This window comes from Myotis myotis, unplaced genomic scaffold (assembly GCF_014108235.1).
Source record: "Myotis myotis isolate mMyoMyo1 unplaced genomic scaffold, mMyoMyo1.p scaffold_m19_p_6, whole genome shotgun sequence".
Lineage (NCBI taxonomy): Eukaryota > Metazoa > Chordata > Mammalia > Chiroptera > Vespertilionidae > Myotis > Myotis myotis.
This window is the reverse complement of record NW_023416368.1, coordinates 33,725,508-33,975,317: the sequence shown is the minus strand read 5'-3', so window position 1 is coordinate 33,975,317 and position 249,810 is coordinate 33,725,508. Positions and strand designations below refer to the sequence as shown.

At 45.0% G+C, this 249,810-nt stretch overlaps 4 protein-coding genes, 3 long non-coding RNA genes and 1 other non-coding gene across 17 annotated transcripts; 3 read left to right on the top strand and 5 right to left on the bottom strand.

The window, feature by feature from the left end:
* Positions 1-37,401: 37,401 nt before the first annotated feature.
* CDKL3 (cyclin dependent kinase like 3) lies at positions 37,402-76,684 on the bottom strand. The gene is made up of 12 exons (XM_036314339.1): positions 75,662-76,684; positions 71,542-71,736; positions 67,338-67,516; positions 58,548-58,660; positions 56,371-56,510; positions 52,418-52,506; positions 47,411-47,564; positions 46,989-47,317; positions 45,731-45,824; positions 40,528-40,690; positions 39,619-39,716; positions 37,402-37,455 (listed from the first exon to the last, which is right to left on the bottom strand). The coding sequence occupies exons 1-12, from the start codon at positions 76,073-76,075 to the stop codon at positions 37,402-37,404; spliced, it is 2,022 nt and encodes a 673-aa protein (XP_036170232.1). The 5' UTR covers positions 76,076-76,684.
* On the bottom strand, positions 52,122-52,228 carry LOC118659373. Its single transcript, XR_004968509.1, has one exon. It is a non-coding gene; the product is annotated as a U6 spliceosomal RNA (small nuclear RNA).
* Positions 76,685-81,150: 4,466 nt separating the features above from the next.
* Positions 81,151-95,836, top strand: UBE2B (ubiquitin conjugating enzyme E2 B). Of its 2 annotated transcripts, none has more exons than XM_036314879.1 (6): positions 81,151-81,317; positions 83,624-83,704; positions 85,576-85,601; positions 89,579-89,668; positions 93,815-93,903; positions 95,290-95,836. In XM_036314879.1, exons 1-6 carry the CDS (start codon positions 81,274-81,276, stop codon positions 95,416-95,418), a joined length of 459 nt encoding a protein of 152 aa, XP_036170772.1. In that variant the 5' UTR covers positions 81,151-81,273; the 3' UTR covers positions 95,419-95,836. The 2 variants fall into 2 exon arrangements, with proteins under 2 accessions (XP_036170772.1, XP_036170773.1); XM_036314880.1 differs by lacking the exon at positions 81,151-81,317 and adding an exon at positions 82,766-82,787.
* Positions 95,837-103,976: 8,140 nt separating this feature from the next.
* CDKN2AIPNL (CDKN2A interacting protein N-terminal like) lies at positions 103,977-108,933 on the bottom strand. Of its 2 annotated transcripts, none has more exons than XM_036314877.1 (3): positions 108,645-108,933; positions 107,306-107,388; positions 103,977-104,323 (listed from the first exon to the last, which is right to left on the bottom strand). In XM_036314877.1, exons 1-3 carry the CDS (start codon positions 108,881-108,883, stop codon positions 104,172-104,174), a joined length of 474 nt encoding a protein of 157 aa, XP_036170770.1. In that variant the 5' UTR covers positions 108,884-108,933; the 3' UTR covers positions 103,977-104,171. The 2 variants fall into 2 exon arrangements, with proteins under 2 accessions (XP_036170770.1, XP_036170771.1); XM_036314878.1 differs by having other exon boundaries at positions 104,267-104,323; positions 107,289-107,388; positions 108,645-108,929.
* LOC118658982 lies at positions 108,911-184,038 on the top strand. Its single transcript, XR_004968415.1, has 5 exons — positions 108,911-109,887; positions 117,455-117,501; positions 179,782-179,944; positions 181,843-182,506; positions 183,449-184,038. It is a non-coding gene; the product is annotated as an uncharacterized LOC118658982 (long non-coding RNA).
* A 7,282-nt stretch (positions 184,039-191,320) lies between these two features.
* Positions 191,321-192,589, bottom strand: LOC118657758. The gene is made up of 2 exons (XR_004968115.1): positions 192,359-192,589; positions 191,321-191,491 (listed from the first exon to the last, which is right to left on the bottom strand). It is a non-coding gene; the product is annotated as an uncharacterized LOC118657758 (long non-coding RNA).
* Positions 191,704-242,530, top strand: JADE2 (jade family PHD finger 2). 7 transcript variants are annotated; one of them, XM_036312269.1, is made up of 13 exons: positions 193,084-193,472; positions 197,118-197,300; positions 202,190-202,247; positions 204,147-204,235; positions 215,680-215,837; positions 220,406-220,566; positions 221,214-221,425; positions 222,602-222,769; positions 224,146-224,262; positions 225,334-225,798; positions 234,044-234,161; positions 236,778-236,906; positions 238,011-242,530. In XM_036312269.1, exons 3-13 carry the CDS (start codon positions 202,190-202,192, stop codon positions 238,826-238,828), a joined length of 2,493 nt encoding a protein of 830 aa, XP_036168162.1. In that variant the 5' UTR covers positions 193,084-193,472; positions 197,118-197,300; the 3' UTR covers positions 238,829-242,530. The 7 variants fall into 7 exon arrangements, with proteins under 7 accessions (XP_036168164.1, XP_036168162.1, XP_036168161.1 ...); XM_036312271.1 differs by lacking the exons at positions 193,084-193,472; positions 197,118-197,300 and adding an exon at positions 191,704-191,887; XM_036312268.1 differs by lacking the exon at positions 197,118-197,300.
* Positions 193,744-195,187, bottom strand: LOC118657757. 2 transcript variants are annotated; one of them, XR_004968114.1, is made up of 3 exons: positions 195,127-195,187; positions 194,404-194,484; positions 193,744-194,165 (listed from the first exon to the last, which is right to left on the bottom strand). It is a non-coding gene; the product is annotated as an uncharacterized LOC118657757 (long non-coding RNA). The 2 variants fall into 2 exon arrangements; XR_004968113.1 differs by lacking the exon at positions 195,127-195,187 and having other exon boundaries at positions 194,404-194,604.
* Positions 242,531-249,810: the final 7,280 nt, after the last annotated feature.

The window sequence follows — 249,810 nt, the reverse complement described above, 5'->3', positions numbered from 1 at the left end:
CTCGTAGGCGGAGGAGGGTGTACCTCCCCGGGGAGTGCTGCGCAGTGCACCCGACTCCCCTGGCGCACACCTTTCCCTGCTCCTAGGCCGCTGGTCGGGTTCGATGGCTGGGCCGACGCTTGGGTTTTTCTCTGGCCCCGACCTCGCCCGGCTTCCTCACACCCCTCGCAGCCTCGCCGATTTGGCCTTCTGCCACAGGTGTGCTCTTTCCTCTGACTCCAGTTCCTCCCGGGAATGAGAGACATCACACACACACCCCTGCCCGCCTTGGGCCACTTTCTAAAGGGAAGGGTGGAAGAGATGGACGCACCCGTCCTGAACCGGCGGTGGTAGAAACGGCTACCATCCGCGCTTAAAGAAAGCTTGGCTGTCTTAGGATCAAACCTCAGTCTGGCTGTGAATCTCTCTGGGGTTTGTGATATGTTTTCACATCCCAATGTCCCTGCATTCACAAAAATATTTTGGCTCCAACTATATGCTAGATCCCATGCCTGGGGGAGAGACGGGGGTCTTCCCAATAGACGAGGTACTCTGACTCGCTGGGGCTTGTGTTCATTCTCCCAGCAGTGCTCTTTAAATGATCTGGGGATAGACAGGCAGAAGGGAGATTCTGATGTCCACAGGATCCGAGAGAAGCTTTGCATTTAACCTTAAAGCACCAGGCAAAAGTTGAACCTGGTCCCCTGTCTTCTAGACTCCCTACCCTAGAGGGGAATGCTCGCTGCAGCTCTGAGGGCAGCATCCTGACCAACAAGCTGAAGAAGGCCCTGGAGGCCCAGATCAGCCAATGAGGGACTTGAAAATTCTTCATTCAAGACAACCTGCTTGACCAGGCCAACTGGGTTGGCCTTACCCGGCTGGAAATTGCAATTCTACTTTCCCTTCTTACCTCCCAGTAGTGTGGCCCAGGAGAAAGTTACTTAGATCTACTTACCCAAAAGATTATATGTAGCCAAAACCGGTTTGGCTCAGTGGATAGAGCGTCGGCCTGCGGACTGAAGGGTCCCGGGTTCGATTCTGGTCAAGGGCATGTATCTTGGTTGCGGGCACATCCCCAGTGGGGAGTGTGCAGGAGGCAGCTGATCAATGTTTCTATCTATCTATCTCTCGTCTTTCCTCTCTGTAAAAATTCAATAAAATATATATTTTTTTAAAAAAAGATTATATGTAATTAACTAGTCTGGGGAAAAGTTATTTTAGCTCAAGTCTGACTATGTTTTGCAATTAGCATCCCCAAATAATACAGGAGTAAGAGTTGAGACCATTTAGAATGAATAAAGAAAAAAACTCATCGCTTGGTGCCCACCATTATAAAGACATGTCCAGTGTGCTGTCTTAGTCTTCAGGTTTCCTGGTACCTGTCTCATAGGGCAAGAAGCAGACGGGCACTCAGAAAAGAGAAGGGACTTGCCCAAAATAGTGATCAGGATTTAAAATTTCATACTCCCAAGTGCCAAGTCTTAATCTTTCTCACACAACTGACCGCCAAAGACTGAAATATGACAGGTTCTATATAATTTCCCTTTGCTGGAGTTCTTATCTAGAAAGGTAGGATGATATTAGTTTGGTCTATTAAAAAGTATTGAGCACTCTGTATGTACTAAGATTATAATGAGTGGGTTTTTCGAAGGTGCTGTGAGCTCCTTGTTGCTAGCTAGCAATTAATGTAGGTATTATTTGTTTTCTCTTGATGCAGATTACTTGGCTCACCACCCCAAAATGGAGGGAAGATATAATTATATATACTTAAAACAGCTTGCCAAGTAATTAGATGCCAGGACTTAACTTCTTAAGCAATGAATTCGAGGAAGCTCTTATTAGCATTCAAACAGTGGAGTAAAGCATATAGAACTAAACAATATAGAACTAAATCAGAATGTCTTTAGAAGAAATCTAAGATGTTTTCTTACTCTGTAGAACTCAAAGTAGCTCATGGATCTTAAAATTCAGCGTGATTAATCTGGTCTTGACTAATTGGCCTGACTTTCTCAATTCTAGAACTGAGGAATACTTTGAACAAATTAAAAAACAAACAACATATTTTTTAAAAAAATTCTTGGCCAAAAAACAGAGTGAATAAAGAAAATATGCTTTCAAAAAGAATCTTTGCTCAGAAGACAAATTCATTATGCAGCGAGTCTGAGTGTGCCTATGATATTTAAACATGGCTATAAATAAAAATCATCTGATGATGGGGGTGGGGTAAGAGGAAGATAACCTTGACCAAATAGCTTCATAATAGGCACTCTTTAGCGATGGTATAAAAATTGACATTAAACATAGAGAAGGAATGAGATGTATTTTGTCAGCCATTCTCTTGGCCTTATGTGAGGTTTATTTTGTTGTTCCTTCCAGTTGCCTGACTTCTAAAGTTACTGAGACAGAAAGTAGAGCTTTGTAGGTTAAGAAGTGGCTCTGGAATCTTCTTTGAATTCTGGTTCTGTAACTGCCAAGGTATGTGAAGTTTGGCAAGTTACCTAACTTTTCTGAGTCTCAATTTTCTCCTTCATAAAGGGAGGATAATTGTAATAGCCAAATAACACTGTTCTTCCGAGAATTAAGTGAAATTATAAATTTAAGACACCGAACAGTATATAATAAATAACCAATAAGTATTAGATATTATTTCTAAGTGGTCTCTGATTCCGTTTCCCCCTCTTTATATTTTTCTTTATTGACTTCAACGAGGAAAAGAGAAAAGAGATAGAAACATCAATGATGATAGAGAACTATTTATTTATTTAAATATATTTTTATTGATTTTAGAGAGGAAGGGAGAGGAAGAGAGAGATAACATCAATGATGAGAGAGAATCATTGATCAGCTGCCTCCTGTACGCCCCCATTGGGGATTGAGCCTGAAACCTGGGCATATGCCCTGACTGGAATCTAACCATGACCTCCTGGTTCATAGATCAATGCTCAACCACAGAGCAACACTGGCTGGGCGGTCTCTGATTCTAAATATCCCTAATGCCAATTGGAGTCCCTCGATGCCTGCCATGAAATACATAGTGGTCTTTGGACACAAAATAATGATACCATATAGACACAGAGCCATTGGATGAAGTGGTGATGAGGGAGAAAATTCAACCAAAGAGAGGTAGAGATTGAACAAAAAGAATACCCCTCTTTTCCCTTGCTATCAAGCAAACATTCAGAAGGCTTGTTGTGCAGAGAGAGAGAGAGAGTCACAGGATTAAATCCAAGAATTAACACAGCTGGTCAGTTTTATGCTCCTGTTGGCTCATAATCTTATATGTGAAAAGGGTGCCATATCTGATAACATGTTCTTTGCACCAAGACCTTCTATCCCCAGAAGTCCCAAAGTAAAGTCCTAAGCAATCAACATCTTAGTGGCTTTGCCTATGAGAAACCTGCTATGATCTGACCAATCAGAACTGCCCAACAATCAAAAAATTTTTGGACTCAGGATATGTAATGATGTTTGCAACTCATTGGTATCTATCCCTGTTTCTCTCCTTTGTGGTTTTCAGAAAAATTAAACTTTACTGCCCCTTCACCTGGAATTAGAATTTTATAAATGTGGCCAAAATATTGTGGCCAGGAACTTTGCCATAGAAATAATATAGCCCTTTCCCCCAGCTACTACAGTTTGGCTAAAGAAAAATTAAAAGAAGAGAAATTACCATGTCCCATGGTAATGTCCCTGATGTCCAGACATTATTCTCAGTTATAGAGGAAATATTTTTTTTTCTGCTACATAAAAAAAGTCTCTGGAATGGAAGGCAAAGTTCATCACTCCAGAAGACTGGGTAAACATTAAGAATACTGCCACCAACTTTGTACCTATTAAAAATCTTATCATAGGAGTATGTTTATTGACATAGAACATTATTCACATTATATTATTAAGTGAAAACGTCCCTTATAAAACAGTATGTGGCTATAACCCTAATTTTATTAAATATGTATTATAAATACATGTTTATAGGAGACTTTAGAAAGATACACAGTGAGGTGTTAACATCAGTTGCTTCTGATGAGTGGGATTGTTTTCTATTTTCTTTTTAGTTAAGAAAACAGTTTGGTTCAACTGTAATGAAAACATATTGCTTTTATACTTGTGCAAAGAAAATCTTCAAAATATCTGAGTAAACTTGATAAGTTACCTCTTTGGGGAATTATAGCCCCAAAGAACATGTAGCAACAGTTCTGTTAAATTTTCACTATGCCCTAGAATATTACTCAAGGGCCCGCACTTGTGAAAAATGCCTCACCTCTCCTGTGGCTTTCTCACATGGTTCCTCAGAAAGCATTTCAATATGACCTTTTTTCCTGCCTTCTCTCTCACTAAAAGCTCTTCCCCTCAGCTCAATCAACCCCTTACTCTTCCAGACCAATGTTATATTCATCCATTTCATTCCTTCTTTCTCCTCTTTGCTCAGCGTGTTCCTGCTCTCCAGATAGTCTCTTGTAGCTATATTAACCCTGCTTGTCATTCGAGACCAGTTAAAGCTCCACACCCTTTGAAGAGTCTTCTTTCCTGCCTCCAGGTCTCTCTGGATTGGGAATGCCTAGAAGACCAGCAGGAAACCCCAAGAATTTGGTGGAACAGAACAGAGACCTGGCACTTGTCTGAGCTGAAGGGTGTGAATGGAGGACTTACTGGTGAGGTGTTCCCTAAAAACTCCCAGAAACACTGTGGAGGAGGGGGCCATTTTGCAGGGAGCCAGAGGGGAAAATCTGTTTACATTTTGTTCTTTATTTTCCAGATTACCCAGTAAACCAGTACTATCACTCCACTCCAGGTAAGATTTAGAAATCAGATCCCCGAAGCAGGTGCATTTGCAAGCATAGAGGCATCTGAGCAATGCTTTGGAATTTATTTGCGAAGATAGAAAGATGGGCCATACTGCTCTCCAGTCTGATGGAAAGAAACATTTTGGTGTACCCCCTCACGGAAGTGTTAAGCTGATAGAGGGAACACTTGGCAGGGAGGCATCCTTGACTACCAGGTACTTACTAGTATGTGATCATCTGTACATTCTGAGCATGGTGGACGGTAAGGGAGTTAGGTCCACAAAGAAGGAACTGAGAAGAGATAGCTGATGGATAATTGGTTCTTAGAGGAAGGATGCTAATCAGTTGTCTCCATCTTTGGAGGAACAAACAAGAGGAAATGAACCTCTGTCAAGTAGTAACAATTATAAGGCCAGCACTTATTAAGCACTAAGCACTTACTATTTGTCAAGTACTTTTTCTAAGTGCTTTACATGTATTCTATCATTTATTCCTCACAATTTATGAGGCAGGTACTATTATCCTCATTTTAACAGGTGATGAAACAGGCATAAAGGGATTAAGTAACTTGTATAAGTAAAATAACATGTAAGGAGAGTTATTGGGGTTCAAACTTAGACAGTCTGACTTCAGTGACCAAACTCTTTAACTACTAGACAGCATTTAGCATCAGATCACAAGTGATTTTCATGAAAGGAAGACTCTGACCATTGGACCATCTGACACTTTCATTGCCCAGCAATCCCCAAGGATAGAGCAATAACCAGGATCCTTAAAGTTTGCAGCTTAGTGAGTGGCCTGCGGTCCAGCCCACCCCATCAATCCTATTCCCTAAATATATCTATCCCATACCCTCCTCCACTGTCTTCTGCTTGTACCATCCCCTTCTGCTCTCTTTTCTTTCTTTCTTTTTTAAACCCTCACCCGAGGATATTTCCCCATTGACTTTCAGAGGGTGTGGAAGAGAGAGGGAAAGACAGAGAGAAACATCCATATGAGAGAGACACATCGATTATTTGCTTCCTACACGAGCCCTGACCAGGGCCTCAGCTGGGGAGGAGCCTGCAACTGAGGCTCATGCCCTTGACTGGAATTGAACCCTTGTTAGTTAATTTTGTCATTCCTTTCAGGTCCGCAGGCTGTCACTCTATCCACTGAGCCAAACCGGCTAGGGTTGCTCTCTTTTCTTGATGTACCCTCTTTCTTTTTCTCCTACTTCTCCATTTGTTCAACCTACTGGGATAGCCCATAGATACAGTTTCGCTCCTCTTTGGGCATCAGAATAAAACAGGCTGCTGGTCCCTGGGCTCACCCCAACTTCTGCCACCAACAAGCTGTCTGATTTTGAGCACATTCTTTCCCATCAGTTTCCTCATCAGACAATGTAAAGATTGAACTATATTGGTGAGTTCTCAAGTTATGATTCATGGGTGAATTCAGGGGGATCCATCAACTCCCAAAGGATAATGTATAGGAATTTTTAAAATTAATATTCTTACTGAGATAATTTTAAATTCCCATGCAGTATAAGAAATAATCTGAGAGATGCCAGTTTCCCAATGGTGATAACTTGTAATACTGTAGTGCAATATTACAACTGAAATATTTGATAGTGACAATCCACCTATCTCATTCAGATTTGCCCAGTTTTACATACACTCACTTTTTGTGGTGTGTGTGTGTGTGTGTGTGTGTGTACTGCTATAAAATTGGGAATTTTCTCTTGCATGTGCTTTTTTTCTGGGGAAAGGCTCTTAGCTTTCATCAGATTCTCTCCAGTATCAGAGATGCAAAAGGGGGTTGAATTCCCAGCTCTAGGAATTCTATGCGACTACACCCAAATGTCTAGCTTTCATTCCAACAGCCACATTTAATTAGCGCTTACCACATGACAGATGTAGGAATACATGTGGGGAAGAGGTGATGGAAAGAGGTTCAGAGAAAGCAGGATAAACCCAAAGGTGCATAAAACACAGTCAACTGAGCTTATGCCCCAGCGAGGGACAAATAATCCAACAGGTAAACAAGTCATTTGTTAAACTTGTACAGGAGAATGGCCTTGTTGCTTGGGGCAACTTGGGAAATATTTTCACAAAACCTGATGCTTGAGCTACATCTAGAAAGATAATCCAGGATTCTTCAGCTACGAAGAGAAGAAATGTTAAAATCACTCCGTCTTTTTTTTTTTTTTTAATATATTTTATTGATTTTTTACAGAGAGGAAGGGAGAGAGATAGAGAGTTAGAAACATCGATGAGAGAAACATCGACCAGCCGCCTCCTGCACATCCCCCACTGGGGATGTGCCCGCAACCCAGGCACACGCCCCCGACCGGAACCGAACCCGGGACCCCCCAGTCCGCAAGCCGACGCTCCATCCACTGAGCCAAACCGGTTTCGGGAAAATCACTCCATCTTAAATCATATCTATTCTAGATGTTTTGAAGAAAACATAGGAAACCATGCCCACATTTGTTTATTTTACGATATTAAGGTGTCAAATTCTTTAACTCCCGTGTGTTGTTATTGAGGCCAAGGGATTTTTTCCCTCTGAGTATATTTTCCACTGTCTTGTCCAATTTGGATACTAGATCCTGCCTGCTCAGCTTGAGAAAGGCATTTTATCTCTGGCGCCTTGATCACATCAGAGCTTATATTTAAAGCATGAGTGATGAGAAGAGACCGAAGCTAAGTTCCTGGCTCTGTCCCATCCCTAGATGCACCCTGGAGCACCCTCTTTCTCCCAACATCAATGCTACAGTGGTTGGTGGGAGTCAGAGTTGGCCAGAGCCATAAGTAAAACATCTTTGCTCTCCAATCAGTTCTCCAGTTGCTGGGCTCTCCTTTCCCACTGGCTCATCAGAAAACCACAGGGTCTCCCCCATGTCTGCCCTCCCCATGTTAGATGGTTGGCTGCCTTATATGGGCTCTGGTTCAGATACCACTTGGGGGTCTCTCTCTGTGGATTGCAGGTTCCACGTCAGGTTATGCAGTTCCCAGTACTATTTTCAGGGAGATTGTTCTCAGTGGAATCCTCACTGCATCAGGTAGACCAAAACCCTACTCTTGGGCCCACCCTGTGAAGAACCCCCTACAAGCCCCATTCAAGGCACCACTTCTCCTGACTTCTGTGTCTTCATGCTAGTTAATGCCCTAAACCTCAGTATCTTCATCTAAAGATGGGGATTATAATAGTACCATCCGCACAGGGCTATTTTAAGCTTTAAATAGACCCATGTAAAGTTCTTAGCACATAACAAGTACTCGGTCTACATTAGCTATTATTAACATCATTTTTATAATAAAATAATTTTTTATTGTGAAAGATTTAAGGATCACTATAGAAAATTTATGAACTACTGACAAGTTTAAGGAAGAAATAATCATAACATCCAGGGATGAGTGTTACGTATTATTTTGATGTGTAGTCTTCCCAGCTTGTGTGTGTGTGTGTGTGTATGAAATTAAAAACTGGGTTCATGTTAAGAATGTCTGTTCTGAAACCTGGTTATTTCAACTGATATATCTTAAGCACTTTACCATATACTTAAATACTCTTAGAACATAGTATTTTTAAAAGACTACCTAGTTTCCCAGGTGAGATCTTCTGGACCACATCCTCTGATACACCGTGGATCCATGTGGTCTGGCTGCTCTCCCTATGATTGGATCAGTCTACCTTCAGTAAAGTCTGAGAATGGCAATTTCCCCAAGCCCTTTCCAACCCTAGGGATCATTGAAAATGCTTGGCCACTTGATAAGAAAATATAGCTCACTGCTGTTTAACTTTGTGGCAAGGTATTGACTCCTCTAAAAGCTGAGAGAGAAGGCATTGGCCTCAGAGAACTGTACCCAGTCTGATAACTTCAGTGACATTTCCCCAGTGGCTCAGTTGCTTTCCCATGTCCTAAAAGAGGTGACACAGTTGGAAGGAGGCGTGAGGGGGGCCAGGATGGGAAACAAGCCCAACTCATCACAGTGGAAGCTTGTCTCCTGATCCCAGCCCCTGCCAGTGTCAGATCACTCCCTGATGAAGCAGGCATTATCTCTCCTCCACCTCCCACCCGAGAAGAGCCAGTATAATGCTGCCCTTTGTTAATTGAATTGATAAATTTAAACCTCTTTCTCTGCTCTGCAGTAAAAGAACTTTCTATTTTGGGCTTAGTGACATAGCCAAAACTAAGCAGAGAGCAGCAGGCTGCAGCATGAGTTAATAGTTTTTCTTCAAGGGAGAGAATCCACAGGCAAACAGAAGGGCTTTCCAAAATACATCGTCTGCATAGCAACATGCAGCCTATTTGCTGTCTTTCTGCTGACAGATATATTTCAGGTTCAACACTGAACACTATCTAACCTTCAGAGTAAGCTGATGGATTGATTCTGAACAATCAGGTTTCTAAATTCAAATCAATTCTCCAGGAATTTGTGGATGCCTCCCTCTGTACCTAGAGCTGGACTAGGGATTGTCAGGGAAGAAAGTTCTGTCCTCAAGGGAAATCTTAGCCACCAAAAATTATTTTGATTTGATGAGTACCTAAAACATTTGCCTAAGATATGCCTCCCCCTGCTCCTGTGTCTCTGCCTGAAATTCCCACATTGACCTAAGGGTCCTGGATTTCAAGAAGCCTCCGCACTGTGTTCCAATGACCCATCTGCTGCCAGCCTTGTTTGGATGCAAAAAGTGGATGCAGGATATATAGGGAACCAGGCCAAACAGTCCCTGTTCTGCATTATCATAGCTGTTATAGTTTTTTTTAAAATATATTTTATCAGCTTCACGGGGATCCCGAGGGCCATGGTGGCAGTGGCGGTGGCGGAGGAGGCCGACGCCTCCTTGGGACTGCCTGGGCCGCGGTCTCCACTAAAAAAAAATGTGTGTGTGTGTATTATTGAGTTTATAGAGAGAGAAACATCCATCAGCTGCCTCCTGCACGCCCTCTACTGAGGATCGAGCCTGCAACCAAGGTACATGCCCTTGACCAGAACCGAACCCAGGGCCCTTCAGTCCGAGGGCCCACGCTCTAACTACTGAGCCAAACCATTTAGAGCATACCTGTTATAGTATTGCTTAAACCCCCAGCGAAGTAAATGCTTTCATTTCTTTAGGTTTATGCCCATCAAGATAAGAACCAGGATAGCATCAGACATCCCTGAGTTTGATAAGAGCAGGCATGTTAGAAGACATCTCACACAAGTCCAGATATCAGTAAATGAGATTCTTTAAAAAAAACAAAACATTGTAATCCTGCTGATCAAGTCCTGAGCCAACCTGCCTTTGCCTCCTGTTAGCATCCTGTGACAGACGTAAGCAGTGGCAGTCCTCACTCAAGGTCAGCTGAAGTGGCTTAGATTGAGTCATCCAGGACAGCTCCTTTAAAACGGGTCAGATTTAAAGTCCATCAGAAATTCCCAGTGACCATTCAGGTATATTTAAACCTTCTTAAATGTGTGTGGAGGTAAATCAAATATCTAAGTTATAAAGAAAGCTGTTATTTTCATGCTGATGTTCCCTCAGCTTTCAAATGAGGATAATGACAATGCAAACTTCTAAAAGGGGACAGAAGGCTTAATTTATGACTTTTCAGGAAAGAATCAATGGAATTTTCAGATTTCTGAGAGAAATCGAACTATTACTGTATTTGTGAAATGTGCTTGTGAATTTAGAACTACATTTCAGTACTTATAATAAGCCTGGATAACAGTCAACCATGCCAGGATGTGAGCCACATGAATACTATTGTCACTATTATTCTTGTGCACAATCCTATATAATAAAACCCTAATATGCAAATCAACCGAATGGAACGACCATTCCCTATGATGCGCACTGACCACTAGGGGGCAGACACTCAATGCAGGAGCTGCCCCCTGGTGGTCAGAGTGCCGCTCAGCCAGAAGCCTGGCTCATGGCTAAGGAGCAGAGAGCCTAGTGTGTAAGGAGCAGCAAGCAGGTGGGCGGTAAGGAGGGAGGGGTCCCGGACTGCAAGGGGACACAGGCCGGGCTAAGGGACCCCCCCCCCCCAGTGCACAAATTTTGTGCACTGGGCCTCTAGTTGTAAATAAGCAAGGAGGTGGACTTTGAAACAACACTGGGAAACAAAAGTAAAAATCAGCGGGATGCATTAATAAACATCAGGGCTGGGAAAATAGTGACCACAACGTGGGCCTGTGACATAAAAACCATAATGGAAGCTTGGCATTAGAAAGAGGAGCAAAAGTTAAAACCTGGAGATGGCTGCCACATGACAGAAAGATTCAGAGGTTCACAAATGGCCTGGCTGCTTCACCCAGGACAAAGTACCCACCATCCAGTGGGGCCTGGCTTTTCCTTCTCAGATGCTCCAGCATAGCCTCATCCCCTTCCATCCCTCATATCAGAAATACACCGCCCCTGCAGTGCCTGTTCCCACAGTGTCTCTTGGTTAGATCTCCATTCCCATGTCCTAAAAGTCACTAGCTCATATCATTGGCTTGTTGATGCTCTCTTTAAAGAGATCTGGGGTGACTTCTATCTCATGTGAATCCAGAGTCAGCATTGCTCCCTGCTGTCAGCCAGGCCCCTATTCTTTTGTCATTAAGAATGATGGAGACCACCCTAACCGGTTTGGCTCAGTGGATAGAGCGTTGGCCTGTGGACCGAAGGGTCCTGGTTTTGATTCCCCGCAAGGGCATCAGGCTCCTCCCCAGCCTGGGCTCTGGTCGGGGCTCGTGCAGGAGGCAACCAATCAATGTGTTTCTTTCATATCAACATTTCTCTCTGTCTTTCCCCCTCTCTCTAAAAATCAATGGAAAAATATCCTCAGGTGAGGATTTAAAAAAAAAAAAAGAATAATGATGGAGACCAAGAGTAAATTTTAAGTGTTCTCACCAAAAAAATAAATAATTATGCCCTGGCCGGTTTGGCTCAGTGGATAGAGCGTCGGCCTGTGGACTGGAGGGTCCTGGCTTCGATTCGGGTCAGGGGCATGTACCTTGGTTGTGGGCACATCCCCAGTGGGGGGTGTGCAGGAGGCAGCTGATCAGTGTTTCTCTCTCATCGATGTTTCTAACTCTCTATCTCTCTCCCTTCCTCTCTGCAAAAAATCAATAAAATATATTAAAAAAATAAATCATTATGTGACGTGATGCAGCTGGTAATCATTTTGCAATATATAAGCGTATCAAATCAACATATTGCACACCTTAAACTTATACAATATTGTATGTCAACTGTATCTCAACACAGCTGGGGGGTAAGAACGATGGAGACTAAAATTAGCTCCAGTAGCTCACTACAAGGTCTCAGACTGGGTTTGGGTTCTCAGGATACCCTTCCTTCCTCTCTCCTACTTGATTTCAAGTCTAAGGTATGCTTTGTTTGTTTGTTTGTTTATTGGATTTTCAAGTCTCTTCTGAGAGACTCAAAGTTCATAAAAAAATTTCAGGGAGCAGTTACTTAATAATGATCAAGAAGTTATTTTGTCACCAGATGACTAAGCAAGAAGAAATGGACCCAAATTAAGGCAAGGGAGATTTCAGTTGACACCTGATGAAATATTTGACGAAAGATGGAACACAGGCTGGACTAGGCCACGGGCAAGAAAACGGGAACTTCATATCGTTCCAGAGCCCTTCAAGGAACAGACTGAGCAGAAGACTATGCATAGTCTAGACTTGAGGCAAGCCTGCCGGCAAACAGGGGAAGGCCAAGGTTCCTTTCAGATCTGGTAACAAACACTTCAGAAACGTGGCCAGGTGCTCTAGCAAGCTGAATTTTTATTATTAACAACTGAACAAGAACCTATTCCTAGAAGAAAAAGGAGGGCTCAGAGCCTGTCTAGGATTCCAAGAGCTCAAGTTACCTGCGAGGTCTACCCCCTGAGCCCTATGAGCCTGGTTCATTTTCTTAACCACATTTAGGGGACCAAAGATGGGGAATCTTAAATGTTAAAGTCCAGTTAGTGGAAGAAATTTTCCAGTAGTCAAATAAATCTTGCCTGTTGTGTCAAAGTCATATTTGTCAGTTATCCATGCAGAACAACTTCTGAAAATTTTCTCCTAAAGAAAACTTCCTGAAGGTATTGAACAATGCCAGAAGAAGACAGGGGTCGCTGCAGTTCCTTATGAACTCAGCAGAGCCCAGAGCCAGCCCTTTCCAGCTGAGAAAGTTTCCCTTTGTTGCCTCAGCCAAGAACTACGGAATCCTGGGTCCACATACCAGGCTCCTTAAACAATGATGAATCTACTTCACTTCCTCCTTTATTTCCTAACCAAGAGTGGCATTCCAGTTTCGGTATGGAGGCGAGAAAGGGCTGACGACGTCATCACTTCCCCATAGAGTCATTTTAGCAGGTTGCTTAAGAGGTAAGCCACCCGCCCTTAACTTCCTTTTGAAAGCCCAAACTAGAGATTATAGTTCTTAAATGAGGCACTCAACTTATTTTGCAACAGATGAAATTTTTCAAAACAAACCTCCAAGGTACATCTGTATAGGACTTGGGTGGAGGTGAGAGTTGGCCAGCACTGCTGAGACCTGGCTTTCAGTATGAGCCCTGCTGCATTCAGGGCCTTTGGATAACCTTTAAAATGATGCTTTGACATTTCTCAGCAATAACATTTTCTAGAACTCTATACAAAAAGAGGAAAAGAGGTAGCAGTTGTTATAGAAGATTCTGGCCTCAATTTCACCTGCTCAGGAGAATTAGAGCAGTGTTGCAGCCACACCAATAAGATCCGTACCCTCCTGGGCTAGGCCCACGGTCTCCACCACTTAGGAATGAAGTTTGGAACAACCACTGGGTCTCTGGGGAACATGGTTGCCATTCATCCCTATTTCCCGCCTTTTCTCCTCTTCTCTACCTTGAGACTAGATTATTTATATTTTACGGGAAGAAAAAGTATGATGCATTCATTCCGCATAGCTTCAGAGAGAATCACTGTTGTGATTGAATTGAACTCCGCTGTTTCTGACACAAAAACCAACATTTAGATCAGTGATGGCGAACCTATGACACACGTGTCAGAGGTGACACGCGCACTCATGTTTTTGGTTGATTTTTCTTTGTTAAATGACATTTAAATATATAAAATAAATATCAAAAATATAAGTCTTTGTTTTACTATGGTTGCAAATATCAAAAAATTTCTATATGTGACACGGCACCAGAGTTAAGTTAGGGTTTTTCAAAATGCTGACACGCTGAGCTCAAAAGGTTCGCCATCACTGATTTAGATAATCACCATCCCTTTGCAAGCCTTTTAAAAAATATTGGATTACACTGTGTGATCTCTTATATTTAATATTTTATTTTATCATTCCTGAGAAATCATAGTACTCTGGGCCATGGAGTGAGGGGCTGGTTACATGGAACGTCCTCCCATGATGAGATTACTAACTTAATGGAAGAGGCAAGCTGGAGGAGAAAAAGCTCTTGGAATACAGATAAAAGGCACAGGCAAATGAATTACTGCTCTACAGAGTTAGTGTAGGCTTGAAGACATGTGAGGGACTGAATAGTGTACTATGCATTAAGAAAATACCAAAGGTGAAGCGATTTAGAAGTACAAATTACCAGTTATAAAAATAGTCACAGGAATGTAAAGTACAGCATAGGGAATCTATAATAATAAAAGGTAATATGCTAATTAGACCGGATGTCCTTCCGGGTGAAGCTGGGGCTGCAAGGGAAGCCTGGGTCCTGGGTGCTGGAGGGAGCCGGTGCCAGCAGCTGGGGGAAGGAAGGCCTACTCTTGCACGAATTTCGTGCATCGGGCCTCTAGTATAGTTGATAATATTGTAATAATTATATATACAGTCAGGTAGGTACTAGATTTATTGAGGGGGTCACTTCGTAAGTTGTATAAATGTGTAATCACTATGTTATACACCTGAAATTAATATAATATTGCATGTTAACTATAATTGAAGGAAAAATTTAAAATAATAGAAATTACTGGGTATGCATATTTTTCTAACAATAATTCATCAGTATTTCTCCTTTTTTGCTATAATACTCAACTCAAAATCTAAATACTGCTAATTCTGCCCTCTACCTAGAGTGATTATTTTTTAAAAGGTGTATAATTTTCCTCTTTCATCATTAATGTTTCTCTCTCTCTCTCGCTCGCTCTCTTCCCTCCTTGCTGAAATCAATAAAAACATATTTTTAAAAAAGGGTCAGTGTTACCACTATCAGCACTGTGCTTCTGTTCTCATTGATCCTAGTGTCCTGGTCTCCAAAAAACTTGGAAATTTTTGTTTTTAAAAACCACAGAATGCCCAGAGAAACCAAGATGGCGGCATAGGCAAACACCTGAAATTGCTGCCTCACACAACCACTTCAAAAATACAACTAAAAGACAAAACAGACATCATCCAGAACCACAGGAAGGCTGGCTGAGTGGAAATTCTACAACTAGAAGGAAAGAGAAAAGCACACTGAGACTCAGAGGAGGTGCGGAAGTGAAGTGCAGAGGTATGGAGGCTCAAGCGCGAGGAAAGGGGCTGGCAACAGAGGAGACTGGTGTCTTTTGCAATCGGGAGGGAGGCACAAGCTCCCGACGGTCCTGACTCGAGTTCAGAGCAAGTCTCTGGGGACCCAGACTCATACGGGGAGAAACTGGACTGTCTGGAATTGGGCAGAACTCGAGGGCGGCTTTCTCTCAGAGGTGTTTGCAGCGATTACCAGGACACTGAGACACGGGGCCTCTTAGGGCAGGACTGAGGATCAGCCATAGCTGTTTGCTCCGCCCTGTTGATTCCCTGAGACCCCACCCCACCTTAGCTGCCAGCAGAGGCTTTTGCATATGAATGGGCTGGCCCTTTGAGATCTAAAATTACCTAACAAACTGCAGCTGGGTCAGAAAGACCCAGACATCCAAAAGAAGGCCCAAGGCCCCACAGCAGCTTGCATTGCTTCACAGCTGGGCCTCATCGGGGCACCTCCAAAACCCAAACAAGGAAGAGGAACCTGCAGATCTCTCCGTAGCTCCTACTGGGTAGCCTCAGGAAGAGGCTAAAATAGCACCTCCTTAGAGGTCCAAGAGCCTGTGTACCCAGTGGTCAGATTGGGACCATCCAGATTACAACTCCTCAGATCCATAAGGGACACACTCAGGGGGCAGACTCAGTGAGCACCAAAGCCCCACTGAAGCAAGTCTTGCCCCAGAAGGGTGTCTTCAGCACAGAAGTTCTCCCACTGTAGACACAGCTAATTCTCACAGACAATTGGCCTGGAGGTCAATTCCTCCCAGTGATACCTACAACAATAAGGCTTAACTACAACAAGACTGTGCACACAGCCCACAAAGGGGTGCACCAAGAGTGTCCACCTCAGGTAATTGGGGAGGCTGAGCCACTGGGCCCTATAGGACACCTAGCACAGAAAGCCACTCTATCAACACAGGGAAGCATAAAAAATGCGGAGACAAAGAAACAGATCACAAATGACAGAAATAGAGGAAAGCAAACTACTGGATATAGAGTTCAAAACCACACTTATAAGGTTTTTCAAGAATTTTCTAGAAACCGCCAATAAATTTAGTGAGACCCTCGAGGATATGAAAAAAGACCAACTAGAAATTAAGCATACACTGACTGAAGTAAAGAATAATATACAGAGATCCAACAGCAGACAAGAGGATCGCAAGAATCAAGTCAAAGATTTGAAATACGAAGAAGTAAAAAACACTGAACAGGAAAAGAAAAAAGAAAAAAGAATCCAAAAATATGAAGATAGTGTAAGGAGCCTCTGGGACAGCTTCAAGCATACCAACATCAGAATTATAGGGGTGCCAGAAGAAGAGAGAGAGCAAGATATCGAAAACCTATTTGAAGAAATAATGACAGAAAACTTTCCCCACCTGGTGAAAGAAATAGACTTACAGGTCCAGGAAGCACAGAGAACCCCAAACAAAAGGAATCCAAAGAGGACCACACCAAGACACATCATAATTAAAATGCCAAGAGCAAAAGACAAAGAGAGAATCTTAAAAGCAGCAAGAGAAAGAAACCCAGTTACCTACAAGGGAATACCCATACGACTGTCAGCTGATTTCTCAACAGAAACTTTGCAGGCCAGGAGGGAGTGGCAAGAAATATTCAAAGTGATGAATACCAACAACCTACAACCAAGATTACTTTATCCAGCAAAACTATCATTCAGAACTGAAGGTCAGATAAAGAGCTTCACAGATAAGGAAAAGCTAAAGGAGTTCATCACCACCAAACCAGGATTATATGAAATGCTGAAAGGTATCCTTTAAGAAGAGGAAGAAGAAGAAAAAGGTAAAGATACATATTATGAACAACAAATATGCATCTATCAACAAGTGAATCTAAGAATCAAGTGAATAAATAATCTGGTGATCATAATAGAATCAGGGACACAGAAAGGGAATGGACTGACTATTCTTGGGGGGGAAAGGGGTGTGGGAGATGCAGGAAGAGACTGGACAAAAATCGTGCACCTATGGATGAGGACAGTGGGTGGGGAGTGAGGGCGGAGGGTGGGGCGGGAACTGGGAGGAGGGGAGTTATGGGGGGAAAAAAGAGGAACAAATGTAATAATCTGAACAATAAAGATTTAATTAAAAAAAAAACAAAACAAAAAAATAAAAATCAAGTGAATAAAAAATCTGATGATCAGAGTAAACTGATGAATATAATAGAATCAGGGGCATAGAAAGGGAGTGGACTGACAATTCTCGGGGGGAAAAGGGATGTGGAAAGAGACTGGACAAAAATCGTACACCTATGGATGAGGACGGGGGGGCGGGGGTGGGTGGTAAGGGCAGAGGGTGGGGTGGGAACTGGGTGGAGAGGAGCTATGGGGGGAAAAAAGAGGAACAATGGTAATCTGAACAATAAAGATTTATTTTAAAAAAATGTATAATTTTGCCCAGCTGGCATGGCTCAGTGGTTGAGCATTGACCTATGAACCAGGAGGTCACGGTTTGATTCACATGCCCAGCTTGCAGGCTTGATCTCCAGTGTGGGGCATGCAGAAGGAAGCTGATCAATGATTCTCTCTCATCACTGATGTTTCTCTTCTCTCTCCCTCTCCCTTCCTCTCTGAAATCAATAAATATTAAAATATTAAAAATAAAAATGTATAATTTCAAACATATATAAAAGTAGGCCTTCTGTACAAGCTAATAATTATTTACTAATTTATATAGTGAAGAGTATAATGATCACCCATGCACACATTATCCAGCTTCAACAATCATCAACTCTTGGCCCTTATTTTATCTGCACTCCCAATGACTTCTCCCATTCTGTGCTATATCAAAGCAAATAGTAGGCATCATATAATTTCATCTATAGATATTCAATATGTATCTCTAAAAGATAAAAGTCTTTTTTAACACAATCACTCCCATACTTGAAGTTAATCATTTCATAATATCCAGGTGATCATGTTTTAGGAAGCAAATAAAAAATGTTAACCAGTGGGGAGATGTGAAATACTGCCATTCCCAGAGGCACTGTAGTTGAATATGGCATGTCTCTAGCTTTGCAGATAAAACCTCAGAAAGTGGGTGATGAGATCTCATAGTCAATCTAATTATTTTAGAGTTTTGGTTTTTTTTTCAGAGAGAAGAAAGGAGAGGGAGAGAGATAGAAACATCAATGATGAGAGAGAATCATCGATTGGCTGCCTCCTGCACGAGCCCTGACAGAGAATCAAACCATGACCTCCTGGTTCATGGGTCGATGCTCAACCACTGAATCACACTGGTCAGGCCAACCTAATTTTTATTATTTATTTATTCTGCACTTCAGGATGAGAAATTATGAGATGAAATCCCCATTAAAAAAATGTAGAGAGCCTGCCTCCTTATGAGTGATTCCCTTTGGACAGTGGAGACCATGTAATTAGCCAATGTCATGATGTCATCTCACATGTTGCCTCAGATCTACACACATAGCTCAGGAATGTGAGTGAGCAGCGTGGGCAAGGGAATTACTTGTAGACCCAGAGCGATGTGCAGAAGCAACAGTGTATGAAAGTTTTCCAGTGCCTAATTCTCTTGGTTTCTGTTCCTTTGGAAATATTTTAGGAATTTATTGGACATGTAATAACATTTAGTGGCATTCATAAGGGTTAGAAGACATGTAAAAAGGGTTTTAGTTCTAAGAAATATACATATATAATATATATAATATACATAATATACAATATATAACATATAACATCATATGTCATAATTAATATACTATAATACACTATAATATAATCTACATATATAAACAGGGTATATGCTAATTAGCTGAGCGTCACAACCGCTCAGGAGGAGCTGCGCAGCAGATGGGCGGGAGGGGACTGCGTGCTGCCCCCACCCCAGTGGCCTCGGGGAGGCTGAGGCCGGGGGCGGGCCAGAGTGGAGACACAACACACAGAGAGGCTGGGGCTGGGGGCTGGCCAGAGTGGAGACACAACACACAGAGAGGCTGGGGCTGGGGGCAGGTCAGAGCAGAGACACAACGCACAGGAGCACCTGCCCCCACCAAGCGGACACAACACTGTGGCCGGTGCTGAGCCTCTAGTATAATATAATATAAGCAGTATTATATATATATATATATATAGTATAATGTAAATTATACTATATATATATTCTCTGTATTCCTTTGTAATGGATTGACAAATATTCCTCTAAGAATATTACACAAACATAGGTTGGTTTATGTATTTCCCAAAGACTTATTTGCAAACAATTCTCTAAACCTAATCCTATTTGTAAAGCTTTCAAACAGAGCACATTTTGTAAAGCTAATTTATGTGCTTTGTGTCTCAATTTTTGAGCATGGTGTTTTTTCCTTTCTTTCTTAAAATTAAACAATCCCAACTAGGCTTGCAGGAGGAAATCACATGTTCTTTGGTCTGTGCATGCCTTTTCACTCCTGTCCCCCACTACTGCAATAGCCATCTATGGTTTTTATGCCTCTTCTCTTGCCCCTTCCTACTGAGTTGTCTTCCTAAAGCATATGTTTAGTCCTGCCACTCCACTAATAGGCATTTAATGCTTCCATCACCTTCCAAACTCCATCCCCTGCCCTCCCCTCCCCCCCGATTCCTTAGTATAGCATCCCAGGTTCTCTGAGATCTGCCCTGTCTTACAGGAACCACCTTATTTCCCCCTGCTCTCCACTCTCCACATTCTCCAGCCATCAACTAGTAAATGTTTTTTATTTTACTTTTTATTTTTTAAATATTTTTTTATTGATTTCAGAGAGGACAGGAGAGGGAGAGATAAGAAACATCAAAGATGAGAGTGACACATCGATTGGTTGTCTCTCACACCCGCCTAGACTGGGGCCAGGGATTGAACCTGCAACCGAAATACATGCCCTTGACTGAACTCGAACCTGGGAACCTTCAGTCCTCAGGCTGACACTCTCCACTGAGCCAAAACATGACCCACGTTTTTCCAAACACTGAACCACTGTCTTCACTTCCTAGAATAAAAGTATAGCAAACCCTTCATGTCAGACTGGATTGAATCCTGGCTCTGTCACCTACTAGCTGGGTGACTTTGATAAAAATCACTTAATCTGCCTGAGCCGGGAGTTTGAAGATTTGGTTGTATTAAGCATGTCAAATGCTTAGCACAGTGCCTGGCACATAATAAACATCCAGTATATGATAGCTCTTATTTCAATCTATTAAGATCCTTCTATCTATCAAGAGACACTACCCCTTGAAGCCTTTTTAGTTCCCCCAGCTGAAAGTCTTATCTCCTTCCTCTAGGATCCCACAGATTGTTCATACCTCTTTCTCAGCACTAATCACTTTCTGTCTTGTATTACTATTATTATTTAGATATGCATCTCTGTTCCACTTTACTAAATCCCTGCCATGTACTAAATGCCATGGGGAATAAAATATGAAGGAAACTTGGTTCTTTGCCATACAAATGCTCACACTCTAGTTAGCAAACAGAAACAAACATTAACAACTCAAAAATAATTCAGTGATGTTTGTTGAATAAGGCTGTGGATCATTATCATTATTATGATATTGTTTCCCTGAGGGTTTCTTTTATAGAAGAATCTCCAACTCTGGGCTAGATTTTAGCCCAGGGACTATTTCCCCTACTACTAAACAGAAATTTCCTCCTGAGAGCAAATACAGTGAAATACAATTGAACCCAGCTGAGTTTAGGGGACTCAAGAGAAAGGCAATATCAGTGATGTTGTCAGATTCAAGTGATACGATCAAACTATGACTTCCCCTATTCTCAAAGCTTTTGCCAAAATAAATACACAGTGTTGGACCTAAAATATGGCACAAGGCTAAAGCACTTCTAGTCTCCTTTTCCTGATGATGCCGTTGTGATGTGCATTCTTGATGTATGTATCATCCAAGGGCAGACCGGAGGGTGAAGGCTGCATGTCCATGCTGCCTCCTCTCACTCTACCTACGGATAGTCAAGAGACCATGAGGTCAGTGACTACCACTGGTTTTCAGCTTCAGAAAGCTGGCAGTCCTGACTACTGAAGTCCTACATCTTTATTGTACTAAATGAAACTATAAGTCAGTGCCAGGTTGTCAGGGTCAACAAGACTTCAAGTGAGACTGCTCAGGAAGCTGCCTCACCCAAATACCTGAAGATAAAAACTACAACACCTACACCAAGAAACAATGCAACTGGACAGCATATTTTGACCGTGTGAACTGGGTACATGTCATCAAGACAGTTCCTAATGAAATAATTGCTCTGGGCTGCCAAAAACAGGACTGGCTTGTTCTTCCGGGCAGAGCCAATCACCCCCTTTCTCTTGCAGCCTTCTACTCCAGGCTGGCTGAAGACTATGGCCCTGTGGCAGGCCTAGGCTGATTTCTTCACTCTACCTCTAGAGCTCTAGCTCTGTGGGTAACTGTGGAAGAGAAAGCTTTACTCAACTATGGGCTGTTTTGTGTTTATGAAACATTAAAAATTTAAATGTATGGTCAAACAATGGGCTTAAATGTTTTAAAGACAGTTCATTCCCAGGAAGCTAAAAATACTATAAAATCCCTAATGACATCACACATTTTAATCACAGTATCAAACAGTATTTCCAGCATTTGTAGAGACTTCCTTTTTTTTCTTTTCTTCACAACTGAGTATGCCACCTGGCATGTGACTTAAGAGTCCAGATGAGGCTAAAGGTTCACTGCTCTTAGTGCCCCTAAGGCTCTCATTTTGTTTTAACGATATCACATTCATGAAAGTCAAGCTTCTAATCACTAGCACCAGCAGCTTCATTTTTCCACTTCAAATAAATTCTTGGTCCTGGCCTGATAGCTCAGTTGGTTAGAGAGTCGTCCCAATATGCCAACGTTGCAGGTTTGATGCCTGGTCAGTCAGGGCACATATAAGAATCAACCAATGAATGCATAAATAAAAGGAACAATAAATTGAAGTTTCTCTCTCCCGCCCTCCCTCCCTCTCTCACCCCCTTCTCTCTCTGTCTCTAAAATCCAATTCTAAAAATATCTTACCCTTTCTTAAAAAGTAATTATTTTTTATATATGTTTTCATTGATTTTAGAGAGGGAGAGAGAAAAACATTAATGATGAGAGAGACTCATTGACTGGCTGCCTCCTAATGCCCCCTACTGGGGATCAAGCTTGCAACCTGGGCATGTGCCCTGCCAGGGAATGGAACCATGACCTCCTGATTCATAGGTTGACACTCAACCACACTGAGCAACACTGGCTGGGCAATAATTCTTATATTTTAAGAAAGAGAAAAATATTCAAATTGTCATATAGGGTGTCCCAAAATTCATGCAAGATTTGCAACTGAATTGAATTGCAAATCTTGCGTGAATTTTGGGACACCCTATATACTGGCCAACAATGAGAGCAATACTTCAAGACTCTGCCATGAATGCAGTAGAGGACGTCAGACTGCAGTAGCCCAAATGATAAATGAGAGCCTGAATATAAGACAGGTGGACTAAGGAGAAGTTGTAAGTTCAGTGAGTACAAAATTAAAATGAGTGGAATCCGAGGGCTGCTTGTTCTATTAAAACTACCTTTGTATAGCACCTCTGGGTTACAACCTACATCCATGTACATTATCTGATTTGGTCATCACCTTACTTTCTCATCTCATACCACACCCTTCTTCAGTTTCAGGGAAGAACAAGGAGGGTAAGATGACAGAAATCAGTATTTGCTTAGCATGACTTATTAGTAAACACAGAAGTATTATCTATATCTTACTTGATGTAATTCATATTGAGTAACTACATAACAATCTAATGGGGTGTTAAGAGGAAAGATTTATTATAGGACTTCTTTACACAGGTATATAAGAGGGACAAAACCCAACATTATCACAGAATTAAATGATTATCTACGATGTACACACCAGGCATCTTTGGACATGACTGCTGGTTTCCATAAGCCGCCTCAAGAAGTCTAGATTCTCAGCCCATCAATGGAGCGAGCAACTGCCCTTTTCAGAATGAGATCCCCACACAGGTTAAGCAGAACTTCATTCAATGCCTCGCCATCAACAATTCTTAAAAAATTAAAACAGAAGTTTGATTCAAGCAGAATGTAAAAATATGAGAAATATGGATAGTTGACCACTGATTAGATAATTGGTGGTATTAAGAAACTGTTAATAACTGTAATAAAGGCACATAGTTATCTATATAATAAAAGCATAATATCCAGATGTCCTTCCTTCCAGACAAAGCTGCAGCAGGTGGGGGCTGTGGCAGAGGCAGCAGAGGCTTCCCCACCTCCCTCCCACAGCAGTGGCGGGCAGGGGCCCTTGCATGAATTTCGTGCATCAGGCCTCTAGTGTATTTATAAGAAGAGGAAGGACTTGGGGAGGGTTACACAACGTCATGGACACACCAGTATTATTAAATTATTCTCTATACATTTTTGTATTTCTGAACTACTTCACAATAAAAATACACATTAAAATTAAAAAATGAAACAGCCCAACGATGTGGCTCAGTGGTTGAGCTGACCTATGAATCAGGAGGTCATGATTCGATTCCAGGTCAGGGCACATGCCTGGGTTTCAGGCTTGATCCCCAGTGCAGGAGGCAGCCAATCAATGGTTCTCTCTCATCATTGATGTTTCTCTCTCTCTCCATTCCTCTCTGAAATAAAATATATATATATATATATATATATATATATATATATATATATATATACAAACAAGTATGCAGTACCTATGTAGTCAGGGGCCCTGACCTCTTAAAAAAGAAAAAAAAAAGAAAAGAAAAGAAAAGAAGAGAAAAGAAAAGAAAAGAAAAGAAAAGCTGTTTGGCTTAGTAGGTAGAGCATTGGCCTGAGGAGCGAAGGGTCCTGGGTTCAATTCCAGGCAAGGGCACGTACCTCGATTGCAGGCTCTGGGCCCTGTTTGGGGCACATGCGGGAGGCAACCAATCAATGTGTTTCTCTCACATCAATATTTCTGTCTTTCTCTCTTCCTCTCTCTCTAAAAATCAATGGAAAAATATTCTTGGTGAGGATTAAAAAATAAATAAAATATAAAATAAAAGGCTCTCTTTAAAAAAGGGAAGAATTCTGGAAGAGTCCTACTCTTCTTGGATTGACTTCCAAGAACAATACCCATCTCTACCCAACCCTCAGCTTGTAAGAATTGCTTCTATGTTAAAATATTTTTATGAAAAAATATTTCTAGCAGGTTTAAGTAATTATAATAAAATAACCCTAAACCCAAGGGACTCAAGAAACCTAACATTACTAGCACCACTGAAGCTCCAGGCACACTCTCTTCAATCACATCCCCAGCAGACAGAGCTGCTATTCTGAATTTTGTGTTTATTATTCCTGGCCTTTCTTAATAATCTAATCACATAATTGTGTATTTTAAGGTATAATTTTGTTGTTTTGTTTTTTGGTTAACCCTCATCTGAGGATATTTTTCCATTGATTTTTAGAGTGGAAAGGGAGGGGAAGAGACAGAGAGAGAAACATCGACATGAAAAAGATACATTGATTGGTTGCCTCCCACATGTGCTCCAACCAGGGCTGGGGATCAAGCCTGCAACCGAGGTGTCCTTGTCTAGAATTGAACCCAGGACCCTTTTGTTGTTGGGCTGACATTCTATCCACCTAGCCAGACCGAATAGGAAGGTATAGTTTTTTTTATAAAGATGAAAGCAGATGTTAATGAATTTTATTAATTGATTTGAGAGAGAAAGATTGACTTGTTCCACTTATTTATGCATTCATTGATTCTTATATATGCCCTGACTAGGGATCAAACCCTGAACCTTGGCATGTCAGGATGATGCTCTAACCAACTGAGCTACTCAGCCAGGGCTAGTTTTGCGTGTGTTTAACTTATATGTGTGGAATCATACTGTGACTTGTGTGGGGTTTTTTTGGTGAAGTATGTGAGATTTATCTATGTTGATGCATATAGTTGCTGTTCATTCATTTTTACTCTGTATTAAATATATTACTATTTATTTATCCAGTCTGTTGTTGATGGACTTTTGGACTGTTTCCAGTTTTTGTTATAACAGATAACTCTGCTGGAAACATCCTTATACTTTTCTCCTGAGGTCCATGTACAATACTTCTCTCAGGTAAACACCAAGGAGAGGAACAGTTGGGCATAGGGTGTTGCCCATCTGATAAATAATGTCAGATTTCCCAAAATGGTCGTCCCACTGTACACTCCCACCAGCAATATATGAGAGATCCCATTGCTCCATATCCTCACCAGCACTTGGTATGGATGATTAGTTTTTGCCAATTGGGTGAGAATGAGAACTGGAATATAAGGTTTTAATTTCTCTTTCCCTGCTTAAAAATAAGCTGAGGCTTTTGTTATTTTATTGGCAATTCATCTTTCTGTGTTTGTGAAATATCTGATTCTGCACTTTGTTCATTTTGAGAAGATATGTTGTCTTTTTTATTAATTTTTAAAAGGAATTTACTGTATATTCTAAATATAATACTGTAAGTTTCCAGTTGTGTCTTTCCTTTTTGCTTTTTTAAAAGGTGCTCTGTGAAGAGTAGTTCTAATTTTCAATGTAAGTGAATTTGTTCATTATTGCTGTTTTCTTTTGCTTTATGTGTTGGTATAAGGCAAGAATCTAATTCCTATTTCTTAAGTATGGATTGCCAATTGTCCTAGTCCTATTTCTTTAATAGTGTAGCCTCTCCACTGATCATCAATGCCACTTGTATCATATATTGTTTCTGTACATGTATAGGTTTATTTTTAGACCTTTTATCGGTTCCAGTGATGAATTTTCTACCCTTACACATTACAAAATTTCGAGTCTTGAGGTCTGGTTAGGCAACCTTTTCTACTTTTTTCTTCTTTTTAAATCTTTTTAAATAAACAGCCTTTGCTGTTCCATATGAATTTTAGAATGAAGTTGTCAAGGTCCATTAGCGGGGGGGGGGGGGGGGGGGGGAGCACAAACAACCCCTGTTGGGATTTTATTGAAATTTGTTGTGAAAAGCTAACATCTTTATATTTAATACCTGTTGAAAGGAGGCAGTTGTAGAAATTCTTGCTGAGTTTCAAAGGCATTCCTTAATGTATGTGGGGTTTTTTGCAGATTCACTTTTTCAGATTCAGAAAATTCCCTCCCATTCCTAATTTAAAAGAGGTTTCTTTCCACCCAGCCAGCTTGGCTCAGTGGTTGAACGTCGACCTATGAACCAGGAGGTCATGGTTTGATTCCTGGTCAGGACACATGCCCTGGTTGTAGACTTGATCCCCACTGTGGGGCGTGCAGGAGGCAGCAGGTCAATGATATCAATGATTCTCTGTCATCATTGATCTTTCTATCTCTCTCTCCTTCTCTGAAATCAATAAAAATATATTTTTAAAAGAGGTTTCTTTCCACCTTTTATCAAAATAGATATTGAATTATATCAAATATTTTTTTTGCAGAAACTAAAAATAAAACTAATCCACCCCCCTTTAATCTGTTAGAGTGGTATACTTCAAGAATAGGTTTTCTAAATCAACCTTGTATTCTGGGATAAACCCAACTTAATTGTTACATATTATCACTTTTACATAGTCTAGATTTTGCTTGCTAATATTTTGTTTAGAAGTTTTATAGTTGTTTATGAGCTTGGGCTGTTATTTTCCTTGTTTTACTGACCTTGCCTGGCTTTGGTTTCAAGACTATTCCATGCATTCATTCATTGAACAAAGTTTTTAATCCCCCTTATGCACAAGGCACTATTTGTAGGCACTTGGACATGTCATGAACAAAGGAGAAAGCTATCCCTATCCTGATGGAGATTATATTTCTAGCTAGCCTCATAAAATGAATTGAAGTATGTTCCCCTTTTTCTATCCTCTGGAGGAGCTGTCTGACTTGGGAATTCTCTCTTCCTTAAATGTTTGAAAGAACATATTTGTTAAACTCTCTAGGCCTGGTATTTTAACAATTGATTCTCTTTTTTTATTGGTTACAGGGTCATTTAGGTTTTCTATCTATTTTTTGAGTCAGTTTTAACCAACATTTTGTAGGAATTTTTCCATTTCATTTAAATTTTAAAATTTATCGGCTTACAGTTTCTGGCAATGTTCTCTTACTATTTTCTTTTTTAATTTCTACTACCTCTGTCCTTGTGGCCCCCTTCTCATTTGTTAACTTCCTTGTCCCTTCCTTGTTGTTCTTGATCAGTTTCATAGGCTTGTCCATTTTGCTAGTCTTATAAAAAAGTCAGCTTGCAGATTTGTTCTCTATTGTACTACGTCTCAATTTCTCATTTCATTAATTTCTGTTCTTACACTTGTTATTTCCTTCCATTTTGGTTTTATTCTGTTCTTAAAAATTCTTCAGTTGGTTTCTAGTTCATTAATTTTCAGCCATTATCTTCTGATAGAAACATTTAATGTTACATATTTCCTTCTATTACAAGTCTTTTTAAAACTTTTATAAAAATTACAACACATAAACAACAAAATCACAAGAGTTCAATGAATTGTCATAAAATGAACAGAACACATGTAATTCCCATGATGCAGGTCAAGAAACAGAATATTACTGGACATCCGAAGCCCCCCTCATGCCCCTCCCAATCACCATCTCCTGTTTTTCCCAAAGGTAAAAACATTATCCCCATGGATTAGTTTTACATGTTTTTGAACTTTTTGAAAACAAAGTAATGTAGTATGTATTTTGTGTTTGACTTCATTTGTTCAATATTATATTTGTGGTATACATCTAAGTTGTTGCATATAGGTAATTTGCATATGGGTGTAATTTGTTCATTTTTACTGCTATATAATATTTCTTTATATGAAAATACCAGAATTCGTTTTCCATTCTACCATTGATGAACATTTGTGTGGTTTCCAGTTGTAGCTTTTACAAATAATGCTGATATGAGCATTGGATTCTCTTATTTTAAAATAATTTTTCAAACTTATAGAAAAGTTATAAGAACAGTACAAAAGAACATGTTTTTCCTGAATCATTTGAGACTATGTTGTTGGTATGATGTCCCCAAATAACTTAGAATTTATATGTAATTCCTACAAACAATGGTATTTTCTTTTCTTTCTTTCTTTCTTTCTTTCTTTCTTTCTTTCTTTCTTTCTTTCTTTCTTTCTTTCTTCTTTCTTTCTCTCTCTCTCTCTCTATCTCTCCTTTATAAATTTTACTTTATTGATTTGAGAGAGAGAGAGAGAAACATTAATGTGAGAGAGAAACATGGATTGTTTGCCTCCTGCATGTGGCCTAACAGGGGATAGTACTGCAACCTGGTTATGTGCTCTGATCAGGAATTGAACCTACTACTTTTTGTTGTACAGGATGATGCTCGAACCAACTGAGCCACACTGGCCAGGGCAACAATAGTATTTTCTTACTTAATCCCAATACAATAATCAAAAGCAGGAAATTCACATTAATATATTACTACTATCTAATCCACAGAACTCATTCAAGTTTTCCCAACTGTCCCAGTGTGTTTTTCATAGCAAAATACTCCAGTCCAGGATCACATATTTTATTTAGCTTTCCTATTTTTCTTTCAATATGGAATAGTTCTTCAGTCTTTTCTTAATTTTTATGGCCCAGTTATTTTGTATAGTGCCCCAACATTTTAGTTTTTCTAGTATTTCATTATGTTTAGATTCAGGTCACATATTTTTGGCAGGAATATCAGAGAAATAATGTTCTTTTCATTGTATCCTGTCAGGTGCTAAATGACATCAATTTGTCCCATTAATGAGAATGTTCACTTTGACCAATTTATTAAGGTATTTTCTAACAGGTTTCATCTCTATAAAATTACTATTTTTTCCTTTAGAATAAGTATATTGTGGGAAGATACTTTGACACGCTGCAAATATCCTATTCAGTTTTAGCATCTATCAATGATTCTTGCCTGCATTAATTATTCGTGTGATGTCTGAGAGTGGGTTTCATTTTAGCTATTTTTAGGATTTAAGCTATTTTTGTTCCCATTTTCCAGCTGGGAAAACTGAGCCTTAGAGCACCACACTTATCTTAGTGTGAAGTGGTAAAGGCATGATTGGACTCTATTACTCATCTGTACTTGATGGCTTTTAATAAAAATAAAATGTTCATTCAATAAATATTTTTAAAAAGAAAGAAGCCCCAGGTGTTTACAAGTACAGTTCAATAAATAGTCTGATACTTACCAGATATTGTTTGGTAGATAGAAATGAAAGAAACCAACTTTTCAAACTCGAATCTATCGAACAATAATCCAAGGAAGACTATTGATTATTCCATAGACTAATTATTCCATAATAAATCTTGCTTTTAAAGTTTTTCATGAGGCATCAGATTCCTTCAACATTGTAATAAACAGTTTGATGTAATAATTATTAGCCACAAAGAAATTACTCAGGGACGCCCAAAAGATGGCTGAAATGTATATAAATAATCTATAGCTTGGTTTATATGTCCTAAGACTTTAGAATCATTCATCTGAGGAAACCCAATTCCTAATATTTTAAAAAATATATTTTTATTGATTTCAGAGAGGAGGGGAGAGGGAGAGAGAAATAGAAACATCAATGATGAGACAGAATCATCTATTGGCTGCCTCCTGCACATCCCACACTGGGGATCGAGCCCGCAACCTGGGCATGTGCCCTGACCGGGAATTGAATTGTGACCGCCTGGTTCATAGGTAGATGCTCAACCCCTGAGCCACGCAGGCGGGGCCCTGGCATGCATTTTTATTGCATCTCTCATCGAGAGGAGCAAGAAGCATTGATTTAGAGCAAAAAGCATTGCTCTAACAATTTTTCTAACTTATTTGATATTCCATGGAATTCTGTTCCTAACATGCATCCTTCTGTCAGTATTCCATCTTCATAGCTAGTTCAGTCTATCAGGGGACGAAGAGTGCTATCCTTTGTTACACCAGGGCAGAGACTGTCTCCAGGTCTTGAAAATGCTGGGCCCTTAGCTCCCTCTGGAGGAGGTTAGGACTATTTGACTTCAAAGAAAACCAGATTCACCTTTACTCTTTGGCAAGAGAGGCACATAAACTATGTAATAGCCACTGGATACCTGCAGTCTATATACCGCTATGCATTAAACGAAACCTAATTTGTAACAGCAAGAACCTTAAAACAAAGTCAGCTTGAAAGTCAATCTCAGGCAAACTTCATTTCACAGGTTCATTTATTCTTTCAATACTGTTATGTATCCATTTAACTAAGCAAAGAAATCATTTCACTTATTCTAAGCCGAGAGCTAATTGAGAGACCTGCATAACACTGAGAGTACTTAACACAATTTCCCACTCTATAGCAAGTATTAAGTATACTAATTTAGGACTTTCCTGGTCCCCTGACACACAGTGGCTAAAAAACAGGAACGTGGTGACTTTAGGTGGAGAATGTGAAAATCTGACCCATATACTGTAACTCACTTTGCAGAACATTATTTCTATTCACTCTTTCACTTGCCTTATCTGAATTTCCTTGTCTTCTTTCTCTTTTTTACTTTCTGAGAAACAATTTTTCTAACTTATCTGATATTCCATGGAATTCTGTTCCTAACATGCATCCTTCTGTTATCTTTCTATAATTAAGTTTCAATTCCTTTATTAAAATACTAACAAATTGTAAACTCAGCTGATCTCCTTCACCTTTAAACTCCATGCCAGATCACTTCTACTTAGTCCTTGAACAATGAATAATAGCCTGCTATAGAGAGCATATTCTACCAATAAAATCATCCCATATTTTTCAAGTGATTACTATATAAGGTGCTTAACAAATTCATTCATTCATAAGCAAAACAAAAGTTATTGAGTGCCAATACATGTGGGTTGCGACCCCTGAAAATACACCCTGCATATCAGATATTTACATTACGATTCATAACAGTAGGAAAATTACAGTTATGAAGTAGCAATGGTTGGGGGTCACCACAACATGAGGAACTGTATTAAAGGGTCGTGGCATTAGGAAGGTTGAGAACCACTGTGCTAGGCACTGTTCTAGGCATGGGGAATATAGCAGCAAACAAAATCCTAAATCCCCACCTTCAGGTGGTTCCTATTTTAGTGGAGGGAAACCATTAATAAAGAAAATAAGTAAAATACATACCTTGCTAGATAGGGAAGTGCTATATGAAAAATTAAAAGGGGGAAAAACCAAGACGGCGGCATAGGTAAACACCGGAAATTGCTGCTTCGCACAACTACTTCAAAAATACAACTAAAAGACAAAACAGACATCATCCAGAACCACAGGAGGGCTGGCTGAGTGAAAATTCTACAACTAGAAAGAAAGAGAAAAGCACACTGAGACTCAGAGGAGGTGTGGAAGTAAAGTACAGAGGTATGGAGGCACACGTGGAAAGGGCTGAGGACACGGTTGTCTTTTTCAATCGGGAGGGAGTCTCAAGCTCCCGACTGCTCTGAACTCCAGTTCTGGGTGAGTGTCTGGGGACCCAGACTCATACGGGGAGAAACTGGACTGTCTGGCATTGGTCGGAACTCAAGGGTGGCTTTCTCTCAGAGGTGCTTGCAGTGATTACCGGGACACTGAGATGCGGGGTCTCTTAGGGTAGGACTGAGGAGCAGCCCTGGCCCTTTGCAACCTGAAAATTACCTAACAAACTGCAGCTGGGTCAGAGAGACCCAGAACTTCCAAAAGAAGGTCCAAGGCCCCATAGCAGCTTTCATTGCTTCACAGCTGGGCCTCATCTGGGCACCTCCAAACCCCAAAAAAGGAAGGGGAATCTGCAGATCTCTTCATAGCTCCTGCTGGGTAGCCTCAGGCAGAGGCTAAATTAGCACCTCCTTAGATCCAAGAGCCAGTGTACCCAGTGGTCAGAGTGGGACCATCCAGATTACAACTTCTCAGATCCATAAGGGACACACTCAGGGGGCAGACTCAGTGAGCACCAAAGCCCCACTGAAGCAAGTCTTGCCCCAGAAGGGTGTCTTCAGCACAGAAGTTCTCCCACTGTAGACACAGCTGATTCTCACTGCCAATTAGCCTGGAGATCAATTCCTCCCAGTGATACCTACAACAATCAAGGCTTAACTACAATAAGGCTGTGCACACAGCCCACAAAGGGGTGCACCAAGAGTGTCCATCCCAGGTAATTGGGGAGGCTGAGCCACCGGGCCCTATAGGACACCTAGCACACAAAGCCACTCTATCAACACAGGGAAGCATAAAAAATGTGGAGACAAAGAAACAGGTCACAAATGACAGAAATGGAGGAAAGCAAACTACAGGATATAGAGTTCAAAACCACACTTATAAGGTTTTTCAAGAATTTTCTAGAAACTGCCGATAAACTTAGTGAGACCCTCAAGAAATCTAGTGAGACCTTCAAGGATATGAAAAAGGACCAACTAGAAAATAAGCATACACTAACCGAAATAAAGAATATTATACAGAGTTCCAACAACAGACTAGAGGATCGCAAGAATCAAGTAAAAGATTTGAAATACAAAGAAGCAAAAGACACCCAACCAGAAAAACAAAACGAAAAAAGAATACAAAAATATGAAGATAGTGTAAGGAGCTTCTGGGACAACTTCAAGCATACCAACATCCCAATTATAGGGGTGCCAGAAGAAGAGAGAGAGCAAGATATTGAAAACCTATTTGAAGAAATAATGACAGAAAACTTCCTCTACCTGGTGAAAGAAATAGACTTACAAGTCCAGGAAGCGCAGAGAACCCCAAACAAAAGGAATCCAAAGAGGACCACACCAAGACACATCATAATTAAAATGCCAAGAGCAAAAGACAAAGAGAGAATCTTAAAAGCAGCAAGAGAAAGAAAATCAGTTACCTACAAGGGAGTACCCATACGACTGTCAGCTGATTTCTCAACAGAAACTATGCAGGCCAGAAGGGAGTAGCTATCATTCAGAATTGAAGGTCAGATAAAGAGCTTCACAGATAAGGAAAAGCTAAAGGAGTTCATCACCACCAAACCAATATTATATGAAATGCTTAAAGGTATCCTTTAAGAAGAGGAAGAAGAAGAAAAAGGTAAAGATACAAATTATGAACAACAAATACACATCTATCAACAAGTGAATCTAAAAATCAAGTGAATAAATAATCTGATGAACAGAATAAACTGGTGAATATAATAGAATCAGGGGCATAGAAATGGAATGGACTGACTATTCTCGGGGTGGAGGGGAGGGTGTGAGGGGTGCGGGAAGAGACTGGACAAAAATCATACACGTATGGATGAGGACAGTGGGGGGGTGGTAAGAGCAGAGGGAGGGGTGGGAACTGGGTGAAGGGGAGCTATGGGGGGAAAGAGAGGAACAACTGTAATAATCTGAACAATAAAGATTTAATAATTATAAAAAAACAAAAAAAGAAAAATTAAAAGGGGATTATGAATGGGGAAAGCTGTAACGTTAAGGAAATGTGGTAGAGAAGTCTTCATATATAAGTAAAAACCAGTAAAGAGGTTGTCATGAACAATGGGAAGGAGGTGAAGGAGAGAAGCAATCACGCAGTCACCTGAGAAAAATTTCTAAGCAGAGGAAATAGCAAAAATTAAGGTTCTAAGGCAGGAACATAGCTAGGAACAGCAAAGAGGTCAGTGGGCCTGGAACAGAATGAGCAATAGGAAGAGAGCAGCAAATCAGGTTAAAGAGGGGCCAGAGGCATACTGTGTAGGGCCACGTAGGTTACTATAATGTCTGTGGCTTCTACTCTGAGTGAAATGAGAAGCATTGGGGGGTTTTGAATACAGCAGTGACATAGTCTGATTTAAACTGTATTAAGGACACCCGGCCCTGGCCAGTGTGCACAGTTTGATTCCTGGTCAGGGCACAATGTTGGGTTGTGGGTTCAATCCCCGGTGGGGGTGTGTGGGGGAGGCAGTTAATGTTTCCTTCTCACATCAATGTTTCTCTCTCCTCTTCTCACTCTAAAAATCAATAAGAATATATTCAAACAAAACACCCAGGCAATGAGTTGGTAAGAGACTGAAGGTTAAACAAGGGTATAATCAAGGAGATTAGTTAAGATACTACTACAAAATATAAACAAGAAATGTTGTGAATAGCAGGAGGGTAAAAAGTAGTCAAATCTTGGAAATACTTTGAGGGTAGAGTTGAAAGGATATGGAGCATCAGAGAAAGAGAGAAGTCATGAATTACAAGGTTTTTCTCCTGAGCAATTGGAAGAATGGAGTTCCCTTAACTAAGATAGGAAAAACACAAGTGGAAGAGATCAGGACCTTAATCTTGGACATGTTAGGTTTGAGATATTTATATATTTTAGTGGAGCTGGCGAATGGGCAATTGGAAATCTGAGTCTGGAGTGTAGGGGTCAAGTCTAGAGACAGAGAAGTGAAAGTCATCTATATATATATATAAAAGCCTAAGCAACCGGAATGCCAGAACGACCAGAATGACCAGTCGCTATGATGTACACTGACCACTAGGGGGAAGACGCTCAATGCAGGAATTACCCGCACTGACCTGGTGGTCAGTGCGCTCCCACAGCCAACCTCCCATTGCTGGCCAACCTCCCACAGTCCCCCCCCCCCCCCCCCCCGTCCGGCAGGCTCTGGTCGGCAGCTGGCAGCTGGCAGCCGGGAGGAAGGCCCTGGCCAGCCCTAATCACCGGCTAGGCCTAGGGACCCCACCCATGCACGAATTTCATGCACCAGGCCTCTAGTCAGTTTATGAATGGTATTTAAGCCCAGCTTGTGTGGCTCAGTGGTTGAGCATTGACCCATGAACCAAGAGCTCATTGGTTTGATTCCTGGTCAAGGCACATGCCTGGGTTTTGGGCTCAATCCCCAGTAAGGGGTATGCAGGAAGCAGCCAATTGATGATGTTTCTCTCTCATCAATGTTTCTACCTTCCTCTCCTCTCCTTTCCTCTCTCTCTAAAAATAAATAAAAATGAAAAATTATAAAAGATATTTAAGACAATGTATCTGGATAAGCTCACCAAGGGAGTGTAGACAGAACACAGAATAGGTCTAAGAACTGAGCCCAAATACTTGATGTTTCTCTCTCTGTCTCTCCACCTCCCTCCCACTCTCTAAAAATCAATGGAAAAATAATCTCAGTTGCCCTAGCCGGTTTGACTCACTGGATAGAGCGTCGGCCTGGGGACTGAAGAGTCCCAGGTTTGATTCCGGTCAAGGGCATGTACTTTGGTTGCAGGCACAACCCCAGTAAGGGGTGTGTAGGAGGCAGCTGATCGATGCTTCTCTCTCATCAATGTTTCTAACTCTCTATCCCTCTCCCTTCCTCTCTGTAAAAAATCAATAAAATATATTTTAAAAAAATAATCTCAGTTGAGGATTAACAAAAAATAAAAAATAATTAAAAATAAAGTAGAACAACAAATTAATGTTTCTCTCTCTAAAATAAGTAAAAATGTAATTAATAAATAAAAGAGATTATAATACAATTTATGCTTTCCTTTGTTTTTCATGTCTACTTTTAATAAATAAAAAATCAGGTAGTGTTTTGGTAAAACACCAGATAATCCCATTTTATTGGTTTTTTGATTGTTTTTTAAGAATAGGACAATTGAGAATTTTGGCACTATTCTTCTTTTGGGTTGTATATAATTGGGTTTTATTAGATAAAAAAGGTTTATAGCACACAAAAGCACTATCTGATGGAACTAGAAAACTGAAAGAGTGCTGGTAGTTGTTTATAAGGATAAAAGAATTTAACACTTGAATATCATATAATTTACAGATATTTTAAAAATATTATAAATACTTTCACAGCTGACTAACAGAACATATGTTTAATCATTTAATGTTATTGAACAGCTTTTAGAACAATGGGTCAGACATTTCATGAAGAACTCACTTCAGAAAGCCTGAGCATCCTAGGGAATAATTGACATTTAAAGTTATGTGACTAGCAGAGGGCAGAGATCAGTCTAAGTACAGTGTGTCCTATGACAGGATGTGTTACCTTCTCAGTAATCATGGCAAGTAAAGAGGCAGAAAGACAGATGACTTTAATTTCAAATCAGAGCATCACATCAACAGAATTCTTAGAAGAAAGATGAAAACAGCGAATGGTTTGCTAACAAAATGAAGTGGAATGATGCTAATGCAGATGAATGGCCTACTTACAGCTCGTTACATTTCTACTGTATATAAAATAAAAAGGGAAGACTTGCCAATTTGTATTTTAAGATTTAAAAGACGCTACCCCCAAAAAATCTGCTCCTCTTCAAATTCTTCTCCGAACAATGGCCATCTCCACCCTAAAATTAGAAACCAAGCCAGTAAGAACCAGAGATAAGAATGTAAATATATATTGCCAAAACTTTACCTATTAATGTTACATTTTATGTAACAACATATTCTATTAAACTACTAAATGATAAACATGCTGGTCAAACCAGAAGATTTGCTTCAATGCTTTGCTCAATTTCCATCCTTATTAAACACAACCTTCATGATGTGTTTAAATGCTGTTCCAGAATGTTCAGCGTAGAAGCAAACCCATGTTTCATTCTTATCAAATATATTTGTTTGCTCAGAAATATTTGGTGCTCCCAGACATTGGGATCTTATTTTATTTTACATTAAAAATTTTTTCCTTCTGTAATTACAAAGTTTTGAGCCTAAGTTAAGAATGACCACTAATCAAACATGACTGAGATAATGAATGTATCATTAAAATTATATGACTTGCCCGCTGGTGTTGCTCAGTGGATTGAGCATCATCCCATGCACCAAGAGGCCACTGGTTCGATTCCCAGTCAGGGCACATGATCTGGTTTCAGGTTTGGGTTTGATCCCCAATAGGGAGGTGCAAGAGGCAGCCAATCTATGTTTCTCTCTCATCAATGTTTCTATTTCTCTCTCCCTTTCCCTTCCTCTCTCTCTAAAATAAATAAAAACGTTAAAAAATAAAAATAAATAAATTAATTAAAATTATATGATTTAATATAAGCTGTAGTTGTATTAGGATGTACCAGTCAGGCAGTTTTTATATATATATAATTTAATGTTCAAATTAAGAAAACATAAATAATTTAAAGATTAATACATTTAAAAACAAATTTAGGTGAATATATATTTATCTACACAAAATTTATTATATATTTGTAGAATTATCTAGTAGCATTTTTTGCATGTAATATTAAAAAAAGGATTTTTTAAAAACCATACAGTGATTCTGGGATTCCCTGAATTTTCAGCTGCTGCCTTTTCTATTCTGCATCTGGCAGGTTCTTCTTCCTTTCAGTTTGTGCATTTCCTGCATTCTAAAAAGTAAATAGAAACAAGGACCTTAATTGAGGAAATGGTGAGTCTTTGGCTAAGGAAATATAGCCACAGATAAGTACTTGTACTTTGCACCTGGAGGCTGTTTCATAGGGTTCAGGGAGACTATCTAGCAAAGTATCCTCATTATCATCATGAAACAGAACTGAAGGTAACTTTTGTATGGGCTCTTATCTCTGTTCCTAATACACTCTTTAGCAGTAATTTCGGGTTTCTCTTTAGATCACAGAGTCTATTCAATGCATGCATGTACTATTTCAGCATACATTTAAGATGCCTAAAACAGTTTAATGTACAACTGGGAAGTGCCTGGATCTGATTAGGTAATTCAAAAACAAGTCAATGACAGAGCAAAGAATAAAACAAATAAGTTGCTAGTACCTCTTATATTTTTAAAAACATGTGATATTCTTTTTTGCTCTAAACTGTTATAACAAACTACCAACTCAAAATTTAGGAAATATTCTTAATTCTGACATTAATTTATTAAAAGTGTCTAGAATAGCCTTAGATGCAATTTCAGTCACTTGTCAAAACTGCATTTGAATGGGCAATACAAATAAAATACAATCACCATTGATAACTTCTGGTTATTTCTCTTTTTTAATTTTTTCTAATAACTACAACCGTTTCAAGGTCATTCTTAAAAATGCCAGCTTTCTAGAAGTTCTACACCATATGAGCAAGAAGGAATTTTCCCTTTCTATTTACTTTTGTATTTTAAAATTACAGAACTATCTTAAGAGTTCTTTTCTTTTTGCATTGGCATGTTAATTGTAGTTCCAGAGGGGCTCTCTGAGGACAGAGGGATAAATACATAATAGCACATTACTAACATGCCCAAACTCAGGAGCCCTAACTCACCAATCATTCAAAATATGTGCAAATGGTGTGCTGTTCAACATCAAGTCACCAAAGTTTAAAGCAACCTTAATACTTTTTATAATTAACTAAAAGATGACCACTAGTGGCTTTCATGTTCTAGCTAGAAAATTTCTCCTTTCTGCAAAATAAACTGGAGAGCTCTTAACATGTTCTAGGCCAAGAATAAAGTATAAATGTCGCAAAAAGTATATCTAACAATGTCGATAACTGTTTTACTTGAATGTTGTAGAGATTGAACAGACTTAGTTAAAATACCTTCTTAAGTAGTTTCAGATAAGAATTTCTTCATTTTTCTAATTTACTCAAATTTCCTTGATAGGGATGTGCTAATTTTATCATGAATAAAAATGTAATCAAGCTCTGGGCTGTGTGGCTCAGTTGGTTGGGTGTTGTCCTGTGCACGGAAAGGTTGCTGGTTCCATTCCCAGTCAGAGCACGAGTCCGGGTTGGGGGCTTGATCCCCAGCAGGGGGCATGCAGGAGGCAACCCTCTCATAACAATGTTTCTTTCTTTTCCTCTCCCTTCTTTCTAAAAATCAGTGAACTATTATTTTTTAAATGTAATCAGTTTTTTTTAAAAAAAATAAGAAACTGGGATAACAAAGTTGCTGACCTCCCGAAAATAGAAGGCTAACTATGTGATTTAATTCAGTGGGTGCTCTGCACAATCCCCTTCTTTCAAAAGAATACGCTTAGAGAGTATTCATTTGGATGTTTAGGGCTTCAGATTTCCAAGTAAAATTCAAGACTCTCTCTGGTGGGTCGGGGCTGGGACATTTCAACAAGATTATCTGATAGCTAGCTAAGAGCAAATATTTGTGAAAATAGGACAGCAGGTAGACAGAAGGTATTCGAGAACAAATTGGAGGGGAAAAAACAAACCAGGAAGAGGCTCAAGACAAATCTTTTCTTGTGGCCAGTACACCATAAGTTTATACCATTATTCATTTCCTCTGGCATAGGCTACTTGTCCAATGCTTGGTAATACACATAACACATACTCCTTTCCCTGAATACAATATTCTAATCACTTCAACATTCAAATAAAGGCTGGTGTTCATTACCCTCCCCCGCAAAAAAGTTATAAAACCTTTAGTAAGTAGTTATTCTGGAAATATATATATCGGTTTCTCAACTTCAAAGATTACAGAATTTTTAATTTTTACATAACTTTCCAATGATAATAACTAAATTTACACACCAAGTCAAGGATTCTAAACAGCATTCTTTAGTTAAATCTATAAACAAAAAATGTTTTACCTCTTGTTTTTCTTGATTTTGGTCCACATTAAGTAACGTTGGTATTTTAGATGAATCTGTTTTCTTTGATTCCTTCTTTGGCACTTTTATCTGTTTAACTTTTGCAAAAATATATACAACAATGACAACTTATTATTCTTCATGAAAATTTTACTTTCCTTTTTAAGAGTTTCAAATGGAAATTCTGATGCCCACTTAAGTCAGTTTCTCACTTTATTGAAAAGGGACTGAACAAATTATGAGTTGTAATGGTAAAATGCACCAGTCATAAATTATTTGTTTTATAACTTTACAAGTAATATATCATTAAAAGAATACATGTATTTTTAAAATTCTGAGTATAACTGTCAAATGGATCGGATAATTCCTCTTGAACTGTATAAGTACTATATTCTTGCTATTATATTAAGTTTTCACAAGGTGTCACTGTTCTTCAAAGAACATAACATTTACTCTGCCAAAAAATGAGTTTCATTTTAAGAAATCAATACCTGTTAAAAATCTTAATCTACTAATTCCGTGGATTCCTGAAGCTCATATATAATTCCTGCCATTATATGGGCAAATAATCATGGGTAAACATAGGAAATTGATTTGTTCCAGATCATATACTGAACCAAAACCACCTTCTTTAAATACTGTTCTTAACATTTCAACAATACTAAGCTAATAAAATATTTAACTTCTAAAGTTTTCTTAACCTTTCTTTAAAATTTTCTCATTTAAGTCTCGCCCCTTATTTGATGATGGGGGGTAGGGGGGAGGGCATCCTCATCTGCTGAAAATATTTTTCACAGTAATTTACTATTTTCTACCTAAATCATGCTATAACGTGCAAGTTATGTTAGAAAAAAGGTTTTGTGAAAGATAACATTGGGAGATTTGTAATGCTGTGCAACAATTATGTACCTTCCGTTCTTTTCATCTCACTTGATTGTATTATGAAAGGCAGTTTTGGGAAATGGAATTCTCTCCTGTCAGGTCTGGAGAAATTCAGCTTCCTTTTATTTCCACTTGCCATATGGTCACTTTGACTGGTCCGCTCACTGAATACACCTTTCTCCATTTGGTTCTAAACAAACAAATAACCAAGAGTTAATCTGAAGAAAAATGTGTAACTATTCAATGACAAGCCTAGAATTGTTAGCCATTCAGATGGTATAAAGGCAGTGGTTGGCAAACTGTGGCTCGCGAGCCACATGCGGCTCTTTGGCCCCTTGAGTGTGGCTCTTCCACAAAATACCGACTTCTGCGCATGGGCCACGAAGTTTCAATCGCACTGTATGTGTGCGCCCGCACGTGGTATTTTGTGGAAGAGCCACACTCAAGGGGCCAAAGAACCACATGTGGCTCGTGAGCCGCAGTTTGCCGACCGCTGGTATAAGGTATGCATAGCAATGCCTTCTAAGAAAGAATAACAATAAATATATAAACAGATTAAAGTTCAATAAAAGTTTCATAAAGCAACATTATTTTTAGCATATTGAATATTCTGGGAATAATAGTCTTGATCATGAGAACCACAATCTTAACTTTTAATTTTTAATCCTATTCATTATACTCTGACTTTGGACAAATTGCTTCAATTCATTTTATTAAAAATTTACTTCTCTAGCCCTCACCAGTGTGGCTCAGTTGGTTCAGCATCATCCCATGCACCAAAAGATAGCAGGTTCAATTCCCAGTAAGGGCACATGCCCATGTGGTGGGTTCAATCCCCAGTAAGGGTGCATATAGGAGGCAACCGATCAATGTTTCTCTTTTTCTCCCTCTTCCTTCTTCTCTCTCTAAAATAAATAAAAACATATTGTTATTTTTAAAAATTATTTTTCAATTTAAAAATAATGTGCTCTGGACACTGGGAAAACCCAAAAGGAAAATAAATTACTTGTGAACTCGGCATTCTGGAAAACCTTTTATGTTTTCTGATGTTGCTCATTTGACAACAGATGATAAAAACTTTCCTAGGTTAACTGAACTGTCTGGCTTCAAGGTGAGGGCTGAAGGAGCAGCTTTCTCCCAGACTCAAGTGCTGGCAGAGGCCATTGTTCCTCTGCCCATTCCCCCCAGAGCTGGTGGCCGACTCCATATCTGAGTCTCCATCAATCTAGCTAACTAACATGTTTCCCCAGCCCGATGATTCCCTGAAATCCCACTCCACCCAGTTTGTAGGCATACAAGTCCAGTGGTTTTTCCATATAAACAGCCTCTCTTGCCTCATGCTTCAGACTTTCCTAAAATCTCACAAACAAGTAGCATCTGCCTCTGTGTACCCCATATCTTTGCTAAGTGGCCCCACACCTGGCACTAGTAGCAGCCAGCCTTGGACCACAGCTTGGCTTCTCCTGGGCACCTCTAAGCTCAGCATAAATAACAGCCATTGGCAGATTGCTTTATAGCTCATGCTGGGTGGCCCCAGGCAGGGCACAGGTGGTGGCTGACCCAGTGGAGAGCTTCAGATCACACCAGATTACAACCCAACCACCTCCATTAGTGACACCCTCAAGAGGTAGGTTCAGTGGGCATCAAACCCCACTGAGGCAAGTCCTTTTCCCTTAGTTTCAGCTGGTCCTAGAAGCTGATTGGCTTGGGGAGTCAATTTCTCCCAGTGATGTGCCAACAGCAATCAAGGCTCAACTACAACAGGACATTGCACACAGCCCACACAGGGGCACAAAGCTTGGGTGACTGGGGAGGCTTCACCAATGGGCCCTACAGTACACCTAACAAACAAGGACACTCTACCAAGTCCAGGAGACATGGCAGCTCTACCTAATACATAGAATCAAACACAGGGAAGCAGCCAAAATAAGGAGACAAAGAAACAGGTCCCAAATGAAAGAACAGGAGAAATCTCCAGAAAAAGAACTAAATAAAATGAAGGCAAGCAAACTACCAGATACTGAGTTCAAAACAATGGTTATAAGGATACTCAAGAAACTTAGTGAGAATTTCAACAGCATAAAAGATAATATGAAAACCATAAAAAAGAGTGATCAGAAATTAAGGATACACTAACTGAAATGAATAAATGACAGGAAATCAACAGTAGAGTAGATGAAGCAGAGAATCAAATCAATTACTTAGAATATAAGGGAGCAGAAAGCAACCAAATAGAATAGCAAAAAGAAAAAAGAATCCAATGAAATTAGGATAGTGTAAAAAGCCTTTGGGACAACTTCAAGCACACCAACATTTGCATCGTGATGATGGAAAACTTCCCTAACCTGGCAAAGAAAACAGACATACAAGTCCAGGAAGCACAGAGAGTCCCATACAAGATGAACCCAAAGAGGCCCACACCAAGATACATCATAACTAAAATGCCAAAGGTTAAAGACAAAGAAAGAATCTTAAAAGCAGCAAGAGAAAAGCAGTTAGTAACCTACAAGGGAGCTCCCATAGGATTGTCAACTAAGTTCTCAGAAGAAACTTTGCAGGCCAGAAGTGATTGGCACAAAATATTCAAAGTGATGAAAAGCAATGACCTAAAATCAGGATTACTCTTCCTAGCAAAGCTATCATTTATAATCAAAGGACAGATAAAGAGCTTCCCAGACAAGAAAAATTAAAGGAGTTCATCACCACCAATTCAGTATTATATGAAATATTCAAGGGTCTTCGTGAAAATGAAAATAAAACAAAAAAAGCTGGGGTAAAATACTTATACCAGACAAAATAGACTTTAAAAAAAAGCCAAAACAAGAGACAAAGACCCAGCAACTCCACCTCTGGGTATTTATCCAAAGCAACCCAAAACACTAAATCGAAGATATATACATTCATGTTGTTTTTTTATTACACTTTAAAATATATACATACATATATACATATATATGTATGTATATATTTTAAATATATTTTTTATTGATTTTATAGAGGAAGGAAGAGGGAGAGAGAGAGAGAGAGAGAGAGAGAGAGAAACATCAATGACAAGAAAGAATGATTGATTGACTGCCTCCTGCACACCTCACACTTGGGATCCAGCCCACAACTTGGGCATGTGCCCTGACCCTGAATTGAATCATGACCTCCTGGTTTATAGGTCAAAACTCAACCACTGAGCCACACATGCCAGGCAGCATTCATATGTTTATTGCAGCATTATTTATAATAGCCAAGATATGGAAGCAATCTAAGTGTCCATCAATAGATGAGTGGATAAAAAAGAAATGGTGCATGCTGTGCTGGTGTTTTCAGTGGTTAGAGTACAAGCCTGTGCACCGAGGGGTCATGGGTTGGATTCCTGGTCAAGGTCACACACCTGGGTTTCAGACTCGACCCCAGCCCTGGTCGGGATGCATGCAGGAGGCAACCAATCAATGTGTATCTCTCACACCCTTCTCTCTCTCTCTTCCTATTTCTATATTTCTCTCTTTCTCTCCCCTCCTCTCCCTCCCAGTTATACTCTCTCTAAAAGGCAATGGAGAGAATGTCTTCGGGTGATGATTAACAGATAACAAACAAACAAACAGAAGTGGTGCATATATACAATGGAATATGATTTGGCCATAAAAAAATGAAATCTTGGTATCTGTGGCAATATGGATGAACCTAGAATGTTTTGTGCTAGGTGAAATAAGTCAGTCAGAAAGACAATGCCAGATGATTTCACTTAAATGTGGAATCTAGAAAACAAAATAGACAAACAAACAGAACAGAGGCAGACTCATAGATGCAGGGAGCACTTTGACGGTTGTCAGATGGGAGAGGGGGTTGGAGCAATGGGTGAAAGAGATGAAGGGATTCAGAAATGCAAATTGGTGGTTGCAGAATGGTCATGGGGATGTAGAGTGCAGCATAGGGAATATAGTCAACAATATTGTACTATGTATGGTGTCAGATGGATACTGGATGTATTGGGGTGATCACTTTGTATTAGATAAATGTCTAATCACAAGGTTATACACCTGAAGCTAATATAATATTGTAGGTCAACTGAAGTTTAAAAATAAAAGGCCATGGCTGGGTAGCTCTTTGGTTAGAGCGTCATCCCAATATACCAAGATTGCAGGTTTGGTCCCTGGTCAGGGAATATACAAGAATCAACCAATGAATGCACAAATAAGTGGAACAACAAATTAATGTTCTTTGCTCTCTCTCTCCCCCTTCCTCTCTTTCTCACAATCAATAAATAAAAATATTACAAAACATAAGACTACCCTTTAAAAAATTTTTAATAAAAAGGAAAAGAAAAACTTTCCTAGGTTAATGAACAATCTTCCACAATGTAATATATAGTATCCCATTGTGTAGATATACTCTAATGTATTTAACCAGTTTGCTCTTGGATGAATTTGTTTTCAATTTCTTATTGTAAATAACACTATGGTTCAATTTTTTAATAAGTACTTTTCTATGTTAAAAAAATGAGGGAATGAACTACACTGATTATTTTTTTCTAGTGAAAACTAAAATGTATCTTTTTGGCAATTGCTTTATTCTATAAAGTAAGGTATTAACATTTTTGAGGTGCAAAAACAAAAAAACAAAGCTGTACAGACAATAGTACAATGAAGGCCAGTGAAGAGGGGGAGTGGGGTACAGAGGGTCATTGGGGGGAAGGGAGACATCTGTAACAGTTTCAACAATAAAAATAAATTTTTAAAAAAGTCTTGTGACTTTTTAAAAAAATATATTTTATTGATTTTTTACAGAGAGGAAGGGAGAGGGATAGAGAGTTAGAAACATCGATGAGAGAGAAACATCGATCAGCTGCCTCCTGCACACTCCCTACTAGGGATGTGCCCACAACCAAGGTACATGCCCTTGACCAGAATTGAACCTGGGACCCTTCAGTCCGCAGGCTGATGCTCTATCCACTGAGCCAAACTGGTTAGAGCAAGTCTTGTGACTTTTAAAGGTGAAACATTTAACACACCCTCCCCCCCAAGTAACACACTGAATACACAAATCAAGTTAAAAGATTAACTAAAATTGTGAAGGCACTAAGGAAATGATGGCCTATTTTCATCTCAGGAGGGGAAAAAGGAAACTAAAAGTACATTTTAATAAATATTGGTGCCCCAGAGATGGAGAAAAGGGCAAGGGGACAAGTTAGAGGGATAATGTTGAAAGAGGCCATAATTTAATGACTAGCTTCTTGCCTTACTTGAGTGGGACCTGTATCCTCTTGCCTGTTATTAGTCATAACGTGTCCAATAGATTGTGAAGAAGTATGTCTCTTTTTTGCTCTTTCAGATAACCTATTATTTAAAAACAAGTAAATAGTTATTAGAACTCCCCAGAAGTGCTTCTGTTTTGAGTAAGTTATACCATGGAAGTCTAGTTAGAACACTGAGTGCCAAAATGCAATTGTCAGTCTTTAAGTGCTCACTGCTCTAAGTAGAGAGGTGAAAACAGAGAGGAGAACAACTCAGTTATGGCTAACATCAGTGGTAACAACCATGTTTTAGGGTTATTCCAATTGGCCCACTTGGTCCCTTCTATCTGATCTGAACCTGGGTCTTTGAATTTCTGGGTTTCTGAATTTCTGAACTTGCTGTCCAAAGCTGGTTTACAACCATGGTTATTGCAGCAATAGTTTTTGGGTCATCTCAAGAACAACTGAGCTCTTGCTGTCTATAACCTGCTGAACCTTTCGACTGACACAGACATGTCCACATAGGTCCACTTGCCTACCTCTGCAGAGCACTAAGTTTCCCAGCATATAGCCCAAATCAGTCTGGCAGGATCAGCTTGGGATATTGAACCTAGTCTCCTTCCTCATCTAGATATATTGTAGTTTCCCTAAATTTAGAACTGGTGATTTACTAGACAGACCCTGCCATCCATCACACTGCCCTTGATGAACAGACTGATGCACCATTCTCTCAATCTGTATTAGTAGCTAAAACTAGCCCAATATGTTGGTTTACTCCCAAAATATTTGACCTTGAAAGACTATTTGACTATAAAAGGTTATTCTCAACCATCCTCTCTCCATTTAGAGAACTCTCTTTGATACAGAAATAAAGCTTACTTTGTTATACCAAGGCAGGTCAATACCAGGACTTAGGTCATAGCACCTTTTTTTCCTCTCCAAATGAGAAGAAATGTTTCTAAGGTTTTGTGTTTTTTGTGTGTGTGTGTTTAGTTTTTGTTTATTTGTTTGTTTGTTGGAAAATTGAGGCTTTTCCAAAAAGCATTAGTGAAAAATTAAACTTCTGGATAGCCAAGAAAAGTTAATTTCTTCTACAGTATTTATAAGAAGGACTCAGTAATGGGCCATTGTATGATTATAATTTCAATGTGTCTTCAAATTCAGTTTACATACAGATACTATGAATCTGATTCTTTGAATACTATTATATAGGAACATTATATTACTTAGGTCCATTTCCTTCTGTCTCTTTTCTGTTAGAACTCACCTTGAATTGGAGTGGGAGAGATTTGAATTGAGATTGGAAGCCATCAAGTTACTGCTAGTTAGGTTGATGGGTGGCATCATCATATTACCTCCAGCATGTGGATTGTCTTTCATGCCAGTAGAGTTAGTGCTGGGATTGGCAGGGTTTGGTGGTTCATTGATTACAGATTTTACATTTTGAGACACAGTATGAGCATTTTCAGTTGCATCTGACTGACCATGTCCACTTTCATACTCTGTCTTTTTTGGTTCTAAGGTATCTACTTTTCCTCCTTTGACTTTAATAACTCTGTTTTTTATTTCCTTGGGCTTTTTCTCTTTTTCCATTTCCTGGAATAGATACATCCACAATCTGAGTCTGTAATTTTTATCATTAGTGTGCTAACTATAATGTTACTGGCTAAAAAGAAAAACAGTTTTTACCTTTCCCAAAACTGAAGTTCGTAGAAGTGTATCAGTATGCATTGTTTTTCTTTCATCTTTCATAAGTTCATTTTCTTTAGAATTCTCCTTTGACTTTATGAATGAATTGACTTTTGCTTCTTGTAGTAATTTAGCTCTTAGTTCTGGTATGAATCTGATAAAACAAGCAATATTAACCAATAATCTTTTTATTTATGTAGATAATTTTATCTTTAATAGACCATTTAATCAATTAATTTACATTTTAACCACAGAATAAATAAGTAATCAAGAATGCATGCCCAGCCCTAGCCAGTTTGACTCAGTGGATAGAGCATTGGCCTGCGGACTGAAGGGTCCCAGGTTCTATTCCAGTTAAGGGCATATGCCTAGGTTGCGGGCTCAATCCCCAGTGGGGGGCATGCAGGAGGCAGCCAATCAGTGATTCTCTCTTATCATTAATGTTTCTATCTCTCCCTCTTCCTTCCTCTCTGAAATCAATAAAAATATTTTTTTTAAAAAAGAGCAAGCATTCTTGTTAAAAAAAAAAAAAAAAAAAAAAGAATGCATGCCCAAAATGGCCCAATATTTATTTACCCAATACAAATTGCTTCCTGGTAAAGACCAATCTTTCAATTTTGCCATGGGAGTCCTATATAATAAAAGGGTAATATGCAAATTGACCCTAACAGCAGAATGACTGGTCACTATGACACACACTGACCACCAGGGGGCAGATGCCCAATGCAGGAGCTGCCCCCTGATAGTCAGTGCGCTCCCACAGGGGAAGCTCTGCTCAGCCACAAGCCAGGCTGATGGCTGCCAGCACAGTGGTGGTGGCAGGAGCCTCTCCCGCCTCCTCAGCAACGCTAAGGATGTCCGACTGCAGCTTAGGCCTGCTCCCCACTGGCAAGTGGACATCCCCTGAGGGCTCCCGGGTTGCCAGAGGGATGCCTGACTGCCAGTTTAGGCCCGATCCTTTGGGAAGCGGGTCTAAGCCAGCAGGTGGACATCCCCCGAGGGGTCCCAGACTGCAAGAGGGCACAGGCCGGGCTGAGGGGACACCCCTCCCTGAGTGCACAAATTTTGTGCACCGGGCCTCTAGTTTACTATATAAAACTTTTACAGCAAGAACCAAGATGGCAGCATAGATAACTGCCTGTACTCACCACCTCCTACAATCACATCAAAATTACAACTAAAATACGGAACAAATATTATTCAGAATCACCTGAAAGCTGGCTGAATAGAAGTCCTACAACTAGAGAAGTAAAGAAGAAAGAACACTGAGACTAGTAAGAGGGGCAGAGGCGGGGAACAGGCTGGTCAGACACCCACATGTGCCATTTTTTGAATCATGAGGCTGTCCATGTGGAACAAGGGATCCCAGCCCCACACCAGACCCCAGCTCAGGGTTCCAGAGCTGGGAAGAAAAGTGTCCGAAACTATGGGCCGTAACAACCAGCAGGGATTGTGGCTGAGGGAATCAGAGGTTACTGGGATCCCAGGTGTTCCCCTTAAAGAGCCTGCACACAAACTTACCTGGTCCTGCTTCTTCTGAGCTCCAGCACCAGGGGGACCCAGACACATACGGGGAGGACCTGGATTATCTAGCATCGGGGCAGGAAATCAGGGGCAGCTTTCTTCCAGATGGGTTTGCTACAGGGGTCATCATTCCTGTGCTGGGACCTCCCCTGTTTCAGGGCTGACTGGCAGCCATGTCTGAGTCTCCATTAGCCTGGAGCACACTGTTTGCTCCACCTTGGGGATTCCCTGAGACCTTGCCCCATCCATTTTGCAGCCCCAACCAAGCTGTCTACAGCAGCTTTTCCATATGAATGGCCTGTCCTGGCTCAGGCTTCAGACTTTGCTAAAATCTCTCAAAAAAGCTGAAGCTGGTGACAGCTTGCCCCAAACCTATCAATAAAAGGCCTAAGACCCAGCACTAGCACCAGCCTGCCTCGCTTCACAGCTGGGCCTCATCTGGGCCTCCAAGCCCAATACAAATAGCAAATAGCAGCCATCTGAAGATCCCTTTGTAGCTCCTGCCAGGTGGCCCCAGGCAGTGGCTGACTGCATCTTCCTGGAGGCCCTAGAGCTAGTGCAGCTTCAGGCCATAGCAGATTACAAATCTACACATCCACAAGCAACACACTCAAGAGGCAGACTCGGTGAGTACCAAAGCCCCACTGAAGCAAATCCTGCTCCTAGGGGTATTTCCTACACAACAATTCTCCCACCTTAGTTACAGCTCATCCTCACAGCCAGTTGACCTGGAGGTCAACTTCTCCCAGTGATGCCAACAGCAATCAAGACTCAACTACAAGACTATGCACATAGCCCACATAGGGGCACACCTAGAGTGTCCAGCTCAGGTGACTGGGAGGCTAAGCCACTGGGCCCAACAGGACACCTACTACACAAGGCCACTCTACCAATTCTAGAAGACACAGAAGCTCTACTTAATACATAAAAATAAACAAAACAAGCAGCCAAAATGTGGAGACAAAGAAACATATCACATAGGGAGGAAAAGAAATGGAAGCAAGCAAATTACTGAAGACTGGGGTGTGTGTAGGAGGCAGCCAATGGATGATTCTCTTATCATTGATGTTTCTATCTCTCCCTCTCCCTTCCTCTCTGAAATTAATAAAAATATATTTTTTAAAATGCCAAGGGTTAAAGACAAAGAGAGAATCTTAAAAGCAGTTAGTTACCTACAAGGGAGTGCCCATGAGATTGTCAGCTGATTTCTGAACAGAAATTTTGCAGGCCAGAGGGAATGGCAATAAATAGTCAAAGTGATGAATAGTAAGGAGCTACAACCAAGATTACTCTACCCAGCAAAGCTCTCATTTAGAATCGAGGGTCAGATAAAGAGCTTTACAAACAAGAAAAAACTGAAGGAGTTCATCACCACCAAACCTGAAATGTTGAAGGGGATTCTTTAAGAGGAAGAGAAAGAAGAAGGGGGGGGGGGGAGGAGGAGGAGGAGGAGGAGGAGGAGAAGGGGGAGGAGGGGGAGGAGGAGAAGAAGGGAAGATGAAGAAGGCTCAAAAATATGAACAATAAAATGGCAACAAATACATATCTATCAACAATTTAAGTCTAAAAATCAAAATAAATGAACAAGAAATCTAATGAAAAAAAATAAACTGGTGCATAAAATAGAATCAGAGGCATGGAAGCATGGAAGAGACTGATGAACCTCAGAGGGAAGGGGGAGGGGGAGCAAGAAGAGATTAACCAAAGGACTTACCTATGGACACAGACAGTAAGGGTGGGGTGGGAACAGGGTAGAGGGGAGCAATTGGGGGGGGAAGCGGAGGACATCTGTAATACTCTCAACAATAAAGATTTTAAAAAACCTTTACAAAATAGACTTAGAGAAATTAGATTTCTTTTGTGATGCAAACTTTACAAATATTGCTTTTAATTTTGATAAGTATACTATTCTTTTTAAGGCAGACTCATGTCCCTTTGTCCTTTTTGTGGTTCTTTAAAGTAATAGTATTTAAAAGATAAATTGATAAGTTTCTGAAATCTTACTATAGAAAAATATTTTCTTTTTTCTTTTTTTTTTTTAAATATATTTTATTGATTTTTTACAGAGAAGAAGGGAGAGAGATATAAAGTCAGAAACATCGATGAGAGAGATCGATCAGCTGCCTCCTGCATGCCCCCCAGTGGGGACGTGCCTGCAACCAAGGTACATGCCCTTGACTGGAATCGAACCCGGGACCCTTGAGTCCGCAGGCCGACGCTCTATCCACTGAGCCAAACCGGTTCGGCTAGAAAAATATTTTCATACCCTAGCTGGTCTGGCTCAGTGGCCTACAGACTGAAGGGTCCCAAGTTCGATTCCAGTCAAGGGCACATGCCTGGGTTGTGGGCTCAATCCCCAGTTGGGGGCATGCAGGAAGCAGCTGATCAATGATTTTTTTTCTCATTACTGATGTTTCTATCTATCTCTCCCTCTCCATTCCTCTCTGAAGTCAAAATGTAACAGTATAAAATGTAACAGAATATCAATATTGAAGGGAGATGGTTTTAGTTTGGCCTTCTTATTTTTATTTTATATTTTTGTCTTCCTGACACTGGAACCCTGGGTTGGGGGGCTGGGACCCCTCACTACTCAGTGGGGACTTCCACAGCTGAGATATCCCTCCTGATTTTTATTTGCCACATGTGGATGTGGGACCAGCCCGTCCCGCGTCTCCGTCCCTTCTACCAGTCTCAATGTGGCTTCGTCTTTAAAACCCTATTTGTAGAACTTTCATTCAGCTATATTTCAGGCAGTTCTGAATGATGTTTGCTCTCTAATTTAGTTGTATTTTTGACCTGGTTGTGGAAGGATTTGGGTACCACATTTACCTACGCTGCCATTTTGACAGGAAGTCCTATTGGTTGCTTCTTGTATATGCCCTGACTGGGAATTGAACCCACAATGTTGGCATATTGGGACAGTGCTCTAACCAACTGAGCTACCCAGTCAGGGCATTAATCTTAATTTTAATGTATATATCAGAGATGGTATCAGAACAAGAAAAAACAGACTATTCTGAGTCAGAGCTCCAAATGGGGAAAAAATTAGAAATTACTGATTACTTATTTAATGTTATTTCTGGCCAATGATGACCATTGCAAATGTTTGTAAAGAACTTAGCACACATCCTAGGATATAGTAATTGTGTAATGAATGTTAATTTAAATTATTATCTTTTAATTTTTTCAAAATATGGAACGCTTCACGAATTTGCGTGTCATCTTTGCGCAGGGGCCATGCTAACCTTCTCTGTATCATTTCAATTTTAGTATATGTGCTGCCGAAGCGAGCACTGCAATTATTTTTATTATTATGACACCTGTAAGTCTACTATATAACTAATCAACATAGGAACTCAGTAAGTTTTCATTAAATTGAATTTTTCTGTTGTGTAACATTAACCTATGTAGCAATTACTTTCATGCTAGTAAAATTTCCTAATACAAAACACTTAGAAGTCTACATTCACTCAAAACGCTTACTTTTCAATAAATCCATCTCTAGTAAAATACTCATGATGCAAAAGATCAGCAGATGATATTCTCTCAGCAGGATCGATTTGTAAACAAGCCTAGAAAATAAAAACAAGATTCTATGGTTAAATAAGCTCTTAACAGGGCTCTATGAAACAAAAGTTCAATTTATTTGACAAGAATAAAAGTAATTAATTACCCAGAGCTAATAGCATTCTTGAAAAGATGGAATTAGACCTCAGGAATGTCTGACAATGAGTTCTGACCATTTATTTTCCTAAGAAATTTGTACTTGTAAAGCATTATTACAGGTTAAATGCCCTATGATTCTAGTCAAAACAGAAGCCAGTTTATTTTGGCTGGCATTTGCAGAAATTTAATTAGGTCCTATTGACTCTCTTATCAACCTGGAAAGTACTCTACATTTTAAAATGTGGTAAGAGAGTAGATTTCATGTTATGTGTGTTTTACTACAATAAAAGAAATTGACTCGAAGTGAAATTGAGACCATTATTTACTTTATAATGTGGGAATACCTAGATCCTTAAAACTGCAACTAGCTAAACATATGTGTTTATTTTTAAAACATAATAGTAATTCATCAATAAAACTTACTAAGAAAAATGCTGAAAGGTTTGTGTAAGACATAGCCTATTAGAGGCAGACAAATTAGTCCTTCTATGAATAATATAATTCAGAAAATTTAAAAACATGCCCTGGTTTGGAAAATGTAACATATGATACTTTGGGAAACAAACAGGCAGTTCCTTTAAAAACTACTGGCATGGTTCAGTAGTTGAGCATCAACCTATGAACCAGGAGGTCACAGTTCAATTCCCGGTCGGGACACACGCCCAGGTTGTGGGCTCTATCCCCAGTGTAGGGTGTGTAGGAGGGAGCCGATCAATGATTCTCTCTCATCATTGATGTTTCTCTCTCTCTCTCTCTCTCCCTCTCCCTCTCCCTCTCCCTCTCCCTCTCCCTCTCCTTCTCCCTTCCTCTCTGAAATCAATAAAAATATATATACTTTTAAAATTTTAAACATACAGTCCTGGCCTGTGTTTCTCAGTGGTTAGAGTGCCAGCCCATACACGGAAGGGTTGTGGGTTCAATTCCTAGTCAAGGGCACGTACCCACGTACCCACGTACCCACATACCTGGATTGCAGGCTTGATCCCTGGCCCTGATTGAGGCATCTGCGGAAGGCAACCAATTGACCCTTCCTTCCTTCCTTCCTTCCTTCCTTCCTTCCTTCCTTCCTTCCTTCCTTCCTTCCTTCCTTCCTTCCTTCTTTCCTTCCTCCCTCCCTCCCTCTCTCTCTCTCCCCCCTATATCCCCACCCTCACCCTGCTCCCTCCTTCCTTTCCACTCATCCTCAGGTGAGGATTAACAATAAAAAAAGAGACATTGCCCTAGCTCAGTGGTCGGCAAACTGCGGCTTGGGAGCCACATGTGGCTCTTTGGCCCCTTGAGTGTGGGTCTTCCACAAAATACCACGTGCAGGCACGCACGTACAGTGTGATTGAAACTTCGTGGTCCATGCGCAGAAGTCGGTTTTTGGCCTGGGCGAGTCTATTTTGAAGAAGTACTGTTGATATTTGGCTCTGTTGACTAATGAGTTTGCCAACCACTGCAGCTGGTTTGGCTTAGTGGATAGAGCATCGGCCTGAGGACTGAAGGGTCCAGGGTTCGATTCCAGTCAAGGGCACATGCCTGGGTTGCGGGCTTGGTCCCCAGTGGGGGGGCCTGCAGGAGGCAGCCAATCAACAATTCCCTCTCATCATTGATGTTTCTATCTCTCTCTTCATCTCCCTTCCTCTCTGAAATCAATAAAAATATATTAAAAATATATTTTAAAAAAGAGACATTATTTCTAGTCTATTAAATCAGCAAATATTTTTTTAAAGTATAACATCTAATGCTAGATTAAGAGTGGGAATTTATATCCAATGCTACATGAGAGAACTTGAGTATAAATCAGTAAAATCTTTCTGGAGAAAAAAAATAGCAAAATACATAAAAAAATTTTAAAAAGTATAAACCCTTCGCCCACTACTCACATTTTAGAAATTTATGCTAAACAAAAATAAAGCAAATTCAGAAAGACAGATATAAAAGATGTTTATTGTAGCATCTTTACCAATAGCGAAGGGGAAAAAACCTGAAAACAAATGTCCAAAATTGCAAGATCAACTAAATAAACTATGGTATTGTCATACAATGAAACACTATGCAATTACAGAAAATTGTGATGTAGTTCCAATTTGCTAACATGGTAATATGTTTATCATATTATAATGCTAAATGAAGATTAACAGGTTACATAATAGTGTGTAAAGTATGATACGTTTTAAAAAGCTTAAATTTCTCTTTTTTACATAAACCAGTAACTTAGTCATTTATTATCAAGTATTATATACTGAACATAATTGTATATGCTATACTTTAATACAACTGGCATCTCAGTAAGTTTGCTTACACCAGTATCACCACAACCACATGAGTAATGAGTTGTGCTATGCTCTGGCCTTATAATGACTACAACATCACTAGGCAACAGGAATTTTTCAGCTCCATTACAATCCTAACGGATCACCATGTATGCGGTCTGTGGTTGACCAAAATGTTATGTGGCACATGACTGTATATATGGCCCAATGTACTGCAACTCCCATGGCTAGAAACTGTTAGAGCTGAGGTTTACAGATATCGGGTCTGTAGCTAGAGGCAGCACTTAAAAAGCATAAATTTCTAAGCATATATTTGTTGGGCAGTCTGCAAGTATCTAAACCAAAATGTTAACTGTAATATTTTCCTGGATTATGGGAGTTAGAAAAATCCTAGCTTCTCTTTTTTATCATGTGTTTTCTACTTTTTCTAAAATCATTATATATTGTGTGTATAATTAAAACTATGAAATAAAAAAAGAAATTAAACTGAAAATGTAGTAAACAAATCTGATCTTTAATAAATTCTAGTTCTCTCCAGGTACCAATAAAATATATTTTTTCCTTCAAGAATAGTCTTTAGATATTACATAAGTTTAAGTTTATCTAAATAACAGCAACATCAACATTTGTTGACAGCTTATTCAAGGCCCTGTGCTCAGAACATTGCCACCATTACCTCATTTAATCCTCTAGCCCCAGAAAATAAATAGTTAATGTTGTTTTACAGCCCAGTAAACTGAGGCACAGAGATTAAGTGACTTGTCCAAAGTTACAGGGCTAATTAGTGATAGAGCTGGGTTTTAAATGTAGTTTATGTGATTCCAGAGTCCCTTTTTATAAACACTGCACTGTACTTGCTTTGAAATTTAGATAACCACTTTTTTTTAAGGGCTATACATTAGGAATAAGATACCTTAGTTGATGCTGGGAAAGAAAATTGGCTGGATAAAAAAAAATTAGTAGGAACAGTTATTTTTTACATTAAACTCTCTTACCTTTTGAACTTTGCAGTGAGTGTATAGGTATATTTATTACCTAGTTTAAAACAAAATTTAAATTTTAAAATAATTTAAAAGTGCTATAAAAATTTTCCCCTCCAATTCAAGTTGTATTTTGGCATTGGTGTGTCTCCAAACAATATTACAACTGCAGCTGCCAAAGCCATGTAGATACCTTAGGATACCACTGTTCACAGAATAGATCCCTAACTTGGGTATTAAAAGATGGTTATAAATAGGGTAAGTCCTTAGAATATTTCTAGTTTATCCCTAATTATCATTAAAATTGGGATGAACTAAAAATAATAAGCAGGATTATCCTAGATGGCTTTCAGTTCTAATAGTCTAGGAATTTTACTTTCTCTGAGCTAAACACAAAGACAGGAATATAGAACTTTAACAGATACCATTACTTTTACGAATCCTTTTAGAATTTCATTGAAGTAATATCCTAAAACTGTATTATAATGTATGCAAATTTCCCAGAAACAAGTCCTTAAATCTCATAACATACATGAACTATATCTGCTAACAATCCATTTAGCTTTGGGTATTTTTTTCTTGCATTCTTGGGGTGTTGAACTTGAGGAAGGACCACTCCTGCAAAAATAGGACTCTTGGAAAAGAAATTCTGCAAGTGAGGTGTCAAATTGCCTAAAAAGAGAAAAATATATAAGAAAACACAGAAATTAGTCTAAATCAAAATAATCAAATTGCTATATGGTCTTTATTATGTTACTAAAAAGAGATAATAACAATTCCGTTATTTTAATTAATTATTTAATTATTTTTCTTTTTGTTTTGTTTTGTTTGTTAATCCTCACCAGAGGATATTTTTTCCATCGATTTTTAGAGAGAGTAAGGAAGGGAAAGGGAGAGAGAGAGGGAGAGAGAGAGACAGACAGACAGGCATCGATGTGAGAGAGACACATTGATTGGTTGCTCCTGCACACGCTTCGACTGGGGATTGAACCTGCAACCCAGGCATGGTCCCTTGACTGCACATTGAACCCGAGACCCTTTGGTGTGCAGGCTGACACTCCAACCACTGAGCTACAGTGGTTTTTAAGTTGAACAAGGAACTATCTGAATATAGCATAAAAATTAAAGTTTCCCCAGTAATCTGTTGATAGCACATAGACAGTACAGAATATCAAACAACCAGGTTTTCTTTTCACAAAATAAAATATATAATATATAATGCCATCAGGAAAAGCAAATCTAAACTTTTACATATTTCCATATGAGTATCTAAATGGCTTAACTAGCAACTGTTAATCAAAAAAGCCTTACTCAGAAAAGCTAGCATATTAAGATTATTTAGATATTGCAAAGAAAAAACAGGCTATAGAGTAGTAGTAGAACTATAAACAGGAGTGGAGAGAGCTAATTTCTAGTTAGTACCAGTTTTGCTATACAACTAGTTCTGTGCCTTTGGGCAAATCTCCTCCCTCTCTGTGCCTTGGTTTCTTCATCTGTAAAAGACAAAATGGATCCCATCATCTCTAAGGCTCCTTCTAACATTAATCTCATTAATCTCGGAACATTAAAAACGACACAAAAAAGGGTGATGCTTGAAGGCTCTGAACTATATCTTTAATCAATATTTATCCAGATTTCATGGTTTTTATAGTTGTTTACAGTACCTTTCTCATGATCCTGTAATTACATGTTTATGTATAGCTTCCCCACCACAAAAAGGGCTCCTCCAGCTCCTCATTCATAAATATATATACATAAAAACTTATTGAAACTCCATGAGCAAGGATATCTATCAAAATGATTGGTTAGTCAAACAGATAACCAAATAATTCAGCTTTCATCAAATATTTTTTTGAATAAGTTATTTAGCTATTTGGTTATCTACTATAGTTTAAAAAAAATGTTTTCTCAGCAAATAATTGACTTTCTATCTCCAAGTGCTTTTTAAAACCATCTAAATTAAATCTATTATTTAAAAGTCTTTGAGATATGCAAATATTTATTTCTTTATTTTAAATTTCAGAGAGAAATAGAAACATCAATGATCAGCTACCTCTTGGACGCCCCACACTGGGGATTGAATCCACAACCTGGGCATGTGCCCTCACCAGGAATCATAACCTCGGGTTCATTGGATCAACGCTCAATCACTAAACTACACGGGCGTGGCAAGGTATGCAAATAAGAAGCCAAATATTTTAAGCAATTTTCAAACAAATTGAAGAAGATTCCTATTGTACTATTTTTCTTATTATCAACCATCAACATATGGCTTACCTATTTGCATCCTGGCAAAAAATATTATTTGTAATAACAGAGGAGAATTTTCTACTTTTTTTTTTTATCAGCTCAAGGCATGCATCTGCTACATCTATCAAAAGAATATGCTCCTCTGTTCTTATAATGAGAAAACTAAATTTGAAAATCAAGCCCTAACCGTTTGGCTCAGTGGATAGAGCGTCGGCCTGGGGACTGAAGGGTCCCAGGTTTGATTCCAGTCAAGGGCATGTACCTTGGTTGCAGGCACATCCTCAGTAGGGAGTGTGCAGGAGGCAGCTGATCTATGTTTCTAACTCTCTATTCCTCTCCCTTCCTCTCTGTAAAAAAATCAATAAAATATATTTAAAAAAAAAAAGAAAATCAAGCAAATTTGATCTGGACATACTTATTTTAGGCATTTAACAGTACATTTCAATAATACCTACCTACCTACTTTTAAAACAATTTTATGAAGTAAATCCAAATCAGAGCTGCTAGGAAGAAAGGGATTTCCAGTGGCCATCTCAATGATCATACAGCCCAAAGCCCAGATATCCACAGGTCTGAAATAGATAAGAATCAATCACTTTTTCATAGAGAAATATGTAAGATATCTTTTCTAAAAACAAACTTATAAAATAAAGTTAGGGACAAAGAAAAAAGAGTCGATAAGTGGTATCATTTTTAAAATTCACTGTAATAGCACATGGCAACTTTAGGTTATATATTAAATATTATCACATTTTACTAATATCACTAAATAGATTATATTTAAACTGCATGAGAAGTTATGTAGCAGTCCAGATAAAAAGTAATTCTAAAATTGTTTCAGATACTTATACAAGAACATTATGAATTCGTGCATGGGTGGGGTCTGGCTGGCCCACCCCAATGGGGGCCCATTGGGCTGGGCTGGCGAGGGGGAGGGGCCACAGGTGGTTGGCTGGCCAGCCCTGACCCCGATTGGAGTGTTGGGTGCCGATTGGGGACGCCGGCAGGGTTGGCTGCCAGAGTGCACCATAGCCACCAGTCATTCTGGTTGTTCTGTTCGTGCTGCCATTCCGGTCGCTGGGCTTTTATATACTAGTATAGAGATGGTTTATGAATTAGAATTGGATAAGAAAATCATCTTGTATTTAAAAACTAAAAATCTCAATGTCACATTCAGAAAGAGATATAAATAAACACTACAATGATCTCTATTTTTTTACTGATACAACTGATTAAAAATTGTAAGATTTGATAACTGTTGGTGAGGCTATGGAAAATAAACACTCCCATGTACTATTCTGGGAGTATAAACTTACACAATTTCTTGGAGGGAAAATTGGAAAAAGCTACCAAAATAAAAATGTACATACAGTTGACCAAATAACTTTATTCCTAGAAATTTATTTTTTAAAAAAATTTACTCGCAAGCCAGATAGCAAGGCAAATACCTTTATTTCTGCAGCTGTCTGGCTCCCGAGTATCCTTTGTGTTCTGCCAGGACCCCTGGTTTGGGTCTTGCCTTATTTCTAACAGGGTTAACAAATGTAAGGACGTTTTTTAAAAGCTGCAATAACTTACCCACATTTTATATCCTACCACTGATGAGTCAAAAAAAACACACACAACAAAACTTCAAATAGAACATATGAGGGGTGGATAAGGCACCAGACACTGTCTATTTTACTTCCCTCCACTGCCAGATGCAAGACTCAATAGCATAAGAAGGAGATGAAACTTAACTCAGTTCCTCAGGAAATCCACTTCCTAGTACTGCATGGCAAGCTATAAAGAAAAAAGAACAAAGCTAGGGAATGGACAAGTTGAGATTATTTAAAATGACGAGTTTAAAAATGTGATTGAGTTCAATCTCTTTACAGGGCAAACAACTGTTTTCCCTGGTGGAGTGCTTTCTATGGAATCATCTCTCAGTCCTCTGGCCTGCATTTCTGCCATGACTCTATTGGCCCAAAATGTAAGTCCCATCTGCAGTTGACTGCATAGAACTTACTTTTTTGTTCTTTATATATAAAGAAGATTTGTTATTTCGCATGCATTGAAAAAAATAGAAGTTTTCAATGAAAATTTTACTAAATGGATTTGCAAATTCTGCTTTAGCAATCTACCTTTAAATATACATTCTGTGGGTTAGCGCTTATTAGGAATAAAGTGATGGCTAAAAAAAATTTACTTGCACATGAAAACAAAGATAAATTATAAAAATTTCACAGCAACACTGTTTGTGGTAGAAAATATTGGAAAAAATCTAAATGTTCATCCATACAGAAATGGATATATAAAATTTTGTACAACCACACAATGAAATATTATTCAGCTGTTAAAAAGGATGATATAGGTCTATCTATGTGTGCTAATATAAAGTGATCTCTAAGATAAACTTTCAAGTGAAAAAAAAGTTCATTAAAGAAATCAAAGAAGTTGTAAATAAATGGAGAGATATTTCATGTTTATATACACTGAGTGGCCAGATAATTATGACCACCTGACGTTTGTAGGCAAATTAGCCGTACACTGCATCGTATGGATATGGAAGCCGAAGGCCTGTTTGAACACTTTTGCTGTCTGCAGTTACCAAGATAAAATGTCTCCAATTCGCACAGGAACACAAGGATTGGACAGTCAAGCATTGGAAAAAAGTCATGTGGTCCGAAGAATCACGTTTCCAGTTGCATCATGCAGGTGGCAGAGTGAGAATTTGGCGGAAACAGCATGAAAGCATGCACCCCACATGCATGAGTACAACCCTTCAAGCTGGTGGGGGCAGTGTTATGGTTTGGGGCATGTTTTCCTGGCATGATTTGGGCCCTTGAATTCGTGTGGAACAACATCTGAATAGCACAACATACGTAAGTATCATTGCTGATCAAGTTCATCCTATCATGTTGATGGCGTATCCCAATGGTGATGGTTTCTTTCAACAAGAATGTGGCTCGTATTGTGCAGGAGTGGTTTCAAGAACATGAGGGAGACTTTACCTTGCTTAGGTGGCCCCCACAATCACCAGATCTCAATCCAATTGAGCATTTGTGGGATGAAGTTAAAAGAGCCATCAGGCAGCTGGTTCCACAACTATCAAATCTCACAGAACTGAACAGTGCTATTCATCAGGCATGGTATTAGATTCCTTGCATCACCTTTCAACATCTCATGGAGTCAATGCCAAGAAGAATCGCCGCAGTATTGAAGGCAAAAGGCAGCCCAACGGAGTACTGATGGGGTGGTCATAATAATCTGGCCACTCAGTATTTATATCCCACATTCAAAGGCTGTTAAATCGCGTTGTTTACCCATATCTTCAGAACAAAATCACTTCTACTGTCATGGTAAACAACCTGCTTCCCTATTTATAATGGTCTGGCCTTCTAGCAACTTCAGCGCGAAATTATAGCTAATTTGCCTACAAATGTCAGGTGGTCATAATAATCTGGCCACCCAGTGTATATGCGATTTGATAAGTATGCTATTTTGTTGTATCGACTACAAGCTTCAAAACTTTATATGTCAAATTTTCTGAAGGTGTTAACATCATAGATATTTTAAAAGTGATGATTTCGATGTGAAAGACAAAGAACGTCCAGGTCAACCGAAAAAGTTTGAAGACAAACAATTATAAGCATTATTGGATGAAGATGCATGTCAAACTCAAAAACAACTTGCAGAAAGATTAAACGTTGCTCCGCAAACAATTTCCGATGGTTTACAAGCAATGGGAACAATTTTAAAGGAAGGAAAACGGGTGCCACATCAACTGAACGAAAGACAAATGGAAAACCAAAAAGTCATTAGTAAAATGTTGCTTCAACGGCATGAAAGAAAGTCTTTTTTGCATTGAATTGTGACTGGTGATGAAAAGTGGATTTATTTTGAGAATCCCAAATGCACAAAATCATGGGTTGATACAGGTCAACCATCAACATCGACTATAAAGCCAAATCGCTTCGGAAAGAAGACAATGCTCTGTGTTTGGTGGGATCAGGAGGGTGTGGTGTATTATGAGCTTCTAAAACCAGGTGAAACCATTAATACTGATGGCTACCGACCACAAATAATCAATTTGAACCACGCTTTGATCTTGAAATGACCAGAATGGGCCAGAAGACATGGCAAAGTAATTTTGCTTCATGAAAACGCACCACCACACACTTCAAAACACATTAAAAGATCATATGAGCCACCTTCTGACGATCCTTCCCCGGAGATGGGAGAATCCGTGTGCTTCCAGCTTAAGTCTGGGCTCATCTCTGCAGGGTTTGCTGCTGTTTAGCCCCAAATGCTCTGACAGTCACAAGGTGTTTTTATTTCTCCCTCTCCCTTCCTCTCTGAAATCAATAAAATATTTTTTTAAAAGTAATAGTAAAACTACAGTTAAAATTAATAGAGAAATTTTAAAACAGGGAAAATAAATGAAACCAAAGTCTATTTTTTGTAAAGATCAATGAAATTGACATTTAGAATGACTAGTAAAAAAAGAGAGAATACACAGATTATCAGAATCAGAAAAGAAAGTGGTAACACTACTATCAACCTTACAAAAATAAAAAAGATTATAAAGGAATACAATGAACAACTGTCCACCAACAAATCAGATAGTTAGATTAAATGGACAGTTCCTGGAAAAACACAAACTACTAAAACTGGCTTAAAAAGAAATAGACAATATAAATAAATCTCTAAGAAATGAAAAAACCGAATTAGTAACCAAGACACTACACATAAAAGCAAGCCCAGGCTCAAACGCTGAATTCTACCAATATTTAAAGAAGAATTAATTTCAATTCTTCACAAACTATTTCAAAAACAAGAGGATGGAACACTTCTCAACTCAATATTAGAGACCACTGTTATCCTGACACCAAAACTAGACAAAAATATCACTAGCAAACTACAGACTGGTATTGCTTATGACTCAAAAATTCTAACAAAAGACTAGCAAACTGAATACAACAACATATAAAAACAATTACAGTAGGTCCTCGGGTTACACTGGAGATCCGTTCCTACGGTGATTTTCGCTGTAAGTCAGAACCCACCTACATAAGCGCCTACGTCACTCACATGGAGCACATACACAGCAGTAACAAAGTGAAACAGTAAAAAAAATTTAAAAGAAAGATAATAATTCTTGACTTTTACTTGTGGTAAATAAATAATAAAAAACATAAAGCACATATGTACATATGTACATACGTCAAAATGACAGAACTTTTTCTTTTTAATAAATAAATGGGAGATGGCAATGTAACCATGAAACAATGAACATCAAGGCCAACATAACCCAAGGACTGCCTGTATATGCCATAATCCAGTGGGATTTATCCCAGAAACAAATGTTGGTTCAACATGCAAAAAACAAAATACACACAATCATCTCAATAGGTACAGAACAAGCATTTGACTGACACCTTTTCATGGTAAAAATTCTCAACAAACTAAGAAGGGCATCTCTGAAAAACCCAGAATAACATCATACTTAATGGTAAAAGATTGGATGTTTTCCCCTAAGATTAGGAACAAGACAAGTCTATCTGCTCTCACTTCTATTTAACATTGTACTGGAGGCTCTGGCCAGGGAAATTAACCTGAAAAAGAAATAGAAGGCATCCAGACAGAAAAAGATGTAAAATTATCTCTATTCACAGACGACATGGTCTTATATATAGAAAGTCCTAAGAAATCCACAAAACAATTATTAGAACCATATGACCCACAATTCCAACCCCTAGGTATACACCCAAAAGTAATGAAGATACATGTCCATACTAATGGCCACAGCAATGTTATTCATAATAGCCAGAAAGCGGTAACTATAAAAATGGTCATCATCTAATGAAGGAGCAAATAAAATGTGGTATATCCATAAGATGCATATTATCCTATATAATAAAGATGGAATATGCAAATTGGCCATCGCTTGGCAACAAAGATGGCTGTGCCCACAGCCAATAAGGAGGAGATATGCCAATTGACGCAATGAAGATGGCAGCGGCTAGGCCGGGATGCTTGCGTCGTTGCCATGGTGACGACACAGGCATTGCGTTCCGCTCCGCCCCGGCCGCTCTAGGCCTCTGAGCAGTGCACGAAGGCAGAAAGGTGGCTCTGGCCAGAGCGAAGGCGGTGCTGGCAGCCAGGGGAAGGAAGGCTATTCTTGCATGAATCTTTGCGCATCGGGCCTCTAGTTCAGCCATAAAAAGAAATTAAGTCTGATACATGCTATGACACGCATGAACCTTGAAAACATTATGCTAAGTGAAAAAAAGTCTTAAAGGACCAGATATTGCATAAATTCCATTTATATTAAACATCTAGATCAAGCAAGTTCATAGAGAATGAAAGTAGATTGGTGGTTGCCAGGGCCTGGAAGGGTTGGGAGGAAATGGGGAGTGACTGCTAATGGGTACAAGGTTTCTTTTTGAGGTGACGAAAATGTTCTAAAATTGATTGTGGTGATAGTTGCACAAGTTGTAAATATACTAAAATCACTGAATTGTACACTTTAAATGGGTAAATTTTATGGTATGCAAATCATATCTCAAAAAAACTGACATAAAGGAAAGGCTAGATTACCCTGGCTGGGTAGCTCAGTTGGTTAGAGCCGTGGTTGGCAAACTGCAGCTTGCAAGCCACATGCGGCTCTTTGGCCCCTTGAGTGTGGCTCTTCCACAAAATACCACAAAATACCTCGTGCAGGCGTACACATACAGTGCAATTGAAACTTCATGGCCCATGTGCAGAAGTCGGTATTTTGTGGAAGAACCACACTCAAGGGGCCAAAGAGCCGCATGTGGCTTGAGAGCTGCAGTTTGCTGAGCTGCAGTTTGCCGACCACTGGTCAGAGCATCATCCTGATAGGCCAATGTTGCAGGTTCAACCCCCAATGAAGGCACATACAAGAAGCAACCAATGAATGCATAAATAAGTAGAACAAATCGATGTTTCTCTTACTCTCTCTCTCTTTAAAAAAAAAAAAAAAAAAAAAAAAAAAGATGCCCTGGATGGGTGGCTAAGTTGATTGGAGCATTGTCCTATACACCAAAAGGTTTCGGGTTCAATTCCCAGTCAGGGCACATATGTAGGTTCCAGGTTCCATCCCTGTTCATAGCACTTATGGGAGGCAAACAATCGATGTTTCTCTCTCACATGGATGTTTATCTCCCTCTCTCTCTCTCTCCCTTCTTCTATCTCTAAATTATTAAAACATATCCTCGGTTGAGGATTTAAAAAAGACTAGATTATCCCTAACCAGTTTGGCTCAGTGGATAGAGCGTCGGCCTGTGGACTGAAAGGTCCCCGGTTCGATTCTGCCCAAGGGCATGTACCTTGGTTGCAGGCACATCCCCAATAGGAGGTGTGCAAGAGGCAGCTGATCAATGTTTCTCTCTCATCGATGTTTTTTTTAACTCTCTATCCCTCTCTCTTCCTCTCTGTAAAAAATCAATAAAATATATTTTTTTAAAAATAATAAAAAAGTATAAAGTACAAAGAAATGTAAAGTAACTGATTATAATAAAAGTCAATATCATGGTTATTTGGGGGGGAAGGGAAAGTGTTATAATTGCAATAGGGCCCATGGAGGGTCTTCTGAGTTGGCCAACAAAATTTTATTTTATTTTCTGGTATCTGTATTTTGTTTTACAATAAAAAGATTTTTAAAAACACTCATGAACAAATTTATTATAAATGCAATGTGAATGAAGCCTCATAGAATCCAAACTTGCCATGTACAAGGGAGCAATGCTGGCTCTGTGAAGTACAGAGATTATACTTATCTGCAAGAAACTTACCTTTCAGCAAGAAATATTTTAAAGAACAATAGCTAGAGTAGAACTAGGTCATATTAAATATTAACTGGCACAAAACTTACAGACAATGTACATGAAGGTTTAGATAGGGATATGATTTGGGGGCAAGGAATAAGGACTGGGGGATGTATCAGAAAAAGAATTTAAGCTACATCGTGAAGAGAGGATAAAACTGGGACTAGATTTGATGGAAGCTACATTCACTGAGAATTTACTATATTTTAATGTTTTTTTTATTCATTAAATCATTTAAACCTCAGAACAATTCCACGAAGCTGATCCTATTACTATTTGCATTATACAGATAAAGTAATTGAGGCAGAGAGATCGTTTGAGTAAGACATCAATGATACATACAGTAGAAAAGGTACTTGGCAGTGACTTCAGGTAAATGAGCTTACTTTCTGTGCTTCAGTGTCCTCTGATCTAAAATGAGGAGGACAAAGTAGCACCTTCACCATAGAATTATGAAAATTAAATTATTTAATGCATGTAAAGCATTTAGAACAGTTTCTAGCAAAAAGTAAGTACTCATTAATATTAGATATTATTGCCCCGGCTAGTGTGGCTCAGTTGGTTGTAGCATCATAACGTACACCAAAAGGTGGCAAGTTTGATTCCCAGTCAGGGCACGTACCCAGGTTGTGAGTTCGATACTCATTTGGGGCATGTACAGGAGGCAACCCATCAATGTTTTTCTCTCTCTCCTCTCCTTTCCCCTCTCTCTTTCTCAAATCCATGAAGACATATCCTCAGGTGAGGATTTAAATATATATATTAGATATTACTATAAAAACAGAATAGAATAGTGGTTTCTAGGAAAAGCATGCAAGAATATCCCCCTCCATTGGTTGTATTAGTTGTACAACTTGGTCCCTTTATGTTCTTCGAGGTACGTTATTTGTATATTAGATTGCTGTTTCATATACTGCTTCTACTGTTTCACAATAAATTGAGACCATGCTACCTTTTGAGGCATCCAGAACAATATAATCTTAAAAAGTATTATTTGCCAATCTTTGCAAAGAGAGTGCCATATTCCAGAAAATAGGACACATGTCAGTTCCTATAGTAACACTGGCAGTGTGAGGTAAATTATTTTAAAACCTTTGTATAATGTGGAGGCTAAACATAAGCAGATAAGACAACTCTGCCAAGGATACAGTCTGAGGGATGGATGTCTGCATAGGTCTCCTGGGATTTGGGCCACTTAGCCCCAGAGAGCAAGCATGGTAACATCAATAGCCAGCATGCAGGTGCCTATCGGACCTCTATGTAGAGGTATCCCTTTCTTAAACCCAATTCAGGTGCAAAAGGCTGAGGGTGTCAGTAAGATGGGTGACAAAGTCACCACAGGTAAAAAAAAGAAAAGAAAAAAAAAAAAGAGAGAGATGAATGGGAAAGGCCAGGCAAGATCCTAAAATGTACATACTTTCCGTAAGAGGTATCTTTTAATACTAATTCTGGAGCTCTATACCAGCGTGTGGCCACATAGTCTGTATAAATATCCCCAGGAGCTGCTAGCATTCGTGCAAATCCGAAATCACAGAGCTTAATAATTCCTGTCTGGGATACTAAAATATTCTCAGGTTTTATATCTCGATGAATGATCTAAAAAACAAACAGAAGATGCAATACATTAAAATGAGGTTTCATTACCTAGAGAAGCTCTCAAAAATTATACAGAGAAAATCTAGCTAATTAAGACAGTAAAGCTATTTTCTTACCCCATGCAAAGGATTAACCACACAGTGCAAAAGCTGAAGTTATATATTTTCAATTCTTGCCCCATACATTATCTCAAAATAACAGGGAGCCGAAAAAAACAAGTATAATACTAAAAAAGGTTCATCACATTCCTAAATGGAAAAGTCATCAAAAGAACTTGAAAAAAGTTTAACTTTCCTTTAACCCCATGTCACATCCCAGGTACTTCCCTTTCTCTCATTTTCTTCACAGTAAATCTCTTGCTGACATCATCTCTACACATTCTTCACTTTATGATCATTCATTCACCACTCAAAGTAATGGAATCTGTCTTCTGCTGAAATGTTCCATTAAACTGCCTGAGCCAACATCAACAACGTAATTGTTGCTAGTCCAACAGAGACCCCTCAATGCATATCTTACTTGATATCTTAGTGTAAAAATGTTGCCAACCATTCCTTCATTCCTGATTACAGGGACCTAAAATTCTCCCAGGCTCCTTCTATCTCTATGGCAATTCTCTCTCTATCTGTTCCTTAAATGCAGGTTCTGATCTTAGGTTTTCTCTTCTCATACATCATGCTTCCTGGGAAATCTTGTGTACTTATTTTTGCGGGGGGGGGGGGGGGCGGACCATTTTCTTTACTTGGTTATGGAGACACCATACCCTCTTGGGCTTCTTCCCAACTACTGGCTATTCCATCTCAACCTCACCTACTTTTATAACTTTAGTAACTATCCATATACAGATGATTTCCAAATTTCTTTGTCTAATTTCTATTTCTAGATATCGCTCCTGGTTTCCACAAGGAGTGGAATTCTATAAGAAGTCCCACTCAGCAAGTCCAAAACTAAATGCATCATCTCCCCCAAAGCTATTTGTTCTTAATAGTACTTGTGCTCCTGGGAAGGGAACCAACACTGACCCATGTCTCAAGCCAGAAACCAAGGTATTTTTCTTCCTTGGCTCCCATATACACTTAACCTACCTACTCCTCTCTCTAGTTCAAGTCCCCTCAGCTCTCTCACCAAAAATTACTACACTACTAACTACTCTCCCTGGATTCATTCTGATCCCCTCCAATCCTCTGTCCACAATGAAGTCACAGTACTGCTTTAAAATCACGTGTGATTATGTCACTTCTCTGTTTAACATCTTTCAAGGATTCCCCACTCCACGTGACAGATTAGTAACTCCTTAAAATGGTTTATAAAGCCTTGTAGGATTTGAACCCTACCCACCTTCTCAGCCTTCTACAACCTCTTTCTTTAAAAAAAAAAATAAAAAAAAAAAATATATATATATATATATATATTATTGATTTAAGAGAGGAAGGGAGAGGGAGATAGAAATATCAATGATGAAAGAGAATCATTGATTGGCTGCCTCCTGCACGCCCCGCTACTGGAGATAGAGCCCGCAACCCAGGAATGTGTCCTTGATCAAAATCGAACCTGGGACCCTTCAGTCTGTAGGCCGATGCTCTATCCACTGAGCCAAACTGGCTAGGACTATAACCTCTTTCCCTAGAATATTAGTTTCCCAATTTTCCAGGATTTGTCTAATCTATGCATTTGTGATGTTTGTAGTAGATGTTCCTTCCATTTGTTCTCACATCATTCTGCACTTACCCATTATAGTATTTGTCAGGCTATATTATTAATTGTCTATTTACTTGTTTGTAACTCCCACCAGACTTGTAAGCTCCATGAGGGCAAGATATATGTCTTGTTTAAGCTATATTACCAGTGCCCAGTACAGTGCCTAAAACAAGTAAGGCATTTTAAAACTTTATCAACTGAATGAAGTATGTTCTTATCACTGGAAAAGTATCATAGCACAAGTGAAAATATCTCAGTGACAGAAATCTGGGATCTATCTTTGTTTATATAACTTAATTGCTATGTTATATATTGCTATTTTTGGGGTTGGCTCTTGTTCTGCCTCCGTCTCCCTCCACAAATGGCCCAAAGAATTAACCTAGGGTAATAAGGTAGAGCCATCTTAAAGGTACCATCTATACAACTACATTCATCTATTTCCACTTCCACAACTCCTCAGGATGAATTTCAAGGCTCTGGCAAAGCTCCCGCCTGGTCACCTGTGCAATCTTACCTCCCTTTGCCTGGTCTCTGTAAGTGCACCTATTGTCACTCTCTGAAGTCCCCGGCCCAGGTGTACCTCTATTATAGTGGCACCCCATCTGAATACATTCCCTTTTCAAGTGAAATCTTAGTTACAGTTCAAAACTGTACTTACATTAGTTTTAGCTCTTCTTCAAAGTCGTCTACTCTCAGTCTAGCCCATATTGGTTTTTTTCTTTTTCAAAAAACATTTTTAAAGTCTACAAGGTACTATAGGACTACAGATAATATGACTATTCCTGACTCTGATACAGTGCTAAACACTTTATACCTACTACCTAATTTGATCTTTACAAAAAAATCTGTGAGATACTATAGTATCATTTCACAGATAAAGAAAATGAAGCTCAGTGAAGTTAGATAACATTTCTGGGCCCACAGAGTAACGGGGCTGCCACCTTTCATTGTGCAAGTTGTGAATTGCACAAGTTTTGTGTTTATCCACAGATAAGCTGGTGGGTAAAAATCCAAGACAGACTGATAACAAAGACTGGTGCTTTTAACTTTTGCATTATACTGCCTTCCCATGGATCTAGCTGGAAAGGAAATCACAATCTGAATTCCAGTTGCTATCCCAACCATATTTTTCAAAGCAGTAAAATGTGATACACTATTAGCAAGACAGAAAATTAGAAATTAGGATATCTGAAAAAGTATGGAATATATATATGCTATGCCTATATCACTTACTAATAAAACTATTTTTGAAGCTTTGACTGTTATTTCCTGAATACAAATCTAACTTTCCAGAAAGCAGAGCTCACAGTGGGAACAAAATATCTCCTAATAACCTGAGCTAAGGCAATGCTAAGGGCAGCACTAAGAATCGGAAGAGTTGATCTTCTTTCCTTTCTTGATTTTTTTCAGGAGTTAAACAAGGCTCTATATCTCTTAGCTACTTTATTTCTCCTTTCTTTCCCTAAAGGCATCCACATGAACTTGCCATTCCCCTGGTCAAGTTTCCACTTTCTACTTTCAAACCTCCCTTCATTTGAGCTAGCCTAGCTTTCAACATTTTAAATGTACTTTCTCTAATCAAAGATGCCCCAATTGACTTTTGATTCCTCTTTACCAAATTATTAATACCATACTTGGTCTGCCCTATAATTAGAAATATTGTAAGCTCACTATGTTTTCTTGGTTCTGCAACTAAGTTAGAAAGTAGTGACCTCATTTTCAGGATGTCAATATTGTACAGAAAGATAATTTTAACAACTTCATAAAAGACAGAACAATATTTATTTTATTTTGGGGGTCTGTCAATGGCTTTTTATTTTTATTTATTTTTTAAAAAAATCTTTAGCCCTAACCGGTTTGGCTCAGTGGATAGAGTGTCGGTCTGCGGACTGAAGGGTCTCAGGTTCGATTCCGGTCAAGGGCATGTACCTTGGTTGCGGGCACATCCCCAGTAGAGAATGTGCAGGAGGCAGCTGATTAATGTTTTTCTCTCATCAATTTTTCTAACTCTCTATCCCTCTCCCCTCCTCTCTGTAAAAAATCAATAAAATATATTTTTAAAAATCTTTAAAGTATTACATAGGTCCTCCTTTCCCCCCATTAACCTCTTCCAGCCAGCTCCTGTCCTCCCTCCTCCCCTAGGCCCTCACCACCCAGTGTCCTTGTCCACGAGTATGCATATGTGCATACAAGTTCATTGGTTAATCTCTTCCCTCTCACACTCCCCTGCCCTCCCTCTGAGGTTCAACAGTCAAAACAAAACAATATTTAAAGGGCACTTATCATTCATATACATTCTATAGTTTGACTTATTCTGCAGCACTTACATTATTATTGTGAAGATATTCAATTGCTCGAATGATTTGGAAGAGGTATTTTCTAAGACGTTTACTCTCTAGTCCATGACAATAATGTTGTAATTCATCTAATACTGTGTGGTCAATAAATTCAAATACCAAATGAATTTTCTTTTTCTGTCTAAAAACTTCAATCAGATTGACCAGGTTTTCATGATGGAATTGCTATTGACAAAGAAACAGATTTTTAATAAATTATTTCATGCACAATGATTTATACATATAACAACTATATTTTAAAATGAAGCAGAAATATTCTCAGCTTCTTTTCCTCCATGCATTTCAACAGAAATTTCTCAACTGATTTGCTTACATTCCTGTTTTAAGAAAATGTTAATCTATTTCATAATTAATATTTATAGAACAAAGGGAAATGTATTGTTTTACTTCAAGTTAGCATTTGCTTGTTTTATTAAAGTAATTTAATGTACTATAATGCAACTTGGTATGCTGCTAAGAGATATCTTCCTATCTTTTAACTTGATTTGTGGTTAAATTTAACATCTGAAATTTAAAAGGTCCTTATATTTTCAAATGAGCACCGAGTTCAGTGCTACTGAGTGATCTGAATGTATATAAATTATTCTTTGAGTTTAATCCTAAACTCTTGAGAGTAAAATCTGTTCCGGGGGGGGGGGGCATTATAAATTCATCACACTGTAACAAAAGAGTATCAGAATATCTAGAAACTTTCAGATATGTGAAATACCTATTTATAGCCAGAAGGACGTTACATAAATATACAATTATTTGTGTGTACATTTTTGTTCTAGTCTATTGAGCATTATGCTATTCTATTTGAATAAAATAATAGTCTATTATTCTATTAAGCAACAAGACATCTTTTTAGACTGATACAATAATTTTAAAATATCAAAAATGGTATGTATCAGCTTAGAAAAGAAATGACATTTTAATATTTTATGCTGCTTATTCTATTTTGTAACACATTGATTTAATTACAATAAACTCTGAGTATTTAACTTTTTCAAATTACCAAAAATACTTATTCATTTGGCTAAAAACTAAGGGGTATATTTTCAATATTAGATTCATTAGAAAACTATACTTTATGAAAATTATTTGCCTTTATTCTGAGGAGATATTAGCAATTTTTCTACTTATCTGTATTAATATCTAAACCAGTCCTTAAAACATGACTAATAGAAAAACATGTCAAAATATAATGCCAGATGTCTTTCCTACTTTTGCTCCCAATTACCCTGGTGGGCAAGATGCCAGCAGCAACAGCATGCAGGAAGTAACAAAACAAAAAATGACTGCTTTTGGACTTTAATCTTTCAACTAAGGAAAATTATGGGTTTCCTATCCAGTCTTTATTTTAAAGGCAAAAGCAGTGAAGGGTTAATGGGAGTTAATAATCATTAGGGAAGATCCCCAGGGGTACACTCTCACATAAATCATGAAACCCCTAGAAATGCTCCATTACCCCTTTTCAAGTTGTTTGTTTTCCTTCATTACTAGACAAGTTTTATACAGATATTTGCACTAATTACTGTCATTTATTTAGTAAAATTCTAGAAGATAAAAATTTAGTTCAAATTAAGTCATTATGACTATCTTTTTAAATTAAGTATTGTTATCTAATCCAAGAAATCTCTCTTGTAGAATTAAACTAAAAATTCTATAAGAAATAAACCAATACGAATTAAGGTGTCTCAAAATAGTTTGCATAATAGTTGTAATAGCTGTAACATTCAAATTCATCCCTTTAAAAAAATAATCAGCTTAAATGCAATAGAGTTGAAGAAAGAACGAAAGATATTACCTAGGAAAAGGTCTTCTAATCAGATTACTCGCTTACAGTGTATAATAGTTGCCTTACAGTATTATTATGTTTTGGGTCATCAGAATAAGGACTGGTGTCTTACACAAAATTATAACATCTTTACTGACTTTAATTTTCCTTTTCATTGTCAAGAAATAGAGCAGTTCCAACAATACACAGACACCTAATATATTTCTTCAATTTTGAATTGATCCATCATACCTAATATACACTTACAAAGAAATAGAATATTACTTTGTTTTCTTCATTAAATAAAACATCTAGACTACATTGTCAAAGTCATAACCTTAAAGCATCTAGATAAATTCCAATTTATAAAGTACATGTATACTTAAATCACTAGTTTTGTACTCAGTCACCAAGGGGTCTTAATGCCCCTTTCTTTACACCCGGGAGCACTTTCCCCTAGGCTGACCTGTCATACCTACACAAAACCCTATCTTCTGCCCTGATCTCTCCTGATACTGTTCCCCATCTCTAAGAGCCCTCTGGCCATCTTTACTTAAATGTACTCCTGTCACCTCAAATTCAACATTTCTTTGTTTTTTCACCTGAGGATATTTTTCCCATTGATTTTTGGGAGTGGGAGGGGGAGAGACAGAGAAAGAGAAACATCGATATGAGAGAAACACATAGATTGTTTGCCTCCCGAAAGTGCCCCGAATGGATCAAATCTGCAACTGAGGAATGTGCCCTTGACTGGAATCGAACCCGGGACCCTTCAGTCTGCAGGCTGCTGCTCTCTCCACTGAGCCAATCAAGGACAAATTCAACATTCCTAAAACTGAACTAGTTCCCAAACTATGCCTCTTGGGGTATTTCAAACTTCCATGATAGTACTCACTGAACCTCAAAGAAGTCTTTGTGTCTTCTTTTGCAATATATCATGTTTTAACTTTATTTTCCATTCAAATTGTCACAATCCAGTAGGGTTTCTCGTGACATTTAACAGTATTCCTGAATTAAATTCCCTAACAGGACTCCCTATTGTTACTCTTGGAGTCCTCCAATCTTTTCTAAAAAATAGTGCCACATTTGTATTTATAGTTTCTTTATTCTGAATTCAAAACCTTCGTCCTCTTACAAATTCAAATTTTAACTCCTTAGCCCAAAAGACAAGATTTAAAAACCGCTCTGGTTGGTTTGGCTCAGTGGACAGAGCATTGGCCTGCAGACTAAAGGGTTCCAGGTTCGATTCTGGGCATGGGCACATGCCCAGGGTTTCGGGCTCAATCCCCAGTAGGGGGCAAGCAGGCAATCAATGATTCTCTCTCATCATTGATGTTTCTCTCTCCCTCTCCCTTCCTCTCTAAAATCAATAAAAATACATGTGTTTAAAAAAAAAAGACTTAAAAACCTACGTCCAATTTACCTTTCTAATTCTACCTGTATTTCGGTACAGGAAATTCTACAGGCAAATACCTTTGCTCTTTGTCCTTTCCACTTTGCTCCTCTTTTTTTTTTTTTTTTTTTTTTTTTTATCTTCACCCGAGGATTTTTTTCCCATTGATTTTTAGAGAGAGTGGAAGGGCGAGGGAGAGAGAAACACCAATGTAAGAGAGACACATCAATTGGTTGCCTCCCACATGCCCCTAACCAGGACCAGGAGGCTACAACCGAGGTACATGCCCTGACCAGAATCGAACCTGGGACCCTTCAGTCTTCAGGCTCAACCCGCTGAGCCAAACCGGCTAGAGTTCCACTGTGCTCTTTATCTTTGTCCTGCTTTAGCCACCCTGAGCTTATGCTGTTCCACTAACCTATTATACAACAGTCTCTCCTTCTTACATAAATCCTACACATCATTTAAAGCCAGAGTCATGTCCCAATTCTTCCAAGAAACCTTCACTACCCAACAGGACTTTGTGTTAATCACTTGGCACTTCTTATGAGCCACTTTTTATTCAGTATTGTATGTCCTCCTGTCTCTCTGATTAAATAATAAAAGGCCTGAAGAGCAGGTAGTGTCTTTTACCTCATTATAGTCTCAGCATCTGGCACAATGTCTTGCACAAAGTACACATTTTTATATTTCAGAATAATTATTTCACAATAATCAGTGAAATTCTAGAAGATAAAAATTTAGTTCAAATTATAACTTTTGTTATATTATCCGTAAGCACATATATCTTGTATCACTATAAAATTACAAAATGTAAGACACTTGTTTTTCTATTACCTGTCTTAATACATGTGTTAACTGAAAAACTCCTTATATAATTTGTTTCCATAACTATTTCTCTCTCAACTTAAAGAGCAATTAAGGCAAAAGAAGCAAACCTTTAGAAACTTTATTTCTCTCGTTGCAATTTTGTTGACAGATTTTTCTGGTGTCTCATAAAATATCTTAATGGCCACTATCTGCCCGGTATCCTTATGTTTACACTTCATGACTGTTCCATAACTTCCTTCTCCCACTTTTCCAAGAGTTTCATACATCTCCATTCTTAAGCCCTGCTTCTTCACAGAAATAAAGAAAATGTTAAACATTTTTATTTTATTTATTGAAGCTGGATAATGCAGTTCCACAATAAACCCATACTTTAAAATACAGAAACATAGAAAAAAAATAGGATTCTTTTCCACAGGCACCGTTTGTCTTTGGAAACTGCCAGCCCGACAGTAAGGTGTACTTGTGGGGCTCCAGCCTTCCGGAGAACTTCGGGAGCCTCCCGCTGCCTCGGTTATCCCCATTAACACTAAGTATTAGGATTCCTTCACTACACGTCACAATCCACGGGGCGGAGGGTTATCCTCACACTTCCGGTCCTGCCCGTCAAATAAGAGGTCCGCAATACTGCAGTGCCCCGCAGGTCAGTCCCCGGGACCCAAGAAAACCTCGGTCCAGCCCACTCCTCAAAGCAGATATCTTAGGGTCCTGGGTCAGTGTTGCACCCTACGCCCGGCGGACGACCTCGTCCGTGCAGCCGCCTCCGCCTCAACCCATCCTGTGGTCCCGAAGGTCCGGCCCCTCGTAGTCCCAGTTCTACTTTGGCCGCTGGTCCCGCTAGCTCCCCGCCACCCGCTACCATGGCAACGGTGCCGCCGGCCTCGCGCTCGGAACCTAGTGCGCAAGACCGGAACACAGGCCGGACTGGCCTGACCCGGAAGGAAAATGAGAAGTAGCGGAAAAGACTAGTTTCCGGTGTGCTCTAAACGGAAGATCGTTTAGAGGTGGAGGTGGGGATCAGTGGTTGCCAACGATCAGGTTGGGTTCTCCTCGCAAAGCTGATTTAGAGTGGAGATGGGGGAGGGGGTGCATCAGCAATTCAGACGGCAGCGTGAGTGACTGCAAGTTCTCTAGGAGAGAGGAACCGCGGCGGAGGCTTGTCCCGCCGGCCTCGCGTATGTCCCCAGCCTAGAGAACACCTGCGCTTCCGCTGGGTCCTAAAAGGACGGCAGGTGTCATTAAATAGTAGAGACTTCTTGTAAAAGGAGACTTCCGAGCAAGTCTGTTGTGATTGTAGTTTTCTAAGTTAGCTAGTTATGTAAATACTCCATAGACGAGTTTGAGTTCAGCTGTCCACATTTCACCCTTAAAATGGAGAGAAGACGCTTCTTACATCAAGAACATTTCTGCAATACGCTTAAAAAATTTTTTTTCAAGCTCATAGTAATCCTTTTTAAGAAAACTGTGTGTCAAAACTGGAAAACTTCCTTTTGGGGGGAAGCAAATATTTCAACGGGTTCTACCACACATGGATTAACACACAAGGGTATAGGGGGGAAAGCTGTTATCTAATTGCTTAATACTAGAATGAGATCCTGCTGGCCTTCCAGCCTCCAGTGAATAACAAGGATATCACTGGAGCAAGTGCCCTCTTTCTTAAGGATTTCATTTATTTTTGTCTGTAAAAGTAAATTTAAATGTTAAAGGGCCAAATCTGTTTCCCTAAATGAGGAAATACCATTATCCAGTAAATTCTAGTCCAGTTGGTCCCACCCACCATGCATATTAAAATTATATCTGGTGAGCTTTTAAAAAGGTTCCACCCCAGAAATCCTAATTTAAATGAGAAAGGGTAAAGGAATTGGTATTTTTAACGTTTCTGAAATGTTTCAATGCTGCTCAAATTTATATTGAGAGAGGAGTGGGAGGGGAGGGAGCGGTGGTCATGGTTGTCTTTTTCTTTTAATATATTTTTTATTGATTTCAGAGAGGAAGAGGGAGAGAGAGAAACATCAGTGATGAGAGAGAATCATTGATCAGCTGCCTCCTGCACATCCCCCACTGGGGATCGAGACTGCAACCCGGCATGTGCCCTGACTGGGAATTGAACAGTGACCTCCTGGTTCATAGGTCAACATCCAACCACTGAGCATGCTGGTCAGGCAATGGTCATGGTTTTGAAACTGGACAACTAATGGATCTGGGCTGGGACTGATGGATCCGGGCTGCCTATCACTACTTGATCCAATTAAGCAGAGACTGAGTTGAATCATATGAGTGTTTATTCTAATAATGCCACAGTATGGGAGAGCAGCAGGTCATCCATGAAAATCTGCTCTGCTTTTGTTGGTTAGAAGGACAAAAATTACATGGGGAAGTGGGCAAAAGGAGTTACAGGCATGGGGAAGTAGGCAAAAGGAATAAGAATGGGTATAATGGTTACTAGTTACAGGCAATGCGGGGGTTTGGAAGGGTGGACTCTATTGTTTCAACTCGGTTGTTAATTCTTTGATGAATGGACCACATTCCCAGGTTAACTCCCATGTCCCAGGGTGTACAACTCGCAGCCATTTAGAATGTGTTTTCTCCAATCAGAATAGAACAATCATGGTTAACAGCATGATTAATATTTCTGCCCCTGATAGTTTTTGTTTATCACTACCAAAATATTGAGAATTTTTTCCATTTAAAAAGTTATTCAGTGTGGCTCTGGTTAGAGCGTCGGCCCAGAAGTGTCTTGGGTTTGACTCCCAATCAAGGGCATATACCTGGGTTGCAGGTTCGATCCTGGGACCTGGTGCAAGGGAGGTAACCAATCTATGTCTCACATCGATGTGTTTCTATCTTCTCCTCTCCTCTCTTCCACTCTCTCTAAAAATCAATGGAAAAAATATCGTCGGGTGAGGACTAACCAAAAAAAAAAGTTATTGAACCCTGTTATAAAATATTTCGTATCTATGAATAAGAATGTCATAGTGGGCTCAGACTTCATAAGTATATTAAATATTTGTTGTGGACTAAATAATGGCAAGGGACAAAGCATGAATCAGAGTCCTTGCCCTCAGTGATCTCACAATCTAGAGCTACAGAATCACTACAGTATAAAATTATAACTTTTAAAGGGAAGGGGGGCAGAAGAGATTAAACAAAGAACTTAAATGCATATATGCATAACCATGGACACAGACAACAGTGCAGTGAATGCTTGGGGAGACTGGCAGGAGTGGGATGGAGGGGATCAATGGGGGGGAAAATGAGGACATCTGTAATACTTTCAACAATAAAGATAAGTTAAAAAAGAAACTATCTACTGTGAACCATAGGCCCCAAATGCTATTACTTGTGCTAAAAGCCCATGATACCAAACCTAGATTTAATACCTCATCTAATTGCAGTTTCAACCTCCGCCAGAAGCAGCCTTGACTAGAAAATTCCAGATAACCACTCAAGATTTTGTTTTCTGGCAATTGTTGACAGTTTGGCTCAAATAAATTCACAAAAATTCTTCACACGTTTGAATGTTTCTTATGTTGACAAATGGCTAGATAAATGACAACAGACTTCTTTTTTTGTGAAGTTTCTCTTTAGTATTTCATTGCATGTAACCCTACCAGTGTGTCTTCATCCTTGGTAATGGGAGGATTAGGATTGCTATGGCAGGAAGGCAAAAAAGTAAAAATAAGGATATTCAGCTTTTGATTTAGAGAATCACATTTGTGAATGCACAGCAGGACCTATCAAAAGTTAGGTCTGGCTAACTTGATCACAAAGGCAGTTACTGAAAGCAAGTGACAGTCAGGGTTTGAAAAAAGGGAGTGTTGACATAAGAAACATCCAAACCTGTATAGAATTTTTATGAATTTACTTGAGCCAAACCGACAATTGCCAGGAAACAAAATCTCTTATCAGATTGAGAAAGTGCTCCCGAAAAAAAATGGCAGTTTTACCATTTATTTTATATATCAGAATCAAAGGAGAAGATGTAAGGGGGTTATATGAAATCCATTGATTAGGGAGATGGTGGAACTCAGATCGAGGAAATCTCTGAAATTGGATAAAAAGTATACCAGAGACTCAAATACTTCTTTTACATTGGTGGGTTCAGGATAATGAACACTTATCATGGTATGTGGAGAAAAGATAACAACAGGGGTTCAGTGGTCTCAAGTTCTGGTGCAAGATTATGCCCCAGGGGTCTGGAAAAAAGGGGATTACTCTGACATAACAAAGGTATGTTATCATAGATGCAAAAAGACAATAGGACATGACTACCTTCCATGACTCCCTTTTAGTTAGGAAGTTTTCATTTCAGACCATCCTATATGGCTACTTTAGGTCTCTGAGCTTGTAAAGCTTGCCATGCAGGCCTCCCCTAAATTTGTCGGTTTTAGTATGTGGCTCCTTTTTTGTCCAGGAGATACTAGGTAAGTGGGGAAAGTTAACCCTCTCTGGTTCCACTGAACTATGGGCAGTTTGGGGCAAGGCTAAGGCCCTCATCCTACCCTCTCATTCTGGTTTGGGCTGAAGAATTACCCTAATATATATATGAAAAAGTTCAGGGTCTTCTACAAGAGTCAGTAACTTCGAGCCGCTCTCCCACCCCTCCCCCGCCCTCCCTGAAGCTGTGGGGAGCATTTCTGGGGCATCTGCATCAAAAAAGCTAGTGTGGAAGACCTGAAATGAGTTATCCAGGCTAGATATAAAATCCCTATCCATGTCGCCATGATCTGTTCCCCAGATCTGAATCTATACCATTTTTTTACCTTTGCCCATAATTTCCAACCCTGGAAACCCCACTGCAATGCACACACAGGCAATTTGGTGCCCCTAAGGAAGATTTTACTTTGTATTCAGGGGATTTTACTTTGTATGGGTCTCAGCATTCAATACCGCAATAAAAAAATAAAATAAAATAAATGGTGGTCCCATCACTTTATGTACTAGATTTGATAAGCTTTTGAACCAACCAAGGGCGATTACAATTCCAAATTATTTTTAGCTCTGTGTTAAAGAGACTTAGGCAAAACATGCTTCGCTTCCCAGAACCTCTTCCTCTCCCATTGCCCTCCCTGTTCATGGGACCAAATGTTTGGAAAACTAATACAGGTGTATGCCCATCCGGTCAGTTTAACTACCTGCTTCAAATACCTGGCCGAGACTCAGGTGCAGCGTAGCTCTCGCTTTACCAGTTCTAATCACGTCATAGGGGCACGTGGTTCTGGATACTTCGCCACCTCCCCCTCAGGGGTGGATTGTTGACATCGCCGCCGGTAGATCACGTGACCTTACGTCATCCCACCTCCTTCGCCTGAAATCTCCAACCCGCTTGCGTCCCCCTCTCCCCACTCGGTCGGACCTAACCTAATGAAAGGGGACGCATCTGGGTGGTGTTTCGGCTTTGTTGTCTCCTAACCCACAATATCTAGTCTGAACACAGAGAATACTCATTTTCCAATTAGTTCAGGGAGCACCAATGGCAGGATCTTGTTGAAAAGCTACCCCAGGAGCTCTCACCCGTGCCCTCCCCCTTTCCTCCCCCCCTCGCGCCGTGGTACTGGCGGAGGGCGGAGGGATCTGGAGGCGGCGGAGGGAGACGTCATTGCGGGGTTGTTTGTGCAGCCTCCGTGGCGGTGACCCGCAGTGATTCGGCCGCCGCGCCGGGGGGTGGGGGGGCCGCGCGGGACTCTTTTCTTTCAGACGGAGTGCGGGGCAGCTGTGGAGCATGTCGACCCCCGCCCGGAGGAGGCTCATGCGGGATTTCAAGCGGTAAGGCCCTTCCCCTCCGCCTGGACGACGGCTCCTCCCCGAAGCTGCGGGCCTCCCGGACGCGGATCCGGGACACCTTCCTCTTGGGTCCTCAGATGGCCGGCTGTGGGCCCCCGGGAGCGACGGGAGGCCAGTTCCGACCCCCGTTCGCACTCGTTCATCCTTGGTTTCTCACTCCGCTTTCCCTCCCTCCCCAAAAGTAAAAAAAAAAAAAAAGGCTGTGTGCACCTAGGATTCCCCGCTGCCCGCTTGGGCCAGCTGCCTGACTTGTCGCCCTGCCGTTGAAACCTTACCCCCGCGCCTGCACCCTGCGGTACCCCTTCTCGAGACCCCCAAAGGGAGCCCTTGCAGAAGCTTTTTCCTCGCTGACTCCACCAGTGAACTTGGCTCGACGGGCCTGCGGTCTCCTCGGAGGGGCAGGGTGGAGGCGAAAAGCATCCCCCCCCCCTTTCTGCAGGGAGGGTGGGTCAGCCTCCGGAGGTCGGAGGTGGTTAACCCATCCCCCGAAACCCGACTCCCCCCCTCCCCCGCCCGCCGGCCGGCCAGGACCTTGAGAACTGGCTCAGGCCTGGGACCGAGCTGGCAGCGCCGGCTGCCAGGACCTTCTGGAACTCCGCTCCGGGCCTGGTGCATAAAGCCCTATCTATAGTCTCCAAAGCCTGGAGGAATGCCTGCCCCGATGCCGGCGCTAACCTGATCTTCCCAGGGCCTCCTTTTGTAAAACAGGGTTTTGTTAGGAGGGGTGGGGGGTGGTGAGGAGGAAGGGACTTTTTTTTTTCCAGTTGTTTACCTTTTACTTATGGTACGGTGGGGGGAAAGTAATAGAAAACTTGGCATTGCGATCCTCTGTTTTTCTGAGACCTGCCCTGATTGAGACGAAATCTGTAGTATAGAAACTTAAATCAGCGGCTCAGGAAGTGACCTCTCAACTTGGCCATGATAAAATCGTAGGTGAGGCCTTGGAAGCCATTGTTTTGGGCTTTGACCAGTTTATCATCATTGAATATATTTGTCACTTCTCCCAGCCGGTTACCTTTGGTGGGCGTCCAGCATCATCATTCCTGTAAGGCTTCTGTTCGTGGCCCAGGCTGACTAAAAATAACTGTTTTTATGTGGACTGATTTGAAAGTATCATACTACATGACAATCACTGCACATATAGAGAGAGAGAGAGAGAGAAAATACAGCGTTTATTTTTTACTGAGTCTTTGAAAGGAGATGCCCTATTTCATGTAAAAGTCATCTAAAGCTTGAAATCAGTAGATTTCAAATTAGCTGAAATTCAGATGAGTGAAATTCAAATAATGAAACTTCCAGTTCGTGTCTATTGTTACCCTGATTTGCTGTGATTCTCTGCTTTATTCTGTATTGGACACAGGGTGCCTTTGGTAATTTCCCAAGGGTCCTCAGGTTACAAGAATTTGACTGATGTTGGAAGATAGTTTTGTATTGAGTCTCCTGCTCTCAGAGGTAGGTTTAGTGTTCGTGCAGCGCCTTTAAAATAAGGACTGACGGAAAACCAAGCAATTTTGATTACTCTGAAAGCCATTGCTAATTGAAGCAAATGGGATAAAGTAGCTCTCCTGCCTGAAACTACTTTCCTAATCAAATTGAATTAAGTGTTTTCAGTCCTTTAGTGGTCACACTGAGGATTTTTTTGTTTTGAGGAGGAGGAGGTTGGTGGCCATGTTGCACAAATAGCCATCCTTAGCACTCACAGTCTGCATTACAGCAGCAAAATAGATGCTTCTGTTAAAATGTTTTTTGCACTTGAGGTTTTTTATTTTTGGTTGAGGGCAGCCTATACATATATTAGTTGTTGAAAGATATCTTAATCTTGATGGTAATTGAAGAGGGATACTCCCAAGCCCTTTAGCATTCTAGATGATTTGTAGTGGTATCTAATAAGTATGTACCTGGGCAAGTTTTTTTTATTGTCAAATGGTTTATTCCAGCTCAGCGTAAGAACAAGGAAATAGGTTTTGTTTGTGTCTCAGAGCAGATAGTATAGAGCAGGGGTGGGCAAACTTTTTAACTCGAGGGCCACAATGGGTTCTTAAACTGGACCGGAGGGCCGGAACAAAAGCATGGATGGAGTGTTTGTGTGAACTAATATAAATTCAAAGTAAACATTACATAAAAGGGTACGGTCTTTTTTTTTTTTTAGTTTTATTCATTTCAAATGGGCCGGATCCAGCCGCGGGCCGTAGTTTGCCCACAGCTGGTATAGAGTCTATAGGTGTTCTATTTGGCCTTTTTAGTGGCCCAAATGTTCAACTTTTAAAATTACTACTACGGATTTCTAGATTGCAAGAGGACCCACCTGTGGGTGTCAGTGGCGCACCATCTGAAAACAACATCATGCAGTGGAATGCAGTTATATTTGGGTGAGTTGAAAGATAAAACAACTGCTAGGTGTGGTGAGTTTTTAAAAATGAGCAACTAGGAAAAGAGACTGAGGTGGAATGGGGACCTTACAGAAACTGCAAAGTAAATTAGAAAAACCATTGCCATAAAAGTTTTATCGGTTACATAAAATTTATTTGCATTTGCAATTAATACATAAGATTTTATAGCCCTAGCTGGTTTAGCTCAGTGGATAGAGCATCGGCTGGTGGATTCAAGGTCCCGGGTTCGATTCCAGTCTGGACACATGCCCAGGTTGCGGGCTGGATCCCCAGTAGGGGGCGTGCAGGAGGCAGCCAATCAATAATTCTGTCGTCATTGATCTATTTCTCCCTCTCCCTTCCTCTCTGAAATCAATAAAAATATATTTTTTAAAAATACATAAGATTTTATAACAACTTTGGGTTTTACTTTATAAAATACCATTTGAAACTAAAGGAGAGGAGATAAATGATTTTATACAAAATGTGCCAAGCAAGTGTTTTTGCTTGTATTTATTAGAACTATAAAAAGGCTAGGAACAAAAACATTGAGAACTTAGACTATGACAAGATTTTAAATAAAAAACGTTTCATAGCCCAGTATGAAATACAGGCATACCTCAGAGATACTGTGGGTTTGCTTCCAGACTACCACAATAAAGCAATTTTTTTTTTGGCTGGTGGAGGGCCTTACTTTCAGTTCATAAAAAAAGGCAACATCTGTGAAGTGCAATAAAATGAGTATGCCTGTAGCTGAATGAAGTCTCTGAGAAGCTGTCTTACATTCTACATATATATTGCATATATGCTTTTTAATTTAAAATTTCCTTATGCCTTTTCTTTGGTTTTCTCAGAATTGATCTTTTTTTATTTCACCCTTTTTTAAAAACTAGGGCTTTGTGCTAGATCTTTAATTTTAAAGGGGAATATTTTCATAAACAGTTCTGAGTTGCCTCTGAATTAGTTACAAGTAAGAGTCTGCCTTAAAAACTAGTGGGGAAAAAGAGGGTAGTTCTCCTTCTAAAGTTATTATTTTAAGTTCAGGCTGTGAACATGCTTCTTTGAGACCTGAATATGCCTTGCAAGTAATAAACTTCATGCTGCTGCTTAGGAAAAATGAAATTGGGGTATGGAGGCCAGGAAAAGATTGAGCAAAAGAAACTGGCTTTCTTGATTTAGTTATGTCTATCCAGTTTGAACTAGAAATTGCTCTGTTGAAAAATAGAACATACCTGCCCTAGCAGAGGGGCTCAGAGCATCATCCAATGCGTATCAGGTTGTGGGTTTGATTCCCAGTCAGAGCACATACCTAGGTTTCAGGTTCCATCCCCAGTCAAGGCTCTTAAAGGCCCGGCCAATCGAAGTTCCTCTCTCACATCTATGTGTCTCTCTCCCTTCCTCACTAAAATTAATGAACATCATACCCTTGGGTGAGGATTTTTTTAAAAAGCAGAACATGCTGTTTTGGTAACATACTTAAACTAAAGGGTATTGATTTCCATCTTACTGATGTAAATTAAAATAGGACCTTTTCTCTTAAAAATGCACATATTTACTAAATAACTTGTTGGTATTTGGGAGCTGAATTCTTTTTGTGCTAAAATTATGATACATTTTTTGTGTGTATGTGTGTGTGTGTAAAGCTACCCTAAAAGGAAAACTTAGAAAATAAAAGTTAACCTTTTATGCCTAAATCTGTAAAAATTTAGGCCTAAGATGATACTAAATTAACACTATCTTAAAAACTCCACAAATTGTCAGGATGAGCCCCTCTTTCTGTTTGAGTTTATCCTTTCCACTCTTGAAAATCAGGAAAAAGCAGAACAAAAGAATGAAAAACGTGTTTTAATCAGAAATTTTCTTGTTTTCAGACCAGAAGGGACACCCTTTGAAGATGGTAAGTCATTTTCCTTATGTTTTCTACAGTGTTAAGAGGCTTTTTAAAAAGTAGGAAATTATGCCCTAATTGGTTTGGCTTGGCCTGCAGACTGAAGTGTCCCAGGTGCGATTCCGATCAGAAGCACATACCTCCCCCCCCCCTCCCCCCCGCCTGGGCCCTGGTGGGGGCTCTTGCAGGAGGCAACCAATGGATGTGTTTCTCTCACATCGATGTTTCTCTCTTTCCCTCTCTCTTCCACTTTCCCTAAAAATAAGTGGAAAAATATCCTTGGGTGAGGATTAATAACAACAACAAAAGTAGAAAATTATAACACCAATGTATCTACTTCAAACTGTTTTTTATTGTTAATAGGTCAAATTAAAATTAAATACTGCTACTGAGTTTACAAGACTTTCTCCTCCCATCAGCTTGATCACCTTTGTTACCACTCTATTACCTTAATATTTGGCTGTAGAACCTTAAGCCTAGATCATAGGACCTGTGTTGATAATAGTTTAAATTTGGATGATCTTTGTAGCATGCTAACAATGTTCCTGTGGTAAACACTAGGAGAGGGTAATCGTGCTTTTTTTTTTTTTCCTTTTTTTAACTTTGTCATCTGTATTGATAGGATGTTGAGCTGAAATTGTTCTTAAATACACAAAGCTGCCAGTAATTTCATATACAACTGGCATTCAACACCTGTAAACAGCATTCTTGCATACTTTTTAAAAATATGTTATTTTTTAAAAAAAGCAAATTTCCAGTTCTAAAAAAGAATTGTTAAACAGGTTTGTTTTAATTATCAAAATGGCTTCATCATTAATGTAGCAAAGATATTTGTACAAAGATATTGATTGCAGCACCATTTTTAAGGAGATAACCTGAATGCCCAATAGAGGAAATGGTTAGCAAATTATGGTTTAGCTAGACTCTGGAGTATTATATACCTGTTAAAGAATAAGGTAGACCAAATGATGTTACAGAATAATGTATGTTGCAATAGTACATATATGCAAGTGTGTCTGTCATGTTAAAGGATTATGTACCACACTGTTACCAGTGGTTACCTCTAGGTCAGGGTTAGGAATTAAATAGAGGTACTTAAGGACTTAAGCTTTTTACTCTACACCAAGTTATTCTCAAGAGTGGTCCAAAAACCCCTTAAGGTCCCTAAGACCCTTTCAGGGGTTCAATGTGATCAAAACTGTGTTCATACCAATACTGAGACATTTACCTTTTTTCACTGTATTGACATTTGTACTGGTGGTACAAAAGCATTATTGACTAAAACCAGGACCTAAGCAGTTTGGTGTCTTGGCATAAATCAAGACAGTGGCACCAAACTGTACTAAGTGGTACTTTTTATATTTTAAAAAATGCCAGTTTCACTTAATCTCTTGGTGAAAAAGTGGAAATTATTAATATTATTAAATTCTGATCCTTGAGTATACATCTTTTTAATGTTCTGTGTGATGAAGTGAGAAGTATGTATACAGCACTTTTCTTGTATACCAAATATGATGATTGTCTGGAGGAAAAATACTTCTGCAGTTGTTTGAGTTGCAACTTGAACTACTGCTTTTTTCATGGAACATTCTTACTTGAAAGAATGACTGACAGACAAACTGATTATTTAGGTTTGAGTATTTGGCAGGTGTATTCTCAAAAGTGATCTAAGTGAGCTGTGAGGCCAACAAGAGCAGCTGGACAGTGAACCAATGTTTTCCAAATGTGGATGACGTAAAGCTTTATTTACATGGCTTCAGATTCTAATTGCAACTAACCTTTAAAAACTTACCATTTCTTTGGTGTAATATAAAAAACACCTAGTTATCTGAAAAGGCTATGAAAGTACTCCCTTCCTTTTCATTTATATAATTGTGTGATGCCTGATCTTCATGTTCCTCAACCAAAACAGCATATTGCAACAGATTGAATACAGAAGCAGCTAAGAGAATCCAGCTGTCTTCTGTTAAGATAGTCATTAAAGAGATTTGCAAAAAATATAAAACAATACTTCACTTTTCTCACTAACTTGGTGAGAAGATATTTGTTGTTGTTTTTTCTCATTAAATGTTACTTAGGTAAATGTGTAATAAGTTTATAGTTCTTGATATATATTTTAAGATTTTTCTGAGTTATAATTTCTAATACAACACATATTGGTAGTTACAGCCACTGGTGTGCTGGGGGCAGCTTGTACTGATTTGTAAAAACAGATTGTTAAAAGTTTTGGGAATTTTTGCAAGCTGATTATTAGAGAGCCAATATTTTAAAATGAAATTATTTTTTATTTTTGGTGGAGATACCATAAAATAGTATGCTATTGCATGCATCTCTTTCCAGCTTCACATTCAGTGACTTCACATTGAAGCTTGGTGGAATGAGAATGTAAAAAGGGTCCTGAGCCCTAGTCGGTTTGGCTCCGTGGATAGAGCCTGCTGGTTTTGTCAAGAGCGTGTGCCTCGTTGCAAGGCTGGATGCCTGGCCCTGATCAGGGCCAGTGTGGGAGGCAGCCAATCGATGTATGTCTCTTTCACATCGATGTTTTCATTTACATAATTGTGATTGTTTCTTCCATTCTTTCTAAATTTCATTGGAAAAATAACTTCAAGTGAAGATTAATAAAAAAGGGGGGTCCGGAGACCCCACAATAGGGGGAGAACTTAAAAATAGCTGTTTCATATTTGTGTTTACTTGAAATTTTTACATAGTACATTTTTGTAATTAAAGAGAATTAAAATGTAAACTTTAAAAATACATAGGTATAAGGCTGTCTTCACTATACATTTCATAGTACCTCTATTAATATATCAAAATACGAAATAGATACCACCTATTATTTTGCTTATATCTTTAACCTCCCTAATTCCAAATTTCCAAACAAAAAATTGTGAAGAGGTAGAGTTTGAATATCAAATATGAGTAGTGAAGAAGATAAAGAATAAAATATTTTACTAAATACATGCCTCTTATGTTAGTAAACTGAAGCCAGGAGCTTAGAATTACGTTAAGGTTTTGTTGTTTAGATTATTTTTTAAATTTTTATTTTTTAGTAGATTATTTTTAAATATTTTTTTTAGTTATAGTTGGCATTTTTTTTAAAAAGTGGCATTGGTGGCATAAGGGAAAGAACTGTGTAGAGACACATGGAATGGTTTAAACTTTCATTGACTTTGTTAGGAATAAGTTTTTCCAAGGGGTTGTAGTTAGAGGGAGGACCTCTCTAAGCTACTCACCTTTAAGGTGAATTTCCTCAAAATAAAAGGACTTTGGATAGTGAATAAACACAAAAGAAGTCTAAAAAAACAAACCCCAAACCACTAGTAGTGTTATTTCTGTGAAATGGATTTGAAATTGGAGTTGAGAGTTCTTAACTTTTCTGTTTACTGTGAACAGATTTTCTTTGTTAAAATGCATAATTTTAAAAAAATGCCTATGCTTCTATTGACCAAAAAATACTGATATAGACTGACCAAAATGTACTATGTTGGTCTATAACCAACAATAGTAGGCAGTTACACTTATGCTTACCAGTACTGATTCTTGGCATATTTAAGTGAAGGGAGCCTTATGGGACAGAACAGACCTTTTACATTAGCTCCCAAGTCTCCAATCTGAGTCCTTTGTATGTGGTAGTCACCAACTCTCAAAAATCCTCTGGGCACCCTCCCCTCTTCTAAGTTAAAATAAATTGTCCAAATGTGCATTTTAAATTTAGTAGCTAGAACCAAATTGCCTTTTAAAAATGTAACAGTTATCATTCCCACCAATAGTATGTGAAAGTGTTAGTTTCCTATGCTTGCCAATGCAATGTGTGTTGTCATTCTGACATAAATTGAAGTATATTAGTATGTTTCATATGCTAAACCAAAATTCACATGAATTTTTATGTGGTGCAAAAACCAGTATGGGTTGAAAATTCATTGATGAAGAGATTTAAAAGTTATGCTTGTCTGAACTATAATTATTTTGGTTTGTTTTCTATCTAGGTACTTTCAAGCTAGTAATAGAATTTTCTGAAGAATATCCAAATAAACCACCAACTGTTAGGTTTTTATCCAAAATGTTTCATCCAAATGGTAAGTAGCAACTTTGTTTGACTTTGCAAATGATAAAGGGGAGGGGGGAAAAGCTTGTTTCCTTCCTTCTAGGTCTTACCCCATAGTTCTCACTCCAAGGGCCCATTTCCAGATGTTGTTTCCGGATCAGTATTAGTCACAAATCTTACCAAGGTTCCAAATTTGAGATAAATTTGTTTTAATAACTTCTGATTTTAAAGTAATATTTATTTGTAGAACTGTGAAAGATGTGGAAAAGAATTTGTCACTTAAAATTTAGCTTTTAAAAACACAAATAAATGCTTGTACAAAATTGGTATGTTCTGAATAAAGTTAAGTACCTAATTTTTTATATACTATGAACATTTTCCCTTATTAAATATTTCTACACCATTCTTAGTGGCTACAAAATGTTCTGAGTTTGCCATAACTTATCTAATCAGTGTCCAGTTGTTGGTTTTCAGCACTTTTGATATTCTTGAAAATAAATCTTCTCAAATACTCCTGAATATTTCTTTAGAATAAGTTTTTAGAAGTGGTATTACTGGATCAAAGGTTTGTGTATTTTTAAGGCTTTTTAAAATAGTTTTACTCTTTTTTTCTCATTCCTATTTTCACTTTCAGAAGTTTATTTTATTATTTTTCATAAATGATTGCTGAGGGACCCTTTTGTAGTTAAATTTGTTTTTCCCTGACTTTGTGCTCTTTACTTTTAATATATTATTCCTGGATTATAAATTACTGTCTGAAAGACTTATTTTCCAAAATATTTAAGCTCTCTTTTTGTAACCTTTTGCTCATTTCAATGTGATCTTCCTCATCAGTTAACTTCTTTTCAGAAGGCACATATTCAGAAGTCTTTCTGATTGCATGAAGTCTAGCACTGCAAACTGCATGAGTGGGCTATAGGCAGGTAGAGCTCCCTACTCAGAGGAGTCTTTTTGCGTACGTGGAACCAGTGTGACTTCCCAATAATAGATTTAATTTCTTTTGCTTTTTCCTTCCAGCTGCCATTTTTTTTTTTCTTTTAAAGCCAAGACAGGTTTAATTGAATGTTTTGTTTCTGTTTTGGGGAAATTCCCAAGTTGCTTACTACTCTGCTGTTGCTTTATCATGGCTTAGACTTTATATTGAATCAATCCAAATTATAGTAAGGGGGCTCTGTAAATCAAGGTGGAATAGACTGTAGAATGCACAGGGAGTATATGTGTATAGGTGTAGGATTAATAGATTTATGGAGAAACTATATTGTTATTTTTGATCATTTAATATTAATAGCATCGTCTCCCTTTTTTCTGCTATCAGTACTTTTTTATTGTTAACTTCCTGGTTTACTTTATTAACATCTTTATTGAAATATAATTCATACTAGGGGCCCAGTGCACGAATTCATACACCTTGAAAGGAACTGTGGACTGCGAGGCTGAGGTGGGCATAGGACGGGTCTTGGCCCATCCTCTGCGCCCCTGCCTTGCCCCTCCCACTGCGGCCCCTGGTTCCCTGTCTGCTGGCAGCCCCGCTCCTGCCACCACTGCTCCCATGCACTGATGGTGCCGGCCCCACTCGCACCCCCTGACAGTGCAGAGCAATTCAGGCTGGCACCAGCAGTGGGTGCAAGCAGGGCCAGAGTTGTCAGCAAGTGCGAGGGGCAGCTGCTCCCTAAATCGCCCCTCAGGAGCAGGGGGAGGTTGAGAAACCCTCAGGGGCAATCAGGGCCAGCGCTGGGCACCGGCAGCGGTTCTGGCGCCAGCAGTGGGTGTGAGCAGGGCTGGTGCCAGCAGCAGGTGCGAGCACCAGATGGGACCACAGAGCACGGGAGCAAAGAATTTTCAGTAACCACCAGAGGCTTGCCCCGATGACAGCGACCAGCACCCCACCTTGGTCTGGCACCCCCCGCTCACCTGCTCCTCCATCCCGCTGCAGCCAATGCCCACCATGTTCCACTTGCGCCCCCTGGTGGTCAGTGCACATCATAACGACTGTTCAGTTTGGTTGTTCTGCCGTTCAGTCTATTTGCATATTAGGGTTTTATATAGAGAGATGCCATGCTCTTTACCCATTTAAAATATACAGTTCAGTGTTTGTTTTAATAATTTTTATTGAATTCAGAGAGGAAGGGAGAGGGACAGAGAGTTAGAAACATCAATGATGAGAGAATCATTGATTGGCTGCCTCCTGCATGCCCCCTACTGGGGATCGAGCCTGCAACCCAGGCATGTGCCCTTGACCAGGAATCGAACTATGACCTCCTGGTTCATAGGCCAGTGCTCAACCACTGAGCCATGCGGCTGGGCCAATTTTAGAACCCTTTTTTTATGACCCTCCCCCAAAAATCCCATACCTGTTAGCAGTCCATGGACTTATTTTTTGTTTCTATAGATTTGCCTATTCTGGAGACTTTACATAAACGGAATCATGTAATATAAATGGTTCTTTGTGACTAACTTCAGCTAGCAAGCTAGTTTTCAGGGTTCATCTATGTTGTAACACATAACTACTTCATTTTCTTTTATGGTGAGTGATGTTCCATTGTATGGATATAGTGCACTTTATTTATTCATCAGTTCCTAGGTTTCTTGTTTACTTTTTTTTTTTTAATATATTTTATTGATTTTTTTACAGAGAGGAAGGGAGAGAGATAGAGAGCCAGAAACATCGATGAGAGAGAAACATTGATCAGCTGCCTCCTGCACACCCCCAACTGGGGATGTGCCCGCAACCAAGGTACATGCTCTTGACCGGAATCGAACCTGGGACCCTTGCTCTATCCACTGAGCCAAACCAGTTAGGGCTTGTTTACTTTTTGATTACTTCTCAAAAATAGTTACTAGTTCAAAACTTAAAAATCATTTTATACTTTCATGGGATTTACAGAGGTGTGATATTTGCCCTGGGTTTCCTAAATGTGATGTTCCTTTGGATTTATAGTAAGTAAATTGACTTGTTTTTAAGCTGAGTTTTACGATCTGGTCTAAAGCTAACAGTTGGAAGTACCTAGCACATGGATAGTAATGGGTAAGAAGGATATGTGGTATGACAGCATTTAAGTATACTTTGCCTCGTCTTCTCCCCCTGCTCCCAAAAGCTGCATTGCTGTTTTTATGTAGAGTGATCTGGCTTGCTCTAAAGACTTCTAAAACTTGTTAATTACTTTTATTTTTTAATTATAAAAGGAATGTATACTCAATGCAAAAACATCACAAAATACAAGAAAAGATAAAACAAGATCTTTCATAATTCTACTATCACAGTTATCTGCTAGTTACATTTTGACACTTAATCTTACAAATGTTTTTGCAACTGCATACACCTCAAATGAAGATAGTTATAATTTTTTACTATAAATGGAATTATATTATCCTATATAAATTGGAAAATTACAGTATTAAGGTAATATATTATGGATGTCTTTCTACATTAGTTAACATAGGGTAGATGTGTATCATTTCTGTTGACTAGTGTGGCAGTGGTTATATGAATGTAGCATTTAGCAGGTCCCCTCTTTATGGGCCACAAGGTGGTTTCCAATTTTTCACACTTATAAAGAGTGTTATAGTGAACATTTGTAAATAAAATTTTGTATGTTCATGATTATTTCTTTTAGAGTAATTTCTGGGAGTGAAATTGCTGTGTTAAAAAATAAACTTTAGCCCTAGCTGGTGTGGCTCGGTGGCTAGAGCGTCGGCCTGTGGACTGAAGGGTGGGTCCCAGGTTCAGTTACCGGTCTGGGCACATGCTTGGGTTGTGGGCTCAATCCCCAGTGTGGGTGGGATGTGCCAGAGGCAGCTGATCAATGATTCTTTCTCATCATTGATATTTCTGTCTCTTTCCCTTCCTCTTTGAAATCAATAAAATATATATTTTTAAATAAATAAACTCCCCCCCCCAAAAAAAAACAACTTTATTTAAGAATATTTAGAAATAGGGAATTTAAACAGATTTACTATATGGAATGGTGAAAAAGTTTTAACTCCCACCCAGCCTCCTCATGAGAAGGTACAAAATAAGAGACCTTATTTAGGACTGGTTTTCCTGTGAGGATGGGGTTTAGTTATTGCCTAATTTTCAAAACTTCTGTGTGGGCCAAGCGTTCTATTTGTGGTAAAGCTTTCTCTTAATAGATATGACAAAGTTAGTATGTAACCAGTTTTAGTGTTGTCTTTGCAGTGTATGCTGATGGTAGCATATGTTTAGATATCCTTCAGAATCGATGGAGTCCAACATATGATGTATCTTCTATTTTAACCTCAATTCAGGTAAGTGTGTATTAAGATGCATCATAGTTTTTCAAGACTCTGTGGTATCCAATCAGCTCTTTTAAGCATAATCTAAAGACGGAGTGAGCAAATTAACTTTCCCAGCTCTGAGATAACCAGTGGCAGAGCTCAGACAAAAAACCCATGATTTTCAGATGTCTGGTCTCCTTTTTCATTAGTGACCACCTGAGATCAAATCCACAATTATTTTCCTGTTTATGTGTAAGTTAATGTTCTCACAGGCCAAGTATTTGTGCCCATGAAGTATAGCCAGAAGTTGTGGAGAAGAATGAAAAATCTCAGGGAAAGATAAAAGATGATTGCTTAAAAAAAAAAAACCATAGGGACCTCAAGAAACTGCCAAGTGCAGAGAATTGAGAATACTGCCCCATCCAAGAAATTGTCTATACTAATAAAAGGATAATATGCTAATTAGACTGAAAGTCTTCCAGACATCCTTCCAGACGTCCTTCCGGACAAAGCTATGGTGGTGGGGGCCGAGGCAGAGGCGGTTGGAGCGATCAGGCCGGTAGGGGAGAGTGGTTAGGGACAGGCCGGCAGGGGAGAGCAGTTAGGGGCGATCAGGCTGGCAGGCAGAGTGGTTAGGGGTGATCAGCAGGCAGGCAGGTGAGTGGTTAGGAGCCAGCGGTCCTGGATTGCAAGAGGGATGTCTGACTGTAGTCAGACATCCCCCAAGGGGTCCCTCCATCCCCCACACACAAATTTTGTGCACCGGGCCTCTAGCATATATGTAAAAGAAAGTAGCATAACTATTTGCCAAAGCACTCTGGCAGAATATTTCACAGTGGAGAGAGGTATGTTTTAGTTATGTGGATTTGAGAGGAGCAGAAGTAATGTTTTGGTTTGTGACCTTTTTAAAGCTTTGCTTTAATTGGGGTCATCTTATAAACATTGTTTTTAACCTTCCTATTTCATCCCTTTGCTGCTAGATATGTTTTATTGATTAAAGGAAACAAGATTATTTAACTTATAGTGAGACATTTGCCAAATAACTACAATAATAGAGCTTAATGTTGGAAAAGGTTTGTTACTAAGCTATTTATAGGTGGTGTATATTAACCAAATCTGCAAATCAAACTGCTCGCTTCCTACTTTAATGTTAGTAGGCTAAGGAAGATATTCTTTTCCAATTTATTCCAAAGGTCTTAAAGCAATTGAGAGTGATCTGTTTTAGAAGCTTTTTTCTAGCAGTAGGAATCTTCTCAATGTATTTATCAAGCCATTTCTGAAATTATTTAGACCTAAAAATATGTAAGACATACTAATTTCTGCCATTTTATATAACTTCTGTGCTCCTTATCTGACCCCTGTTAATGCAAAGAACAACTCTGCAACTCTATTTTTTTTCTCTCTCTTTCCTTTTAGTCTCTGCTGGATGAACCAAATCCAAACAGTCCAGCTAATAGCCAGGCAGCACAACTCTATCAGGAAAACAAACGAGAATATGAGAAAAGAGTTTCAGCCATTGTTGAACAAAGCTGGAATGATTCATAATAGACAACTGGTCTGTTAATCTTTTTCATCATTGTTGTGTATAATTTACCTCTCAGTAGAAAGGCTAACAAATTTTAAGTGCCACCAGTTTTAAGGATTCTGCAGAAGAAAAGTCCTTCAGTTTAGAACCTATAAAAGCTTGTGTATCTTGATTAATGTACTTTTTATTGCATGGTGTGAACTAAGTTATTGCTTACATAAATTTGTAATATATCCTGTTTGTATTTTTTTCCAAGTGTATAATGTTGGTGTGGAGTTTTCATGACAGAATATACACATTTTGTAAATCTGTACTTTTTTCAAATATTGAATGCCTTATTTTTGAATTCTTTAGATTTTTAAATTGGAGAAAAGCACTTAAAGTTTTTTATATATGAATATTACATGTAAAGCTGTTAAAATACATAACTTCAAGAGACTTTGTCACTTATTTCCTTATCTATGTAGGAGGGGTTAATAAGTCTCTAGTTCTCAATCAATTGATAGTTTCATTTCCAATTTCAAAAGAACAGATTTATATTTTATCAAGAAATTCTTCAAATTTGATTCTAAACACTTAAAATCTCAAACTTCATTTTTGAATGCACCTGTATTGCTTTCAATTGAGCAGTTATAAATTGGTTTGTTCTGTCCAACTCTGTACTTAGGCCACTTTTACTGTTTCTTCATGCTCTACTTACTGTTAAACTGTGCCTCTTGTGAGTTCACAATTTTGCACCTCTACCATGAGGAATTAGCACCTTTACCTTTAATGAGCAGAGAGGTGATGCAACTTATTTGCTGCTTGATAGCACTTTAAAAGACTTTTGATAATGAAGAGAGTAAAAGCATAAGCATTTACCAAACATCCATACCCCACTATTAGCAATGAATAAGAATTTCAGTGGACGAGCAAGGCAGACATTTTTTAATCTCCTAAGTTGTATAAAAGTTGTATTGCATCTAGTTTACATTTAAACCATGGTATTGTAGAAAGCTAATACAAAGCTATCCTATGCCTTCAAGTAGGATAGAAAATGGAAAATATACAAGTAAATTCTGTTGAACCACCTGTGTAGTCTTTCTAGTAGTTAAAACAGCTATTTCAGTAATCCCAAGAGTTTTCTTGTCATATTCCTACTAGTTTAGTAAGCTCAGAGCTGCTTCTCTATTAGAAGACTGTAAGATGGCAATATCTATAGCTTTTAGTAAGCAAAGTTTAACACTAGAAGGATAAGTGCTGATCGTTTCTTTTAAAGTTATTAGTTGGCAAATTTGTGGGTAAGTGTATGGCCTTAAGTACTTTGATACAAGTGAGAGTTCACTCACTGGAATTAATGGCCAAAAGTGGGGGAAAGGTACTTTATTTAAAGATGCTTTTTGGTCATTTTAAATGTGTGATGCTTTTATATTCAGCTCTAAAATTATACTTTCTATAGACATAGTCGAGTGAGTGAAGTGACTCTGATAGTTAATGCACAGTAGCAGTGAGTCTTCCCTCTTACTTCATTACATGTTATTTGGATACTGCTTTGAAATCTATTTTTATCCTTAACCTGTTTTCCTTTCCCTATTTTAAACTCAAACATTTCAAGTATCGATGGGAAATTATTGAAGAAAATTCGTGCACAGGTAGGGTATCTAGGCCTGGCTAGCAGGCCTGCCATCTGGGGCCTTTGTTTTGTGCCGCCCCCTAGTGGTCAGCACACATCATAGCAAGTGATTGAACTCCCGAGGGGACACTTTGCATATTAGCCTTTTTAATATATAGATTATATCTTACTTGGCAAGGAGTCAACGCATCCAACTCACCTAGTCTGCATTTCATTGGAGAAAATTCTTGGGAACGGTCTCTGAATTACTCCTTATAGTTTTTTCCTTCAGCTTAGGAATAGCTTAGGCTAATGAGGACAGTGCAGCAGCTAACACACAAAACTGTGCAGGGCTAAAGACGGTGGTGATTTTATAGCATCCTGGGCATTTCACATCCATGATGTGGGAATTGGGCTCCGTACCAGGCGTTTTTCTTGTTTTGTTTTCCTTCTGGAGAGGGATGTTGTCATGGGGAAGTTGTCATCGCTAGAAAGGCACTTACAAGGTTGTATAAAAAATATGTGCTTGTAAACTCTATACAATTTTTTTTTAAAAACACAAATTTTATAAAAAGTTGTTTAGGTATGAAGGTGGATTCATGTTAAAATTTACATTTGTGACAAAATTCCTCTTTAACAATACATAACACTGTACAAGGCACTATTCTAAGAATTCTGACATACATTTTATCTCAGACTTAGTAATCCTGAGGTGTAGGTATCAAAGACTAGCAAACTAGGTACAAAGTGATTAACTGTGACTAGCTCTAGATCAACCAACTAGCTAGTGATAGAGCTGGGATTTGAACTTAAATATTCTATCCCAATTTATGAAAATACTTTTGTTGATTTAGAGTTATGTACAGACTGGTATCTGTCCAATGAAAAGGTTTTCCTGACCACCATTTTCCAACACTTTTTCTAGTATAAAGTCTTGATCAAGGGACATTTTCAGGTCTCTGCTATAAAGGACTATGATTTATCAATAGACCAAAAATTTTTCTCTTCCTAAAAATATCCTTGAGTCTGCACATCCCACCCCCAAAAACATAAGTTCCATTACTATGATTAACTTCTAGAACTGATCTAAAAATTATTAATATAGGTGGAGGTAATAGGGGGAAAAGCTATTTAAAGTACCTTATTTAGTAACATCTTTTGTGCTCAATGAATAAGGCACCTAAGTTTATTCATTTAGTACTCTTTTTAAGAAAGAACTCAGGCTTACAGCACAATTTAGTTACATCTAAGGTATTTTGATCTCTTAATTCTTACATGTTTCAAGAGCAGAGACCAAGTTTTTAGGTCTTGGTGGTGTTTATTACAATTCCTTTATATTGCATTCAGCAATGCAAAGTCCCAAAGAAATCTGTTGGAATTATGTATGTTAATAGAAAAGTCAATGGTTGGAAAGCTATTAAAGGTAAATGAAATTGTGCATAGGACCTGGGTCCTTGTGCCCTCTTTAGTTCCCATGTAGTTAGGGAAAACAGCTGCTGTCAGATAAGGGGAAAGATTACTTACCAGTTATTCCAGTATATATCATAGAACAAAGATATGTTGAAAGAATTGACAGTTTTCCTCTATCCTTTCAAAAAATACAGAAATACGTGCCATTCTGTCAGTAATTTCTCTACACTATCACTACGGTTTTTTTTTTTTCTTTTTTTAACCTTTTATTATAGAAAATATCTAACAGGAACAAAAGAAGATAGAAAATAATTGACTTTCCATAGGTTCATCATCCAGGTTCACATTTTTTTTCTTTTCGTTTTCTTTTTTTCTACCTGACTTCTCTTTTTCTTTCCATCACCATGTATCCCCTCTATGGCCTCTTCCTTCTTCACCCAACCCCTCACACCTCCAAAATCACCATACTGTTGTCCATGTCTGTGGGTTCTCTCTAGTTTTTTTTCTTTTTTTACTTCATCTCTACACCACACCCCAACACCACCAACAGACAAGGAGCAAATGATTTCACTCATATGTGGCATTTAATGAACAAACTGAACTACCAAGCAAAATAGAAACTTCTAGAAATCAATCTATTCCTTTCTTAAAATTCTCTCAGAGATCCTTCAATCTCAACATTTCAAACCAGATTCCCTAATTAACATTTCTAGCCTTGACCCCTTTATTGAGGTCATCTGTATTTTTCCTTTTCCCTTCTTGCTCCTCATAAACAATATCCTCAACCATACACTCATAAACCATGAGTGATATGGATCACTTCATTTCCTCTTAGTTCTTACATATGTTGGTAATTTTCTCCAGCTAGTTAAGAAGGTGTATGACCCTTACTTTGCATTCTTTCTCTGACATACTGCTTGCCTCCATTTTATTTAGTTTCTTTTTTGGCGATTCCTCATTTTCTTTCCTTTGGGGGTTTCCCTAAATGGGGTTTGTCCTCCCATTTTTGCTGTCTCTTTCTGGCCTTGGGGTCCAGGGGTTGAAGGCCCTAGCAGTGCAATGATCTGGGACTCACTAGACTGGAGGCTGGGTCTACCTTCAGTTTCACACCTTTATTGTCTGCTCTGAGCTGTACTCCTTTCTCCCCTGACTCTGGTCCTTCAGTTGTCCACTTCAGATTCTCACGGTGGGCGGGGGCATGTGCACAGTTCATCTGGTATGCAACTCCCTGTGAGGGCCCAGAGCCCTCTGGCATGCAATTCACTGTGTGACTCCAGCACCCAAGGCAGGATGATGCCCTAGAAACCCCTGGCAGCACACATGCAGCATGGTCTTGTGACCTGTGGCTGGGCACACCAGGTTGAACCACCAGCTCTGACCTGGGCTGGGGGTAGAACACAGGCCAGGTGACAGCTCCACAGTTTGAATGGAAAAGGCATGCCCTTATGCAGCCCTGAGGATGGAGCCTGGTCTGATGGGGTGATTGTGGGTGCTCATTTTTTTCTTGCATGTAAATGTAAGTTGAGACATTTCATATATTCCCAGCTTGGCCTCAAAGGTAAACGGCAGGAATGAAGTAGTGAGAGTTCACTAAGTGCCAGGTGCTTTCACTGACATTAGTTTTTCCACCGAATCCTCCAATAAAGATTAAAGGATCATCCCCACTTTGCCGATCCCTATCCTGAGGTGAAATAACTTTGGGAAGCATCTCCTAATTCACATCTACTAGGTTCAGTTAAATATTCTTTAAAAAAAAAAAAAAAAACATGTCAAAGGAAAAGGAAAATGCAGCCCTGTAGAATGAGATTTTGGTGCTAGCATTCACATCAAAACATGGTCTTTAGGCCCACACAGTTCAAGGTTGACCTTAACTACTACCTTCACTAAACCAGGGGAGTACCAAGACTTGCCTTAGGCCCTAACAGCATCTTCCTCTCAAGCAATAGGTTGGAGGGCCATAGTCAAGGATATTTTGGGTTCATTAGCCTACTTTTCCTAGGCAGAGAGAGAAAGATGGGACTTGGGTCACAACTACCAGGGTGATATTTTAAGGAGGCACCCTTTTCTGACAGCACTGTTGGAAAGAAGCTCTGGTTCACATGATCTAGAATAGATAAGAATTCATCAAATGGGAGCTTAATAGTCTCAATTTTTACGATTTGATTTCTAAGGGCATCTGTTCAGATGGTTACCCCAACTCTCAGCTGGTCCTCTTACCCAAAGGCAAGGCTTCAAGCCAACCTCCATGTCACAGGAACATATGCAAAGGACTCTGCCCCTACAGCTGGCATTGTGAGAAAGCCCAAACCAAAAAAGGGCAGCCAATACTGCCACTCCTAGCCCTGGGAGTCATGACTTTGAAGGGACAAACTTTTTTTGCTTTTCACTAAAAAATAAACAGGCATTACTATTTGCTCTCTATTTTAATGAAAAGTGAGCCATGTGAAATTCTGTTTCTCCACCAAAGAATTTGTGTATTTGTGTGTGTGTCCATAACAAGCAGAGAATTTTATTTTTTCTTAATATATTTTTATTGACTTCAGAGAGGAAAAGAGAGAGAAACATCAATGATGAGAGTGAATCATTGATTGGCTGCCTCCTGCACAACTCCCACTGGGGATCGAGCCTGCAACCCAGGCATGTGCCCTGACTGGGAATCAAACCCAGGACCCTTCAGTTCACAGGTAGACACTCTGTTCACTATGCCAAACCAACTAGGGCACAGAGAACTTATTTAGTGTGTACTCTATTTGTTGAATGAAACAATATACATTATGACCAAAATTCTGTTTTAAGTTCTAAAACTTGTGCCTCTTAAGATTTGTGTTTAGCCCTAGCTGGTTTGGCTCAGTGGATAGAGTGTCAGCCTGTGGACTGAAGGATCCCAGGTTCAACTCCAGTCAAGGGCACATGCCCCGGTTGCGAGCTCAGTGCCCAGTGGGGAGCGTGCAGGAGGCAGCGGATCAATAATTCTCATTATTGATGTTTCTATCTATCTCTCCCTCTCCCTTTCGAAACTCAATAAAAGTATATTTTTTAAAAAAGATTTGTGTTTACTTTTATTCTACAGAACCAAAAGGTGTCCCTAAACTCATCAAGAATGATTAGATAACAGAACTCTGACCTAGAAGTTAGCAATCTCCTTCCAGACATAAGAGTACCCAGCAGAGAATTTAGAGCTGGACAGAGGGTAAACACTTAAGTTATCTGACATACGGGGTAATATAAACCTCATTTCAGATGCAACACTATTTTCATGGCCATTTACTACTACAGATAGCAAAGCTTCAGGAGTGGTGATAGTGTCATTCCTCCCAATGCCTGTGGAATAGGTAAGCACAGATCCAAGTGGATCCTGGAAAAGTTCAGAGGGAATCTTTCCCCTGCAAAGGAAGAGGATTGATCAGGTGGGCCACAGACTCTTAAGAATGTTTCAAAAAGCAGTTTTCTGGATAACATGAAAGGGTATCACTTAACTGAGCACCCTAAACTGTTCTTGTGCTTTTCACAAGTATTGAGATTTATGTCTTTAACAGAAAAGATCCTCTTTTAGTCATTATTTGAAGGTAATACTACACTATGTCTCTTCCTAAGATATCACTTGATCCTCACCCCATCTTGGGGAAGACTATATATATGAAGAGGCCAATATCTTGTAGCTTATATCTGGTGCGAGCTCCTGTTTGAAAGCTAAGAGTGGACCATTTTACCTACACGACAGGAGTGCTGCCCTGCAAAAAATTGGATTTCAATGCCAGAAAAATATAAAATTATAAAATATTATTTAATTTTATAGGTAAGATAGTCATATCAGTCAAAGATGAGAAGAAAAAGGAGCTGCTTAAACTGAGGAAATAATGAAAAAATGCATCAGAAAATGGTATTAGAAAATTTGATTTTGGTTAGCGAAGTCTTCAAAAATAAACTGATGGGGATGGGGGTGGAGAAGTTTATCCATCAGTATACAATTTAAGCTTGCTGTATGCAATAGATATATTCCTGATGGGATATTATTAATTTAATGGGACATTATATCTTCTAGAGAAAAAAGGATGCATCATGAGAAACCCATGGAAAAATGCATTTTAAAAGTGAATAATCAGCCCCGGCCGGTGTGGCTCAGTTGGCTGAGTGTCATCCTGTGCACAGTGAAGTCATGAGGTTTGATTACCAGTCAGGGCACAAGCCCAGGTAGTGGACTCGAGCCCCAGTAGGGGATGTGCAGGAGGCAGCCAATTTTTATTTCTCCCCTCTCCAAAATGAACAAAAACATTTTTAAAAAGCAATAACCACACTCTGACTTTCCACTTTATAATTTGGCCTTTTAAGCCTCACAAATTCCTACAAATAATTAGAATGAAAGAGACTAGGCTACGTTTGAAAAAATGAAGAGGTTAAGGCTCATGAAGCATGTGCTTGGCCCTCCATCTGAATCCCTGCCACAGCTCTGGTAGTAGTTATTTCTATGATCTCCATTGTTAGATAAGGCTGGAGGGAAGAAGTGGCTTGTCCAGAGTTATAGGTCAGAGATCTTGTTTCTCCCAACTTGGTCCACTCCAGTGGTCACTAGAGATGAGCTAAAAGTTGCACAAAGATGAAGCCCATCCAAGGTGTGCAGCCTGGCCTTAAGCCATGGCAAGAGTCATCCCATTTCTCTGCCACCAGACACCATGCTCCCACAGTCAGCTCTCCTCGTTAGCACTTCTGGTTGTTCAGGTACCTGGGTTTTTCAGTAAGTTAAACTAAAGCAGGATCCACTGTCTTATTTACTACTATCCTCAGGACCAAGCACCCTGATGCGAGAATCCTACTGTGACTGGCTATTATACTGCTGTCTCCTAAATGATGTCCCTCTCTCAGTACTTATGCTTGGAATAAATACTTAATGGTGGATACTAAGTAGGAAAGAGGAACAGGAGAGGGATAAAGAATAGATACATTAACTAAAAGGGGGAAATTAATACCAAAATTTCAGAGCAGAGCAGAACTGCAATAAAGAATTTCTTTGTGCTTGGCAATTCCTCAAGTCTAGTAGAAGACAAGAGCGTAAGGCTCCCTCCGGGGGGCGGGGAAATGAGGCCTTTACTCAGCAGCTGGGAGACCTTCTAGAGCAGGGGTCCTCAAACTACGGCCCGCGGGCCACATGCAAATACAAATATTGTATTTGTTCCCGTTTTGTTTTTTTACTTCAAAATAACGTATGTGCAGTGTGCATAGGAATTTGTTCATAGTTTTTTTTTAAACTATAGTCCGGTCCTCCAACGGTCTGAGGGACAGTGAACTGGCCCCCTGTTTAAAAAGTTTGAGGACCCCTGTTCTAGAGAATCTACAGATGAACTGGCTGCCTAGATCAAACTAAGGAATCTTTTGTCAGTTTTAAAATAAGATCAGATGCTCTTTTGCAGGTTGCCTCTTCCCATGAGCTGATGGGTACTTGCAGCCTATGGTTTGATTCTCTCATCTCTTTAAAAATGAGTGTGTGTGACTGTGGAGTATATGGATGGTGTAAACTTCAGATAGCAATAGGAAATAAAGGGTCTGGTTTGTGAGGGGGAAAAAAGGACCATAAGACCAGAATCACACTTAAAGGTACATTGTTGAGAAATCCAAAGTATAAAATCCATTACCTGCCATTATTACATCAACATAAAAAAAATATGCATTTTAACCAAAAGTTTGATATTCAGAAACAAAATTAAAAGGCATGATTTATAAATACATAAATATCCATGCATACTTTTACAATGATAGCTACTGGAAGAATGAGACCTTTTAAAATGCCACTTTCATTTCAACTGCCTCTTCCCTACATGTTGGTAATACCAGGAGTTGTAAGAGAGCTTCTGTGGTCAAAGTCACATTCTTCCTTTCTAGCCTGTAGCTGATAATGAAAATGTGATGGATCTTCTGTCTTAGCTTTGATGCTGGGGGGAAAAAGGAAAAGATTATGTAGTCATGTAGCCCAGTGAATCAGATTCATAAAATACAGCAGCGATGCAATATTTATGTACTACCCAGATAGTAAGGAGACTCAAATTATTAATATTTTACTACACACAAAAAATTCAGAACTCTGACCATACCATCCATTTGGAAGCCAGAACCTAATTTTTTTTTTTTTGTCATTTGTGATCTGTAAAAGTTCACAATTTAATGTGATAATGGAAATGCTTAAAATATAACTTTTTTTCCTAGCATGCTTTGCAATGAAAGGTTCTAAAAGCAGAATCACACAGTTATTGTTCTAAATTAAAATCAGCTAAATCCAGGTAGTAATTCACAACATTCCACATTAAGTGAGGATATTTAGGAGATGTGAAGGTTATGTACTTCTGGATTTCACACTATTAGAAACTGTCTTGAAATAGTGGCGAAATGAAGCAGACATATTATTTCTGGGTACTCTCTAGCACCTTTGGTAAATTTAAACATGGCTTAAGACAACTTTTAAGGAAGGTGTGAAGAAATCATTTTGGCTGTCACCTTGTATTTGAATGGATTTCCTTAACATTTAGCAGTGTGAATGAATCAATCTGAGAGTCTTTTTAGTAATCAGAGTTTTCAAGGTATGACCTATATCCTAGCTAAGCCTATTGCGTCAGTCTTTTTGAGTAATTTAAAAGCAGCAAAATTCCTCACCAAAAACAAAAAGTGTAAGAAGTCTTTCTCCTTTTAGGAGAATGCAGTACCACCTAAAGAAACCATCTTCAAAGGGAAGGAGGTTATTCTCTAAATTGTCTCTCAGATTTCTGATAAGACCAAGACTACAACAGCACAACAGTTGCCACTGGCTTTGGTTGCTGCAAGTCTGGTGTTTGACACAAAGTGTTGATACGTGATCCACTCATCCTGGGCACCAGGCAACAGAATGGCCTATGGGGTCAGACAGAGCTTTTCTGGCTTCTTTTAGCAGATAAAGGGGAAAAGGTAGCTCCACTGAGCATTTATCTTGGGGATGCAAGACAAAACTGATTTAACTAATCTGCTTTTTTTTTTTTTTTTTAATACAAATACTCACCACCTTAGAATCCTATCTCCTTCCACCAAGTGGCTACTCCATTACCCTACAGCTTGCCAAGACTGTACAGAATGCACACAAAAAGAACCTCTTGAAACGCAGATACACTCATTTTTCTAACTTCTTCACTTTCCATTCTGCCATTTTCCCTCATGGATAAAAATGTTTTCAGGGGAAATGGACAATAATTACAATGAAAAATTCTTTCTTTTAGTCAATAATGACAGCTTCCTAGTCAATCACTCCTCTTTCTCCTTAAGACAATACATTGGAAATATTAATTCTGACAGTCATAATAATGACACCCTTTCTGAGTAAGCTGCTGCTCATTTGTTAATTATTGCTTGTTAATGGATAAAGCTGGTCAACCACAAAAGCTGCCAGTAGGTGCCTGGGGATGATTGTTAGATAAATGTTGTTCACTCCATATATTTGTGTTCGAACCTCCCTCTTTCAAAAGAAAAACCATACACTGCAACTGTTGGACAAGTACCATCAGTAGCCCAGACACTCTAACCACTGAGCCAACCGGCCAGGACCATAAGTGTTTTTAAAGTCTTACTTTAAAGAGCTCATGTCCCTAAGTCATCTTCACTAAGTCCTAAGATATCAACAATGCCAGGCGATACATTTCCACCTGCTAGCTAGCCATAAGACTCAACTAAACTCTAATTTTAGAGGTAGGGGTCAATTGTGGGCAGAACTACATGTTTTCAGGTGCATGGCTCAACATCAAGGTTTTCTTTTGTTCTGGGCTGGCAATGTTGCTTAAGGTTTGCCAGTATCTACTACATGCAAACACCTCAGGGAAGAGACCAAAGTCTCTGAAGGCTCTTTCCAGTGGGCTCTCAAGGTGGCCTTCAATGGAGAGGGGACAGCCTTCAGCACAAAGTCTGTCATGCACACATGCCCGGGTTGTAGGCTCAATCCCCAGTAGGAAGTGTGCAGGAGGAGGCAGCCAATTGATGATTCTCATCACTGATGTTTCTCTCTCTCCCCCTACCTTCTCTTTGAAATCAATAAAAATTTTAAAAAAAATTTAGAAAAAGAAAAATAAGTATTGAAGGAAATTGAAACACATGTAATCCAAAAGTGCTACAGAACTATAGGCTCCCTGCAGGCTTCTTCCAGGTAGCCAGATGCTAAGGATTAGTTTGACTGCAAAGCTGGTTTCTAGGATGCCAGGTTCGTGCCTGAGAACTATTATCTGGAGCAGTGGTTCTCAACCTTCCTAATGCCGCGACCCTTTAATACAGTTCCTCAGGATGTGGTGACCCCCAACCATAAAATTATTTTCGTTGCTACTTCATAACTGTAATTTTGCTACTGTTATGAATCGCAATGTAAATATCTGATATGCTATATGTGTTTTCCGATGGTCGCGACCCACAGGTTGAGAACCGCTGGAGGCTCACAGTGTGCGATGACAGCATAAAAAAATGGACATCCCAGGACAGGGCTCCCTACATTTTTGATGCTCAAGACCCCTTTACAATATATAACAGTTTAGAGAGACCTTCCCCCCAACACACACATACACTTCACTCTGGCCTATGGGTAATGTTAGGGATGTGCGTGTCAATTACAAAGCCTCCTTAGGTTTTGCAACCCAATTATCATGAAGTGGTCTGATCTCTAATAGCCTGGCATGACAAAATACAGCTACATACAAGAGAGGAAAGTATACTACAAAAGAAAATTGATGTGAAAGATCTCAGGGAGGGCAGAATACCTTTTAGGAGCAAAAGAGCAAGGAGAGGATCTGCCACAAGCAGGAAGTAAAGGTTCACCCTATTCAGAAAACAGTATATATTCTAATGCATCACTATCAACTCTATACCATTTCAAATGCACTTGGAAAGCCTGTTTACCTTTTTCATTAACTCACTTCTGGTAGTAAATTGTGGCAGGTCTTCCACTTCAATCCCATCAGCCATTTCCATCACCTTGTCTAAAAGGTCTTTGTTGTAACTGCACAATAAAAAGTAGTAAGGTTAAAAACCTTGGGAAAAAATTGCTTGTCAGTATGGGGCTAACAAGAAACTGCAGGTAAAGGGACTGTAAACTCAATTCTCAGAGGACTGATTTGATACTACAGGGGAAATCAATACATGTTCAGCAGCAGGTTAGTTAACAGTTCTTCCTGTTGGGAATACAGAAGTGGCTCTAGGAATGCCAAGAGAGCAGGTATTTCAAAACAAATTTACAAAACAAGCAAAACATTCACAAAAATAGAGGCACTGTACATCTGGCAGTACATATTCATGCATATGGTATGACAGCCAAAAACTTTGTAGTTTTTGAACACATGGAATGTTGGTCTAATGAAAATAAAATTATTTGTTCATTTATCCAACTTTCTGACATTTGCCGAATCTTGGATCCTGTTAACCAGGATTTCCCAGGGGCGCCTAGAAGGCAGAGAAAAGAGATGGATGTGACTGGCAAGATTTGCTTCCCCAAATCTTGTTCTAATAACCCCCAACATCTGAAAGCATAATCAAGTGAATTAGGGGTAGGTGACAAGAGTCAGACAACCAGGAGTAAGCTGAGTCATTTTATCGTTAACATAATTTCAGGAAACGCTAAAATAAAAGGAGATGGGAGCCTCAAGATCTGTCACCTTCTTCATGGCTGGGGAGGGGGGAGATGCAAGACATCTGTTACTTCCCTGAGAGGAAAGGCAATGAGGCAAAAGCTGGCTCTGGCTCAGGGTCCAGCAGGCTGGGGAGTGGGGAGATGAAGGCGAGGGCCACAGATTACATCCTGCCAGAAGCTGCAAGGCCCTACGTATGTCACTTCCCCTCTCTCAGCTTCTTCATATGTAAATTGGGGACCTCAGTTTTCGTGTCTGCATTTGCCATGTGGGTGAACGGAGCTAATGGACTTGAAATGCACTCTGCAGAGGTGACGGCTGGAGCTAACACTAGCAATACAAATAACAACGGCAATTTCAGAGGCCAGCATGTACTGAGCTCTTGCTAGATGGCAGCCTGTGTGCTAGGTGCTTTTCACCCTTCAATACTGTAATCTTCACAACGCATTTTCCAAACGAAGACACCGAGGCTCAGAGAGGCCACACACATCTTCCCAAGGGGCAGGCCAAGGGTGGGAATCGGACGCAGGCCTGGCCAGTGCGGCTGGAGGCCGGGGGCGGGGTCCGCCTGGGCCAGAGCGGCGGGTCGGAAGGCGGGGGGCAGGGTCATCCAGCCGGCAGGGGACCGCACCTGCAACCCAGGAAGAGGTGGTTGGCCCAGACCATGGAGAGGGACAGCAGCTGGTCCAGGCGGCCGCCGCCGTCCGGCGGGTCGCGGTAGTCGGGCAGGTGGCGCAGGATGAACTCCATGCGGGCCTTCCATTGCTTCTCGCTCTCCGAGTAGGAGCGGAACTGCTCGGCGAAGTCGGTCGCCTGCCGCACCCCAGAAACCAGCTCCTCCACCGCCGCGGCGGCATCCCCACCCACCATGGCGCCCTCCGCCGCCGAGGGCCAGGCCCGCCCCCCGCCTTCCCGCGCCGCCTTCCCGACACGCACCGCGCCGCTCCCCGGCGGCTAGAGGGGCCCGGGCGGCGCGCGACTGCGCCGGAGGACCGGCCTGGAGCGCCCTCGCCGGGCGCGGCGGCCTCACCGGCCGGGCCGCTCCGATCTCCGCAGCCCTGGGCTCCGGGGCGCAGGGGCGGTTCTCGGCGGACCCCTGGGGGAACCCGTAGGGAAACCGAGGCCCCCAAGCGCAGAGACCAGGCGCCCCTTTCTCTCCCTCGGCAGCTGGAGGCACAGCTGTGCTGTGTCCTTGCCCTGAGGGCTCCCCGGGCGCCCTGCTCGCGGACGAATTTCCTCAGTTCGGGGGACTTTTACGAGCAGCTGCTCCGGTTCGGTCTGTGATTCCCAGAGGTCGCCACGCCGCACCCAGGTTGTGGGGGACCCGCCTTCCTTGAGCGAGTCATTCATCCAGTTACGGACCCGCCAGGCCCTCTGCAATGAGAGCAAACCCAGAGGCCTGCTTTCATGAACTTGATCATCTGCGGAGGGAGCCATTGGTGAAACACCTAACCGTTCAAGTGAAAATGTCCAGCGTTGACAGATTTTAATAAGGAAGAGGTCCAGAGTGCTAGGCGCCTAAACAAGCAAGGAACCTGCTCCAGACCTGGGGGGCCAAGGATATGATGCTGATGCTGGGAGCTGAGCAGGCGTTAACCACACACAGGGGAGAAGGCCATGGCAAGAGAGAGCCTGGCCTGGCGAGAGAACAGCAAGAGCTGTGTGCCAAGGCCCGAGAGTGGAGGACAGTGGAGGACAGTGGAGGAGGTGAGGCCACGGACATCCGCAAGGACCGCAGGCCGCGGGAGAGACTGTGGGCCAGATCCTAAGAGGAATGGGGAGCCACTGAAGGATTTTAACCCAAACAGGGACACCTGTGTTTCCAAAAGATGTTGGAAGGAGCCAGAATGTATGTGTCCAGAGGAGATGAGCAGGTGAGCTGGCATGACTCTGCTGTCTGCTCCAGGACCACATAGCAGACCTCCTGAGAGACAGAAGAGCTTCGCTGCTCCTGGTGAATTTCCCACCCCTGAAAGCATTCCAGCACAGTAACAGGGAAAGCACTTGAGCCAGCATCAGCCTTGAGAGATTATTGACCTAATAGGCTTCCCCATCATCCCCTATAAGATGTGGCATAGGGTACAGAGCCGGCCCTAGAATCCAGGATTAAGGGCTCCAGTGAAGGTCCTGTGTTGTGCGTGGGGCCCAGGGGAAGAGCCAACCATATGCTGTCTGCTGCTTCTGATGAGAAATCAGCTGCATTCCCCCTCTCCCCCCCAAGGCAGAAACCACATACAGAATGGAAATACCAGGCAGTCTTATGAGTATACTGTTCCTGCAGACCCGACACCAGCTGCAGGGACATCTCATTTACGGTTAACAATATGGAGGCATGCTGCTCTCACCCTGTGAACAAGGAGAGGGTGGACAGGGCTGTGAAGCCAAAGACAGACTCAGCTTCTCCACAGCAATCAGGAATAGATGCCCGGAGCTGGGCCTGTCTAACTGAATGCAGATCACATCTCCTGAGGGGCTTGTTAAAACAGCGCATTCCCAGGCCCATCACCAGGTACTCAGTCAAGGCCCTGGGTAATTAATTCCAACTGTGAGTGACCAAACTTAACACTAATAAGGGCTTGCTGAACAAAATTCTTTGTCACCTGATTGTAAGGTGGAAAGGCTGACCCACAAATAGGAACCTGGGCTCTGTGACCAGCAGCTGCAGCTACACAGCTGTGTCAGCCACAGGTGTGAAAAAGCTAAGGGGTCATCCAGCAACTAGCTTATTTAGCATCATCTTTGATAATGATGGGATATATGCATACATATGTACCTATATACAAACATACTCAGACATGTATGTAGGTTATAAGAACCCAAAAGTGCACAAATGGGTATCCTTTTGAAAAATATATATATATTATTGATTTCAGAGAGTAAGGGAGAGGGAGAGAGAGATAGAAACACCAATGATGAGAATCAGATTGGCTGCCTCCTGCATGCCCCCTACAGGGCACATGCCCTTGACCGGAATCCAACTGAGGTCCCTTCAATCCTCAGGCTACAGCTCTACTCACTGAGCCAAACTGGCTAGGACGGTATTCTTTGTTTTTAATAATATGAAATTGTTGACCTTATGCTTTCAAAATGTAAAGCAGAAAAAATTTTTTAAATGTAAAGTAGTTTAAAAATGCTAGTATTACTTATATAGAGCCCTGAGGCAAGTCCAGTTACTAACCAGTTTTTGTCTCTAACTTGTTTCTATGATTCAGATTTTCTTAGAGGACTTACTTCCATGGACAAAAATCAGTTTTTCTACCTTATCTTTTTTTAAACATTTTTATTGAGGTCCAGTTCATAAACCATAAAATCCACTCATTTATAGTTTTTTTTAATTCAATTAGTGTATTCACAGATTTATTCAGCCATCAACACAAATTAAATAAAGAACATTTTCATCACCCCCCAAAAGAAGTGCCATATTCATTAGCAATTGCTCTCTTTCATAACAACTAATCTACTTATCTCTGGATTTCCTATTGTGCACATTTAACATAAGTGGAATCATACACTATGTGGTCTTTTATAATAAACTCTTTCACTTATATAATGTTTTCAAGGTTTACCCATGTTGTGACATGTCAATACTTCATTCCTTTTTTTAAAAAAATTGATTAGAGATAGAGAGGAGAGGTGAGAGAGAAAGAGAGAGAGAGAGAGAGAGAGAGAGAGAGAGAGAGAGAGACCCATTTGTTATTCTACTTATTATGCATTCATTGGTTGATTTTTGTATATGTCCTGACTAGGAATCAAACCATGACCTCCTGGTTCATAGGTTGACACTCATCCATTGAGCCACCACGGCTGGGCTCTCTTGCCCTTTTATAAATTTATTTATTTTTAAATATAATTTTTTATTGATTTCAGAGAGTAAGGGAGAGAGATAGAAACATCAATGATTAGAGAGAATCATTGACTGGCTGCCTCCTTCACGCCCCCTTCTGAGAGGGCTCAAGTCTGCAACCAGGCATGTGCCCTTGGTCAGAATCAAACCTGGGACCCTTTAGTCCGAAGGCTGACACTCTATCCACTCAGCCAAACCGGCTAGGGCTCTCTTGCCCCCCACCCCTCCCTTTTTAAAAAATTGTTTTTATTGATTTTAGAGAGAGAGGAAGGGAGAGAGAGAAAGAGAGAGAAATATTGATAAGAGATACATCGATTAGCTGCCTTCTGCACGCTCCCCACCAGGGATCAAGCCTGCAGCCTGGGCGTGTACCCTGACACTGAATCAAACGAGCAACCTCTTGGTTCAGGGGGCAATGCTTAACCAACTAAGCCACACTGGCCAGGGCAGATCCCTTGCCCATTTTTTAAAAAAATAGACTTTATTTTTAGAGCAATTTTATGCAGCAAAATTGAGTGCAAAATATTGAGAGTTTCCATATGTTCTCCCCTACACACACATAGCCACCCCCACTAGCAACTTCTCCCACCAGAGTGGTATATTTTGTTACACTGAAACATCATTATCATCCAAAGTCCATAGTTTACATTAGGTTTCACTCTTGGTGTTGTACATTCTATGAGTTTTGACAAATGTATAAGGACATGTATTCACCATTAGAGTAACATACAGAATAGTCTTCCTGCCCTGACAATCCTAAGTGTCATTTGAAGAGCAAAAGTTTTTATTTTGATGAAATTCAGTTTTTGTTTTCTTTTATGAGTTATGCTTTTTGGTCCTATCTAAGAAATCTTTGTCTAACCCAATGACATAAAGATTTCCTGTCTTCTTCTGGAACTTTTATAGTTTTAGGTTTTTCATTTAGGTCTATGATTCATTTCAAGAAAATTTTTGTATATGATGCAAGGTAGGGGTTGTCAAGAGCAATAAAGGATATAAAATTTTACCCTACTTGCAAGTTAACAAGTTGCCCTGCCACAATTTCAACGGATGCTGACAAAAGACATAGGACTCCTGAGACAGAAACAAAGAACTTTGTTACAGCACAGTAAGCTGTGTGAGCTTCATGTTTGCATTGCTTCCCCATGTCCCCCAAGTCTCACAGGGGCTATGCCAAAAGACCCAGGTGGATGAAATACAAACAGGTACACAGAGAGGGTTTGTATCACAGCTCAGCAACTCCAAGCTTAGGGAACATCAATTCTATATAATAAAGAGCTAATATGCAAATGGGCATCACGCCCTCATGCCCTCACACCCTCTCACCCTTGCACCAGGGCCGGGGGACCTGAGACTGGACCAGGGGACCTGAGGCTGTGTTCCACTGAACTGCCCCCCACCCCCGCCCTGTGGGGCTTGACAGGGGTGGGGCCAGCCAGGTCTGGGTCTCGCGTGATTTCAAGATGCACGTGGGTAGGCGGGGACTTGACTCTGGGTCCTGTGGCATGCCCCAGACTCTGACAAGAGGAAGATTTTCATATACATTTTACTAATTTTCTTTCATCTCTGTGCTTCTATTATAGAGAAAGGGCAAATAGCAATATTAAAATATCTCCTCTAATTAACCCCCTTTTAATGTGCACGAATTTTGTACACCAGGCCACTAGTCTTTTATAAAGGACTGCAGGCAAACTTGTGCAACCTTTGCCCAAGAAAAATACATTATTTTTTTTATCTGAACAGTAAAAACAAAAAATTGCCCTTTGCTCTGAAGGTAGACACTATCTCCAGTCTGTTTCATGGAAAACATCCTTGAAAAGAAAGTCTGGAACAAAAGGAGTTAATGTCTAACTCTTAAGATGTGAAGATGCATGAGAGACCCATGGAGAATTGTCTCCCAACATAGGTTGAGATTCTTTTTTACCTTTTTTAAAAAATATTTATTGATTTCAGAGAGGAAGGGAGAGGGTGAGAGAGATAGAAACATAAATGATGAGAGAATCATTGATCGGCTGCCTCCTGCATGCCCCACATTTGGGATCAAGCCCACAACCCAGCATGTGCCCTGACCGGGAATCAAATCGTGACCTGAGCCACACCTGGTGGGCTTTTTAAAAAACATATATATATTTTATTGATTTTTTACAGAGAGGAAGGGAGAGGGATAGAGAGTTAGAAACATCAACGAGAGAGAAACATTGATCAGCTGCCTCCTGCACACTCCCCACTGGGTATGTGTCCGCAACCAAGGTACATGCCCTTGACCGGAATCGAACCTGGGACCCTTGAGTCCACAGGCAAACACTCTATCCACTGAGCCAAACCAGTTAGGGCCCAGGTGGGCTTTTTTTACCTTTTTCTTTCCCTTCCCTTCCCTTCCCTTCCCTTCCCTTCCCTTCCCTTCCCTTCCCTTCCCTTCCCTTCCCTTCCCTTCCCTTCCCTTCCCTTCCCTTCCCTTCCCTTCTTTCCCTTCTTTTCTTCCTTCCTTTCCTTCCTTCTCCTCCTCCCCCCTCTTCTCCCCCTCCTCCCACTCCTCTCCCCTCCTCCCACTACTCCCCCTTCCTATTCCTCCTCCTCTTCCTTTTTTTGCATATGGTTGTCTAATTGATCTAGTGCAATTTGTCAAAAATACTATCCTTTTTCCATTTAATTACCTTGGTACTTTGTCAAAAATCAATTGACCATATATGTGTGAATCTATTTCTGGACTCTATTCTGTTCCATTGATCTATTTGTCTGTCCTCTTACCAACACTATACTGCCTTGAATACTGTAACTCAGGAGTTAGTAAACTGTTTCTGTAAACTATGGGTTACCTATAATTCCTGTTGCATACTTTTCTTTGTTTCTTTTTCCAAACATTTAAAAACCTAAAAAAAGCATTTTTAGTTTCTAAGACTTACAAAAACAATCTCCAGGTTAGATTTGGTCCATGGACCATAGTTTGCCAACCCTGCCGTAGTGTTATAGTAAGTCTTAAGATCAGATCGTTTGAGTCATCCTACTGTGTTCTTCCTTTCTCCTTCCCTTCCTCACTCCCTCCCTCTCCCCCTCCCTCCCTTCCTTTCTTTCTTTCATTTTTAATTTTTAAAAATTGGTTTTGAGCCCGGCCAGTGTGACTCAGTGGTTGAGCATTGATTGACCTATGAACCAGGAGGTCCAGGAGGTCACAGTTCAATTCCCATCAGGGTACATGCCCAGGTTGCGGGCTTGATCCCCAGTGTGGAGTGTGCAGGAAGCAGCCAATCAATGATTCTCTCTCATCATTGATATTTTTATCTTTCTCTCCCTCTCCCTTCCTCTCTGAAATCAATAAAAAATATTTTTAAAAATTGATTTTGAGAGAAATGATAGAGAGATTTATTATTCCACTTATTTATGCATTCATTGGTTGATTCTTGCATGTGTCCTGACCGGGGATCAAACCTACAACCTTGGTGAATCAGGACAAGGTTCCAACCAACTGAGCTATTTGGCCAAGGCCAACTGTGTTCTTTTACAAAAATTTTGTGGCTATTTTATGCTATTGCTTTTTGATACAAATGTTATTATTAGTTTGCCAATTTCTAGAAAATAGGCTGCTGGGATTTTAATTGGGATTGCATTGAATCTATAGGTCAATTTGGGAAGAACTAACATTTAACAGCATTGAATCTTCCAATTCATAATTCTGATGTATCTCTCCACTTATTTAGATCTTATTCTTGTGGTATATTTTAAAACCCGATGAAACATTAGATTTATACACACATTTATCACTTTACTTGTTTTTCATTCCTTCTCTATCTCTTACAATCTGGTTTTATTTTCCTTCTGCATGAAAAATTTGTTTGCATTTTCTTTACTATAGGTCTGCTGGTGGCATGTTCACTTTTTATCCACCTGAAATGACTTTGTTTTGCCTTCTGTATTAGTTATATGGCTGCATAACAAAACTTAGTGACTTAAAACAATAAATATTATCTCACAATTTCTGTAAATTAGGAATGCTGGGGGAGCTCAACTGGGTGGTTCTGGCTCAGCATCTCTGATGAGGTTTCAGGACATTTATTGGCTGGTGCTTCATGTATGGGAAGGCTTGTTTAGGGCCAGAGGAGCCACCTCCTAGATGGCTCACTCACATGGCTGTTTGCCACAGATCTCAGTTTCTCACTATGGACCTCTGCACAGGGCTGCTTGAGTGTCCTCATATGGCAGGGGTCTTCCTTCAGAGCAGATGAATCAAGAAACAGCAAGGTAGAAGCTACAATATCTTTCATGACATGGATTCCTAGGTCACATAACATCATTTTTGACTTATTCATTAGTCACTAAGTCCAGTACACATTCAGGGGCATGAAAATTAGGCTCCGTATTTTGACCCCACCAGTGTGTCTCAGTGGTTCAGCATCAACCTATGCACCAGGATGTCACCGGTTCGATTCCTGTTCAGGGCACATACCAGGTTATGGGTTTGATCCTTATTGAGACCATGCAGTAGGCAGCTGATTAATGTTGATATTTTCTCTCTCATTGATGTTTCTATCTCTCCTTCACCCTTCCTCTCTCTCCCTCTCTCTCTCTCGTCAATAAAAACACATTTAAAAAAATAGGCTCCACATTTTGGATGGAGTGTCAAATGTATTCAAACCACCAAACCTTTCTTTCTTTTCATTTTTTCCTTTTCTCCTTCCCTTCCTCCTCTTTTTGCTCATCCTCTTTCCTTCACCTCCTAATACTACCTTGAACATTCCTCTCCAATCCTTTTGGGTCTGGAAACCTTAAGAGAATTCTAGAGGATACGCTAGAAAAATAATCTAGAATGTTTTTCTTCAATTCTTTTACCACTAATTTATTTCTCATGCCTACAATGCATTGGTTATTAAGCCTAACATATTCTATATATTAGAGTCTCTAGCATTTCCCTGTTAAGCAAACTATTGCTTTTCTGCTAAGAATTTTTTTTTCATTTTGAGAAAGTACCCATTAATTCCCATTTTTCTAAATGTTTTAAATCAAGAATAAGTATTTATCAAATGCGTTTTCAGTATTTATAAAGCTACCCATGATTTTCTATTTAGATGACCCCACTGGTTTGGCTCAGTGGTTCAGTAGTTCATAATATGATTTATATTAGATTTTCTAATATTGAACCTTATTTCCATTCCTAAAATAAACTCCATTTGGTCATATATTCTTTTTAAAAAATAACTTTTATTTATTTATTTTTAAATATGTTTTTATTGTTTTCAGAGAGAGGAAGGGAGAGGGATAGAAAAATCAATGATGCAACAGAATCATTGATCAGCTACCTCTTGCATGCCCCCTACTGGGGGTCAAGACCACAACCCAGGCATGTGCCCTGACAGGGAATCAAACTGTGACCTCCTGGTCCATGGGTCAATGCTCAACCATTTAGCCACACTGACCAGTTGGTCATAATATATTCTTCTTTCAGTGTGCTTTTGGATTCTGTTTGCTAAAATTTTATTTAGGAGTTTTGTATTGATATTTTTAAATGATATTGGCCTATTTTTCTTTATTCTTACAATTGTTATTATATTTTGATATCAATGTACTTATATTTTCTTTTTGAAATGAGTTTGTTCTTTTTCTAGGCTATGGAGCATTTTCAAAAATCACGGGAATAATTTGTTCTTTAAAGGTTAGTAGAGTTGTTGAATTTCCCTATAAAACAATGAACCTGATGTTTCTTACGTTTTCTGGGAGGAGGGAGAAGGGTGTTTGACAAATTTTATCTAATTATTTTGACAAAATTATTTCTTAAAAGTTTTATTGTAACTTTTATAACATTATATCTATATGTTATATTATGCATAATATTATATTCAAATTATTTTGAAAAATTTATGCAAATTGGTCTATTTTGGTTTTCTATCTTTAGTTTCTGATGAAATTATATATTTCATATAGGTTTTCAAATTTATCTGCATAAAATTGTATAAGGTATTCTTTTTTGTTTTTGCTTTGTTTTCTACTTTCTAATATTTGTGTGACTATTTCCCATTTGTAACTTTTTATTGGTTGGATTTTAGTGCATTTCCTTCATTATGATTAACTTAGCTTGTGACTTACCTAATTTATTGAATTTTTTAAAAGAATAAGCTTACTTATTTATAAGTTCTATATTTTGTTAGATTAACTGATTAATTTCTGTGTTTATCTTTATTTTTTCTTTTGCTTTCCTTTGGTTTATTTTATAATTCTTTTTCTTGTTTCTTAAGCCAGCTGTTTATTTCATTTATTTTTCTTTTATTTATGTTGCTAAACTTATTTAAGGCAGTGAATTTTTCTTTGAGTACTATTTTAACTATATTCCTAGATCCTTCTATATATGCTCATTATTATTGTTTACTAGAAATTCTGTGGTTTTGAATTTGTATTTTCCATTTGATTATGGGCTTATTTAATATATACCCCCACACACATCCAAATAGAAGGGCACTCTTTGTTTTCTGAATGCTAGTATGTTATAAATGTCAATGTTTATTGTGTTGTTATTATAGAATGCTATCTATATTATTTTTACTGTGAAGATTTAATGAGATTTGGTTTATGGCTTAACATATAATCTTTTGTGTGTACAAATATTTCAGACCACTTGATAAGAAAGTATATTCTCTATTCTCAGGGCATAATGTTTGATACGTATCAGTAACATCTACCTTATTGATTATATTGTTTGGACTTCTAAATTCTCACTTAATTTTGACTACTTGATTTGTTTGGAATTGGGCAAAGCAAATCAAAGTCTTCTATTATTAGTGTATCTTTGTCTAAATCTCCTTGCATTTCTATAGTTTCTATTATATGAAAGTTCCTGCTGTATTATTTTGTGCATATATACTCATATCTTAAATTTTTATGGTAAATTGTGGCCTTTAGCATTAAAAACTACTTCTCTTTATTTTGCTTAAAGCTTTTTGTACTGAATTCTATGTTGTCAGATATTAAGAGTTTTAAAGTTTGTATTTTTCTTGTATGCTTTTCTTTGCCCATCCTTTCATTATTAAGCTTTCTGAATTATTTTGTCTTATATGTATACAGCCTATAGTTGGATTGGGCTTTGCAATCTATTTTGAAAACTATTTTTAAAGTAGATGAGTTAGCCCCAGCTGGGTGGCTCAGCTGGTTGGAGCATTCTCCATACACCAGAAGGCTGTGGGTTTAATTCCTGGTCAGGACACATACCTAGGCTGCAGGTTCTTATCCCTGGTCGGGGTGCATTTCTTTCTTTCTTTCTCTGTCTCTATCTTTCTCTCTCTCTCCCTCCCTCTAAAAAAGTAATAAAAACATACCCTCAAGTGAGGACTTAAAAAATTACAAATAAATAAATAAATAAATAAGATGAGTTAAACTAATTTATATTTATTGAGATAACAGATATGTTTGGTCTCAATTCTATACTTTTTAATGTGTTTTCATTATGTAGTTGCCCTTTTTCTTAATGTGGTTCTGATATTTAGGAAGGTTTGTATTTTTGTTCTAGAAGTTACCTTTATAAAATACTTTAGGGACTGTATCTTCTAAATACCCACTATGAACAATAATAAAATTATCTTGTAATCTCATCCTCTCCCCTGACCCCTCCTCCATAATACAATCAATGGAATTATCAATCCTAGTGTTTATGTTAAATATGCTTAAGCTTCTACTTTATTTGGAATTTTTAAATAGTATCCTTTGAATCAATTAATTTGAGGTGATCAGTGAGCTTATTCTTTTTAAAAATATATGTTTTTATTGATTTCAGAGAGGAAGGGAGAGGGAGAGAGAGAGTTAGAAACATCAGTGATGAGAGAGAATCACGGATGGGCTGCCACCTGCATACTCCACACTGGGGATCGAGCCTGCAACCTGGGCCTGTGCCCTGACCTGGAATCGAACCCGTGACCTCCGGATTCACAGATCAATGCTCAACCACTGAGTCATGCTGGCCGGGCAGTGAGCTTATTCTTATTCCTATCTTCTCTCTTTCTTCTTCAGTTTTTTATTAGTGATGAGAAATATCTATCATATTAAGGAATGTCACATTTGCATTCTGATCTGTCATCCTAAACTCTGTGTTGGTTTTACTCTCATTTCTGTAGTCAAATACATTTCATGCTCAGGGAGGGGCCTTTTATCTGGATTTCCTCAGACTCGCTCAGTAGTACTGAGACTGCTATTCCATGGTTCTAGTAGGTTCCTCAGAAAAGGCTCATGATATTTCCTGATTTCTTACAGTTTTCAATATGTTTGTCTATAGGCTTTATACTTAAACTTTACTTTTCTTTGAGTGTCTTGTAGGCGTTGCTCCACTGTTTTGTGCCTTGAACAAGTGTTGGAGGGGTGGAAAGGTGTGGCCAGGGGAACTCTTTCTGTTGCCACAGCGACAAACTTCAGACATGGCCTCTGTGAGTAGTCACCTCTTCTCTGGATTTCAAAGCGGGGTTGATGAGAGCTTCTCTGTCCATCTCTCTTTCCCAGATTTCTTTACAGCCTTTGTTTCTAAGAGAAGGCGCCCACTTTTCTTTTTCCAGTGCTTTCCATTGTCCCTAGCAATCTTTCTTTGTATGATTTAGGACTTGTTTTCATAGTTCCCTTTCAAAGTGGGGTTTTCCCGTTCTGGAAAGGAATAATAATAATAAGAGCTTTCTAAGCTCTCGGAGAGTCTACATCCCCTTCTCATTCAAGGTTTTCCACCAGGTTTCCTACTCTTTCTCACCTTTGGCAGCTCCTGACAAAACTTTGGAGGCTGCAGCTGGTTTCTCTATTTGTCGTTGTTCTTGTTGAGTGTGAGTCAATTCAGAGCTAAACTACTGCTCTAAAACAAAACATTCTTCTATTTAATTATAATTTAAAAATTTAATGAATGCCACTGTGACTTGTCCTTTCAACTAAACTTCCATGGGCATCTAGGTTTTATTTTACTCCTGATAAACTCCTAGAAGTGGTATTCCTGGTTCAAAGAACTGCACACTTTTAAAGCTTTTACTATGTTTTGCCAAAGTACCTTCTAGAATGTTTGGACCTACGTTACCATACCTACCAGCTGCAGGCTTCCTCTTTAAAGCAGGTAAGTAGTGCAAGGCTGCAATGAGTGCTCTCACATTTTTTAATTCCTTTGTTAGCATCATAATTAGCTAGTTAATATTAATAAAAGGAAGACAGCACATACATGAAGAAGCCATCAATGTTTCTCTCTCAGACCGATGTTTCTCTCTCTCTTTTCCTTTCTCTGTAAAATCAATAAATTTCCTTGGGTGAGGATTTTATATATAAATCCCAGGTAATGTGGGAACAGAGGACACAGTTGGTATTTCTGTATCAAAAGGCATGAATGTTTAGCCTGTTGTAAATGTAAGTGTAAGGTTGGTTTATTTAAAAAATGAATTAAACAAGTCCTCTCTCTGCCGGAAACCTTGAAATTGATGTTCTTATAACAGCAGTCAAGTGGCTGCTTTTACCTAACTGAATTGATGTTCAGCATTCAAGATCACAGAAAGTTAGAGTTCTTCGCTATTTTGTACACCTTGGGCCATACCAGGAGAAGTTCAGTCCGAGTGCCTTATTTTAAGCACATCACTGATGAACTAAAGTGCTCAAAGGGAGGGATGGAGAAGGGGAGCTGGAGATCAGGTGATGTGGGAGCAGAGAACACAGTTGGAAAGGCCCTATGCCTGTCTTCAGATCTTTGAAGAGCTGTTTTGTAGAAGATGGTTTATTTTCTGCTTTTCAATGCAGGCATAGGGCCAAAGAGTGAGAGCTATATAAAGTCAGATTTTATCTTTAAATAGAACTTTAAACAATTAGAGCTGTCTGAAAAATACTAAATACCCCTTGGGTTGAACTGAGCCCCCGGTCATCTCACATCTATAATAGATTCATGATTGAACTAGATAACTAAATATTTTACAATTAAATACACACACACACACATACACACACACACACACACACACACCTGCACAGCTCTTGTTTTTTTTTTTTTAATTAAATCTTTATTGTTCAGATTATTACATTTGTTCCTCTTTTTTTCCCCCCATAACTCCCCTCCTCCCAGTTCCCACCCCACCCTCCGCCCTCACTCCCCACCCACTGTCCTTATCCATAGGTGCACGATTTTTGTCCAGTCTCTTCCCGAATCTCCCACACCCCTTTCCCCCCAAAGAATAGTCAGTCCATTCCCTTTCTATGTCCCTGATTCTATTATAATCAACAGTTCATTCTGTTCATCAGATTATTTATTCACTTGATTCTTAGATTCACTTGTTGATAGATGCATATTTGTTGTTCATAATTTGTATCTTTACCTTTTTCTTCCTCTTCCTCTTCTTAAAGGATACCTTTCAGCATTTCATATAATCCTGGTTTGGTGGTGATGAACTCCTTTAGCTTTTCCTTATCTGTGAAGCTCTTTATCTGACCTTCAATTCTGAATGATAGCTTTGCTGGATAAAGTAATCTTGGTTGTAGGTTCTTGGTATTCATCACTTTGAATATTTCTTGCCACTCCCTTCTGGCCTGCAAAGTTTCTGTTGAGAAATCAGCTGACAGTCGTATGGGTATTCCCTTTTAGGTAACTGAGTTTCTTTCTCTTGCTGTTTTTAAGATTCTCTCTTTATCTTTTGCTCTTGGCATTTTAATTATGATGTGTCTTGGTGTGGTCCTCTTTGGATTCCTTTTGTTTGGGGTTCTCCGCGCTTCTTGGACCTGTAAGTCCATTTCTTTCACCAGGTGGGGGAAGTTTTCTGTCATTATTTCTTCAAATAGGTTTTCAATATCTTGCTCTCTCTCATCTTCTGGCACCCCTATAATTCTGATGTTGGTACGCTTGAAGCTGTCCCAGAGGCTCCTTACACTATCCTCTCATTTTTGGATTCTTTTTTCATTTTGCTTTTCCAGTTGGGTGTTTTTTGCTTCCTCGCATTTCAAATCATTGACTTGATTCTTGCGCTCCTCTGGTCTGCTGTCGGGAGTCTGTATAATATTCGTTATTTCAGTCCGTGTATGCTTAATTTCTAGTTGGTTCCCCAATATAAGATCGAGGGTCTTATTAGTTTTCTTGTAGATGTCATTAAGTTTATCGGCGGCTTCTAAACAGTTCTTGAGAGACCTTAAAAGTGTGGTTCTGAACTCTATATCTTCCATTGACAATTTTGTCCTGTTTCTTTGTCTCCGCATTTTGTTATGCTTCCTTGGTGCACCCCCTAGTGGTCTTTGTGCGCAGTCTTGTAGTTAAGCCTTGATTGTTGTAGCTAATACCAGGGAGGGTTTGACCTCCAGGCCAAGTGGCTATGAGAATCAGCTGTGTCAGCAGTGAGAGAACTTCTGTCCTCTAGGGAGGTGCTAATCTGGCGTTTGCCTGAGGCTATCCGGCAAATGCCTGTGTGCAGGGCTTGGGCGGGGCGGGTCGCACAGGATCAACAGGGTGGGCCGGAGAGAGCAGTTATGGCGGCTCTCAGTCCTGTCCCCAGGGGCTCTGCCTCTCTGAGTCCCAGCAACCGCTGCACACCTCGGAGAGAAAGCTGCACTCGCTCTGACCGAAGCCAGACAGTCCCGCTTCTCCTGTTTGAGTCTGGGTCCCTAAAGACTCGCCCGTATCTGGAGCTCAGAGTCTGCGACTCCCTCCCGATTGAAAACGCCAACCGTGCCCTCCGCCGCCAGCCCGCTCCGCGCACTCCGCACCTCAGAATTTGACTTCAGCACTGCGCCTCCTCTGAGTGTCCGTATGCGTTTCTCTTTCCTCCTAGTTGTAGGACTTCCACTCAGCCAGCGTTCCTGTGGTTCTGGGTGATGTCCCTTCCGTTTTTTGGTTTCACTTTTGAAGTAGTTGTTCAAAGCAGCAAACTCCAGCGTTAACCTATGCCGCCATCTTGGTTCTCCCAGCTCTTGTTTTTAGAAAGTCTCTTTTTTATTCTGACCAGTGGTTTTATAGAATAAGACCCTATAGCTACTCATCTTAATCCCAGTTTGATTTCTGAAACCTGTTGCCTGCCTAGCTGCTGTTAACTTCTATTCACATAAGGTATAAATAATAACGAAGCAACAAAAATGCTTTATGTTTGTGTTCATCCTCATTTTAAAAAAAATATATTTTATTGATTTTTTACAGAGAAGAAGGGAGAGGGATAGAGAGTTAGAAACATCAATGAGAGAGATCGATCAGCTGCCTCCTGCACGCCCCCCACTGGGGATGTGCTCGCAACCAAGGTACATGCCCTTGGCCGGAATGGAACCTGGGACCCCTCAGTCCGCAGGCCGACGCTCTATCCACTGAGCCAAACCGGTTAGGGCCATCCTCATTTTTAAAATATTCATATTTTAATTGTTTCTCTCTCTTTTTATTGATTTCAGAGAGGAGAGAGAGAGAGAGAGAGAGAAACATCAATGATGAGAGAGAATCATTGATTGGCTGCCTCCTGCATGTCCCCTACTGGGGATCGAGCCCACAACCCGGGCACGTGCCCTTGACTGGAATCAAACCTGGGACCCTTCAGTCCGCAGGCTGACGCTCTATCCACTGAGCCAAACCAGCTAGGGCTAGTTGTTTCTCTTTATACATTTATGTATGTGTATTGCCAAATTGTATATTTATATATTCTGGGGATGAATTTAGCTTTTAGGAGGACTCATATCCCTAGTCTTAATTCTATTAACCACAAAGAATAGTTTTCCCAGCACAAAAGGGAAAACGTTGATTACATTTCTACCATTAATCAGTGGTAGAGAATCTCCCAACACAGTACAACAACAAAATTCTCCTTTGAGAGTGAAACTTTTAGTAAGCACATTGCAGACAAGATTAGGAACTTGTGTAAATTTGCTTAAAGAGAGATAGTTTTTCAATAAAAAACAAGAGTTGGTGACATGGGTATGGTCCCACTCCTGAATTTACCTAAATTGAGGTCCCTTGTCATCCTGCCCTGCTCTCTTTCAGAAGAGAAAATGCAGCCTAGGGACCTCTATGCCCTGCAGGAGCCTTTGGGCACAGCTCCTGAGCCCAGGGATAGAGCCCTCAGGCAAACCCAGCTTCCCTTTAAGTGTACTCTGGGCTCACAGAGGCTGGCAAGGAGCTGCTGGCACCACGTCATATGTCTTGACTAGATATCAAATCACTGCTCAGCATCTGACCAGGAAGTTTTGTCAGCCTCTTTACACATCTCCCACACTATGAATATTAATTGCAGAACTTTCTGGTTCCATTAATCACTTTAGCCGCAGACCTAGATTGTGGGGTCTATATTTTAGGGTGCCAGATTTAGCAAATAAAATAGGTTAAATTTGAATGTATTTTCTCTGGCAACCCTACCACATTTTCCAATCAACATTTAAGATTTTAAGAGAAAATAAAGGAATGAATGACTAAGTGAATGAATAAATGGAGAGGAAGATCAATAGAAACAATTCAGAGCTGTGATTAATGAGTAACTAATACTTTAAAAATTTTGTTTTTCTCCATGTAAGATATTTTCTATTGATTTTCTTTTTAAATTTAAATTTTATTTTAATGAAAATTATTTATATACACACACACACACACACACACACACAAATTTTAAAGTCAAATAGTACTAAAGGCATATGGTCAAGAACAGCAGTCCCCTATCCCATCCAACACCAACCCCCAGCCTGATCCCCAGAGGTACCCAGTTAAACTTTTTCAGCTATTTTGCCCAGTTTTAACCTCCTCCCCCATATTTTCCAATAATATACTTATAGTACCAATTTGTTGATTTGTCAGTTTTAGACATTACTATTTTCTTGCAATTATGGAAGATGAGGGTTTGTTTCTTTAGCCATTTCCTGCATCTTCCTTCCCTTTCCCCCAGCTTCCCAACCTGTTTCATAGTCTTTGGTTAAATCAGTTATCCTTTTTTACATTGTTATGGTTATGTAAATGTTTTTGGTGTTATATTTTTTTATTATTATTATTTATTTTAAGATGATGGCTTTTTTAAAAAATATATTTTATTGAGTTTTACAGAGAGGAAGGGAGAGGGATAGAGAGTTAGAAACATCGATGAGAGAGAAACATCGATCAGCTGCCTCCTGCACACTCCCTACTGGGGATGTGCCCGCAACCAAGGTACATGCCCTTGACCGGAATCGAACCTGGGACCCTTGAGTCCGCAGGCTGACACTCTATCCACTGAGCCAAACTGGTTAGGGCTGCATTTATTTTCTTTTGCAGTTTATGTGTTGTAGTTTTTCTGAAGGTAGTAATTGCCTCATATTTTTTAATTTATTCACTTTTTAAATAAACTTATTATTAATTCTCACAACCCTCTAATAGCCCCTCAACAAAATTTCCTACCTAGTCACGCCTGTCAGGCAATCCTCTGGCCCATCTCTGACCTAAAATCCTCTATTTTCTGGTCAGAGGGCACTCCTGTCCTGCTGTCATCCAGGGCCTCCTTTGACCTCTCCTGGGCATGTCTTCCTCATTGTTGGATTATACTCTTTTTTGGGTGGACAATTTCCTGAGAAAGGGAACGTGAAAGGCAAATTATTTTTTATCTCCTGTGTCTGAAAGCATCTTTTATTCTACCACTTCTCTTAATAATTTAGGTTTAGAATTCTAAGCCATTAATAATTCTCACTCAGAATTCTGAAAATTTCACTCGATTGTCTTTCAGCTTCTAGTGCTGCTGCTGAGAAGTCTAGTGCCATTCTGATCCCTGATCCTTTCAATTGACCTGATTTTCCTTCCTGGGTCCTTTTAGGGTCTCTTCTTTATTCCTAATGTTCTGACATTTCATGATAATGAACCATGAGTTATAAATCTTATTTTTCCTCCCTGAGGATGTTATAGTATTTTTAAAGCTTTCTTCTCCTCCCTGAACTTATGCATTCCCTTCCCACTTGCCCTTACTCCCCCATACCTGTCTGTCATGTCTGAGGCTTGCTTTAAAAGTCTAGGGATCTTGCTGCTTAGAGCGCTGTCCCAATATGCCAAGGTTGTGGGTTTGATCCCTGGTCCGGGCACATATGAATCAACCAATGAATGCATAAATAAGTAGAATAACAAATTGATGTCTGTCTCTCTCCTCCCCTTTCCTTTCCTCTCTTTCTCCCTAATCAATACATAAATTTTTTTTAAAAGTTTGAGGATCTTGACTCTCCACTCATATGTAAGGGTTTTGTGCTACAGAGATGATTGCATGGTCAGCATGCCTGGGTGGAGCTTTTCCAATGGTGGACTTCCCTGTAGTGGGCGTTGGTCATAAATTGGCTTTTGCAATGGGGATCCCAAATGTCTGTATTAGGAGGTCTTACCCTTGAGTCTTCTCAGTTCCTGCAGAAAAGGGTTCTTTAGTCTTCAACTGAGGGTAAGAGGTGTGCCTGGCTGCCAGGTTGTCTAGAAGCAGGGTGAGGAAAAGGAGCTGGGACTTAACCTTTTAGTATCTAGATTTCTATTTAGCCCCCATATTTTCTGCACTTCATACCCACCCTCCATAGTTCCTCATGTGCTGATGCAAATTCTCCACTGAGCATATGAGGTCTCCTGTGGGAATGGGCAAGGTGTGGCAACTCCACTGCCCACGTGGACTGTGCTCTCATGGAGGCCCCATCAGTCCCTTTTGCAGCTCTGCCCGTCCCTGCAGCTTGGCGTGCTTCTCACCTTCTCACAGGGAACCCCTCTGCAGGCATCAGGCCTCCTGCCTCCCCCGTGCTGCCATGTGACTCACTGCTTCTTCCTCTGCTTCCCACACTCCTAAAATGTGCTAGCATCCTTCATCTGCTGCCATCTCCTATTCTCATATACCTTATGGATTTGCAACTCTTTTTATTCCTTTATCGTTGTTTTTGGCAGAGTTTTGGGAGGGAGCAGAGATTCATGAGAGGCTCTTCTGCCACATTTAACAAGAGCTTCTTTAGGGTCCGTTTTCACTCTGAAGCACTTGGGAACAATTTCCAGGCCCCATTCTCATGCTGTCAGTCAACACAGTCATTTTTGTTTGATTATGAAGTAGGTGTTTCTTTATGGGAAATAGAGCAAAGTCCAAACGCACACATTGTTTAATAGTATTAGTAAAACACCCTTGATCTTTTGAACAAAATTCAAATATGTTTCTCTGCTTTTGTCTAAGAATAGGGGACAAAAAAGCATGAGGGGCACTTTGAAATGTGGCCCAAGCCCCAGTGCTTACCAAACCTGCTCTGTCTTCTGGGTTTGAATAAAAGCAAGGAGAATGCCGAAATACCATCTCCTTTGAATTAATCATGAGCCCCACCGCTCCTGCTCTCCTGTGTTTACACATTACTGCTATTGTGTTGTATCTACTGGCGGATCTCCTTTCATCTGCAGGCCACACAAAACCCTCTTCATTTAAAACTACACATGTGGCTCTTGAATTAAGAGGGGGCATTTCAACAATAATTTCTCATTCCTCTTTTTGAAGGGTTCAATGTCTTAAGGAAAGCTCCCTGCTCTTTCTATGTGCTCTGCTGTGCCCAGGCAACATTTAAAGTCTGGAAAAGCTAAGGAGAGGGAGCAGGGTCAGGAGGCTGTCACAGGAAAAGGTGGGTCTGTGGGGTGGGGCAAAGGGTTAGCAATGGACCAAGATGGAGAGGGCCTTGAATGTCACATTAAGGGCTTTATTTCATTTATTCTTTTATTGTTGTTGTTGTTGTTTTTAAATCCTCACCTGAGGATATTTTCCATTGATTTTTAGAGAATGGAAGAAATAGGGAAAGACAGAGAAATATCTATGTTAGAGAAACACATGGATTGGTTGCCTCCTGCGCGCGCCCCGACCAGGGCCTGGACCAGGGAGGAGCCTGCAACCAAGGTATGTATGTGCCCTTGACCGGAATCAAACTGGGGACCCTTCAGTCTGCAGGCTGACACCACTGAGCTAAACCAGCTAAGGCCACACTAAGGGCTCTATACTTTTCTGCAGGCAGTGGGGAGCTACCCAAGGACCTTGAACAGGAGAGTGACACGAGATCAATTGTGCTTTAACAAAATTAAGCTGATAATTGTGGGTGGGAGGGCTTAGAACAGAGAGAGGCAGGCCAATTAAACAAAGCGGTTCTTAACCTTGGCTACCAAGATCACTGGAAAAGCTTTGTAAAAATCCATTCCTCAGGTGCAGCACTGAGCAGGAAGGCTACTGTGACAAGCCAATAAAAGGGACCAGACCTGAAACACGGGGCTGTGCTCTGAGAGGGAGAGGAAGAAACAGATTGGAGAGAGACTGCCAAGGGTGGTGGTGGACTCTCACCTGATCTCTGCCTGTTTCAGAGACTAGAGGAAGGAGGCAGGACTATCATTGAGCTGGGCCAAATGAAGGCTAGTTCTCTCCCTGCAGAAGAACTAGAGGATCAGATTTGAGAGAAGACGGTGACAGGGGAACATGCAGGATGCCAAAGGGGCCTGGGACTTGGGGAAAGATGAATCTGTGAGCATCTGGCTCCTATATACAGTCATGGAGTGCATGGAGCTGGAGACTACAGTTCAAATCCCTTTGGTTGCACACACACGTGGACACATGCATGGATACACGTGGACACACACAGCGCTGTTCTGCAGGAGCTCAGTGTTTGTGTGACACTGGAACCACAGCCTCCTCACTACAGAAAGCTGCTGATGCTAGCATTAACTCAATATGGCTGTTGTGATGACTTGATGAGATACAGCGTGCAAAGGCTGGGCACAGAGCCTGGCACGCAGGGAGCACTCCGTAAATGGTAGCTGTGAGTAATACTAAAAAATGCGATCTCATTTCTGAAGCCAGTGAGCCATAAAGTATTTCATTCAGTGTATCTCACTTCTGAAGCCAGAGAGCCATAAAGTATTTCATTCAGTGTTAGGAGACATGTCCACAGGAAGGCATGAAACCTTTCATTTGTTGCTACTCACTCTAGGTGACTTTCTCTGGGTGTGTGTTTGCTGAGCCCCTTGCCTTTTATTTCTAGGGCTTTTAGAGAAATGACAGTCCCTTGCTGCTGCGTTTAATTGGAAAGGAGCTCAGAGACCTGAGATTATAATTATGACGTCTTAAATGTTAAGCTCTTCAAAAGTCTGCCATTGCCCTCACTGTCATCCTGAACACATCTGGAAACCCAAACCCTGCAGCGCCCCAGAGCATGCACTGGGTCTCAGCCAGGCTTCACCTGGGAAATCTGAGTGAGTGCCATGCAGGCAGCAGGAAGATACACAATAAAGCGAAGAGCCTATGATGAGCTCAGAGGAGGTGAGTTGATAATCTGCTATTTATAGCCCCACTAAGAGGCTCTGGCCGCCAGCTCCATGTGAGGCTGGGTAGAAACGATGCCTTCACAGAGCTGAGAGCACAAAATGAAATTGGTGATTCATGGGCAGCAGCCACTTGGAATACAAACACGTCTGCACCCCAGCCCCACTGGCCTTTCAGACGCCCACTTTGGAAGCATGTTGCACAGAGTTGCTAGCCTGCTGCCTCCTTTTCTGCATGCGTTTGGACAGGATGTGAGGATAGAAAGGTTCAGCTCCAACAAGGGGCCTAAGAAGGGCAGGAGCACCCCTTGGAGAACCCCAAGAGCCTGAACCTGCCCCTCTCAGAGACTCGGCCAGAGCCCAGGTCAGGGCTGAGTAAAAGGCAGGGCCTGGACTCAGGAGCCCACCTTCAGGTGCTGTGGCCTCAGAGAGCCTGCAGTTCAGAGAGAAAGGACAGGTCACACTTGCCAGCTGCACAGCCTCCATCACATTCCTCTCGGAGACTCAGTTTCCTCACCAGTACAATGGGGATAATAACAGAATCGGCCTCACTGGGTGCAATGAAGATGAAAAGAAGGAACATATGTAAAGTGGTCAGCACGGTCCTTGGCCCATCAAAGGCTCAGTGAATGGGAGCTGCTGCCTCTGCAGCTGTTTTTGCTACGGTGTCCTGGTCCCCACACTGATACCACTCCTCTGCTCACAGCCTGTGGCCCTGAGGCTCCTCATGGAGGTGGTGCCCTGGGGCCTCCACAGAGACCCTCTGCCTACCATGAGCACACCCCACACCAGGCTACCCAGCATTATGGACTTCCCCCTCCTGGGGAACTTGACTCTTTGCTTTGCCTGTCTCTGCCTTTGTCTAGAAATTAAGTGCTGTGCCTCTGGGTTGGATCTTGCCTGGGTTTGGCCACCCTATTCTTCTGTTCCTCTGATACCTGGGATGGTCCAAGGGGGCATTAACTATCACCATCCAGTGGTGGGCTTCACCTAAGAGTCCCTAGTGCTAACTTGAGGTCTGTAGCAAGCACTCTGTCCACCAAGGGAGGGCTGGACGACTGGCAGGGTGGCCCACCCCACCTACCAGCTGGTCACAAAGCGCAAACTGCTGATTCATGGAGGCTCATGAGGTCTGGCTGTTTGTGTATTCTCTCAGCTCCAGCTGTCGGCCAAAACATAATTGTAGCTGTCACTTTGGCAGCGAGATGCTATGAAGTGTCCTAATAGAACTGCCTCTGCTCCATGGCAGTGAGCTTTGGGGAGGTGGGAGGAATCTGCAGCTGCTCCTGTGGAGAGAGCCATTCTGGAAAGTGGTCTGTGTGATGCTCAGCCAGGTGCAGCTGCTGGAATGGTGTGAGCAGCAGGGTAAGGCCTTGCATTAGAACAGGCACTGGCATGCCTGCGTTTGCATAGATAGTAATGCAATTTTGATGATACCAATTAATATAAGAGAGTCTGCCGCTGAAATGAGGCTTTTGGGGCAGCTATGAGGACTTGGAAAACAGCCTTTAAACCTATGCACAAATTGGACAAGCATGCATGGGGTGAATGAGTGGTTAGGCTGTAGGGTACATGGCATAGAGAAATGGTCTAGAGATATGGCTGGAGCCATACTGGGAGCAAGGGACTCGAAGGCCAACCATGGAGCTTGGCCTTGATTCTGGAGGCAATGGGGAACTAATGAAGCACTTAAGGAGAGAGTGATAAGGTCAGACAACATTGGGATCTAGGCTCAAACATCCCCAAGAAGTGTCACTAAGGGTAATTCTCTCCTTCCCCACAATAGTCTATAAGAAGTGTTGTTCTGCCCTGGCCAGGTAGCTCAGTTGTTTAGAGCATCGTTCCGATAGACCAATGTTACGGGTTCGATCCCAATCAGGGCACATACAAGAATCAACCAATGAATGCATAAATAAGTAGAAAACAAGTCGATGTTTCTCTCTCTCTCCCCCCGCCTTCCTCTCTCTCTGTAACATAAATAAATAAATAAATAAATAAATAAATAAATAAATTTTAAGATTAAAAAACTAAAAATAAGTAGTGTGATGCTTGGGAAGGTGTTCTGCAGCACCAGCTCTAGGATTCAGGAGTGGCTGTGGCTCTGTGCTTAGTGGGGAGGGCTGGCCCTTGTCAGACCAGCTGAGCGTGTGTAGTGAGTGAAAGGAGACAGCAGGCTCATGCTTTCCTTCTTCCTGGGTCCTCCTAGGCCAGGGTTCACTAATGAAGCATCTGCCTGCAGATGCGCCCAATGCAAGGGACTGCACACACTTGTGCTAAAGGTCAGGGGAGCTCCTGGAGCTGAGAGATGGTCGTACTGCCTGTTGGTGTTGCCTCCACCACCACATATACACATTAAGAAAACAACAGAGCCCAGCTGGTGTGGCTCTGAGGTTGAGCGTCGTCTTATGAACCCAGTGAACCAGGAGGTCACGGTTCAATTCCGGGCATGGGCACATGCCTAGGTTGTGGGCTCGATCCCCAGCAGGGAGTGTGTAGGAGGCAGCCAATAAATGACTTTTCTCTCATCGTTGGTGTTTCTATCTCTCTCTCCTTCTCCCTTCCTCTCAGAAATAAATAATAACAATATTACCAGTATTTTTTTAAAAAGAAAAGAAAACAGTATCCAGGTTTGGTTGATGGAGGAATTCCTAGAAGGAAGGTTCTATCTTCATGTACTTAAATACTGGTTTATAGGTTGGCTAAGGAAGACGGAAGAATAGAAAGTGTTGAGAGTCATACTAGTAGGTGAGGCACCCAAGAGCTTGCAAGCAGAGCACACTGGGTCCATCATGTAAGTTAGGAGGAAGACAGGACTCAATTGACGAAAATTTTGTGTACCCTTCTCAGAAGTGCATTGTTGCACAACAGTGGTTTGGCAATGATTTTCCCTGTTCAGCTGCAAGCCAGAGGGCAGGATGCCTCTCAGGTTGTCTGTCAGGGGAGATGGGCCAGGAGGAAGGGATGTTCCCATTCTGGCATGATCTTCCATCAGCGTTCCCTGAATTGGGCTGCCAGGGGTGCCAGAGGGTGAAGAGCCAGCAGGTGTTGAACAGTGAGGAAGGCTCCTCACCTGGCAGCTCCTGACACAAGGAGTGTACTAGGTGATTGGAACCATTTGGCCTATGGGTGGGGCCTGAACTTTATGCTAGTCCCTAAGGGCAGGTAGCATGTCCTAACTACCTCCTGGCTGCCCATGGCTGGCTTGGAGCAGTAGCTCAAGATGTAGTTTATTTAGTTTACTTTTTCCCTTAAAATTTACAAAATTTAATGACAAAGTATATCCAGTTTTTTAAATTTTATTTAAAAATGTAACACAGGAAAGTCCAAGCAACTATAAGTACAGCTTAAAATGAATGCTTTTAAAAAATAAATATAGAAAAGTATAAAAAAGAAAATAAATGACCCTTAAATATTTGTCTGGACAACTTCCACTGAAATTATTTTAACATACAAAAATGAAAAGCGCCTCCTTCTTTATTTCCCCCCCACAAGTAACCACTAACAGTTTCTTGTGTATCCTTCTAAAGTTTTTTTCTGTGTACCACGAATATTTCTAAAATGCGTATGTGATCATACAGGCTTTGTCTATATTTAATGGTAAATTATAAAAAAGGATGCAATCACACCCCTCCTAAGATATAAAATTAACATGTGTTAAAGATTTAACTCATTAATTAATGAGATAACTGCTAAAATGTTACAACCAATTGAAAGGAGAACTCAAAGTATGGCACACGATAGATAAGCAATGCTGAAATGGTTTTAGAAATGGGTGGAAAACTAGTTAACTTCCTCACGGCAGTAATAGTCAGTTGTATTCCACAATTTGCATTTCTGTGAACAGGAATTATTTTCATTGCTATCAAGTTTTTACGACTTACCTTCCATCTTTAGAGTTGAGAAATGTCTAGTCAAAGACAATGAAAGGCAGAGATAACCCCAGTGGGTAAATTCTTCAGGACACTCACAAAATTTCAACATCTTTCACAGTTTTCCATACACTTATAATTGGGTCCCTCCCTCCCTCCCTCCTAGGATTTCCCTGTCACAGCCCCTGCTGCCCATTTTTTGTCGCAGCTGACCCAACCCTCTACCCAGGTTCCAGGTGATGGGTTGGGGCTCAAAGCCTGACCTGGGAGAGCCCACCATCACCTAGGGTGAGCCAGACAGGTGCTCCCCAGGCTCTGACACCCCACTTATATGGTGTTGGGCCCTGCAGTTGTGAGTCAGGGGACTCAGGGCTGGCGATCATGTTGGGCCTTGTAAAAGAAGTATACAGAGGGCTGTCTAATGAGTTTCTAATTTCTGGGATGGCTTCATGAATTTGGATTCCATGAGAGTCCCCCTTTACTCATGAGTCAGTTTGGGTGGGTGTCTGTCCCAATAATTCCCCACCCAAGAGAATAGCTGGAATGTAAAATGTACAGTATTATGACCTAAGGGGTTGGGGTAGTGTCTCAATCCTCCTGGTCTGAGGCGCTCCCCACAGATCACAGGGTCTGCGTTGGCACCAGGGGGCTTGATGTCAGCCCCAGAGGGCAGGGGCAGAGTGGTCTATGATACTGTGGAAAAGAACATATATCTGACTCACTCTGTGCCCTTTGTTTTTATTTTTTTAAATTTTTTTTCAAATATATTTTTATTGATTTCAGAGAGGAAGGGAGAGGGAGAGAGAAACATCAATGAGGAAAAATCACTGTTTGGCCGCCTCCCGCACGCCCCCTCCCTGGAGATTGAACCGGCAACCTGGGCATGTGCCCTTGACCAAAATCGAACCTGGGACCCTTAAGTCCACAGGCCAACGCTCTATCCACTGAGCCACACCAGCTAGGGCACTCTGCACCCTTTGACAATCATCTCCTATGAACAGGTTTTCTTATCTTAAAAATGAGGGACAATGCTACTTTCTGTCTTGCCTCCTAGGGCTGCTATGGGGGTCCAGTAGGAGGCATGGGTGTGAATCTACTGCCAAGACCAGTCACGCGGTGGGAACTGAGCCTACAGCTCTGGCAGGACAGGAGAGCTTGGCCTCTCTGTGCAAAGTGCTTTGGGAGAAGAGGTTTTATGCAAATGGCCAGTCATGATTAATTGATGGGGAGGCTCTCAGGCAAAGGATCAGATTTCACAGATAAATATATATATAGTTTGGCTCTCCTGAGAAGGAAATGTTCATTTAGCATAAGGCAAGTCTATCTAAATAAAGATTTTTTCTTATCTTCAATGGGTACCTTCTCACCATCTTCGTTCATTCACTGAGCATATATTGAGCACCTACTGTATGCTAAGCACTGTCCCAGGCACTGGGATAGTGAGATAAAGGGAGCTAGCTCCTGCCCTTGTGGTGCTGGGAGGCAGACATACAGAAAGAGCTTTATCAAGGAGTGTGATAAGCACAGACAGAGGATATTCTCGCAGCACCAAGGAAGGGCACCTACCTGTGACCCCAATGTGGCATCAAGGGTCCACAGGTCATGTACAGAGGAATGTCTGGTATTGCTGGAGTGTCAGGAGAGCTGAGGGGCTGGCCGAAGCAGGCAGTGGGGGTCAAATTTGTACCATAAAACAGTCACTCTGGCTGCCTGTGGGGAACAGGCTAGAGGAGAACAGACTAGAGGCACAAAGACCCATTAGGAGGTAGTTACAGGCATCCAAGCAAGAAATGATCTGAGCTAAGGAAAGGGGTGGAAGGCATTGATTCAAGAAATGTTTTGGCCAAGATTTAACCTGAGAAATGAGACAGTGATGACCCTCAGGGTTTCACTGTGGATGACCATGTGGTTAGGGTTCACCATCACAGGTTAAAGAAAGCACAGGAGTAGAAGCAGGCTTGGGGGAAGGGGCTGGGCTGGGCGATGTTGAGTTGCATCATAAACGTGGTGAGTATGGAAGACCTATGGTCATCCAGGTGGAAGTATACAGTGGGCAGGTGAATACACAGGTCTGAAAGCTAGGAAGTTGTGAGGCTGTGAAGCCAGGGAGAGGAAGCTGAAGTGAATCTGAGCATAGACGAGTTTATATGAGTGTGGAGAGGAGGAGAGAGCAAGGGAAGAAGTGGAGGGACATCATGCCCTTTGGCCCTAAAATTCTCATTTGCTGAGAATGAGGGTGAGGGAGGGGCTAAGGGCAAGAAGAAGATGCTTGGAACTCTTTATATGGGAAATAGGAGAGAATCTGACCCAGGCCAAGCAATACAGGGCCCTGGTGGGAGGTTATAAGTCTGCATTGCTACGAATCTGTCCACCTCAGCTTTTCTCCAGAACACAGAAGCCAGGAAGGCAGGTTGGCTTATAGTGCCGCACTGTGGTCTTGCTAGGAGGGTGTGGCAGAAGGAAGGGAAGAGTGTGTACTAGAGAGAACTAACAGTTCACCAAAGAAATAGTCCCTACCCTCCCATAGAATAGCAGCTTCCCAGCAGAGACTACATTTCCCAGTACACTCCTCCCTTCACACCTATTACATCTGAGAGGAGGCAAGTGACTTGTTCTTGCCAATGGAATGTTAATCAGAGATGACATGTGTCATTTCCAGCCCAAGATAGTTAAGACCCAGTTGTGCCTTCTGCACCCTTCCTTTCCCCTTCTTTTAGTTTGATGCCCCCTTGGGAACCATGTCAGATATGGAAGAGGCACAGGGTGGCAGTATCCTGGTCACTGAATCACTAGAGGGACACCACTGATCAGAAACGGCCATTTGGGGGTTTTATGAACAGGAAATTATGTTATCTGAGCTGATACACATTCTGGAATTTTTTTGTTATAGCATTTATCATTACCCTAAGTAATACAGGATTTAAGAAAATTGATGGGCCCTAACCGGTTTTGCTCAGTGGATAGAGCATCGGCCTGTGGACTCAAGGATCCCAGGTTTGATTCCAGTCAAGGGCATGTACCTTGGTTGCGGGCACATCCCCAGTAGGGAGTGTGCAGGAGGCAGCTGATCGATGTTTCTCTCTCATCAATGTTTCTAACTCTCTATCCCTCTCCCTTCCTCTCTGTAAAAAATCAATAAAAAAAATATATATATATAAAAGAAAATTGATGGTTATTCAGATGACTCTGATGGGCCAAGCTGGGGAAATAATCGAGGCCTCTAAAAACAGAAGATCTCTGTTAAAGTCCAAGAACAGCAGTGGAGAGAGGACTAGAAAAATATAAGAAGCAGGAGGTCAAGGCCTTTGGTAGAATTTAGGAGGCAAAGAATTCTGAGAGAAACTATCTCATGATGTGGCTAGAGCCAAGTGGGAGAAGGTGAGGAACATTAAGCAGGTCCAGGTATCGTGATGCTGGGAGTCAGGAACTGTGTTAGCTGGTTAGTGCACCCAGATGTGATGGTCTATGTTGAAGCAGGATGTGGGTGGAGAGGAAGCCTCAGAGGACTGGCCATTGTCCTGCAACCAGGGCACCAGGAAGGAGTGCTTTAGTATAAAGAATAAACCAACAGGACTGCCATCTCTCAGTCCAGTCAGTGGCCATGGCTGAATAGAACCAGGGCTGAATAGAACCAGGGCTGAATAGAACCACTGTTAAGGACTTGCTCAGTAGGCCACATAAGATGCACACTAAAAGCTGGTCCATGAAAGGGATACCTGTAAATGCTGATGTAGGCTACCTCCATCCAGAAACAGCCAGACCCACAGCAAGAGAGCTCTCTTCAGTTGATAGTTCAACTTGAACTCTCCAAAGCACTTATTTACAAACTAGAGGCCCAGTGCACAAAATTCATGCATGGGTAGGGTCCCTAGGCCTGGCCGGCAATCAGGGCTGATCAGGTCCCCCACCTCCCCGCCTTCCTGCCTTCTCCTTTCCTCGCTCCTTCAGCACCCCGCTGCCACCACTGGTCTCCCACCATGTTCCTCACCGCCCCCTGGTGGTCAGTGCATGTCATAGCGAGCGATCGGTCTCCCAGTCAAACTCCCGAGGGGACAATTTGCATATTAGCCTTTTATTATATAGAATGTTTAAGCCTCATGGAAATTCCAGGGAGACCCATGAGAAGATGGTGTCTCTGTGCCTGGTAAAATCACCAGAGTGTTAAGTGAGATCTCACAGGAGGGGGTGGAGTCAGGGTCTCCTGATCCTTGGCCTGTGGTTCTCATTATAAAATTTCTTTGATAGGCATTTTAAAATATTAACTTCTCATCATCTTAGGAAGATTTAGGCATCAACATGCCATTGGCAGCAGGAATGACTGAGATGGCCTCCAAACACACTTCCAGCTAGTAAGTCTTAGAAGAATTTCTGAGTGAATGGTGCCAAAACAGGGCTGGGAGTAGAAGTGACAGAAAACTCAAGATAATAGTTGTGAAAATAAGAGAAGTTTATTTCTCTTTTAAAATAAATAAATAAATAAATAAATAAATAAATAAGGTAGGTATCAAGAGTTGTGATGGCCCTCCACAATTTCAGAGGGAAAGGCCCCTTCTATTTTGCTGTTCTCCTCTGTTGTTGTGTAGTAAATTATTTCAAAACTCACTTGCTTAAAACAATGGTAAACATTTATCATTCTTTCTATATGTCAGGAACTCGAAGTGACTTAACTGGGTGGTTCTGGCTTGGTCTCCCTCATGAGGTTATAGTCAGGGTATCACATGGATCTGTGGTCATATGGAGGCTTGACTGGGACTACAATATTGCTGGCTGTTGGCAGAAAGCTGAAGTTCCTCACCACCTATAGTTCTCCGTAGAATTGCTTGAATGGCTTACAACACAACAGCTGGCTTCCACTAGCCTAGAGCGAGTGATCTGAGAGAGAGAGCAAGGCAGAAGCTACAATATCTTTTATGATATAGTTTCAGAAGTCACACTATCTTTTCTGCAATATCCTATTGATCTCACAGGTCAGCCCTACTTAATATGGGAGAAAACTAAACAAGGACCTGAATACCAGAAGTTGAGAATAATTGGAGGCCCTCTCAGAAGTTGGCCTACCACATCTGCCAGCCTCAAAGTGTGACTTTATCCTCATGGTCCAAGGTGCTGTTCTAACTCCAGCTATCACATTATAAAAGGCGCCTTCTAGCTAGCATGAAGAAGGAAGAAAGGAGGAAGGGCATGGCTTTTTCTTTTAAGGATACTTTCCAGAAGTTGAATACATTATCCTACTTATATCTCATTGATCAGAACTTAGTCACATAGCTGGAAAGAAGGCTGGGAAATTTAATATGTATTTTGATGGTGATGTACTCAGCTAGACCAGATACTAGGGATAGTTGGCACTCTCTGCCACATCAACAATGTTCCTGTGTAGATTTCAAAAGTTGGGGGTGGGCGAAGGGAGCACAGAGAACATAACTACCTTGGGTTACTGATCTGGCTAAAGACTTATGACCCATCTTGTTTAAGAAGTAATTGTGTGTATGTGTTGCAGGGATGGGGGAGGAGTGGAGATTAGTGCTTTTCCCTGTAATTAGTAAATCTCAGTGTAAAAAGAAAATAGTCCTTAGAAGAGCTCAGGAGACAAATGAGCATTAAAACAGATCTAGTCCTAGAAGCCCAACCAAGGGTGGTCTCAAAAATTAAGATGATCCAGAAAATGAGAAGATCATCACAGGACTCATCATGAGGGCAGCTTCATTCTGCACCCAGACCTGCAGGTTTAAATAAATTTTAAGTAGCCCGATTTCCTGATTCAAATGCAGAAGCACAGATGGGCAACTCTACCAGCTGTGTTTTTAAAGGATCTTATGATTCCCTGATCAATGAACCGAAGAGACCAAATACAGAAGTGTTTAGAGCTGAGCTGCAGATTTGTGAAAGACCTCTTAAAGACCAGAGCCAGGGCTTGGGCAGCCAGCTGAGAGCTGACTCAAGCTGGGGTGAGGGGGCAGGGAGGGTGATGTTGGGCATTGGAAACTGCCTAAGCAAATGAGCCATTAGCTAGCCAGAGAATTCTAAGTCTTGGGAAATCCACAGAAAAGCTGCCCTGACAGAAGGAGGGCAAGGCTCTGGCTTAGCTAAGTGGCCAGTGAGAAGAAGCACTGTCATCCTGGAGAAATGCAAGAAGCCTGGGGCTAGGGTGCCCAAGGGGACAGCAGGTACTGCCAAGGCCTTGTGGCAGGGCTGGCTTTCTCTTTGCTGCCACAGCCTGCTTGGACATGGATCCTTATCATAAGAGTGGAAGAGAGTTGACTGAGGACTCAGAGGTTCTTGTTTCATGGAGGATGTCTGGGGGTCTCCTACCTGCCTGGCTGGTCTCACATACCCTGCCTATGGTCCAAGCTGGAGGATGTCCTAGGACCTGAGTCCCTACCTGGCCATCTCCAGATGGGATTGTCAGGATACCCTGGGCAGGCAATATGCTCCCTCATTCAGCCCACAGCCCATAGGGTTGTCAATCATCACCACATTGCTGCTGCACCAGGGTCATTTTTCAGAGCAGTGAGGGGATCAGCAAAACTCCCAGCCTTCCTCACTCTGCCTTGGCTTCAGTCCCAAGTTCATCAAGAAACTGGGGAACCTCCACAGACTTCAAGGACCCTTTCAAAAGAGACACCTCCAGGAGTAGCTGAGATTGGTCTCCAAACTTGGGCAGAGGGTGAGGTCCCTGGGGACAAAGTTGGGCTGGTAGCGGGTAAGATGGGGCAAAGTATCCCAAAGTAGCCTGAAATTGTCTTGGGAAATCTGGGACTCTGTTGCACAAAAGCTTAGTGAGCACCTGCTCACTGGGACAGAACAGGCTACCCCCTCGGTGTACAGAGCAGAGAAAGGTTCATATGACATCACCCCAGACAAACAAGTAAAGCAAAAGAGCTGAGGGTGCAACATGCAGTGATCGGTTAAGTACAAGGTACAGAAATAACGGAGGGTGGTGAGTAGAGAATAGAGTGGTAAAGGAAAGCTTTACAGAAGAAGTGATACCTTCAAGAAGGAATGGGGTTCCTCAACCAGCAGTGGGACCAGGTGAGGAAGGGCATCCAGGCAAAGGGAACAGTAGGTCCCAGAGTTCTGAGCTGTGAGACCTCCTGGGTAGAGGAAGGGAGTTTGTTTGCCTGGTGCATTTACTGTATTCTGAAGTTTCTGGGCCTGTTCAGGGTGCAATGTGGCCTTGATCTCTTTCCACTAAGCAACTCAGAGGAGTCAGAGGGGGGAAAGATGCTCCTTTGCTGCGGAGGCATCTGGTCATGATAGTGGAAGTACCGTAATTAGGAAGGGGAGAAGTGTCCTCTGGTTTTGGAGAACCTACCCAAGGCCCAGTCCTTCTCCATGTAGGTCCCTTAGGTGTGACTGTCTCCCACAGTTTCTGATGGAGCAGAAGGCAGGGTTGGGAGGTGCTCTGGGCGGGGCTCTCTGGCTTCCCCTCCCTGTTGTCAGATCCAACCTCTCCAAGTCGCTGGTACTTTCCAGAGCTCATGGGAACCCCCAGTATTGCCAAAATATCCATCCTGTCTCTTGCAACCAGCACTACAGTAAAAGAAACATCATCTGGCTCATATTGATAAGCCTCATCGCTCTTTTTTTTTATGGTACACAAGCTTGCTTTTCCTCCAGGACCCAGGAAAATGTGATACGCAAATGAATCACCAGGTGACCCCAAAACAAACAGTAGCTCTGGAGTTGTTCTCTGAAGCAGAAGGAGCCAAAGACCCCAGAGGCCCAGTGGGCACCACCTCTGCTCTGGGTCAAAGTGGGCAAGTAGAAGTGAACCAGAGCCATGCTGGGAAGTCACCCTGTCTCCACCTACAAGTGGACCAGGAGCCTCTGGCACAGAGCTGCAAGTGCCACAGCAAGGCTATGGGAGAGTTTGTGGTGTAGGTAGAGGATAGGCCCTGCCCTCGGTATCAATGCCCTCACCAGCCCAGCTCATTCATCCAAGAACTCCTTTCCCCTGATTATTGCTCCTCTCACTGGGATATGCAGACAGCCTCCTGACAGCTCTGGCTTCTCTCTCATCTTTGCTAGCGCCAACCCCAAGGCCTAGTTCAGGTCACATCCTTCTGGCTCTATAATGAATTCCCTTAATTACAAACTCCTTGGCCTGGCATTCAAGGCTCTACTCACTACAGTACTAACTCACCTCTCACAAGTCTTCCTTACACTCCTCCATCTTTTTTATACTTCTGCCTGCAAAGCTCTCCCAACCTTGGGCCCTGGATCTTGCCTTTATCTGGTGTAAATGCCCCCTTGCCACTGCTGTAGACACCACCTTTCTGACCAGGCCTAGCTCCAGTACTGTCTCACCTATTAAGTCTTCCTTGTCACCCTCTGCCCTCTGAACCTATGGCCTTAGGGATGGAGCTTTTTTCTAGATTTGCATCTTTAATTACAGGAGTCTCACATGCTAATAAAAACATTCCCACATTACAGAAGCATACACAATAAAATGAGCATGTCATCCCAATTCTCCTGTCCCTAGAACTTGCCCCAGTTAACAGTCAGGTGTGCACATAGGTACACATTTTACCCAGCACGGGAGGGACCAAAACCACCTGACATGGTAAGAGCAGGGTTGGGTTGGGAAAAGCAGAAACCTAGATTGACTTTGAAATAAAATTCTCAAAATCAGTCTGTGGGACCTTTGATTTCTTTCAAAGAACAGAACTCTAGGGAGGCATTTTTAATTTGTAGGGGAATATTTATTCTATTCACCCAAGAGTCAGAAACTCAAGTTCAAAAAGCAAAGAGGGCCTAGCTGGTGGCTCAGTGGTTGAGCATCATCCCATGTACAAAGAGATTGCCAGTTCAATTCCCAGTCAGGACATATGTCTGGGTTTCAGGCTTGATCCCCAGTAGGGGGCATGCAGGAGGCAGCCAAATGATGTTTCTTTCTCATAGATGTTTCTGTCTCCCTCTCCCTTCTTCTCTCTCTAATATCAATAAAAACATTAAAAAACAAAAAACTAGGCCTCTGCAGAATGCTCTTGACCTAGCACAACCCCCAGGTTGTGGAGGCGCAGGCTGAGTTGAACAAGAAATCTGCCAGCCTTGCCATAGCCGGTTTGGCTCAGTGGATGGAGCGTCAGCCTGCGGACTGAAGGGTCCCGGGTTCGATTCTGGTCGAGGGCATGTGCCTTGGTTGCGGGCGCGTCTCCAATAGGGAGTGGGCAGAAGGCAGCTGATCAATGTTTCTCTCTCATCAATGTTTCTGTCTCTCTGTCTCTCTCCTTTCCTCTCTGTGAAAAATCAATAAAATATATTAAAAAAAAAAAATAAGATCTCTTTAAAAAGAAAAAAAGAAAGAAAGAAAGAAATCTGCCAGCCTTGATGACATGGTCACTCAGTTTGATGGAGAGAGATGAGGTTTGAACCCTGGCCTTTCCTTCTCCAGCCTGGGCCTTTGCCTGGCCCAGTGTTCTGGCTCGGCAGCCTGGAGCCCCTCTACCCCCTGGGTGATTCTCTTTATAGCATGGCCAAGAGAAGAATGCATCCTAGGGACTAAATGGTTCCCACCCACCTTAGAATAGGATCTGTGCTGGCATTTCAAGGGGGAAGTGCTGGCATTTCCTTCTCCAGGGACTCCAGCTCATGTTGCGAGGCAGTTTGAGGGGCAGGGGGCAGATATCTTCCCCAAATAACCCAAAGAACCACATCTCTTGCCCACACTCCAATTTAAATAAATATTTAAGTAGGGAGAAAGGACTGCAGTGCACTAGTTGGGAACACCTAACCCCAACTTAAGTATGTCAGGGAAGGCTTCAAGGTATTGGCATCTAAACTGATACTTGAAAAGTAAGCAGGAGGTGGCAGGTGAAGGTGAGAACAGCATTCCTTGCAGAGGGAACACCACGGGCAAAGGCCTGAAAATGAAAGGGAGCCTGACTTTGGAGAAACTGAAATTCACTGTTGCTAAGCTTAGTGTGTGAGGGAATGTATAGGGGTGTGGTTGGAGAGGTAAACTGCACGTGCAAACCCCACGGCTTTGTCCAGATGGCCAAGGTTTGCTACATAGACTATGAACTGGAGGTGAAGTGAACGTCTTTGGGTGAACAATAATGATGGCCTGGACTAGACAGACACAATGGAATATGAGAAGAGGTAGTATTCAACACAGCATGTCAAGGTGAGGGAGAGGAAGAGGACCCTGCCTTAAATGTTGAGGATATATATTCCTGATCAACAGTTGCATTTAAGAAACAACTTTTAAATGGTTTGGACTCAGCTCTAGCCAGTTTGTTTCAGTGGATAGAGCATTGGCCTGCAGACTGAAGGTACCCAGGTTCAATTCCGGTCAAGGGCACATGCCTGGGTTGAAGGCAACCCCCCCAGTATGGGGGCATGCAGGAAGCAGCTGATCAATGATTCTCTCTAATCACTGATGTTTCTATCTCTCTCTCCCTTTCCCTTCCTCTCTGAAATCAATACAAATATATTTAAAATAAAATAAAGTAAATGGTTTGGACTCAGGGTGTGGGGAGCTGAGGGATCCCACATCCTTTTATAAGTTGTCAAGAACTGAAGGCCAGTACTAAATGATAAGCCCCAATCTGGCCATCTAGCCTGCTGACATCAGTGCAAACCTGACTGGACACGCAAATCTTGTTTTGAGCATGTCTATGGCTAGACAACATAATCCTGAAGCAGATACCCCAGGTACACAGCTGACTACCTCCAGCCAACAAAGCACTCACCTGACCTTTAAGCCTAATGTCCCAGTCACTCAGCAAAACTCAGAACCTTTGCTTTTTAAATACAGAACAGACATAGTTCCTGACCAACTCCATTTCTCTCCCTTCCCCAACCCTGAGCCTAGGCTCTCTGCTGGAATAGTCCCTGTATTTGGTAGTAAACTTTTTCTACTCAGCACTCAACTTTGATGTCTAGTCTTAACTCAAGGCAGAGGTTCTCACCAGGCACAGGGGCCTGAAGGGGTTTCAACAAAGTTGGACCCACCCTCTATGTTCTTTGCACAATTCTGATATGTTGCACTCTGTGGTTTGTCTTTGAGTTCTCCTGGACACCTGCGGGTACAGTGAAAGGCCCAGTGGGGGCTTGAGGGGCTGTCTGAGGCATGAAGCTTGAGGGTGGTGGGCTGTGGGGTATGGTAGAAGAATATCAGTAGGAATCTCAAAGCCTCAGTGAGGTCTTCAGCTCCTCGGTGACCTCTCCTCTCTGGGCCTGTTGCCCCCACCCTGACCCTAGCTCCCAGGCCTTTGCACATGCTGTTCCTTCTGCCTGGAATACTCTTTCCCTTCTTTGTCTGTTTGGTTCATCCTTCAGATGTCAGTTTTCTCAGGTAACACCTCACTGACTTCTTGGTCCAGGTCAGAGTCCTTAGTTAAATATTCTGATAGACCAGTGTTTCATTACTTTCCCCCCTTTATTAGAGGTGTGTTTTTTTTTTTAATTGGCTACCATCTGCCTTAATCAGGATGAAAGGGACCCGTCTGTGCCTTCCAGGAGAGAGAGGTTCTGCCTCTCTTACTGCTGTATCCCCAGCCCCTGGCAAGAGAAGTGTCCAGGAGTAGGTAGTGAATGAATGGATGAATTAATGAATGAGCAGATGGACAGCTGGATAGATTTCACTTGGTAAAACAAAAAACTCAATTGGACAAGATCCTTCCCAGCATTAATATAATTCTCTGGCCTCTATTGTTTTATCTCTGAAATAAGAAGAATGTTCTCTGCTTGCTGCTTTACTTCTGTATCTAACATGGCTCAAGTCAGCCTGATAAAGTTTGGGGAGATTTAAAAAAACCAACAACTTGAATAAAGGATCCCATTTGGCTCAAGGACCTTATTTTCTGACACCTGATTACATATTTGTGAACCTTGGGATAGAAATTCAGGCTGTGCCTGAAAGTACAGATCTCTCTTTCAGAGCTGGATTTCAGTCTTCAGCTCCCCGGGCAGGGCAGGATGAGTTTCCAGAAGCCCCAGACATGCCTCCTAGAGTTAGGGCAATAATACTCTTCTGTATCTCCATGGCCAGGCAAGGAGGGTGGGTGAATGTCACAGCACAGAACTGGGGATTGTGCCCCATGAGGGGCCCAGATGTTCTGCTCCTTTGTCCATCTGTCTAAATCAGTGATGGGCTGAGTGCAGGAGTTTTTCCGAAGCAGAGCCAGAGGTGTGACTGAGGGCCTGGTGAGTCATCTCCCAAGCGTCTAGGCTGCATAAGAAGGCTGCCTTTGCTGTTACTGTGGCAGGTGGCCCTCACCTACTGAGGTCTGGGTCTCCTTTTATGGTGCACAAGGATGAGACCATCTGTATAATCCTCACCAAGTAATCTTCCCCAACCATCCTCTTCCTGAGAGCCTGGAGCTGCCCTTTCCTATTCCCCCTAGTCCTGAGGAAATAGGGTCCTCCTAAAAGGAATAGCTGGCTGGATGGAGGGATGACCTGTCTAGGGGTAGGAGTGAGACAAAGTCCTAGCCACATCATAAATAGCACTCATGCTCCTAAGAACCAGGATAGGGAGTACCAACAAGTCAACAAAGGACATAAAAGAGCTGAAAAACCTACATGAAGGAAAGGAGGAGGCATTTTATTCTGGAGGAATCTTTTCAGTACTTAAGAATTTAATGTCCACCCAGCCGATGTGCCTCAGTGGTTGAGCACTGGCCTATGAACCAGGAGGTGAGGGTTGGATTCCTGGTAAGGGCACATACCCGGGTTTCGGGCTCGGTCACCAGTGTGGGGCATGCAGGAGGCAGCCAATCAACGATTCTCTTTCATCATTGATGTTTCTCTCTCTCCCTTCCTCTCTCTCAGATCAATAAAAACATATCTTTGGGTGAGGAGAATGAAAGAGAAAGAAAGAAGAAAGAAAGAAAGAAAGAAAGAAAGAAAGAAAGAAAGAAAGAAAGAAAGAAAGAAGGGAGGGAGGGAGGGAGGGAGGGAGGGAGGGAGGGAGGGAGGGAGGGAGAAAGAAAGAAAGAAAGAAAGAAAGAAAGAAAGAAAGAAAGAAAGAAAGAAAGAAAGAAAGAAAGAAAGAAAGAAAAGAAAGAAAGGGAGAGAAAGGGAGGGAGGGAGGGTGGGAGGAAGAAAGAGAGGCCAGGGAGACAGGAGAGTCATAAGGAAGCTAGGGGCACACAGAATGAGGTCACTGTGGCTGAGCTAAGGTCAAGGTAGCAGGAGATGGGCCTGGAGCCAGACTGGGCAGGACCTTTATCCAAAGGGATCATAGCCTCCTGGAGTGTTTGCAGCAGGACAGAGACCTATTTGACTTACATTTGGAGAAGCTCACTCTAACTGTAGGGTGGAGAATGGACAGCAGGGGGCATGGATAGGAGCAGGCAGGCAGTGAGAAGCTGCTGTAGGCATCTAGAAGAGAGACGGTGGGGACTCCACCCAGGTGGAGGTGGAGGTGGAGGGCTACAGACAGGTTCTGGAAGTGTTTTGGAGGAAGAGATGCCAAGGCCTGTGGCTGGATTGGCCATGGAATTGGGAGGCTTTGTCACATAGGTGGACAGTAATGCTATTTTCTGGAACAATAGCTTAAAGGGACAAGGCTGGCACTTGGTTGCTGGGAGCTGAGTGATCAGTTCACCTTTTCCCACCTTTGTTGGTTAGACATCACAGCTCATTCAGAAAGTTCTTTGAGTTTAGCCCTGACCTTCCAGCTGCAATTTGAGCTCAAGCCATTCCATACTTGCCCTTGGTGAGTGCGTTGGGTACTGAGGGGCAGGGGGACTGAGGCATGGGCTCAGGTCCAAGAGCTTGGGTGGCAGGCATGCTTCCTGCATGACCACTGTCAAACATACCAACCTCTGGTGCTCGTCAGACTCAGACCCAGGGAGCCTGTGCCAAGTGCGTGGGCCAGAGGACCCAGTACAGAATCTTACTGCCTCAAGCCTTTCAGGCCCGCACATGCCCCTCATCCTGCCTCTGGAGCCCTCCCTCAGATCTGAAGCATCCCCCAGGGCCCTCGAGAAGGGATCTTCTTCGTGATTCCTTCAGAGGTAGGAGGTGGAGAGCAAAACCTCTGATCTTGATGCCAGACTCCAAGAAATTACTCACCCGAGGGCAAAGCTTCAGAAACCCAGGCAAGGTGCCCTGCCCAGATCTGATCAGAGTGACTGTTTAGCAGGCGCTGTGGTATTGGGGGGCTTTCAGGGATGGGTCCAGGGCCTAGCACAGCACAGCTCCTTCCAGGCCTGGGCTGCCCTACACCTCATGTTACCAAACTGCAAGTGGGGACCAGGGAACCACGGCCTGAGCCCCCTTGGGACCAGTCCCTCTAGCTGACCAATTGGGACCCTCAAAGCCCCCAGATCTACTCAAGATTAACTTGCCACGTATTCTGGAGTCCCAGCAGTGGCTTTCTCATTTTGATCCCTATACTATCCTTCTGGAAAGTGTCAGTCAGTACCATAGTGGCCCCATCCTGGAAGCCTGCTCCCCGACACGCTCAGGAAAGTGCCCCAGGCTTAGCCTCTCGTGAGCTTCCCATCTCTAGGAGCTGGGATCAGATGACCAGCCTGCTCAGGTGTCCTTCTGCCCCGCCCTCCCCTGCTCAGCCCTCCTGGGCCTGGCTCAAAGCCACAGGGTAAAGGAACTATCACTGGGAAGGGAGTCAGGTGACCTGGGGTCCAGCTGGCTGGGATAGAGCCAGATGTTGTCCCAGCAGAGGTGGCATTTGGGAGTCATTAAATCTGGAGGGGCAGGATGAATTCACAAGGGTGGTCTCCCCACTCTCCCCTGAGCAGAAGCTTGTCTGGAGTCATCTTGAGAGGCAGGCCTCTAGGGGAATAGCCCTGTGATGGACACTCTCCCCACCACCTCCTGTCCTGTGCTTTTGCAGCTTGAGTGGTAAGGACGCCTTCCTTATAGGAGCAGGGTTGCCAAGACTTTCAGCCCCAGGCCTGGCTCTGCCCTGAAGTCACACAGAAACACCTGCCCTTGGTCCTCCCACACACAACCTATGAACCCCGTCCCCCAAACTACCCCTCCTGGCTGGACTTCTGAATTTGCTCCAGAGGGCTGGATGGGGCTAAAGAGACCTCAGAAAGTGTCCAGGGTCAACTTCAGGCAGAGGTTGGATCTGGCTATGTAAGAAATGGGGTTGGTCAAGGCAGGTTGTAGGGGTGAGGCCTGAAGGTGCTAAGAGAGGGGCTGATGGCTACCAGGTTAGGATCTGGCAGAGATTCAGCCACAGTGTGCTACCCCAGCAGCCACCTCTGATTTAGCCATGGAGTTCTTTAAGATGGCTTCAAGGACTTTCCCAAATCCCATAGTCCCCTCCATCTCCATTCTCAGCCATTGTCAAGAGCAGTAGACTCTTCGAGGGTGAGCCAGCAGATGAGCTAGCAAAGTCAGGACTGCCCACTCCCTTCTACCATCCTTCTGCCCCATGTTCTAGGTATGAGACAGAAGTGCCCATCCCTGCTTGCCATCCTACTCTGTGTGGTAAACAACGCAACCTGCATTCCAGGCTCCTCCTGCTCAGTATATCATGCCCTATGCCTCTCCTGGGGGTGTGTGCTCCACTTATTTCCTGTCCAGACAAGGACTCTGACCAGGGTGAGTCCACTGCCAGGGAGCCCCTTAGGGTTTCCCAGGGATAAGGCTATTTGCCTCTCTGTTCCTGATATTGTCCTATGATAAGAACAATATTCCCTGAGGATGAGGGTCAGGCAGTCAGGGTGAGATGGGGAAAGGCCCATTCAGGAGTAGTAGGGGGTGCAGACCCTTTCTCTCTTGTCCATTGTTCACCGCCCCCTTCTAGCCAGATGATTCTTCCACTTGGCACCATAGAAAAACTCTCTGAGAAAAAAGAGGCTGAAATCTCTAGGGTCTCTGCATATGAAGGCAGATCGGGGATGGGAGAGTGCTAGAAGAAACCCCCAGAGAACAGCTGTGACCTAGGAAGGAGTCACCATGGGCTTGTCAACCCACTCTAAAACTGGATGGTGGGCAGCCTCCTTTGGGGCCTGAAGGACCCTCACTCTCCCAAAGGAGACTGATCTTGTTGGGTCCTGCAAAAAAGAGAGCCTGGTACAGCTTCCCATGCTGCTGTTAGAAGAGACCTTAGGGAGTCGAACAGTGTCACTATGGGTCTCTGTCACTTTGGCCATTTACCAAAAGCTTCATGAGCTTCTGCCATTTTCTGGGCCTCAGTTTCTACATCTGTGAAATAGGTAGCAGTCTAAGGATTCAAAAGGAGTCTATTTTATTCTCAAAAGAACTCCCTTTTCTGCCTGTTATTCATTCCAACTGCCCGCTTTCCTTAGTAAGTTCTGGGTAGACATTGCCCTAGTCAGGTACTGCTCTTGAAAGGTGGTGAGGGCACAATGAGCTTCTCATCTTTGGATCATAACATTTTTCTGATGCCATCGTGCCTCCATTCCCTTTCCCCAGATCTGGCCATGATTTCCCCATAAATTGAGACCTCTGGGTAGCACCCTTGTCTGCTGCCCCCTGTGCCATATCCAGATGATCCCAATCTCATGGACTGGAGCCTGGCAAAGATGTCAACACAACATTCCTTTGCTAAGGGGAGCCGAAGCTGTCATTGGCCCAAACAGGACTCTGACACTTAGCCAAGCCACCCTCTATTTCAACTGACACCTGTTGGCTGAACCCTTATTCTGTGTCAGGCACATAGACAGGCTCGGAGGCAGGACGTGGGTAGAGAGAAAGGTTAGCCATTCCACTGCCATGATTGCATCCTCACAGATGTGACACTGAGGTTCTACTCTAGCAAAATCCTCAAAGAGGGGACTTGTCCCTAGGAGCCAGGTAAGGAGGGCGGAGGGGGTTCAGCCAGGTCTCCAGGCCCTCTAACACCCTTAATGAGATGGCAGTGCCATGCGATATCTGGTCCAGCAGGCTGACCAGAGGGCACAGTCCTCTCATGTTTAAAGGAAAGTAGGATGTTGGGTTTGCTATCAGGCTCAAAGCAGGGAGCTGGCAATAAATCAAGAACTGAAAAGCGATGTCACTGCTTCAAAGTAAATTTCCAAGCCTGGGAAACAATTGTGCATTAAAATCCATTGGAGGGAAAAAAATCTATTAAAACTTCAGGAGAAATGCTTTGCTATAAATTAGATTTTTCTGCCAACCAGGATAATTCAATAATTTCCCCTTGACATTCTCGAGATTGCTCTTTGGGGGGAATTATGATGCTTTGAAGTTGGGAGCAATTTGTTTCCAAGGAAAGATGAAGAGTCGACTGGGAGTGGAGGTGAGAGGACAAGTAGGGGCTCTTCCAGCTAAAGGGGGAGGGAGCCCCACTTGGGGGTTCAGTGTCACTCGACAGAGGTTTTCCATAATGGCCACAAGGACTGCAATTCAGGTTTTTGACCAGGGTCTGCCCCAGGCCAGACCATGATGCTGACAGGAAAATGGCAGGGGGCTTGGGGAAGGCTTTGGGGTCCTCCAGTATCACTTTACAGTTAGGGCAGCCTCAGTCTTACAGCTTCCCTGGATAACTATCTAAAACTCTCCTCAACCCTTATGGAACCAGACCTGGTCTCAAGTAACAAGGTGACTATAGTCACTTCTTCTTCTTCTTTTTTACAATTGATCTTATAGGGTAAGGGAGAGGAAGAGAGAAATAGAAACATCAATGATGAGAGAGAATCATTGATCGGCTGCCTCCTACACGTACCCTATTAGTCTTCCTCTCTTCCTTTGCTGTGCAAGATTCAGCACCAGCCAAGACTCCTCCCGCCCATCCCATCCACCTCCTGTAATTTGGGGCTTTGATCCTAGCTCTTGTCAGCCCAAGTCCTTCTGCATAAGGTCCAACCCAGCCATGCTGCCAGACTCTCTCTGGTTAGCCAAACCTTCTCTGGCTGGACAGGGCAACTGGCAGAGGGAGGGTGCCAAGCAAGGGATGGGATCTTAGAGCGCTGGGCACAATCTGCCTGGCCACTGGGTGCCAGCCTCCAAGACAACTGTGGGAGCAGGGAAAACACTGAAGTCAGGACTTAAGCAGGGCAGGGCTCCAGAGGCAGCCTGCCTGGCTGTGAATCCTGACTCCTCCACTGGTGGGCAAGTCACTTAACCTGTCTCTAAACCTTGATTTTGCTATCTATAAAATGGGGATAATAGTGGTACCCGCCTTATAGATAGAACTCAATGTAACAATGTGCATGAAGCACCTAGCACCAGCCTGGCACTCAGCAATGGTACTTAGTATCTTTCAGACACAGGACCCCTGACCATAGGCTTTCCCACCTCAGGAAACCCATCCCCTGTAGCCCCTACTCAGTCCCCTTTCTCTCTCCCACCCAAACTGGCCTGTCCTGGGGACTTGTCTCCTCACATAAAGCCACAAAGAGTGAGGTCTGCCTGTAGAGCTGGGATGCCCACTGGGCACTGTCACATGATTGTGCTTGAGAACCTCATCCACTGTGGTCACTCATTGTTGCTACTACCAACAACCAGCACAGGAAGGTGGTTGATTAGTTCTCTCATTTCACTGAGGCTCTGGGAGGTGAAATGACATTGTCAAGGTCACATATCTAGAGGAAGAGTTTGGAACTGGGACTAGAACCCAAGTTAAACCAACTCAAACTACAGAGGCAGACTCTCATCTCAAGATCCCTTCCTCCCTCCCTCCCTTTCTCCTGCCTTCCTTTCTTCCTTCCCTCCCAGGAACCAGAGCCTCCCAGAGCCCACAGGGTGGCCAGAGCGGCACATTGAGGCAGGGACATGTGAGAGTGATCTTCCCAATATTCTCTGCATCCTCGGGAGGAAGATCATAGGGCCCAGCAAAAAGAGGTTAAAGGGGAAGGAAGTGGGAGAGTCTGGGAATGTTTCCATTTAAACAGCTGTCAGAACACGCCATTCACTTGGACACTGCCTGACTCATAGAACAGAGGAATTTGGGGTTTAAAGGTCATCTCATCTCACCCTCCTTTTGAGTAATTTCTTCCACAGGTGCTCCCCAACCTCAGATAACAGGGATCTCACTACTCCCCAGGGCAGCCCCAGGGCACAGGTTGCTCTTGCTTCTGGACCCCTTCTGGGGCTCAGGCTTGTCTTTCGGTGGCTCTGTCCTGCCCCCCCCCCCCCCCCCCCGGCCCAATGGGCAGGAGACAGCAGCAGTTGGATGGTGTGTGCCCGCTGCTTCTCATGGCAAGACTCCAGGTTTTAGGAGCTAATCTGTGAGCAAGGCGGAGGCTTTCTGGAGGCTGCGTCTTTCCAAAGGGCAGGGCTGGGTGCAGGTGGGGCAGTATTCCCTGTGGGCCTGGGCCTGTGCTCAGGAGTTTCCCTCAGAGTGAAGATCAAGGGGAAACTCAGGGCTGGAGAGCTTTGCTACCACCTGAAACCAGGCTGGGAGTCCAGCAGACACCTAATCAATACCACTGGGTTTGCCTTAAAATGATAAATCTTTATATTGAATTAGCCCCCAGGCCAGGGGATGTCCAGATTCCTGGTTGTGCCTAGGAGGACACCTTCAAAAGACCTGCTAGGGGCAGGAAGGATCTGGGGGTTTTGAAACTGTGGCTCCTACTACTCAGTATCAGTGTGACCCTCTCTGAGCCTCAATTTCCTTATCTCTGAATGAAGGCAACAGTGTTGTATGTTTCAGAGCCATGTGGGAGGTAACAAAAGACAGGATGCCTGCGAAGTGCCTAGCACTGAGTGGGTTCTCTGAAGGTGCTAGAGTTTGTTACTATTTGCAGCAGATGGGGAAACCCGTGGGAAATCCGGGCGCCTCTGGGAAGTTGGGGGTGGTGGGCTGGCCTTCCCGGACCCAGGGGGCGGGGCGGGGGCGGGGCGTCCCAGGTAGGGCCCCGCCTCTCCTGTCTGGCAGCCCTGAGGCCCACTGAGCTTTCCTGCAGCCGAAAGCAGCTGAGTCACTGTGGCCCAGCCGGCCTGCCGGCCGTTGGCCTAATCTCAGGACGTCGCTACCCCCGAAAGCCCCCGGCCTGCACGTCGGGTGACATCTAATGTGTGCCAAGTCCCTCCAGCAACTCTGAAGAAACATGCAGGGGCCCATGGGCATGGGGTGCCAAGGAAAGAGGGAGCCTTCTTCCCAGCTGCCGGGAGGTATCCAGTAAGCCCCGTTCCTAGAAAATCCCCCTGCCTGCTGGCACAGTGCCTATCTTTCCACCACTAGCCAAACTTTCCTTGGGAATAATAATCGTCTTCTGCAGACTTCTCTTTTAAGATGCTCTGAAGGAGAAACAAGAAGACTGGAAAACAGGGGCTGATGGACCCTCTGAGCCAAGAAGGGGAGGAGGACTGAGAGGCAGGCCTGGGTGGGATCAGACAGCCTCCTAGGCTCCCTCTGGCCCCGCCTGTCCCCTCCCCCCAGAACTCCAGGGGAAGTGGCGGGTGGGGGAGGGGAACAGAGCTGACATTCTGTAAACAGAGCCGATTTGGGCCTCAGCCAAGGACGGGGTGTCCTGGCCCAGCCTGGGTGTGAGGCCTTTACTCGGCTCTCCAGGACTCCCCGCCCTGCCCGGCTGCCCCAGGGGTTCCCGGCCCACTGCCAGCTCAGGCCAGGATGTGTCTTGAGTTTTGGGAAGCAGCCAGTTCCCTTGTGGGTAACGTGTCCTGGCCTAGGGGGACAAGGTGGGGGCTTCTCTCTAAGAACTATCATTGTTTGCTCATTCACCAAGTGCCAGGCTCAGGCATGGAGACAGCCTCTGGTCCCTGTCCATGGGAGAAGCTGCTACTGGGCTGTTGCCACTCCCATCTTCACCTCCCATTCCCCCTGCTCGCCTGCTGCCTGAGGCAGTCCCTGTGAGGTAGAGAAGCTGGGGGGTGGGGGGAGGGGGGAGGAGGAGGGCAGGTTCTGAGAACACTTCAAGACCCAGTCCTGCTCCCTTGGCTTGTTGCCAAGTATGGTATCCCATGCCCATGGCCTCACAGGGACTACTCAGAGCAGCAAGGAATCACCTGGAAAGGAGGAAGGGAAAGGGCAGGCATCCAGGGACACTCAACGGTACTCAGTGTCGGAAGCAATACTCAGCTGTGGGTTTAAGGTGGGGAGAGTGGTCTTGGGTGTTCCCGGGAACAGGTGGCTCAGAGATACTGGCACCATAGCAGGTGGAGACAGCTGTAGGCTATGCCATGGATGAGAATGGGTTAGATACGGAGAGGATCCCGGTAGCAGGAGAGGAGAGAGGTTGGCAGTGAGACTGTAGGCTGGTCCCCAAGTACCAGTCAGATTTTAGACTTTATTGTTGAGGCAATGTGCTCCTGGATGATAGTGGGTGGGGTGGACAAAAAAAAGGATCCCATAGACAATTATGTTTGGAAAACACCATTCAAAAAAGCTAAACACACCTGGCCAATGTGGCTGAGTGGTTGAGCATCAACCCATGAAGGTCCCATGCCTGGGTTCATGGTTCGATTCAGGTCAGGGCATGTGTTTCGGGCTTAATCCCCAGTAGGGGGGAGTTGCAGTAGGCAGCTGATCAATGATTTTCCCTCATCATTGATGTTTCTATCTCTCTCCCTCTCCCTTCCTCTCTCTGAAATTAATAAAAACATGTATTTTTTTTTTTAAAGCTAACCACCATTTATTGCAAGCTTTATCAGAGCCTTTATTTCACATGCTAATTAGTGAACATCTTTGTTCTCCAAGACAGGGACTGGGTATGCAAAAGTTTCCCTCCCATCTTAAGCCCAGCCTCATAGGACTTGTGCTATTCTGAAAACATTGGTGCCCAAGGATTAATAAATATGTCTTACTTGCTGGTTCTGGCCCGGGTGGAATGGATGTGCACACATAGGAACCAAAGAAAACTGCTTTCCTAGAAACCCAGATTCAATTACCATCTCCTCAAAGGAGGCCAGTCTGCAGAAGCACAGGCAGGGAGTGATGGTCATAAGAGGATATCAAATGAATGAGTTTGGCAGACTCAAGGTTCCAGGTCCGAGGCTCCAGGCAATCTCCTACTTCTCAAACCAGGTCCCCATCTCAGCATTAATGAATGTGGGATACCTGGTCATGGCTGGGGAATCCATGGCCTTCACAGAGAACATACTGAACAGAGGTTATAGATTGTGGCCGAGGTTGGTGCTTGAGGCTGTGGTCAGTGTGGTTCCTCAAAGTAGGACATATCTTGAGCTGAGCCTCCTATGGCCCCATATCTAACTCCACTGAAAGCTAGTCCTCAATAATGGGGTTTTTCTCATTGTAGGGCGGCTATAGGGTTAAGCCTTGGACTGACCTGTTGGCAAAGCCACAAACAAGTCCCAGCTTAAAGGGCACAGTTCTCTTAGCATAATTAAGCTTGACCTTATGACGCTCCCTAGATCATATCTGGGTAGCTAATGGGCTGAGGAAGATACAGCAAGTGCTGCCAAAACAAGTGAAACTCACAAGAACATTGTAACTATGGTGACCACTACCTTGTTTACCTCTGGCTATAAAATAAAGGCTCAGCTTGCCTCTGGATCTCTCTCTGTGGCCTCAGCCGGGCACAGGAAGATCCACCTAGACCCAGTTTATTCTCTTTGTCATTTCTCCATCCTTTCGCCACCCTCACTCAGGCTTGTGAACCCTTGGCTGAGCTGGCTCGGCACATCTCATTGCTTTGGTAAAGAGGTTGCATCCAAGCTGTGCTACTCAGGGACCGCTCTGACAAAGAAAGACCTGCATCCTCACTGGGAAGCAGAGGGTGACCAGAAGAGCAGCAGAGGAAAGAGACTGCAGACCCTGCATGGCATCTCCAGAGCATTCCCTGGGGGCTCCCAGACATCCCGGGGGCACCAAGCAGGGAGCTGCAGAGGCCCTGCTTGAGCAGGTGGCTGTTAGATACAGAGGCTGGAATATACAGGCTGGAGCCATGCAGGTCCCCCTGTCCTCACAGGCTGGGGAAGCAGTGTGTGTGTGTGCCTACATCTTCCTCCTACTTGCAAGCTGCTCCCATAAACTGTAAGATAGATATGGTGATGACATCTTGTATGCAGTGTGAAAGCAAATTGAAAAGGGAGAGGTCATTGGGAGCTGGCATCTCCAGGGAAGGGCTCCAAAATGAGGTAGGGTGTGGTAAGCCTTTCTAGGTGGCTAAGTTTTAGTGGTATAGAGAAGAAATGACTGGCCTGGCCGGTCTGGCCAGCATCAGGAGAGAAGGCTCGAGAGGCCCAGAGTCAGTTTCACCAGCTTCTTTGAGAAGCTGATTCTCAGGCTGAGCAATAGAATGTCTTATGGGGGCCTGCAGAATATACACCCACAAGCCTTCCTTCCACCAAGTCTCACTCCTGCCTTCATGGCCAGATGAGCCTCCAGAGTCTTCTTCGTGTATTTTTCTTGCTTGTATAACTCCTACAACTTCGCAATACCTCACCATAGTGCTGAAGTGGCTTTGGGTGTGGATGACCCAGAGTCCTCTTGACTGCCATAGCCATTGAATTATAAAAAAATAAACAGCTTGATTGAAATATAATTCTGTTATTCACTTCTTTAAAGTATACAATTCAATGGTTTTTAGTATATTCACAGAATTGTGCAACGATTGCCACAATCAATTTTAGAACATTTCATCACCCTTCTCAATAAATCATACCCATTAGGAGTCATTGTCTTTTCCCACCATGCCCCATCTGCGGTCCTAGAAACCACTAATCTACTTTCTGTCTTTATGGATTTGTCTATTCTGGATATTTAATTTAAATGTAATCACACAAAATGTGGTCTTTTGTTACTAGCTTCTTTTCCTTATATTATGCTTCCAAGGTGCATCCATGTTGTAGCATATATTAGAACTTCATTTCTTTTTATGGCTGGATAATATTCCATTGTATGCGTATACTTCCATTCATCAGTTCATGGTCATTTGGGCTGTTTCTACTTTTTGGATATTATGAATACTGCTGCTGCGGACACTAATGTACAAGTTTGTGTATGTACATATGTTTTTATTTCTCTTGACTCTATCAATAGTAAAAGTGCTGGGTCATATGATAACTCAGTATTTAGCATTTGGGGGAACTGTCAGATTGTTTTCCAAAGCAGCTGCACTACTTACTTTACTTTCCTACCAGGAGCATATGAGGGTTACAATTTCTCCATGTCCTTGCCAGCATCTGCTATAATCTGTTCTTTGGATTATAGCCATTCTAGTGGCATGATGTTGTATCTCACTATGGTTTGATTTGATATATATATATTTTTTTTTTTTGATTTTTTACAGAGAGGAAGGGAGAAGGATAGTTAAAAACATCGATGAGAGAGAAACATTGACCAGCTGCTTCCTGCACACCTCCTACTGGGGATGTGCCCACAACCAAGGTACATGCCCTTGACCGGAATTGAACCTGGGACCTTTCAGTCTGCAGGCCGATGCTCTATCCACTGAGCCAAACCGGTTTGGCTGATTTGCTTTTTTCCTGATGGCTAATGTTGAGTATTTTTTCATGTGCTTCTTGGTTATTTGTATATGATCTTTGGAGAAATGTATATTCAGATCCTTTGCCCATTTTTTAAAACTGGGTATTTGTCTTTCTATTATTGAGTTGTAAGAGTCCTTTATATATATGATTTGTAAACATTTTCTATCGTCCTCTGGGTGTTTTTATACTTTCTTGACTGATATTCTCTGCGGCACACAATTTTTAATTTTGATGAAATCCAATTAATTAATCTATTTCTTCTTTGGCTGTTTGTGCTTTTGATTTCATAGCTAAGAAGCCACTGCCTATTCCAAGTAACAAATATTTACACCTAGGTTTTCTTTCTAGAGTTTTGCCTCTTATGTTTAGGTCTTTGATGTGTTCTGAGTTATTTTTCCGAATTGGTGTGAGATAAGAGTCCAACTTCATCCTTCTGCATGTGAATATTCACTTGTCTTAGCACTACTAGTATTTGTTGAAGCTACTCCTTCTCTCATTGAATTGCCTTGATACCCTTGTCAAAAATCAGTTGACCTTACATATAAAGGTTTATTTAAGACTTTTTAGCTCTCCTATTGATCCCATCCTTATGCCAGTATCACTCAGTCTTAATTATGGAAGCTTTGTGGTAAGTTTTGAAAGTGGGACATATGAGTTCTCCAACATTATCCCCCCCAAATTGTTTTGGTTGTTTTGGTTGTTTGGTTCCCTTGTACTTCCACATGAATTTTAGAATCAGCTTGTCAGTTTCTGCAAAGAAGCCCATTAGAATCTGATGGGGATTGCTTTGAATCTGTATATCTTCTGATCCATGAATATGGGATGTTTTTCCATTTATTTAGGTCTTCTTTAATTTCTTTCAAAAATGTTTTGCAGCCCTAGTTGGTTTGGCTCAGTGATTGGAACATCGGTCTGCTGACTGAAAGGTCCCAGGTTTGATTCTGGTCTAGGGCATGTACCTTGGTTACTGGCTCCATGCCCGGCTCCAGATGGGGCGTGTGCAGGAGGCAACCAATTGATATGTCTCTCTCAGGTCGATGTCTCCCTCTCTCTGTCTCTCCCCCTCCTTTCTACTCTATCTAAAAATCAATGGGAAAAATATCCTCGGGTGAGAATTAACAAAAAAGAAAAAAATGTTTTGCAGTTTTCACTGTGTAAATCTTAAAGTTCTTATTTAAATTATCCTGAAGTATTTTATTCTTCATGAATTGTTTTTTAAATTTGTTTTTGGGTTATATTGCTAGTATATAGAAATGTAATTGATTTTTGCATATTAATCTTATATCTTGCAAACTTATTAGTATGCTGGACTTATTAGTTCTAATAGTAGTTTAGTGGATTCCTCAGGATTTTTTATATACAAAATCATGCCATCTGTGAATAAACAATAGTTTTACTTCTTCTTTTCTGGCCTGTCTTTTATTTATTTTTCTTGTCTAATTGCTCTGACTAGAACTTCATTAGTGTTGAATAGAAGTGATGAGAGTGGATATTTTGCTTATTCCTGACAGTAGGAGGAATTCAGCCTCTCATTAATAGGATGTTGAGGGGTTTTGTACATGTCCTTTATCGTGCGGAGGAAGTTCCTTCCTGTTCCTAGGTTGCTGAGTGTTTTTATCATGAGGAGCTGTTGAAGTTTATCAAAGGCTACTCAGGTGACCATGTGGTTTTTGTCCTTTATTCTACTGATCTGGTTTATTACATAAATTGACTTTAAGATGTTAAACAAACCGGTATTCCTGGAATAAATCACACTTGGTCATGGCGTATGAACCTTTTTATATGTTGTTGGATTTGTTTTTCTAGTATTCTGTTGAGGATTATTATATCTATATTCCTAAGATATATCAGTCTGAAGTTTTCTTACTTATGATGCCTTTATCTGTTTTTGATACTGGGATAATACTGACCTCATAGAATAATCTGGGAAGTGTTCCCTCCTGTTTATCTTTTTTAATGACTTATTTTTCATATTGTAAAAATAAAAAGATATAGAAAAGTATAAGTAAAATTAAAATTACTAGTAATTCCACTATATAGAGGTAAGCAGTATTATTATCTAGGTGAATTTTCTTCCCATTTTTCTATGCTTATACATGTTAAAATACAAAATAGGCATCATGCTCTATATGGAGTATGGTATGCTGTTTTGCTTTTTTTTGATGTTAAAATTATATTTGTGAGCTACAATGAAATATTATTCAACCATAAAAAGGAATGAGGTGCTGATACATTCTATAACATGGATGAACCACAAAAACATCATGCTAAGTGAAAAAACCAAATTCAAAAGGTCATATATTGTCTGATTACATTTACATGAAATATTCATAATAGGTAAATCCATAGAGGCAGTGTGAAGATTGATGGTTGCCAAGGGCTGGAGAGTGTGAAATGCTTAATGGGTACAGAATTTCTTTTTGATGATAATGTTTGGAACTAGAGAGAGGTGGTGATTGCACAACATTGCGAATATACTGAATGCCACTGAATTGTTCATTTTTAAAATGCTTCTCTTTAGCCCTGGCTGGATGGCTCAGTTGGTTGGAGCACCATCCCATGCACCAAAAAGACTGTGGATATGATTCCCAGTCAGGACACATACCTAAGTTTCAGGTTCAATTCCCAGTTGGGTTGCATACGGAAGGCAACTGCTTGATGTTTCTTTCTCACATACATGTTCCTCTTTTTCTCTCTCTCTTTCTCAAATCAACGGAACATATCCTCAGGTGAGGGTTAATAAATGAATTAAATAACCATCTTTATGTTAATCAAATTTTACCCCAGTAAAAAATTATATTTGTGAATGTTATTAGATGTGATTTAAAATAAAGCTCTTATTAAGTTTGATTTTAAAATATTTTATTAGATTTAAAAAATTATAATATGAATATATTTGCTTGTGATAGAGTGAAGTGATAGTTAAGGTTTATGTGCAAATTTCAGAATAGCATAATGATTTCTCAATAGCTACAAAATATTTCATTATTTTATTATATAGCTAATCTAATTTTTTATTTTGTATTATGCTATAATGAATATCTTTAGCATTGTTTCCTGGAAGTGAGTTATTATTTCTTGAGCTTTATAAGATACTCTAAGCTCAAAAACCATAAAATTAATACATAAATTGAACTATATTCAAATAAAAATGTTCTGTTCATCAAAGTATCATTGTAAGAGTGAAATGGCAAGTTACAAAGTAAGAAAAAATATTTATAAAACATATACAGCTGATCCTTGAACAACATGTTTGAACTGCACGGTTCTACTTACATGCCATTTTTTTCAATATGCATAGTACTGTCAATGTATTTCTCTCCCTTATTATTTTTTTAATAACATGTCCTATTCTCTAGCTTACTTTATTGTAAGAATACACTATATGATACATATAACATACAAAATAAGTGTTAATCGACTGTTTATGTTATTAGTAAGGCTTTGAGTCAACAGTAGGCTACTAGTAGTTAAGGTTTAGGGGGTCAAAAGTTATATATGGATTTTTTTTTTTTGCCCTGGCAGGATAGCTCAGTTGGTTAGAGTGTCATTGCGATTCACCAAGATTGCAGGTTTGGTCCCAGGTCAGTACACATATAAGAAGCAACCAATGAATGCATCAAGAAATGGAACAACAAATCAATATTTCTCTCTCTCTTTCTCAAATTCAATAATTTTTTTAAAAAAGAACAAAACTGGGGACTCTTTCCCCCTTCCCACGTGGGAGTCTGTGCTGTGAGTTTCTTTTCCCTTCCCCACATGGGAGTCTGTACTTGTTCTTTAATAAATTTCCACTGTTGCTGTATATATTAAAAAAGAACAAAATTTATATGTGCTTTCTTGACTGTGCAGGGGTTGGTGCCCCTAACCCCCATGTTGTTCGAGGGTGATTAGTAAATGGCTTGGATCCAGCATATATAAAGGGCTTCTATAAATTCATAAGAAAAAGAACTAAATATAAAAATTTCTGAGTATAGCTAAGGTAGTATTTAGAGGAAATTTTATAGCATTAAATGTATGTATTTAAGAAGAAATTATGAGCCAAGGATGCATTTCAGGAAGTTATTTTCAAAGAAAGTAGAAAAATTAAAAACATAAGAATTTTAATGAAATAAAAATCAAACATATAATAGAGAGAATTTTTTTTTATTGATTTCAGAAAGGAAGAGAGAGCGAGAGAGAAGTAGAAACATCAATGATGAGAGAGAATCATTGATCAGCCGCCTCCTGCACACCCTCAACCAGAGATTGAGCCCAAAACTCAGGCATGTGCCCTGACCAGGAATCCAGCTGGTGACCTCTAGATGCATGGGTTGACTCTTAACCACTGAGCTGAGCTCATTATTCTTTTTGAAGAACAAAGTTTAGTATTAAAATTCTCTCTATTAACCTGGCCAATGTTTCCATCTTCCTCTCCCTCTCCCCTTCTCTCTCTCTAAAATCAATAAAAAAAAATCTATTAAAAGGATAATGAAATTGATAAAATTCTGATGAGAGTAATAAAGAAAAAAATAGATGAACAAATAATGAATAGTAAGAATGAAGAAGGGGACATTACTAGATGTCCTAGAGACATCCAGAAGATACTAAGAAGATATGAACAACTTAATGCTAATAAATGTAAAAAGTTTAGATGAAATGGGAAAAATCTCTAGAAATAGTAATTGGGAAAAATCCCTAGAAACAATAACTTACCAAAAGTGATTAATGAAGAAATGGAAAACCTGAAATAATTCCATAACAATTACAGAAATTGAATCAGTAACTTAAAATCTTCCCACAAAGAAATCTCCAAGTCCAGATAGCTTTACCTGTGAATTATATTGAACATTCGAGAAAAATAAAAATCCATTCATATAGAATCTCTTCTAGAAATTTAGAAGCTTTGACTCCCAAAGAACCAAAGTTATCCTTCATAACTCATTTCACAATATTAATATGACCCTGACCCTCAAATCTAACAGTCAATATAGGAAAATTAAAGGCCAATCTCACTTATGAACATAGATATAAAAACTCTAAAGTACCGTGGAACCTCATTTCTCAAAGTTAATTCATTCCGGAAGGCTGTTCCAGAAGCTATTTGTTCGAAAACCAAATAATTTTCCCCCATTAGAAATAATGTAAATTGAAGCAATCAATTCCAGATCCCCAAATGATTCCCTGTTTTAAACTTTTTATATATAGTACATGTCTAATGTACTTTTATAAATAAACACTTCTTTTCTTAAAATTATTGAACCACCCCCTACTAGCCTTAAGTGAATGTTTCATGTATCACTGCCTCGGAAATGCTGTCACTGACTAACTGCTTTTGGTTTATCCAATCAACAACAGTTTTTCTACCTACTCAGTTGCCTGTGATTGTTGTTTTGTGAGCACCCTTAGGAACATTAGCACTCCTTTAAAAAAATTTAAATAAATTTTTTATTGTTTAAAGTATTACATATGTCTCCTTTTTCCCCCATTGTCCTCTCCCCGGGCCATTCCTATCTCCCAGCGCATGCCCTCACCCCACTACTGTCTGTGTCCATTGGTATGCTTATATGCATGCATACAAGTCCTTTGGTTGATCTCTTACCCCACTCCCCACCCCCTTACCTACCCTCTGAGGTTGTAGGGTCTATTCGATGCTTCTATGTCTCTGGATCTAATTTTGTTCATCAGTTTATGTTGTTCATTATAACCTTAGCACTCTTGATGTCCTCTTTATGTTTTAAAATTGTGCTAATCTTTGATTTCACCAGCAACAAAAGCATTCTCTCCTTTGTTTGTTGCCTGAGACACTTTTGATCTTGCTGAGGTATCAGCATGGAAGGGTTGCCAGGTTGATAACTGGAGTTTTGGTCTACAACTGAGACTTTTTATTGCTGTGAACAACTTGTTTGAGAATCAAATTGTTTGGAGATGGAAGATGTTCAACAAGCAAGGTTTGATTATATTAAACAAAATTTAACATCATATAAAAAGGATGGTGCAGTAGTGTGGGGGAGAACTGAGGAGGGACAGGAGTGTGGTGGAGGGGTTAAGTGGGGGTGGGGGGCTGTTGGAAAAAAGGGGACATCTGTAATACTTTCATCAATAAAGATAAAATTTTTTAAAAAGGGTAGTGCATATGATCAAGTTATATATAATCCTAGGAATGTAAGATTTGTTTAATATTCAAAATCCAGTTAATGTTATTTATCACACTAACAGATTAAAGAAAGAAAAATCTTATGGTTATCTCAATGGATGTAAAAAAAGCATTTGATAAAATTTAACTCCCATTGAACTAAATGGATAAATAATTTTTTAAAAAATAATTTTTGCCAAACTGGAACTTCCTTAATTTTATAAACACTATATTTTAAAAAATAATTAATGCAAGTATCATACTTAGTGGTGAAACATTGTAAGTTTTCCCTTTGAAAATTGGAATAAAACAAAGATACCCATTACTAATACTTTTATTCAGTACTGAACTGAAGGTCCTGGCTAGCACAGTAAAGAAAGAAAAGAAATAAGGATTGGAAAAGAAAGAAACAAAACTGTCATTAGTTATAGATAATATAATAGTGGAAATAAAAAATAATCTACATATAATTAGATTATATTAGAATATATATTAGAATATATTAGAATAATTAAGAGAGTTCAGCAAGTTTCCTGGACTTAAAGAAAATCAATAAAGAAAAATCAATGTATTTAACAACAACAAAGAGAAAAATATATTTTAAAAGGGTATCATTTGTAATAATAGAAATTTAGTAAGACTCCAATGCAAAAAATATTGAAAGCATTATTGACAGAGATTAAAGAGCTTAATAAATTAAAGTGGTACTCATGGATGGGTAGACTCAATGTTATAGATATTGTTAGTTCTTCCCAAAGTGATCTATAGATTCAGTTTTATTCCTAATAAAAACTCAATGTTTTATGGAACTTGATAAGGCGATTCTTAAATTTATATGAGCATACAAAAGGCCAAGAATAACTTAGTCACTCTAGAGAAAGAATGGGGTTAGAGGAATTGCTATACCCGGTTAATCTAAACCTATAGTAGTTAAGAGAGTGTGGCATTACTTGGGAATAGACAGTTCAATGAAAGAACTGAGACAGAAACAGACCTACACACATCTGGACACTTGATTTCAGACAGAGATGACAGTGCATAGCAGTGGCAAAAAGACAGATTCTCAAAGAAACTTCACTAGAATCATTAGGTATCCACTAGGGAAAAGAATAAAATTGGAAACCTACCTCACAACAAATTCTTCCTTGAGGTGGCATCTGGGTGGCACATCTTTGCATCTGCCACAAGCCCAAACAGGCAATAACCCAAATGTCAATCAGCTGAAGAAAGGTTAAACTCGGCTGTGTTCATATGACATACCCATAATTCCCCAGTGTTTCCTCATGCACTTTTGTGATCTATCCATCTTAGGGCAACCACTGATCTTGCTAATACTTGATTTGGTCAGTCTTTAAATTCTAGTCCTTCTAGTAGATGTGCAGTTTTAATTTGTATTTCCCTAATGACAAAAGATGTTGAATATCTTCTCATGTGTTTGTTATCTAAATGTCTTCTTTGGTGAAATCTTCAAGTCTTTTGCCCATTTTAAAATTGGATTGTATATAATTTTTGTATGAAATTTGCATATGTAATTTTGTGTATGGCTCATACATATAGGCCTATAATCCATATCAAGTTAATTTTTGTATATGGTTAATGGTGTAAGAGTCACAGGTCACTACATTGCATATGGCTATCCAATAGTTCCAGCACCATTTGTTGGAAAGATTCTTTGTTCCCCCTTGAATTGCCTTGGTACTGTTTGTTGAAAATCAATTGATCGTGTACATGTGGGTCTATTTCTATTTTTACACTAAAATCACATTTTTTACACTGGCTTTTCAATTTGACCTGAATTCATTTAGTATAAGATCTGAGGTATAGTCTGGATTTATTTTTTCTCAAATAGTTAACCAATTGTCCTTGGGGGGGAAATCATACTTTTTATCTCTACTATTTGAAGCCCAAGCTTATTATAGGTAGATTTATTATGCTATATATAAAGTCTATTTCTGGGCAATTCTGTTTCATTGACGTGTCTGTGGGTTTAGTATCAGTTGTGTGGAGAATGTGTTGATTAATATTCTTACCTGGAACTGAAGGGGAGCCCAGAGCTCCGTCTGCTCTGGGAAGACTGCCCCACCTCAGATCTCCAGACCACCATCAGCAGGAGTGACAAGGGCTCCTGACAAATAATGTCTCCTTCCTCCCAACAAACCCAACCTGGCCGCCACCCTCTGGCTTGGGCCCCTCAGGACCTCATCAGACCTTTAGTCAGAACCCACAAGAGGCCTAGAACTCTCAGGACATCCCTCATCCCAGGACTCTAAGCCTCGTATGGCCCTGTATTTCCCTTTTCTGACTTCATGGCCCACCCTACTCCATGTCCAGAAATCCTTTCACTGGACTCTCTGAAACTTGTGGTGTAGCATCATCAACAAACTCCCCTATATCCTGGACATCATTTCGGAATGTCCCCTTTGCTTTCTTGCTCTAATGGAAAACTACCTCCCTGCAAGGACTCTGTTTTCCCAGTAGCCCCTCAAGTGCTTGTGGTCCCCTACTCCTGGGTCTAGGAATGAGAGGCGCCCATTTTGCCCCCCAGTGCCATTTCTGTTTGCCCTCCTCCTTACAAACACCCATGTTTGAATGCCAGGTGATCAGTCATGACCACCCATTTCTCCCGCTTTTGCAGTCATTCACAGACCTCCTGTCATTTGCCCTCATTCCTTGAAATTTTAGATCCTGACCCACAGTAACCTTCTCCAAGCCCCCTCCTACCTTTTTGTTTGTTTGTTGCATCAGTCATGTGGATGAACAAGCCTCTCAGCCCCTTGGCCCCCTCTTCAAGATCTTGGCTTCTGCAATATTTTGGCCTCTCACTCCCATAGCCAGACTTTGATCTGTCAAGGCAATTCCTTCTTCATCTCGATATCATGTATCCCCCTCTGTGAAAAGCACTGCCTTTCTCTCCAGTTCACTCCCTCTAGTACCCCCACTCCAACAATTCTTCCTGGAACCTATGATCCAAGAAAGATTCATTATCCCCCACCCCTCGAGTACCACTTCTCTCTTTAGTCAGCTCAGTATATAGTCACCTGGCAAAACCACGACCCCGGTTAAACTCAACCCTCTACCCACTCTACACCTGCACCCACAAGCTGCCCGGAACTGACAAAAAACCTACAATGGGCTGACCAGTCTCACTCCACTGACAGCCTTGTCCTAGTTTGCTAAGAAAATAGAAGCCCTTGGAAGAGCAGTTCCACGGCCTCCACCACGGCTTCCCCCACCCACCTGCATCTGTGTTCATCAACTCTGCCTTCCATGTCCCTAATACGGACGAAGCGTCCATGTTCCTATTCAAGGACAGCCCCTTTTTTTCTGCACCAGATGCCGTCCCCATCTGCCTACTCAAGGACTTCACTCCAACACTTATCCCCTTCTCACCCGCATCATCAAAACAGCCGTCTCTGCGGGAGTGTTCCTAACACATACAAATACTGTAATTTTTCCATCCTAAAGAGAAACCTTGCCCTGGCCAGTTTGGCTCAGTGGATAGAGTATCGGCCCTCGGACTGAAGGGCCCCAGGTTCAATTCCCATCAAGGTCATGTACCTCAGTTGCAGGGTCCCAGGTTCAATTCCCGTCAAGGGCATCTACCTCAGTTGCAGGCTCAATCCCCAGCCCCGGTCAGGGCTCATGTGGGAGACAACCAATGGATGTGTCTCTCTCACGTGGATGTTTCTCTCTGTCTCTTCCCCTCCCTTCTACTCTCTCTTTAAAAAAGAAAATCAATGGGAAAATATCCTCAGATGAGGATTAACAAAATAAAAAATCAATTAAAAATATATTTTTTAAAAAAGAGAAACCTCCTCTTGGCCTTACATTCCCCTCAGGCTCCACCCAACTTCTCTCATCCTCTTTATGGCACAGCTCTCAGAAGGAATGGACTCTTCTTGCCGCCTTCAAGTCCTCTCCTTCCTTCCTTTCTCCCTTCCACTCCCATCAGGCTTTAGCCCCCACACCCCAGCAAAGCTGCCTTTGTCAGGGACTTTCCACGTTGTTAAATCTCAGGCCTCGCCTTCCTTGCCTCTCCGTAGCATGTAAGAGTTCATCTCTCCTTCCCTGGTGCCCAGATCAGCACCACCCTCTCCTGGTTCCCCTTCTACCTCTCTGGTTGCTCCTCCTCTGTCTCCTTTGCTGGCACTTCATCTCCAAGGCTCCACCCTTGGACCTCTTTTCTTTTCTTCCTCTTTTTTTAAAATATATTTTTATTGATCTCAGAGAGGAAGGAAGAGGGATAGAGAGACAGAAACATCAATGATGAGAGAGAATCACTGAGTGGCTGCCTCCTGCATGCCCCACAGTGGGTCTAGAGCCCACGACCTGGGTATGTGCCCTGACCAGAATCAAACCGTGACCTCCTGGTTCATAGGTTGATGCTCAACCACTGAGCCATGCCTGCTGGGCAGCCCTTGGACCTCTTTTCATCTCTTGTCTACACTAACTCCCTTGATAATTTTCTCCGAGCAGTGGTTCTCAACCTGTGGGTCACAACCCCTTTGGGTGTCGAACAAGCCATTCACAGGGGTTGCCTAAGACCATCGGAAAACACATATATAATTACATATTGTTTTTGTGATTAATCACTATGCTTTAATTATGTTCAATTTGTAACAGTGAAATTGGGGGTCACCACAACATGAGGAACTGTATTAAAGGGTCGCGGCATTAGGAAGGTTGAGAACCACTGTTCTGCAGTGTTATGGTTTTAAATACCATTCATTTGCTGATGACTTCTAAATTTATATATCTGGCCTAAGCCTTTTTCCGATTCCACCTCATATTGTCTCTAGGCAGTCTCCTGAATCTGAATTGTGGCCACACCACTTCAATTAGGCCCAAGTCGCCAGTTCTATGGAGTGAGGGCAGCTGGAATGGGGGCCAGTGACTCAGTGAATGCTGCCAGCTGGTAGATTCAGTCTGCGCTCTGGGCTGGCTAAGCAGCTTGGTGTGAAGCACTCATAGCTGGGTCAAGGGTGGCTGCATCTCATAGGCATACAGGTGCCTGCCTCGGGACACTCGGCCTGCTGGGCCTCCTTCCTGCCTGCCTTCAGGGCACAGTGACCTTTCAGGGGGATACTGCTAAAGGTCTAGCCCTGAGGTATTGCCCATTCATCTTGTGGCCTCCATACCAAGCTGAGATTGTCTCTCCCCTGGACTTCATTGCTCTCTGGGACCCCACAGGGACCCGGCCAAGTGAGAAATTCTGTAAAACCCCTCTAAGTTCATCTCCCACCTTCTGGGCTCACTGCTCTGGAACCACACCATACCTGAGGAACCCAGGTAGGCTTTCAAGGTGTGTTATGTCACCTGGGCCCAGTACGCACAAATGGGAAGCCAAAAGCCTTATTCACTGCAGCAGGGGGCATCGAAGCCTCCTGCATGGGCTTCTCAGCAACAGATGGAACAGAGGGCAGTGTTCTCCCCACACCACTCAAGGCTGCAATTTTGCAAACCAAGAATTAAAGTCTGGAATACTCAATGCCCTGCGGTCTCGAAAAGTGGGAGGATCCTAAAGGAAGATCAACTTCCCTTAGAAGCCAGGCACATTGGCAGGACGTGTCCGGGTAAACAAGTGATCTTGAGGCAATGCTAATCTGCTTTTTCCTCTTCTTCAGAGTGTCTGGTCAAGTCTAAATTGAATTATTAATTTAGTCCTGTGTACCCGTGTCACTTTTCCAGACAACTCACCCACGGTCAATTTCAACATGCAATTTGCAATGAAATTTGACTGATCAGCAATACCATAATCAGTTGCAAATGTCTGTGCTTGTATTTGTTTGGCGTAGGGTCTTTTTCATTCAAGTGAGGGAGGCCACTAAATGTCATGACCTTGTTCTGGGACAATGACTAGCCAGAAGTTGTTTGTTGGGTCAGGGATGGGCTGGATGGTGAAGAAAATAGATTGTGGGGACTTGAAGCTGCAGCACGTGGAATTGTGTTTTCACCTTAACACATTTATGTTCACAAGAGTAATTTGAGTTGCATAGATGATAACACATGTAATCCATAAGGTAGAAGGGAGCTGGCGTTACCTTGCCTGGCTTCACCCTTTAATCCAGTGGTTCTCAACCTTCCTCATGTTGTGACCCAACCATAAAATTATTTTCATTGCTACTTCATAACTGTAATGTTGCTACTCTTATGAATTGTAATGTAAATATCTGATATGCAGGATGGTCTTAGGCGATCCCAGTGAAAGGGTCGTTCGACCGCCCAAGGGGTCGCGACCCACAGGTTGAAAACCGCTGCAATCTCTTCAGATCTACTTGCTGCAGACCTCCAGTAACAGGGGCTTCTGACCTGCTGAGGCAGCTCTAGTTCTGAGAAACTTTTTTGCCTGGACTCCTATCTGCCGTTGTAGGTCTGTCCACCTAGTGCAGGGCTCTGGTCTCAACTCAGAAATTGTCTCATTGCCTGAGTTTGGGCCAGTCTCTAAGCCTCAATTTGTCCACCTGAAAATAGGGAACCCAGTTGTCCTATCTCAAGGATTGTAACAGAGTGTCTAGCTGTAAGCAACGGAAATTGACTCTTAACTTCAGCAGGTTGACTCCATTGACTTAAGCAGAAAAATAATAGGGATATTGAGCAGCTCAGAGAATCTCTGGGCAGAGCAAAGAAGCAGCCCAGAGGCCACACAGCCACAAGAAGGGCCCCAGATCATACTGCAGAACTGGCTCCGCCAAGACCTTGCCTCTATCACTGTCACTACCACCACCCTGCACTAGGCTCTGCTGTCTGGGCTGCAGCATCCTGTCCTTGCCCTCAAGTGCCACCAGCTCCACTGTCCCATGGAGGCTGGTCTATTGCACCCACATGACCACCAAGGACAACTCTCTGTGGTCCCTGCTTCTTTGGTCCACTAGCTCCCAGGTCATAGTTTGGAGCCATATGTCTGATTATCAAAGCCTAGGGCCGTGGTCGGCAAACTGCGGCTCGCGAGCCACATGCGGCTCTTTGGCCCCTTGAGTGTGGCTCTTCCTAAGCCTTAGGAGTACCCTAATTAAGTTAATAACAATGTACCTACCTATATAGTTTCAGTTTAAAAAATTTGGCTCTCAAAAGAAATTTCAGTCGTTGTACTGTTGATATTTGGCTCTGTTGACTAATGAGTTTGCCAACCACTGGCCTAGGTCATGGGCCCCTGCCCTGCCACAGGGAGGCTGGGAAAAGTGTGCACGTGGTACTTTCAGTCTCTATGGTGGAAGTGGCTCTACCTCAAAATAAGGGGAATTCCCCATCACAGGAAGAGGGTTCAGATCCTGGGTAGCCAAAAAGAAGAACAGAGAGTCAATTAAGATAATAGATGTTAAAGAGGTTTGAAAAGGTATCAAGTTCTACCCACTTGCCAAAGATTATTCATTTTGTAACTATTTCTGCAGATACAGAGGGGAGAATGTTGTGGTTCCTGTCCTCAGAGACAGCACAGTACCCTCAGGGAGGAGGAGGCCTGGGCTGGATGACTCCTGTTCCTAGCAGGGGCTGGTGACCTTTGTGGATTTCAGGGTGCCCAGATTGTATGCTGATTAACTATGAAGTACTAAGTCCCGGGGAGGGGGGGGGTGCAATATCTGAGGCTTCTCGGGCAACCCAAAGCTTGCTTGGAGGTGGGTGGTGTCTCATATTCTCACTGTATCTGGGGCTGTGTATCAGTCCACTGAAGTCTGATGCAGACTCAGAGCTGAGGAATCCTGTCCTTGCGTGCCTCTTTCCATTGAGAGAACTGTGTCCATGAGGTAGCTTAGAGGGCCCATAGAGGAGTCCTCTAAAGGGCTCACCGCAGCCTGTGTGAGCAAACCAAGCAGACCACTGCAAGCGCAGAGCTAAGGCCCAGGAAGGTCCACACTGAGGTCATTTCCCCACAAGCCTCCGCCCCTCTAGCTCTCTGGGAGATGGAGAGTGTATCTTATTGTAGGGCTAGATAGGGCAGGGGAAGGGCAGAGGGGCCAAGTTAAAGCCCATTTTAGACTTGGCATTGGGTCTCAATTTTACTAGAGCCTTTCTGCATTGTTCAAGCTCTCCTAAATTGTTGGCTGCCTGTGGGCTCAGCTCAACAGCACATAGAACATGGCCTGGCACCTGAGAGGTTTCTAGTCATGTTTACCTAAGGAGCAGGGGTCGTGGGGCTAATGACCCCACTGCACCTTCTCTCAGGGAGGAGAGCTTCCCACCGCAGATGTCTGGATAAAAGGAAAAGAGGAGATCATTGGACCATTCCAGTGTTAGGAGGCCCTAAGGGTGCTCTGCACACAGTAGGTGCTTCTTGCCCCTGGATAGAATAGAGTTTCCAGTCCTTGGAGCAGGATCTGGGTCTGCCCTAAAGCCAGCCAGGTCCCCACTCTGTGGACTGGAGAAGACTCAGGGTTGGGCCCAGAGGGAGCAGGACCTGCCCCAGGTCACACAGAAGTCCCCTAGAGTGGGGGACTTGAGTTACTGGAGAGGATAGTGTCAGCTTGGAAGACTAGGCACTGAAGTCAAAGAAAAGCAGAGCCTGCCTACCTTCACCCCACTGTACAGATGGGCAAACTGAGTCTTTAAAAAAAATGGGTGACTTGTCCCTACCTCACAGCTCATCTGCTGTCCTGCCCACTTCTTTCCTCTCTCTCCTTCTCCAGCTCTGAAGAAGAAGTACTGAAAAGCATCATAGCCATATCTGGCCCAGGTCAGGCACCCCACCTTCTGCCCTGCTCTAGAACAGGGGCCAGCAAACCATGTGAAGAGTCATATAGTAAATATTTAGACTTGGAGGTCCATAGGTCCATATAGCTCTGTTGCAGCTACTCAACTCTGCCTTGGAATGTGAAAGCAGCCAGAGATAATATGTAAATGAATGGGCCTGGCTGTGCTCCTTTGTTTATGAACACTAAAATTTGAATTTCATATAATTTCCACATGGCATGAAATATTATTCTTTAATTTTGTTTCAACCATTAGAAAATATAAAAAACTATTCTTAGCTCAAGGGCTGTACAAAAATAGGCAGAGGGCCAGATCAGGCCTTCAGGCCATAGTTTGCCAATTCCCTGTTCTAGAATGTGCTGTCCTGGGGCCCAGATTTCCAGAGTCACTGAGGCGGTAAGTCATGTCATACTGAAATATGGGCAGTAATAGAGTGGCGAACCGTTCTGGTTTTCCCAGGACTGAGGGGTTTCCTGGGATATGGGATATTTGATGCTACTACCAGGACTGTCCCAGGCAAACCAGGACAGTTGGTCACCCTCGCTGGTAATCATTAACCCAGAGACAGGGTCTTGGTGTGGCCCCACGGGCCTTCCCCGTGCACTGCCTAGTGCTTGTGGTTTGTGGTAGGGCCTCTCCCGCTCTGCCTGGCCCTTAGCAAGGAGATGCCCCCTCCTCCAAGCAAGAAACCTCTGTGGTCTGGGCGCTCTTAAAAGGCAGGAAGTTGAATCATCAACTCCGGTAACGTCTCAGTCAGCCTGTGGGTCTGCCCTGGGAGCTCAGGGCTCCAGGCCCAGGGAGCTGGCTCTACACTTTGTTTGCTGCTCTTTCCGACCAGAAAAGCTCCGGAGAGAGGCCTCCAGGGAGGCTTCTGAAGAAATGAGAGCCGCGGAGTCAGGTGGGGAGGAGAGAGGATGGCAGGCTCTCACTGGCTCTGTCCTGAGCTTGCTGTGTGGCCTTCAGTGACTCCCTCGCCCTCTCTGTTTCTTGGCTTTGGCTTCTACCACAGAAATACTGATTCTTGAAATCCCCTTGAATGAAGAGTGTGGACCAAAGTGAGAGCATCCTGGATCTCTGAATGCTTTATGACCAGGGATGCAGGATGCTCAGATACACATCCCTGTCTCCTGCTCACCAGGGAGCAGAACCTGACCAGCCACCCCGGTTCAGACTGCAGAGGTTTTAGAAGGGCAACAAGTCTGGACTTAGAGAGCTGGAGGAGAGGGGCAGAAGAGAAGTAGGTTAAAGAGGAATCCTCACCAATAATAACAATGTTATTCATGCCATCTGTTGTTCATTAAGCACTCACTCTGTGCCAGCCCCTGGGTGATCTCAGTTGATCCTTACAATGACCCTTTAAGATAAAAACTATTATTATTATTATTATTATTATTATTTCTGTTGTATATGTGAGGCAAATGAAGCCCAGAGAGGTTAAGTACCTTGCCCATGGCCAAACAGCTACCAAGTGGTGGAGCAGGCATTAACCATTTGTTAGACTGTAGCTTTAGGGCTCGGGTGCTCAGGTGGCACAGGGAGGAATGAGCTCCCCCGAGAGGTCAAGGACAGGGCGGGGGAGAAAGTGTGCTTCCTTTCTGATGCTGCATAAGGAGCTCCAGAACATACTTAGAAGTGTGGGGCTTGCTGGGTGGGTCGTGCCCTGATCAAGCAGATCACCCTCACGCATTGTTCAGGTTGCCTCTGAGGGCCTAATGAGGAAAGTGGACACACAGCAGGATTTTGCTGCAGAGCAGGCCCTGGGCACTCACTTTTTTTGAGCAAAGACAGCCACCCCTGCTCCAGAGGTGCTCTTGGGTGTCTCTGCCTGCTCCTTCCTGCCCCAGCATTGGTGCCACACTCAGGAGTCAGACTGTGGGCCACAAGACCCATGCCATGCCCTGCGTGGCCTCCCTCTTCCCCTGTAAAGGAGGGGACAATGAGGGCAGAGGACTAGGCCCAGGAGGGGCCCATAGAGTCACTAATAGGGTGTGCTTCTTGGAGTGGAGGCAGCCGCCAACTTAGCTGTCCTCAGAAACCAAGCAGAGAGACCATTCTGGGGAAAGAAGCCAACCCAGCTGCCCAGGCCACTGACTGAACCCCCAACATAGGCTCGGGCTAGGCCTGGAGATGCCTTCTCTCCTGTGAGCAGCAAGTTCAAAGCCAGGCTCAGCCAAACCCCTAAGCATTCCTTACCTTCTCTGGGGCACCATGAAATTTTGCATGAAGCCCTTCCTCTAAAAAGGATTTTGTTCATGTCTGCTATGTGGGCATTGACTGGATTGGTAAGAGTGGGGGTTTTAGAGGGTTCGTTATCTAAAGACCTACTAGGGGCCTGGCCTGGACTGAAGCCTTGAGGAGGCGGTAGGGGGCCTGGAATCTGTGTGCAGTGGCTGAAGCCACCCTCCTGACCCCAACCTGGGCCTGCACTGGACCCCAGGCCTCAGGAGCCAAACCATCTTTGCAGACACTTGGATTCTGTTACCCAACTATTTTGGGCAGCCCTGAGCTAGACTTGATTATGGCAAACTGAAATAGTTCCTTCCTCGATGTGGCTGGCTCTCCCCTCCAAATGAGCCTTTTGGAGACCCTTGGGGTTCTGTGGTGAGCACAACCCCCCATCATACTCTCCAGTTCTTCTGGCAGAAAAGGAAGAGCAGCCCAGGGAGCCTCCGTGCAGAGTGTGAGGTCCATGGGCCCTTGTGGACTGAGTGCCACGGGCAGCACAACGCCTCCCTCCAGGTATGGGCCCCGCCCCTTCCCTGTCCCCAACTCCTTCCCCCTGGAGAAAGGCACAACAGGAATGGCCGGGTGAGGACACTTTGGGACTGTGCCCAGGGAATGACAATTCTGGGCTTCTCCCTACTCCCTGTGAGTGTCAGCCTGGGCGTGGGCCCCGGGAGGCCCCCGTCTTTCCCTAGTCCAAAGGCCACTAACAGCCCAGCAGCTGGGAGTATGTGGAGGGGGGTTCTTCTGCCAGGAGGTGCAGAACAAAGGAGGGCGGGTGGGAGAGAAGGAAGAGGCTGAGCTTAGTGCATATCCTGGCGCCTGAGTGCATCTCTGTCTGGGCAGGACTAGGCCACTGGGGCTGCCCTCAGCTTCCCCTACCGCGCAGCCTGCACCCTGGACAAGGCTCTGCAGAATAGCCTGTCTTCTTCGGCCCCTCCTGCTCCTGAGAGGCAAGTTTCCTATAGGACTTGAGTGAAATAGCACCAGGTTGCCAGGCTCCAGAGCAAGTCCCTATCAAGCTACTCCTGGCCGAGTCTCCCCTCAGGGCATTTGCCTTATCAGGGATGGGTGCTGTCAAACTTGCCAGTGGTGGGATTTCTGACCCAGAGTGCTGGGTGAGGGAGATGATTTGGGTCGGGGCCCTTTGCAAGCCATTCAAATTGTCTCAGGTTGGCAGTGCTCCACTGCAGCGCTGGTCACTGGAGGGGCCGCGTGAGCTCAGTGGGGCCCCAAGTGGTGGGAGCAGGGAGACAGGGAGCTCCTGGGGCATACAGTGTGGCCAAAGCAAGGGGGACCATCCAGCACTCAGAGCTGTTGGCGTGAGATGGTTCTGCCTTGGCGGTGATGAGTGCCTATCATGGGGACATCCAGGCGCAGTGAGAAGGCTGGGCAGGGATGGTGTGCACAAGGGGATTGTGGGAGCAAGGGTCTGGAGGTGGGAACATGCCAGGCAGGGGTAAGGACTAGTGAGCCACCCAGGGAAAATGTATACAAAGGTTGTGAACAATTAGGCGGAGAGCTCTGGCCCTGAGCTCCATGCCTCCCGAAGCATTTGCTAACTTGCTAACCGTTAGGGGTTGAATTGTGCCCCTACAAAAAGATATATGGAAGTGCTAATACCCCTCATTTGAATGTGACCTTATTTGGACATAGGGTATTTGCAGATTTAATTGAGTTAAGATGAGGCCATTGGGGTGGCCCTAATCCAGTTTGACTGAATTCTTGTAAGAAGAGGGGCACTTGGACACAGACACAGGTGCACATGAGGAACCCCGCATGAAGACACAGAGACAACAGACACAGAAGGAAGGTGGCCACGTGAAGATGGAGGCAGAGATTGGAGTTATGCTTCCACAGCCCAGAGTCACCAAACGCTGGAAGAGGCAAGAAAGGCTTCTCCCCTGGAGGCTTTGTAGGGCACATGGCCAACACCTTGATTTTGAACTTCCAGCCTCCAGAACTGCGAGAGAACACATTTCTGTTATTTTTAAGCCACCCAGTTTGCGGTACATACTTTGTTATGGCAGCCGCAGGAGACTGCCACACCAGGCTGGCTCTGCTGCCTGGAACACCCTTCTGCCTGGTTCCTTCCAGTGAATCCTCTCACCACCTCCAGTCCCATCACCTGCTCCATGAGCCGGAGTTGAGTGCGATTTCTCTGTGTAACCTCATGCTGAGCCCTCGTCCAGTAGATCTGTAAGGTTTGCTGGCCAGCCTACATCCCTGCCTAGATTGTAAGCTCCTTGGGGCAGGGCCTGGCCTGCAGTAGGGCAACATAGACCTGGTCCACAGTGGGTGCTCAGTCAATGTGAGGTGGTAAATGGAGGAGTAGTCGAGAGTGCCAAGGCCCTCAGACTGGGATGAGCCATCTACTCCTCCACAGCCTGGCCTATCTGAGGTGGGCACAGAGCCAACCAAAGAGAGGTAACAGCACCATCCACACAGGCCATTTCCCAGCTCCTCCACTTTCTAGCCCCCTCCTGCCCTTATGTGAGTCTGAATGACTTGGGGAAATTCCTAACCTCCCCTTTCAATTGGGCCATTGGCCCTGTGAGTTTGCCACAACATAATTGCTCAGGTCCCTCCAACAAGGGGACTGTGTCTGTGGCTCGATGACTCATGCGCACTGCTCCATCCCACAGCCTTGGGTGGGACCCAGGGCTGGGGTTAGTGCCAGCCAGAGCAGACTAGGAGCTTGGACATCCCGTTGCCCCAAGCCAGTCCCCAGGAACAGAGCGTACCCAAGGCGTTAGGACAAAAATCTGGAAGCAGGGAGGCAACTCTCACTTGAAGTGAGATCTGAGTGATAAAAAGGAAGAGACTGAGGAAACAGTGAACTCAAAGGCCCTGAGGTAGGAATGAGCTTGGTATGATCAGGAACTGGAAAGAAGGCAGGGGAGGCTGGAACATGGTGAAAAGGGGGTCAGTGGGGCCCTAGCCAGTTTTGCTCAGTGAACAGAGTGTCCTGGGTTCGATTTTGGTCAAGGGCACGTACCTCAGTTGCAGGCTGGCCCTCGTCAGGGTGTGTGCAGGAGGCAACCAATGGATGTGTCTCTCTTACATCGATATTTCTCTCTGTGTGTCTCTCCCCCTTCCTTTCACTCTAAAAATCAAGGGAAACATAACCTCAGGTGGGAATTAACAAAAAACAAAAAAAGAGGTCAGTGGTAGGACCTGAGATTAGATTGAGTCCACCTGGATAACTGGGATAATCTCTCCATCTCAACATCCTTAAATCAGTCCTCTCTGCAAAGCCTCTGTTGCTATATGTAAGTATAACATATTCCAGGTTCTGGGGAGCACAACATAGATATCCTGGGGGGGACATTATTCTGTCTTCCACAGTGTCTCTCTCATCCTTACCTTTCTCTCTCACGCTATTGCTACAATTCTGTTTTCCTATCTATCTACCTATATGATCTATTGACCTGTCATCTGGCCACAATTTATCTCTCTTCCTACCTCTTCATCAAGTCTCAACAAGTTACTTATCAATCTATTACTCCTCCATGGCTTTAATCTTTCAATTTGAAAATTGAATCCCCCCTCAGCCCTCTAGCTAATAAACTGACTTTTAAATTCAATTTCAATCCTGGCCGGTGTTGCTCAGTTGTTAGAGCATTTTCCTGTGCACTGAAATGTTTTGGGTTCCAATCCCGGTCAGGGCACATACCCAGGTTGTGGATTTAATCCCAAATTGGGGCACATGCATGAAGCCAACTGGTCAATGTTTCTCTCTCTCTCCCTCTCCTTTCCTCTTTCTCTAGAACAAATGAAAAACATATCCTCAGGTGAGGATTTAAGAAAAGATACTTCAGTCTATCATTATGAATTATCAAGCTTCATATTTTCACATGTGTCATATATGTGAACATTCTTTCTTAATGTCTCCAAATAAATTAAGTAAATATTGAGTGCTTGCCATGTGTCCAATTCTATGTCATGTGGGTGAGATAAAAGGCTGATGACACCCCCAGTAGCCATATTGGGTCCTTTTTCATCACCATCAATGCCATCTCTGCCAATCCATGCATACTTCCAATTTGTTATCCATATGCGGACCATTTTTATATGGACTTTCCAGCCACATCTGGGCTGTTCTAGTCTGCCTTTTGCTCACTAGTCATCCTGTGTATGCCTAAATAATGCAGGCTCATTTTAACTCAATCTTAGATCAAGTGTGGGTACAAAAGTATATCTGCTAGGCAAGCATCTTCTACATCAAGTAACAAATCCTAAAGTTAAATGGAAATTATTTTTAGGTTGACTGGGCAGGTAGCACAGAAGATGGGGCCTCCAGAGATGTGACATCTGGCATGAGTGGATACATGCAGACACACAACACACACACACACACACACACGTACACACAAATGCACATGTGCACACACAAGCATATTTGTGCCCTCTCTTTTCCCTCTTCCCCCACATAGTGGCTCCTTCCTGACTCCCTCATTTCCTCCCCACTCCCACCCCCAGGGCCAAAGCAGACACTTCAGCACTGACTCATGATCTCCCTCATCTTGTTTCCAGTCTAGGAATCTCACCTCCTCACCTTGGCTATGAGGTCTTCTGAGGCAAGAATGATGCCTGTTCTTTCTTGGGCATGTCCTCCCAGCCTGGCCAGCCAGAGGCCTGGACACCTAAGAGCTGCTGGCCTTTCCTTGAACTCTGAGGGCTTCTGTGGAACAGAGAGGTAAGAGGTTAGATGCCCAATAATAGAGGCTCTCCAGAGAAGTCCCCCCTGCCCAACACAGTCCGCTCTGCCCCCCAAGGAATCTGCCTGTCTTGACCCAGCTGGTTGCCAGGATAATGAGGGTTTTCTCCTTTGGTAGAACTCTCTTAGAGGAACTGCACTAAGTGGGTAATCTGCTTGGAGCTGGACTAGTGGGGATCAGCTCAACAAGAATGTCCTTGTTTCCAAGCATCTCCATTGCACAAGCATGCAGTGCCAATTCCTGTCCAAGCCTCTCCTTGGGGCTGGCTGGAAACCCAGCACATTTGGAAGCAGCTTGCCACCAGCCAGAGCTGCAGGTCCTGGATGTCCAGCAGTTACATACCCAAGGCCAGCCCAGGCTCACAAGTCACTTTGTCCACAGCCCTAAGGGAGGAACAGCTTGCTCCCCAGTGTCTGCAAAAGGCTCCCACACAACCACCTTGAACCCTGGAGCCCTTCCCAGCGGTGGGAGGCTGGACAAGGCCAGGACACCATTAAGGAATCCCTGACTGGGGTGAGGAATCTCGGGGCCAGCTGGCCTTGCTGCTTCTGGTTCCGCACTGAGCCTGGATCCTATCCACTTACTATCCAAATCCAATGTATGCCCCTCTCCTGTCCTGTGGTATCCCAGGGCAGAGGCCTCATATAGCACATCTCTGTAGCCTGAAGCTAGCTCAGAACAACCATAGGAATTGTATGCAGAACAGATCTGCACCTATGCACAGCTCACACCAACATCCCTAGGCCCAGAGCCCAAGCCCAGGCCTATAGCAGTCTCCACCTCTCTTCCCCAGCTCAGAACCCTCACTTAGTAAGTTTCATTAACTGTTTAGAGCCCATCAGGTAATAAATTATCCCCTTATTGGCTCCCTAAAGGAGCCAGGCTGGGCCAGATATCCTCAAACTGAAGTGTTGGGAGGAAATGGTACTCCCCGTCAGAGGAGGGAGCCCCCACAGGAGGCCATGCTACTCGGAAACGTCTCGCTTCCCACATGGTTCCCAGTCCCTGCCTGGCCCAAGCCTAAGTCCCAGCAGACCACAGGCCAAGTGGGGCTTTTCCATGCCTTGCTGGATCTCAGCCTCCATGAGAAGGCTCTGGAAGGACTAAGAATCTCAGGCTGGGCCAGCTAGACAAGCCCAGAGGGACATTGCCACTGGGGCCCAAAGAGGGGCAACAGGCGCCAGGCCACCCAGTCAGCACTTGGTTGAGCCAGAGGGCAGCCTCTTGCCCCTGCCCTCCAGGATGGCACTCGAGCCCATCTTTGGGCTCAGGGAGCGCGTCCCTCCACCCCAACAATGCTTCTATTCCAGGAGAAGTCTAAGCACCCGTGGGGCAGCCAGCACTGCCCAAATGCAAAGGGCTTCTTGGGGCTCCAACAACCACAGTCAGCTCTTCCCTCCATCTCTATAGCCCCCACTCCAGCCCTCACCCCTTCCCAGCCTCACTCCCTGACCTCCAACACAGGCAACCAACCAGTCATTAGTCTGATGGCTATCATTCCAAACACTTTGTTTTTTCTATGAAATTACATATCTCTGTGTGTCTGTGTTGAGATAAAAATGTAGACTTTTGTAGGTATTTTTTAAATGTGAATGGGATTATACTGTGCATATTAGCCAGAAACTTGCTTTATTATCAGGTGTACAATAAAATGATTCAATATTTGTGTATTCTGAAATGTGCTTTTTCACTTCACACTTTTATTAGGGCTCTTTGTACATCAGACACACAAAACAACACAACAATTCTTCTTCTTGTCTTCTTTTTACACGGGTTTATTTATCCCATTTTCTAGTGATGGACATTCAAACTGTTTCCAGTTTTTCACTGTTACAGTGATGTACTAACGTTCTTAAACCTTCTTGTGCCATATCAGAGGGGCTCTCTACATAGATTCCTGGAAGTCGACTGAATGCTCTCATCTCCCCCTTCAACTTGGGGAACTTCAGGGCTCACTTTCACCCACGGGCAGCGTACTAGTATCTATTCTTGTACAAAGGGCAGTTCCCTCTTCAGGAAACACCGAGGACCAGCTCTTAGCACTGTTCTATACCCCACTGCACGGCTATGGACCTCACAGACATCACCGTCTCCCTGGAACATCCTCACCCTCCATCTCACCTGAACTGCGTCTATGTGCAGGTCCATCGATGGCCTTCTCAAGAAACTCCCTAACTGTACCACCACAGCTCCCAAGATGGCTTGTTTTACCTTGACTACCTTCATATGCTTACGGAATTATCTTCCTAAATGGTCCTAAGTCCCTTGAAGACAAATCTGCCCTAAGATAGAGCCTTGTTTGTGTAGGGCTTGTTAAATGTGTGCTATTCTATATATAAAAGCCTAATATGCAAATTGTCCCCTTGGGCTGTTGTTCGACCAGGAGTTTGACTGGGAGAATGGGGAGTTTGACCACTTGCTATGACGTGTGCTGACCATCAGGGGTGGTACGGAACATGGCAGGTGTCAGCGACAGTGGAGGTGCTGTGGGCCCCGATAGGCCCTGATGAGAACGAGACCACGGCGGGATGGTGGAGCAGGTGAGCAGGTGGGTGGCACCAGGCCAAGGCAGGTCTGAGCGGGGCCTGCTCGCCCCCCCCCCCCCCAGACAGCGACCAATGGCAGTGGCAGGGGGTGGGACCACAACCCGGTATGGTGGAGCAGGTGAGGGGGCGGTGCCAGGCCAAGGCAGGGTACCAGGCGGGGCTGCGGGGCTGTGAGACACATATTCATGCACTGGGCCTCTAGTTTTTAATAAAACCAAGTTACCCTCAGTAAATGCATGGGAGCGGTTTCTGTAAGGTTGCTAGATTGGGGGGTGGGGTGAGGGGGAGGATTTGCTTTGATTTATCAGAAACCCTGGGAAAGGGTGAAAGGCTTTTGCTTGAACTGTTCAACTTGACTTGGAGCCAGTGCCTTTGGTTCTTGGTGGTTATTGGATTAGGCCAGGCCCCTCAGCTCCGAGTGGGGTGTCTCACACTTAGATTCTGGTCAAGGCTCTGACTTGGCTGGAGTTACTGTCTGCCGCCAGTTTCCGGGGAGGCATTTGGAGGCCCCAGGGATCTACATTGCCTTCTGCCATCTGTGGCCACTGGGCTGGGTCTGAGAGTCTGAGGAGAGACAGGTGGCCTGGCTGGCACATCATCCAGACATCTCCTGGTGCTGGTCCGTACCGTCCTAAACCAGTTGGCAAAGACTGCAGAGGGGTGCCTCTCCCAGGCATGCATTTATAGTGCACCACAGAAAGAGCCAAGGCTGGGTCCTGCCAGGGCAGTGTCTTCAGCCACAGATACTGTCTGGGCAGCTTTTCTCTCTATCCCAAACCCCTGCTGCAGCCCCTGCCTGGAGCCCAGGAGGCGGAAACTGCTGGATTAGTACTCTCTTGAATGCCAAAGTATGTGCTTTGCACAGAGCTTGCCATAGATAGGCAGCCAGCAGAAATTTACCAAATGACCAACAGAATGAATGTCTCTCTCCCTTAGAGGAGGCCACCTAATGCCATTGACCATATGTGAGAGGATAAGGACTGGATTCCAGAAACAGAGGAGACAGAAGAAAGTGTGAGCAAATCACACCTGCATCTGTGCAGTCTTCCCAGATTTCATGTTTTCCCTTCAGGATTCCACCCCCCAGATGTCTACAGGCACTCCGATGCTAAGGGCAAGTGATCCAGTTTTCCTAACACTCTAAAACGGTGACATTTCAAGTGTGATTTGTGACCAGCAGCATCAGCAGCACCTGAGAGCTTATTAGAAATGCAGATTCTCATGCCCGACTCCGGACCTAATGAATCAGAGTCTGTACTTGAATCAGATCCCAGGTAACTGTGTGCATGTTAACACTGGACAAGTACGACCTGAAGCAGCTAGTGATTAAACATAGGACTTCTCACTTGGCTGCTAAGATGTGGCAAACTACATTTGGGGCTTCTACCTACCTTGATGACTCAAATTATTGAGTCAGATATTTTCTGTATCCCCAGCCCTTGAATACTGTCTAGAACAAGCATGTCAAACTCGAAGGCTAACATGGGCCAAATAAACAAGGTTTAAGTTTATGTGGGCTGCCAAAAAACAAAAGCTTCAATTTTCATAGAAACGTAGGTTTATTTTGATAGAGACATGCTGAATACAAAGGGCTGAAATAAATGTGTAATCGTTAACATAAAATAATAGAACATTTTAATAAAAATTAGTATTTTTTTTCTTGAACATTAACTTACCAGACATTGAATAACTGCACAAATTAATAAGCATAATGTAAGTAAATCTATTTTTCTTGTTCTCCGAAAGCGAAATATTTCCTATTGCGCACACCAAATAAGTCAGTACAAGACTAATGACATGGCAGGCAATCCGCTGCTAAAATATTTGCTGCTAAAATATAGTATTAGTGGAGAGAAATGGTGCACCTGTGCGTAAGGCATGTAAGAATGAAAGAGGATTGCCGAAACCGGTTTGGCTCAGTGGATGGAGTGTCGGCCTGCGGACTGAAAGGTCCCGGGTTCGATTCCGGTCAAGGGCATGTACCTGGGTTGCGGGCACATCCCCAGTAGGAGATGTGCAGGAGGCAGCTGATCGATGTTTCTCTCTCATCGATGTTTCTAACTCTCTATCTCTCTCCCTTCCTCTCTGTAAAAAATCAATAAAATATATTTAAAAAAAAAAAAAAAAAAAGAATGAAAGAGGATTATAGTAATCAGTCATTAGCGAATATTGTAGTTCATTGTTAATAATTATGTATAACAGGATATTGTAAAAATTAAGTTATGAAATTTTTTTGGAAATTTTTATTAAAACGTTTCTCACATACTATTATATTGGCCAGGCTGCAAAAATATTCGTTGTGGGCCACATGCGGCCTGTGGGCCACAAGTTTGACATGCCTGGTCTGGAACATAGTAGGCACTCAGTAAATATGCCACGAATAAATATTGAACAATTCCTGTGCTCTTCTTTCTATTTAACATGTTCAGGGTATGCTGGACTTCTGTTTCTGGACATCAATTGCAAGTTATTAGAAGAATTTTTGTTTCCAGTGGAAGAACAGATATTGTTAAATGAGCAATTACTGAGTGCCAGGTCGATGCCATATCATGTGGATAAGTTCTCAGTCTTTTATGAAGTATGGTTCAAGGCCAAGGGCATCAAACATGACCAGGTGCTTGTTTAAAAATGTAGATCCCTGGGCCCTGCTCCAGACCTGCCCATTGAGAACCTTTGGAGATGAGACCCACAAGTCTGCATTTTTAAAAAATATATATTTTATTGATTTTTTTACAGAGAGGAAGGGAGAGAGACAGAGAGTTAGAAACATCGATGAGAGAGAAACATCGATCAGCTGCCTCCTGCACACCTCCTACTAGGGATGTGCCTGCAACCAAGGTACATGCCCTTGACCGGAATCAAACCTGGGACCTTTCAGTCCGCAGGCCGACACTCTATCCACTGAGCCAAACTGGTTAGGGCAGAAGTCTGCATTTTTAACAAACATCCCAGGCACACTAAAGTTTGAAAATTATTGCATCCCTAGTTTACAAAGGAAACTAAGGAACAGAGAGATTAACTGACTTGTGCAAAATCACAGAGTAGGTGAATGGTGGAGATAGGCCTCAAACCCAAGACTGCCCAAATCCAGAATCCACAGTTTTAACCACATTGTCTATTATTATGCTGGAAAAACTCATGCCCAGGCTGACTGTGTATATTTAACCACGTATATCATTTTGTGTGTATCTCACGTTTTCCTAATGTTTGCTATATCATTCTTGTGGAGTCTTGGAAGGCAGTGAATGTGTTTTATTTTTCTCAGTGTCTGCAGCATACATTACCATGCCTAGAACCTGGGAGATCCTCAACAAAAGTTGTTTGGATTGAGTTTCTACAGATACGTAGTTATCCATCCATATAAACATAGATACTCAGAGGACATCTCATTTTCAGGTAGACTCTTAAAACAAGCTATAACAACTGTAAACTTTCCTGCCTTCTCTGGAACCCACTCCGTCAAACTTTTGCTCATGTCATTCATTGATATAGCTATTGTCAAGATCACCAGTCACTTCAACCTGGATGAACCTAATGATCAATAATTGTTGGCCCTTATCTCACCTGACTCCTTGGCAGCTTTGGACATTGAACCTTTTCTTCCTCCTGAAACTCTTCATTTGGCTTCTAACCTCTCTGGATTCTCCTCCTCCTCCTCCTCTTCCTCCTCCTCCTCCTTTCATCCCCCGCCCCCCCAATTTTGTTATTGTGGTTAAATAGACAGCATAAATTGTATTACTGTAACTATTTTTAAGTGTGCAGTTGTGATATTAAATATATTCACATTATTGTGCAACCATGACTACCATTCATCTTCGGAACTCTTTCATCTTGCAAAACTGAAACTGGACTCATTAAACAATAATTCCCCATTTCCCCCTCTCTCCAGCCCCTGGCAACCACATTCTACTTTCTGTCTCTATGAATGTCACCACTCTAGATATCTCATACAAGGGGAATCACACAGTATTTATGTTTTCGTGACTGGCTTGTTTCATTTAGCGTAAGAACCTCAAGGTTCATTAATGCTGTAGCACATTGCAGAATTTCCTTCCTTTTTAAAGATGAATAATATTCCATTGGATGTATATACCACATTTTGCTCATCCATTCATCCATCAAATGGACACCAGGGTTGCTTCCACATTTTAGCTATTGTGAATAATGCTGTGAGTATGAGTGTACAGATATCTCTTCAAGATTCTGCTTTCAATTTTGGGGGGAATGTATCCAGAAATGGAATTGCTGGAACATAGGTAATTCTATTTTTTAATTTTTTGAGGAATGGCTGTACTATTTTACATTCCCACCAATAATACACAAGGGTTCTAATTTCTCCACATTCTCATAAACTCTTGTTTTCTGTGTTTTTGTTTTGCTTTATTTGTTTGTTATTATCTTAGCCATCCTGAGTATGAGGTGGTATCACTCTGTAGTTTTGATTTGCATTTACCTAGTGGTTAGTAATGTTGAGTATCTTTTTGTGTGCTTATTGGCCGTTTGTATCTCTTCCTTGGAGAAATGTCTAGATACTTCTTTTTTAACATCTTGCTGATTCCTCCTAACTTTGCAGTGCCCAAGGGTACTATCCGTGGAACACTTCTTTTTCTTCTTTTAAAATATATTTTTATTGATTTCAGAGAGGAAGGGAGAAAGAGAGAGAGATAGAAACATCATTGATGAGAATCATTCATTGGCTGCCTCCTGCATGCCCCCTACTGGGGATTGAGCCTGCAACCTGGGCATGTGCCCTTGACTGGAATCGAACCCAGGACCCTTCAGTCCGCAGGCTGACGCTCTATCCACTGAGCCAAACCAGCTAGGGCAACCACTTCTTTTTCTACACTCACTTCCTTAGTGATCTCAAACAGCCTTATATCTTTAAATATCATCTACCTACTGACCACTATCAAATGACATCTTCAGCCCAGACCTTGCCCTTGAGCTGAGGCTACCATTTCTAGCTGCCTACCGGATGGCTGCACTTAGATGTCTAATGGTATCTCGAGTTTAACATGTCCAACACTGACCTCCTTATCTTCCCCCAAAACCTACTTCTTCCACAGTTTCCCCCATCTCGGTTACTGACAGCTCCATCTTTCCATTGGCACAAGGCAAACCTCTTGTCCTCATCCTTGACTTCTGGTTTTCTCACACCCCATCAACAAATCCTGTCAGAGCCATCTTCAAAATATACAGAATTTGACCACTTCCATTGCTACCGCCATAGTCCAAGTTAACATCAGCTTTTACCTGATTTACTTCCGTGACCTCCTCACTGGTCTTCCTGCTTCAGCTTTTCCTCCTTCCGTCTGTCTCCATCCAGCAGCAGAGTAACCCTTAAAATCGGCAGCACATCATGCTACTCTTCTGCTCAAAACTGTTCACATTACTCCCAGAAAAGCCGGGTTTCTAATAATGCCCTCTATAACTCTTCTTTGTACGGGTACGTATTAAGTACATTCTTGCCTCGGGGCCTTTGCGCCTGCTGGTCTCTCAGTCGACACAGTGGCTCTCAACCTTTTCTTTGTGCCATGGACTCCTTCTGAGTGTAACATCTTCAAATCCATAAAATAAGTTATGTAAATAATAAAGAAAACTATATTGACATACAAATCTCAAACTATTTTAAAATGTGTAATATAGTACTTTATGTTTCTTATTAACTCATTAAATTATAAGAGCTAGCAGCATTTTGAAGTAGTGATGAGTATAGTGATATTTTAGATATTTTCGACAACTATAATGTGATATGGAAATATCTGATTTCTGCTAGCAACAATGTCACAGGTGCTGCTACGATCACTGTGATTTGCTGTCTGCATTCATAATTGAAGAGCATGCTGAATTTTAATTAGTGAAAATAAAGATATATGTGTATTTTCCCTTCTAAGATCAAGACTCCCTGAATTTTATACACAGACCTCTAGAGGGGAGGGGTATGTGTGGACTCCAGTTAAGAACCCTGAGCTTAGGAAGCTCTTTCCCCATAAATCTCATAGCTCACGCCTTCACCTCCTTTTACTCAAAAGCCACCTTCTCAGTGAGTTCTTTCCTGAGGACTCTAAATTGCATCCCCACGTTCCCTTATCTCCCTTTCGCACTTAATTTTTCTCCACAGCACTACCTTCAAACATGACATATAGTTTTTTACTTTCTTTTTTTTTATAGCAAGTTCTTTTTTTTCTTCTTTTAAATATATTTTTATTGATTTCAGAGAGGAAGGAAGAGGGAGAGAGAGATGGAAACATCAACAATGAGAGAGAATCATTGATCGGCTGCCTCCTGCACGCCTCCTACTGGGGATCGAGCCAGCAACCCAGGCATGTGCCCTTGACTGGAATCAAACCCGGGACCCTTTGGTCCACAGGCCGATGTTCTATCCACTGAGCCAAACCAGCTAGGGCTATTTTTTTTTTTTTTTTACTTTCTAAGCAAGTTGTATAACCCTAACCAGTTTTGCTCAATGGATAGAGCTTCAGCCTGAGGACTGAAGGGTTCCAGGTTCAATTCCATTCAAGGGCACATGCCCAGGTTGTGGGCTCAATTCCCAGAAGGGCGCATGCAGAAGGCAGCCAATCAGTGATTCTCATCATTGATGTTTCTATCTCTCTCTCTCAGTACCCCTTCCTCTCTGAAATCAATAAAAAATATATATATATATTTAAAAAATAAATAAATTGTGTATCTCCTTTTACTAGAAAGTTCCATGAGAGCAGGCTTTTTTGTCTGCCATTGTAGCGCTGTGTCCCCAGCACCTAGAATGGTACCTGGCATCCAGAAAGCACTCAATAAGTATTTGTTGGGGGAAAAAGAGTGATTATATCTCTAAGAACTCTATGTTTCTTCTTATTTTTTTTTTCTGTAAAAAGTTAATGATTTGTGAGACTTTTAGTAAACATTAAAAAGTTATAATTAGCTTTGTGGCTATCATTCTGTTAACATTTCCAAGGTTAACCTTAAACAGCAGAGCACTGAAAAAATAAATAAATAAATAAATAAACAGCAGAGCACTGTAGGAACCCAAGGATTCTGATGGAGCTTCCAGTCCTAAACAAGCAGTAGCTTCCAAGGACATTTTAGGGGACATGGGTCATACCCAGACTCAGGGAATCACTTCAGAATCAAGGTGCTGCACATAAGATTCTTTCTTACCTGCTGTACAGCAATCAGGCCTCCATCCTCAATCAAACCATTAATGCTAATTCTGTTTATCTCTGGCAGTGTGGCAAATGGAAAGCACATAGGCTTCACGGTCAGCTGGACTAGGTGCCAATTCTGCTACCACTTGCTAGCCTGCCTGATTGTTGGTAAGTTACTAAACCTCTCAGAATAGGTAAGATGGGTTTTTGTGAGGCTGAAATGGGATGGCATATACAGTATATAGCACAGATAGGGCACTGTATAAATGGTCATTCCCTCCCTCTTCCATATCTCTAGGTCATTTTTTAAAAATATGTTTTTATTGATTTCAGAGAGGAAAGGAGAGGGAGAGAACAACAGAAATATCAATGATGAGAGAGAATCAATGATTGGCTGCCGCCCGCACACCCCCAACTGGGGATCGGACCCATAACCCACGCCTTGATCAGAATCAAACCCAGGACCCTTCAGTCCACAGGCCCACGGTCTACCCACTGAGCCAAACCAGCTAGGGCTCTAGGTCATTTTTTATTTTTTAAAAAATATATTTTATTGATTTTTTACGGAGAGGAGGGAAAGGGATAGAGAGTTAGAAACATCAATGAGAGAGAAACATCGATCAGCTGCCTCTTGCACACTCCCTACTGGGGATGTGCCCGCAACCAAGGTACATGCCCTTGACCAGAATCGAACCTGGGACCTTTCAGTCTGCAGGCTGACGCTCTATCCACTGAGCCAAACCAGCTAGGGCTCTTGCCAAGGTTTGTGGGATCCTGATGGCCAAGAGCATGTCCAGTCCTCTCCTGCATGTAAACCCTCTGCAACTAGACCTAACCAGAGCAGTCCCCTTGGACTGTGCCACTGTAAATCGGTGCCTTCCCCCCCACCTCAGATGTGTGGCTGAGACTGACATCTGGACCTTGGTCACAAAGCCCACCATCTGTCACAGCTTCTTCTGGCTTTCCCTTTTGCCGACACTGGGAGATCTTGTATATGTCCTCATAGAGGGTAAGACACATATCACTGTCCCCAGTTTTTTAGCATTAAGAGCTTTTAGAGGGCTCATTCACCCTTCCAAAAGGTAGGCACCAGGGAAAGTGCTAATGTGCACTGTGCACTCTGAGCCAGGCCCTGCTTTACACACATAGCATGTATGTGTACATATATACATATATGTACATATATACACATGTGTATATATGTACACATGGCCTTAGGAACCCTGCCACCACTCCATTCCACAGAAGAGGAAAAAGAGAACCAGAGAGATGAATTCACTTGCCCACATCAAGCAGCTTCTGAACTGAAGGGTCAGGATTAGAACCCAAGTATTTAACCATTTTTTTACATGCCCACAGCCTATCACTGTCGCTGACTCGGGCTTTGGCAAATCCTGCTAACTGACCACTGAGAGCTAAAGCTAAGTGGGAGGTGATACACAGACTGTCAGTCTTGCCAGACCAGCCCTCCCAGACTTTGTGAATGAAGGAGAAATATTGAACTGACTCCCTTGAGCTCCTGTTTCTTTCTTGCAAAAGTGCTTATTTCAGCATCCGTCATCTCCTTCTTTGTTGTGTAGACAATCAGTCCCTCAGAAGATTTGTGCTGTTATGAGTTTATTATTAGATTTATTTCTCCTATAAGAAATGTGCTCACAACATCCCATTGGGTAATCTTTTTAATTGTGACATGAATGTCACCGTATGTAAATTGAATATTTATCTTACCCCGGTCGGGGGCAGAGGGGGAAAAAAGAATAAACAGCCTTCAGTCTTGGAGAGGGAAGGCGGTTCCTGGCCCATTACTCATCCATGTGCCTTCAGAGCCAAAGGTGAGCTGAAAAAATTATTGGATCATCTTTGAGGGGCCCCCAAACGGTAGGGTGAAGAAAAGTTGGCCATGATGCTTTGGGGATGTTGGGCCAGGCTCCCAGGTCTCCCTTCCCAAATCCCGCCCGAGACCTGACCACCTCCTCCCCAGCTGGGAGCATCGGGAGAAGGCTGCAGCTTGCCTCTCACTCCTCCCCATCCAGGAGGCCAGCCGGGCTCCTTCCTCGAGAGAAGGTGAGCGCGGCGGGCACTATGGGTTGAGTGGGTGTGGCCCGCGGCTCTGGGAACCGACCCAAGGCCCCGCCACCGCTCGCAAGCCGCCCCACAGTCCGCCTGCCTGGCGAGCACAAGCTCTTCTTCCAGAAACTGCGAGGATCCGAGCGCACTGTTTGTGCACCACAAGGTCAAGTCGGGAAGTGGAGCCGGAGGAGGAGGGGCGAGGAGGCGAAGGGTGGGGAGAGGGGCGCCCCGCTTCCTCGCCAAGTGCCAACCCTTGGAAGTTGCCCCTCGGTTTTTAACCCTTTATGGGGAATGGGAAGGACAAGCAAGGGGAAGGGGATACCCCGGGGCAAACTCCTCTAGGGCCAGGACCTGCAGCCACCCACCCACCCACCCATCACTACGTTCCCCACCCCCGGAAATGCGGGGCAGAGCTGGGTGCCAGGAGGCACCCGGGCGGGAGGAGGGGGCGATGAGCCCGAGAGGGACCCTCTATGGATTGCCCCTCCTTTCTAGAGGTCGCCCACAATTTCAAGTTTTCCCCGCCCGGGATGGTAGTTTCCATCTGCTGGGGGGGAGGGGAGGGAGGGCCGCACCCCCCTCCCCCAGACCCGCGCGCGCCCTCCCTCCGCTCCTGCCAGCACTTTCTGCTCACTTCTGGCTGTAAAACGCCACGCGATTTATTCGGTTCGCATTTTAAATCAGCGATCCAGGAGCAGGGCCTAGGGCGGGGGTCTTCCAGCGCTGGAGCCCCGGGAGGCGGGGTGCTCAATGCAAACCTCGTTCCCTCCGCGAGTGTCGCCTTCAGGCTATTTGCAAAGAAACGTCTTTTTGACGCAGGGAGAAATGGCAAATTTTAAGTACGTCATTAATATGGCGCCAAAAGATTTTTTTAAGTATAAGCTTGCCTTTTTTTTTTTTTTTAAAGGTTGCGGGGGGCACCGCCCGGGTCTGGGGCGAGAAGGGGGCGGGGTGTGAGCAGAAAGTGTGAGTGAGTGAGAGAGTGGAGGGGCGGGGTATGTGGGTGAGTGTGTGAAGTGTGAGCAGACCTGATGGGACTTGCTCGGGCGCAGCCGCCGCTCGGGCCCGGCCCTGGGGACAGGGCGGGCTGGGGGCGCCCCAGAGTCCGCGGGGAGTCCGGGCTCGAGGTGCAGGCAGGCTGGCAGCCCGGCAGGGCACCCTCCCTCCTGCGGCCTGCAACGCTACCTGGACCCGTTTCTTAAGCCAAACAACTGGGCGCAGGGGGGTGGGGGGTGGCGGGCTACGGAGGGGGGTTGTCAGGAGTGGAGCTCGGACTGAATAAGAAAAAAGTGGCTACTCCCCCTCCCTTGCTCCTCCCGCCCGCCCCCAACCACCCCACCCCCACCCCAACACATTTTTTTTTTTTCTAAAGAGATCACAAGGAAGTCTTGGTTTAAAAAGAAACAGAAACATACACAGGGGGGTTGGTGAATGGTCCCGACCGCGGCCATCGCAGTTGGAAGCTATTTTTTGGTGGGGGTGAGTAGTGTCCATGGAGTTACTTTGCGCCCACTGCTAGAAGGCAAGGGCTCGGGTCCTCGGGCTGAACCGCCCCTGGCAGAGGCGCGGGGCCGGGGACGCCGCGGGCCCCGTCGCCTCCCTCGCCGCGACCCCGGATGGATGCGCGCCCCCCGCCCGCCCGCGCCGGCCCCTGGAGCTCCGGATTTCGGGAGCATCCTTCCCGCGCCGGTCCCCGCCGCGGCGCGTAGCCGAGGGCAGCGCCCCTCGGAAGGGCACCACGGAGCAAGGTAAGATCCAGCCCCCAGCGATGGGCCCTGCGCATCTCCACGGCGTTATTTTGTGTTTTTGCAACAGATCTGCCAGCGCTCCTCGCTCAGTCTCTAGCTCGCTCGCTCCCTCTCTCTCCTGCTGGCTGCCTGTTCTAGGAAGCCAGCGCGCGGGGGGAGGGGGGATGCACAGCACAGGCAAGAGAGATTGCGCATGTTGGTCAGTCGTGTTTTAAAGAGTACATTGCGGGGAGGCTGAGAGGGGCGCATGCTACAACAACTTTTGGAAGGGTGAGTTTGGCGACCTTCTTTATTAATGACTGCGGCAAAGAGCCCCCGGGCAGGCTAGGGGGCGCGGGCGGGCGGGGGCGCGCAGGGGCTGCAACTTGCCCCGCGGCTCGAGCTGGGCGGAGGGGCTGCAGCGGGAGACCTGTGCCAAGGGGAGATCGTGCGGCCGGGGACGAGGGTTCGGAGGACCCAGAGTTAACTGCCCTCCTGTCGCCCCGAGTTTCATTTTGTTGGTACGCAGCACGTCCGGGCGACGAACCGGGTTGAGCCGGTGCACATGACCCCGCGCTGGGCTCACGTGCAGCCAGCCGGGTCCCAGACACCTTCCGGGGGCCACTGCCTCCGCCCTGTCGCCCCCTCTCCGGGCTAGGTGCACGCGGGCGCTGCACGCGGGGGCAGCGTGCTCAGCTCCCGGGCGCTGAGGCTCTGCACAAATTAAACACAGTTATTTGGAGGGGTGGGGGACGCCCTTTCCAGGTGAGTGTAGAGGGTGCGCAGCCCCGGCACCCGGGGAGCGGGCTGGGTCGGGGGCAGCTCCCTCCTCCAGGGCTGCGCGGGAGTCCGGCGGGGGAGAAGCGCTGAGAGAGTGGAAATGTACCCGCGGCGGCCGGAGCCGCGGGTGCGCGCCCGCGGGGCGACGGCAGGGGGCGTGGCCCTTGTTTACCTTCTCCCAACTCAGCGGGTTCGCGTCCCGCTCTGGGGGTAGGTTCTGCAGTCCCCGGCTCTCCGCCTCCGCCCCTGCGCCCTGGGTGGTACCGGGAAGACGTAGGCTAGTGGCAGTCCCAGCCTGGACTCTCATACCCGACCCCCAAATGAGTGACACTGCAGCCCCCGCCCCCACCAAGCACCGCTGCAGTCGCTCTCCCTGTTCCCCGGCCCGGCCCCGCCCCCCAGGCAGTGGCATCTTCCCGGCCTCACCTCCTTCCTCTCTTCCTCTCTCCCTCCCTTCTTCCCACCCACTCGCCTGCGCCTGCGGAGCGGCTCCCTCCCGCCTCTTCCCCGCCTGTGTGCAGACTTGTGGCTCCCTCCGGTCCCTTCCCGCCTATCCCTGGGCCCTGAGACACCCTCTTCTCCAGGCCAAGGGATGAGACAGGGGTCAGCTTCGCGATTAGTCAGAAGATGGGGATGCCAGCAAGACAGACAGGATGGCTTCACTGTACCATCCAGAGGCCTAAGACCCCCTCTCCCGCCACACACACACACACACACACACACACACACACACACTTCCCCACAACTGCTCACTCCACAAGGGGCGCGGGGCCCATAACCGCTTTACCCAATCCCTACCCCCCGCCCCGGGCGTCCAGTCCACCTCCCGTCGCCACCCCCGGCCTGAACCGCCTCTTGCCCTTCCTTTGCCTGGGCCAGAGCCCCCCGCAGCCACCTCCGGCTCCTCCTCCCGGCTCCCGCGGTCGGAATCACGCCGGCGCGCCTCCAGCCTGCGGTCCCGCGGACTGCCTCCAGGGGCGGACTGGAGGCGCGTGCCATCCCTACCCCCACCCCCAACCTCCTAAGACTCTGCCACCCGCCAGGGCACTTGACTTTTTATATTTTTCTTACTATCTTCGCCGCAAGTTTCATGCCCAGGGCTGGTGGGAGCGGGAAGAGCCATGTTTCCCTTTGCCCAGTGCCAAGGGCACACTGCAGCCCTCTGGTCTCTGCAGATTTCCAAACCTTGCCCCTGCACTTAGCACCCGCCGCCCCCCTCCCCCTGCTCATCTGCAGGATTCAGAGACAAAGTTTCACCCACAGGTTGAGTTTGCAGGGGATCATCAGGGGGCATCATGTTTGCACTCAGCATTGCCAAAGGGATGGGGAGGGGCTGAGTGGCAAGCCTGACCTGCCATCTCACCTTTGTTGATAGGGGAGGAGCCCTGCGCTTTGAGCCCAGGCAAGCTGTCAGGAGGTCCCCTTAAGGGTTCTGTTTGCAAACTGATTCCTGGGCCCTGGTGGTGGTAGGGCCACCTGCGCCCTCCTCCCAGGGTAGCATTAACTCTCTTCACTGGTAGAATTCCCAGTAGGACATTTGGCAAATGGACCGGCCTGGGAACTGCCAACCAGGCCTGGCCCTGTTTCCTGGGTTCCCAGGGTGCTGGCTTCTCCCCTACCCTGACTTCCTTGCTCACCTTAGGGCCCCAAGTGAAGTGCCATCCCTTCTGTCCCATCTTCCTGGGACAGGTTGGGACTGGCGGAGCCATCTAACAAGCAGAGGAGGAAAATAACAACAGAATAACTGTAAGGGGAAGGAATGAGTAATAAAGCCGACCCAGGCAGGGAGGAGGGCTTTCATGTTTAAGAGTTGCTATTTGCTTTTTAGGTCACAGGCTGCAAAAACAGGCTTTGATCCGAAGTGGGCGAATAATTTATTGAGAAAGTTTGCATGGTAGAAAAAAGAATGTTTGTTTGATCTGGAGCCCTCTCAGTTGTCCCAAGTGCTGTTGGCTGTTGTTTAGAGTGGAAAAGCATTTGGTTCCACAGCAAATGCCTCACAGAGGGAAGTCTTTGCCCCAGGCAGCAGGACTTGCAGTGAATGTTGGATTTGAAGCTCTTTGGCCAAGGGTCTCCCCAGCACTTTTGGAGATGAAGTGTTTAAGGATAAAGTTGTTTGGGCTTGACATGCAGCAAATATTTCCCATCCAACATGCTTTTCCTTTCCCTAAGTTGCCTGGCTAAATAGCCAGTAATACTAATCTAAAACGCTCTCATAAATCTCCACTTAGCTTTCATTGGCAGGTGAAGTGGGACTGCTGGTCCCCAGCCCCAGGTGCCCCCCAGAGTCAAGGTTAGGCATTTGACATTGACTTCCATGTCCTTGAAGTTGGGGGCAGGGTGTCCTGGTTAACTGGTGTACCTGTTAACAGGGAGGTAGTTGTCTTATACCCAAGACTCAGGTCAGAGGCTTCCCGTCCAAATTCTTCATAGTTCATTCGGCAGGCTCTTTGTGGGCCTCAAAATTCTCTAAGGGAAGACCAGGTCAGAGTTGTGAGGAGGGGAGTACCTCTGGCTTTCTCTGCCCTCCTAGGACCCTTACCATGTGGCTCAAAGCTTAGGAACCCAGGAAGGTGCCCATAGGAATCTGGAGGACCCCAGCCACACTCAGGAGTTGTAGGCCTGTGTACTGTAGCCCAGTGGGATGGGGTATACCATCTGGAATCAGAAAGTTTCTGTGACTCAGTTCCTTTATGTACCAATAGGGTTAATAATAGTACCTATCTCATGGTGGGTACGTGGATTAAGCAATGTTGCATAGAGAAGACTAAACCCAAAGCCAGGCATGTGGTAAACACTTGATTAGTATTAGTCACTCTTACTATTATTATTAATGACCTGGACAGGGTCCAAATGCAGCTTTGACCTTTGATCTCTCCCCTTTAGGGTAGGCTGAAGAGCCAACTCCCTTCTCTGAAGAAGGGATCAGAAGGACCCTGCAGTTGCCAATGGGCAACCATCTGTGGGAGCAAGTGGACTGAGCTTTGCCCTCTCTGAGGTGGAGAGTAGGGTGAGAGGTGCTGAAGGACAAATAGACAAAGCCCCTTTCATTCTCCCAGGATCCCCTTGGTATGTGCCCAGAACTGGGTCTGGAGGGTGGGTGTGGGCAGCATGTTCTAGGGGAGCTGGGTGCACTCTGGGACACTTGGAATTGCAGGTGGGCACTGATGGGTGTCGAAGGAGAGTCCAGGCTTCCCTGTGCTTGGAGAAGCAAGTTTGAGGATCTGTGTGCACAAAATCATTTTTGTAACGGCAATTACTGTCCCTGAGAAGGCATTAAAGTTAATGAGAGATAGGAAAGAGTGGGGCTCTGACCCCCATTTAAAGCCATTTAAGAGTATGCAGTTCTTGTTTTCTGAATGTCTGGCCTTCCCGACACAAGGAGGCTCTGAGGACAGGTTTTCCAGCCGAAATATCATTAAATTGTATTAGCATCTTATTACACACACGCCTTAGTGGTCTGCCTCAGACAGGGAGAGTTTTTGTTTCTCTTTGAGAGATTGTGTCTGGAATGGTAAATTGCCTGCTTGAAAGCCTCCCCCGCTCCCCTTTTTTTAAGGAGGAAGACCAAATCCTGCTGTGTGTGGTGGCTGTCAGGGCAGGCCTGGTGGCCCCCGAGAGGAGAGGCTGGAGGCCAGGTTGGGGTGTTTTAACTGCCCAGGGAGCGGCTGCAGTAGCCGGCCTGAAAGGCCCACTGTTCCAGGGTCAGCTGGAAGGGCGTTAATGGAAGCCCAGGGTGTTTATTTGAGTTTATTTGCAGAGAAGTCTTTAAAGGGGGCTGGCACTGGGCATTGATGTTTCAAGTCCAGACCCAAGGCCCCCACTAAGACCAGTGACTAGTGCTGCCAAGAAAACATCTGCCACCAAATTGCTGCCCTATTACTAAGTTGACATTGATCATTAGCCAGGAGCCCAGCCAAATAAAGAGTCCTGGAAAACGTGTGAGGCTAAGATGGGGAAGAGGGCTGTGAAAACAGGACGAATCTTGGGCTGGGGTGTTTGCTCCTGTAAGCGACAGGCAGGCCCGCTGGGCCCGACAGTCCCCACACTTCCAGAGGGAGGGGACATGAACACACTCAGCACTCTGCACGTATCGAGCCCCTATTCTGTGCTGAATGCTATGCACGGAGGGCATGGGGGCCCAGCAGGGATCCGGACAGGCTTACTTTCATGGAACATATATTCTGGAGGAGAAGGATGTTGGACAAGTAGATTGGCAAACACAAATTATGATGGATGCTCTGAAGACGCTAAATAACAGGATGGTAAGCTTTCTTTAGATAAGGCACCCTGCATATGTGACATTTAAGCTGAAACTTGAAAAATGAAAAGTCAGACATGCATAGGCTGCATAGACCATTACACGGCAGAGGGTACAGGCTGTGTACAGGTCTCAAAGCATGGGCTGTCAGGCTGGCTTCAGGGAATGAAAGGAGGCCGGTGTGGCTGGAAAATGGTGGAGCAGGGCTAGTGGTCGATAGGAACTTGTTGAGTTAGGCAGATCATGTGGGGTCTTGTGGTGAGGAGCTTGAGTTGTATCCTTTGGTCAGTAGGAAGCCTTGGAAAGGTTTTAAATAGGAACGTTTAAAATGTATACGTTATAATTTCTTTTATTTTAAAATTTTATTGATTTTAGAGGAATGGAGAGGGAGAGAGAGCGAGAGCGAGAAACATCGATCAGGTTGCCTGCTGTATGCACCCTAACTGGTAATCAGACCAGCAACCTGGGTATGTGCCCTGACTGGCATTCGAACCGGCAGCCTGTCGGTGCACAGGATGATGCCCACCAACCAACTGAGCCACACTGCCAGGGCCCGGTTTATACTTTTTAAAGATCATTTTGGCTACTGTGTGGATCCCGGATTATGAGGCAGCAATAGTAGAAGCTGGGAGATAAATGAGGAGTCCAGGCAAGAGATGAGATGGCTTGGACCCGTTTGGTAGCAGTAGACATGGGGGAAAGGTGGGGGGATTCATGGTGTGTTCTGGAGGGAGAGCCCACCTGCCGCAGGTTGCTGAGAGGCTGTGGGCTGCTGCTTCACTGAGGCGACCCTGTGACACCCACCCTCCCAAAGGCGAGCTTCCTATCTGTGTCTCCATGCTGGGGGCAGTGTGGGAGGTGCAAATGGAAGGAAAAATGACCCTTTCATTCCTACAGTCTCCTTTGTAGGTGGGGTTTCAGGGGTACTTCTGTCTCCAAAAGAAAGTGCCTTGTGACCCTGAGGTATTCTCCCAGAGCAGACCTTGCTTTGGGAGACACTGGAGGGGCCAGTGGAGAGGGAAAACCCAGAGGCCAAGATCAAATCTCAGCACCCCCAAACCCCACCTGCATTTGCAGTCTTAGACTTCAACTTTGGTGAAGGAGTCTTCCCTGTACCCCTTGCTGGGGTAGAGAGGGGGGCTCAGGGGGCAAGGGGCTGTCCCACAGGGGAGCCCAGGCCCCACTGGGGCTTCATTAGCCACGGGCAGTGGAGGCTCACCTGAGGCAGGGAGGCCTTTGCAACAGACATGGTTCAAAGGGAGGAAGCTTCACTTACAAACTGACTATCCTCTGAAGCCTAGTTATTATTTCAATTAAACCACCACAAAATCTGCACCCTTAATAACACCCTGCCCAGGAGGACTCCGGGATGTTCCACAGAGGGCAGGTTGGACAGGGACCTGGGTGAGGGCGGGGTGCCAGTCCGCATCCTGGCAGGTCCTGGGCAGCAGGGAACGTCATTCGGAGAAGGGTGTCGGCAGTTGGGTCCTGTCACAGAGGACCTTCCTTGTTGTACAGGGTCACCGCTCCCTCTGAGGACCCCGTCAGGTGGGCACTGGTAGGAGGGTTCTCCACCTGGCCCAAGGCTGCATGGTATTAATAACTAGCATCTATGTGGAGAGCCAAGGGCTTTATGCTGCTCTCATTTCTTCTCACCAGCTGATTCTGGCCCACAGATGTATTTAGTTTGGCCTCCTGAAAGTGTTTTTAAAATCCTGAATCAGCTGCCAACATTTTCAGTTCAGGAGATTTATGTAAAAACGCGGACCCAGTTGTCTTTCCCCTGGTCCCTGGTCTAGTAGGGGCTGTGGCTTTTATGCTATGGGAGAGCCTGGCTTGGAAGTGACCTCTTTGCTAGAAATGAAGAGAAATGCAATTCCTGGACAGCCCATTGCAGGGGGAAACAGGTGAATGCAATTCTAGCACCTCCCTTTGACTTCTACCCACCTGTGATAGGGCTGGGTTAGCAAGATGTAGGTTAGAGGGCTTCGTTTAAAGTCACCCTCAGACCCCAGAGGACAGCGAGGATGGGTGGCTGCAGGTGGTAGAGCATTATTGCACTAGGCTGCACAGAGGCAGAGATATCTAAAGATTGTTCATGGTCTCCTGAATCAGACAGATTTCTTAAAGCACTGCAAACCACTTAACCTCTTGGCTTTGTCTTCTTCATCTGCAAAAGGGAAGCAGCTGTCTTGCCCACCTGTACCAAAGGTCTGTTCTGAGGGCTTAGGAAGGCCCCTGTGTACCATGGTGTCCCCCTTCCCTACCGCAATGAGTTGTTCCCACCTTCCTGCCAGCCATGCACCTCATACCACCAGGCATCCCTCCATCCCTCCACACCCTCTGCAGAGCACTTGTCCACGCCTTCAGAGCTGGGCAATAAGCAGTCCCAGTGAACCTTCCTGTCATCCTGATCTTGCTGTTGGGGGGCAGGGAGTAGAGAGAAGCTCCTGGTTCTGATCAAGCTCCAGGCAGGCGGGTCCTCCTGGTCAGCTCAGAGGTCTGGGTAATCACCCCTGCCTGATGCTCCCTGGTCCCTGCAGGCCACAGGAGGAGGGGGGGGACCCCAGGCCTGGCAAAGGCAGATTTGGGTGGTGGCAGATAGTAGATAGGATCATAGGTGGGGTCGGGAGCCTGGCTGGCCTGCAGCTGGTCTGGGCAGCGGGGCTCTTCCCTGCTGACACTGGCTCCTTGCCGTTTGCTGTGGGCAGTGAGGCAGCCCAGGTTCCAGACTCACAGGAACAGGAACATGGTGGAAATTGCTCTGGGCCCTGAGCCCCAGATCTGTTCTCACATTAGCACTCGGCCACTAACTAGCTGAAACCCAGAGCAGGTTAACAAGCCCCGGGTGTGCTCCCCTCCAAGGGGACAGGAGCAGGCTCTGCCACCCAGAACTCTGTAGGATTAGAGGAACTAGTGGGTGGGAAAGCACTTCCAACAGGCAGGCGCTGAGGAGGCACAAAGGCGGCTCAGTGTGGGCTCAGGGATCAGCCCACAGGCATTCAAATCCCAGTTCAGACAGTTACTAGCAGGACAAGGCACTGAGCCTCCCCAGTAACTGAAGCAAGTAGCTCAGAGCTCACCGGGTTGTTAGGAACTGGAGATGGCTGAGATAGTGTGGGTAGAGGAATGAGTGCAGCATGGGAGAGCTGCCCTTCTTACCTTGAAGTTAGGTACTGTAGTCAAGATAAAGTTGGTTTGTACTTTTATCAGGAGAAGGACAGTGGGGGAGGGAGGGAGCCCAGCCCAGGACCAGTCACCCTGGGCCTGGTGTGTCTCAGGGACCCAGCTTGGAGCCTCCCTTACTCACCCCCTTTTCCACACTCCTGGCCGCCCCTCTCAGGATGTGCCCTCAGTGCAGGCAGGACTGGCTTGTCCTTAAACTCAGATAGGATGGGCCTACTGCCTTCCCTTCTCTGCACCCGGCGAGGCACCAGTTGCAACTTTTACTTGGGAGTGGATTGATTTTCTGGTGACCCTGAGTTTCCTGGGCAGGTCCTCTCAACTTAGACTCCTGCTCCTCTGAGACTTTGGGCTCAGGAGATGGAGATGCAGCCTCCTCTCCCCTCCCTCATTCCACCCAGGGTGGGTGGGGTGGAGTGGGGCTGGCTGGGAGGGAGGCTACTGGTGATTTTCTGGGGAATTGAGGGTTTCCTGGGCTGCTTGTGTGTATAATGGGGCCTGCCTTTTGTTGCAGATGGAAGAGAAGAGGCGAAAATACTCCATCAGCAGCGACAACTCTGACACCACTGACAGTAAGGCCTTCCTTTTGGGGCTCCTCCAGGGAAAGCATGTGAATAATTTCCAGGCCCACAGATGGGGAGCGGCTGCCCGTGGTCTCAATGCTGGGGAAGGCATAAATGAGAGCAGGTCCCTCTGCTCCTAAGAAAGTCCCCACACGAAGGCCTTACTGTCCTCTTCACCCGCCCCCCCCCCCCCCCTTACCCTCTAGGTCTCAGCCCCACCTGCTTTGCTCTGTTTGGAACAGATCTGCTCCCCTCTGGGCCTTTGGATATGTAACTCCTGGCTACTAGGAGTACATCCCTCTCCCTGTGGCACTCCTGTTGAGTCAGGGCACTATAGGAGGTCTCTACACAACCCATAGAAAATCTGTCACTGCAATAATTACCTGATAAGTATTACTACCTAACCACTGGCAAGCTCCCTGATAAGAGAGGTCACTGTCTTATCCCCAGCTAAGTAAATGTTTGCTGAAGAAATGAATGAAGCAGTCTGACCTTCATGGGATCTGAGAGGTAGACTAGTGTATGGCCTGGGGGTGTCATTTGGATGTCTGGGGATGGAGGGATGTTGTCAAGGAGAAGGTAGGGCTTAGGGAGCCTCTTCTGAAATTTGGGGGAGGTGTGTGTAAGGTGAGAGCTTTTCTCTAGTAGTAGAAGGCAGCTCTTCCTAGCTGCCCAGGAGCCTGGGCCTGCATGAGCTGGTTAAAGTAAGGAGTTGCATTCTGCCCTGTAGGAAAGACACATTGCCAGGGGCTCCCACGCAGTGGTGTTACTGGTGAAAGCCCAGGCTGAGAAAGAGGCTGCCCTGCCAGGGAGGCTGGGCCTGGAGCCCTGCAACTCTAGACCTCGGCTTGTTCACATAGGTGGTGAGCCCCTGAGATTAAGGAGATCTCCAAGGCCCCGTTGAGCTCCCGGAGTTTCATATCTTCCTCCAAGAGCCTGTGGCAGATGCAATCCCATGGTGGGTCTGGTCCCAGTCCCTTCCCCCCCTCCAGGTCCCATTCATCACTGTCTTTTGGGGGTCTGTTGGTTCACCTGGGCTCTGGTGTCTAACTTGGCCAGCCCTTCCTCCCTGTGGCAGGAGATCACAGCGACTGGCCCTCTGTGGCTGCAACCACACTGCCTGTGGCCTGGCTCAGTAGAGCCAAGAAGGACCACATCCTCTACTTCTAACTTTATTGCATGCAAAGGAGCCTGTGAGGGTGGAGCACCTGCAAGGTGTGGGCTTCTGGGCAGCTAAGCCCTGTAGCTTCCTGGGAGTTGGGCCAGGCTGGTGCATATTCCTTTGCCAGCAGCTCCTTTGACCCGTAGGGATAGAGGCCACAGCCCTGTAGTCCAGCAAGGGCCTTCGACCCTCATAATAGTAGCTAATGTTTATTGAGAAGACTACAGGCATGATATCATCTCATTCTCACAATAGTCCTTTGAAGACAGTTAGTTAGCCTCTTGCCCCCATTTTATAGAAGAGCAAACTAAGGCTCAGAGAAACTTAGTTATTTGCCCAGGGTGACAAGCAAGTAAGTGGCTGAGCCAGGGCTCAAGCCTGGTCTGGGGGTCTACTTTAGAGCAGCACTATTCCCACTGCGCTGCCCAGCCTCTGTCCTCCCAGTGAGCATCACACCAAGGAGAAAGCAGAGGACAAGAGAGTGTAAGGGACCTGTCGTGGGTCACATGGTAAGCTAATACTGAGTCCTGGTCACTGCCTTTTATTTCCCAAGCCCCTTCGGGTTGGTGGGTAGAAGGGGTTTCATGTCATCATTCATCATTGGAGAGGCCCAGAGCAGGGACAATCTACCAGGTACTTACTGAAGTGTCCACCTCCTGAAGCTGGAGCTTCCCTTCTATCCTTGGGTGTGGGGGGTGGTGTTCCTGGCCTCCCAGGGCCCCTCATGGGCTGTGTTCTCTCTGCAGGCCACACTACATCTGCCTCAAGATGCTCCAAACTGCCCAGCAGCACCAAGTCGGGCTGGCCCCGGCAGAACGAGAAGAAGCCCTCAGAGGTGAGTAGTGGCCAGTGTCCTAAAGAAAGGCAAAGTGAAGATGGGAGGTCACAGGAGCAGAGGCCTGGGGCAGTGAGCCCTGCAGGTGTGTGGAAGAAGAGCACTCCTGGCGGAGAGCGTTCCTGGCAGAGGGCACAGGCACGACCCCGCGAGGCCCCTGTGGCTGAGTGAAATGAAGGCAGGGGTGTAGGTTGTTGTAAAGATGTTGCTGTTGATCTGAGGATCTGAGTGAGAGAAGCCTTTCCAGGACCATAAGGAAGGTAATGGCAGTCTGATGTTATAATGAAAGGTCCCACTGGCTGCCGTGAGGAGAAGGGGCACCGGGACACAGGTGGGACCAGGAAGGTTTCTGATTCTTCGCAGTTGACCAGGAGATAAACAATGGCAGCTTAGAGCCTGGGGTTGGCAGTGGAGTAAGAAGCAGTGGTATTCAGGACACTTTGGAGGCTGAGCAAGGGTGACAGGATTGCTGGTGTAGGGGTGGAGGATGGGTCCCCAGTCATCCAGTTAAGTCATCTGCTCCTTATTATGCCCAGTTCACAGTGCCTGCATTTTAAGCCTTCCTTTGTTTGACCTGGGATGATTCTTGTGACAGGTAGAGGTATTTGGCTTCCAGAGCTGTGGAGAAAGGGGAGGGGGGGCGGCAGTATTCAAAGCAGAAGAGGCCCAAGGCACAGATGAGGCTGCCAGAGCACTGATTCTCGGAGAAGGTGGCGGGTCTGTGGAAGGATTGAATAAGGCCCTTAAGAGAGGCACTGCTCTGCAGCCTTCAGAGTAGCTGGGCACTTTAGAGTGCTGGACACTTCATTTTTTTAATCCTTAAAAGTAGCCCAGAGCCCAGCCGGTGTGGCTCAGTGTTAAGTGTTGAGCCATGAACCAGGAAGTCATGATTTGATTCCTGGTCAGGGGTTCAATTTCTGGTCAGGGCACATGCCTATGTTGCAGGCTTGATCCCCAGTGGGGGGAATGCAGGAGGCAATTGATCAATGATGCCTTTCATCATTGATGTTTCTGTCTTTCTCTCTCCCTCTCCCTTCCCCTGAAATCAATAAAAATATATATATTTTTAAGTTAAAAAGTTTTTTTTTAAGTAGTCCAGAGTTCTCAGTCCTGTGATAAGGAAACTGAAGTTTCCAAAGTTATATGGCCAAGACCTGAGGTTTGGGGGCCTAACAGTGCCCAGGGTGGGAAGGCCCTGAGTTCTGGGTCTGAGCCCTTGACTTGGGGCTGGGGGAAGTGTCTGTTCGGAGCAGTGGCCTCCTCTCCCCTTTCATCCCTGGAGCGATCTGGGCTCAGCTGTCCTTAGCCAGCCCCTAGGGGGGTCTTCCGCAGAGCCTTGCATTTGAAAAAGGACTCCCCGCCTCCCCCTGGAGCTGGCTGACCCTAACACTCTCCCTTTGTGGGGAGTGGGGAGCCTTTGAGACCTGATGCCTCCCACCCCCACCCACAACCGGTTGTCCTTCCTTGGCCCCATGGAGGAGGGGTGGAGCTGGAAGGAGATGCCTTCAGGAACGAGGTTAGGGCTGCACCGAGCCGGCTTGGGAAGATTCTCTTCTTGAGGCTGGTAGTGCCCGCCTGGACTAGCCCTGCTCAGTGGGTGCCCTGGGAAGTGGGAGGCAGAGAGCCCTGGAACCCCTGGGACCACTCCTCAACTCCACTGTCCCCCTCTCCCTTCTCACCCCCATCTTGATACCTGCAAGGGCTCCCCAATTGCTGTGATTGAATTAGTAAGACAATAGCCACCTTCACACATCTTGTGGGTCCTGGGAGACAGCAATTGTCAAGCCCCCCTTGGAGCAGAGGAGCCTGCCGCTTCGGAGAAAGGTGGAGAAGTTCAGGGGAGCTCCTAGGGCTGACTGCTCCCTCCTCCCCACAAGCACTTGTAGGAGGAGGGGCCGGCTCTCAGGGCAGAGATCCCAGGGCCTCGGCTGCCATGACACCCAGGATAGGCTGGTGGCTGGGAGGAAACAGGTGTCCGCGAAGGCCGAGGAGAAAATGATTTGCATGGGGCTGAAAATTCCCCTGCTTCTTGGGTTTTCCAGCTCAGAGCCTTTGAACCTCTCCCCACCCCCTGCAAAAAAAAAATAGAGGCAAGTCATTGTAAGGGTGTTAGTGCCCGGCCCTGATGGGGACTGGCTACACGTGGCTCTGGGTTCGAGCACAGGAGCCTCCCAGGGGGCTGTGCAGCCTGAAGGAGACACCCAACCTCAAGTCCTGGGCTCCAGGAGAGCTGAGGAAGTCTTCCCCGCCTTGAACTATGGCCAAGGACAGCTCTTCCTCCCACAGCAGGCTGGAGAGCAGCCTGTGAGGTTTCCCTCGTCCCCTAAGTGAGGAGGCTGAGCCATAGCCACCATAAATTCCAAGCTATCTCGGGGCAGAAAGGAAACCGTCAATGAAAGCTTCCAAATTATTTGGCTCATGAGAAGGCAGAGATGAAAGCGAGGATTTGGCGGTACAGAACATTTGCACTAAATCTCGCTGGGTGTTGCCTTCTCTTTCTGTGAATGGAGTGGAGAGGAGGGCCCTTCTCGTCTGCTGGGCCTGGGGGCCCAGGGCTTTGGACCCCCTGATGAGAGGGTATCTGGGAGCCCCATCTGCCCTGTCCCCCAGAGTAAGAAGCCTGTGGGGTGGTTGTCAGGCTGGTCACAGGGTCTGCTCCCAGTCTGGCCCAAGTTCCCAGCCAGAATGTTTGCAAGGTGATGTGTGTGGTGCAGGAGCCCCCTTGCTGGGGGCTCAGTGGTTCACTTCCTCGCCTTATCTCTCAACATGGACAGTGATGGGGTGGGGTTTGGAGGACCATGAGTCCTTATCTGAAGCAGCACCACTAGCCCATAGTGAAGCCAACAGCTGTGGGAAGGACTGGGGTTGGGTTTAGAGAACCGAGGGGCTGCTGCTCTGATGACCTGCCAAGGCCAGCCCTTCCCAAGTGTACCCTGAGGGTGCAAATCAAGGGATGCCCTCTACACCAGAGTGAGGTGCCCCAGGGCAGAAAAAGTGCTCAAGTCAGGACCCTGGACAGAGCCAAGGCCTTGAGGCCCAGATTCTCTTCCACCCTTAACCAGTGGGTGGTCTTTCTCAGCCAAAGTGAAAGGGGAGTGCAGGCCTCGTCCTGGGGTGGCCCCAGAATTCCCTTTGGCAGTAGAGTGAAAAGTGGGCCGACCCCAAGGACACCAGGTGCTGCCTTCCTCTGCTCTGCCTGCCTGCAGTATCCCAACAAAGCTGAGGTCTAGCGCTTGGGGCTTCAGTCAGCCAGGCCAGTCCTGAGGGAGGAGGAGGGGTTAGCCTGTCCTGGAAAGGTGGCATTAGTGCATAAATCTTGCTCAGGCCTTGAGTTTCTGGCTGACCTGTCTTACCAAAAGGCGTCATCATTATTGGTGCTTAACACTTTGTGGGTCATATCTCTGTGAATCTGATGGAGATCACAGACCACCGCCTATCCTACCTCACCCCTAGGAATTGTGACTTAAATGGTCTGGAGTGGGGCATCAGGTACCTGTACTTTCTCAAAGCCTGCCCCGCCCCCTGGAAGCCAGGGTTAAACACTACTGTCATAGCCCTTTCTCCCTAATATGCTAAGACAGGAGTTCCTGGCTTGGGCCTCCCTGGAAGATCCTGAGGTTGCAGAGGGGATGGGAGCCTGATTCAGTGACCTAAGAAAAGGCAGCAGGCGTGGGTGAGACTGTCACCCAGCTCACCCCCATCGCCCCAGCGGCAGCTAGGGGACTGGCAGGTTTTTGCTAAGCCTTCCACCCTGGCAGGCAGTGTCTTCCTCAGGCTGGGCAGAGAGGCAGATGGGAGGGCAGGCCACCTGGTGGGGATTCCCCCAGTCAGGCTGTCTTGAAGTAGAAAGCTGTGTTTTTAGGAAGTCAGAGTCCCCAGAACTCAGCCAGTGGGCAGGGACACTGATTAAACTCAGTCAGCCCTGACCAGTTTGGCTCAGTGGATAGAACATTGGCCTGTGGACTGAAGGGTCCTGGGTTCGATTCCAGTCAAGGGCATATACCTTGGTTGCAGGCACATCCCCAGTAGGGGGTGTGCAGGAAGCAGCTGTTCGATGTTTCTCTCTCATCGATATTTCTAACTCTCTATCCCTCTCCCTTTCTCTCTGTAAAAAATCAATAAAATATATTTAAAAATAAATAAAAATAAATAAAATAAATAAACTCAGCCAGCACCTAATAGACCCTGCCCGGTGCTAGGGGGACAAAAGTTGCAGGCTCTGTCCCCAGGGAGCTTGTCCTCTGGCTGTCAGCAGGATGCAGGTGCTACACAGGAAAGTGTCTGTTACAAGAGGTGCAGCCAGCTTTGCCACTGAGGAACTCTGTGACCATGGGCAAATGACTGCTTCTCTCTGAGCCTCAGAGTCATCATCAGTCGAGCCCTACCCTGCACCCTGCCGTGGAGGTTCTGTTCTGTAGATATGACATCCTTTCCTGAGGCCTGTGGAGCCTGGAAGTGGGAGTGATCCCAGAGTGAGTGGAAGTGACCCTGGCCTCCCTGGGACAGAAGCCTGGATGGTCCCAGAACAGGGTGGGTGGGAATTGGGATTCAACCGTCAGTTCCTTGGTTGGCCCTGGCGACAAACTAGTATATCTCTACATGAGGGGATGGGGCCTGTTTACAGTTCCACAGAGGCCCTTTGTCAGTGCTCAGCTTCTTGCCCCTGGGGACAGGGCCTAGGAGAAAGAGGCGATCTTTATGGACAGCTTCTGCCCCCATTAGGGTGTCCCCAAGACCCAGTGTTTGTGAGAATTCAGCAAGTGAAGAGAAAGGAGGCAGCTCATTGGTTTGGCCCATTGCTTTAAAAAATGAAACCCTTCTACCTTGGGTGAAGGCAGGGGGGGCCAGATTGTGTTGGGGTGCAAAACCACAGGATCAGTACAATGCCTTCCTAGAGGAGCAGAGGTATTACCCAGATGTTTGACATAACCTATTTTTAAATACCTTTAAAAATTGATTTTAGAGTGAGAGATAGAAACTTCAATAAGAGAGAGAGACATTGATTCGCTGTCTTTTGCACACCCCCTATTGGGGATCGAGCCCACAACCTGGGCATGTGCCTGACCAGGAATCGAACCATGACCTCCTTGTTCATGGGTTGATGCTCAACCACTGAGCCACACCGGCCGGGCAACACAATCTATTTTATATTAAAACAATGATGACATGTATTGTAGTAACATACCCACAAACGTGAGAGGCAAAACAGGAGAATCCTAAAGAGGGTTTTTGTGTTTGCCCCAGTGGTTTCGAGCCCTGTTCCTAGCCAACAGCTCCTCTGCTATCCTGGAGCAGGCGGAGTGAGAGGGGAGCCTTCCACTGGGCTAAGCGCCTGCTTCCTGGGCCTCCCTCTGCCTTCCTCTGGGTCTCGTAGAGTCAGAAACAGTACTGCTCCCGCCAGCTGGAAAGGCCTCCTGGCCTCTGGGACTTGTCTTGCAAAAGAAATGTGTGTAATAAATTCTCTTTAAGAGCAGGAAGTGCTGTTATCCTTGTGAAAGAGAGAGATGCTGAGAGAGAGGGAGTGTGTGTCTGTGAGTTTTAAGTGTGTGACCAATGTGGTAGCTTGAATGGGACTGGGCAGAGCCTTTCTCTGGTGTTTTATGCCTAATTTTAAGTATTTAACTCTGTGTGATACTTTTTATCAGCTCCCAGCTCAGGAAAGAGACTTCTTTTGAATTTTTATTTATTGATTGGAGAGAGGGGGGGAGGGGGAAAGAGGAAGAGAGGGAAATATCAACTTGTTGTTCCACTTTTTAAAAAAAATATGTTTTTGTTGATTTGAGAGAGAGGGGAAGTGAGAGGGAGAGAGAGAAAAAAACACTGATTGGCTGCCTCCTGCACAGCCCCTACTGGGATCGAGCCCACAACCCGGGCATGTACCATGACTGGGAATCCAACCGGCGACCTCTTGGTGTACAGGACGACGCTCAACCAACTGAGCCATGCCAGCCAGGGCGGTTGTTCCACTTATTTATACATTCATCCATTGCTGCTTTTATGTGCCCTGACCGGGGATTCATTCCATAACCTTGCTGTATCGGGACGATGCTCCAGTCATCTGAGCTACTGGCCAGGGCGAAAAGAGATTTTTTTAAAAGAAGAAATATCTGACTGGTTTGCTGATAGTATCGCAGTGCTTAAGAGACAATGCAGACCTCAAACAAGTGGTTTAACCTCTCTGAGTCTCAGTCTGCACATCTGTAGGATGGGGGTACTATGAAGTAAGTGAAATTATATATGCAAGGCATTTAGCAGAGCACGTGCCATGTCACAACAGGACAATTACTTTTCACTACTAGCAATTGTTTCTAACAAGATGAAGTGCTCAGGAAAAAAATGCATTAAAATGAAGTATCTGGGCCAGGCCGGTGTGGCTCATTGGTTGAGCATCGACCCATGAACCAGGAGATCACGGTTCAGTTCCCAGTCAGGGCACATGCCTGGGTTGTGAACTTGATTCTCGGGGGGTCGGAGAAGGGTGGGGATGCAGGAGGCAGCAAATCAAGATTCTCTCTCATCATTAATGTTTCTATCTCTCTCTCCCTCTCCCTTCCTCTCTCGAAAATCAATAAAAACATATTAAAAAATTAAAACAAAAAAATTAAGTATCTTTCACTTGGCTCTTTCAGGACATACCCTCAAATATCCTTAGGAGGGCGGTGGGGAGGGTGCCACTCGCAGCTTTGCATTGGGACTCCTCATGTGGACAGAGGTCGTGGAGAGGCAGTCCTGGCCAGAGCCATTTCACTGACTGAGAGAGTGACCAAGACCAGTTGCTGAAGTCCACTGAAGAATCTTTTGACCAACCCCTGCTAAGCAGGACAGGAAATTTCAGGGTTTAGCCATACTTCAGATAAATCCCGAGGTCCCTTCGTTCATTCCCTCACTGGTACCACACACATTTCTCGAACACCTGCTGTGTGCCCGGCACTGTGCCGTAAGCAGGCATCATGATAAACAGGGTACTCATGTGGCCTCTGCCTCCTCCGCCTGATTATTAGAGGAGCTGGACATTAACCAAATCATTACCCAAAGAATCATAGTTTGTAATTGTGGCAAGTGCTGGGGCCTTTCCGTAAGTAACTAAACTTCCTCTTGGTGCCTCTTGGTCTGAAATATACTATGAGACAACAGTTCACCTCGAGAAGAGGAAGTACAGAGTCGCAGGTCCTGGGATGAAATATTCAAATAGCATCCACAAGTCTGTGGTCATACATGAGAACCCACTGGATGGCACCGTGAAAGCTGCCCGTCGTCATTGTTTTTATTTGCTTTTGGAGACCGCATCAGACGCCACTGATGCTTTCTGGCAGAGCCTGTTTTTGGTTCTCCCTGGAGAAACAGGTGTAGAAAGCTAGATGGCTGTGAAAGGCCAGGTCATGAACCGTCCCTACGTCTAGGCAGAGCAGTCTTCAGCTCCCTCCAGGGTTGCATCGGTACCTCTGGCACTCAGATTGGTTATTAAATTAAAATTTTAGACCTTTAAGCTTTCTTCATACTGTTTGAAGAAGCTACAATTCACATCTCCTAAGCAGCTCAGCAGAACTTGGTTGCTAGGCAGCAGACCTTTAACAATTTGTCAATTTCTGCCAAAATAGAGAAAAATAGTAAACATTCACATTCTTAGAAAATTGCTTGTTTTCCAGCTTCTAACTTTCTTGCCACAGCAAGGCTTCCAGTTTATCAGTGGCCATTTTATTCTTTATTTAGTTTTCATAAATAATTCAGAAGCAGTTTAAGAGAATAATTGAGCCTTTTTTCAAGCCTAACCTCTGGCAACTCAAAACAAAGATACTTGGTTTACAACTGGGTTGCCATATTTGTGGATGGATTTTTTTGTTGTTGTTGTTTTAAATATTTTTTATTGATTTCAGAGAGGAAGGGAGAGAGAGAGAGAGAGAGAGAGAGAGAGAGAGAGAGAGAGAGAGAGAGGTAGAAATATCAATCATCAATGATGAGAGAATCATTGATCAGCCACTTCCTACATGCCCCATACTGGGGATAGAGCCTGTAACCTGGGCATGTGCTCTGACCGGGAATCGAACTATAACCTCCTTGTTCATAGGTCGACGCTCAATCACTGAGCCACACAGGCCGTGCTGGACAGGTTTTATATGAATGTACAGAGCCTTCTCTGAAAGGTAGAGTGCTCAGCTGTATGTAGCCTTGGGCAGCACCCCAGCAAGGTGGTGGCAGGTCCATGGGAGGAGGTTCTTGAGTCCTTCAGCTTTCGTTAGCACCTAGCATGTGCCAGGCCCTGTGCACTGCTGGGCTCCAACCTGCTGCCCGGCCGGACCTCACTGAGATCACCTTCTCATGGGGAGACATGGAAAGAAGCCAGGAGATTCCCATATTGGGGCTATGGGAGTTCAGAGGAAGTCCAGAACCCAGCCTGGGATCGGGGAAGGCTTCCCAGAGCAGATGTGGGCTGAACTGAGACCTTAAGGATGAAGCAGGCCAGCCCCCCCTTGGCAAGGGAGAAGAGTGTCCCCGCAGAGTCCTCCCGTGTGCCCAGGGAGAAGAGTGAAAAGTGCTCTGGAGACTGCGGCTGTACAGCACGGGGCCTGGCATGCCTTGCAGCTCAGTCTGAGGGCAGTTGCAACTTGCAAAAGTCCCCACCTGATTTGCATAGTGGAGTCCTAGCAGAAGCCACTTGATTTGACCTCAGGTTCACTCAAGGGAATTGACAGCCCTGTGGCCAAAAGGGGCTGTGGGGGAGTGTGGATGATGTCAGAATGGCCTTGGCGTGGGGTACTTTTGCCACTTCCAACACGCGGGACCTTGTCAAGGTTCTTTAACTAGACTGAGTCCCAGGTTTCTCAGCTATAAAATAGGAATGATGGTAGCTCCTACCTCAGAGTTGGTATAGGGTCTGATAATAAATTAACTCAAGAACAGCTGGTACTGGGCACACAGCACTCTTTAGCATTGTGACAGTGCTGCCTTACTGTGCTTACGTGAGTCCTCTGCCCAGAAGGGCCACTGGTGTCCAGCCTGCCACCTGCTCCCTGAGTGACCCAGGACGAAACAGAACTCTGTTGAGATCAGACTCTTCTCTCTCCTGAATCTCCCTGGCCGAGTTGAGCCCAGGACCCCTTCCTGCTCGGAATTCTCAATCCTGGGCCTGTTCCTAAGTCAGGGTCACTTCTCCCCAGCTGGTGTGGCTTGGCACCCTGGCCTCCAACTCCAGCTCGGGCAGCACCCTGGTCTTTTGGCTTTGAACCCTGCAGACTAGAGGCTGTGTGTTGCTTTGTTCAGGTTCAACTTTGGGTATATCTATGAGATGTTTCACCCTGTTAATGTGGGTTCAAAAAGCACTGCCAGGAGCCAGCTGGGAGCCTCAGATTCATCAGATAATTCCTCAGAGAAGCCCTTTCATTGATTTGCTCAGTCACCTGTTATGTGCCAGTCACCATGCACTGAGAATGCAGCAGAGAACAGGACAGGTGTGTCAGGGGAGAGGATGTGAAACAAGCAGCATGAGTGCACCAGTTCAGATGAAGTACTGGGAAGTGAGGCAGGATGCTGGGATAGAAGGTGGCTCTGTCAGGCAGTTGGCTCTCCCTGAGTCAGGATGATCAAGGAAGGAATCCCGGGGGAGGTGGCATTTAAACTATACCACAGGATGAAGGAACAGCAAGAGATTTTAAACACATCCATGCCTCTTTGGAGGGGCTTACAGGGACACGAGGTTCTTGAAGGGTTGCTATCGGGGCAGGAAGATGGACGGTCCAGATGGGCAGCTCCCCTTGGCACCAGAGCAGCAGGGCTTTGGCTGTCATGCCCCTTGGCTTGCCTGGGTTGGGAGAGCTTTGAGGCAGTGATGAATCTACTGTGGGTTCAGTTCACCCACCAGGTCTTGTACTGGCGCCCAGAGGGAAGTACTCAGCCCCAGCCCTGCTGGGCTTGGCTGAGGCCACAGCTAAGAAAGGCCCCCACAAAAGCACTGAGTACCTGAGTTTGTGTTCTTGTATCAGCTGGTTCACTGCTTGCTAATAAGATATGCAAATCATCAGGGCTGTAAAATCTTCACCACATTCCATCTTCTGTTTAATTAGCATTTAATTGTAATCTCATTTTAATTTTTTCACACTGGCACCCTAATTAAACGTTAGGGTATCCTTCTTAACAATTAAATTATATTGGCAAATAGAATCTTCAAGAAATTTGACCTTTTTCAAGCCAGGGCCCTCTCTGGCTAGGTGCAGATGTTAATTAGCTTTCTGCAAGATGCTGCCTCAAACCGCCTTGGTGCAACCATTTCAGTTGTTTTCTTGCTGTTTTGGCCCTAGATTCAAATGAGACACTCACAGCCAGTGACTTGGGCCCAGTAGGCAGAGGTTACCATGAATGAGCTTGTCATGAGCCTCCGAAAGGCCAGCAGATGCTGACTTTTCCAGGGAATGGGTGGTTTTGAAGTTTGGTCTGAGGCCTTGAGCACTCCTTGAAGTGGTTTCTCTTGTCTCGTTGACACAATCACTTCTTTAACTTGTGATTCTCATGTGGTGATCACTGGGAAAGTTGGTACCTACGTAAGTCACATCGTTTGGAGCTGCCACCAAGTCCCTCAGCAGCCCTTCCTGGGAGGCCACCTGAGGTCAGGTAACCAGGGCACAAGAGTCACTGCCAGTGCCACTGGGGCTGGGCTAAGAGATTGTTTGGGGAGATGGGGGCACAACAGGCAGAAGGTTGGGAAGAACTATTTCCTCAGTGACCAGAGAAAACCAAAGCATGAGGATGTGTCCACTCAATGGCCTGGCTCTGAGGGGACTTGGATGGGCTTGATTGAGAAGGAATCCAACCCCATGCTCCTGCCCCATCACACACAGAGGATGGAACTGGGGAGCCCCTGCTGAACAGGGACCTGGTGTCCTTGTTCTTGAGAGGCCGTCGGGACCCTGGCCATTGGAAGTGTGTCTTTGGGGTTGCCCCAAACCCTACCTCCCCTCTGCTGTTTGCATAAGGTCCTGGCTTTTCGTTTGCCCTGGTTGGTGCCCTGCAGTCTTGACATCTCCACTGTGCCTGTAGCACTATGTTTGCAACTACAAACATAATTTTAAGCATTTGGCAGAAATTCTCCAAACAGCCACTTAATGGCAGTATGCATTCACCGAGGCCTTTTTTTTTTCTTTTTTTTTTTTTTTGCCTTTCCCAGCCTTTCCTGTTCCCTCTGAGATCCACTCCCATTCATTACTGTCCTTTAACAGGTCAGGACACATATGAATTCAATTTAACACATTTATTGAATATCTGCTGTGTGCAAAGCACTGTGCTGGGTTTAGAGAAGATGCATTATTGCACTTAGTGCCTTTGTGTTGGCTTCTGACTTTAAGTGAGTGGGTAGAAAGCCCACTTGAGTTGTATTTGCCTCTTCCTCCCCTGGCCTGGGGAGTGGACCCCCGGAGGCAGTCTGAAGCCACTCTCACCATCCTTGCTCCCGACAGGTTTTCCGGACAGACTTGATCACAGCGATGAAGATCCCAGACTCATACCAGCTCAGCCCGGATGACTACTACATCCTGGCGGATCCGTGGCGACAGGAATGGGAGAAAGGTGTGCAGGTGCCCGCCGGGGCAGAGGCCATTCCAGAACCCGTGGTGAGGTGAGCCGGGCAGCCCAGGCTAGGGGCTCAGGGAGAGGAAGAAGGGGGGGCTAGGACCCCACATGGGACCCACCAGTCCTGGGCTTCCTTGCTAGCCTAGCTTTATTTTGTCTTAGATTATTTTGGCCCATAAACCATTGAAATATTCCAGAAATACTAGCAGTTTACCTTTGAGACTAACATCTTGGGCTTGGGCTCAGCTGTGGAGCCAGACAGCCTAGGTTCAAATGGCCATTCATAGTCAGTATGATGTTGGGCCAGAAATACAATCTCTCTGGGCCTCAAGTTTCCTTGTCTGTGAAATGGGAATGACAATAATATTTACCTCCTACTTAGTGGTGGAGTTGATGTAGGGAAATGATGCCTGAAAGGCATTTGGCACAGGGTCTGGCACACAAGTATTCAGTAACAACTGGCCCGGATGAGCTTGATGTCGATCCAAACTAGGTCCCACAAGCACGTCTTAATCAGGGAAATCTTCAGACTTCTAATGACTCCTTAAGACAGGGATAAGCCATGCTCTTGACTTCTTAAACCTCTGTAAGGAGTTCTTAGTGGGAGGGATGCTCAGGAAGCAGCTGCTGTGGCCAGCCTCTGAGGAGGCCCCCTGCCAGGGCTGAGTCCCCTGGGCTTGTGGGGCAGCGAGACCCCTGGTGCTCTGGTCAGGAGGTGGCCTCGTGGCCATGGGCCATGCCTCCAGCAACAGAGGTCAGCCAAGTGCTTCTTTCTGTTGCCTGGGAAACCCTCCAAGTCATGCCTTGGGGCAGAGGGGCCTGCTGTCCTGCCCTCCCCCACCCACCAGCGCCAGGGTTGGACAGCTTGTGTTATTAGCAGTCCACTCCTGGCCTTGGCAGCCCCAGAGCTCTTGCTCAGGCCCATTTGACCGGGCCTGGGGCAAAGATCACAGCTGTCACCTCCCATGACATTGGCACTGGTGCTTTCTGGCAGCCACACCCATGACTGGCTCACAGACACCCAGTGCCCTCTTGGTGCCAGGCCTGTGCTGGGCATGGCTTATAGAGGCAACGCTAATCCCTGCACAGGTGCTCTCAGTCAGGATTGGGTACTGGGCAGGGCTCATCCTCCTGTGGCTCCTGAGGGCTGAGTGCCTACCAGCACTGGTCTTGGGCCTTTGAGAATCAGGGAGCCCACACATGAGACTTGGAGGAAAGGACTTATTCTCCACATCCCCTGCCCAGGCCCAAAAATGTGGGGCAGGCTCCCGGCCGGTTTCACACCCTCCCCTCTGCAGACAAGAACTGCCACTGCCCTTTTGAGCCTGTTTCTCCTCTGTCAAATGGAGCTAAGAACTGTACCTGCCTGGTGGTGTGCTGGGGAGGCCTGAATGAGAAAGCATGGGCCAGGAGCCCAGGGTAATGAGGGGGGCACCAGCTGGGTGGAAGAGGTGAGTCCTGATGAGGCTCAGCCCAGCAGTCTGCCCCTCTCCTTGATGTCAGTGTCAGGTGGTTCGGGAAGCATCGCTGGCCTGGGTAATTAACTGCAGATGCTTCCACACCAGTAGCTTGGCTTCAGCCTGCCTTATCTGTTGACATCAAGAGGAGAGCACGTGTTCAGGCAATTCTGGCTCTGCTGGGTGCATTCCCCACATATGCATGTGCTGTAAGCTGACAGGAGCCAGGCAGCCTGGCTTGGCCATGCTCTTTGAAGAGGATAGACTGCAGGCAGGGAAGGGTGTGCTTCTTGGAGAGATCTCCATGCCTCTTCTTCCCGTGTCTCCCTCCACCACCTTCAGCACCTCCTCCTGCACGGCCTTTGTCTGGAGGCCAGCGTGGCAGCCACTATAGTCAAAATTCTTATAGGAACTCTCTTCCTGAGAACTTGCTGTGCTGAGCCTGTTATGTTCATCCTCTCACTTAATTATCATATTCGCCCTATAAAGTACATATTACTGTCCCCATTTTATAGATGAGGAAGTTGGGAAATTCTGGGGAATTCCCTGCATGACTGTCAGGGCCTAGTGGGCTGGGCCAAGAAATCACAGGCCCTGGGAACAAGCCCTGGGTCACCCCCGTGAGGCCCAGAGAGAGCCTGTGCCCTGATCACCCTGCATGTTGGTTCTGACTGCCCTCCCTGGCCGCTCCCCGAGGCCCCTCTGTCTCTGCCTCCTCCCCCCATCTTCCCTGGCCCGTGGGCAGGTCTGCCCACCGCACGGTCTGAAGTGTATCTGAGCAATGAGTCTGTCTTGCCCCCAGATCAGGACCTGAGGGAGGGCTTACGCTGCTCCCTCAGTGTGTCCAAAAGGCCCAGCCCCAGGCCGAACCACCCTCTGGTGTCTGTTTGGTCTTTTGGAGTAGAGACCCCTCCCCTCTCCCGGATCCCAGCGCAGCCGCCCACCTCCTCCCAGCTGACCTCAGTACAGCTGGCGGCGGCTGAGACTGAGGCCTGGCCTAGGGTCAGGCTGGTCCATGCCTGGTGCGAGAGCTTCCTCCTCAGCCAGAGCCAGAAGGGGCCGAACGGATGAAGGTGAGGCCCAGGAAGCACAGGAAATGCCTTTCTGATGAGCCTCTTAACCCCAGCTTCCCAGAGAAAGGAATGTGATACTGGCCCCAAGAGCTCTGGCCAGGTGGCAACTGCCTGAGTATAAGGTGTGGGCAGTTTATGCTGGTAGGTGGTGGACCTTTGGGCAAAAGTTATCCAAAACCCCGACTAAGCATATGCTGGGGGCACAAACAAAGCACGGGCATGACAGAGATCAGCCTGTATTTTTAAAAGAATGTATTATTTTGTAGGACTAAGAGTGTTCATCTTGCTTCTATTTTGGGGCTCCGGCCCACATGGCTCAGTGGTTGAGCGTTGATCTATGAACCCAGACGTCACGGGCTTGATTCCTGGTCAGGGCACATGCCCAGGTTATGGGCTCGATCCCCCTGGGCGGCGTGCGGGAGGGAGCCAGTCAATGATTCTCTCTTATCAGTGATGTTTCTGTCTCTCCCTCACTTCCTCACTGAAATCAATAAAAATATATTTTAAAAAAAAAGAAATGACCTTTTGGGGGAACTAGGGGAGTTGTGCCAGCATCATCATCATCACCCAAAGCCATCCTTAATCTGGGCCTCTGTGTGGAAAGGTGGCACCAAGCCCTTTCACTTTCCCTTTGCCCACATCAACTGCCTCTGGGCTTCCCCCCTGGTCTGGAGGCCATTCTGCCTCCTGTCTCCTTCATCCTTCCTGCCTCTTGCTGACACCGGGGCATTTCCTGGAGTCCAGGGCCCTGCCCTCTCCTGTCTGCTCTGAGTCACAGCCCCTGGCAGCCCTATCTCCAACCCCAGGAGGCCTCCTGGGCAAGTGAGAGGCCTCTCAGCCCCGCAGGCAGGGCTGGCCAGACAGAGGCCAGGCTCCACAGCAATAACCATGGCAACCAGTGGGGGGTGGGAAAAGCTGGCATTTTGAACTGGTACCAGGAACTGAGGGGCAGCACATGCTGAACCAAGAGGGGACGTGTGCCCTCCCAAGGCAAATAGCACTCTATTCCATTTCAGAAGGAGCAAAGTGATGTCCAGAGGTCTTAAAACACACACTCACACAGGAAGGGCTTACTGTGTGCCAGGCACTGTTCTAGGAGCTTTACAGGTTTCCATGCATTTCCTCTTCACACCAACCATAGAAGGTAAATACTATTCTTATTAGCCCATTGTTCAGATGAGGTCACTGGGGCACAGAGAAGTTAAGTGGCTTGCCCAGAAGTACCCACTACGTGGGGCAGCAGGGCTCTGAGTCCCCACTCTGCAGCCAGGGCCCTTCCAAGCTGCCTCAGCGGGAGGGTTCACCGGTGTGTGATCTGGGACTGTAGTAGGTGCATCTTAGTATCCAGGGGAGGCCGTGTCCTCTTGGGGTGAGGGGAGCACCGTAGACAGAGACTCGCTGCTCAGGGAACATTCTTTTGAGGGCAAAGGGCAAGGTGTGTGGACAGCACTGCTCTCTGTGGCAGTAGACCTTTTTTATGTGGGAAGGGCCACCCTGGGTGGCAATAATGTAGCCAGAGAGGACTCCTCTTCACCCAGAGGAAAGCTGGCCTCAGTTCTTCTCAGGTTGTTGGTGAAGGAGGAACCAGGGCTGTGAGGGCCTGGGGACAATCCTGGCCTCTCCTCAGCCTCGAGGGCTGTGCTGAAGGACCTGGAGCCCGCCTGGCTCGGTTCCACGTGTCCCACGGGAAGTTGCCAAGGACAGCACTTGGAATGCCTCCTACGGACTGGGGCAGGGCAGATCCAGATCCTGGGGCTTTAGCTAAGGCCCAGGTGCCCGCTCTGAGCAGAATGGATGTGTATGGATGGATGTGCAAGGGCTGTGGGTCAGCCCCGGCTCTCATCCTCCACTCTGCCCACAGCCCTTTGTTTTCCTCCCTGCTTGCTCATAGTCATCTGAGACTGCAGGGTGGGCAGGCGGGAGAAGGAAGCATAAGAAGGGAGTGAAGTGTGGGCACTGCTTGGATCCAAGTCTCACTAGGTCCTCAGCTGGGCTGGCCAACTCACCAGATGCCTCCAGACCCAGCAAGGGTGGCAGGCTGAGGGTCCTTCCCCTCATGACACCACCCCCTCTTGATTTCCTAGGATCCTCCCGCCGCTGGAAGGCCCCCCTTCCCAGGTGTCCCCTAGCAGCTCCGAACTTGGCGAGGGCTCCCAGCCTGATTGGCCAGGGGGCAGCCGCTATGACCTGGACGAGATTGACGCCTACTGGCTGGAGCTCATCAACTTGGAGCTCAAGGAGATGGGTAGGTGACCTGCCAGGCTGAGAATGGGATCGGGGGAAGGCCAGGCAGGGCTTTCTTCTGAATCCCAGCATCCTCACCCTCAGAAGGACAGTAGCCACGACTGGGCTTTTGCACTGAATGGATCTGGGGTGACAGTCCCTGCAGCATTACTGATTGGAGAATTTATTGGTGTCTCTGTGCCTGTCTCTGTAGCTGTCAGGTGAGGGTGATACTAGCATGTAATTGACAGTTCTTGGGAATAGGGTTAGTCAGCGTGACTGTTACATGAGAGTGAGTATGGACTTCCCGGCTGGAGTTCACCAACATGTATCAGGGCCAGCTCTGTCATATTCAGCCACCTTCAGAGGTCCCCCATTCACACAGCTCAAGCAGTGGACTCCCCATGGAGCCAGCCGCATCCCAGAGATGCTGTCTGCGTGTACACTTCATGTGTGTGGTTGCAGGCAGGCTGTCTAGAGTCAGAACACCACGACAGGCCCCAGGGCCTTTGAGATCGGATGGTCCAGCCCATTCAGTTTTCAGACAGTGGAGCTGAGGCCCACGACAGCCCACCTGTTTTCCCAGGTCACACCAGATGAATGGAAGCCCTCCCATCCATCTGCCCTGAAAAGCCGCACTTCTCACTCCCTCCCCTGTTGTCCTCACAGAGAGGCCAGCGCTGGACGAGCTGACCCTGGAGCGTGTGCTGGAGGAGCTGGAGACACTGTGCCACCAGAACATGGCGCGGGCCATTGAGACACAGGAGGGGCTGGGCATCGAGTATGATGAGGACGTCGTCTGTGACGTGTGCCGCTCTCCCGAGGGCGAAGACGGCAACGAAATGGTCTTCTGTGACAAATGCAACGTCTGCGTGCACCAGGTGGCCAGCCCCGCAAAGGTCCCTATCCGCACTGTGTCCTCACACGCAGCCCGGCAGGCCCCTGCCTGGAGCTGGTCATCCTGACTGGGAGTGTAGCAGCACTGTGGGCACAGGCTTCTGGGAAGAAGGGCAAGGTGGGAGGAAGGGACTGGCATGATTGTCCTGTGGCACCGGGCCAGCTCCGTCAGCCAGACCTGAGTAAAGGCCCATTGGATGATCTTTCTGTCCTGCCTGGCAGACTGCCCCCCCGCGCCCCCCCGAGCACACTGCCCCTGCCTTCCTCCTCTGCTCCTCACCATCCTGGACTACAAAGGGGCCGCTCAGCGTAGTGGTTGAGAGCAGAGCCTGGAGCCAGGCTGCCTAGTTTCAAATTGTGGCTCTGCCCTTTACAAGCTCTGTGGTTTAGAGCGAGTTTCTTAACTTCTTTGGACCTCTCTTTCCTCAACTGTACATAAGATTAAGTTGTAGTAAGGTCTGAGTTATTGGCTTCGAACATTATCCTAAGGGCTCTAAGTGTTTGTTACCATTGTTGATATAAACTGGGTCTGGCCTGACCAGGCCCACCCCTTGGACCTTGGGCATCCCTGGGCTGTGTTTGCAGACCTGACTGGAACACAGTGGACCCACTCGGGCTCTGACTTTGATGCCCGCCTGCCCTCCCCCCCACACACTGCTGCTGGACTGTCTCCTGGGAGCTCAGAGAGGCCACCCCTGGCGGGCGGGTAGGAGGCAGTACACCCCATTCACCCACACCCCTTATACTCAGCAGCTCTTAGGTTCATGAACCCTTGGCATGACTAGGAGGACCCCCTTCACAGATGCCTGTGAAAAAAGACGGAAGGTCTGCTCCTTGTCCTCAGGCAGTATACACACCAAAACACAGTCAGCCAAAGGCAGCGTGGACACTTCTGAGGCCCCTCACAGGTTAGGACCCTCTGGCTAAAGGGACAGTCCTCCCAGCAGAGGGCAGACCTGAGCCCTTTCACAGAGGACTGAAGTGGTGACTTCTCGCACACAACACCGACAAGTCCTCAGGAGGTCTCCTTGCCAGAGCCTGGTAGCAGGGTAGCTTTGTAGCTCCCAGCCTGGGTGGGGGCTGGGACATTCACAGCTGACTCCTGACCAGGTGCAGATTGACCAAGGCCCTGACCTGCGACCACCCTGCTCTCTTCCCAGGCCTGCTATGGGATCCTCAAGGTGCCCACAGGCAGCTGGCTGTGCCGGACGTGTGCCCTGGGTGTCCAGCCAAAGTGCCTGCTCTGCCCCAAGCGAGGAGGAGCCTTGAAGCCGACCCGAAGTGGGACCAAGTGGGTGCACGTCAGCTGCGCTCTGTGGATTCCTGAGGTGGGCCGGTGGGGCGGGGGGCGGCCCCGGGGAAGTGGGTCTGCATGGAACTCAGAACTCAGGTGGCAGAGCACTGGGAAAGGAGGGTGATGAGCCACAGAACATGGGGTCTCAGGTGTTGAGCCTGGAGAACACTGGGGCCCCCAGGGAACTTTGCTATGGACTAGGTCAGAACTCAGGTGGTGGTTTCCAGGGGAAATGGACCCTGGGAATCCAGTGGTAGGTCTGAGAGCTGGACAAAAGTCAGGCAGCTGACTGGGGAAAGCAGACTGTGGGTCCACCCCCATTGAGGCGGTGGTTCCAACCAAAGCCAAGCTGTCTTAGAAGTAAGCCAGGTGACCTGAAAGGAAATTGGGTGGCAAGCCTAATTGGAAGTCTGGTAGTGGGCCTGCTACTGGGGCTGTGGCTAGAGGGGTGTCCTGGGTCTGAGTCTGGGTGGGGAGGGACCGTGGATTTACAGACTGGGTCCACAGTGAGATGGCAGAGGCCCTGGGCTCCCAGAGGGCATCCCATTTTATTTGAAATAGGAAATGCTGAAATCTCCTGGAGTTTCAGCCCCGGCCCTGTTATGTGCCATGACCCAGAATGGGACCTCACTCCAATGCTGCCATGCCCGGAAGCAAGCCAGGTGGCCCTCACCTTCCTGGGCTCCAAGTCTGAAGAACTTGCTGAGACCCACCTTGCAGGCTTCTGTGATAATGGTGGTTGTTTCAGCAGTGGTCACTTGCTTCCACTGAGCATGCCCTGGGACAGAGAACCAGCAAGGACTCCACCTTGGGAGCCCTTTGGTTTAGGACTTCTGGGCAGGGGCTCTTCCATCCTTAGGCATGGGCGGGGAGCAGGGGGGGGGGAGGCTGTGCCCAGGAGATGTGGACATGGGTATAGTCCCCATAGGAGAGACAGGAGGGCCTAAACAAGGGCCCTGGAAGGCCTCCAAGAAGAGATGCTACCCTGACCCTGACACCATTACTTGTTGCCCAGAAAAATAAATAAAGACAAATTATGATAAGAACTCAGAAGATGCTCTTGACAAAGGGCTGAGGTACAGAAGAGAGGGGACCTTGCATGTACTCATTTAGACACACACACTCTGAAGCATCTCTGTCTCAAGGGCCACACAGTTGTAGGCACACACACTCAGTTACACTACTGATGTGCATCGTCTCACACAGTCACAAATAATGTGAGACTTGTTGCAGGTGAGCCCACACTCACCCAGCGGTCAGCTTGGGACAGTCAGCAAGGACTTGGGATTCTGGGGCTCTCCCATTGTCCTGTCTGCCTCCCACCTGTGTCAGCAGACAGCCCCCCATTTGGGGATCCTTGGGGCAGGCTGAGGACAAGAGGCCTGATGTAGCTCCCTGTGTCCTGCCCAGGTCAGCATCGGCTGCCCCGAGAAGATGGAGCCCATCACCAAGATCTCCCATATCCCAGCCAGCCGCTGGGCTCTGTCCTGCAGCCTGTGCAAGGAGTGCACGGGCACCTGCATCCAGGTACATGGCCACTTCACCTCGCTGTTGCCCAGGGGCCCATGCAGGAGCCAGGTGCCACCCCCTCCACCTGTCTGTAGTGGTGCTACAGACAGAGCCACTAATGGGCCAAGGAAGCCTGAGACGGGGACCACTCAGAACCCCACGTGGGGGGCATTCCTCTAGGCATAGGGGGCAGGCCTGGGAGTCAAGGCTTACCATCCCATTGGAGTGCTGAGGACTTTGACTTATTAAGCTCAAGACCAGGTTTCTTTGTGCTTAATAAATACATTGACCTGGCTTCTGGCATCAAGCATGACATGCAGCAGGCGTGGGAATCAGTTAGGCTCTTGCCGCACCAGTCCATTGACAGCAGTGGTTCCCAAATCCTAGTGTGATCCTTGTTACCCGAGGGCTTGTTAAAACACAGATGGCTGTGGTGGGGCTGAGAATTTGCATTTCTAGCAAGTTCTGCTACTGCTACTGGCCTAGAGGCTGGGAGGTAGGGATGTCCTGTCTCTCCAGGAACAGTTGTCATTGCAAACACTAGCTGTGCCTCTGCCCATTTGTATGGCTTTCAAAATGGCTTGTGAGTGCAGCGGAAATGGCCACTCATAGTGGGATGGGTTATCGCTGAGACAGTTATCAGCTGCCCACGACCATCATCCCAGGCTGGGAGGGAGGGGCAGGTGCTGCCTGAGCAAGAGAAGGAAAGGGTCCAAGTGCAGTCCCTCTTCCCAGAGGACAAAGGAGGTACGGCTCCCCTGACATTGCAGGAGCAGAGGAGGCAGGGCCTCCTCACCAGTCTCTTTCGATGCCTCTGATTCCAAAGTCATTTTGCCCACACAGGCATGCAGCTTGCCCCCAGAGGGTTGTCCAGTCGTAGGCTTGTTGTCTTCCCCATATTTAAGGTGCTGAACCCCATTTCCTTCCCAGCACCCCCCTCCATACCCTGTAGAGTGTTAGGAGCCCATGCCATTTTATTTAGGGTCTCACCGCATTCTTCGTTCTCAGGACCCGGGGGGATGCCCACATCCTTCTTACCTCCCATCAGGGTTCCCCCCATGTCTGACACTGCACTTGCTGTCCCTCCAGTGTTCCATGCCTTCCTGCATCACGGCATTCCACGTCACATGCGCCTTTGACCATGGCCTAGAAATGCGGACTATATTAGCAGATAACGACGAGGTCAAGTTCAAGTCATTCTGCCAGGAGCACAGTGACGGGGGCCCGAGGGTTGAGGCCACATCGGAGCCGGTGGAGCCCAGCCCGGCTGGCGAGGACCTGGAGAAGGTGACCCTGCGCAAGCAGCGGCTGCAGCAGCTGGAGGAGGACTTCTATGAGCTGGTGGAGCCGGCCGAGGTGGCTGAGCGCCTGGACCTGGCCGAGGCGCTGGTCGATTTCATCTACCAGTACTGGAAGCTGAAGAGGAAAGCCAATGCCAACCAACCGCTGCTGACCCCCAAGACCGACGAGGTGGACAACCTGGCCCAGCAGGAGCAGGACGTCCTGTACCGCCGCCTGAAGCTCTTCACACACCTGCGGCAGGACTTGGAGAGGGTGAGTGCTCCTGCCGCCCCCTGCCCGCAGGCCACTGCTCACTGCCCTCGAGCAGCTGTGGCTCACCAGGGCTCACACTGTGACCTCTGGCCCAGGGGTTGAGGGCCTCCAGGTCTCATACAGGGAGGAGGTTACTGACTTTGTAGTACAGGGAAGGATCCAGCTCTTGGGTCTGAGTCCCTCTGGTCCCAACCCTTTGGAAGGCCTGGTGAAGGGTCATGAGGCTGGAGACACTGGAGCTGGGGCAAGGACCCAGGCTTCCAGCTCCCCTGGCTTCTGGCCCCTGTGTGGCCGCTGTGAGCCCTGCCCGGGTGCAGCACACAAGCTCCTGCTTAGAGTCCGAGGCCGGGGAGGAACTGGGAATGTCAAGTGAGCTGAACCAGCCCAACAAGTATGTGCTAGGCCAGGGCAAGGAAGACAGGTGTGACTATGGCTCCCCGGGGGGCCGGACAGAGGAAATGGAGTGAGCAGAGAGGGAGGGTGGGCTCACCTCTGTGGAGCGAAAGGATGTTGGGTGGGCCAGAGTGGTCTAGAAGTTACAGAAGGCTTTTAAGCAGGGACTTCCCTGCTGTGACTTCCACTTCCAAACACTCACCCTGAGGGGGAATCTAAGGGCCTGGAGGGAGTGGGCGGGTTGGCTAAACACCCTCTTTCCCCCCAGCTGTGAGCTGAGAGACTGGTGATCTTGGCTTGGTCCAGGGTGGTAGCTTTGGGGGCTGAGCGAGATGACAAAGGGGTACAGACGCTGTGGTTTTAGGGCTGAGCTATAGAGGTATAGAGGTTGGGGAGCAGCAAGAGCGTGGAAGACCCTACAACCTCTAATCCCCCCTACTCGCCCCAGAGGAAGTGAGGGGGTCCTTGAACATGGAAACAGGATGTTCTGGTCCTTGGGTCAGTCCTCTGAATCCCAGGTGCTGGTCTGGCGCCCTGTGTGGGACATTCAGTTCAGGGTCCCAGACCATGTGGGATGGTGACCAGTGTCCTGCACAGCAGGCACACTTGCCCACGCTTCCCCAGGTCGTGTCAGGAAACGCACACAGCATCTAGAGGGCCTGTGTGGCCTGAAGCAGTGGCTCCGTCGGCAAGTCTATAAAATGGGTAGAGCAACTCCACAGGTGTTGTGCTGTGGGGGAGGCAGGAACGGGCATAAGGTGGAGGCTCTGAAACTGGACTGGACTTCTCCACCTTCGGCCCACTCATCTGTCCTTTCGCACGGTCAAAGGGAAATGACCCTGTTCGCCATGGAGGGAGGGAGCTTACTGCCTGACAACCAGTCTGCCACCAGGTCAGAAGGGAGAGGTGTGCAGGGGGTGGCACCAGATGTCCCTGGCTCCAGCAGGGCAGAGGGCAAGGCCACCCACATTGCAGTCACCACTGCCTGGGCAGCCTCGCCTCCTGCCTCTTGTGGCAGGGCCGTCAGGTACAAAGCCTTCAGAGCTACTGCCAGAGTTGTCCTGCGCCACCCGCAGGTCTCCAGTGCAAACACGCTGCTTTCCCTCCTGCGGTTCCATCAGATCGAGCTCTCTGGTCTGTGCTGGTCAGCCCTGTGTCTGGCCCTGGCTAGGCTGTGTGGGAGGCCAGCGGGTAGGCTCACTGATTTCATCCTAGAATAAGGTGGGTACTCTCAGCCCCAATGAGCAGGTGAGGAACCTGGGGCTCAGAGAGGTGAAGTGACAGGAAGCCTCAGAGGACCGTGTGTGTCCCGAGAGTTGGATTTAGACCTGAACAGGAGACAAGTTTGTCAGAAAGAGGGTTGTTGGCTCATTTTCTCTTCTGTACATGTCCTGGGCAAAAGCATCCTCTTATCAGTCCCCGAACTCCCTATCCACCCCCCAACCCCCACCCCACCCACCCTGTTAGCTGGTACAGGTGCTCCGAGGGTCAACCTTGCCAAGGGTTAGGGTGCCAGCTCTGGAGCAACAAGAGCTGCCACACAGATCCCTCTAGTCGAGGAACAGAGTCCTTCAGAGTCAGCCCACTCTTCCTCCAGGAAAGGGAGGCAGGCCCGGCTTTCATCTCTGTAGCTTCTTAGGGCTCAGGAGCCCTGTCAAAATGCTGCTTCTCCAGCTGGCAGCAAAGTGAGGGTGTGCGCGCCACGCGCCAGGTCGACCCCTCCAGTTCCAGCCTCAGTGCCTCTCACAGCCACGCGTGGGTGACTGAAGTAAGTGAATAAAGCCGAGAACTGTGCCACAGGGGAGGCTTTCTGGAAAGACCCATGCATGCTGGTGGCATGGCCAGCGGGTCCAGCCTCTGCCCATGGCCCAGTGCTGACGGCCGAGCGTATCCAGCCTGTGACTGCGCACAGGCCAGCTTGGGCTGGAGCCATCGAGAGGTCGAGACCTTGGGCAGCCAGGGTTGGCATCCAGTCCCGCACTTCTCAGCTCGGTGCCTTCTGAGTTTCAGTTTCCACTTCTCTGAGTTTTACTTTCCTTGTCTATGGAATGGGGTAAGGATAACACTAACCTTAGGGGTCCCCGTGAAGACGGGGGACAGAGCTTAGCACAGTGCCCTCCTTGTGAGTGGTGGTGATCACTGCTGCTCGGGCTTGTAGAGGGGCGGCCAGCCTGCAGGGTGGGGGCTCCACGGAGAATTGAAAGGTAGGCCCAGTGCCTGGGACCACAGGGCATCCTCCCTGGTGGATTTGCCCCCAAGGCCAGGAAGGAGTTTTGCTGAGAGAAGCAAGAGCTGGGCCATGCTGCCGCCACCATGGAAGATGTGCTTTTCTAACATTTTAGCCACAGGCCTCAGCCCTGGTAGGCAGCTCGGGAAGGCGTGGCCACTGCAGCCTCCCAGAGCTATTCACAGCTGACAGAAACATTGCAGCACCGACAACGAGCTAGTGCGCTGGTGTCCCCTAGCAACCAAGGAGGCAGTTCCGGCTGTGCAGGGCTCTGCTGCCTGTGGGCCTGGATCTGGTTACCAGGGGTTTACTCGAGAGCCTGGCCTGGCCTGAGTAGGGCTCGGCGGGCAGGGGCGGCTCTCAGACACACACACCCCCAGCGGAGGATAATAGTGAAGGAACCCCTCCCCCAGGCCTCGTTTCCCATGGTTCTCCCCAGAGAGGAAGACCCTACACCTGCTTCCTTTTCACTGGTCACTCCCCACTCACTGTCCTCAGTGCCTGGACTGTGGTCTGCTTTGCCGCCCCCGAAGCAGCCTTGGGCTCCAGCACTCTGGCTCCTCAATCCCTGCATCTCCCATCTCTGGGACCTTCTGACCCGTTAGTGCCCCCACCCCACTCAAACCCTGTCACCACCTCCAGATCCCCACATTCCCCTCCTTAACCACAGCCTCCTGTCCTCCCTGCTCAGTTGCCTCCCAGGCCGTCTACCCTTCACTGTCCCTTATTTTCTTCATTGGCATTAGCTCGCTGCCTGTCCTCTTGCCCCTATATGGAGGCCACACCCCTGCCAGAGCCTCCTCCAGTAGGAGCCACACTCTGCCCACCGGGATCGATCCCCTAGCAGTGAGAAGGTGGGTCCCCCAAGATGCCTGCCCCCCAGCCTGGGCAAGCAACGCTCTAGGTTCCCCAATCCACCAATCACTACCCCTATCCACCTTGCTCAGGGCCCCCCATCTGATAGCAGACAACCTCACTTCCTGTTCCTCAGACCAGAACCCTCCAGCTTCATGCCAGGAGACCCTCTGTGCCCCTTCGCCGGCCCTCCCCCCACCCCCAAGTGTCCCTTTCCAGCCCCCGCCCTGCAGCACAGAAGTCTCTCTTCTCTTCCCCCGTCTTCGTCTCCAGGATCCCACCAGCATTTGAATCTATTTTACCGTCTCCCAAGTTTGAAAGCACACCCTCCCTTCCCATCTCCTTCTAGTCGTGGGTTTCTCCATCACATCCTTCTCTCCTTTCCCATCATCCCTCACTGCTCTTACTTCCTTGCTTCCCACTCCGGCCATGCTCCTGCCGCCACCACATTGCAGAACCTTCCACCAGGGCCAACAGCCTCCTCCGTCTCCCTAGGTCCCGTAGTCACTTCTCCATCCTGTCCCCTGGCCCTTTCAACAATGGCTGCCACAGTCAATCATGCCCTTGTTCTGGAATAACTTTTCTTGTTGGTGCTCTGACCAGATCCCCCCTTAATACCCCAGTTCGTTCTCCCCCTCTGAGTTCTCCTTGGTCTAGTGAGCATCCGCCACACTCAGCCTAAACTCTCAATGCTGCCTCGGCTCCACAGCTGTGCTCCCCATCGGAAGGACTCCAGCCACACACTCTCCTGAGCGCCAGCATCTCATGCCCAGCATGCCCACAGGTCCAAGCCTGCTCCTCCCGCTGCCTCCATGTCCATGAATCCCTCCAGCCCTGGTCCATTCTAGTCAGATAACCGGCTGTGTCCTCTCTGCTCTCCTGTCTCCTCAGCCCACATCCAGGTTCTCTCTGCAAAATTGCTGATATCAAAACAATTTCATCAAAATGTAAAACCTGCCTTTATTACCAATCTCTGCCCTAGTTTTGGAGGACTTTGTTCCTTGATTATTTTTTAAGAGAGTGTTTTATCTTTATAATCAGAAAAAACAATAAGGACAGTGTGAGGAGCCTGACAGCCTGGCTGAGCTTCTAAGGTGGCCTCAATACTCTGTCCCCCAAAGCCACCCGGGAGAGGAATTCTACAGCATTCCGTAACAGCTGGCTGTGGCACCGAGCGTCTCAGGAGAAATTAGAGAAGTAGTTGATGATTCCAGGGTGAAGTGAGCATAGGGTTAGGTTAGGGTTGGGGTTAGGGTTAGGGTTAGGGTACCAACCAAAGAATGTTGGCAGAGTTGGGATTCTCAGAAGGAAGCATTCCTGTTTTCTATAGTCCAGACATTATTGATTGTGTGCTGTGCCCAGATCAGGGGGGAAATTGAGCATTTATCTGTAATATCCTGTATTTTTAATATCTTTTCATATCTACCACTGTTTATTATAAAACAAACATATTCAGAATTTCTAATCGGATAAAAAAAATATGCCAGTAGAAGTTCTAGTATCCTCTTCCTGTCCTACAATGAACCGTCTACGCAATAGCCTGTGCAGCTGACTGGGGGGCCCCTGGCGAGGGCCGTCCTTCTGACTTCACAGTAGCACGTGAGGTGCAGCTTTGAGGTCCCCACCCCCAGAGAGTATGTCAGGCCCCCAGGCCTGGGCGTCTGTGTTTTTAATCAGCTGCCCTAGGGGTCTTGATGCCAGTTATTCTTTGGACTTGCCTTAGAAATCCTTCCTCTACACCAGTGGTTCTCAACCTTCCTAATGCCGCGGCCCTTTAATACAGTTCCTCATGTTGTGTGACCCCCAACCATAAAATTATTTTCGTGGCTACTTCATAACTGTAATTTTGCTACCGTTATGAATCATAATGTAAATATCTGATATGCAGGATGTATTTTCAGTTACAAATTGAACATAATTAAAGCATAGTGATTCATCACAAAAACAATATGTAATTGTATATGTGTTTCCCGATGGTCTTAGGCGACCCCTGTGAAAGGGTCCTTCAGCCCCCAAAGGGGTCGCGACCCACAGGTTGAGAACCGCTGCTCTAGAGTTTCAAGTGAAAGAGAAGAAACAGAACACTACCGCCAGACTGTAACAGGAAGTATTTAAGTATTCTTTGGGGAGAAATCTGTAACTCTGAGCCTCACCTCATCTGGCTTCTCACCTTAAGAGGTTGGGCTTAAGTGTGAGAAAACTCCAGAAGGGAATGTTTTTGAAAATTTCCAAAAGCTGGACCTTGACGGATCCGTTTTTAAGGTAGATGTATTGACTGGCTTGTTTTAAGGCCTCCAACGTAGCCATGAATCCATCCCCTTCTTTTCATCCCCACTGACCCCACGCACATTAGGTCCTGTGACCGCCAGGAAGAAAACAGACTGGGATACAAGGAGATAATGTTGGACTGCGCGTGTGCCGGACAGGGAAGGCCGCTGGAGGTGATGTGAGTCCGGCCTTGGGGGAAGAGTAGAGTGTGCACCAAGGCTCCAAGGCAGACGTGGGCTGGACAGACAGAAGCGCCTGGAGGTGGGGCAGTCCGGGAGGCCTGTTGGGACCGGGCCCTGAGGTGACTGGATCAGACCGAACCGGCTCTGGGCTGTGCTTTTCACTGTGACAGGAAGAAGCTATAGTTATTTCCCGGGGCGACTGTAACAAAGTACTACAAACTAGAGGCCAGAAGTCGCCGAGCCGAGCCGAGTCCTGCACCGGCTCCGGGGGTCTGTTCCGGGCCTCTCTCCTAGCTGCTGGGCGCCCTGACGTGGAGACCCATGACCCCAGCCTCCGCCGTGCCCTGTGGCATTCTCCCTGTGCGTGCGGGCCATCACAGGGCCTTGCACAAGGACTTAGTGGCGTTAGGGCTCACTCATCTCCAGGATGACCTCATCTTAACTAATTACATCTGAGGTTCCGCACAGACGCCGTCGGAGGATTTGCACTTTCAGAAATTGCTCTGGATGGCAGAGGGGTCCAGCTGAAGATGATGGGGGTGACTAAGCGGCGAGGGGGCTGAGGCAAGGGGTCGCGCCCCCGGGAAGGACCGATGGGCATGCTGACAGATCGGTGATGGGGCAGATGAGGAGGAGCCAGGTCATTAAGGGCCCCAGCACTTACACACCATCATCAAAATCTCTGCACAGCTCTGCTTGGCCTGGCTCAGCAAGGCCTCAAAGCCTCACTCTCTAGCCACAAGGCCTGGCTCTGTCCCTCCCCTGGCTGGCCTTTCCCTGGATTCCTGTCCCCAGCCTGTCTCCCTCTCTGTGATCAAACCCCTCCCTGCCTAACTGCCCCTTTCTCCAGGAAGCCTTCCTCATCCCCTCCAAATCTGGTTCAGGGCTGCCTGGTCCTGTCAGTACTTGGTCAGCATCTGTCTGCCCAACTGGCTACAAATCCTGAGAAGAAAGGGACCCAGATGGCATTGCTCACTGCTGAGCCCAGGACCCAACACCACGGGAGTTTCCAGAGCCACAGCCTGTGCTCAGAGCCGTGTGGGAGGAGGTGGGTGGGCGGGAGGTCCTGAGGAGGTCAGGCTGGGCCCCTGCTGCCCTCTTGGGAGGTGCTGGCCACTAGGATGGCCTGGTGCTCCCTGTCTACCCTGGGTGCACTCACCAGTGCGAGTGCCACTGAGAGTCTTCCTGCAAGGCCAGGATGGAAGCAGGCGTGCTGGGACCTCCTTCACAACTAGGCCCAGGAGGGAGATGAGGATGCTCGTGCATACAGCGAAGACTGATCACGGCCACCCCAGGCCAGGAGAATGGTGCCCATGACAACAGGCCGGGGCCTCTAAAACCCAGAGGTCATCCCAGGCAGCTTAAGGACATGCAGCCTGACCTGGAAGATGGAACCCAACTGGAGACAGAGTACTAGTTTTAGCTGGAAAGACCCTGGTGGGACCCAGAATTTCAGCTCAGCAGCCCCTGGCCAGTCCCTGCCACTGGAAGTTCTGACCTAAACTGAAGATGACACCAGAACAAGGAAGTGTTTCGGGGAGGGGGGCCTGGTCTTGGCCCAGGGAGCAGCCGGTGAGAATGGGCACACTGGAGCAAGTCGTCATGTGAACAGAGAGCAAAAATGGGCCGTCCTTCAGGTGCTTCCAGGCCAGTGCAAGAGGCTCTTCCTCGCTGGCCCTCGGAGGCCGGGGGCCCCGCCCCGCCCTGTGAGGAGTTCTGTCTCTGGCTGAGCACATGCATGTGGACGTGGGGGCCTCGGCCAGTGCAGGCGTGGGCCTGGCTCAGGTCCCAGAGCAGCAAGGAGACCCAGGTGGGCTGGAGACGGCCTGTCTGCGCGAAGCTGTTGTGCTGGGTTCTCTCACTCCATGCGCCATGGCCTTTCGTGTCTCGGGATAGGAGGTGGCTTTTCCATGGCTGAAGAGTTCCTTTGGTGGGAAAGAGGCCTTGGACAGGAGGCAGAGGGATGGCTTGGTGCCCTCGCGAGGCCCAGGGAGCCTCGGTGCACTGTGAACATAGGGGCGAGGGCTGTGTTAGAAGGGCCTCAGGCAGCAGCGTCGCTGACTCAGCCAGGAAGGCGGAGTCACCGGCCTGCGCTACCCAGATGCTCTCTGTCACTGGCTCAGCCAGGGCCACAGGGTCAAGGCTGTGCTCGGCCCATGCTTTGTATCAGGGAATTGTGGCTCAGGGCTAAGGACACCCGGGGTCCGGGAATCGATTCCCAGATGTCCCGGGCAGGTTAGGCAGTGGTGGCCCCCAGAGCCGGAAGGTCAGGGGTGGTCGCCCTTGAGTAAGGTGGGAAATGTCTCTTGTGTTTCCTCAGGTTAGAAATCTGTGCTACATGGTGACAAGGCGGGAGAGGACGAAACACGCCATCTGCAAACTCCAGGAGCAGATATTCCACCTGCAGATGAAACTTATTGAACAGGATCTGTGTCGAGGTAGGCGCCTTCCCTGCCCAACACCAGCCACCTCAGTGTGCACACACTCAAGGGGTTGGGTCCCAAGAAGGGTGTGTCTATGGAGCCTGGTTTGGGGCATGTGCATGGGGCCCGGGGCCACTGGCCCTCACCCCTACCCTCTGTCATTCAGTAGCGGCCGAGAGGGGGACCTCCCCAGGGTCCCAGGTGTGTATTGTTAGGCAAGGAGCCAGAGGTTGGAGTGTGGGCATCAGGCCTGGCCTGCCCTCTGAGAGCGTTCTTATCCACTAGGGACACCAGGTAGTGCCAGGGCCACAGTGGTTCAGTAGTAAATTGCATGTGAACAGGTGTGGACCAGAGGTCCTAGTGGCTGTGTGCTGGTGCTGGGGCAGGAAGGGCCAGAAGCCGGCGAGATTCCCTGACCCATGTGCCTGAGTGTTGAACCTGAAGAAAGCAGCTGCCCAGTGATGGAAGAGGTCCTTTTACTCTGGCCTCAGAGGATTCAGGCCCTGTGCCAGAAGCTATCCCCTCTTATTTCTTACTCTCCTGCATCACATGCATTTAATAGATTTGGAAATCAAAGGCCAAAGAAGCTCTGGCTTTGCTTTTATCTGTTAGTTGTGTGGATGTTGCCAGACACAGGGCTCTTCCTGGAGTCTTCACATGTTAAGGAGGGCAGTGCTTGACCCCCAAAGGTGCTCTCGTGTTGGATTTCCTGCAGCAGGAATAGCTGGATGGAGAGGGATTTCGAGCCAGGGGCGGCCACTGCCAGTTCAGCCTCTGGGTCAGGCTGAGCCTGGAGTGGACAGAGAAGAGAGCTGCCAGGCCACCACTGGAGCCGATGACTGAAGGCTGGCCACCCCTGCCTGAGAGCCAAGCCGCCTCATCTGCACTTTGGGATCGCCACCCACTCTGGCCCAAAAAACCAGGAGTGCCAAGTAAAGACGGTGGGTCACAGCCATGCAGAGCTCAGAGCTCGCCGTGCACCCTCAAGACTATGGCAGCTCCCTGGCGCCCGGAGTGGTCCCCGGCTCCCTCTCCTCTGTGATTGGTTCCGTGAGCACTAACTGAGCGTGGACGGAGGCCAGGCCCTGTGCTGGGCATTGCGGGCACACTGCTGCGGGCTGAACGGACAGGGTCCTGCCCTTGTGGAGCTCACCACCTGGAAAGACAAAGGGAAGTGGTGGCCAGGGGCGGCAGCGGTGCTGGTGCAGGGACAGCTGTGAGGGAGGCTTCACGGCGGCAGCGGTTCTGCAGCAGCCTCGGGCTTCCTGGGACCACACTGTGGGCACATCCAGCCGCAGGAGCGACACAGCCCAGGCAGCAGCGTGGCACGGCCTGCAGTGCCCGAGGCACGGGATTCCAGAAGCATGTTCAAGAGTCGCAACATTTGCAGCTCCCAGGTCTGAGTGGCCACAACAGGCAGCCCTCTTTCCGGGCAGAGGACTGGTTTGCCTCTGCCCGAAGCTGACGCCCTCCGTGTTGTGTGCTTGACCCCTGGCGTGGGATGTGGGCTACAGGCATATTGCCAAGGCCTGTCTGGCCAGAGGGCTTGAGAAGGCTTCCCGGTGGCAGTGGTATTTATTGAGGCTGGAGCTGAACCAGGTGAAGGCCAGGACAAGGAAGGAGTATTTTTGGAGACCCAGAGACCAGAGCTTATCTTGTTAGAGAAACTGGAAGGAAGCTGCTGGTATCGGTGCGATTAGAGCAGAAGGAAGATGTCCAAAGTGAGGCTGAGGGGTTGCCAAGGTTGACCAGGCAAGGTCCTGTGACCCTCAGGAGCTCAGACTAGCTGAGGACAGTGGGGGCCTCAGAAGCCTGCCCCACAGTATATGGGCACTGGTCCCATGTTCTAGATGTGGAGACTGAGGCCCAGCAGGAGCTGCACAGGGAATCAGCAGCCGAGCTGGGAAGATTACAGAGCTGGGACCACACCCCCCAACATTTTCTTAAATCCTTATTTAGGAAGCCCTCCGGCCTGCAGCTGAGAAGCTGGGAGAATATTCCTGGCAGCTGGGCCTCCCCCTCCATAGGTCCCTCCCTGCTTGGGTGTTTTCTCTGGCTCCCTAGACCCCTATGGTCATGGACTAAAGGGGTATGAAGGTTAGGTGTGCAGCCAGGTCTCCCATCTCCTGTCTGACCTCAAAAGCAGACCAGGAGACCAAGGCAGGAGACCAGCTCAAGGGACTAACCAAAACCTCTTGACTCCTCAGATAGTGTTCTGTCCACCTTCATGTCCAGCTCCTTGGCCTAGCATTCAAGACCCTGCCCTGTCCACTCACCTCCAGCCAGCCTTCCACCACCAGGACTCTCCCAGGACCTGTAGGCCATGCAGATCAGGCTGCAGTCCAGATCCTGCAAGGTGGCCCTCCACCCACTTCAAGGCCCTGTGCCCTCCCCAAACCCGGCCAGAGCAGCAGTGGGCAGTTACACACTCTCCCACACCGCCTGCCCCTGGACTCACAGGAGCCGCAGTTATCCAAGCCCCAAGGCTCTGAGCCAGGGGTACAGAGCAGGGCAAGGCGACCGGGTGGTGAGGCACCTGGTGAGGAGGGCCTCCTGGGGTGGCACGCAGGGACCTTGGTTCTGGCCGAGGCCGTCTGGGATAACCACCTGCTCTCTCTCTCCCTGGTGCAGAGCGGTCTGGGAGGAAACCAAAGGGCAAGAAGAGCGACTCGAAAAGGAAAAGCCGTGAGGGCCCAAGGGGCAGCCCCGAGAAGAAAGAGAAAATGAAGGCGGGGCCCGACTCAGTCCTGGGGCAGCTGGGTAAGTGGCCATGCTGGCCTGGCAGACTGGCAGGGCTCACACCATCCCTCCACTTGCAGCCCCCATATGAGGCCGGCTGGGACCATCAGCACCCACTGCACAGAGCGGGAGGCCTTTGCCCAGGCATTCCACCTCCTGGCCATAAAAGAGACTAGGGTTTCGGAGCCCGGGTGCCATCCGAGAAATTCCCCTTTTGTAGACCTGGAGGCTGTGTCCAGGAGCTCAGGAACTGACTGCTCATTCCACTGGCCAGGGTCCTGGAGGCCCTGAAGGGACCTAGGCCACCTGGCCCTTCTGGGAGCCACCGCCACGCTGGGAGGTGTGGGCCCCAGGGTTCTCCATCCTTGTCCCACTCGGCCAGAACCTTTCAATGGGCCCTCTCTTCAGTACCAGTGAACCTTCATGACAGAGAGACCCAAAGGAGTGGCCAAAGGCACTGGCCCAACCCGTCCTCACTGTCACAGACTGTACTGCTACCCCGTAAGCCAAGCAGCCCTTGAGGGGACCCCAGCAGTGGGCTTTGTCTCCCAGGATGTCACATGCTTCCCCCAGAGCACTTCGCAGGGATGGCAGTAGAGTCCCCTTCTAGGCCTCACTTCTAGCACAGAAGCCCCAGGTCGTCTCTTATCTCCCTCCGTCTCAGGAAGGGGACAAGTTGGGTGTCTAATGGGATGCTAGTCTCACTAGCTGTCCCAAGACCTGAGGAAGGAGGGGGGGTGGGGGGGTGGCCTATAGCTAGAGCAGGCACTGACATCCAAGAGGGGCCTTATACCCTGATACATTGCCACCTTATTCATGCCTGACACCCTTACCCAACTTCCTTGTTTTGGAAGCTCTGGGAGGCAATGTGCATAGAAACCCAGCGCCCCCTGGTGGCCTGAGGGCACATTCCTCCATTCCTCCGCTCCCTGCACCTCATGGGTGTGCAGGGCCAAAGGCCCTTGCTTGTTTTAATATTCTCCTGTGGCCACCTGAAAATTCTCAATAATAATTTTTGAACACGGAGCCTGCAAAGCCTGCTGGGGAGGGTCAGAAAGGGATTCCAGAGAGGGTGGGACTGACACCTGCTGGCATCTCACCTTCCTCCTCTCTCCCCTCCCCCAGGCCTGTCCACCTCGTTCCCCATCGACGGCACCTTCTTCAACAGCTGGCTGGCGCAGTCGGTGCAGATCACAGCGGAGAACATGGCCATGAGCGAATGGTCACTGAATAATGGGCACCGCGAGGACCCTGCGCCCGGGCTGCTGTCGGAGGAGCTGCTGCAAGACGAGGAGACGCTGCTAAGCTTCATGCGGGACCCCTCCCTGCGACCCGGCGACCCTGCCAGGAAGGCCCGTGGCCGCGCCAGCCGCCTGCCTGCCAAGAAGAAGCCACCACAGGATGGGCCTGGTTCACGGACAACTCCGGACAAACCCCCCAAGAAGCCCTGGGGCCAGGATGCAGGTGGAGGCAAGGGGGGTCCAGGTCAAGGACCACCTGCCAGGAAACCTCCACGGCGAACACCTTCTCACCTGCCGTCCAGTCCTACAGCTGGGGACTGTCCCATCCCCGCAGCTCCCAAGAGCCCCCCACCGCTGGCCCCTGACACCCCCGACGAGGCAGCCCCCATGGCTGCCGACTCGAATGTCCAAGTGCCTGGCCCAATGGCAAGCCCCAAGCCCTCAGGCCGGCTGCGGCAGTTCCGTGAGAGCAAGGGAACCCGGAGGTCATCGGGTGCCAGGCCTGATACCGGGACAGGACCTCCTTCTGCTGTGGCCGAGAGGCCAAAGGTCAGCTTACACTTTGACCCTGAGACTGATGGCTTCTTCTCTGATAGGGAGATGAGCGACTCAGACGTGGAGGCTAAGGACAGCGGGGTACAGCGGGGTCCCCGGGAAGCAGGGGCTGAGGAGGTGGTCCGCATGGGGGTTTTGGCCTCCTAAGTCACCCCTACCCCTGTCTCAGGCCCTGCCCTAGTCCCCCATGAGGCCTCAGCCCAGTCACAACTGCCATTTCCAATCTGCTGAGTGTCCCAGACTCTCAAGGCTGCCACTCCGTTGTGGTTTTATTTTTAATACAGAGAGAGTTCCGAATTCTACACTGTTGTCTTTCCTCTGTGCTGGCCTAGGACATTAGGATTCCTCCCACAGCTCTGGCTGCAAGGACCGGGCCAAGTCCTATGCAGCACCCATGTGGCGGCGGCAGCCCCGCCCGGCGTTGCTGGGCTCCTGGCTAGATGCAGACAAGGTGAAGGAGAGCTCAGGACGCCAGCCCGCTGCCACTGGGTGACACAGAATGTCGTTTGGGCATTATTTCATGGCAGATGGGCCAGCCCAGGGCCTGCCCACCTTGCCCTCAAATTCCACTGGAGTCCATTTGGGGGGTCCTGCTGCACTCCACTGATCCCCAAGGAAGTCTATAATAAGTGATACCCAGCCAGAGTCTACTCACTGTCACAAGCACAACGAGCTTACATGAGAAAGCACTGAGGGGGCGCAGAGGGCCCTGCTGGTTCCAGGGGAACCCCAACCGCCCCTGTCAACCCACATCGAAGGCCTGCCCACCCACCCCGCCACCCTCCACTCCCTTGCTGCTCGGCCCTGCCAGCGCCCAGCCCTGCAGCCCCAGGAAGGGGTTTCCAGAACCCTTTCTGAGCTGCGCCACTTTCTCAGGGGACTCCCGGGCAGCCAGCCACCAGTGCCAGTGGAGGGCTGCCAGGGAGGGCCAGTGCCCAGACGGGGGCGTGGGCTCAGACTTGCCCGCTGCAGAGAATCGCTCCGGGCTCCAACTTCCTTCCTTCCGTAGGAGCCAGTCTCGGCCAAAGTCTGGTCACTCCCAGACAGCTGACCAGGCCCTTCGCCTTTTCAGGTTTCCCAGTCCTGCTAAGAGATGAGCTGCTTCCTCGGTTTCCTTCTGGAAACTCCTTCCAACTAGCAGTGGGATCCCGGGGCCCAGGCGGCCGCCTAGGCTGCTGGGGCTGTTTTAAGTCTTGCTGGAGGCTCCTGGTTCCTCTCCCTGTGAGCCTTAACCCCCTTTCCCAACTGTGCCCTCCCTCCCCGCCACCCACCCGCCTCTCCTCCCCTCCCCTCCAGGTCCAGGTAGTTGCTCTGAAGAGTTTTAGTGGAGTGGCCCCAGGGTGATAGCTCAGGGAACAAACAAAAAAGGAATTCAGTGAAAACGTGTGTTTTTTTCATTTGTGAATTACTCCTGGGTCACTTCCGCCACTGGTAAAGCCAGAACTTCTCCAACAAGAACCTTGCAAAAGCCCAGTGACAGTCGAATCATTCTGTGGATGCCAAAGAATATTTTGACCATAATACAGCACAGCCTGGACCGAGCACCTTGTCACTTGGACTTTTTTTAATGGAGGTCTTTAGCAACCGCTTATAGGAACATGCTCCTTGCACACACCCAAGGAGACCAGCTCTTGGAAGAGGATGCTGTTCCGCCGCCCGACTGTGGAAACCGGAACCAGGTGTTGGATTTCAAATCCTGGACTGGGCCCACCGTGAGCTTTCAGGAGCAGCCTCACAGTGGGGAGGGACACGCGGGAAACCCGCCCGGCCCAAGTCCTGACCGAGAGGTTCCCCCATGCGAATGAACACACAGCGCAATCCGGGGATCGGAGCAGCTTGACCACTCGCCCCCGACTCCAAAACTACCGAGGTACGACAGTGGCGTTGTCATTGACACTCAGCTTTATGTGAATTTTAGCAAAACAGGAAACAAAGATGATGACTCAGTTCAGGGGATCGGACAAATGTGTCCAGTTGGAACGGACTCAGCAGGCTTCAAGGACTCTGGGCGTTGGGATGGCATGAGCTACCGCGTAGTTTAGTCTGCCTGCCACCTGGGTAGCAGTGGCCAGTGCAGTGTCAGCAGCAGCGTCCCAACCCCGTTCTCTGTTTACTGCCTTTGAACAGACCTCCTTCCTCCCCCGTGCTTCACGTCACAGCCTTGTCTGTGCTGGATTGCTCAGTCTGACCTCGCAGGAAGCAAGGGATGAGCTTAAAGAACAACCAAACTTTCCCTGGGGTGAGGGGACTAGGGTGGCAGGAATGGCTTAGGTCCAGGAAACTCAGCACTTGCCCCCGACCCCTTCATCCATCCTGAGGCGGGGTCTGGGCCCTGGAGGCAGGAGAGAGCCTGGGAGGGCGTACGGGGCAGCTGGCGTTCTTCAGGGGCCTCTGCTCAGCTTGGCTCTGGGTTCTGGCCCTCTTCTCTCCTGGCTCTTGCTTTGTTTGGGCAGATTATCCCTGGGGCATGGTGTCTGGTGAGGCTGGTGGGGGCCCCTCCCAGGCCAGGCCAGGCCCTAACCTCCCTTCACCAGGCAGCTGCCCACTTCAGGATGTCCACCTGCTGCAAGGAGGACGAGGATGCCGGTGTCCACTTCTTCCCTCCATTAGCCACGGCCCCTTCACTCTTTGCCCAGCCTCTGTCCATCGTGTTGAAGGCCTTGCCACCCCTGAGGTTAACGTGGGGCGAAGGCAGACGAGAAGAGGCCTTTCCGGGCCAGAGGCTGGGGCAGATCTTGCCCTCGCCCACACTGCCCACACTCACTGGCCCTCAGGTAGGGAGAAGCTGCTGTCACTCATCCTGACCGTCATCCTCATTTCCCAGGCCCAGCTGCCCACCGTCCCCTCCCCCCTCATCACAGTGAGAAAGGATAATGTACAAGGGAAGTATTTTTATGGATCATAAATGTATTTTACAGCAAATGAGGAGAAAGGTAGAAGGGTTTATTTTATTAAATGGGCACTGACTTGGTGACAGTGCGTGAGAGGCCACCCAGGTTTCCACATGGGGGCTGGTCTGTGGCTGTGTCCACGTGCATGCGTGTCCCTGCGCGTGGATGGGCACACGATGGGACGTGCTAGGGCAATTCCTAGAGAATCAGCTGCCCAACTCTAACCGACATGGGCAACAGCTGGACTTGGCCTTCCCTTGCTCACTGCTGGATGTGGCCAACCTCTGCCCATGTCCAAAGCTCTGCAGAATGGTCTGGATGCCTGTAGCAAGGCCCTTGGGGAGGCCACTTCCCATGCCCCTGGCCCAGCTGGCCACATTGGCCAAAGAGCCAGGGCTGGAGTCTGGGACTTTTGGTTGTTCTTTAGGGCACTTCCTGCCACCTTGTCCCTCAGATGCACAACCCTCTGTGCTCCACGTCGGCTCGGGGTGGGGGGATGATATGAATGTCACAGGAGGAGACACCTTCTGTCTTTGTTTCAAAGAAAGTGATGTGCCATTTGTTAATATACAAGAGAAATACTGAAAATATATTGAAAAGAGCAATTTTAAATTATTTTTGGCTTATGTTGCAATATTTATTTTCTTGTATTAGAAAAGATTCCTTTGTAGAGAAAAAATGTATTTTTCATTAACGCAAAGACCTATCTCTCCTTTTTGTACATTGTCCGTGTTCGCTACCCTTGATGAGCAATAGGATGTATGGCCGCCCCGGTGTGGCCGGCGCCCACCGTGCCCTGCATGACATGTGTTGCCGCTGCTACGTAGCTTTCAGTCCCATCCTGTCCTGCTCACTCCTGGGCTTCCAGACCTGGCCACCCCCAGGGCCTGTGTCTCAAGGAGCCCTTTGCACTCCTCATGTGTTGGCAAACGCAGTTAATAAAGCAATGTTTTCTGTGCTGGTCGGTGTGAGGCTTCGTTGCATTGAGGGGGCAGGGGCCCGAGAGTCCTGTGCGCAGGCTGGACAGTGGCCCAGTGGAACAGCAGTGCTCCCTGGATGTCCCAAGGGGCCTGCTGCTACCCCCTCAGGAGTCGTCATAGTGATGGCCACCGTGACCGCTCTACGGGCCAGCGGCTGTGCTTAAGAGCTGAGTTTCTTTTGCCCCTCACTGTCGTCGCCCCCTAGGATTCAGAGCGGATGAGGGGTATACCCAAAGCCACGCCTCTGGTAAGAGGGGAAGTCCTACATCACAGGCAGGACTGTTGGAGTCTTGCCACCCCCGTGAGCCACCGGCCTGGGACAGTGGGAAGGTTTGGGAGGGAGCTTAGCAATGTCCCTACACCAGGGAAGAATTTTGCTCAAGTGTGTGTTTCATTATTTTCTGATTCCGCTCCAAGCTCTGGAAAGTGTGGGAAGTGTCACTGTCCCTCCCGGGGCAGCTCACAGTCCAGCAGGAACCCAGACATGAGGGAGTGGGAGTCATGGAGGCCTGAGCTGATTGGAGGGGGGTAACGCCATTAATTCATTCAACAATGAATCCATTTGATCACACACCTGGTTCAGCCAGAGCTCTGGGCTGTATACTGTGCATGTCACCAGGGCCTGCCCTCAGAGCTTCCGGGCAATGGGACCTGAAGAATAAACAGTTGCTTGCCCAAAGGGAGCTGCACAGAAGGGAGAGACAAGAAACATTCCTGGTGGAGGACTCGGTCGACACAGGTAAAGACCGGTCAAAGATGCGTGGAGTGGATCTCACACCTGAGCCCAAGGGAGGCTGTGTGGAAAGGGATTGAATTGGGACTCTAGCTTCTGGAGCCGCTGACTTAGTCATTTAAGACAGCAAACTGCCCCATTTCCTAACCAGTGCAATAGGAGGCAGGTCCCCACAGCCACCTCCAGACTCACAAAGTTCTGTGACTCCACAGCATAGGAAATAAACCTGGGGGCTCCTGGGAGGCCCCAGGAGCTGTGATTTGGAGCTGCCCTGGGCTCAGCACCACAGCCTCTCCCTTCGCCCAGGGCCAGCCCGATGCCACAGTGATCCAGAGTCACGCGAGGTCCCCCTACCCCTGCAAGACCTGCACCTGACAGCACACCCAGCTGACAGATGTGGGCACCTTTGGGTCGGAAGCAGCCATGCTCAATGGAAATAATGGTACAAGTAAGTGCAGTAGCTACACATTTTTAAAAGTACAGGAAAAATTAATTTTAATAATTTTATTTAACCCATGATGTCCCACATATGATCACATAAACATGTAATTAATATAAAACAGTTATTAATACAATATTTTGCATTCTGTTTGCGCTGTGGGTGTGCTGCACTCACACCTCATTTGGATGAGCCACGTTTCAAGCTCAGTAGCCACGTGGCTGACAGCGACTCCATGGCAGCGCAGCCCTGGAGCCGTCAGCTGTGCCTGGTGGCCTTGGGCTCATATCTGATCGGTGCTCCTAGGCCTTCGCTCCTGTCACTGCCTCTGCCGTCCCTGCCCCCTGAGAGCCCCCGAGGACAGGACAAGTGTAGGCCGAGCTGGTGGCAGCTTCCCGTGGAGGCCAGTTCTCTGCCGGCAGCTCCCAGGGGGGTGTCCACTCACCCGCACTTCAGTTGTGCCTGCCTGATTCAGCACTCACTGAGCACCTGCTGCTGGGCCCTGCGGCCCAGGATGACCACAAGCCCCTGTGGAGAGACCAGGCCGGCGTGGGAGACGGCTTTCATCAGATAATCCCAAAGCAATGTGCAGTCACTCATTGAGACTGTGTGGCAAGTGAATGTGCGGCCTGCAGGGGGGAAGGTCTGCCCTCCCTGAACTCCCTTTACTCTGGCTACTCCTGCAAGTAAGATCTGGGGCGCCATCTACCGCCCGCTGGGCCCCAGCCCAGATATCTCCAGTCCTGAAACCCACAGGGCCAGAGCCAGCCCTGCATTCCCCGGGCTCAGACTCCAGCCTCTCTTGGCCCCTGCGCTCCAACGCCTCCCGGTGCAGAGAATCTTCTCCATCAGCCACAGGCACAGAGGCAGCTCACGGACCTGAGGCCTCCTGGGAGAATAAGGCATCGGCTGAGGCCTGCTGGGTCCCCCACCTGGATTGAGTGGGGAGGCCAAGGAGACCCAGGCCCTGCCTTCCTGCAACTGCCAAAGAAAGGCAGGAAGTCAGCAGTGGGCTGGAGAGGGAGCATGTCATACTCCCAGGGCTGGCCTCAGTCCTTATTGCACCTGTGTCTGTGCCCAGAGCTGCCAGAGGAGGCAGCCAAGGCCCCTTTCCTTGGAGACTAGCTCAGGGCTCGGAGGCCAGGAAATGCCCGGCTGATCACAGTGGTCTCACAGCTGCCCTCCCTCACAGGAGGCCTCCCATGCTTCGCCTGCCAGGCTCTTATGGGCATCCACGAGGGCCAACTCCTTTGCACTGCGAGGGCTGAGCCAGCCCCCCGACCTGTGTAGTCTGCCCAGCCACCCACTCTTCATCCCCCTGATGAGAGACTCAGGCAGAGGTGCATAAGGTTTCATGATCACCATGTGGCCCAATAAAAAATGAGTTAATAAAATGTGAATTTTAGGGCAGTCTTTGGGGTTCAGGCAGACTCAGAGGGAGGCAGGAATGGATGAGGGATTGGTCAAGCAGGTGACTTAAGGGGCCAGCTGAACGGAGCAGGGCGACGCTCCATACCCAGTGCGCTGAGCCAGACCTGGAGCTCAGAAGCATGCACACCATCCGTCCCGAGGGACCTGGGTCGGGACGCAGAGGCCCTGGTGCTGGCTTGTCAGGGAGACCTTCAGTGGGTTCGGCAGCAGGGCTGCCCGATTTAGCAAATAGAAATACACGACGCACAGTGAAATTAGAATTTCGACAAACAATGAATAATGCTTTGGTATAAATCTGTTCCAAATACCACATCCTGTATTTTTCCTGGCAATCCCAGTGGGAGGCCTCACATCCTCTGCTACACGGTGTCTAGGCAGAGGGTTGGTGCTGGCGTGGGATTTACCGTTGTAGACAAACTGGGGCAGACCCAAGACTGTCCGCACAACCCAAAGCGCTCACCCCCGCAATGCAAGAGCCATGGAAAGGGGCTACAGCCAGTGGCCAGGACAGACAGAACCCAGCCTGCACCTGTCTCACTGTGCCTCAGCCCCGAGGCCTCCAACCCAAGCTGAACAGGACTCGGAGGTGTCCCAGAAGGGACCTCGCTCCCTACAGCTCCTTGAGGCCCACGGCCCATTTATTTGCTGACTCAGGTCAGCATCTGAAAGAGTTCACGTTGGTTGCAGCACCCTTCACTACAGCCAAGAGGTAGCAGCAACCCAAGTATCCACACAGCGGTTCTCACCCTTCCTAACGCGCGGCCCTTTAATACAAATACAGTTCCTCGTGCTGTGGTGACCCCCAACCATAACATTATTTTCCTTGCTGCTTCATAGCTGTAATTTTGCTGCTGTTATGAATCGTAATGTAAATATCTGATATGCAGGATGTATTTTCATTGTTCACGACCCACAGGTTGAGAACCGCTGCAATGGATAAAGACAATGCAGAAGATACATGCAGTGGGACAGTATTCGTTCTTGAAAAGGAAAGAGCCTCTGACAAGTGCTATGACATGGATGGCCACGGAACGCACTATGCTAAGTGAAATCAGCCAGTCACAAGAACACACTGCACAATTCCCCTTACCTGAAGTATCTAAACTTTCTATGCTGTATCCAACTCACAGAAACAGGAAGTAGAGTGGTGATTGGCAGGGGCTAGGAGCAAAGCAGATGTGAGTTGCTTGGCGGGTGCAGAGGCAGGATGGGGGCCTGGGCTCTGGCGCACAGCGGTGTGCTTGTTGGTGACGGTACTGTGCTGTACGCTTGGAAATTGCTGGGAGGGTAAACTTTGTTTTGTGTTTTTCTGCCACCATTTTTTTTAAAAAGAATACTATACAGGAAAAAATATCCTGCTACATTCAATAATGTACAACTGCTTTGTTGCAACAAAAGACATAATATTAAGCAAAAAGAAGCCATTCTAAAATATTAAAAGGAAAAAAGAATTCAAGTTGGGTCTCTGCCTTTTGTGGAGCATCAATGATCCTCCTACATCCCCCAACTCAAACTCAGGCCTCTTTTTATTATTGTTATTTCCCTCCCAAGGCTTTTTGCACAACGCTGTAGGGAAATACAGTATGGCTAATGCAGGAGTGAGGAGACCAGGGTTCGAGTCTTCTCTCTGCCACTGATGTACCTCAATTTTCCCATCTGTACAATGGGAAAAGAGGTGTGGTTCCTGGGATTTCTAAAGTCCAGGTCCTGGGGGGAGAGTCCATGGTCAGAGGATGTGGTCAGTGAGGATCCAGGGAGAGGCTGCTGGGCCCTGGAATGTAAGGCCCTGGGTGAGGTGGGCTGGCTGGCAGGTGAGGTAGGCGAGCTCCCAGACTGGCCTTGGGCAGCGGGAGAGAAGGAAGAAGCTCTGCCCACTCATTCTGTGACCTTCCCCTAATCAGGTGCCTATCACACAGTGAAGGGGCAGCGGGTGCATAGCAGTGGTCTTGGGTGTGACCATGGCACGAGATACGAGGTCTGGTTGGGTCAGTGACAGGGCCTCAGGCCCCGGGAGGAAGGTGAGGCATCTGTCCTGCAGGCTTGGGGACGGGCCTCGGCCTCCTGCCTCTGTTCTGGGTGACAGCTGTTCTAAGACAGGCCACCCTGGGTCTAGAAGTTTGTGTTCAGTGGGTGATCCCCTCACTCTGCTTCCATCCTCAGCTAACATTAGCTACCTGTGGCCATTCCGGTCTACAGAATTCATCCATGAATGCACCATGAAGAAGAAAGCGACTAGAAATAGGATCTAGACGGCTGTGGGGTAATAATGGAGAATTAGTGACCTGTATTCGGGCCCTTTCTGGGCCTCAGTTTCCTCATTTATTACATGAGGACGAGAGTTCCCGCTGGCCCACCAGGCAGGGTGGCTGAGAGGCACAAAGGAGGCATGGGTGTGAAGGGGGTAAAATGAGGAGCCACTAGAGGCACAGAGGACAGGAGAAGCGGGGCTTGAGGCAGGGAGGCCAGAGGAATCTGTACTCTCCCTTCCTGGAAAATGAGCCCGGCAGCCCTGTTGTTTGCAAGTTCTCATGTGCCTTCCTACCCCTTCCTACCTGAGCCAGGACAACCAGGGTCTGGGGTCAGGGCAAGGCACTGGCCACCTGCAGCTCCCTGGGCAGGGCTGGGGAAGGGGCTGGGTGTAAACAGCTGGTGCTCATCCTGGAAGCAGCTCATGTGATGCCTGTAACAGTCAGCTGCCTGGGCCTGGGAAACACCCACCTCCCCAGCACTCTGGGCTCCCTGCCGCCATCCTGTTCACCTGAAACCTTGTATCCCAGGAGTCTGGAGGCAGCTGAAGAGGACGTCCCTCCTGTCCCCACCTCCTAGCTCCCTTTGCAAAGAAGGAATGTTCCATTGCTGGGCATCAAATGCTGTGATCAACAGGAAACTCAGAAGAGCAGCCAGGATTTGCAGGAGAAGCAGAGGGGGAAAGTGACTCAGCAGAAGAAACCTTGCTGGTGGATGTTCTGGACTGCTATTTTGGGGCTCTGGGTGATGGCCAGGTTCTGGTGACAGGTGCAAAGCCTTGCTTCCAGGTGCCAGCTGTAGTATTCATGCCCATTGGCTGGCCGAGGGAGGCCGAGGGGGCTTGGCAAGGAGCTCCAGTGGGTGGGTCTGACCCTGCCTCACCCAATGTAAGACACACAAATGGGCGCATGTCCAACAGGGAGCCGTGTGCCAGGTGGAGGCATCAGGAATCAGAGGAGATGCTCAAATCTTAGGGGCCCCTCTCCCCTCCAGGAGCACTGCCTTCTAGTCAAGAAAGGGAGTGGGACTGGCCCCAGCCTGCACCATCAACCCTGGGTGCTCAGGGTTGGGGGGGGCGGGCATGAAAGCTTGTGTTCAACTAACCACCTTCTCTAGGCTGAATTCTAGTGACAGAGAGCCTGTCATTTTGAAAGCCACCCAGTGCTAAGCCATCTCTGTTAAAAAAACAGCTTCCTCCAACTCAACTGCAGTTGTCTCCTTAAAACTTGGCCTTTTTATTCACATCGTCCTGAGCCCTGGAGCCACAGAGATCAAGTCCAATCCGCTGTTCCCGGTGCTAGTCGATGAGTTAGGGTACCTGCCCGGACGGCGTTCCAACTCCAGTCCTTCCCTCAGGGTTAGAACGCAGGGCATTGCCGTTTCCACCCCAGGGCCCCACACTGTTCAGGCAGAGCAGTCCCAGCTCAGAGGCTGCAGAGGGAATGGCCACAGAGGGACAGAAGCTGTCAGCTCCCGCCTGCCAGCCGGGTCCCCAGAGAGCGCCCCCTGGCCTCAGCCAGGTCATCTGTAGGTTGGTAAGAGCTGCTGTTTCGATAGCTTCAGCACGTGTTTTAGTTTTAACCCAAACCAGAATCTTTCCTATTAAACAACAAAGAAAAGGCCTTCACAGCTGAACGCGTTCCTAAAAGAAGGGGCTCGTTAAGCCATAGGCCAGCCAGAAAGAACCAGATCCTGCGGCACGCAGCCCAGAACCAGCAGCAGCGCCGGACGAACGGAGGAGACACCGCGGCCGCCGTCCTGGGCTCCTTCGTGCTTCGGGTTCAAGGGAGAAAGATGTAAGTTGTTTGAAAGAACCGGCTACAGATGAAGGGTGTGCAGAGGAGTGTTCTGGGAGAGGGGCAGAGGCCCTAGGGAAGCAGTGGTAGCTGTTGAGGTTGGTTGTGGGCAACAGTCTGGAAGGCCACGCGCAGCAAGGCTGGAGGCGCCTGGTGGCCTGTGGCTCCTCGTGGTTGGCTCCTCGGCTCTTCTCCTTTAGAGAATCCAGAAAGCCGCCTGGACGGTAATGCCAAGTGTCCACCTACACTCAGGCACGGGGGCCGTCTCTCCTGCAGCTGTGGCTGATTAGCCTCTCTCGTCTCTTCCTTCCGACCTGTGGCTTACTGTCGATCAGGACATCTCCGTTGTTTGTTTGTTTCATCATTGCTGCCATTTAACTCAGGACATCTCAGTTGGGGGGTCTGGGTCATTTGCCTCGTCAGCGCCACACATGCAGGTGCCCCTGCTCAGTGGTCAGTGTGGCACTTGGAGAAGAACACATGCCTGCCCAGGTGGCCCCAACTTCAAAGCAGCACGTCCTCGTCCCGACCATGGCCCCGCGGGCGGGCTGTTCTGGATCACTGGCCCCTACCTTGGCTTGGAAAACATGGCCATGCGTCATAAAACGCTGG

Bases quoted from the DNA above. Each gene is read 5' to 3' on its own strand.
- CDKL3 (XM_036314339.1), bottom strand. From the start codon at position 76,075: ATGGGGATAACCGAGGCAGCGGGAGGCTCCCGAAGTTCTCCGGAAGGC. The intron at 40,691-45,730 runs GTAAGGCAAGAA...TTGTTTGTTTAG, and splicing joins AGGATACAGGTCCCACTCAA to AACCAAATGGAGAAAGGTGT. The intron at 39,717-40,527 runs GTACATAATTGT...TTTTTGCAAAAG, and splicing joins TGAGATGAAAAGAACGGAAG to TTAAACAGATAAAAGTGCCA.
- UBE2B (XM_036314879.1), top strand. From the start codon at position 81,274: ATGTCGACCCCCGCCCGGAGGAGGCTCATGCGGGATTTCAAGCG. The intron at 81,318-83,623 runs GTAAGGCCCTTC...ACGGATTTCTAG, and splicing joins CTCATGCGGGATTTCAAGCG to ATTGCAAGAGGACCCACCTG. The intron at 85,602-89,578 runs GTAAGTCATTTT...TTTTCTATCTAG, and splicing joins AGGGACACCCTTTGAAGATG to GTACTTTCAAGCTAGTAATA.
- CDKN2AIPNL (XM_036314877.1), bottom strand. From the start codon at position 108,883: ATGGTGGGTGGGGATGCCGCCGCGGCGGTGGAGGAGCTGGTTTCTGGG. The intron at 107,389-108,644 runs GTGCGGTCCCCT...TTTATTGTGCAG, and splicing joins CACCTCTTCCTGGGTTGCAG to TTACAACAAAGACCTTTTAG. The intron at 104,324-107,305 runs GTGAGTTAATGA...TTTTCCCCCCAG, and splicing joins GCCACAATTTACTACCAGAA to CATCAAAGCTAAGACAGAAG.
- JADE2 (XM_036312265.1), top strand. From the start codon at position 198,347: ATGCTATGCACGGAGGGCATGGGGGCCCAGCAGGGATCCGGACAGGCT. The intron at 204,236-215,679 runs GTGAGTAGTGGC...TGCTCCCGACAG, and splicing joins ACGAGAAGAAGCCCTCAGAG to GTTTTCCGGACAGACTTGAT. The intron at 236,907-238,010 runs GTAAGTGGCCAT...CCCCTCCCCCAG, and splicing joins CTCAGTCCTGGGGCAGCTGG to GCCTGTCCACCTCGTTCCCC.